Consider the following 280,756-nt stretch of genomic DNA (forward strand, 5'->3'; position numbering starts at 1 on the left):
AACATTTCTTAAATGCTGGCAGCTGTGGATATAAGCCAGAATAGGCAGCTGGGCTTTATTTTCACTTTGAAGGGCCCAAAGATGTACACAAACTCATGCACTCCCTCTTTCTCATGCATGCACTGAGCCCCATAGAGGTCTGGGCTGTATCTGAACTGTCTTGCTGACCGTTCTACCCAGTCCCTAGACTGGTGCTCTGATTAGCGCTGTGATTATAGCACTTGATATTGATTACTTTCCAAAGAGGGAGTGGGAGTACAACTGAATTTTTAATGAAGTCCTTTTTCCTCTGAGATGTGGATGTGCAAATACCAGCAGAATTTCTGAGAACTATGTAAGCTCTGACAAAGAGTGCTGAAGATGAGGTCAGAGTTTTCCTCCACAGGGCAGCCTGTGAGGTTGCCCCAGAGCAAGCCCTGCACCAAACCATCATGATTCAGAGCCTGTGTCTGAAGCCACCATATATGCAAAGGCAAATGCTGAGAATACTGGTATTAGCAGCTTTTTGTTTTTTTCCCTAGTGCTATTGCAAGTTTCTTAGGTTTTTCCCATGGAGAGTAAAAAGCTTTTATGAAACCTCAGACATCTGCAGGATGAGAAAAGTATTTCCTCCCTTATTGCAGGCTGAAGGTCTTCATGTCGCTTCCGAAAGCACATCTTAAGGAACTACATTAATTTATTGCTGCAGAAGATGGGTGCCTGAGCTCTCTCTCCAGTTATTTGATCATTGTGGAGTTTATGAATCCAGAGTAATGGACCATAGTAACAAAATGTTAAATGGGAATTTTAAAAATATTTAGGTGTAAACAACAAGTAGAAGATATTTTAAGACAAACTTGTTTCAATTTATTTCTCATGTGATATGAGATGAAAGCAATTAGATGAATGTGTGCAAAACTCAAAGCTTGCCTCTGAGTCAACAAGTGCTTTATGCTGTCCTCCAGATACACAGGAAAAAAATATCTAGTTCTCTTTCAACATGAATCTCATGCTTCAGTTCATGCCCTAAGGGAGTACAACTCAGCATTTCAGACCTGAGTCCTTCAAGTCCATAACTGATGTAGGAATGTAAAAAGTATCTATAACTCAAATGCTGGTTGGATTTTGTTCATGTGAAAGGCAATTAGTCAAAAAGCTACCATTTTCCAATTTCTCAAATCCTGTGTGCTAAGGTGCTTGCAAATAACACTTTTTCTCCTTATAAAATCTCTGTAAATCGAAATCTCTTAGGGCCAGCAGGGAGTGAAAGTTTCTGCGCATAATGTGATTTCACACCACATTAATCCATGTACAACACATTTTTCCTTAGGAATTCCTCTTTTGTATATGCTTGCTCACTTCTAGTTTTAAAAGACAATCAGGAAGACTTGTCCGCAATAGAGACACAAAAGGTAAGGAAGTGGATTATTAACCTTTGGCTGTCATGTGGCATCCTAGCAGTCTTATCAGCAATAAAACAAGGTTTGAAAAGACAGGTATGGTGTCTTATCCCCAAGCTGAAGCTTGATCTTTTTAAGGCAGGGTCACGCAGGCAAAACCTGAGATTGACAATGACGAGACTTATTTCCTGTAAGTAAGAAAAGAGCATGTAGTTTTATCAGTTTTGTGGAAACGTGAAACAGTGGAGCTACATGAAAGCCACAGACACTGGGAAAGAATATGTGAAAATCTGCTTCTTATTATGGATGTACGTTAAACTAGGCATTAATTCTATTACAACATAGGTGACACTGGGCTGCTTTTTCTTCTACTCACAGGAAAAATGGATGTGGAATTTTTTGCCAATTTAGCTAGAATTTTACTATTCCAATATATTGTTTTCAGCAAACCAAGCATATCAAAATGAACATTTGTTTCTGGAAGGTTAAGGTGTTGTTTTCTACTGGTGGTTCTTTTGGCACTGTTAGTTGATTATTTTTACTCCTTTTATTACTGTACTTGACTCAAGTGTCCTTTTCCTATGGAAAACACTGTCTATTCAGACATTTGGTCAAAAGATGCATCTGTGAAAGACTGCTTCATTGAAGCCCAAGACTCAGAGGAGGTCATAACTGTAAGACTGCCTAAAGAGGACAAACTGAGGCACCAACTCTTAATTTCTGTCTAAGATTGAAAGTGGATGTTTCTAGGGATAAATTCTTCGTATCAGAGTTGTTGAAGGATAGCCAAACTTACAATGAATTACTGAGAGGTGGCTCAGAGACCGCAGGTCCATTGGGCACTTGGCCTCTTGAAATGGTAAACAAACCCCTCAGCCTCCCAGGGTTCTGTGCTAGGTGCGCTCTGCTCAGCTCTTCTTCCTCATTTTCGTGCTCAGTGGGAACTGCTGTGGGAGACACTGGCTGTGATCCTCGTCAGCATCACAGAGGTACCTGAAAAATTCAGAACATTGTCCACTTCACTGGGCTGCAGGCAAATGTATGCTTTTTATCAGGCTAACATGTACACCATGATAGTGGTGACATTTAATGTCTTCAGTACTTAAAAAGCTTTGTGTAGTTTGCAGTACACATGGCTTTTTATGAGAGGAGATCTTTATTTTCCATTGCCCATGGACAGAGGCATACTTACACTTCTGTTTATAATTATGCCTCTAGTAGAGTACATTTTGCTGACAGGAGGCTGTGCAACGTGAATCCTCTGTGTTGGGATATTCCATGGCTTACGCTATACCAGCACTTATCAAATACTTCTGGATTTATTCAGCTGTGAAGCAAATGCTATTCCCACTATAAGGTATTTTCAGAGTGATTTCTCTGTACAGGGGAGAACTGGAGTCTTAGAATTGGAGAGGTTTTGAATATGTACCGTCTTTATTAGTATTAGGTATGAAAAGGAAGTTTCTGACTGTGGCTGCATACATTTTATCAGAATTCCGGAAGCCATCTGCATGGTGGCTGTATAATACTGCTGCACAAAAGGCTGAATGTGGTGGCAAAATAGCTGCCCTTCATTTAATGTGAACGTCAAGAAGCCACGGAGCTCTTGTTTCAGGAAAAGATAGCTGAAATAACAGAGGCCACTTGCAGGATACAAACCATACTCAAGGTGGATTAGAGCTTGTCCAGTCAGTAGTACAAAGGATCTCCAGGAGGTGCATTAGAAAAGCAGAGGCTACTCAACTGGGACAGACAATCCCTCCAGCAGTCAGGCTGTGCCTGTTCAAGCTCAGCACGAAGGAGAATAAAATAAGCAGCAGACGAAGTATGGCTGAAGGATCCTTCTTTCACTCCTCCCCAAAATGAGACAGTTGACTGAAAATAAAAGAATGCAACATTGCTCTTTTGTAGGTTGCAAATGACTGTTCATTAATTTTTCCTTTTTAGGTTCTTGGATGTGTTTTCCTTGTCACTGGTGAGACAAATGAAGCTGAATATGATTTAATGCTTTCTCCACTTATCCATCAGTCATTTTGATTGCTTTTTGATTTCATCTTAATCCTGACAGTGGCTCCATTGCGTGCGCATGCGCACTGGTGGAAACCAGTATGCCAAGCAGACAAGACAGCACCTTTACCTGGGGTTAGGACCAGGGTTTGAGAGCATGGGCCTGAACAGAAGGTTGTCCAGCCCAGAGCACAGGCTTTGCAGATTTTACAGGACCTGTCTACAGAAGGAAAACTCTACAGCATCACATTACTGCAGCTCTCAGCACTTAATTCTACCTTACTATTTTAATCCATCTGTTCCAGCCACCTTTGCCTGAAATTCAACTCTTTCTACTATATATATATTCCAGGCACTTTATTTCTGCCACTTGAAATACGTGTTGCTCAGGATATTAAAAATAAATATTATTTTAGAAAATGTAAACATTTCCAAGATCTCGTTGCAAACCACAGCCATTTGCAACTGTGCTGGTTTAGGTGATTGATTATACTTGCCTATAATAAGTCAGAAAACAAAAATTTTTAAGTAAGGCATATCTGAAATGTATTAATTTAAAAATAAAAATATTTTTTAGCAAAATTAATAGTGTCAATCTTTTAAAAATCAATATTCAGTACTTTTATAGAAGATGCTAAAATGTCACCTTGGAAGCTTTTGTAAGCATGAACTTTTTGTGACAAGATAGTGGCTGATCTTTGTTGTTTAAGAAAGAGCAAACATCACTAATGATACTAAATGATATAAAATAATCTGGTAAATGGGTGCTAAAGTCATTTAATGGAGAGAACAAACACCAGCCTTTGCTAAGCTTTTAAAGTCTTCTTCTAACATCAATCCAATAAAAGACTTAGGTCAAACTTTCATGAACTTGCTTAAAATTCACAAAACCATTCAGTTGACATTATATGTCAAACATGCAGATGAATAAACTGGTAAGTTTTTTTTATAAGCATAAAAAAATCTGCCATGAATATGATGAAACCCCCAACATTAAAAACAACCTAGGGAACAGGAGAATTCCTGAAGGCTGCAGTTGCATGGGTTTGAGTCAAGAAGATCTCGTATGGAGCACTTTGTCCAGACACACATTCTGAGGTGCCAGTTACATCTTTTTGAGAGTTGAGACCAGAGGACAGTAACAGTATTTTCTGGCCTGGATATACTAGTGTCCTTTTCTCATGGATAACGATGTGGGGAGAGGGGAGGGAAGAAGCAGCTTTAGGTGAGAAAACGCAGTGAGGTTTCCAGGGTTGGACTGAAGTCAAAAAGCAGCCTTTAACAGACACAAAAATGTATACATGTTTTTTATCAGCTAAACATACATGCAGAGGCCTGACTTACAGGATGCATTTTCTGAAGTCTTGGTCTTAGTGTTCATTCAGTCATATTTAAAGCCTTCAGTTTAATATATCTTTGACTCCTTTGTAGACTAGTATGCCTCCCTGTGAGAAAGCTTTGGGATACTCAACCTAAATCCCAACCTAAATTAATTTTATCTTAAGACTCCCTAAGCAGTTCCCTTTTTCACTGTTCATGCCCTTACCTGTCAATTTTATGTGGACTGTTACCAGGCCTCATCTCTGCTTGCTCCTTCTCCAAGATAAATACATTTAGGCCTATTATTTTAACTTATACATGGGCTATGTTTATTTTTCTTTTCAGCAACCTTAGTTGCCATAAATTTCTGGAAGATTTACTGCAGCCCAGCTGCCTCCAGAAGGCCCATCTCATCTTTGGTACCTCCTGCACAGGTAAAAGCCGAAGAATGCTTGTTCATTCATTCATTCAGCTTCAGAAGTTTGTAGGATTATGTCTATCTTGCTGTCAAAATTGCTTATACACTGCACTATTTTTCCTAGATTTCTTCCTTCCTCTGTACATGAAGTTATTTTTTTCCCCTGAGATTTACAGTTATTCAAACAAAGAATCTTCTTCCCCTAGCCATTCACTTTCCACCTCTTCCAGTTCAGTGCTGTTTCAGAATTTCATTTATTCTCTCTGTACTACAACTTCCAGATGGAGTTACTCAGTAAGACCAATTGCCATTCTCACTCACTGTCTCTTCCAATGTGATATTTCTCCTTTATTATGATCCTTTATTTGTTCCTTTACCCAGTTCTAAATCTACATTTATATCTTTTATAATTCAGATTGGCTTGGGTAAATATGTCAAGCTAGATTTTGTGACATAGAATATCAAATGCTTTATTAAAATTTAATTTTAGCACACTACTTTCATATCCTCTTGTCATCTTTTAATATCTGAAAATCAGTTTATCAGTCAAAGGATTTTTTCCTTCATAGCTGATTATTTGTCACACATTTTCTTTTATAATTTTTTCCTCTGAGAAACTGTTACATTATTGTACTCCATTTCAGTGTATCAGTTGATAAAAATTGCCGTCCTTTCCTGTTGGAAATCAGTACGGTTACTTTTCTCAGGATTTTTGGAACCTACTTTGTTTGCAATATCACTTGAAAATGGAGTTATTGCTAGTTCAGCTGTTTGTTTATTGTTTGCCTTTCAAAACGACATAGAAAATATATCAGCCATCGATGCATCTTATAAAGTTATATGAGTGTTGTATATATATTCATATTCAGTAATACTATATTAAAAGAAGATATACTGGATGTGTGAGGGAGAAGGGAAGGAATCAGTGGCTATGCCTAGTGGTGCAGCAGAGGCAAGATCCCTGAGCTAGCAGTTACTTTTGCTACACCCAGCCTGTGCAGAGTTGCTACATTTATCTTCAGAGCACTATAGCCAAAGTTAATGATCTCTGAGTTATGATGCAGTGACAGGCTGAGGCATCTATATGGCTTCTGTTTTTAGAACTGACTTTGTCTCTATGTTTCAGGATATTTGCAACATGATTGATTGCATGGTGTCAGTATGCCGAAAGTGTGATGTTTTTCATTATGGCTCTTTCCAAAGGTTTAGAAAAACCCGAAGACAAGAAAGTGAAGTAAGGGAGAAGAGCATCTGAGAAGTACACTATGACTCAGGAGTGTTTGTTCACACATACTTTGCAGTATCTGAATCAAGTTCTGGTTCTACCAGAAAAACAGAAACTGAAAATAGTCCTTTAAGCTTTTAATAGATTGAGATGCATTTGGCAGAACTACCCATTTTGAAAACAGAAGACCTCATTATTTTCACTCATGAAAGTACTTAATAGTTTAATACAAAAACCCTGAAGAATAGGAGGGAAAAGAGAATAGAACATATTGGAAAAACTTCTGTTTGAACACATTTGTCAAAATGAGGTCTGGGGTAGGAACTGGCTGAGATAGTTACCCAGTTACTGCCACTTAGAGCTGCCACGGCTAAGTGTATTAACACTGACTGCTGGGACAATGAATGAATCCCTGCAAGCAAATGGTGCCAAAGCAGACAGCTAAAATCAGTTCAGCACTTCAGAGACAGTCTGTGTGAAGAAAACAAGCTTTCACGAAAGAAGATAATGATGGGAAACAATGGCCATTTAAGGGCTTGCAAGTCTTGGTGTACCTTTAAATATGTGGAATCCTGCCTACCATATCCCTGTAGAAATTAGTTAAATGCTGCCATCATGACCATTTCACATTTCCATTCTTCTCCTAGACTGGAAAAATACATGTCTAGTAAAATCAAAACAATAGTATTTTACATGGGATAAGGAAAGTGTGACATGAATAACATCACAGTCATAGAAATAGTAGATATATACTGCGTATGTCTGGAGGACACACACTTTTTCAGTAAATTTCAAGGTATGAAATCTTGATTCTATTTTGGAACAAATTACAAACTTACTGAAAAATTTACAAAATAAAATAAAAAGGATTAAGTATTTGGGTTTGAGTCAAAACAAGAAATAGTTTATATGAAAGGGTTCTTTTGACTTCACTGTGTGTGTTTGTTTCTCTCTCTTGTGATCTGGGATAGATATTTTACTGTCTGAGCTGGACTAAGAACCTGTGTCTGACATACCAACATCTAAGCCAATGAAATGTGAAGGTTAATCCTGATCTTTCTCCTGTTTGCTGGTTGGAATACTCAGAAACCCTTAGATCTACAAAAATGTTGAAACAAATACATTTCTGGAAGAAGTCTGCTTCAACAAAATTTCACTTCTTCCAAAACATTTGTTCAGCTTTAAACACTGTCTCTTCCTCCTCCTCTATTACTATGGCTATCTGCCATTTTCTAAGAGATCTAAAGGAATTAGCTGTTCAAATACCATTACAATGCAGTGGGAGCTTATTATCTAACTCCTGCAGAGTTTTAAAAATGTCAGACTTACTTTATGAGCAGAGATTTTAGAGAGGCCTCCAACTGATTATTTCCTGTTACTTGTCTATGTTTATCTTGTACACATAACACATCCTAATTATAATATTATAGCATTAATGTACACATAAATAATTAATTGACAGAGCCTGGTTCGTGCAGGCAAAGCTATGCCTATGAAGAAAGGTTTGTTTTTGAACGATGCCCTATATTTTTACCTAAATTTGGATCTTTGTTCTTTATGTAGGATCTGTAACCATTTAACTATATAGAACAGCGTAGCGCAGCACAGCACAGCACAGCTTAGAATAGAATAGAATAGAATAGAATAGAATAGAATAGAATAGGAGTAGATTATTTCAGCTGAAAGGGACCTACAATGGTCATCTAGTCCAACTGCCTGACCAATTCAGGGCTGACCAAAAGTTAAAGCATGTTGTTATGGGCATCCTCCAAATGCCTCTTAAACATTGGCAGGCTTGAGGCATCGACCACCTCCCTAGGAAGCTTGTTCCAGTGTTTGACCAGACTCTTCATAAAGAAATGTTTTCTAATGTGAAGTTTGAATGTCCCCTAGTGCAGTTTTGAACCTTTCCCATCCTGTCACTGGACACCTGGAAGAAGAGATCAGCACCTCCCTCTCCAGTTCTCCAGGTGGGGTGTGTCACTAAGGAAGATTATCTGTACCTCAGAGGTTAGAGAAAGCTGGATTTTCTGAGACAAGAGGGCTATTGACATCACAGGAGGAAACGAGGAGCAAGATAGAAAAGAATAACCCAATGAGCGTACTTGTCCCAAGAGCAATGCTTGTCTTTGTTGTTATTTCCAACCTAAATGACTTTATGATTCTATGATTTACCTTGACCCAATGACCTTCTGAGTCAAGGAAAGACATGAGGAAAGAAAGACCACTTCTGAGAGGTGGGAACAGCAAGCCAAGGGGCCCCTCCACACCTCACTGTGTACTCAAAGTCTCTGAAAGGACTGGACTTCACTACCACTGGCTTGGTGTCTTCTCAGCAGCCTCTTCTGATAAGTTTCATACAAAGCCTTTAACTGAAATAACCCACAAGGTTAACATGGAGACAACTTTGTCAGGGTAGGCCCCTCTTTTTTTCTTGTCTAAAAGAGAAGAGGGACACACCGCTCCTTAATTTCATCAGTATTTCACTATCAACAAGTCAAATGTGTGAAAACAATCAGGTATGTCAAACTGGAAATTTTGGATAACCATGGAAGAGTAAGAAATAGCATATGAAAACCAGTGATAAAGACTTTATCTTGGCCCTTTAAATAGGAGCACAGGATAAGAATCTCATCCCAAGGATGACAGGTCAAGACTGACTTTGGCCTTTAGTTAGTTCAGTGGTTCAGTGGTTTTCTTTAGTGCAAGAAAGCTGTATTCAGCTCTTCTTCTTCAGAGAGAGGTTTATTTTGGCCCAGGAATTTTATTAGATGAAATTTGAAAGAAAAACTGAGCCTTGGATGAGAGTTGCTTGAAAACACAAATGGCTTTGGTCTTTCTAAGTCTGCTTTATAGAGGTTCACATGGCTTTCCTTACATACAATTATAGAGTCACTTAATATGACATGACATAATTCTTCCACTATACCTACTCTTCTGAAAGCTCCCCAATATGCTGTACATGATATACAGTGTGACCTCTGAACACGCAGCTTTGCATAAAAATAGCTTAGAGAGAACTACTGAGAAGCACTAATGAATCCTCATGTATGCAAGGTTGTGACCACTATCTTTTGAAGTCCTAGTGGGAGTAATTTTTCAGATGGGAGTAGTTGAATGGTTTTGTCCCTACAGAGCTGCAAAAAATAACTTTTCTTCCCTTTATTGATATTAGTGGTATCACAAGAGTTGTCAACATTAAGACTAAAATTTTGTTTCCTTTATAAATCTCATTTGTAGAGGTTTCACATCTGGGTTACTTCAAATTACATCAAGCTTTAAGAAATTTGGTGTCTAATCTGTCAGCATAAGTGTGATTTTTTTTTTTTAAGCAAAAATGTTTAAATCCATTGAAATATTAGAGCTATGGAGTGGGAAAGTATAGCATGTGTTCCCATGGGATCAATGGGAGTTTTGCCTTTGACTTCAATGCAAACAGGAAGCAGGCCATAACTTGTAATCAGTTTCAGAATTCCCCATCCCCATCCCATTCTCCAGACTTTATCTAATATTTAGAAATGGATCCTGAGCTGCGTATGTGCATGTGCCTTTTCCCTCTGCTAACCTTTTAACAGGATTTTTGCGGTGATTTAACCTGAATTTACAGCTGGTTACAGTATTATACACCTCTACTGAAATAACACCTTACTCTTAGGGCAATGGCAAACAAGCCACACACAATTCTCCAGTGCCCTTGATGCGAGATACTGGTATCTTGTTTCGAGTCCCCTGAAACGTGCAATCACAGAGTGAGAGTAACTAGAGAAGGAAAACTGAGTATTAGGTCACGTTACTCTCCCCTGCCAGTCTAAAATGTCCCCTGCAGTTCACAATCTAGTTTTAAATGACCTGAGTATTAAGGGGCATCCCCCTCTTTCCTCAGGAGTTTTACAGTTTAGTGGACCTTGCTATAGGAAATATATCCAGATAGCCACAAGATATTCCCTGAACTCAGTGTAAGGGTAACCTCTGTGACCACACAAAATAATCATGTCGTCTTTGACTCCCACCCTATTTCAGTTCTTGCAGGTGATGATGACTACTTCTTTTCACCTCCTTCTGTCATTACTTTACCTAGCTATTCATATAGTGATCTGCTAATATTGCTTTACACTGTTGGGTTTTTTTTGAACATGAAAATATTTTATTTTGATCCATCTTATTTTTGGCAGCTGTAGATGGTACTGGTACTTTCAAAATGTGTGTGTTACGGAACACAGTACAATAGAAATATCCACAGCCGCTCCTTCTGAAATTGGTAACATTTCACAGTCTATAAGTAGTTGTCTTCTGTTCTCTATTAGTTCTTGCACAAACACTGATTATAAAATTTACTATCCAAAAATATGTCTGACAGCTGAAAAAAACATTCTGCTTCCCCCTTATTCAGGAATACTGCATTATATCATATCAGGTTACACCACGCACAATCTGGTACAGCTTACCTGAAATAATGCAGCTCAAACAAGCAAACAAACAAACAAACAAACACCTCTCAAAAAAAAAAAAAAAAATCAGAAATTTGGACTGACTTTCATTGACTTTCATCTTTAGTGTAAGATAGCTCAGCTGGTGGTTTTGAGTAAGCTTGCTGCTCAGGACAGCGTACTGTTGCTTTTAATAATAAATCATGTACCTATGATGTACGTGCCAGGTCATTCATTCCCAGGCTGTGCTGCATTCAACAGTGTATCTAAGGGTAAGAGGAGATTGGTAACAAAACATAATGTGGTACAGTGAATAATCCAGACCGATGTAATCCAAGGGAACTTTTTGGCTGTTTACTTTATTATAGACTAGAACAGACCAGTTGGAAATGAAATACAATGACCATCTAGTCCAACTGCCTGACCAATTCAGGGCTGACTAAAAGTTAAAGCATGTTGTTAAGGGCATTGTCCAAATGCCTCTTAAACACTGACAGGCTTGGGGCATCGACCACCTCTCTAGGAAGCCTGTTCCAGTGTTTGACCACACTCTCAGTAAAGAAATTGTTTTCTAACGTCAAGTTTGAACCTCCCCTAGTGCAGCTTTGAACCTTTCCCATGAGTCCTGCCACTGGATATCCAGGAGAAGAGATCAGCAAGAGACCAGAGTGAGCTGGATGAGCATGGCCCCACCATTATCAGTGAAATTTCTCCCTTGATATCAATGACATCAAGATTTCGAAATTTCAGTACAAAAGCTGTATTTAGTCATTACTGTGAAAGATCAAAATATATCCAAAGGGCCTAAACTTATTTGCATTAATGACAATGGCAAAACTCAAGCTTATTTTAAAGAAACAGCTTCCAACAATTCCCTTAAAAGCAGGAATGAAAGTATACCATGTCTTGGTCCATGCAATATGAAATAATACAGGCTCTTTGTGTTTTTCCCCTCCCCTATTGCATTGGCAGGTCAGAGATTACCCTGTGAACATCTTTATTTCCACAGCTCTGGTCCAAACTTATTTGTTCTTCCAGCCCTTAGCATTCCAGACCTGTCACCAGTAAAGAGAGTAAAGGAATATGAAATTAAAATGGGAGCTATGCATTTATCAGCTTTTCCTCTGTCATGAAGAGGTCTGATCTGGCACCTCTGGAAGCCTCTTCTTTTTATGTTATGAAAGCTGAAGTGGCCCACATAACAAGCAGCTGAATTCTCAGTCTTTTAGTTACTTTCAAACTAAGTTTTAACAGGACTGTCAAGCACCACATGCAGTATGTCAGTTAACACTGTGGAGTAAAATTGACAAAGAGCACTTTATGTACCTTCAGAGCAAGTATATCTTTACCAACACTTTTGAGCTATTTTAGGTTTGTAAGCTGCATGTATCTCCTGCTCTCAGATTTGATAAGAGTAGAACCAAGACTAGAGATGAGTAGCACCTGGCAATTAATAATCTAGCCAGTCTGCAGTCTTTAATAAGCAGAATGATAAAAGTTTTATCTTTTTTATTTTCAATGTCCTGACTCTGGCAATCCCTTCTCCAAATACTGAAAATTATTTGTTTCACAACCCAAAGTAGGCTTGGCCCCCTCCTCCTTAATGGTATGTAAAGATCTCTTAGAAGCATGTGAAAAATCAGAGAAGGGTTAATCCTGAGACAAAATACATAAAAAGTAACAGAATTATTTGTGTCGGTTGCCAAAAATGAAACCCCTCGCATAATTTTGTGAAAGTAAATGACTTTAATTGTTCCTTTCAACATCACTTTCTTCTCATCATGTCCCAGAACAGAAAAGCCTCTACATATGCTGTGGTTAGCTTTTAAGAACCAGTCACTAAAATGAAAGCAAAATGAGAAAAGGGGCATTTTAAGAATTCTCTAGCTTTTCTTGTAGTGTTCCCATTTAATAACACCTGCTACTCATAAATCATGAAAGAAACCTCTAATTGCCTGTAATACATGGTAAAAAGCAAGTGTCTTTCACCTCTTGCAGGTAGGCAAATACTTTTCCATTACAGTAATAAAAGCAGAAAATTAATCTCTTCCTGCCCATTTGCTAATACTGACCTCAGTGTTCCCAGCACCAGGGACTGTAAGGTGGCCCACCCTGACTGCTGTGACACTGACCTGCAGTCAGCACCATGTCCACGCTCAGTCTGCTGCACTTCATGTACCAAACCTAATCTGTGCTCACACTGCTCTGCTGGCAGTGTGCAGACAAGCAGCTGGTGCCAGGACTGTTCTTACTGCCTCAGGTGCTGGGCTGTGACTTATCCTCCTCAATCACCCTCCACTGTGCATCAGAAAGCTGTGCTCTTTTTTGACAGCAGAACATGGGGAGTTCTGCCCATCAGCTTTTTTCTGTGTCTGAGTGACTTGCCTGTGGCACACAGGTGTGTTGGGTAGAAAATTATTCCATTTCACTGGCCATCATGGTAATTTCAGCAATTCCTTATATATATATATATATATATATAATTCCTTATATATCGATATAGATACAGATATAGATATACATGTAGCTGAAAATTAAGAGACTTGTGAATTTTATTTCCTATGTATAACCTTACAGACACACCAATAATCTATTAAGTAATAGATTCAAGTGTAGACAGCCAAGCCTATGTCTCATCTTAAAAACACTATTAGGCTTTGGGGCATCATCAGAAAAAAAGCATGTAAGAGGGTATAAAACTCCAAAGGGACAAAGGGAAGTCATGCCCTAGATGATCAAATTATGACAAACGGTGACTAATGAAAGATGACAAATAGGTGTTGCTGTGGGTAAATACAAAAGTAATAAGAATGACTTGACTTTCCATAGTAGCCTCCTAGATAATTTTCCTGAAGCCTTTTTTTAAACAAATTCACGGAGTTTCACACTCATTTCACTCAGATTTGATACATCAGTTCAAGAGGAGCATTATTAAAAGCTCTGTGACAAATATAGCAGTAGTAGAGAAACCAGCTCTGGTGTCCTGTGCGGGCAGCCATGGCAGCTCAGGCACTGCTGGTTTCCAGCTGCCACCCCATAGTTTGCACCCTAGGACTGACGTGTGGGCTTACCCCATCTTGGATGCAAAACTGTCAGGGTGCTGTGTGGGCCAGCGACTCCCTTGGAGCTGGGTTCTGTCGGGGTTCTGCAGTGGTGGCAGAGCAGAGTCTGGGAGCCTGGGACTGTCCCGCTCCCAGCCAGGAGCAGGGCAGCCAGTGGGCATGGGGACAGCTCCAGCCCTGAGCATCAGGCACATCTCTGGGGACAGGGACAGGCTGAGGCTGGGACAGAACATTGGCTCCCAAGTCAGGGTCAGTCCCAAAACCTTGTATTTTTCTATCCTAAACTTCGTGAAGTTTTTGTTGGTCTGCTCCTCAAGTTCTCAATACACTCTGGATTGAAGTTTTGTTGTTTGTCATGTTATTCTGTCCCCTTAATTTAATAATTTCCACACTATTGCTGAGGGTGCATTTTGATTCCACATGCCAATGATGAAGATGTTGAACAATATCTGCTCAAGCATCAGCTTCTGGAATACAGCACTCCTGACCAGCCACAAATGGGATGTCAAATCTTCTGAGCCCAATAGTTCCAGTCAGTTTTCAACACCACAGGCAGTGTAACCACCCAGCCAGTAATTCCTCAACTTCCAAATGAGAATGCTATGGGAGGTGGTGTCAAAGGCCATATTGAAGTCAAGGTATGATACATCCAGTGTTTCCCCTCTGCTTTGATCTATGGTCATTTCATCACAGAAGGTAGTCAAGCTGTATGCAAACTGACTGGCCTAACAATTTTGTCATCCTTGTTGACCTTGAATTACTAGGGGCTTGTCCTAAAACCTTTCCAGGTCTCTCTGGTCTTTCTTAAGATGAGAGCAACATTAGCCTTTTCCCAGTTATTAGAACTTTCCTTTGCATCATGAATTTCATTGGTGATTCAGAACAGACCTACAATCACATCAGTCAACTCGTTCAGCATCTGTGTGAATCGTACTCATTTTAGGTTGACTGTATCTGGACTGTATGACATTACTAGCAAAACCAATGCGTCTCAGAGAGTGGTATCAGCCAGGCCAGAGCTCTAAAGTTTTTCATTTTGGATGGAGGTACCTGTCTTTGTCATTTGGAGGCACATTTGGGCTTCACTGCCTTTCATTTAAAAGTTATTGAGGCCACTGGGGGTTTTTTTTGACTCTTGCACTGAAATTCCATTCTGACAATAGTTGTGTTAACATCGGTTCCAGTATTTCCAATATGATTTTCCTTATTACTTACTATTTGTCTATATCATTTCAATCCTACCTCTGAAATTTCATGTGATGAAGTGAAGAACTGTCTAGAACAGTTGAGATCTTTGTACTATAAGAGATGTCTTTGTTAAGACCCCAGTAAACGTGGAAATAACACAAATCTACAAGATCAGTTTTCAAAAGGACATGAAGTTCCCATTGCTAGGATCCACAAATGCTAATTTATTCTAAGACATTAAGATTCCTAAGTATGATGATCAACTTCTTATTTTCATTAGAAATCTGATTGGCCAAAGTCCATTCTAAAAACTCTGACTTCCCATTAGAGGAATACTCGTTTTATCATTTATACTAGAAAGGGTTTGATTTTATTGAAATTCTCTTTTTGGTAAAGTTCTAGTCTTTCAAAAGTGTTCTTGAATACTATTCCTCTGGTTTTGCAAAGAAATAACTGCTGCTTCTTTGTTCTAATAGTTGCAAGAGGCAGAAAAGGATGTTCAGAAAGAGTTTGTTCAGCAAGAAAACTCAAAAAGATCAAAGGTTATCTTCTTTTCTCAGGCCACGAATAAATCTAAATCAGCCCTTGCAGAACCCTTTAGCCAAAATACTTGTGAAATGTTCTGTTGATGAAGAAATAATTGACTTTTATATGTTTTATGCAACTTTTTTCTTTGAGGGTCTGAAATCTATGTCTTTTTCTACCTCCATTCCTGTAACACAATCCTGATTAATCTGTAGCCGTTAGCAAATCATATGCTGAGGTTTTCAGTTCTGCAGGAATCCATATAATACTACATGATAAGTTGCCAAGAGATGTTGTAATACTGAAAATATTGGATGTAGAGATTGTCCCTGCAAAAGTTTTGGAGGCAGAGTGAATAGAGTTGGTTTCATTGGCCATGGGGCCATATGGTGCTGAGTGCTAATCAGTATGATCAACTCTTTGAACAGCTGAGGTTGTGAGGACACAGTGCAGCATCCCCTCTTTGATGGCAGCATTTTCTATCCTAACAGCCAAGACCGTAATAATATAGAAGCACTGTAAAAGCTTTATATTTTCTCTTCAAACAGGTATTCTTTCTACACTGGCTGCACAGGAATCCTCTCCATTAGTAAAATAAAGATGGTCAATGTGTGGACCTAAGCACAGGTGTGGGATTACTTACGCTGTTTAGTTGCTGGCAAGTAACAACTGTCATACTTCTGGCCTGGCCCTGGGCCTGGTAACACCCTCTCAAAAAAACCCTTAACTTTGACCCCTAACACAGGCTAGGGACCATTCCAGCGGGAAATTTGGATCCAACGACCTTGTTTTGAGGGGTAAGAAAATTTGGCTTTAAGCATATAAACTGCCATGGGACATGGCCTCATGGTCTTAGCTGAGTCTTTCCTAGCATATGATCATTCATAATAATTTTATTCAAAGTAGGTTTATTGGACAAGTCTCCACCATGTAGATCTTCTTAGCTAGAGCTCTCATTGATGTCCACATTGCAGGGCACTGGCACAATACAGGTCCACCTGTAACATGACAGTCACTGGGGCACTCCACTTATCACACAGGTCATGGAAAGATGACCAACAAGGTCTTTTTTGCATTCTTCTTAGATGCATCTTGTTTGCACCCCAACTCAACCAGCCATGCTCCTTTGCCATCCGTACTTGTAAAGGTCATCAATTTGTAGCAACAGTTCAATATTTGTAATGTTCAAGAACAACAGATGAACTGGAGTTTCTAGATGGAACCATTTTTCATTACTGCCAACTTGACAGAAGGCTGCAATAGACCTCCATGTCTTGTCATATATCACAGCCATTGGTGGGATCAAATTATCTTCCAGACATGGGCTGTTAACTTCCTGATGCTGAAACAGCAATTTAAACTTTTAGGATTACATTGTGTTGTGAGAATTTTTACGAATTAAAAGGGACTTTCTTTTATGTGCAGATAGGAGCAAATCATCAGTTGGAGGGAATGTGCTTAGCTTCCTTTAATTCAGTGAACCTCTGCCAAATTACACTAGCAAAGATTATGGCTGCAGGATAGGCAGAATAATTTTAAAACAATCTTTGCAGTTATAATTTGTTTGTTTTAAAGAGGAAAACATCACTGTGTATTTGGTAGGGAACATTTATAGTTTAGGACATTATTAAATTTTAACAGTAATGTTTCTCACTGTGACAAGCAGAGATAATTAGAACTATCTTAAATATCTAGCTTGAAATGTCTTCTTGTTTTCCTTCTATGGGAAAAAGAGTCCTTTTAAACAAGAAACAGATAAACAGCTCTACTTCTTTATAGGGACATAGAATGAAATAACCCTGTAAATAAATTAGATAATCTTTTAGAGCTTAATGGGAATATGGAAGCAACTATTATTCTTACAATCCAAGTAATGTAAAACATATGACTTCCCTAATTAAAACCATAGAGCAATAGAGCTATGACTAAAAAATTCAAGACAGAAAATACAGTAATAGTTTTTGTAGAACTGTACATGGAAACACAGTGGTAACTCACATAAAAAAAAATGCTATAAATCATAAAATATAACTTACATAATATTGTTATCAGACTACAATAAATGCTTTGTTTTGTTATTGATAAATGCCATATGTTAAAAAAGTGTGATTTTTACTTGATTTTATAAATACTTTAGTTTCTTTACTGTTTTATCCCATTTCCATCTTTCTTTCTTTAAGTCAGGATATACCTTGTGCTTTGAAAACCAAGCATGCCATCACTTTGGTCTGTAAGTCTGTAAAGAATCTCTTTATTTGAAAAATAGCACAGTAGATAATCTATTATCTACTGGAGGCAGAACTGCATTTTCATTTCACTAGACCAACTGCATCCCTTATGCATCAACACCAATTCTTAAAGGGAATGAAGAAAGACAAGGAATAACAAAACAATACAATGCATAGACAGAAATGGCCAGCTATTTCGAATTGATTGGACAGCAATTAAAAATATAGATGCTTTTTTATTTATATTGCTAAAGCTGCCTTAAATATTTATTAGCACTGAACTGCCATTTTCACTAGAGCTTCAAAAAATGATAAACTAAAATTAGGTTCTACAGTAAGGCCATTTGCTGAATCCTAGGATGTATCGGGTTTACAAAGCAAATTTCAAAAAGTTTCTCATCACACTGCATCTGAAGGAGTGTCACGAAGCAGACCTCATCTGGATGTGGACTACAAGGAGACATGAGAGTGATAATTTTAGATTTGTTGATTTTCATCTGGACTAGCTCATTAACTTCAAGCGCTGAAGATAAGTAGATACAGCTAAAAGAAAAGTAATTCAAAAAAAGGAGAAAATGCCAACAGCAGAATTGTTCCTTGAAATCTGGGAAAACTGTACCTGGTATGAGTTTGCTAACCTTGATTCACAAATAATCTTGCCCAGCCACTCTGAATATTCCTAGGCCCATGAATGCTGCTAAATCGCTATTTTTGTTGTTATTGAAACTCCTCAGGATGATAAAAGAAAGAGGAAGCAGACATTTACTTTCTTTCATTCTGGTTCAGACAGCAGTATTATTAAGACAGTAAAACTGTGCCTAACAACGAGTTGAGAAACTGCGCGCTTTGTTGAATGTTGCAATAATGAAGAATAAGAGAGGCATTCATAATGCTGACCAGATCTTCACTCCTCTTTCTTCTTCCTTTTGTCCCACCTTCCACCCACAGGAATATCCTGTTCTCCATGGAAATGTTGGCCCATCAGATAATGAAACTAGAAACTGCTCTAAAAGGTGGAGTAAGTCTGATGTGCTCTGGTTTCCCCAGTCATATACAGTCAAGGCATTTAAACAACTATTTTAACTCTTAATAGATATTAAAAATTTCAGCTGGACTCTTGGAACATTTCTATACAAAAATTATACTCAGTTTCTTCTTTGACTTCTGTAGAAATATTCCAGATTTACATTCAGCAGATGTGAGATGAAAATCCAGCCTAGTATATCAACACATCAGGGAAAAAAAACCATCTGGATTCAAAGCTGTTCTGTAAGATATTTTTCACAATGCCCAAGAAAGCAAGGAAACACTAGTAGCAGACACCCCCCTCCCTGCCAAGATTCTGCAAAAAATGATGGAGTATTTGTTTCTGGGTGAAAAAGATTATGCAGTGGCTATAGCGCAAAGTACATGTTTTGCTATCTAAATATGCATTTTCATATTTTTTTTTTTTTAAAGGATCATGTGAAAACTGACGTGCTTTATCTTGCAGAAGAACAGATTGCTGTTTTGGCTGACTGCAAACTTAGCATTACAAATTACATTAAAGCAAATTCATTATCATTTAATTTGTGTACGTAAATATGAGAGCACCCATACTTTGCTGTAGGCATTTTTTACATCTTCTAAACTAGAAACAATCATGGATATGGCTGCATACCTTTGTTTTCTATGTTGGAATTTAGCAATTGCAAAATTTTTTGTTCCTTTAAGAAAAAACAGTAGACCTTTTGCAGTTCTCTTTTTGACAGAAGCCAGAACCAACAGCAAAGCACTTATTCATAAAATTAGAGTTGATTGAAAATTTTCACTCAATAATTGTTAAAAGAAGATGCGATTTTGTAGTGTTCCTTGCAGGTCAACAGAACCAAGTCAGCTGAAATTCAGAGAAAAATCAGTCTAAAAAAGGAGGCATCTTGTCAGAGAAAATGCTGGCAGCATGATTTTTCCTGAGCCCTGGCGAAATACTTCATACCTTGTATGAAGATGCTAGGCTTGATTAGCAGATGTGTCAACTACCTACATCATACCCTCTTAGGACTTTATGTAATCAAATTAGGGATGATCAAATGTTTTCTATCAAATTTGTTTTTAGCAGAAAATTGAATTTTCTAAGAAACATTTTCATACTCAAGTATCTGTTTTCCATGGAAAACCTGATCTTTTTCCAAAACCCCCAAACCAAAACCTTTGCTGCCAACCCCCAATACTTCTTTCTTTCAGCTGATAGCTTTCTGAGGTTTAAATTTGCAAAAAAAGCTGACATTTTCCAGAGATGCATTTGTTTTTGTGTTATGAGACTGAGACTATATTACATTAATTCCATTTCATGTTTTTATCATGTCTCATCTTATCTGCCTCTTTTCTAAAGTAAACAACTCCGAACTCTTCAGTCTCTCTTCACACAAATTTTCATGGCCCCACTCTTTCTCAGAACTGTGCACTTCTGCAATATCTTCTTGGTGCTGGTATGATCTGTTCAGTACACCTCACGGCAAGGTAAACCAGTCAACTTTTGGAAGTTAAAATAACTTTTTTTAGCATTCTCCAGTGTTGTCTTTTTAACATTTTATCATCTCAGCTGTAAATGTATCTTCTCCTCCAGACTGACAGATGTACCTCCTGAATACCTATGTTCATCTCCCGAATTATCATAGTTAATACAGTAACCTGTACATAGTTCAAGTATTTTTTCTTCAGTATGCGTTATGTTGCATAGTGTCAGCACGGAGTTGTCATACCTGTCAACATGTGCTCACTTACAAAGCATGATGAAGACCCAAGGATAATCAAGATTTGTGCTTGGTCTAAGTTTAATTGACCCCCTCCCCAACAATTTAACATGTGACTACATGTATTCAGTGTAAAACTACTTTAGTTTAGATGTCTTCTCTAATCTTGTATTTCTTAACTGTCTTTCCAGATTGTAGGCTCTTTATCTGGGGACTATGCCTGCATAACACTTTCATGTTTCATATGAAAGAAGCAGTCATAATAAAAGCCTGTTTTCAGAAGTATGGAAAGAAATACAAGAAGCAGTAGCAAGAATGATGCAAAGTAAAGATTATGTTTTTAAGAACAGGCAATCACTTTTGACAACAGACTGAATACGGAAAAAAAATCAGGAGCCCTAAATAATGAATAGCCATTACCCATTATGTAGTACATAATGTCTGAAGCACTGAATTGTTATTTATTTAATAATTATTTCTACTTTGAAACTAGAGTTTATTTAAAGCTAGGGATTTTATGCAAAGAAATAACAAACATGGTTTCTGGATAAAAAAGATCATAAAATGAAGTGATTTTTGAGGCTAGGAGGGAGTGTAAAGCTTTTAGTCATTCCAACTGAGCCCAAAAATTAGTGCAAGTGTTCAGCTTTAATCAAATACTTAAAATTATCAGAGAATGTTTCTTAGCATTTTAACTGATACGATAAAAAGAAATAATGTCTTATTTCCACATATCTCACTATTAAATGTAAGACATCTTGTGATATCTTTGGTGCTTTATCTTGTTACATCTAAACAGGCATCTGTTTACTAAAATTTGAATTGTCATCTATAAGAAAGATATTTAAAAGTTTTCCAAATATGTCATTAAACTCGCTAAACCACTGATCTTCTCTGTGTCGTATCTTAAGGCATTCAGTTTGATTTTCAGCACCCAATAGTCTTTTTTTAAGATTGGGATGGAAAGTTTCATCTTTCAGTTGAAGATTTCTGTATGAACAAATTATGATGAACTGTTGTTGAAATATAAACCTGAAATACAAATCTTTGTTTCTGTTCTTCCTTTCTGTTCCACAGAAAAGTGGGAAAAGTTTTTTTCTTTTTTTTGCAAAAGAAAAAAATCTTTTTTTTCTTTGAAAAAAGAAAAAAGTGAAAAAAAGTGTAATATTTTATTCAACACCTTTTTCTGATGGGCATGGCAAAAAAATTATGCCAAAATCTGATTTTTCCTTTACTGCTTCTTAAAGAGAGCAGTCTTTTGGTGCAGTTATTAAATATGTTGGGCCATGGCCATGCCTTGTGCTGATGGCTGGTATCAGTAAAAAAAGATAAGTGATAAAGTAGAGGGAGATATGAAAAACCTTGGTTTCCTGAATGACCTGGATTATTCAATTTTGAGTTAGCAACATTAAGTTTACCAGAGTAATACTAAAATAATGCATGCCCACAAACATATTTAAAGGCTTAAAATGTGACTTGACTATCGGAGATGTTGCCAGCATGTATTTCAGTTCAATGGAAATTACACGCTTTTGGGCTAAATTCACAGAATACTGCAACCTTGTGATCAGGATACATCTGTACTGCACATTGCAGCTTGGCTACCACAATCAATCCAAATACTGAGGAGTTGGGCAAATTAGCCTGTGTGGAGCACCCCACTAACACAGCTATCCTGTTTCTGATAATCTGTAACATACTGCAATGTGTCATGCAATGTTTATATTCCCTGGCAGCGCAGTGTACATTTTTTGTGCTCCTGACATCTCTTGGGAGCTCACAACATATGAATGAGGTAGAGACTGTCGATACATCATATGGAGAGAGACAAATGCCAGCACTCTGACCAGATAATAACCTAGGCAAGCCAACAAGACACGTCGCACATCATCCTTTGCCAAGAATTAAGCATTTTACCTTTGCCACAGTGATAGAATCTACTTTATATATGATTCATAGCCATTCCTGCTATTGAGGTCCTCTGCTTAAGGAATGAGTGGGGGTCAAGGTCAAAGGAGAATTGAGGTTGTAGCTGACTTTCCATATAGTCCTGTGTTACAACATTCACGTGCCATCAGGAGACTCGGCTAGAGGTTCATGTTCTCCCTAAACTGACTTGAAGTCACATCTCCTGCTTCATGGGAGAGAGTCTTTGTCCTATAGCTAGCAGGTCCATGGGCTGGGAGGGGACTGTTCATGCTGTGCTAGGACTTACTAACATTAGTAGTCACACCGTGCCCATTTGGTTTAGTAGGTGATAGAAATTGAAAATATTTATCCAGATAAGAATTATAAAAATATTTCACCAAATACCCTCCAATTTTCAGCTTTTTGTTGCTCAGGAAATTCATCAGCAGAGAAGGTATCTATTGAACCTATTTCTCTTTCAAGGAGTAATTAAGCCCTCATAAGGATAGGGGCATAAAAAATGTACATATCTTTATGGCTTTTTAAATCCTTTTTCTCAGCAAAGTCAGAATGCAGAGGGTATGAAACACCAAGCTTCTTGTGTGACTGCTAGTGTGGAAGGAATAAGTCCTTGTTCCCTGAAAGTAAATTAATTTGTTTGCTTATCTGTTGAGTAATGGTTTGTTTGATTGCAGTTTGTAAGATTTGTGGTTTGGCTGCAATTTTGTGTTTGCAGAGTCTGTTTGGGGTTGTCTGTTGTGAGTAGGAAAAACGTCTTGCAGCTGAGGGGTGAAAGAGCCTTTCTGCTTTTAATCACTGCCAACAGTGTTAACAGTTTGTTAGCTGCTAAAGCTCTGTCACAGGGTAGGGTTGACCCAGGTAGATGTTACAGAAGCCTGAGTGAAGAACTAGCAGCAGGTGAAGGGAAACTTGCAGTGGAAGAACGTTGCCCCATCTGTCTTCAAGACGAGGGGAAACGAAAAGGAGGGAAGACTGAGAAGGCAGCACAGAAGCCAAGAATTTGAATTGAGATGAAAATCTTGGAGATAGATTTTAAAAATAAAAAGTCAGTAACTTTTTTATTCCCTTGTTTAGAAAAATTGTCATGGTATGTGTGGGATCACATGATAGCTGAGAATTTCACTCTAAGAGGCTATTGTGCATTTTCTGAAAGTATGTGGTCTGCAGGTATAACCATATTTTGGGACACAGATGTGATCCAGCTGAAGGCCCAGCAATACACTTTTAATTTAGGGAGACCTCACAACTGTGATCCTGTACCAGTAAGAGATCAGGGTTAGCGGCCTGAAGATCACAGCATGTCATGTAACCACTTGCCCATTTTATGGGTTGTGGGATGTCAGTCTCAGTACAATGTAACAAGTTCTTGGGCAGTTCTCTGGGGCAACAGTTTCTGTTTGCAAAATCAGTCACCATTTTTGGGAATGATCTCACTAGGTCTTGCTGAACCAGGCTGCATTTAGCACTCGCTGTATTAGACCGAAGTAAACATCTTAGTCATCTGCCTGGGGCAACGGATAAAACAGAAACAGTAGAAAGGCTTCTTGCCTCATCATAATAATACACACAGACATATATGATATTAAGCATTATTATTAAGCTAGATGGACTGGCAGCTAGAATCACAGTCCTGACTATATTCCCTGTTTATTATGCACATCTGTTATCATCCTTTAGAAAGGGAGCTCTTGGGCAGCAGAAAGGAAGGCTACTTTTTTGCCTTGACATTGCAGACACTGCAGACAGAAGGACAGATCACATCTTCATCAAGTGTTATACTTCATTATTGGCAGTCAAGATGGGAAAAATGGGATGGTCAGTAAGAACTGGCAAGACAGGTTAAAAAGCTTCTGAGAAGAGCAGGGAACAAATTTCAGTGATGGAAGGAAGTTTCAGAAGAAGATGTTAAAAGGAAGTCATGCCTGAACAATTTTATAAACTTCAGGAGGTCTTGCAGAGGGATCCAGATAGATTGAAGCATTGGGCAAGCATAATGGCATGAAATTTAACAAGAACAAATGCTGGATCCTGCACCTGGGATGGACTAAAGTCAGACACAAGTATAAAATGGGAGAAGAGTGGCTGGAGAGAAGCCCTGCAGAAAGGGATCTGGGGTTGCTGGTTTACAGTAATCTCAATAGGAGCCAGCAATGTGCCCAGGCAGCTGAGGCCAAACTGCATCCTGGGGTGCACTAAACACAGCATAACCATCCAGTCAAAAGGGGTGATTATCCTGGTGTATTTAGTGTTAGTGCAGCCTCACCTTTAGTATTGTGTGAAGTTCTGGACCAGATGACTTCCAGAGGTCCCTTCCAACCTCAGCCATTCTGTGATTCGATGATTCTGTGAATTTTTTGTCGCCTAGGAAGACACCAAAGTCATAGACTCAGAGCCACTGTAGAGAAAGTATGCATGAGGATGCAGTGTAGAAGTTTTTATTTCTATTCTATCTCATGCTGAATTTTGAAATATGAAAACATGCAAATAATTTCTTTTTTAAGAAAGATAATTGTTATTAATAGAAGCTAATTTGCATTCATTCTGGTGAATGTTCCAATCAAACCTCACTTTTGCGTTTAAAAGCCCTGTTCACATTTTTGACATTAACTTATTAAGGAAAAAAAAAAAAAAAAGAAAGATATTTCAAACCTTTAACTACTTTTGACTGCCATTGCAGTGAACATCATTAAGCAGCAAGCAATACATGCAGTTTGTGTTGGAAACGTGATTATGTTTATGATTGTGATTGTCCTCTGTCGGTACCTTTGAGAAGAATGATAGCTGGTGGCAGAGGGATATTCTGCAAATGTGCAAGGAACCACAGTGGATAGAAGACTCCAGGATGGAGGAGGTGTTGCTCAAGCAAATTTGTCTTGAATAAGTGGTGTCTTATCTAGTGTGTCAACCAATGGAACCTGGTCATCAAGAATTTCAAAAATCTTAGCCTCTGCTCTTCTCTCAATCATTGTTTCTAACTTGTGGTAGTACCACACCATTATCCAGCCTGTGGTATGACTGTGACTGTGCAAAGGGTTGGATTATGTCCAGATGAGGTGCACACACAGGAGATCACAGCAGGCTTTGCTCAAATGTAGTTTCCCACCTGCTCTACTGCTTTCGCATACCCTTGCCCTTACCCATTACTTCTGCCTCTCCTATCTGACCGGTGCTGCTCCTCATCATGAAGACTTTTGTGCTACTGTGGACACTTTACTTACCTCAGTGGTCCAGAAAAATGCAGGATGTTTTTTTTTATCTTTTCCAGTGCTGGCCATATTGATGCTATGCATCTGGGGTAACAGACATCTGTGCTGGGTCCATGAAGATTAGTGATGCCACTTTACCAGCCCTGTTACTTGATAACCATGTCTGTACCTACTGCTTTGGTTCCGGAAAGTGTTAACAAGCCACTGCCCTGTTGTAACTCCTGGTAACTCTTCAGTGATTCTGCAGTTATTGCTTCCTGGTAACTCTTCAGTGATTCTGCAGTTATTGCTCAGCATAGTATTAAATGTGCTGGCCATCTGAAGGGTGAGAATGAAAGACCCTGGTGTTAGATTGATCTTATTGGTATTTGCAGATAGAAGTGGAAGAATGGAGACTGGGAGTAGAACTTCTAAGCCATCAATCATAGGTATTTGGCAATTGTTAGAATTTTGGCTGCTGAACACATGCCTCAATTCTGGTTTGCAGACTTAGATCCTCCCAGTGCACATCCCATTGGATGTGTGATGGTCATCCATTCTGTGTACATATCAGGTTGTTCCTGAGCGGACTTCTAGGATGAGCTAGCTAGGCCCTCTGTGGTTTGGCTCTGAGGAAAAATCACTTCAGAAACCAATACACCCAACTGGTAGTATGAAAGATACAACACTAAGAATGCTTCTTTACAAGGTCCTTCAGCCTTATTCTTGCAAGGTTTGTTTTTCACATATCTAAATGCTGTCATGTAGCAGCTCAGTTTCATGACACAGAAACAGCACCACAGCTGCTAGTTATAATAATGAGGCACAATGATACAATTTCATTCTTCCATTGGTTTTTTTTGTCTCTGTTGCTTCTCCCTACAGTCCCTTTTGTCCTGCAGGTTCTACCAGTATAGTTCCTACCATCTTTTAAATACCAGATGAGTGGAGTTTTCCATCCCATCCCTGAAGGCTCTGGGATTCAACTACAGAAATAACAATGCAACTTAGAATTTGTCAAGAGAAACAGCAGAAAGACTCTAAAAAAAAAGGATTTTGAAAACAGATGCTGGAAGCAGCACATAACAGAAACTGCAAAATTTAGAGTATGTTTAGCTCTCAAGATCACAGAGCCAGATGTGATCCCAGTAGGCATTGTTGCAGCCTGGTTTTGGTCTACTAGGTTTTGATGTCTGGAAGCTAATGGAAATTAAATGGGCTGTTTGCTTAGGAAAGTGTGTGAGACATGGACTGGGAAAATTACACACATGAAGTAGATGAGAGCGTGTGAGGTGTTTGAGTAAGAACCAGGTGCCAGTAAAGACCTTCCCATGCATTGTACTAGTTCTGTCATAACCTACCTCTGCTATCTTCTGGCTTTTGTCCTGTTTAGAGCTAGTATGCAAGTAATTGAGTTCAGCTACAGCTGTCATTTGGCTCTGGCCCAGGGCAATAACAAAACAGTACACTTCCTCTGGGCCAGACTGTCTTTGCTTGATTCCTTTCCTCCCTGCTCCCACATTTTGTTTTCATAGATCACCCATCCACTTGGCCAAAGATCAGGCCCATGTGCCCAGGCAGCTGACTTTGACTGCTGGTACCCAAACTGCTTAAAGACAAAATAGAAATGGTCATTGTAGATACCCCAGCTAAATAAGCAACCTTTGCTTTAGGCTATCATGAATCCTAGCTGACATATCCTCTGTCTGCGTCAGATCTGGTGATGGGTAGGTTCTGTCTGTGTGATCCTGTGCCTGGCTGGTGTCCCAGTGAGAATGAAAGAGGGAAGAGCTTGTAACTGCTGAATCCAGCATGGTCTCTCCAGACTTTTCCATGGCTGGGTCCAGTACATGGAGGACAAAGCCTTCAACAGACCCATGATGAATCATGGGGACCGTCAGATGCAGATGATCCTCCTGTTACCTCTGACAGGAAATTCTTTATGCTCCATGATGGTGGTCACCTGTGCAGTTGCAGGGGTAAACAATTATATTTTCAACAGCATGCATCCTTCCTATACAGCACAAAGTGCTCCAAAATACTGAATGTATTGGGCAGAAAAGAATAGCCTCTGTGGAGAAGCCTATTACCCCAGGGAACATGTGGGTGTACTCTGTCTCAAGCTGAAGTATAGCTGTATAACCACTGACACATCAGCTGAAAAGAGAATAGTAAGTGATGATAACTGGGCAGCAGAGACATCAGTCGAATCTCTTTCCCCTTTTCCAAGTACTCTTTCTGAGCAGGAAAATTCATCATTCTTGCTGTTCTTGCACATATCTACATTTCAAATTTAATATGGTCTACTGTGTAACTCCTGTAAAATAAGACAGTGAGGGCTTTTTGTGGAAAGAAACAGGTGTGGGGCAATGATTCACAGCTTCCCAGGGCAAAACAAGTGTAGCAAGAAGTTAAAGCCTCCAGATGTGACGGACACTGGGTCCTGGACCAGGAGAACTTGAGAGTGGAAAGGTTTAGGTAGCATAAGGCCAGTTTCCAGTCACTGACAGAAGAGTAGGAACAGAATTACCAGCGTCACTAGACAGTTTTGTTGGCAAAATGCCTAGGAGCTGGCTGTATCTTTAGAAAATGATAAGAAAATAGAAATAGGTCTCAAAGGCCTTCAAAAATGATCCAGAGTTTGTCCTCAGATGCTCCCTCTTTTCCTTGAACAGGGCAGCAAACAGGAGGCCCAAAATCTCAAACATCTGCATCTGACTACATTGCAGTCAGGCAGTTGCCAAAGTCTTCATAGTATTTTCAGGATGTCTTCCCAGCAGCTATGCAGCCATTATGTTCCTCAGTCCATATTAATCCTTCTTCAAGGCCTTCAGTTTCATCAAGCACAGATGGTCCTTTTAGTCCTGCACCAACAAATGAAACAAAGCAAAGGACTCTCCCATGGCCCTGAACACAGGGGTTTGAATGGCTAAATTTTTCCCTCCTCTACAGGAAAAAAAAAGGGATGGCCTAGTCTGTGTGGTTCCTGTGGCCCAGTCCCTGGCCAATGGTATCTTCCAAACCTGTGGCAGAAGTTCAGCTGGCTCAGGCCAAAGCTGTAGAAAGGAGAATTTGAGCAGTACACAGCAGGGCAGGACTGAGTGCCTGCAAAGGCAAAATAAACTTAATGCACAGCTGTAATGCGGCATACAGAACCTTTGCATGTGCTGGCAATAGAAGACCTGTAGAAGATTTTCCCCCTAGAGCCCTAGCAGCTGTTCTAGCTCCATTCTGGCTTGAGATAAACAGGGTGGGATCTGGGTTAATGCAAATAATGCATATATGGCCTAGATCCGGCGCAAATCTTGTCCCTGTCGCTGTGGCGATAACCACGGTGTTGTAGCTAACATCCAATTATTGGCAGTGGCAAAGGCTGAGGCAGTGGGCCAGTGCAGAAACACAATGCATTGCAGGTCCACAACTGGGTCGACGACTACAGATGGAAACCAAAGACAAAGGGAAATATAGAGCCCTGTGCCTGCATATCAAAGATGCAATGCTGCATCCAAGGACAATGACTCTGTGGGTAAGCAGGCAGAAACAGCAAGCAGGGGCTGTGAGAAGGCTCAAAGACTATCTGTAGGAGGTTCACTAGCTGTGGGAGATCTGGCGTGGTCAGACAGTCCTGACTTAGCATAAAGTTAGCTGGCACAAAATCAGCTCATCAACATTTTTTGAGTACTATAAACTTACTTTGCTGGCTCAAGTGTAAGTTTATCAGTACTCTGCATCATGTAGTGGGAGTGTTCTTATTCCAATGGGGTCTGGATTTAATCTGCTGCCAAACCATAGACATAGCCAGTGAGAGCTGTAACTGAACAAGAAAATGGGTAAGTGCACTAATGGTAAAAAATCAGGAAAACCGAAGTCATTACAGCATGGGGGAGCAAACTGGCAAATACAAGTGCTGAGCAGAGGAATGAAAAGTATCCAAAATACCAAGTGATTACAGAAGCATGATGTTATACACAGCATATACAATTCCTACGGATATCAAGTGCAGGGCATGCTGTGACAAATGTTTTGCAAATGGACCAGTGGAAGTTGAAATATACAGCCTTCACAGTAGGAAAGACAAGTAAAAAACACAGTGAATGGGTTTGTGACATGCTCCCTGCAATCCTTAATGTTCGTGTATCACACAATAATTTCCTGCAGGCCAGAGAAACTTTAGTGTTGCTAATTTTACTGGAAGTCTCTCATGCTTTCCTTCAGTGTTGCTTCTTTATTACTGGACCATGCAACCAGAGGACCCACTCTGATGCCATTTAAATCCTGTCAAGTATATTCTAGAGGCTAATGTGCACGAAAATTTGCCCCATTCCCCAATTTATAGATCCACTTTTTCCTTTAGGCATATCTTACTGTTACTAGGATGTCTTAGACAACACTAAACCCAGGTAAAGACAGATAGATATTACCAGTGTTCATGATATTCCAGACTGACAATGCAGTTACCAGTGTTTATAAAGATTTATGCAAAGAAATAATAACAATAAAAAATAATTAATCTACTTGTACTGTGTTTATGCCAGAAACATCTCTGCCTTATTCAGATGACTTCTGGTCATCTTTTGAGACGGTGCCAGTTCCAGCCCTTGGATACTTGTTGCACATCACTCGGAGAGGTACTTTCAGGAGGCACCCTACAGGAACTTCCATCAGCTCCCAGTTTCAGGCCTACCCTGCAGAATTTATCGTCAGATAATCTCAGTTTGAACCAGAATTTTTTGCTGTGTGGAGAATGCTAACGCTTTCAGACAAAAACATTTATATTGCTAGAGGGAGTTAGACAAATCTTTCATCTTAATATTCATTCTGTTCCTTTCTTATGAGAGAGTTTGGTTGTGCTTGTCTGATAAATAGAGGATTGTTTCATATCCTTGGACTGTTAAACCACTGTTAATCTGGAAAATAAGCGGTAGAACTCTTCCCTGTTTTGTGACTCACTGGCACATTTCAACGTGAAATGTGTTTTACATTGGATCTCCTATATGGACTTCTGTGTTTTAGAAACATTATATATCATAATCATCTCAGTAGCGTAAATATATGTTGGTAGTTCTTGGCTTGAACGGGACAGGAGGTCATGGTGATTTCCATTGGTACCTAGGTAAGATGAACAAAAACAGAGGTGGTGACAAAGCACATCACAACACTTTTTCAGTAAAGAAAGAGCAAATAGAAATCTATAATCTCCCAGTCCTTTTGTACTAACCGACCTCTTCATATCTTAAGACAATTCCTCTACAAGTAGCCCTGCTGTCATAACAAGTTCAGATCATCTGAGAAAAATGGAACTTACTCAATTTCTTTGGAAAACTTTCTTGACTTTGAAGGATTTGTAAGCTGTACTCTCAAATTTGGTTGTGTTGCAGATGATAGAGTTGCATGGAGAAGATTACCACCTTCCAAGTATTGAAGCAATTCTACTTTTATATAGCATCTATTTCAAGGCAACTACAAGGAAACAACAAGGAAAGGAGCCTGGAAATTACTTACATTTTGATATACCTTATCTGCTTATAAATGGCATTTGCTAGAAGAGTGACTTACACAGTGTAAAAGTAGTTAAGAATATATATGTCTGTTTTGGTTTAACCCTGTCGGCAACCAAGCACCACGCAGCCGCTTGTTCACTCGCCCCCACCCAGAAGGATGGGAAGAAGGATCGGAAAGGAATATAAAACTCAGTGGTTGAGATAAGAACAATTTAATAGGTAAAGCAAAATCCACGCACGCAAGCAAAGCAAAGCAAAGAATTAACTCACAACTTCCCGCTGGCAGGCAGGTGTTCAGCCGTCCCCAGGAAAGCAGGGCTCCATCATGTGTAATGGTTACCTGGGAAGACGCCATAATGCCAAATGTCCCCCCCTTCCTTCTTCCCCCAGTTTATATACTCAGCATGATGTCATATGCTATGGATACCTCTTTGGCTAGCTTGGGTCACCTGTCCTGGCTGTGTCCCCTCCCAGTGTCCCGTGCCCCTCCAGCTCTCTTGCTGGCAGAGCCCAAGGAACTGAAAAGTCCTTGAATTAGTATAAACATCACCCAGCAACAACTAAAAACATCAGTGTCCTATCAACATTGTTCTCACATCATAGCCAAAACACAGCATTGTACCAGCTACTAAGAAGAAAATTAACTCTATCCCAGCTGAAACCAGGACAATGTCTATGTCATAATATTACAATTCCAATACAGAAAATAACATGAAATTTATTGATGGCCCAAAGTCAGTGAGCATTGAGCAGCATATTGTACAGGAAGACTAGCACAAACTTAGTGACTATTATAATGGAAATGGGGTAAAGATCTATAACAGTGTGCAAGGATCAACAATTTAACAAAGGCTGAAGACTGAAAGTTTCTCTGAGGTGACTCTTTCTGGATTTAGCTTGAAAGAATCAGTTAAGATAAGACTTTCCTTGAAAAATAAGTTAAGATACAGTCATACAGAAGACTACACAGTACTGATATCGATGATCCGTCTAGTTGTTAGATGATAACTAATTTAGGTTTTCAGATTGTTTTAAGCAATAGTTTTTGCTGGTTTTTTTTTTCCCTAAGATATAACATTGTCCTAAATAATGGTATTTTGGATACTCTAATGGAAACATATTAGATATTAGTGTAATAGTTGTCTGATCTAAAGAGATAAGTAAGGCAAAGTTTGGAGAAAGACATCATGTCTACTGCCAGACTAACTGGCAGAGCTGGAAAAAGCAATTAAATCTTTGGATAGACTGCTTTTCCTCAGACACAAGAAATGTTTGTGTGTCTAAAACCTCATGTATTTTCTACACTATATAAGTTTGCTTAAGAGCAGATAGTTGAATGACAAGTCAATATAAAAGATTAAGCGTAGCATGTTAGATATAGATTAGTGAGTATATGGAAAGAAAGAGGAAACAAGATAATCATAAAGAAGTCTATTTTTTCTGTATTTTTTCTGTACTTTCTTTAAGGGAGATTGCATGGGCTAAATATAAACCTGCAAACAAGCATTTTTCATGGTTTAGTTTCATGATGTTACATGTGAAAACATCCATGCTAAGCCACATTGCTGTATAAAGTGACTTGAACAAAATGGGATTAGTAATTATTTGAAGACAAAAGTCTTTCAGGTTAGGAAAAGGGATCAAGAGTTATTAACTTAATTAGAGAAATATGATTCAGATTTCAATACATGAGAATAAAACAGTACGAGAGTGAAACTAGGCACTGGAAAAATAATATTTACTTTTTCCTGTCATAGAAACAGCTACAAAAATCATCTGCTGTTGCAGGACTCTGTGAGCTAATAGAGAAAACTTTTCACAATTATTTTCAGTTGTGATGTCAACCCTCAAGAGTACATTGACGTTTTCCTGATGAAATTGCCTCACAAACAATACATAGTTTAATTGAGTTATTGGCATGTTTATTGACACAAGCATCAAATGACTTTGTCTACATGAATTGGCTGGTTCAACCATCCCCAACCTGTCTGTTTCCCCGAGTGTAAATCAGACAGAATTTATCTCGTGTCTAACCTTTCCAGTCTCAGATAAAAGCGACTGGAGCCATGACACTTACAATAATACAAAGATGGCAACTGTATGATCGTAGTGTTTTAGTCCATTTTGAATTCCTGGCTACGGAGGCTGTTGAGATGGAAGCCAGTGACAGGCCTGGGTGCTTCAGCGGGGCTGCAGCAGGCATGGTGTGCTTGCCCTGCTTGCCATCCTGCACTGACTTGTAGACAACCAGTGTTAACGTGTGGGAGAATGGCAGTGCCCGCTTGTTGACACCAATCAACTTTAAATCTGGAGTGGATTTACTGGGAGGATGGGAGGGATAAAGTGAACACCACTCATGGCTGTTGGAGAGGCTAAGGTGCACTCTGTATGCCTGTCCCGTCAACATCACAACTGCTCCCAGACTGATAAACATGTATTAAAAAAACTTACCATAATAATAACTATTTAATGTTTGTGCTTAAACTACTTGTAGATGTGCACTGAAATTAAAACTGGGTGGAATAGCCTTGGGCTCTCTGATGCTTCCAGATAAAGCCAGTGGTATCTTAATCAATGCTTCACTGTGAGAAAAGGTGGAAAACAAAACTCCAGCAATGTCCAGGGCTGAATGAATGCCACTAGTCTTTCCTGTAATTTACCAAGTACCCTCATCTCTGATGGCTTATCCTTTTTGCCTAAGTTGCACAGGGAAGATCTTGGCAAAAGTTCTTTAGAAAGAGCCTCAGTGTTAGGCTTTGTAGTATCCCTGTACTGAGCTGTTACTGGGCAAATCTACCTATAATACTGTTTAAAACCTGTAATATTTAATGATTAGTGAGAAGCATCTATCTTCTAATGAGCCACAGATTATTATTTGATCACCAGATTGCTTGATATTTATAAATGCAAACCTACCCATGACTACACACTTGAAATAAAAAGAAAATTTATTCCATAAAGTGTGCATTAACAGAGAATAATTAAGATTTTTTTATTATTGTGATTGCTATTATTAGTATTATTTTGCATCCTGACTAGCCAATACATTAATTTTCAGCATACACTCACCTCACTTGAGTTTTATCAATATAAATTCATATCCTACAGGGGAAAGACAGGCCTTTTGTTTTCAGAATTCAGGTAGTATATCACAGCTAATATTATGATATATATATGCAGATATAATATGTATGTTTATACATTCATAATTCAAATGCATACACAAAATCACAGTTCATTGTATTTAATTTCCCTCTGTACTTGAACTTCCCTGAAATCATAAATAAGTCCTCAAGCACAATAAAAACTTTATGTATCCCCACAGCAGAGCGTTATATTTAAATATTTTCAAATTAATATTTTTCCAGAAATATTGCTAGCTAGTGTGTTTTCCTAATGTTTTTCAAAATAATGGAAAACTAGTTCATTCCAAAGACTTCATAATAGCTACTAGTCCACCAGGAAATTTGTTCTTTGTTCCTTTGACTTGCCTAAAAGAAATGGAGGAACAAAGCCATGCATTATACCCAGATTTCTAAACAAGTTTCTAAGCTTTGAATTACCATCAGGCCATTTATTCCATCTGTATTTCACACACATAATGAGAGAGATTTATATTTACATCTGGCACCATGACAGAGCTGTAACTAGCGTCTTTTGGATCCCATTGCCCAGACTGTATCACATCTGACACTGCACTGGTAACACAGAGGACTGGAGAATGCTATTAGGGAACCATACTCCAGAGACAGACAGTTACAAATGGTACTTAGTATCAGAGTTAAGAAAATACTTGTGCTATGTACTTTACAGATTGAATGGAAAGGAAAATTATACATCTTTTGCAGAAAAAAAGCATTAAATAATGTTTTCCATTAGGAAAGGTCTATTCTGTGTGTATAGTTCCCACACTGCATGTCAGAACAGAGTTTGAAACAGGGTTGAGATCTTTTTGCATTTATCACAATGCAAAATAGGTAGGGTAATAATTTTAATTTCAAATATTCCCACATGGTTATCTGAGTTTACTGGAGTTCTAAACTCATAAAATTGCACTTCTAGTATCAGATATAACAGCTGCAGTTGAGAATACCAGGAACAGATCTCCCCAAATCTTTTGGTTCAGCTGTGTGTTGCCTGAACTGCATTTGGGCAGGGGAGAAGAGGCTGTGGTTGGGCTGTGGTCTCAGTACACCTGCTTCGGCAGACTTTGAGAGCATACCCTGCAGAAATAACAAGCGATCCTTCAGTCTTCCCCCTCTAATGCAGAAATATAGCATAGGAAAAATTTTCATAGTGAATCTGAGTTCTTATCTAGGGTTCCCTATATGGAACAGCTATGTGGTGCTCACAGGAGTGCAGTCACCCTCACACAGCTTGCATAAATGGAGAATTATCCATGTGCACCTGAAGCACGTGAAGCAGTTGGTTCACTCCAAAATCCAGGTGGAAGCAGCTGAGAACTAAACATGAAAAGAATTTAATGGTCTAGGGAGAAGTAAACATTTTTGTTCTTTCTTCTGAAAAGGACAGCGAGTTTAAAAAAGAAACAAATCCTCTCCTTGGTTGTTTTTTTTAGGAAAGGTAACTATGAGTAAATGACAGAAGAAGAGTTAGAATTATTTATTTTTTTTTAATAGTTGGAATTGGTTCAGATCTCCAGAAAAGCAGCCCTGGAAGGCTGACACTTTTTGTGATAGAACACAGGAACTCAGAAAAAAGTAAGTTCTGGAATAATATGAAGTCAGACTACAGTGATTTTTTCTGTTTTCTTGAAGTTCTTTAGAAAGGCTGCAGGAAGATGCATGGGAGTGACTCCCGGTAAAGAACCGAATTGAAGATGAGCCTAGGAGGGCTGAAGAAGGAAATATCAAAGACTGTCTGATATAAGACGATTAGAATAAGTCATATTTTATACTTGAAATGACTGTGTATAGTGATCAGTTACAATCCTGACACTAATTCAAATAAATATTTATTAGCTTCCATGCTTTTGAGTATTTACTGGACAGCAACTGATACTGCAATAAATTATCTAAGAAAAACAAGGTGTTCTGTTTATACTGAAGATTCATCCAAATCAAGCATCCAAAAACTGTACAAATGCAGATGGTGATTGGAGAAAACACTGTTTTGTTCCACGGACAACAGCAACATTGCAGGCAAAAAGGGTTTGTCCTATTTCTAACAAATGCTTTGTTCTGGTGCATTTCATCTTGATGGTTTTCAGCTGCTGTAGGCAGAGGAAGCTAGCTGTAAAATTGCATTATGAAAATTGTGAAGATGTTGCACTCCACATAAGTTTTAATATGAAAAAAAGGAAATTTCAAAGGGTAAGATGGATGGGCTGTCAGTCTGAAAGCACAGGGAAAGCTAAATTTAAAAGTTGGACACAGTTGTGCAAGACAGTGTTATGCCAAAAACTGTAATATTAGCACTGAAAGGAGAGCCACAGGCAGCAGAGGGTAAGGTGGTAAACTTCAGCCTTATGATAGTGAACTTATACCCGCTAAGGGAGTTTGTGAACTAAATTCATAGGGAAACAACCTACTGGAAAGGATTCAATTTGTAATTAGACCAGAGGAAAAAGTATCCATTGTAGGATTAGGAAGAGGTCATGCTATGGTGTGCTGAGTTGGTTCTCTCACTATTCTGTTCTGGGTCCATCTTAGGGCAACCTCAGAAGTTGGGGAAAGTTACAGGACAGGGGTAGACAACTGTGCTTTTCAGTCACATAGGGTAGTTGCTTTTTCCCTGTGATTGAGGCTAAATGAAGAGTTAGATAAGATTTATGTGTGCGTGTGTGTGTTGTAAGGGCCCTTTCTGAGCAAAGGCTTTGTTCGTTGTCTGGGTGCCAGGCTGCAGAGTGATTATGCCTTAAAATGTAGTGAGGAAGCCACTAGCACCAAATCTGGCTCTTGGAGCTCACCTGCAAATCAGTTCTGTGCACACCTGTCTGCAATGAGGGGCTGCCCAAAGCCTCCCACAGCTTAAGTATCAGGGAAGGAGAGACCTTGTCAGGTGAGCATGGAGGGAGTAAGCAGTCTGGTGGAGTGTGAGCTGGCTGTAAAGGTGCTTTGCTGCACATAAGTATATTCCAGGGAGAACTTGGGTAGATAAAAAATTGTATATAACCAGCACTTAGGTATGCAATGAAGGATCTCACTTGGAGTCTGTGCCTTGATATGATGCAGGCTGGTATAATAGTGACTTCCTGAAAATCTGCTGCTCTGCAGATGTGAGAACTGATTCAAGATGCTTTACTTCTAAGTGTAATCTACCTCTTTAGAGTAGATAGGGAATGAGAACCTAAAAGCATGCATATAAAGAGGAGTAATATGCACTTCAATAATTGTCATGCTGTAGGTTTTTTGTGTCTTTGTTGTCATATAATCTAACAGCAGTAAATATCTAAACAGCAGACACTGTGCATGATTACCTTTCCTAGTTTACCAGCATCTGAACAGTGAAAGCCTTCTCCCAGGAAATCCACAATGGATTTTAAATTGCTTGTGGTACCATGAGTGTGGTAAGTCTTCTCTTTGTTTATGCTGATACAGTACTTCTGTTCCTTCAAACCTCATTTCTGTCTGGAACTACTGCACAAACAAATTGCTCTATTTAGGGCTGCAAACCTCCTGAGTCCTTCTATTTGGAGTCCTAGAGCAGCACCTGATTTCAGAAGGACAGAAACTAAACCTGTTCTTTTCTATGCAAAAATTAAAAAATAAACTTGTGCTTCTTTTGCTTCAAACTTGTCATGACCCGTCTTTTTTTGAAGACCAAAAGCCTTTAAGCAAAGTATAGCCACTTACTGGTGTGGAGAGAGAAACTGTGTAACTGTTATCTGCTGCTGAAGTTGCTGCTATGGCTTATGTCTGCCATTAACTGCATAGTAATAACAAAGATTGTTTCTGAAAATATATGTTATCTATTCTAAATATTGCTACTTGGTTTATTAAAGAGTTTATTGTTTTCTTCTAATGAGGAACATTTATAAGTGAGGAAAAAGACTCCTGATTATTTACTTTCTTGAGGTCCTGGCAGAAAAGGCATAGGGTCATCATTGCTGCTACAATTGTAGAATGTCCAGAAGATCATAATAGTGTGTCACAAGAAAATGTTTTTAGTGAGATATTAGGCAGAGGTCTGGTGTATTTCTAAACTATATGTCAGGCCTTGAAAGTTTTCAATTGATTTGTCTCCAGGTTTAGTAAAGTGAAAATCTCTGTGGTAAAGGGTTATCACAAACCAAGGCTGTGTAACTCAGAGGAGCAATACTCATGCTGAGCACTTATATGTAGACCTCAAAGAGCTTTTAATCACTGGATGCTTAACTAATTTGCAGCAGATATCTTAGCTAACAATTATAGCCTTCCATTAATTCCCAAAGTATTTGTGGGCAGGCTGTAACTCTCAAACTGTTCAGTCATTCAAACCTCTTACAGCAGTATCTCTTTAAGGACTACTTTCCAACTGTTACATTTCAGTCCTTAAAAATAATTCACATCAATTTCTGCATTTGTTTTGATGTAAAATAATCTAGTAAGTATTTAGCTCTTATTGTGTTACTTCAAAATGTAATGCAAGTGCACGACAACATAACCTCATTGGAAAATGTATTCGTTATACACAGTCCTGTTCAGTAAAAGCATATATCGTTGAGTAGCAAAAGTTCCATTTTTAATGTTATTATTTTAAATAATGCTATAGAAATTTAAAATTATCTATAAGGACTAAGATGTCCTTGCTACTGGCCATATTAGTAATGGAAAGTCAGAAATATCTTCTTTGACTATACATACACTATATCTTTAACAATTAAAGAAAATCAAAAGAATAAAATAATTACTCTTTATATGAAGAAAATTTTTCTGTCCTCAGGGTATTAAATATTCTGGAATTCCAATACCAGGTATGTCCTTCTTTCACCAAAAACCTCAATAAAGAGAGCAAGCACGAAAGAGCTGGACTGTTAGCTTCTAGCGGAACTGCACAAAGGGAAAACTGTGTTTGCTGGCAGTTCCAAAATAAAGGAATCAAATGCTCAAAGCTGGGTGCTAGCTCATTTGTGATGTACCATCTGTATGTTACTAGATGTCTTGTGGGTGAGTGTCGCAAGCACCATTCAAGATTCGATCTTCACTGAAGGCTACTTTTTAAATGCACATGAAAGCCATCCCTGCCTCCTGAGTGAACTGTTCACTAACGAGTTGCACATCACAGAAGTCACAAGCAACTACCTGTGCCTTCTGGGAGGTGCAAAGCCAAAGCATTTATAGCTATAGCTACATTATATATAGAGAGATGTAAATATATATATATAAAAATATAAAAATATATATAACATACTCTTACATATCATCTTATTTCATGTACATGCATATTTTTGCCTATGTATGGGTATATTTTAAAGATTTATATATGCAAAACCACACACACACAAATATATATATATATATATATATATGAATCACCAGATCATGTAGTAGCAACTTCTCAGACCCAATGTGTTTGAAAGTAGATAATTACAGAAGAAAGTTTTGATGTTTGCCTTTGGACGTTTTACAAAATACAAATGGTACTTACTTCTCTTTCTTTCAAATAAAGAAATTTCTGCCTTGATCCAGACAATCACTTCTCTCCTTACAGAGAAACCAAAAAACCCAAAGTGGCTACAGTCGCATGCAAATAATGAAAGCTCTTTCCCAAGTACTTAAATCATTCATTATACAAAATGCCCCTGGTTTAAACATAAGGGTGGCATTTAAAGTGAAGTTATCACTGAACTGTTTTTTGTCAAGTGGTTTCTTGGGGCTACTCTATAAATTAATAGAATTATTTCAAAGAAGTCTGTTTGTCTGTAGTCTTCTGCCAGAATGCTGCATGTAAATGGCCTAACTGTTATAGAAACATATGAAAACCGGAAAATTACGATTTAAACCTTTAAACACTTAATGTATTTTTTCCTTTTTTAAAAAAAAAATATATAGAGAGGTTAAATACTCATAATTTTGTTTTCATATAATTTTTCCATACACTATTAAAGAAACAAGTTTTTAAGTATGTTAGTATGTTAAACGTTATCAATGTTTAATATAGTCTGGCCATCATAAAATATATAAGTAAGAATATTTAATGTGAAACACAAGTAGTAAATTTATATGCTGGCACTTTGCAAGGCTTACAGTCAATGAGAAGGAGATACATTTTTAAAACCTCTCCATAATTTCTTTTGATGGGACAGCTGGGTCCTGCACACACTGCAACCCGGGTGAATCCGTTCTTGCATTGTCATGTATAATAGAGCTATTCAACACAACATAAACACAATAATATTGAGGATTCAATTAACAATATAAAAAATACATAGAACTGAAAAAAAATTTTATAAATAATTCCTTGTCTGTTCTTAAGGGTATTTTTTCTGTATTTCAGGTTTATGTTTTTAATAGCTTTCATAATTTCTGAAATATATTTGTTCAGGTTTCTCAGCATGATGGACTACGTTGTATTAGGCTGCATTAGAAGTAAATACACATTTAAATTATAATTATCTCCTTTTTCTGTTTTTCAGGCTCTGTATAGGGTGACTTGATCACTAAAGTAGAGCAAATGCACAGAACTAAGTGTCAGAAGAGCTGTAGCCAGAAACGTGTCCTCTCAGAAGAGCTTTATGACTGGTCCTTCACACTAGCAAACTGTTGTCTACTTGCTCTTCTAAATTACTACTAGAACTTTGAGATCACTTGTGTATGACTTTGTGGCAAAGGCAGCAGCCCTTTTAGTCCTCTTCCTGGTTGGGAAAGGGAAAAACCTCAAGATTTTAGTAAATGACTGGGAGAGTGAATGAGTGGGGGGAAAGTGATCAGAGAACTTCAAAATTTTTTTCAGAAGCAAAAGGGATGGGAAAATGTTTACAATTGCTCCTTAGCAATATTGCATGTAATTAAAATTGAGAATGTATGGAACACAGCAATAAATGGCAAAAGATATGCATTTTTTTTACAGAAACTAATATTGTCTGGTATTGAGGGACAGGCTGCATTACTTAATCTTTGGTTGAAAAAATATGTCTGAAAGTATTTTCAGTAAAGCCATTTTTTCAGTGGAGAAAATGATAAGTGGACATTGCATGGGTCATAGGTCCTGGTTCCCTACACTAATAAGAAACAGCTATTTTGATACTTGGAATGCTTTGCATAATAAACATGTTGGCATAGATTGATTCATAACCATACACTTCAGTCACTCCCTTACTAGTTCTGCTTGTGTTTGTGAAGTTTTTGGTGATGCAAATTTATACTGGCACTAGAACCATTGTTTACTTGAACATTTCAGCTAATTTCAATGCTAGCAGTCATAAATATCTAAAGACAATTCACCCTGTTTCTGCTCTTGCTTTCAGTGACTATTTTTGTTGAATTTTTCATCTGATATGAAATATAACTCATTGCAATTATTAAATTAAAGGTTTTTTGCATCTTTACGTAAGCTGGAAGAATAAAGCTGTCACAGCAGAGACCTGTACAAATGTGCATGAATGTTGCCTTTCTAAAATAGTCAGGATGTTCAGAATTCTCTGTTGTCATTCAACCACTTTAAGACAGTCTGAAGGAATTGGTTCATTTAGACCATTTGTTCTTGTTTTCAAGCATCCCACTCCTCGTATCTCTTTCCTTGTGACCTGTGTAGGTGTATGGCAATCCAGAGCTAGAGCCTGAGATCTTTCTTCAGGAAGGAGACAGCTGCATGGGTTCGTCACACACCACAGTAATACGGGCCCTGAGTTTTGAGCACATTGAAATGCTAATGCTGCTACATACAGTTTAATATTACATATAGGTCAGCGTTATGTGTAAAAGAGAGACTGACATTTCTCCAAGGGCAGATAATATTGTTTATAACAGAGTTCTTGCACTTTTCAGTGATAGTATCAATTGTTTACAGCTGACTGAAACAAGAAGTTGAGTTCGTCTGATAAGAAACTGAGGCTTGGGTCCAAGCCCAGATCCTTTTACTAAGGTTTTAGTAGACCGTGTTGTAAGACAGTGTAGCCAGGGAGTTGCTGAAAAAGTAGGATAAGTGCCTTTAGGTAAAAACCTGGTTCCATGGCAAAATTTTCATTAATATTAATTATTTCAAGATTTCCCCCCTACTGTGGGGCTGATACATGTGTACAGGGCATTTTTAAAATAAAAGCCTTCGCTAACACCAGAAATATGACATTGCCTCCACTGAGTGAAAGGCTTAATTTTATTTTCATTTGGTAAGATTATGTCTGTTAAGACAGTCTCTGACACTGAAGTAATATCCTGGTATAACAATTTTGTTGGTCTTTTACACAATTTTCTGCTCTAACATTGTGGAGAAAACAGTAGCTTAAGCACTTTTGATAATGAAACATGTAGGAAGTGGTGGAGTCACCATGCCTGGAGGTATTTAAAAGACATGTAGATGTGACTCTTAGGGACATGGTTTAGTGGTGGACTTGGCAGTGCTGGGTTAATGGTTGGACTTGATGATCTTAAAGGTCCTTTCCAACCTAAAAGATTCTATGATTCTATGCAGTAGCATGAAAATAACTGATCGCAAAGTGGGAAGTTTTCCCATTATAGAATTCCATAATCAAAAGCTCAACCAATGATATTTCGTACTTGGTGATTACATATAGATTAGCAAGAACATCAATGAGCTGTAAGCCAACACGTAGGTTCCAGCGGTAGCCTAAACATGAATCTCTGCCCCTTTTTTTAATTTTGTTTAGACAGGGACAGAAAATTAAGAGAAAAGGTGCAGGAAAATGTTTCGTTTCTTATGTACTGTGCAGGCCGTAAGAAGGACATATTTTTGCTAGTGATCTACCTGTGAGACTTGCTGATATTCAGAGATTGGTTTTATGGAGCCCCGGATACACTTACTGCATTTCAGGGAGGGGTAACTGCAGAAGAGCCTCTGCCCCGCTCCTGGGCTGCCCTGCGCTCCGTGCACTTTCCCTGTCCTAGCTGAGCACCAAAAGCAGCTGCATTTACAGGCAGACGGAGCGGTTCTGCTGAATGCAGGATTATACCTAAGAGCTCAAAACAGGATCGCTAAAACTTTACTTCATTACTTTTGCGTTAAAATGGGTGGGTGGTGGATGTGGTTGTGTTCCACAGCAGCGATGTCAATTTTCCACTTTTTTTGCCGCTAAGGCACCCAGGTGTGCTCTCACTCCTCGCAAAGACAGGAATAGATGTTTTTCTTTCCCGCGCTTCTGTTGCTGCTGGGGGAGGGAGCGGCGGCGGGCGCGCTGCGGCCGGCGGGCCAGCAGAGGGGGCGGCAGGCTGCGCGCCGCTCGCCACCGCCGCCTTCGGTGCCACGGCGTGCCACGCGAAGGGGGGGATCGGAGTAACAGCAGGTAAAGAAAACCCGTCTTCAGGAGTGTATCATCAGCCAACCAGCAGTAGAAACTACCTAGCCCGTGGGAAAGAGCTGTTTTGCCTGTCGGTGTCCTTCTAACATCTTTAAAATAAACGAGCAAAAAAAGCCCCAACCTTTCTGGATCAGAATATAACCACACAGAAAAGGAGAAAAACAATTTACATTCTGCTTTAAAACGTACCTATTCAAATATACAGCAAAAAAGTACTGCTAATCCTAATGGCAGCACTGTTGTGATGAAGCTTACTTCTGACAATGTGATCTTTGCCCTGCTGCGGTGATTGGGACCTCCTGTGTTTGGAAACGGGTTCAAAAAGCTTGTATTGGTAAGTGTATGAGAACTGAAATGCTCTCAACGAATGTTTTTTGGAGTAGCCCCTCCTACAAGCGTGAATATTCTAGAGGGGATTTAATTTTGAGTTATTTCTTCGAGAGCCAAATATAAGCGTGCCTCCACTGCACATTTATACAAACATGAAAGAAATTGCATGAGTAACTTGTTCAATTTTATATCTACTTAAATGCAGTTTATCTATCTTCATCTTTTTTGCAAGATCACTAATGACTTTTTAAACTAGTAGAAGGATATGTGTTGTGGGTAAAAACAGTCACAGGTGATCCTTGTCCTTTTCTTTTGTTACTACCACAGCAAAATCATTCTTGTTAAATCACACCACTGCCTAAATGTAGAGCAGTAGCATGAAGCTGAAGTGCTCAGCAATGGACTGCAGTGTTCTGTTACTGGATTTCTCTTTTTGTATAGATAGATTCAGGCAATGATTTCTCCATCATAACCAATTTAGCTCAAATTTTCTGTGTTTATTGCTTAGACAAGCATTAAGGTAGACTCATACACTAAAAAAAGTGCATATTCTTTGTTTCTAGGCCCAGCTAGCCATGAGCATCATACGCTCACTTCAGTCCCATTTTTGAAAAAGAAGGGTGGGAGTCATTTAAGATTAATTAGAATTGCTTTACTGTAAGATTCGTCTGCACATAGATGTGCTGATAGTACACAGGCAGCATACTTCTAATTACCCTCTTCTCCACTTACAAATCCACTACTAGTGGGAGATTTAGACATGGATCTCACTCCAACTTCCCAGTAGCTTCCTGACCTCCAGTTTCACCTCTGTAACACTTTTTTTTTTAGCTCATCTGAGGCAGTATTTTTAAAGTGATACAATTCATTTGAGCTGCAGATTATGTATATGAAAACATATTAGTTGATTATAACTGAACCTTTTGCAAAACTATAGCCTGGTTATATTCCCTTTCTCTTATTTGTTTCTTTCTCCTTTCTTATGGGATGCTTACCATAATGCCATGAGAGTGTTGTCTAGACTGGGAAATCATAATACTTACCTCCTGTCTTTGGCAAGTATAAGCAGCATTTCTACAGGGCTTTTAACAAAAAGGTGTACTTAAAAGCACAACCAAAAAAAGTGCATGCATGCATTTACCTTGCTTAAAAACTTTGCAAAGAAATGTGCCTTACATCTGGGGTGATAAACTAATGAAGGTACTTTACATCCAAAGTCTTTGACTGAACTAAAAAACAAGCAGACAACCAACTACTTTCCCTGAAAAGACGGCCTTTGTTCTTTTGAGCTTCCTGGTGCTGGAAGATATTTATCAGCCATGAGATTTAGATCAGTTAGATATCTTGGGCAAAGTTCATGCAATGCACTAGTCAAATGGACCAAGACCTTCAACTTGGCATGAAATTTTGTCAGCATGCAGAGGAAGATCGGGTCGCTTGCAGCAGCCTGTGTGGCCAGTATTTAGTATAGACTGAGCTTCAAATGTCCGCTCAAGTACCTTGCATCACTCTGGTTTGGCTGAAAAGTGGCTAAGAGCAGATTCTTAGCTGTCTGGATGCCATATGGTTGTCTTGCTGTAAATTATGTGGATTACAATCTGAATTGCATGTCAGCAAAGGAGAATGCACTTGTGCAGCTGAACTCTTCCCATCAGTACTGATCTGTCTTCCTAATGTGTTCAAAAATTCTTTGTTTTGTCTAATCTCTGATGCAACAGTGATGCTGCTTGATGTCTTTTCATATTGCCAGCTAATGGATCAATCATGTAGTAGTTGAAAACAGATTACAAAAAGTATTAGAGAAAGAACTGTTTCTTTTTAAGAGTCTATAAGTGAATAGAACTAGCAGTGGAAATGTTATTTCCTACCTCTTCTGATGGGATGCATTCTCCTCAAAAACAACTCCCAATAGGTCGGCTGCTTGTTCAGAAGTTAGGGACTTCTCAAGTGAGACACCACGAGTGCCTGGTCATCAGTGTCTAATGCAAAAAAGAAGTCCAGGAAGATAAGAAGGGATGATTACATTTTTTCTGATGATTGATGACACTGATGACAACTCTCCTCATTGGTATAGTCTTACCAACCAGCCTCAAGCCTTACCAACCAGCCCCAGTCTTGATACTGACAGATCAACTCTCTTTGCTAGGTGAGTTGGTTTCCCTTCATCTGGATTCTCTAAGGATCTATCAGGGATATGAGGTATAATACTGGGTGTTGACCAATGATGTAGCCAGGGTTGATCTTGGCCATGCCAGTCAAACAATAGTGTACTTGGAGAGGACGTGCCTTATCTGAATGATTCACTGCCTGTTTTGGTAATATGAGAGCTGCTGTGTGTCATTCTCTCATGCGCCAGCAACAACTTGGATGATCAAACAGGGAATGAGTTAAGGCATTGTCAGGATGTTGAAAACTTGAGTGCTGACATTGGGGAGTACTGGAGGACAGATGACCATGTTCAGTCAATGGTTTCCATTAAGGCTCGGTGTTAACAGTATGGATTGCCTAGCTTTCTGCAAGTGTGCCACACTTCATAAAGATCAATGGAAACACCTTTCCCTACTCTTCTAATGCTGCTATTCATCTTTGTTCCTATCCCATACTCATACATTGGGAAAGGCTGAGGAAAAGAAGTTTGAACATTGAAAGTGTGGTGGAAGCAAAAAGAATGGCATAATCTTAACAATTTAATAGAAAAAAAGTAACTATCATAGAATCATAGAATAGTTTGGGTTGGAAGGGACCTCAAAGATCATTTAGTTCCAACTCCCCTGCCATGGGCAGGGACACCTTCCACTAGACCGGATTGCTCAAAGCCCCATCCAAACTGGCCTGGAATACTGCCAGGGATGGGGCATCCACAGCTAGGCCGATGTTCTATTTCCTTCACATTTTATTAATATAGTGATTACCTTTAGAGCAATTAATATTACTTCTGCTTTGTGTTAGATTTGCTCATGTTCCCATTCAACTCTTCAAGAGTTTTATTTTGCTTTTGGAAAAAAAAGCTCATGCATAACAGGTAGTGTGAAAATAAGCATGGCACAAAGCTGTTTTCAAAACGTAAGTAGTTGATAGTGCCTGCTACAGAAATTTTGGTTCACCTTCTCTTGTTTTGATCTAGTATTAGTAAAATTGTGGAATGGTGATATGATTTTTTTCTCTTATGCACAACACAGAGTAGAACAAGTAAGACCTGTTACCTCCTAATCCTCTCACCTCACACATTGACAGGCCCCAATAAAGCAAAAACAGTGTGTGCAATTTATTTCAAAAAGCTAGAACAAGAGTATGATGGCAACATACTAATGATGTTGCAACTTCCCTAGCATTGCTCAGTTCCTGTAGACCTTTCTGCCTGCTTTGACTGTACTGGACAAAGCCTGCCACCCTCCCTGCTTCCTGCATCAGAGAGTGCCTTCAGATGCACAGCCTTGCTTCGCGCTCCCAACTACCTTAATGTGTATTTTAGGAACCGTGAGTTTATGCTTGCTTATTGCTTATGGCAATATTTAGAGTAATGGTTCCACATTTATCAAAGCATTCATTTAAAAATCAGAAATGAGCAACAGATAACTTGCAGAAGCAAGACTAAGACTGGAAAAAGCAGAGCCATATCAGATGTCACGGCACTCTGAACTTCATCCCTTAAGTGTCATCTACCAAAGCATCACCACTGCCTTTGGTCTTGTCATGTTATTGGTGGGTTTTATGGTTCCCAGTTCTGACAAGAGTGCAGTTGAGAAGGCTTGTGCTACTGCGCAGCCCCCCAGTATTTCCAGCTACATGGTGTGGTCCCACACACTTATATAGCGTCATGTTGAGCAGGTAATGAAAGGAACCTGAGTTATGGTAATTCAAATGCAGCTGTGTGTGCAGCTAGGGGACATGAAAAAGTTGAGTACAGAGTATTTCTTTTATACACCTCAGAATCTAAGGAACAGGATTATAGCATGCAACAAAGCTCCCCAGAGCATGGCTTACTTGGATCTGGATTACATCTTCAAAGCTGTACTTAGAATTTTGACAGTTAAGTTGCGCTTATTCTGCCACTTGTTTCAAATTAATGTGTTTTTATATAAAAATTATTATTGGCCAGATGGTACTTTTTATAAATTACAATAAATGACTGCAAATCACTGACTGAATACATGGCATTATATAAATGCCTGCATTTTATAACTTTTATACAAGAGATGTAAAGTACTTTACTAATAGAAATACTTGGATACAGACCTATCTAGTCTCCTGCTTTCTGTGTTTTCTCTCTGCCTCCTGCTCTCCTGTTGCAGCACTTACAGCTCAAATGAACTCAACGTCACAGACCTTGGTCTTGCTCTGGGACCTATCTGGGCATGCACAGCTGATAACTGTTAAATGAGCATCTGCTGAGCACAGTCTCTGAACAGGAGAGAAACTTGGTTCCATTTAGAAGGAAGAATGTGCAATTTCACAAGTCATGTCCCTCCATATCTTCATCATTATACCCAGATTACCTTCTCCTGCTCCCAAGGCTAAGGTTTAGTTATTGCATAGGAAACATGAGGAGAAAGTTGTAGTTACAGAATACTTTAGCTCCACTTTCTGAGTTAGGTGATTACATCAAGGATGCTAAGAACAGAGTAGTGTTTTTGACAGTTTTTTCCCCTAAGAATTGTACATCTCAATGGCAGAGCAATGGATAAAACCCTAATCTATAAAGAGCGAACCCTTCCCAGGTCATAAGCCCAACACTTTCCCTAAGAGCCAAGGTTAATATTTATCTATGCCCCATGGCAGTAATTTTGGAGGTGTTGATCTTGGGGATTAATTGCTGCTTTAAATGGGCAGTTAATAGTTTAAACAACATTTTTATTGGCATAGAGTAGTTAAATGCCTACTAATATGCTTATGGGTTTATGGTGATCAAAATGAATTAAGAGTCTGTCTTTGAGTTATATGCTATTAGAGGCCATTAGAGGGTCATTTGAGTACTCTGGGTTAATGTATGTGAGTTGTACAGTAGCTGGTGTACACAGAGAATAAAATGTTCATTTTTAAATATTGTACTTTAGACCATTTTCTTTTATATTTACATTCGGAAATGAAGCTCTCAGGCTACTAGTGCTCCAGCGACCTGGTGTCTGAGCACACATGCTCCCAAGGACACAATCCAGGCTCTAGTGCTCATATTTCAGCAGTGGTTTTCCACAGGACACAACACCATGCTTGGAAGAAGTATTGTCAGGGTGTCACAGGTCCTATGCTGCTCTGTGTTCAGCTGCAAAACTCTTCACATTTATAAATGTGTTGTTTGGATTCAATACAGTTGATACAGTATATATGTGACCAGTGGCATTAGAGGAAGCCAAAAGTATTTGTAGTCCCACTAATTATCTCCATTTTTAGGGCTTAGTGAGTAGGCATTTTGAGATCTTCGGTCTGATTAGAAGCCCGAGATCTATATTCTGGCTGCCTGCTATAGGTGCCAATCTCAAACCGTGTGGCTATGCCTACTTATTGTAGAGAATCACAAGCTGGCGGTGTCCTAAGATCCACTGAAAAGAGTTTTACACACCTCTTTGAGCATCTGTGCCAGAGCAGTTTTTACAAATATGCTAGAGGGAATTTCTGAAGAGAAGGTAGTATGCCTTCACTGCAATTGCAGCGCCATGTGGAGGCATCTGAGCTATGGAGCTAGTTACGGCTGTATAGCCTCAGTACTAGGCATACCCCAGTTCCCGGGACGCAGATTCCTCTCTGTTTTCCAACTGTGTTTGAAAATACTGTCTCTGACTAGTATTAATGACTTGGTTCTATCAGGTCAATTAATCAGAGACAACTTGTGATCAATGTTTCCCCCATATAAATTTATGACAGCTTGCTGTCTAATTATAGGGTGAGCGTACCCTATACTTCATCTGAGGATATCGACATGTGAATGTTGCATTCAGGACAGGCTATTTAGCCTGACACAGCTGGCGTGCCGTGGTGCTGCAATTCCATGGGATGCTGCTTGCAAACCATATCTAGCCTCTTGACTCACTGCTATTTATTTGTGCTATTCGACTTTTTGTTTCCTAATTAAAAGTGACATGTACAGTTGGGAAGAAGCTGATTGGCCTCTTAAAACAAATTTGTACATTTGATTAAGGTTTCTTATTAGTTAACCATCTATTTTGATATTAGGGGGTTGCTGCTGGAATGGAGTACAGAAAGCCAAGCCTCTGCCTTTTACCGGTATGTGGAATGTGAAACCAGAAGCTGTTTGCAAAAATAAATAATAGGTGTGGGGAGAAAAAGTACACTATAAAAACATAAGAGATATTTTATTTATAAACCACCTTCTTAAATAAGAAATAGTTGCAATTCTTAGTTCCAGACTGTCTCCCGGTGCCTCTCCCTTTTCATGGCTACATTGCTGTTTACTTACTCCTGATAGCTCAGATCCCCAGTGGCTTATTTATGCCGTTTTCTGTGCTATATCTGCTACTCAGAACCTAACTCTTAGCTGCTGGGAATTATTTAATAAAATGTATTTAATAAACAGATTGAGTGTAAGGAAGCTGCATCAGTCCTAGAGACTGCAAGGTTTTAGGTAGACTGAAGTCCAATATGTTAGTCTCGCTACCAAATTATTCAACTAGTATTTGATTTAATTCCTGAAAACACATGTAGTTATATGGATATATAATCTGTTTAGTACTGCTGGAGAAAGTACTTGAAAGTGCCTCTCTTTTTCAGAGAAAACAAGTAAGATTTTAAGGACTCCTTTTGGCAAAAGTTGGGCTTGATCAGACCTGTCATACATTCACATAGTCATGGTGAGCTTGTCTTTCCTGCAGTTTGAATCAAAATGCAATTTTATGTTCTCTTTCCCCAGGTTCTAGAAGAATGTGCCAGGTTTTTTGGTTTTGTTCCATTTACTGCATTTTGTTGAAGTGATTCTGTTCAGCTGGGGATTCTGTAGTTTCCAAGCTACGTTGCCTATGCTATAAATCTTGGTGTTGATCAATGTCAAAAATAGATATATACTTCACATTCTCATCTCTGCTTCCTTTCTTACCATTTGTCCTTTACAGAGCAAGCACCAGGAAGGTGATCTGGTGATCCTGAATGCCGGAAGGCTGGGCTGCTTGCATTGTGTAATATCATTACTGCTGACTGCTCCTGCTCCTGCTAGAGTCGAACTCTGGCCAAAAAGTTAAGTTCAGTTGGATGAACGCTGAGAGTACTCATGCAGTTGAGTGTGCCCATTCATGAAAAATATAGGAAGGGTGAGAACTGGAAAAGCTGCAATATTGAAATTGCTCAGTCTTGGAACTCTAGTTAATTTCTCATTTGGAATGAAATACATTTCAGAAACATCATTGGCTTTGCCACATTCTCCTTTTAACCAGACACCTAAAACAAGCTGTGATTTTGAAGGTGAACTCAAAGAAGAATAGTACTTCAAGCCCTTATTCCCATGTTTTCCCTTTTTAAAGCTACATCAAAAGCTTTGATGTATTTCACCCACATAATGAGCTATTAGCTTGCACAGTTGAAGGATTGGTTTCAGCTTTCTTTTGACTGAAAGCAGAAGGTGTGTTATGATTGTACTAGAAAAGTGATAATGCCAGATTTTTTACAGAAACTTGTAAAATGGAGATTTGGTGTGTTCTCTGTAGCTTTTTCCTCTTTGCCCATTGGTGTATAGGTCACATCTCTTCCAAGCCATTTTTTCCAGTCCCTTCGATTTGCAGGTGTTTTTCAAAAAGTATATAGAAGTTGATTAGAGAACCATTGAAACTCAAGAGAAAAGTTCATGTTCTTAGCTTCTATGACAGCATTATATCCAATAAAGTTATTTCCTGTGGATTATTTATCTAAATCTATTTTATGAAAAAAATAGGTTTGGTAGGAATAAAGTATATATAATAAAGTATATATAATAAAGTACAACAGTGCTACCTCATACATGATGTGTTCTTGCTACGTATATTTTAGCCATATACTCAAGTTCTTGAAGGACATAAATACTCAGAACTGACCTGGATTTATGTCCTTTACTATGTGGAGAAAATTAAGGAGAATGTTTTACATTCTTATTTTTAATTGGGTGATAGAGCAGCCAAGATTGACTCACAGTGGGTTGTTTAGGGTGTCATTCAGGTTGATGGGGAATCTGGCTGATGTGTCTCAACTGGCAGAAGAAATCAGCGTACTCAGTCATGTCTTGCTATGAATATACATGCTTAAGAAAATGAGTCTGATTCCTGTCTCTCCACATCAGGTAGCAGAAGGGTTTAAACCTGGGACTCACCTCCAAATGCTTTGACCATCCTTGGCAGTGGCATCACTTCCCTCTGTTGCACCTGAGTTGAAAAGATCTGAGCTACAGAGAGACCTGTGAAGAAGAGGCTTTCTGATGAGGACAAAAGGACTGAACTCGTTAAAGCATGGTGCTCAGAAATGATGTCTGGGTCTCATAGTTCTTCTATGGAAAACACAAGGGATTTTGTCACCAATATTTTGGCTTTTGTGTCTCGTTATGTATCTAGTGCTTCTCATGAACAAGGAGTTTAAGCATCTGATTCCGGATTTTGGTTTCCATTAGGTAGGAAGTCTGTAGTCATGTAGGACTTAACCCTTAAGTCTCCAAAGGAGAGATATTCAACATTTACCGATATTCAGAATAATCTTTTTTATTTTCATTTCACTAGGGGACTGCAATTTTTACTTTCTCTGGCATGTCATACTATCGAGGTTCCTGCCTCTGTGACCTCAAAAATAGATGTACATATGGAACAGTACTTGGGGCTACATGTTTAATTAATTGAGAAACTGAAAGTAATGCACTGATGGGTTGTTATTTCTCCCCTGTACTTTTCCCTGGTGAGCAATAACACCTGGTAATAGTCCACAGAATAAGTAAACCGTTCAACCAAACCATATTGCTGATAATTTATTTCCATAAAATTGCACTTTCAATATATTTTGCAACAGGAGGCACATTGACATGATAGAGCTGAAAAGCTTGTAGCCATATGAAATATCTTTCTTTTTAAATCAGGCAGTTGGGTTTGTCTAGGATTTACAGTGGAGATCACTGTCATTGGTCCTCTTATCAGCCATTTTAGATTAGAACATCTCTTTTTATTATTTTCAAACAAAAATGTCATGCTCACCATGTTCAGTTACTGTGCATCACTCTTACTGGATAGGGTTGGAAGCTGGTCTTTGAAAATACCTCAAATATCCTGAAAGTGTGAAAATTAAGGGCAAAACTTACCCTAGACAGAAAAAAAGGATGCTGGAGGCATTCCCTCCTTGCTCAGGGAATGAGAGCAAATTTAGCTGAATTAATCTACATTGGTTTTTCTCTACATATGTAAGCTAGAAGATCTGTTATGAATATAAGAACAACTTGATTTTTCCACGTTCCCAACAGGGAAACAAATAAGTTTTCAGCTTTCTCAACTGCTGATACATTTGGAAAGAGCCCAATAAAGCTTTTGCCTGGAGAAGCCTCATAGCCTCTGTGTGAGACAAAATTCAGACATGTTGTAGTGCCTAACCAGTAGCTCAGATGTTTCTGTGGTAAACCACCACATTATTCTAAGAGCTGCTGATTTTTGCCACTCTGTTAATGTTGCTAGCTGTTTACTTGTTCCCAGGTGTGAAATCAAATGCTGGGAGAGCTGGGCTGAGCTGCAGCGTGACTCAGTGCCCATCATCATATTCCTTTGAAGGAAGGATCTGGCAAGCAGCACTATGTCGGATCATACCTTAAATATGAACATGTAAATATACGAACCTCCGTCCTGAGGGGTAATTTATCTGAGATGAATACTTGCTTGTTCCCAGGAGAGTATGAAAAGAAAGCATACAGCTAGTAGGAGAAAGTGTTATTTCATGCTAAATAAGTCTGCCTCTTCATCTGCTCCCACTACTGTCTGGATTCTGTAGGGTCAGGCAGATATCCTGCCTCCCATTCTAGTCTCAGCAATATGGTAAATTTGGGCCATCCTCATGGAAGTCACAGCAGAAGCATTAGCACGTACCCAGTCAGACTTATGGGATTTCAGATCCTATTTTATTAATTCATGGAATCATAGCATCATTTAGGTTGGAAAAGACCTTTAAGATCATCAAGTCCAACCGTTAACTTAGCACTGCCAAGTCCACCACTAAACCATGTCGCTAAGCACCACTTCTATGGGTTTTTTAAATACTTCCAGACATGGCGATTCCACCACCTCCCTGGGCAGCCTGTTCCAATGTTTGACCACCCTTTCAATGAAGAACTTTTCCTAGTATCCAATCTAAACCTCCCTGGTGCAGCTTGAGACCCCTTCCTCTCGTCTTGTCGCTTGTTATCTGGGAGAAGAGACTGATCCCCACCTGCCTACAGCCTCCTGTCAGGCAGCTGCAGAGAGCAGTAACACCCCCTCTGAGCCCCCTCTTCTCCAGACTAAACAACCCTGGTTCCCTCAGCCACTCCTCACAAGACTTGCGCTCCAGACCCTTCACCAGCCCCATTGCCCCTCTCTGGACACGCTCCAGCAGCTCAGCGTCCCTCTTGAAGTGAGGGGCACAAAAGGGAACACAGGACTTGAGGTGTGGCCTCACCAGTGCCAAGTACAGGGGGACGATCACTGCCCTAGTCCTGCTGGCCTCACTGTTTCTGATACAAGCCATGATGCTGTTGGCCTTATTGCCCACCTGGGCCTACTGCTGACTCACGTTCAGCCAGCTGTCAACCAGCAGCCCCAGGTCCTTTGAATTTATATATTTAGAATGAGGGAATGTGCTACATTAGAATAAACATTTTATGCCCTACAGTATAGCATTGATTTAGCTACAGATAAAAGCCTGCCTCTTACACTTAGAGTTAGGAGCCATTCTGGCATGACTTCCCTTATACACTGAGGAAGTTTAGTTGGAGTAACACCAGTTACACTATGTGACATGATGCAACCTTATTGCAACTCATCTGCAATGACACATATTGCAGCAGAAATGTAAAGAAACAGAAATAGTTTTTGGTTTCCTAGAATTTGTATTTGAACTCTGAGCATGCATATGATCCTGTGACAAAAGTCATTGAATTATATTAATGCTAGATATGTGGGAACTGATATCATGTGAATGTAACCTTTATCTGGATGTTGAATTCCCATTTATTTTGCCTCGTAGGATTGATTACATAGTGAGCTATAGTATTTTGTGTAGCTACTAAATAAACAATGTGCATGAGACTTTGCATGGTCTGGGAAGGAAGCCTCTGGATCCATCTCTTCCCTGTTACATAGGAGGAAGAGTTCAGGGAATATGAAACTAGTCATTGTGCTGGAGGAAGTGGTCTTGGGAAAATAAAGTCTTTTAAACACATCCATGCCTCTGTTCAGTTTCTGGCTGAGCCACTGATTTTCTGTGCAATCCTGGAGAAATGACTGAGATTGTATCTATAGTATATAATGTAGGATCCTGCAGAAATACCCACAGTGACTTTGACTGAACTTTGAGAATTATGTTTTCCCTCACCTCACTGAAATTTTCAGGTCTTAAAAAGGTGGGACAGGTCACATAGGTCATGTGGTACTGGGATAATACACTGCACATTTATCAAACAGAAGACACCAAATCATTGAAACTCTTGGGTTAAGATGTTTTGTTTGTTTCGTTGGTTGGTTAGTTGGTTTGTTTTTGGAAAGAGAAAAGCAAATACCTTAATAGGAATAGGGAAATTTAGAAAATAAAAACTCTTCTTATTTCTGAACCTGTTTTCCTTAGATAAAATGGAATTCCTTAGAAAATTGCATTGTGGCTGTAGATGTAGAAACAAGATCTTTTCTGTATTTGTTGTTGCATTTCTGCCTGTGTATGCATGGGACCATGAGCGTGCCAGGGAGGAGTGTAAATTGAACCTGGCCTGGCTGGTTCAATGTCCTTATCAAAATGACTTTGCTATGCGGGAACAGCAAGCTGACCTTGGTGGTTCCTGTGTTACAGGATTTGGAGTGTCTCTGCTTCTAGTTAGGGACCCTGGTGGCTAGTTCTCCCTCTGTTATCAGCAAGAGTAGCCCCCAAACCCCCAAATTTGCTGAGTTTCAGTGTAGCCAGCAGAGCTGCTGCCATTTCAGCAGTTGCTCGGAGTCCTTGCAAAGATTTAAGTGCATCCCAGCACATTTCATGAGTCCCTTTGGGCTAGAAAGGCTGCAAACTGGGAGTGACAGAATGGCTCCTGGGCTTTCCCCAGGCTCCTGCCATCCCTTCCTTGCTTCTGCACAAGTCCCCAGGTGTTTGGACACATGAGATGTCTCTGATGGGCTACTTTTACAGCACAGATATGGGCAGTACATGGGTGGGGGGACTTGGTTCTCCCTAGTAAGGAGACATCTAGTGCACTGTGCTGGTAGGAGGTGCTCTGGCTACTGCCACCTCTCCCCACTGTGGCATCTGACCATGATGTGCTGGCCGTGATCCATCAGTTTGGGGCCTGTGGTCAGGGGTCTGGCTTTGAGAGGCAGGTGCTGTGGCAGGGCAGTAAGCTGGAGACATAAGATGCCAAATAAATGCCAAAGATGCCTGATAATGGTACGCTTCTTGAAGGTCCTCATGGCTGTTACCTTAGGAAGAGGGGGACAGAAGGGGAAGAAGTTACCTCAAGCCAGTGGGAAGGGGCCATGCAATAGCAACAAAGTGAGCCTGCTCTTCTGTGAAGTCTTTTCTCATTAAAAAAAACCATCAACAGTAAGTTTAAAATCACACTTTTCCATGTTTGCATGGATATAAATACTCTGCAGAAAGTGAATGTGGCATTTGTGTAAACAACAGTATTTTAAAATATGAACTAAAAATCTAGAAGCCTTTGTACACCCACCTTTGCTATCCCACTTTTAGCTGCTCTGAAGACCTTTCATAAAGTTCTCTTTTTACTTTAAAAAAAAAAGTATGTATTGTTAACCATGTTTGTGCTCTGGTATTTTTGCTTTGCCTCATGAGGAATAGCTGGTTTTATGCTAACCCTTCAGGTCAATGTCTGATCCTAGAGTTTTCTTCCTAACTGAAGCTCTCTGATCTTATATGAGCAAATACCTTGCAATTACATTTCACAATAATTGCAAAGGCAGTGTAATAAACCACAGAGGAACTAGTTCTGGAGAACTAGATGGGGGAGAAGTATGAGAAATGCTATATGAAAGCAAGCTATTAGTAGATTTTCAGAGACAGAAAACGAAAAAAAAAAAAACCAGGGTGTAAAGGTGGGCTGAACAGTTTCGGAGATGGAAGGATATTCTGATCTTGCTAAACGCAACAGTAGCATTGATGCTTTGCTCTTTGCTTTGTATTCTTTCCTTTTTTTCTCTATACATTGGGCATACAAATATTTTAAAGCAAGATAAGACTTTCTCATTTCTCTATATTATTATAGGGGATATTTCTTACTGGTTCAGATGCAGTGATTTCTTTCCAGTTGCAAGATAAAAAGCCTCCATCCCCAGTTTTGAGTAGGAATAGCTTCCTCAGGAGCAGGTCAGATGCCTGGCTAAATATTCTTTTAATATTTCTTTTAGAATTAAATTGTAGTTGTGATACAGGTGGCAATTGCATAAGCACTGAAGGTGCTTGCACTCAGTCTTCTTGCAAGTAGGTTTCCTTGTCGGTAAAAACCTTGCAGGCTGGTTGTTTTTTTCTTAGTGATGTACTATTGCTATTTAGAAAACCACTTTAATGGGGAAAATTGTGCAAAGTGGTGTGCAGAAGCGTTGGCTGGTATTTATGTAACAACAGCAAATACTGGAGCAGGAACTCATATCCAAGTTCCTCTGAATTTCAGGAATATTCCAATTCTGTTTCTAATCTGTGCAATTTTTATTTGTCTCTAGCAAATACCAAAGGCATTATTTAAGTGTAAGACAGTTTATTAAGTAGTTACCACAATCTTTTTCTGAGGAAGTTTCTGCATATGAGAGGTGCCTGTATAGCCTATACAGACTTGCAAATTGGAAGGAGTGTTTTGCATGTGATAACTATGCAGGACAGAAGACAATCTGGAATAGTTCAGCCACCGTCCCTCACTGTTTTCTAATTATTTACCTTAGTTTAGATGCCAAACATAGAAAATTATTATCTTTCTGAACTGCCGTTTCCCAATACTATTTGGCAGCCTTAATTTAATTATGTGCTGTAAAAAAGCTCTCTGCAAACTCTGCTAAAGGAACACAATTGTCTTAGAAAAGTAGCTGAAGCACGTTAGGGTTAAATGTAACTTTTTTCCCATAAGTGTCATTCGCCTGACTTAGAATTCTTTAATAGATACTGAGCAAAGCAGAACTGAAAGTATTTTTAATTTCAGTGCTTTGTATATTTACAGAGGGATTACAACAAACTTCTACACTTTATCTACATTTTAATAGGTCAGTGTGAACATATGAAGTGTATTAAGGTGGACTGCCTTACTTATTAAACTTATGTGCATTCGTCAAAAGCCCTTAGCAGTGTATGCAGTAGGGGCTGGAAAGCCATGCATGATTGAGGTCATGCATCCAGCCAGTTTGTAAGATGATCCCTCTGTACTGAGCCATCAGCCATCCTTAGCATAGGGGCGCACTCATACACGCATTCCTGTCAAGTCATCTTGTGAAAGGCTGCTTGCTTCCAGCTTGGCTTGAAAGTGCAACCTTAATAAAACTCACTGAAGCCTGAGAGAAAATAGCAGTTCTGCAGCAGATAGTGTAGGGGAAAGAGACTGGGATATGCATATGCAGCTGACTAAAGCAGGCTACATGCTGGACTGTAACAGAGAGGAAACAATAAATCTTAACTACTATGCAATAAATATTCCCAATTTTAACTAAGGAAGCTATCCTCATACTGAAATTAAAAAAATAAGTTTATCCAAGCTTGATTACTAAAGTGCGCTTCTCCAGTCCTTTCTCCAAAGACTTTAAGGGAAATTAAAAACAAATTTAAAGAAAGAGGAAGAAAAAGTTTTTGTTGAAGTAGGAAAAGAAAGTAATAATAACATGTCAGTTTTCCTTTCCTTTGCTTTCCTGGCAGCGGTTCTTGCTCATATAGGCTGTAATAACCAGCGTCGGGGTCCAGAAGCCAGTGGGAGAAGATTTAACCGGATTCAGCACGGGCAGTGCACCTATACTTTCATTCTGCCAGAACAGGACGGGAACTGTCGTGAAAGCACGACAGACCAGTACAACACAAATGCTCTTCAGAGAGATGCTCCTCACGTGGAACAGGATTTCTCTTCCCAGAAACTGCAACATCTGGAACATGTGATGGAAAATTACACTCAGTGGCTGCAAAAAGTAAGTGTTCCTTTTTTTCATTTTCACTAAATGGATTTTTTTGGTGATGTTCAAAGTTTTCATTAGTTTCTATGAGAACTGAGGTAATAAGGATTGATCTAGTTTCTCGCTGTGGAGGGTAGAAATGTTTCAGCCTTCCTACTGACATTACTCTCAGGAGCAGAATTTTCTTCATGTTAGTGAAAGACACAACTTCTTAAAGCTTTATCTCAAAAGACCATGGATGTTTGTGAATCAGAGAATGAAAAAATCCTGCAGAGACTGTAATGACAGAACTTACTAAGTACTCCTATAAACTCTACTTACAATTCACAGCTTCAGATCAGATGCTGTGCAGTGTACCTGCTACGCTGACAGCAAAAGGGAGCATTTTAAAAATATCAGCGTTTAAAGGCACTGGGTTAAGAATATCATTGTTCCTCCATAAACAGATTCTGTAATAGTATTCTATCCAGCTAACTGCTGGAAAGAAAGAAGAAAGTATATGGGCATTCACACTCCTGAAACATTGCAGTAAAACTTTTTAACTATGTAGATTACATTGGACTTGAAACAGCCTGTTTTAATTTGTGTGAATAAGTGCATTCTTTCATAGAAAGGGAAAAATGGGTTTGAAGTTGTTGTAGTAACTTAGCAGAATAATTATTTTTAAGACTGTGCAATAGCTCTAAACTTTTAATGAACTTTTCGGTATTTTAGGTATGAGCTGAATTTTGGGCCTGAAAAGACCTAAATATGTGAATAATTTCATTCATATGAGCAGTCCCATTCACCTTAACAGGATTACTCACTTGTGTAAAATTACATACCTTGCAGGATCTTGTCCATGCCTTGGTAATAAAATGCCTTGGGATAGCTGACCAGTAAAAATAAATAAACAGTCTTTGTATATAGTTATTTGTAATATTCCCATTCTCATATTGCATTTTGACCTGGAAAAACTTAGAAAATTGAGCAATTGAGTGATGCAACTAGTCATGTAAGATGGCACAAGAAAACTGCTATATGTACCCATTTGAGAGATACACGATTTAACTCTAGCACAAGTTCATAGGAAGAATGAGCATCAATAAGAACCTAGCGAAGACCCTACTAGGTGGACTAAACCTTTGTATTAGCAAAGTTACTGTAACCTGTCTTATTTACAAGTTTTGTTTCACCCAGACAGTATACAAGATAGAAATATGTTAAAAAGCACATACAGCTGTCCCCATTCCCCTAACCCTACTAAAATCTTCGGAGGTTTCCTGATGCCTTGGTAAATTAATTGCGCTCTTTGCATATCTGGCACTAGCAAGAGAGAAAAGACTCTGTCCAGTAAACATGTGACTATAAAACAAAGTATAACAAAGCATTTCTTTTTTAGACTACTTCCCTCATTTTTTAACACCTTGGTCTGCATCGGGGAATATAAAGCTGGAGATAAGGGGATGTCTTGTAGATGAAAGCATTTCTTAGGAAATTATTTTACTGTACCTTGGGAGGCTGAGGCAAGCACTAAAAAGAGGAAAGTTGTTATCTGTGTTTATGTACACATGATTTTACTTGAGCAAATTGGCTGCTGAATCATGCTTGTAAGACTTTACTTATTCTGTGTTTGTCCACTAGAGACTGAACTAAGATCACTATTTCACTGTGAACTGAACATGAAGAAATTTGAGTCTCTGGAGTGTGAATGTTTGAGCTAGGCTTAGTCCTCTCACACTTTGGAGGGAAGTGATTAAACAGGTAGGCAGCCCAGTGAAAGGGGCTTATATTTGAGGACTTTTCTTCTGCAGTGATTGTAAAACAGGCTATGGGCAGCACTATCCCCCTCCTCCTTTCCTTCCCAGCCCCCAAGCCACTGCTCCCAGGGGTTTACATAAAACTGGGATTGTGCACGTATCCCCATGTGTCAGTTTTCCTTGGAATGAAAGGACCCGTTTCTCTGTGTGACGGAGTATGGCTCAGTCTGAACAAATGAGGTTGATGCAGCTCCTTTATAGCATCTCTGAATACCAAATTTGCTTTGTTGATGCTGCCGTTACAAAGCATCTCAGACATAACTCATTTCCTTTCAAAACAAGCATAATGCTGAAATGTAATGAATATATTATGTATATATCTTGCGTCTCATTTTTATTCTCTGCATTTATTTTTTCCCCTAGATTTTTGGTATCAGATATAACTGCTGCTACACTAAACAGCATTTACAATGCACCTGTTAAGAACAAAATAAAGAATAAATAACAGTTATAGGTCCATGAATGGAAGCAAATAGTTATAATAAGAAATAGTGTTTAAGAATTTGAGATATATTCTGACTTACATAAAGGAAATATGTTTATTACTTCAGGTAATATATATATCTTTCATTAAAATTATATATACGCAATGTTTGGCAGGGTGCATTGTTTTCTCACCACAAAGGCTATTAGCCTGAAATATTGAAAGAGTATTTACTGAGAAAGTTGGCAAGAATCATGGTTTGCTTAACTCTGTAGTATTTTAATTTAAAAATTATTTTCTTTCACACCTAAACTAGCAGATTTCTAGAAGCAAAGCAAGCATTCTTTTTTTTTTTAAAAAAAAGGTAAATTTTATGCTTAAAACCAGAAGTGCTTCTTTGACTACCTACGAGCTTGATTATAGATAAGAATGGGCTGGCTTGAGGAGCCAATAACAGGCAATTAAGTCCCAGGCTTGTTCATTAACATTTGCATATCTATAGTGAGCATAACTGGGATTGGTTGACAAACCAGGGACATGGCAAAACGCGCCGTGCAGATGACTTGGTAAACATTTTTAGAGCTTTTCCTAGAACTGTTTATTTTAATACCGGATAACTTTCCCCATTGTTTAAGCTTGGGTTTCATTTCTGCAATATGTTTATACTAATAGTTCAAAACAAACAGTTCATCACATTTTCTTTTTTTGCAGTAACTGACTGGCACACATGATACTGTTTGGTATTTAATTGACATGTCTAAGTATTGCCAAAGAGGAGTTACATGAAATGTTATCATCATGTCTTGCTTGGGAACTTTCTGTTAGTCAGATTGCTGAACTTAGAGTATCGATGGACTCGGTACACGTTCAGGATAGCTATACAGATGAGTGTTTTATATACTTATCCCTTATTCCAAATAGTAATAATAATTGTTATTACAGTAATAAGTGAACTTTATATGATCCATTCTTTTTTTTTTTTTTTTTCTGATCATTACCTAAGAAGAATACTACAGAAGTTTAAAATAAATGCTTATTAATAGTGTACTGTAAGAAGCTAACACAGATGTACAGGTTTGAGTTGAAAGTGAACCACAATCATTTTGGTCAGGCAAACTTAGACTTCATTTTCCTTTTCTCTGCAAATATTGATGGCACCACTACAGTTAAACCCAATGAAGAAGCTTCAAGTCACTTACCTTTCCCTTCAAACTGCCTGTGCTGTCACCAGCTATAAGAGAAGAAATATAAAATGATAAGCTAGATTCAGTCATTAAAGAAAGAAATTATGAACAATTTTTCCGGGGTATCTGTCACCATTTGATAGTCTAGTTTAAAGTTTATTCTTATTATGGTTTTGATAAATTGTCTATAGCATTCTCTGTGCTCTGTTGACTTATTTTACAGAATTAACATTGCAAGTGCTCACTAGGGTTTTAAATATGAAAGGAATCTAGGTTTTGATGGGGACCAGTCGTTGTATAGAAGAAACTGGCTTTTGGAAAGGCTAGAGTCTGTCACTGTGTGTTGTGGCTCCAGTGAAAGTCTGCCCCTCTCTGCTGTCTTTACCAGCAGGCCCTAGCACTGCCATGAAATGGTAGTAAAATGCTTATGTGTGTGTAGAGGCTGGATTTTGCCTTGCATTTTATATGGTTTGCTGAAGATGGGAAAATTCTTCACATATCATGTGCCATGAAGCTGTGTGAAAGTGTGACAGAGCCTGCCCTGAAAAGGACAGATCTAAAGAGCTGTGATAGTATCCTATGAGGCAAATTTATATTCATATAAAAGTGGAGGTGGTCATAACTTGTAAATTTTGTCACACTAATAAACCAATTTTCGCTAATTGTCCTATTACAAGAAATAGTAAAAATTCTATTTTATTTATGGTTGTGTCTCACTGGGCATTTTGTAATATAACATGTGACCTTAAAGTCTACATAATATTTGGATGTTAAGTGCAACCATGAGATCCATGATGAACTCCTGTTAATTTTCACAAATAAAAGCGGGTCATTAGATTTGCAATCTGCCATTCTGTTTGTCATTTAATATGAACATTGTTAAGAGGTCTGTATAAGTAATGGCTTTCCAGGAAATCTTTCCTTTTTCAAGATGGACCAGGGCTAAAAGGAAACAGTGAGGATGCTTCATCCAAAATGGGTCACTAGTCTCCTATTTTGGCATCCAGCTTGAACTTGGATTTCTTGCGTAGATCCAGAGGCTGTTTGCTATTGTAGGTGCTCCTTTTTGCTTTGGAGTCAATGAATTCTCATAACCAAAGCAAAACCTCATCATAGTAACATCACAAGTGCAGTTCCCATAAGCAAGCTGCAGAACAAATGCTGAGATTCAAATTAGTGAAATTACTTATCTAGTATGTCCTGTTCAATGGGTAAATATATATAAAAGCCAAATTTAAAGAGCAAAAAAAAGTTCATGGAAACAAACTGCTTCTAAGAAAATTCATGTTTGAGTGTAAACCAAAATTTGCTTATTTACCTTCAAAAAGTCTTTTGGCCAATAATATGCCTGCATTTTAAATTTTTATTAATCAAATTGCTGAAGTCCATGGGATATTCTGAGGTACCCACAAGAAAAAGGGTTTCCACACTTTAAATGTGGAAATGCTCGAAAGCTTTATATTATTGGGGGATAACCCATTTGGCAATGTGCTTTTTTTTTTTTTTTCTTTTTAAAGTAGAAGAATCAGAGAAGTAGACTGAAGGGCAGTCTCACATGTTGCCACATTTGGTAGCAAATTAGTTAAAAAAGATATTTCCCATGCTTGGACAGAAGGCTTTATCATAATGTGCAGTAGAACCTGAATGTGTTTATTTTCAGTGATGACAGCTGTAATTAGGAACTTTCTGGTAACAATAAAATATTACATTTATTAGTCATCTGAACTGTCCAACCAACATGCCCAGTGGGAGATCTCATTTGGAACACTGAGAGTTTTTCTAAATGAAACTAATATAAAGTAAATGGTGTGTCATTTTGAGGGTGCTGAGAACTCATCGTTCCCATTCCCTTCTGTGGTTTGGACACAATCTCTACTTCACAGTGCTGGGTGCCTTGGAAAAAAAAAAAAAGAAAAAAAAAAAAGAAACCTCATGTGGGAAAAGTATAAAGCTGGGTATTTTAGGCCTGCATCATCCCACCCAAACTTCTGGCCAAAACCCAGTGATATCCAAGATAGGTTTTTCTTTGCTGTGGGGAATCTCTCAGTGCTGTGTCCAGAGACAGTAGCAAGCCCAGAGGAAGAGCCAGCCATCTGAACCATCCTATGGAAGTCCCTACTTCTCTTCATTGACTCCAGGGAAACCCTGAACAGCTCGCTTCCTGATTTAAACGCCTCTGTTAAGTGGGATGGATTTAAGCTTTATTTCTGTTCATGGCTGTAGCACAGACTTCCCTTGTGACTGCAAGGAAATCATGAACTTTTAAGTATTCCTGTTTCCTTTTTCTAACACCAATATAGTACTACTACTCAGTTTCACAAGGCTGTTGGGAGTCTTAATATGTTATTTTTTGTATTGCTTTTGGAGTCTTTCTAGTGGAAAGTATTTTGTGGTATTAACAGTTTCTGTATGATAATAATATTTCCAATATTTACAGAAAACATGCTGAGATTAAAATTTTTTTGGAAGGAAATTAGTTTTAAAATTAGTAAATAAAATAATTAATAAAAAATAAGCAGATAAATGCAATTAACATTAGTCTATAATGCTAAGTATATTTTGCAGGCTGCAGTTGTCTAAGTGGGTTATATATGTCCTGCTACCTGTGAGAATTGTCATTCTTGCAGTGTTCTTAAAATCCATTGAGCAGTTGCTGCTTCAACTTTTATTCATCTGAAATTAATAGAACTGTAGCTTAGTCTTGTATGGATTCTCAGGAAAACCAGTGAGGAATGGCTAGCTTTTCAGAGCTATTATTACCAGCAATGTTGTCATCAAACCTGGGCTCACTTGTGTGATTTATTGCAAGTGTAACCTGAAAGGTGAAGATACTTAGCAACCTACTTGCATCCATCTCAATTTACAGTTCAGCTTAGCTCAGTCCTCTTCTCTGTATTTGCAATAAGGTGCAAACAAGGAAGAGCTAGCAAATGAAGAACCTTCTAGAACGGGCATCATGGTTTTAGCTGTGCTGTGAACCTCATCTTCACCACCACTAGTTCAAGTGTCTTGAATAAACAGCCCTGGTATAAAAGTCATCCCAGTAGCGTAAGGATTTCCTCTCTTGTTAAAGAGTTGAAGCTTGATCAGGAAAAGGAAATTGAAATAGTTTCATGTTTCATGGGATGGGTTCTTTTTCTTATGAAACAAGCTGTACTTTAACACAAGGTTATTCTTGTGTAACCACACGTGCATATTTTAAACAGTATTATGAAAAACCAGGGTGATGAATATTCACTTGGAAAGCTAACTTAGAAATGCCATAAATTGTTGCACATTTGCACTACATTCTCATCAATGTTCCTGCACAAAGATCAAGCTTTGCTTTTCATTACCTTAGTTAGGAATCACATTAATCTAAAACAGTGTAATTCACTCCTAAACTGGAGTAAGAAGTCTACCCAGGGGCTTGCACCAGTTTACTTATCCCTGTTTAAAACTGATGCAAGTTGAACTAATGCAACTTCCTATCTAAACAAGACCTAACAGTAGGGCTAGCTCAATACTGAAAAAACATGGGTACAGACAGTCAAAGCAAGACAGGTATAGGATCAGCTGGAAAGATGCTGAAGTTGCACTATTCTACATTTTGAAAAATATTTTGCTTTCAGAATTAAAACAAACCAAACAAACAAGAAAAAAAAAAGGGGGGGGGGGATTAAAGTAACTTTAGAATCCCTTGGAGGAAGTAATATAAAAAATCGGTATTCTAAGGCCATGGAGCAACATGATTGAAAGAAATTTCTTATACTCCCTTGACTAGCTTCTAGCAGCAGAAATGAAGACAAAAAAAAAGAAAAAAAAATCCAGTAGGAAAAGGATAATAGTTAGAGAACTATGCTAGTTTTATGGTGAAATAGTTATGTCTTTAGCAAAGGTACTTTAAAGGTCTGCTATATGGTAGTACATGGTCAGTCATATGCTGTGTTAATATTCCTGTCTTAAGAGAGATATGTAGGCTGCAAGTGCAGATACAGTCTTGTAGTTGAAAAATCTGTGTTGAAGATCCATGAGTAAAAAGTGGCTGATCAAAAATTCTGTAAGAAGTCTGCAAAATTCCTTTCCCTTGGACACCTTACCCTGCTGCTTGAGTGTGGGCACACATATATGCATGCACACACACACATATGCATTTAGAGTTTTGGAGTCTTTGGTGTTGAGGTACATTGAAGTCTGTTTCGAAGTGTTGTGTCTTAAATCTGTGCTTATGTTTTATACCTACTTACCTTCTGTCAATCTGTTGTTCTTCTGGAATTGACCTGTTGGCTCAAAAAACCTACAAGAGTTCTTAGCAAAATGAAATCTTGTCTATTGTACATGCATTATTCTATGTGGATGAGTCCCCATACTGTGTTGCAAATAAATTATGGGTGCTTTTGCTTTTGTACTTTCCAGACTGTGTATGAAAGCAAGAATTTTCATATATTCTGGAAAACCTATTGGACTGTGTACTCCCCAAACCAGACATGTGACTGTCCTTACATGTGCCTGTGTTGCAGGACAAACCTGATTGTGCTTGTGCATGCATGGCATCTGCTTCTTTAATAGGACTTGACGTAACTATATAGTTATAATTTTTCATCATGTCTTCTGGAAATTTTTTATTTGTTGGAGTAAATTCTTGCCATTTGCCATGTTTTTCTAGTTGTCTTGTTGCAAATAATGTACCAGGCGTTCCTTCTGCAATAGGAATGTATGGGAACAACCAAAATGCACTTGTTCCAGTCAGAAGAATTCCCTTCTGACACTGTTCTGCCTGAGGAATTGGGTCCTGGCATTCTTTCTCCTCCCTCTGTACCAAGGAGGCAAATAGGCTAGAGAGATTACCCTAGAGATAGGGTAAGCTCTAAGCACCTCTGCCAGAAAATTAAGAAAAGACTAGAGAACTGTGGGAGAAAACTGTGAGTATGAGCAGATGACCTTAGAAGGTAATTTGTCTCTTTTTGGCAGCATGGCTTCTTTCGCACTAGGGCACAGATGACTAGATTGGTACTAATCAATTCTGAATCTAAAAACTAATTCTGCTGCAGGCTGATATGCCATTTATAGACCGATCCTGCCTTCTTTCACATCTAAACCTCCTTTAAAGGCTTTCTGTGTGCAAGAGGATTTTCTTGAAAGATGTTATCTATGTTAAGAAGCTTCTGTTTTAGCGTTAACATTGTTTAGCAGGCCAAGCTTTTTGTTTTCTCATCCATGATCCACAACAGCCTAAGCCCACAGAGGGAACTTGCAAGGTTTCAAAGAGAAAAGCATTTGTCATTTGAGTGCTCCTGTCCACTGTTTTAAATGCTGCAACAAACTCTCCGTCATTATCAAAGGCTCTACAGCCTTCAAAGTAGAGTTCTCACTTCCTGACTGTAGGTGGAAAAAATCTGATTCTTGATGTGTAAATTTACTATTTTGAGAGGTATTTTAGTATTTGACCTTTAATACACTCCAAATCCACAAAACATGTTTTAAATACCCACAAAAATCAAAAGAGCAGTGCTTCTACAGTCTCTAGAGGTTCTTTTACATTTATCTTCAGTGTTGTGGTAGACTTGCCTGCCCTTTGGATCATATTACTTATGAACGTTTTAAAGTTGTCAGCCCATGCTTATAAAATTTTATTTTTCTTTCTAATACTCTTGTATGCAAATATTGTCTTGCACAGTGGAGATTTAGGAAAAAATAATGTAGTTGTTAAATGATGATTTTTGTAATTTGTTTTTTCTGAGCATTGTATTGAATGAATTTTCATTTGGATTAAACCACCTATGGCTGTATTCAAATGTGCTGATTTTCACTGTTGTACGTTCAGCTTTGAATAGCTTTAGTAATAATTATCTTCTGGAAGTTTTAGTTCTCATGCAGAAGTCTTGCAGGAAAGACAATTTTATTAAATAGATCTCTTTTTTTAAAACTCTCCCATCAGCTCAGTGAGTAACAGTGAGAGTGAATAACAGCATCATTTACTTGCCTTTCTCTTCTGAATCATGTATTGGTCTCTCAAGAAGGCAAGGATCTTCAGATAATTATCTCACCATCACTATGAGAACACTAGTTCTCCTAATATTTTCTATGAAAAACCTGTATAGAAATAACTCAGATTTTATGAAATCTCACAGAATAATTTTATATACAACCTGGTTCTCTGAAGTCCTCTCCAACACCAAAGGGCTCAAGGAAGACTGCTACAGCCTTTGAAAATTGGGTATTCATATGCAGATGAAAGTAGCTGAAATAAGGATTTAGGATCACTGCCATTAACACTTAAGTATTAAGTATATTTACTTGTGTCATAGTTAAATATTTACTCTGTACAGTCTTAACTCATCAGGAGATTCCTGCGGCCTTCTAGGCCACATCAGCAAGTCAACACAATAACGGGCAATCCCCAAACCATGGTGCCTTTGGTGTTGTGCCTGGAATTTTGAGGATCTGCTTAGAGTGAAAATTGCTCAAAGAGATGACCTAATCTGTTCCTGAATGAACTATTCCCCTTTGTTCCTTGGCTAAAACTTCATACTTCACCCTGTGTGTGACTTACCATAGTAGAGATAAATGGTCAAGGGCCACCTATCTTTCCTGCGTCACTTCTATCCTGTTAATGGGAAAGGCCATCAGTGCTCTTCTAGAAAGTTTCTCTGTGTTGCTATTTTTGTGTGGAGGAGATATGTACAGCAAAATTCTTTATCACTTTAGACTGTTAACTACAGAGGTGATGATTAAGGTTGTTTCTCTTGACATTTTTCTTGAATGATCCAATTTGATCTCTTGGCTTTTCCAAGAATTCTGGCTGATGTAATAAATATCCTTCTGTATATTCCTCTGACATCGTTTACCTCCATAACATCGCACAGCTCAACTGTTACGACCTCTGCCTTCATAGCAGTTGTTAAATAATTATTTGTACCTGATACAATACCAGAGTTTGATAGGTGAAGCATAAGCAAGACAGCTGTATTTGCAGAGGCACACAAGGCAAGATGAGTTTGCCAAATACCAAAGAGTTATCATTAAAAGTGAAGGATAATTACAGGAGAATGAATTAAATAATCTCTGGTAAAAGATCAGCCTTTATATTTGGAACTGCTTGATGAGCCGTTTTGCCAGTCACTGTACAAATACATAATACATGGCTCTCTCTGCAACTGAGAAGTATCCTGTTAAATGAGTGCTTTCAAATCCTCATTAGCTGAGTTTTGCTGAGAAATCTAGCTTTGTTTCATATTTCATTGACTTCCCTGAAACCAGGGTATTGGTTGAGTTTCTACATCTTGCCTCACCGGCAAAATGCTTGCACCTCATTGCATGCTTACATACACTGCTCTAAAAATACAGTGTAATGCTTGGGTAAACTATGTGAAATATCTGTGATGCATTTGCAGATTGAATAAACTATAAAATGCAGTAAGAATATATGTAGCTTTTTCATGTTCCTTTTTATGATTTTGAATTCCATAAAATCGGACAGGTAACTCCTAAGGAAACTGAAGATGAGCTTCTAACTGTAGACTATTGCCTCTTGGAAAGATTAATCTCAGAGAAAGTATAAGGGAGCTGGAGAAAGATTGGAAAGGCTAAATATAAGGTGGGAGATGGAGGTGGTGCTTCAAAGCAAGGAGTCTACGTATTTGAGGTTGATAGAGGATTTTCATTAAAACTCTGACAGGAGGGGTAAAGGTTGCTGTTGTAATCTATAAATTTGTGTGCTGCCCAAGGTATCAACATGTCACTAAAGCACACACAATAAGATAACTTGTCCTGCAGTGACAGAAAAGTCTGAAAAATTACTCTGGTGTACAGCACTATGTTCACTAAAATGCCCTGAAACAATGTAGCTGTAAACTATTTGCTGGCTATGTGGCCTGACAAAGATCATAATATTACATATCTCAGTAGCATTACAGTCTACGGGAGAAAAACTCATTATAGTTGAGGAATATTTTACTTAAAATAAGACAGTTCTCATTTTTTTAAATAAAAGAAGATAAACATTATTTTACTAAATTTAAGAATATAGGAGTGAGGCAAAGAAGATGCTCAGCAGCATGTTTTAATAAGGAAACCATTAATTCTACAGATTTTGCTGGTTATTAAAATATCTGCAATGCAGACAACTCTCAGCTGAAATGCTGAGTAGAACCAAATGACTTGTGTGGCTTTGCAAGTGGTAACCAAAATGTTGCTCTCTTACCAGGAATGTTCTTGCAACCATCAATGATAACTTCAAAATAATGTCTGTGTTTGCTGCATATACATGACCATTAAGTGAAGAAACAGTCTACTAGTATCAAGCAAGCACCATGGAGAGTCTGTGATGAGCTAGAGGTCAGAAATACTAGAAAAGCATTTGCCCAAACTTGCCAGCTTTAGATTTTGCAAGATCTAAGGACTTGACCCTGAAAGCGTTAAGGGTTTTGTTTTGAGTTGATGGTACTTAGACTTTCCCGGAAACATCTAGCACATTACAAGGTTTATCCCTATGAAACAATTTATTTTCATTTTACCATTGGAGAGTGTTATCACAAGCATGTAGCTACTTTTCAGTAGACTTAACAGGTGGTAGAATCAAGTGGGAATTGCTCTGTTACTTTAAACAAAACAAACAAACAAAAAGTTTCCTTGATCCATGATTTAACACTTCTACACATCTTGGAAAGCTCTAGTAATTTAGCCACTGACCCCCTAGGGTATTTCCTAGAAACAGAATTGAGCAAGGCTGAAAGCGGTTTTGTTGCATGGTTATGGGCATGAAGATATGACATATATCCTTGATTTGTAAAATATGAACCAAATGTGACATCTTTTTTGTGTGTGTGTGCATTTTTAAAGGCTACTTCAATGTTTTCATTCATTATTTTTCTGCCATAATCATGCAGAGTTCCTGAAATATCAATCAAAACTCTGGTCCTTTGTCACTAAAATTTGTCTTGTTTTTTTCCTCTGGGTTATAACTCACCATGATGGAACATTGGAAATGTGTTTTAGGGTAAATTTCCCATATTCATTCTTCTTAAGTTTCAAGATGACACCTCAGTGTTAGTTATATCGTGTGCTTTTGAATGCTGTCGTGCTTTCACTTCCATAGTAAAATCCCTCTGAAAAGCCATAGACAAGCTGCAGCAAGATTATTTTTAGAATGCTACTAATGCAATAACGCAATACAAGCTTTATATTGTGAGACAGCTTCGCATCCTACGTCAGAGTCGCTCAATGTTTTTTCTATCAGAGTGGTATTAATTTTGTGTTTGCTTCTATCAGGCTTGGTCTGGTATTGCTATCACATTTTCCAGGTGTTGCTAGCATGAGCTCTTACCAAAAAGTATGACTAGAAAAAACAGTAATTTCCTATGGGAACATGAACCCAAAGGAGGCTTTCAACACATTCCACAAACTCAAACCGGTATCATTAAACAGCCCCAAGAGGATTAAAAACTGGAAAAAAAAAGTCTCTCGACTCTCACCCAGAGTGTGATGCTAATGAGTTCCTGTGGAGCCTGGCCCGATGCTGCTCACAGTGAATCAGCAGTAAAAATCTGTGCTCAGTTCCTGACTGAAGAGGCATTTCCCAACCTCAGGCCCACCCAGCTGAAGCTGACCCCTCGTCCTCTCTTTCCTCCAGCACTTTCAGGAGTGGCAGAAGTTCCTGGTCTACTTTTTGGCACTGGCTTTCTGGATTCACCTACTTCAGAACACCTCTGCCCCAATGTAAGGGGATTTCTTAATGGCAAGAGACAGACCTCAGCTCTGTCCGGACAAAACTATTTGGCAGAACAGGAAATTCCCAGATGGTCAGGAGGAATTTCAAAAGGCTGGAGGGGTATGTTGCAAAATTCTAGCCTGGCAGCCATGGAGACTGAAGTCTGTTTTTTATAGAAAAGCAGAGGCAGAAAACAGATGGTATGCTTCCTTGCAATATATGCTACAATCACTGCATTGTGTCAGCATAAATTTGTGGGGTACCACATCAAGAACTGAGATGATAGTACAGTCTCTATCCCCAGCCAGTTCTTTCCTCCACATGCCTAGAAAGATACCAGCTAATACCACATGCAGTGGTGGTTTTATAATACAGAAAATACCACTTCTAGAAAGCCCTGGAACAGCAGTATAAGTTAGAAACCATGTCAATGGCATCAGTGGAGTGAAGCCAATGTCAATCTGTTGCAGCTGAAAGACAAGTCAAGCACAGTCTGTGAAAGCAAACTGCAACCATTTTGTTCATTTAAGGATAGGATTCTGTGTACAGCTTTTAGTATATGCACAGCCTTCTCCCAACACTCCTCAGGCCTGAAAGTGCGATGTACATCTCATGAGAACAATTCTATAAAGACGTTTTCAGTATTTCCTTTTTTACTCATGTCAAAAAGAACATAAGCACAACTTTGCCTATAGAGGTTTTTTTCAACAGTCCTCTTTCCAGTTCCTTAAAACACCAAAGAACTGAGATACCTATTGAAACAGAAGCACTCGAACTGATCAGGCAGATTATCTTCATTTAATCATAGTCCTGCCTTCTATCTGGCTTGTATTTTCAGGGGACATTTGAGAGTTTTGTGTTTCTTTTGCTGAAGCAAGTCAGGAAATGTTTTTGTTTCTTTTTCTGAAATGTTTTAAAATAGAAAAATCCCTTTTGTTTACATTTTATGCAGATTATTTTGACATTTCCATGAGATATTTGTGTGGCAGAATTGCTATGTACCAGTTATAACCAGTGAGACCTTCCAGCCTGAGGGCTTGAAACCTGAGGTAAAAGTAGCCATGTGGCAAAAGCAATGACTTGAAACTAAAACATTGTGTTTTTCAGACAAAAAGTTAGAATTCTTGGTTAAACAATGTAATCTGTGTCTTTTTTATCTTATTTTTAAAAACTAAGTTTTTCATAAACTGAAAGAAATGTCACTGGAAAATATTTTTCTGTTGGTAAAGAGAAAACCAGCAGACTGTCACAAAGTGACCTTCAGGACTGATGAGTGAATGTAGAATCAACTTCCAGTATTATCTTGGGATATGAAGGAGAAGCCCAAGTGCAATATCCATGTACAGGCACAGTGGAGATGTTAGGAAAGGGATGCAATGTATTGGTGTCCTCCTGTTTATCTGAGAACTGTTGCTGCTGCAGTTCCTTTTTTTTTTTTCCCCTGAAAAAGATAGAAAAAATATGCATGTGGAATGTTGTTGATACAGAAAAGATCATGCAAACTGTCCCCACTGAACTAGAGGCATGTGAGTTCAAAGATAACTATTTGTAACTTTTCTTCCACTGTCCTGGTTTTTGTTTAATTAAGAAAAATATTTTTTAGCTGACTAATTTAGTTCATGCTAAAGGGAAAAAAATCATCAATCTGCATAACAAAAAGCTCCTATAGCAATTATGGTTGTGAAGTAAAAAAGTAGATCCACGTGAAACATATAATATTCCACTGTTTTGTCTAGTAATATACTAGAAATGCATCTCTGGATGTTAGAATCAGAATGGTTTGGGTTGGAAGGGACCTTAGAGACAGATCATCTAGTTCCAACCCCCATTGCCACGGGCAGGAACAACTTCCACTAGATCAGGTTGCTCAAAGCCCCATCCAACCTGACCTTGAACACTTCCAGAGATGGGGCACCCACAACTTCTCTGGGAAGATATGCTCTGAAAACTAGCAGCTCTTTTTTTTCCTGAACTTTTTAGAGCCTGCATGACTTGGTTGATAGGGCTATATGTCATCCCTCTGGCATCTTCTGATGACAATGCCCTTTAATACTGTATGCCAGTCACCAAGACCATGTACATTTTACTTTTGTGTTTCTACACTGCAACATGCTGAGAAAAAAATCTTACCGTGAAGTTGACCAGATAAAATTTTAAAAATTATTAGAGCTACTTGAGTGTCCCTCCCCATAAACAATCTTTCTATTTGCTTGAATTTTTAACCTGTTCACATTTTTCTGCTTGTGCTGCCTTTGCTAACAAATGAGAAAATTCAGGTGTCTGTGATTCTTTTAGGTAGTTCTTTTTGCAGAATGATTGTTTATTAAAGATGTACTTTCTGAACAAAATTTGACTGTTATTCCCTTCTTTTGAGATATCTTTTGTATATGGAAGAAAATAGTTTTTCTAATTCTTAAATCCAGAAGTTATTCTATGGGATTACTACCTGGAAGCAAATAATAAATTTTTTTGATATTTATTTTAGTTCTAGAGCACAGATAAAAAGACCAGGATTAACCCACTTGTCCTTCATAATTCATCACAACTGAATGATGTACATCAAATAGCCCTGGAGGGAAGGCACCCTTTCTTGGTGCCCAAGAAACCTGGTTAGTATTCAAGGATCACCTCCTCCAAGCTCAGAATGTGTGCCTCAATAAAGACAAAGCTGGGCAAAAATGCCACAAGACTTGCATGGATGAACAAGGAGCTCCTAGACAAAATAAAATACAAAAAGGAAGCCTACAGGGAGTTCAAGCAAGGACAGATAGCCTGGGAAGAATACAGAGAAACTGTCTGAGCAGCCAGGATAGGGAAGCTAAAGCCCTGATAGAATCAAATCTGGCCAGGGACATCAAGGACAACAAAAAAAGTTTCTATAGGTATGTCAGTGACAAAAGGAAGACTAGGGAAAACATAGTCCTTCTCTTGAAGGGCAGGCCTTCCAGAAAGAAGGGAGATCTGGTTACCCAGGACACGGAGAAGGCCGAGGTAGTCATTGACTTTTTCGCCTCTGTCTGTGCTTGAGCCACACCACCGAAGTCACAGAAGGCAAAGGCAGAGACTGGGAGAGTGAAAAACTGCCTGGTATAGAAGAAGATAAGGTTTGAGACCATCTAAGGATCCTGAAGGTACAGAAGTCCATGGGAGCTGATGAAATGCATATACAGATCCTAAGGGACAGGTCCTAAGGGAACTGGCAGATGAAGTGGTAAAGATGCTAGCTATCCTATTTGAGAAGTCGTGGCAGTCTGTTGAAGTTCCCACTGCCTGGAAAAGCAGAAACATAACTCCCATTTTTAAAAAGGGAAATGAAGAGGACCTGGGAAACTACAGGCTGGTCAGACTCATCTTGGTGCCTGGCAAGGTCATGAAGCAGGATCGTCCTGGAAACTATGTTAAGGCATACGGAAAATGGGGAGGTGGATAGTGAGGGCCAATGTGGCTTCACTGAGGGCAAATTGTGCCTGACAAATTTGGTGGCCTTCCATGAGAGGGTTACAGTGTTGACAGATTAGGGAAGAGCAACTGGTGTAATCTACAAGGTTTTGACACTGTCCCATATGGCACCCTTGTCTCTAAACTGGAGAGACATTGATCTGACAGTTGGACCACTCAGTGGATAAGAAATTGGCTGGATGGTCTCACTTAAAGAGTTGTAGTCAATGAATGGCTTAGCCTCCAAGTGGAGACTGGTGACAAATGGCAGTCCTCAGAGGTCCATACTGGGACCAGTGCTGTTCAATATCTTTGTCAGTGACCCGGACGATGGGTTCAGGTGCACCTTCAGCAAGTTTGCTGACAACACCAAGCTGTGTGGTACGGTTGACATGCTGGAGGGATGGGATGCCATCCAGAGAGACTTTGATAGGCTTGAGAGAGTGGCCTGTGCAAATCTCATTAAGTTCAACAAGGCCGAGTGCAAGATCCTGCACATGGGTTGGGGCAACCCCCAGTATCAATACAGGCTGGATGGAGAATAGAATGAGAGCAGCCCTGAGGAGAAGGACTTGGGATTGCTGGTGGACAAAAAGCTAATATGGCCCAACAATGTGGGCTTGAAGCCCAGAAAGCCAACCAAATCCTGGGCTGCATCAGAAGAAGTATGGCCAGCAGGTTGGGGGAGGTGATTCTCCACCTTTACTCTGCTCTCATGAGATCCCACATGGAGTACCACGTTCAGCTCTGGAGTCCTCAATATGAAAAGGGCATGGACCTTGTGGTGTGAGTCCAGAGGAGGGCCACAAAGATGATCAGAGGGCTGGAGCATCTCTCCTACAAAGACAGGCTGAAAGAGTTGGGGTTGTTCAGTCTGGAGAAAGAAGGGTCTGGGGACACCTTATAGCAACTTTCCAGTACTTAAAGGGGGCTTATAAGAGACATGGGAACCAACTTTTTAGTAGGCCTGTAGTGACAGGACAAGAACTAATGGTTTTAAGTAAAAAAGGGTAGATTTAAACTAGATAGGAAGAAATTCTTTACTCTGAAGGTGGTGAGGCACTGGAGCAGGTTGCCCAGAGAAGTTATGGATGCCCCATCCATTGAAGTGTTCCACACCAGGCTGGAGGGGACTTTGAGCAACCTGGTCTAGTGGAAGGTGACCCTGCCCATGTCCAGGGGGTTTGAACTAGATGATCTTTAAAGTCCCTTCCAACATAAACCATTCTATGATTCTATAAGTAGTGTTCATGCAGTTCGTGCATATCTATTATAGCTCTCTTTAATATTGACAGAGGCTCCATGCTTGCTTTACAGTCTTGCATTCACTTTTTAAATAATGGCAACAATTGATAATACTTCTATCACCTTTTGTATTCAGGATCTCAATACATTTTACAGACGTAAGTGAATAAAGCTTCATAGCAAACAGAAGGCTTGGTGATGGCATTAATTTTGTTGTCCTCCAGTGGAAAACCCAGGGTACACAAGGGGTAGCTGATGTACCTTAGACACTTGGGAAATCTACGTACAGCCAACAATAAATCCAAGACATGAGGCAGCTTCAGTGTTTATACGACGGCTATCAAAATACTTCACAATAATACAGATAGGTGAATATCCAAATGTGCCTCAGGTTACTCATCTCATTGCTGCCTGGAAATTTTATTTTTTGTGGAAGTTACTGATGGGCTAATTTCATAGCCGTTGGAAATTGACCCTGTTCAATGTAGATGAGTGGAATGGTGTTGATTTAAACCAGCAAAGGACAGGTGTGGGCACTGGGATGCTGCAGACATAGGTGGGAAGCTGCTTCCTTCCACTACGTATCCTATCAATAGACCTGCTTCTGCTTTTCCACTTAAAACTGAAAGCAGAAATTGAAACTATGAATAAGACCTATTTTCAGTGTAAAAAACACTGATCCCCTTTGCATCAAGTTTGTGGTAGCACAGCTCTAACAGAGAGTGGAATAATAAGCATCTTGGAGAAGTCTCACGGTTGCTAGCCCTTGTTCTCATGGGGGGACTTCAAATTACCAGCTGTCTGCTGGAAATACAACACAGCAAAAGGGGACAGCCTAGGAAGTTCCTGGAGTGCGTGCAAGATATCTCCCTGACACAGCTGGTCAGTGAGCCAATCAGGGCACATGCCCCGGGCTGGAAACTGCTGTTTTTTAACAGAGAAGGACTTGTGGATTACACAGTGGTTGGAGGCCATCTTGGACGTAAATGTCATGACAGAGTTTTCAGTTCTTGGAAAAGTAAGGAAGGGGTAGCAGAACCACTATCTTAGACTTCTGGAGGGCTGACCTTGGCCTGTTTAGGAGACTGGTTGGCAGAGACCCTGGGGAGGCAGTCCTGAAGGGCAAAGAGTCCAAGAAGGCTGGACATTCTTCAAGAAAGAAATCTTGAAGGCACTGGAACAGGCTCCAAAAGACAAGCTGGCAGGGAAGAAGACTGGCCTGGCTGAACAAAGAGCTTTGACTGGAACTCAGGAAAAAAAGGAGTTTATGAACTTTGGAAGAAGGGGCAGGAAACTCAGGAGGACTACAAGGGTGTTGTGAGGTTATGCAGGGAGAAAATTAGAAGGGCCAAAGCCCAGCTAGAACTTAATCTGGCTACTGCTGTAAAAGGTAATAAAAATTGTTTCTATGAGTGTATTAACAACAAAAGGAGGGCTAAGGAGGATCTCTATTCTTGATTGTATGTGGGGGAAAACATAGTGACAAAGGATGAGGAAAAGGCTGAAGTACTTAATGCCACCTTTGCTTCAGTCTTTAATAGTAAGACCAGTTGTTACCTGGGTACCCAGCCTCCTGAGCTCAAAGACAACCATCTACATGAAGACCCGGAAGGAGGATCAAAGGAACTACAGGGCTGTCAGTCTGACCTCAGTGCTGGGAAAGGCTGTGGAGCAGATCATCTTGAGTGGCATCATGCAAGATGTATAGGACAACCAGGGAACGGGCCCAGTCAGCATAATTTTGTGAAAGGTAGGTGCTGCTTGACTAACCTGATCTCCTTCAACAAGATGACCCATCTAGTAGATGAGGGAAAGGCTGTGGATGTTGCCTACCTGGACATTAGTAAAGTCCTTGGCACTGTTTCCCACAGCATTCTCCTGGAGAAACTGGCTGCTCATGGCTTGGATGGGTGTTCTCTATGCTGGGTTGAAGCTGGATGGATGGCTGAGCCCAGTGGGTGGTAGTAAAAGGCATTACATCCAGCTGGCAGCCAGTCACAAGTGCTGTTCCCCAGGGCTCAGTATTGGGGCCTGTCCTGTTTAATATCCTTATTGATGATCTGGACAAGGGGATCAAGTGCACCCTCAGTAAGTTTGCAGACAACACCGAGCTGGGGGGTGAGTGTTGATCTGCTTGCCAAGGGATCTGGACAGGCTGGATCGATGGGCTGAGGCCAGTTGTATGAGGTTCAACAAGAAGTGCCGGGTCCTGCACTTGGGTCACAACAACCCCACACAGTGCTTCAGGCTTGGGGAAGAGCGGCTGGAAAGCTGCCAGGCAGAAAAGGCCCTGGGGATGCTGGTTGACAGCCATCTGAACATGAGCCAGCAGTGTGCCCAGGTGGCCAAGGAGACCAACAGCATCTTGGCTCGTATCAGAAATAGTGTGGCCAGCAGGACAAGGGCAGTGATTGTCCCCCCCTACTCAGCACTGGTGAGGCTGCACCTCGAATACTTGCTCCCTTTTGGGTCCCTTCCTCTACAAGAAACACATTGAGCTGCTGGAGCGTATCCAGAGAAGGGCAACAAAGCTGGTGAAGGGTCTGGAGCACAAGTCTTGTGAGGAGTGGTTGAGGAAACCGGGGTTGTTTAGTCTGAATAAAAGGAGGCTCAACTGAGACCTTCCTGCTTTCTACAACTACCTGAAAGGGCATTGTAGACAGGTTGGTGTCAGCCTTTTCTCCCAAGTAACAAGTATCAGAAGAGGAAATTGCCTCGATTTTTTTCCAGGGGAGGTTTAGATTGGCTATTAGGAAAATTTCCTTCACTGAGAGGACGGTCAATCATTGGAACAGGCTGCCCAGGGAAGTGGTTGAGTCACCATCCCTGGAGGTGTTTAAAAGATGTGTAGCTGTGGCATGGTTTTGGGGACATGGTTTAGTGTTGGACTTGGCAGTGCCAGGTTAACAGCTGGACTTGATGATCTTAAAGGTCTTTTCCAACCTGAACATTTCTATGACTCTATGAATAACAGATATGAGTTAGTTTTAAAATGGTTACAAAATACGAACTTTTTCAAAGAGATTTTTCTCTACACAGGGTTTTGGACCAAATTCCTCAACACTCTTCTTGTATTGTTTGATAAAGTTTTTTTACTTGATCCCCAGGCAAAATGTCACTCATTGCAGAACAAATAACTATTACAAAGTGGATATTTAATTGTTTTTTTATGAGTGAATCTGATGTTGACATGTGTTTGCCCAAAGCCATATTATGTGGGGTTTTAGATACATAACGGAAAGCCGTGTGTTTTTATATATTGTTATTATACGCATAATCCCAGATTTAACACATTTACTATACTATATACAATTTTAGCTGACTCTTCATCTGCTTCTGCATATTTTCTACTGTAGGTCTTAGAAAAGCTGTGTTCATATAAATATTTAGAATAGCACGCTTTTGTTTGATTTATGATTTTTTCAAATGTCTTCTAGTTTGGAAGAGCTAGCTTGTTAGGTCAAGCCACTGTTATCTCTGCTACATAGTATGTAAGGAAATGAACTATTAAAACATGTAAGCACAAACAAATTTTGTAAAAAAATAAGGAATATCACCCGTAGAGACATTACCTCACTGTTGAGTAGGTAACACATCATATTTTCTGTAGGAAGAAGGAATCATAAGAAAATTCCAAAGAACAATGTTATTATATCTGAAAAATTGTAGAAGACTTTTCAACTACAGATAAATGATCAAGTCTTTTTTCAATACCTTAAACACTCCTTGCAACAGAAAAAAGAAGCTTTTACGTCAATTTATAGGATTAGCTATATTTTAATACCCTTTTTCTTATGTTTTCAAGGCTAGGGAATGTTAATACTAATTTGATTTTGATTAATTTTTCTCAGTGACCTAAGATGTTCTTTCTTACTTGTTTTACTTACTGGAATATCCACTGGCCTTGCTTCTGTTTCCACTTATGTTGGCTGTAGATTAAGTACAGCATCTCTGAGTTCCACAAAATGTAACTACAAGTAGAACAGGCATTGTTTTCTTTTGCATATATACACATAATTTTGAACATATGGTTCCAAGCATATTCTTGATTTAAATTGTCACCAACTTCAATGCATGCTTGTTTTTAATTTTGGTTCTACTTTCATGTTTTGCATTTGTTGCCCAAGAGGTTCATAGCCAGCTGCAAGGCTCCTTCTTTGGGCAACTCCCAAATGGGCTTAAATGAAGGCAGCTAGAATACTCCATTGTATGAAGGCATCCCAAGATAATTAGGTTACCTGGTACAAGGGACTATGACAAGTGAGACTGGGGGTTTTGAATACAATCTGAGTTAAAAATCACTACTAGTATAGGAAATTTTGAGAATTATTACAGATCAGCTTACATCTGGAGGTAGTTAACCTCTTGTGAGTCCAACTTTTCTTTCGGATACCATACCAAGGAGAGACTGAAAAATTTGTTTTCCTCTTATTTCAACACATGATCCAAAGATAATATGGCAGACTTTAGTGCCCCTTTAGCACAAGAAAACCTTTCAGATCTATATAATCTTTTTCACTTTCCAGTTATGATCCAGAAATACCAAAATTGTGTTAGTTGAGCATACTATCTTGAAGACTAAGATGCAATAAAAGCTTATGTCTCATCTAGGAATTCATAAATGTTGTAAAGGAAGGATATTGAATGAAACTCAAAACATCTGCAATTTTGAATGACAGAATATCTATTTTAGAAGAATCCTTTCATCACATCTTGTTTATTATTTACTGTCACGGAATCCACTTATACTGACTTCAGAAATAACATTAGCTAATTTCATTACAAATGTGAAAAGGAATCTGTCTTCAGCACAGGCTGATTTGGTTGAAAGTTGGCATAATACTAAAATCATCAGAAATAATGTGCCAGAGAGTGCTGTTTTTTAATCATCCTGTTAGAAAAAATATATATTTTTACCTCATGAGAGTGAAAACTGAGACATATAATATTTCTGATGTAGGCACTGATAGTTTTATATGTATCCATCATGCTAATACTGACCTTTATTGCTCTAAGGGCAAGGTATAACTCTTAGTAACACAATTTTAGTTAAGTTTAGCATGATTTTATCTTGTCATTAAATGCTATTCTCAATCTATCAGATTTGGTGGAATTAATAGGGGGATCCTGAATTTCCTGTTCTTCATATCAAGAGGTTATATAGCAGTAAGAAAGGAACACACACTGAGCTTCAACACCTCTGCTAAATAGCCTGAACAATTGGAAGGTGAATAAGAAACAAGGTTTAAAAAAAAAAATGGAGGTAATTTTATAGAGAAAAAAATCTTGCTTTTTTTTTTCCTATGTAAAATGAGCTGATCACTTTTAACTTTTTGTAAGTTTAGTTCTCCTTCCAGTCACCACAGTAGCACTTTTCTGTACTTGTTGATATCACCTGAGTACAGATGTCCAGAACAGTGCAAATTTGTCCTGCCTTATGTTATGTTTTTTCCTCTAGAAAAATTCAACTAATAACGATGACATTTGGTGGCAGAAACTTTCATTTCTAGATACTAAACAACCATCTGTATCCCAAATCGCCCTGTAAATATTTTTATGGAAAACTGAAGCAAAACATTTATTCACTTGTAGGCCCATACAGGGATTACCTTTAATTTTCAACCTTTTCTTCATCACCTGGTTGCCTTGTTTCTTTCTTCCTTGTTCTATTTTTATTTATTATAACTTGACATTAGATGATCTATTCAAGTGTCTCTCTTCTTTAAAGCATAGTTCTATTTCCTCACTGATGTTTTTTCCTTTGGTCATTTGCTGTAGGTAACTTACCAGTTCTCACTCTATTATTCAGGTAATTTCAAGAATTTTCCAAGATTTAAAAATTAGATTTCAGTTCGATCAGGAATTATTATTCATAATTATCTGTGAAAGGAAATGCAATCATGGCTCAGAAACAGCCAGTATGATGAGCTGGCTTTGTGCCACAGGTCTTGGATTCTGTGAGATCCCAGGGTGCAGAGGAACTGGAGTGCCTAGGAGTCAAAGCTGACCCAGAAACTTTGGCACTTGGATACAATGGCTCCCATGAGCTTTGAAACTCCTGGCTTCATGTCTGTCCAGGCTGAAATTGAGCCAAGAGCCTGCTAACCTTGGAGGACCTGGGAGGCTGGACCTTTGCAGCTGGCAGTCCCAGGACTTTCTGGGCCACAGGTCCTTGTGAATCCATTCAGTGTTTGCAGAACTGGGAGCCTGGAAATGTCTTTTTGTTCAGCCACACAGAAGCCTGGAAGTGGAGGTGACAAATCCTGCCTGGATAGTAGGTTTCCACTGCAACTTTTTATTTGAACTCCTTTCATGAAATATCCTCACAACAATAATTCAGAATCATTTTAAGGGAAAACATTTTTGGAGCATTATTAAGCATGTTAGCTTGAAGGGCTTCTGCAAGTTTCTGGATGTTTTACTTTTGGTAACACATGCAGAAGAAGAGCATATGATGTGCCTTACAATGGCTCCAGAAGTTTGATTTCAACTCTTACTCCAGTTTTGCCCTAGAAAGCAAGACATGTCCTTGATTTTGGAGGACCCCATAGTTATTTTCACATAAGGGTATATGCAGATGAGTGTATAGTATGTGTTTATGTTGGAATTCCACGATGATCATAATTCTACTTCCCCTAAAATCAGCTGGAGTTTGGCAACTGATTTCAGTTGAAACAAATTACTTGTTCATTCAGAAATAAACAGACTCTTTTGGCATGTTGAGCTTGTATCTTTTCGTAATAGTTATGAGGCTTGTTGCATTTTAAAACTGGAATGTGGTTTGTGTGATTTACAGACATAAACTAAAATTATAAAGAATTCCAGAAAAAAAAATGACAAGGTTGTTAAGGTTCCAGTAATCTGGATATTTACTGTTTTTCCTTTTTTTTTTTTCTTTTTTTTTTTGTTGTTTTTTTGGGGGTTTTTTTGGGTTTTTTTGTTTTTTCCCTAAAGGAATAAAATACATCTGTAGTTTCTGTTTACAGATACAGAATGTTACCCTTCCTTAGCACTTTGGATTACCAGAACTTTATGTGGGTGAAAGTCACTTTTAGTGACAAGATCAGTGTTGAAGTTCAAGTTGGGTTAGCCTCCAAACATTCACATCTTAATATATGAATGCTTATTGGGCAAGAACTGTATCAGCTTCTCCACTATGCAAAATTTGGGCTAAGAATCCTACAGGAAAAACATTTTGTCCTTAAGGTTTCTAATACTTTTTGCTTGAGGAGCCAGGGAACTTGTGAAATGGTCTTTCTCTCAGACTTTGTTGCTGTTTTACCAGGCTCTGAATTTTCTCAGCTTTCCAGTGCATGTTCTAATATGAAGGGGAAAAAAGGCTAGATACTGTCTCACTTAGTCCATTGTGTCTGGACTCTTGGGTCTTCTAATCAGCCAGGCAGTGGCTGTTTGCATAAAACTGCCTGTCCTGACTTCCTATCGCTGCTCTTGCATACGAGGATCTCCCAGCAAGTATTAGCACTGCTACCCAGTCTTTAGGAAAAACTCACTCAGCATTCCACTCTGCTGCTCTCTCTCTCTCAATCCTGAAATGAGAGGTAAGCCACAGCCTTGGTCTCTCCAGTCTTCTGTGAAGTAGGGAGATCTCCTGGAGAGGAGCTCTGTTTGACCAGAGGAACCTGTGCTTCAAAAGCCTGCACTGCAGTGGGGCAGGGTGCTGCTAGACCCTTTATTTATCTACGTCACCCTTGTTAAGTGAAATGTTTCTTGAATAGGACAGTGCTGTGGAAAACAATCTTTGAAATGAAGATTTAGAACCCCAATTTTTATTTTTAGGCATATTATTAAAAATCAGTGAGTAGGAAAGCAGTTAAAAATGTGGTGAAGGACAGGAATTAATTCAAAGACCCTACCTGACCCTTAAAAAAAAAAAAGTAGAGGAGAATAAAAAAGGTGTGATGTTGCTGAATTTCTATCATAAACATTTTTAGCTGTCAAAATAAGCAATACAGTCTGTGTTTGAATTACCAAGAACAGAGAGATACTTGCTGCTCAATAGAGACTTCCAGAATTGCATGTCAATCTATGTAATTACTAAGATGGATATGAAAAGGAAACATCAAAATAATATATATTTTTTCAGAAAAGAGGATATTATAAATAGCTAAATGAAGTGTCTCAGATAAAGAAGAAACTATTATGTTTATTGCTTTTTTTTTTTTTGGCCAAGATTCTTTTCAGCAACATTAAAGGTTGATGTTAAGAATATGCTTAAGACTCATTGCAATCATCTCTTAAAACGTAAGTGCCAATGGACATTAGTTAGCTTTAACATCACTCAACTGTTTATAGGACATCTTAAACTACAGATTATCATATAGGGCATATTTATTGAAAGCAACAACTAAACCTATAGTGACTGTAGTGGATCCAGGATTGCATACAGCAGTAAATGGAAGGACCAGTGACAGTATTAAGGTCCTCCTCCTTTCAAACAGGTTCTTATTGTTCTGATGGGGTTTCTTTTAATAAGGAACTACATTCTTCTAATTAACAAAAAATATTGTTAAACAGAGATAAAGTCTAATCTTTCACAATTTACTGATCAAAAACATCTACTAGATTTGTAATCTTTCTAATGATTTAAAAAGACTTACTTGAGAACCTTACTTAGTCTGACCTCTATGCTGGTAAGTTGTGAGTTAGAAAATGAAGAACCAAAAGCTCTCCTGATGGGAAGGTACTTAAGTCTTGTATTTCATGCTGCAATGTTCTATTCATTAAGCTAGTTTACAAAGATCAGAAAGGTGTCAACACAACTTTGGCTTATAATAGCATATATAAAGCCTAATCACCGAATATTTCTGGATGTCTTTTGCAGAAAGAATATATTTGGGCCCCTGATTCCAAGTATATAAAGGCACATCTTTTCAAATCATGAATCAAACTATCTAAACACCACAAAACAGTGAAACGGACTTCTGTACTGTACTATTTTCTGATATATAATAGGTACCATGTCTCAAGTGCTAGAACATAGGCTCAGACTCTGAGTTCAAACATTATTCTCAAGGCTATGTCATTATACCTTCAGCGCTGAGGATGCAGATGCCTAAATGTCTTATTAGATATGATTCTAAAATAATAATGTGCTTCATGTTAGAAGAAAAAAGAAAATACTGAGTGGAAAACAAAAGAGGAAATGATAGGCAGCATCAAGTAAAAACTTGAAATAATTATTAATGATAACACTATTGTAAAAACTTTTGTAAAACTCATTTTTTTGTCTTTTCTTATAAAGATATTACTTTATTCAGCTCAGGTCTTACTTCTGCGTACTTTACAGAATGCTGCAAAACACAATCAGCAAAAGTTATACAAGCAAAATAGCAGTCACAAATATTCCTCAGTTTACTTTGTGCTGAATGTATACAATAGATGTCAAACTATTTCATTATCATTAATTAGTTTTTAGAAAAGTTTACAATTTCAGAGGACCTGGCTAGAAATTCTTTGCATTATTGACAAAGTTTGTGTTCTGCTTTCTGTCAGTTGAAAAAAATAGCTAGAAAATGTGCTTCTTTGCAGTCATTTTCTGTATTGCTAGGAAACATTAAAGGGAGAACATTAATTTGAGGAGTTTCCTTTATAAATCCTGTTCAGCAAGCCACCAAAGTCTGACAGTGAAATCTGACTTTTGTTCTGACCACATTAGAAAAAAAGAATTCTCTATCTTATATCATGCTGGAATGGATGGGAATTTAGATTATTTAATACAGATGACACATAACTAAGACAGATAAGGACATGGGTAACCATGAACAGATATGATTCCTAAGGAAAATAAAATAAGGATTTGGGGGAAGCTGGTTATGGGTGGTGTATAAATAAACATCAATAATAAACTTATCTGTTTTTCAGAATGACAAAGATAAAATGTATTTCCTTTTCTTTTTTATTACAGTGGGAAATATTCTGTCACAATGTACTAGACCCTAGCTGAATCTTTCTTAAAAACAAATAAGTGTCTATCCCTTTTCTAAAGTGGCTGATTTTTAAACAAAAAACAGCATGTCCTTATAACAAAAACTCTGTCTTTTAAAATTTATTTTGTATCACTCTTGCAGGATTTGAACACAGGAAACACATTTAAATGATATAATGGAAGAATATAACACTGTAGGTCACACAGATTGGCTCATACTAATTTACAGGGCACTAGTCATGACCTGTCAGTAAAGAAGTCACAATATTTTCCATTATAAACCTCCCTTGAAGTTGCTCTTTCTTTTTTTTTTTTGTCATTCATAAGCTAATCCACATGTACCACAGATATTTATGCAGATTCATTAACATCTTTGAAAAATATACATTTTATTTTAGATGTCATTCATCAACCGTAATTGGTTTGCAGAAAAAAGTGTTTTGTTCATGTGTCCCTGGTATATTTGCTTAAAGAGAACATTCACTTTTTCGGGTTGCTTGACCTTGACACACCGCCTAAAGCACCAGGCCACTCAGTCTTGGGCTATGTCTGGCAGTGAGACAGGTGAGCTCCACACATGCTCCACAGTCCCAGCATCCTGCTGATGTTCCCACTGGGAGATCATGTTGGACACAAGGACACAGCTGCATTTAGAGGGAGGGCAGCAGAGGGAAGGGTAGTACACCTTAGCAGGGGGGATCTGTGCTCAAGGGCTCTATAAGAGAGACGTAGTCAATGTGTTGCTTCGTGCTTCTCATATTGCTGCTGCTGTGGTAAGGGAAAAGTGCTAGACACAAACCATAGATGATGGCCTAGTCCAAGAAGTAGAATGGTTCAAATAATTGACCTGTTCCAGCAGGCTAAATCAATCAAAGGTCAAGAAACTGTTGTAGCAGCTCTGAAGGAATTGGTTTTGCTTGTTTTTTTCACCCAAAAAAGGAAATAAATGTAAATAATATTATAATGCTGTTGCACACTATTATGCTGTCACTTGTAAATGCAGAAACTACATTAACTGACCTGTGATTCCTCTACCATTTAGCAATGCCAAGATCTATGAAAGATCATGAGTTTTTGAGATGTTTGTTCAGATTTTGCTTGGAGAAAAAAGAAAATATTGGAAGAGTAATTTTCCCCCAAGAACAGAGATTTAAAGGTCAATATCCCTTGCTTTATGACTAACAGTGTGAGTCATTCCCAGAAAAAAAAAAAAAAAAAGAAAAAAGCTAAATTAAATTAATTAATCCCTATAACATTTTAGGTCTCTCTAAGTCTGAAAAATATCAAGGAAATATGAAGTAATAATTCATTTCATGTTATATTCTTCTATACATCAGCTGAGTTGGATCAGATCACACTTCCTTTTTGCATGGCTAGAAAAAAAGTTGTTGTTGGTTTAGGCCAAAATGTGGAAATTTATAGTTACAAAATAACATAAACACCAAAGCCTGTGAAAGTAATACTTATATTTCAATTATGAAACAATCAGTTATGTACTAGGCTTTTTTTTTCCTCCTCATTTAAGGGGTGCCACAAGCTTTTATACAGACTAGCCCTTGGGTAACACAGATATAATTGTAATTCTTCTCAACAATTATTTTGTTAACAATATAAAACACTGAGTTAACTAACTAACTTCTACCTAAGATTCATACTCATATAAATTTAATGAAACATGGATATAATAATTCATACTATATCTATATATGCTTCCTACTTAGAATAGTGGTTTAACAATTTGTCAGCTAAAGAGAACTGTTAATATGTAACAGATGTCTGAATCAGTTATCTCCACTTATACTACCTATTCTATTACATCCTTAATTACGACCAGTACATCAAAATCTGTTGCCCTTGAAAATATGCTTGTAGATCACATCCATTTGCAAACCTAAATAAGATATAATATTAAATTGTGGATTTCATTTTCAAAAAGTAGAAGTATGAACCAGTACTTAAAATCATTTTAGTTGAAATTACATATTGTGTTCACTATCTCCATGATAGGAATTTCCCATAATAAAAGAGGACAAAACTGTAAAAAATAAGTCATGTGCTGTTGCTGATCCAAATCCAGGCAAGCAATACCATTCATATTATGATCTCAATTAGTGATCCATAGGGAAAGTAATTTTTCTAGAGAAAAAAAGTAAACCAACATATATATGAAATACCGTTTGCATCTGAGAAAACTGCAATCAAATTCTAATGTTTTTGAACTCTGAACGAACAGAAGTAGGGACAAAATGCATTATTCTTTTTCACTTTCACAGATCAAGTTATCAAAAATATGATTTCAGCAATATCTGTCATAAGGAAGAAAAAAATATAAGTTTTGATAACAAATATAAGCAAATACAACAAAATCCTTGTAGAGATTTGCAATCACACTTGTCAGAACAGAAGAAAGTAACTTAAATGATTTTTCCTATACAAATTTCAATAAGTTTTACAAGAATTTAGGACTATTTAACAGCAGAGGGCATTCTAATTTTCTGGGAAGGTAGTAAAAGGACATTGTAATTTACAAAAATACTTCGAAAGTATATATACAGTATATATAAAACAAGGGCAATACAAATACAAGGCAAAATCTCACAGTGAAACAGTAAGATCTGCATACATTTTAAGCAGACTGTCTTTACTGTATTATGTGTTTTGAAATTAAAGAAAAATCACTAATATTTCCTCTGTTAGGCTCCAAATATTAGCTCATATGGAAGCTGGTTTGGATATATGTATAAACATATATATGCATTTATGCATGTGTTTATATATATATATGTATGCCTTCTATGTTTCAGTCTGTGGTCTGTGAAGAAAAAAAAAGTTGAAGCACTTGTTATAGTCAATATAAATATATTCATGTGAAGTTGAAAGGAAATACATACATATATATACAGTTAAGAAATATATTTCATTTCAACTACACAGCTATGAGATGCACAAGTGACTGTACCACTTTAGAATGTCTTCCTGTATGATTTCAGTTTTTCATCTTTTTCTACTATAGATATAGTCCTGCCATGCTCTTTCAGGCAAAGTTCCCATTGAAATCAGGCTTAGTCTGAGCAAGTGTTTTAGTTTTAAGCTTTTTATTGAGAAATAGCTGTCAGTAATCTCCTATCCAAAGAAAGGCTATGTTCTGACACAGATTCAACATTGTGTTCTGCTAGTTTACTGTTTTCAAACTTGCACTAAAAAAACATATTTTTTGCACACACAATTTAAAAATTAACATCTGGAAGCTCAGAACAGATGCAGTTTGAGAGTAAGGTGGCTGTAGAAATGCTTCCCACCTAGTAGTGCTCCGGGTTATATTGAATTTGCTTCCTGGAACAGGAATGCGAGGCGCTGCAATGGCTTTCATATGTTTACAAATGGTGCATGAAAAGCATCACCGTTCAGCATTGTTTGGGTAAGTTAGACCCACAGGTTGTATACTCAGCATGGATTTTTCCTGTCACAAGAGAGGATAAGCTCATCAAGTCCATTAGGTCAGAGGTTGAATAGGAAAGGCAAGAGACCATGCAAGAGTTCCCACCACTATGGTCTACTTGTAAATAAATAGAAGACTTCGGTCTCCACCACTATCAAGTCTTCTCTTTTCACAAACACTTAATTCAGCAGCACAAATAGGCGCCCCCCCCCCAAAAAAAAAAAAAAAAGATAAAAGGACACCTACAGATCTTATTCTGTTTGCCTGGGCCTGTCTGCCTTTCTTTATCATTTGTGATGATTGATTGCCTCTGTGTTTCATCAATTAAAAATGTTTTAGAGCACAAAGTCTTCAGCATGTTTAATACAGTCTGGTTAAGTAAACATCCTCTACCAAAGCAGCACAAGTAGAGCTTAAAATAAATACTGCTACTGTGCCAAGTTCGTAATTGCTTGCACATTTAGCACTTTACCATGTCCCAAGCATAGCCTTAGAAAAATATCTTTGTGTACTTACTGTAGCTGTCATGAAACTATAGGTATTTAAGTATTGCAAGGTATTTACATTCTTTAAATATTTGATTTTCCAGTTTATATCATATAAAAAATTTGTTTTAAATAACCAAAAGCTGAGGCTGAAGACGAGCAGTTGTCAGGCTTTGTCAACAAATTTGCCATGTAAATGCTTTGATACTATTTTATTTCTGCCAATAAAATAAATTTTCAAGGATACAATGTGAAAGGATCCAATCCATCTGTCACTCCTATTGTTACCAGCTTTACTGTAAAGGCAGACTTTCATCTGTGATATTATTTCAAGACAGATAAAATCTATCTAGTTAGGTGACAGATACCTTTTACACCCACGAAAACTGACCTTAGTAACTGGGTGTTTTGAAAACATATCACTGAAAAGCTTTGCACTCAATTATATTTGGGCCATATGAATATTTAAGAAAAATCTTTTATGCAGAGCAATTTATGCATTAAAATCAATGCAACTTTAAAAAAGGAAAATATTTGTACTAGAAAAACTATAAATTGTAGAAGTTACATAACTTTAATTTCTTCCAAATCTAAGACACTTTAAACTGCTAAAACAATGTATAAAATCCTTAGGGTAAATTTTGTAACAAGCCCAATATATGGACAATGTAATGCTTGTAAAAGAAATTAATAATAAGCTTTGAAACATAGTGAGGAAATGGAATATAAAGATTATAAGGGATAATATGATGTTAAAAAAAAGACAGAAAAAAAGATGAGTGTGTAGAATATCAAGAATTACAGATTCTCTTTTCTAGTGACTGGTGACTATAAGAAGAAATGCCGGCCAAGATTTTGAAAAACCATTAAAGTTCTGTTTGCATCTGCTGCTGACACAATTGATTAACCCATGTTAAAGAGAACAGGGTCTTACAGCAGAGACACTCAACTTTTACAGATAAACATCCTTGAACAGGCAAGACATGCACAGACAGGGTTTGCATAAAACTCTACAGGAATCCAAGGTAAATTTGCTGCTGATCATGTAGTGAATTCTACATTTGTAGTCTTGGAAAGTGGCCTGCAATAAGAGTTTATTATTATCTTCAATATCTTATCAATCTTCAATAACTTAATTGTTCCATGGTGTGTTTTGACAAGCTGGATTATATCTTACAGGTCCAGGGTATCTAGTTAAGTTGCATTAGGTTCAAAACCCCAGGTTTGTCTATCCCTAAACCTTGAGGAAATCTGGGTTTTGAAGTAGGTATATATAAATAGAAAGGCTCTGGGTACATGCTTCTGGAATATCTGCCAGGATGCTCCAAAATTTATCTGTCACCTATGCCTAACTGGGTTTTTTTCTCCCTAAAAGTTTCTCACATACTGTCTTCTCTACCACTGCTGAAAAACTCTTTCAATCTCGTTATCTAGAATGAGGATATATTTTTCCTACCAATTGCTGAGAAATGTGATCAAAAAAAGGAAAGTAGAAGGAAGTTCTGAAGAAAGGTAGTTCAAGTGCTTTCCTCCTAAATTTAGCTTTAGCTTAAATATGAGTTCCATTTTTTCTGTCTACAGCCTGTTACATCTTCCATGTCTCTTTCATTTTCCCTCCACCACTCCAGCAGGCCCGTGAAATTTCGAGCGTGTTGAGTTTAATAAATGATAAAAAGGAAAAAATAATGTTTATATTATTAGATGGTCAATAGAGGGGGTTTTGTCCTGTGTAAACTTTTTCAGATTTGAAAAGTGAATTGGAAGCACAAGATAGCCATATGTGTATGAATGAGGAATAAACTATTCAGAATACAGTTTATTGTAAGAATTCTGACTGATTATATTTGTAACATGTTTGACCAATCCTTTGGCAAGCAGAGTGTTCTTGTTTTGAATTCCAAACAATAAGATTGCTATATTAGGCAATGTTCTTTAATATACATGAAATACTAAATCTGAGTTTTGCTTAAGCATGCAATGACCATTCACAAAACTTAAAACTAGGTCAGGAAAATTTTTCATATTTCATGAGCCTGTATGCCTTTGGTTGAAATTGTGTCACAATACTTCCAGGCAATTGTTATAATTTATTAGCAAAAGGAAGTACTGCATTGTTAAGAAAAATATTAGTCTTTTAATTGACTCCTTCAATTAAAAAAAATGTTGAATGTTGCACTTTCATAGCTGTGCAATGATACAGCGCCTTTGCTTGAAGACAACACAGCGCTACAACTACCCCAAGAACGAGGAGCACAACCATGCTATTCATCCGACAGAAGAAACTGAAACATTACAGAGAAAGGAAACTTTAACAAACAGGTTCACATCACTTAACAGTTTGGTTAATCAACTTACTTTGATAACAGATTGAAAAGTATATTTAATTACATACCATCTATGGTTCAAGAGCATGAGAATGAATATCTGATCTAGAAGGGGAGATTTATGAAGGAAATATTATCCTGCTGTGAAGGGGATATGTTGGAAGTGTTTTATTTTTAAGGGACTTAATTACTCTGGAGAAAAAAAAAGACTCATTCAAGTTAAGATAGCAAGTAATCTCTTAGTCTGGATATTTACCTGACATGGATCCAAGTACTGATTTTCAGGATACTCTTTCCTTCTCTCCTTTCTCTCCTGAGCATATGTGAGCATACATATGTTGTAGGTATAGATGATAACAATAAAAAGGCACCTAAAGATTTATTAGAAATTGTATCATAATGCATTTATTGAAAATGCAGTAGGTGGCTAAACTGTTGAAACAGAAAAAGATTAGATTATAACACTGAAGACATCTCAGGAAAAATGGAAATTTTGAATTCCAAGTAGTTTAATGTAAGACTTTCAATTACTTCGCTGTAAATGCACAGGTTACATAGTCTTTCCTCTGCGACCATGGATCTGCTTAAAGATTACTACTCTAGTTTGTCAATGGCCTTCTCATACTGGGGAACCCAAACTGGGATGCAGGGCTCGTGAGTTCTAAATAATTCAGGGCCTTTTGCAATTAAACACCAAACAGGGAGTAAACCTCTCAGCCTGCAGACTATGATCTTTTAACGTGCCTGTGACTGCCTTCATTGCTGCAAGGGAACCCTCTCGCTCAGCCCCACCAGGACCCCCAGCGTCTGCAGCCAGTTGAACCCCGCTCTGCACTAATCCGCTGGGCTGTTCCCTCCTGGGTTAATGATTTTGTACCCACCAATGCTGAATTTTATTAGGTTTCCATCAGCCAATTTCTCTGACTTGCTGAGGTTCCTCTGAAGAGCAGCCCTGCCCTTCCACATATCTGCAAACTGCTCCCTGCAGTTTGGTGGCATCCAGAAATTGGATAAGGATGCCTTTAATTTCTTTTTACTAGTTGATAACTAAGACATAAACCAGTACTGGCTTCCAGCATGGATCCTGAGGAAGAGCACTTGCAGCCACCCATCAGCTAGGTTTTAGCTCAAGCAGAGCAGCCAGTTTTGCACCCACCTCTTAGTCCACCTGTCCAGTCCTCTCCTTCACAGTATGACTACTGGGAGGACCAGCTGAAAGTCATGCTAACTCAAGGTACAGTGCCCGCTGCTGTCCCCTTGTCCCCTCAGCCAGCCTTACTGTCATGAAAGGCAAGCAGAAGAGATACGTAGGAGTCACCTGAAGTGACAGGCGCCTCATTACAGCAATCTGTAAAGTGTGTATTATCTGTTTTATTTTCTGTTTCTTCTTTCGTATGTAAGCATCTGTAGCATGCTACTAATAGTTTTAAAGTACTAAAATAAGTTACTAATTTAAATGATCAAACATGTTACACACATAGCAAGTATTCCGCTTTAGAGGACACACACCAGCATCCACAACAGGCCACTGATACCATTTTACTTCATTCAAACTGTCCCTTGGAGTTTAATAGTTCTTGGTCAAAACTCCCCAGCACTTAGGTCACTTCAGTCCCTAATGCTGAAAATCCAGCATCTCTTTTTGAAACAAAGTCAGTGTTGTGTTATTCGTGCATTCAAAGACGTAATGCTTGATAATCAAGCAATTGATATAAATGAGAACTTTTTTGCCGTATAGGTCAAATTGCCAATAGCCAGGAGACCAGGGAAGAATGCAACTTTCAAAGGGTATCAGGCCAGAACTTTCATGTCCCACCATCTAAGATCTTCCTCTGTGCCAGGACGCCTTTTAGGTGCAAAATGTGACAGATCATGGTGAGGCAAAACTTCCTTAAAAAAATCCTTTCACAACTAAAGTCACTGAGTTCATTGGCTGAAGAGTACTTACAGATTTGTTTTAACTTTCCACAGGTAATTGCACATGTACAGTTGCGACTGTGTTGTATTTTTATTAAAGATTTATTCTATGGTGAAGAAAATATTCAGAACTTTAAAAAAATCTTACATAAAAAGCCAATATTAGTTGAAATATGCACATAAAGATGAATTCTATAATAATTTCATTTCCTCTCGAACAGACAAAATGGTCCTTTTTGTCTTTTACAGATGACTGTGTTACAATAAATGTCCCAACTTTTTCAGTGAGTTTAAAAAGTTCAATTTTCCGCCTATTTAAATGCTGTGGTGCCATACATTCTCTTCTGAGAGGGAGCAGAGCTGTCCTCATGACACCCTTGCTCAGGAAAATCAGCATCGTTTTCTCTGTGGTATTGAGGGAATAATAGATGAAGTGACTTTCTCAAAGACACAGGAAATATGTGGTAAAGCAGAAAAAGGAATCCCAGTATCATGAAACTCTAGACAGCAGTGTTAACCACCAGACCACCAAAGCTCAGGCCTGAGGCACACTCTGCTGAGGGGAAAAAGAGTCCAGCTAAACGTTTCAAATTGAACCCAGTGGGACTTCCAAACCCTTCCACAGTTACTCCCCAGCAAAGCTGCTCGGGACCTTGGACATCGGCTGACTATAAAATTAAAAGCACTGAAGGATACGTGGCAAGGGGTGTTGCAGAGGACCTCACTGCATGAGCTGGGACAGCAAGGAGAGGATGTACTGGACAACACTGCACGTTCCAGCTTTCAGGTGTGCTGTCAGCATTCTTAGTATGAGAACATTTAAGAAACCCAGTTGCAAAGCGTTCTAATCAGAGTTGCACTTGACATTGACAGACCACATCAGGGGAAACAGGGACAAAAAGTGAAACTGAAAGTCTAACAAGGCGTTTTCTCATAGCCTGTGTAGCCTGTGCTTGTGGAGTGTGTGGTGCAGGAGATACCAGTGACTCTTTTGTGCGGTTTCTAGCAGTGACAGGTGCAGGAGTCACAGAGTCACGAGTACAGCACTGATCTGGAGCAGGCTGCATACCACAGCTGGCACCCTCACACCACAACTGGGCAGTTGGGTAGGATGGACAAATTGCTGGTTATCTTGATTAGTGCTTTTAACTCTGGACAAGGGGGAGACAAGAACATAGATGTTGTTCAGACACACTAAGTTAACAGAGGACAAGTGAGAAAGAGTAAGATGGCATCCAGACTTTCTTTTACACAGCAAGATTAGTCCATCTTACACTCTTCTGATGGCCAGTTTTGGAATTGATGCTTAGCTTTAAAATCTGTAAAAATTTAATATATATTCATAATTATCACAGTAGCTAATCTGTTACGGTTAGAAAGAACTTTGGATCATAAACTTGGAGGTTGTGTAGGGTTATTTTGTTTGGCGTTTTGTGGCTGGTCTTTTTTTTAATGTAAGAAGTGCTGCAATAACTGAAGTGGTTTAAATCTAAGTGTCGCAAAGCCTGAGGTGAATGAATAGTAAACTCACTTTACATAATATGCTAGGAAATTCTAGCACTGCTTAAAAGGAGAATTCTTTTATTTCATAGTATTGCTTCATAAATAGATAACAATTGCATTTTCTAGTACTACCTTTTCTAGTCTAAGTGTAAAAATCTCCTTTCTTTATCTTTACTTTTTCCTGCAGAAAGCCTAATTCCTTGGGATTACCATACAGTGGAAAAATATTTCCTTTAACGCAGAAACAAAATTAAGACTACTCACTCATATTTGGGGGGGGTGGGCGTGCGGGGCATGGGAAGTATGGAAATGCTACTTGCATTTGCTAGAGAACAAGAAGAAAAATCAAAAATAAGACCAAACACTGAAAATGGACCATCTTCTTAAATTCTCATAATTTTCTTTTCAGATAAGAATTCATAATGTTTCAATGACATTTGTAAACCTGTAAACAGCTGAGTTTACCAGATAATGTAAAAGGACCCACTGAAATGTCTTGTTTTCCTTCACAGAATTATCAGAAATATATGAAATTTTCTAATGTCATATTTGGCAAATACTCTAATATTTCACAAGCCACAGTGTCATAAGTGCTATAATTCAGATTACAGGGTCTGTGTCCCTAGAAAATATTCTTTCATAGCATCTCCAGGACAACACTGTTGCAAACTCTAAAGGTGAATTTTGAGAAAAGTCATAATAGGAATGGAAAAATCTGCCCTGGAGTTCCCCATTAATGCTACAGTTTCCTGGAACATTTGTACCCTATATTTGCAGCATCATACTGGAAATAATTTGTCAAACTAATGTTTTAATGCAAGAACATTTCCAGATGGATGCTGATCAGCATTCCACCACCTCCATTCTGTTTTCTTTGAAAATAAACTTCCAAAGTGGAAACTGATTCAGCAGGAAGTTCAGTGGTTAAATTGGAGATACTCTTTGGAAAGAGAGAACTATACCCATACGTGGTCAGGCTGACATATTTGAGGGTGAAACTGGACTGTCCTTTTAGAAATAAAAATAAAAGAATAAGAGAACATTTGAATACTTAAATTGTATTTTGACAGGTGATTTACTTCCTTACCAGGAAATGAATTATAGACTAATGTAAATATCAACAAGCTAAATATTACTCTTTCCTTCTCATCGGATAAGTTTGATGAAGTTGCAGTGAGAGAGATGGTTGAAAGGTCTGGTGAGATTAGGTTCACTCACATAACATTGTCAACTGACAAATGTTAAAGAGATTATGTGAAGTGCAATTGCTAAAAGGTAACAGAATAAAATCCCCAAAAGTTACACATTTCAATTTCAGTCACAAGAGAAAATATGAAGTGACAGATTCACCTGTACGTGATATTTAGCGGTGGGAGGTAAAAGTCAAGGGGAAAAAAAGATACTTTGGTCTCAACACAGGAAAACACCTTGAAGAAAGAGTTTGGCATCTGAATCCAGATCAAATTTCATAGGTAGATCTTTCCTTTGGTCCTTTTTGGTCATAAACGTAGTGACAGAAGCACTCAAACTCCACGTCTGTATTTGAATTTTGAAGCTTGGCACTGTTTCTGACAGTTGCCAGTGCCAGATGTTTCTGAAGACAGTCTTTATTTATTTTTAACTCTCTTGATAGGAGGCATCCACTTCCCAAATATCTCAGCTAAAGAATGATTGTAATGTATATTTAATAATTAACTGGTAATGAGCTGAGCTGAGCTGAACGACTTCATAATTGTGCAAGAATTTGTAAATCTATTCTCTTCTTTTGCTTACCTAATAGGATTTTAAGCTGTTGAGGGTTTCAAACCAGTGTTTTCCAATGCTTTCCAGTGGATGAGGACCTTTGTATACTGACATGAAGCTAACTTACTTTACTTTGATATTTTTCACCAATTCCTTAGACAAAGGTTATGAACCAAAAAATCAGCTGAATATACCTTTAAAACACCTTAAAAAATATCACTAAAAGTATATTCTGAACCAAAAGTATATTCAGTACAGATAAAATGGCAGTGAAACCTTGTAAAAGACAAAAGTGGATTAGAGTAAAATAGAATCTAGTTATACTTTGGTAAATTTGCTTTCCAAGTTTCCCCTGTGCTAGTCCATACTGTGTGGAGTCTGACTCAATATATCAATTATAAGTCATTCCTATTAACAAATGCTCCTGTTCAAAGAAAATCAAGGGAGTTTGTGGAATTTCTCATACAAATCTTAAGCAGAAACCCTGATCCCAATTTTCCCTCTGATAATTACAAAGGGTTTTTTGTCTTTGATGATAATTCTCACAGATTTTGGCCAGTACATCTCACTGTTAACAATCACCAATGATCTTTGATTTATAGTTGAATGTCAGTGCCAACTTTTAAAACAGGAATATTCTTGTCTTCAGAACTGCTCTGAAAATCCCTTGAGAAGAGAAGAACTGTCTGGCCTTTCCATTTCTAGTCTGAGCAGGAAGTTCAGGGGAACAAGCAAGCTAGAATAATACCAGAATATTTGTACAAAGTTAAAGCTGAATCTGGAGTGAAATCAAGTGTATGCTTTCTTTTCCTTTTTTTAATTAGGCGTGTAATGCTTATCAGCAGATGATTTTATCCTGGTGCTTTGGTCACATCTTAAGGTTGCCACAAAGCCCTCCTCTGTAATGAGGACATGACTCCTAATATTTTCTGCCTTTATGGTCTGCACACCATGGAAACGTCATGTGATTTATTGTGCCCTGAGAAGACCACCTGAGAAGCTAGGCTTGGGAGACACAGCCAATTTCTGAACTCCCCAGTGTGCTAGAGTAGACACCCAAGTCACAGCACATACATTGACCCATGTCACCTTCTTCTTCTGTGCCCATCCTGCTCTCACGTCCCCAGTCCCTGCTGCTTTTAGAGTCGCACTGGAGAGCACAGCTTTTGATAGCTGTGAAGTGCAGAGGCAAGGAAGGCACTTTGTACACAACAGTTATTTTTAAGCACCATGCTGCCCCATATTTAGCCATGTATGACCATAACATATCTAAAGGAAAACACAATCAGTGAAATTACTAAGGTACTTAGCATCCCTCTTTCGTCTCTAAACTAGTTGATGACTAGTTTTTTAGTTTTTACTCAGAGAGGCATTTCCATTGGCTCCTGGCTGATCTCAGATTGAATTCTGTAGCTAAATATTTTGTGGTTTGAGACTTTATTCTTAAACAAGGACAAAAGATTTCAAACTCCAGTGTTGTCTTTGAATTGTGTAGGTTGGCAGATTCCTAGGGCAGTTTTACCTGCCTCGGCATGAAAGGAAAGGAGGAAGGGTGGGTGAGGATGAATAACTGCAAAGCTGAACTTCTTCAGGGGTGGACAATTTAACACCTTTATACAGTAGGAACAAGGAAATGTATGGAGCGAAAACAAGACAGACTTAAACTTGTGCACAAAACAATCGAAAACAAGACAGACTTAAACTTGTGCACAAAACAATAAAGCAGTGGCACACGATGCATTTCCCAGTGTGACGTGCCTCTTTGCAAAGCTGTATCTGAAAAGAGCTCTGCATGGGGCTCATTAAAATTCTGCAGTCATGGTCCACAAACAGAGCAGGACACAGAATGAATAAAGGTCTCTACAAACATGGATTTTCAGAGAAAATCAGATTGCTTTGTTATAATCTGATGATTCAGTCTTGAAAACCATACTCTCAGAGTATTCCTATTGGCTTCAATGGCACAGTGGAGTTCTCAGGACTATCTAAAGAAAAATCAGCTCTGCAGACTCATCAAAAAACCCCACTGGTCCAAATAAAAAACATCTGTTCACTCCTTCACCCTTTTGCCTCAGCATGGTTAAACATATGTATTATTCTCTTCTGGTGGATTTTTTTTTCTTTTTTTAAAATATGAAACGGCATATGAGGATGATTTTGCGTGATACTTGCAATTTTTGTGTAAAGAAATCAGGTGCAATTTTTTTTGCTCACAACTTGACAGTAAAACACTGAGTTTTCCAAAAGCTAACAGATTTCAACACCTGAGCATTATTCTGAGGTAGTCAGAGCTCTTACATAACATAAATAGTAGCCTAGCACTTGAGTTGGCCTGTATTTTTTAGAAGGAAATCTAAAGTGAAATCATGAACCTGCTTTCTCACAGACATAAACAGCTAGTGGGAAGTGAAGAACTGGGTTCCAGTATTTTTTTGCTTGGTTTATTTCAGGGTAAAATCTACCCGTAATTATAGTTTATGAACACTAATACGTACAATAAAATGGTAAATGCCATACAATGTTGTTTTTTTTAAAAAAATAAAAATAAAAAAAATATTCCTTACAACTGACATGTGGCAGCTGCTCCAGAAAGTCCAATTCTGTCCTCCTTTCTCAGGCAGCACCTCCCTTCATTAGTTTCATCTGGATTTTATCTGAATAAAGAACTGCAGGATCTGCTCCCATGGACTGCAGATGAAATAAATTGAACAGGATAACTCATTAAGAAAACAAGTCAAAAGGGATTTATCTGTTTGTAGTGTGAGAGATGTTGACAGCAGCTGACCTTACCAGCAAGATTGTTGCTTCCATGTAAACCTGTTCTCTTTCGGATTTTCGGGACATGTTGCCAAAGAACTTTGGCAGAGTCTATATTTGCCACTGCTGATCCCTTTTAACGAGGTTTGTAGGTCATTTGAAAGCTGCAAAGCAAAGTGAGACTTTGCTTTTTGTGTTTTGCCAATTTCATTATGCTTTGGCTGGTAGTTAAGGGTCATTTCCAAAAGCCTAATGGACATTTTTATTAGGTTTCTGCAGAGGTACTACTTACTTTCTTTTCCTGGCAGGTTTCCATATTCGCTGTGACTAATGCAACCTCTATTGTTTTTTGACAAGAGGAAAAAAAAAAAAAGACTTTTTTTTTTCATTCCCTAAGGAGACAAACTGTCAGCTACCAGAAGAATAAAGACTTCAGTGTTTACCTTTCCAGTCAGCCCAATGACTGCACAGAGGCAACAGGAGATTTTTAATGGCTAGAATGAAAGAATATGCAAAATGGCATCAATGGCCTGAAAAAGTAAACAATTTGCATATTTCTTCTTGTCAGTCCACCTTTTCTTTAATAGTGTATTGCTATGGAAACAAGTACCGATCATTTTAAGATGGCTATTAGCATTTCAGCCAAAAGCACTTCTTGGAAGGTTGCTATGTCACCTAGATGCACAAAAGTGAATGCCAAAGGATTCAGAGTGCCTAGAGCATCGAGCTATTTACTGCTTTCAGGATTGACCTTATGTATGTATGTAGGCAGAATTGCCAGTGAAACCAAAAGGATGTTTTGGCTGAGTAGCGAATGACAGATGGTTCTGCTGGGAGCCAGTCGTCTGCTCAGTGCCTGGCCTTAGGAACTGGCTTGGATGTTAGACATGTATTTGAGTGGGAAATCTCAGCTCCCTGATGCCAAGATAGCTCTCCCAGAATACTTTTTCCCTTCTACAGAAAGGGAGAGGGAGGATTTTCATAATACTAGGATCCTTATTTACACTTTGGGTTTTCACCTTGAGTTCTCCTTTCTGAGGGAAGGTACAAAGAGCTGAAATTCTTACTTTTCTCCATGCATCTCACAGCCATCGTCAGGCTGCACCCCACTTTGGCAAGTGCACATGCAATGATCCTTCTCTACAGGGTGCTCTTCAGGTCTCTCACCTGTCAGCTGGACTAGCTGGGATATACATTTTCCTTTTTTTGAAGGAATAATATTTTTGCTATATGCATCCAGAAGGATCCATATGTATTATTTAGCAGAGGAAGTAGGGCAGGGGGAGTGTAATACTCTTTATTTACATCCCAGTGAGAGTAATGATTTGACTCTAGCAATTGCTGCATATGCATGTGAAGCAGAGGGTCAGAAGACTTTCCCTTGTCATCTTTTCCCTAGCACAATAGCACAAAAGAAGCATTTATGGTCCCTCCCAGCTCCCATAATGTGGCCCAACCTTTTTCTTCTCACTTGGACTGGATGTCGCTGGAGAGGATTGCATGGCACATGCTAATGCATGCTGCTGCAGGTGCCTTCCTCCCAGGTTCCTGCAGGTCAGCGGCTCCTGATCCTCCTGCCAGCCTCTGCAGCAGTCCCTCCCCACCCCTCAACGTACATTTCAACAGAAAGTAGCACTTTCCATTAGTGATCTTCATCTTCAGGCATGTTTTTTTGCAGTGAACATTTCTACACTTCTCAAAGCCTTCTATGTACCAGTCCTTCAGACACAGCTCTACCAGCACAAGCTGGGAAATTTGCCTGAGCAAATTCTGAAAGACTTGAACAGCCACGTGTGAGCTCTGCTGCAGGAACTGCTGACCTGCACCACTGCCTGCCGGCGCTGATCCCATCAGGCTCATCACAAGACACTTTTTCTTACATTTCTTACACTTTCTTACTTACATTCTTACAAGACATTTCTTACACTGAAAGAGTAAAGCTGGTGCACATTTAATTTCCAATGGACTTAACACATAGACATAGCTGGTGATTCTTACACATATATGAGAACATATATAAGGATGGGAAATACATATATGTCTGAATTTGCTGAGGTTCAGAAAGATTATAATTCATTAACAAAGCCTTATTATCCCACCTTTTATTTAAAGGCCTTTAGAATATATCTTGATTTGTCATAGTTCATCATGTTTTTTCTCAGTGTCAGAGAATATGTGTATTTTTTAAATGCTGAAATCAACCACTTTTTTAAGTTATAGATCTTACTGTTACCATTTCAGCTGAATGGAACAGATGAAATAGGCCTGTAAATTAATTTCTGTAATTTTTCATACATATTTATCAAACACTAGTGTGCAAATTGTCATGAAACTGAAACTGAATCTAAATGAGAGATATTTCATGGATCGTTTTCTTAATGTTTAGCCTGTAACAACATCTAATGTACTACAGAAGTACAGCTAACATTTTTTTAAATGGATTGACTTCGTTAAGTTTACGAACTCTCTGTGTTTACCTCATGGTGTTTCAACACTCCAGGAGTTCCAGCACACTGTGCAGGCGAGAAACAAAATTCACTAGAGCATCATCGCCTGCTGTGGGGATTAGAATTGTCTTGGTTTGTCACCTTTTTTTTACTTCTCACTATCCAGCTCTCTGCAACATATTTACAGTATGAAGCTATGAGACTCCCTCAGGTACTCATTTTCTATGTGTCCATGTTTGTTTCTTATATATTAATGCCAATATCATTTTCACTACATTTAGTTTTAGTTGTCAGGATAGTTTGAATCTTATGGCAAAACGTGAGATCAGTCTGTGCCATCTGGCAGTTTAGATTCCAGTTGTTTGATCTCTTTGTAAAACACAGTGCATGCATCCATATTATTTGTTGTTGTTGTTGTTGTTATTCAATTCCATTGATTTTATAGAACTGACAAGTGGTGAAAGAATACATTTAATCAACTTAGTGCACCAGTCAGATTTCCCTACCAGCCATTGTGTTAATATTCCATACTTTCTTTTCAGGGATCATATTCACACTGGCACATTATTGCACACTCATCACTATGGGACCTTTAACCTACTGCTGTTATCCCTGCAGTCTGAAAGGGTGGACCTATCTTAGCTGCATGTGATGAGTCAGATAGGGTTCAACTTGAATTTAGTTATCTGGCTTACTCTATAAACTGGAAACTTATGATTCAGTTTTCTCCTCTGCAAAATGAGAATAATGACATTTTCTTACTTCCAGAAGGTGTTGCATACATAAATACATTAAAAAGCATGAAGGAAAAAAATAATGGGGCTGTAGTTAGAAGAGGCTAAGCTGATGGAATAGATCTGATGATAAATTCATTTGGTTCTAAACTAATATAAGGAGGTTTGGACATAATTTTATTTAAATAATACAGTGTAGTTTGACTGAAACTGAACAAAATATGAAAGAAAAGGGTTTTTTTAAACAATGCATTTGATTCAACTTTTTGAAAAAGAATCACACAGATTTGGGGGCAGTTGGATTCACAAAGACATTTATGCGCTCTCCCTAACACCAGCACAGACTTGTTGCATCTTCCAACAATTACAGATAATGCCACTTATCTATAGAAGGCCTATATTAAAAAATCAGCTTTTTCTGCATCAATGAACAATTTTAAGCTACCTTCACACCTTCAATTATATATCTAAGAGGTATAGGTCAGCACCCAGAATATTCAATGGCTAAACCCTCTAACTTTCTCCCACTGAAACTGAATTATTTCAGTTCACTAACTGTAAAATACCAAACCAAACCAAAACTTTAAATGGGTCGATTTGAAATGAATAAACCCCCTAAAATAAAAAAAAAACCAAACAGTTTTCTGCACCATTATCTGGAGGAAGTGACTGTTTAAATGTGATACTGTCATATTGCACTGGAAGTGATCTTCTGCTAGTGAGAATAAGAATGAAAAACACACCTAGAACAAAGTCTTTTGCAGTATCTGTGTCAGAGAAAGAAGCAGTTCTCAGGATCATCACTGTAGATCTGATGGCCTACTAATGTCAGGTATTTAAGTGATTATGTTTTCAACAGGCTTTCAAGGTGACCCAGCCTCTGAACTGTGCTGTGCTCAGTAGCTGCAGTAGTGTTTCTACTCTTTCTGAGTATATGGAGTTTTACTGTGTTTCTGGCACCATCAGTTACAATATTGGACTGCAGACTCACAAATGCTGTAAATTAGATATAAAATTCCTTCCTTCTGAGTCAGAAAAAAAAAAATCTGGTACAAAAAGCAAAGATGTATCTACTTTAAAAACCTCCACACTGCTCAGTGCTGTAATATCTAAGTGTGTCTGGACCATTGGCACAATTTCTGTCAGGTAGGCAGCTGCTAGCCCTATTTCAAAGAAAATAAATTCGTTTACAGTATAGGTTGATTGATTTTACTATGAAAAAAAAAAAAATCAGTCTAGAATGGGAAAGGGATCCAGCTTTTTGTGGTCTCAGCTTTGCTCCTGCTCACTTAGATAATTTTTTGTGACTTTGGTCTCAATACCCTTCAAAAAGGACACACTTTTCTGATGTGGGTTTTCCGTGGCTAATGGTGGCAAAATTATATTCACAATAATTTGGAGTGCAGAATAAATTCATTACCTGTACAGATTTGGGCTTTCTTTTAAGTGTGGATCCCTTCTAACCCAAGCAGTAGGAGATGGTTTTCAATAAATATTTTTAATCAATAGAAGTTTAACATTTAAATATTTTTCTCCTATAAGTTTGACCAATTTGCTTACATTTTTCCCCATTGTATAATGCTACACTGAAGAGTGCATTTTAGATTTCATTAATATTAATAACTATCAATGACATTACTCAAAACCAGGAATTATCCTAAGAAATGGATTGAAAATACTTCATTACATGAACATTTTCCACCATCACATGACGATTGAAAATATTTCGTTTGACACCTGTATGAGTAAGCTAAAAATACTAAGTATTTATTTTATACAGGTTCCAGAGGATATTGATATGTTATAATGGATCATAATTATTCTAATGCATTTTTATCAACATTCCCAGGAAAGGACATAAATACATGATTTCTTTAAAAGCTCAAGAAACAAAACTAACTGGAAAATCACTGTACATAATAACTGTAAAAAGTATTGTGTATGTATATATATTACACGCATATGTGAATAATATAGAATGTAAAACTTGAGACAGGCTTGGCATGATGCATGCTATACACATATACATACATAAATATATTTTGACTTCTGTGATATCCCATTCATGTTAAATTGCTTTTCTGTGAATGCTGGTGCTTTGTAATATATGTAACACAAGGGGAAGTAAACAGCAATCATGATGTTACTACCAAAATGTGAAACTGAGTGGGTTATTTTTCAGACTTGAATTATTGCCTTTAGGTTTAGACATTGGACACCTATTGTAAGCGGACTTTTAATGGCATCAGCAAGCTGGTTTTTTAGCTAGTTTTCACAAGGTTTTGCAATCATCTTCCAACAAACATCTATAAAATAAATTGGAGTATAGTAGTTGAAAGGTTTAAAACTTATTTGAAATTACCAGTGATATCTGAAGTAGCAAGTCCATTCAGGAAACACTTCCCAAGTACAGATACTTTCCTAGAGAATACAGAACTTATATCACACAGCTGAGTTGGATAATGAAATACACTGATATTTATAAGTCAGTTTTATCTGGAAATGTACTTGTATTGCAATGATACAGGCAAACAAAAACAATGGCAGTTTGCACATTTTGTTAGTGAAATACTTCTGTTCAAGGGAAGTAATTAATAATTTACCCGGCCTCAGATTTTTATATGTAGTGGTCTGTAGCAATAAAATTATTGCTGTCTGTAGAGAGTTTTGGACAGCTGAACTCTCAGACATTTTGGTCAGATCCATAAGTGGGTTTAAATATTTTGCATGTAACTTAAGCAACATTCAAGCACATAGATTCAAGCAAATGGTACAGAATCTTTCCCTCCTCCCCCCTTCTCAGACTTCGGTACTTGGAAGTAAGTAGCACTTGTTGGTGAAAGCACACATAGAATGCTCAAGACGGTGCTGCTGCCTATGATTAGACAACCTTGGATAAGGCAAACCTTCCAGTTTTGATTGCAGGTGAATTTATCTGGGTGTTCAAACTGGGTATTCCCATACCTGTGTGGACTCAGTGCAGAAGTGTGCTTGGAGCATACCAATGACATTAAGTTTGAGCTGAAGAATACCAGTTGCAGCCTCCTGCACCCATTCAGCAATCGGCAAGACGAGAGGCAGAGAAGGCAGTCACTGAAAGAACAGATCCTTGAACTGCAGGCAATACACAGCTGATTGATAGACTGCCATCAGTGGCAGCTAGGTCCTCTTCTGTTATTAGACACTTTGACAGTAAATGATGACCCAAGGGATTTACACACACTCAGGAGAAAAACCTCTGTGTATCATAGTTATGTACTGATCTATTTTTTTTCAGATACTGAAAAATTAGTGAGCTCAAAGCCTAGATTGGTCAATCCAATAAATTCAATCATTTAATAACTAATCTGTTAATCACTGAAAGGATTAAACTCATAATTTCTATAGCAGTTTTTTGGATAATCTAATTTTTGAATGGAATACATAGGGATCTGAAAATGCAGCAGAGCAGGGACATTAAACTGGTAGTAGTTTCAGTTAGTAGCCACTTCAAAAATCTGATGCTATGATTCAGCCAATTTTAAGGCGCAAGCCTTTGCAAATCCAGACATAAAGCCTGGTTTACTAGAACTGCAACACATGGCTATCCTATCTGTTTTAAACTAAATCTTTTTGACAAAAAGGTCGATAAAAATTGTCCCATTTATTTCAGCAAGAATATATGTATTGCACAGATTTCTCTGATCTACTGTTAACTCATTCTGTTCTCTAGAAAATCCATTTCACAATATCATTATCAAATGTGTACTAATACAACCTATATATTACCGGCCTTAATTATAAGAGAAAGTGGAAAAAGAAAGGCACTCTTCTGAGTAATTTTAATTACTGATTTGCATCTTTACAGACTAAGTTTAAATGTTTTGGAATATACAGGTACCATGAAATTGTCAGAGCTGATCTTATTTGCCAACCTTCAGTACTTACAAAAATGTAATTGCCTTAATTTGAAATATACCCTATGATTGGCTTTAGAACATTTTTATGAATGGCCTAATATCCACAACTGTAGTTTGTGCTTTTTACAAGAACTGGTTAATCATTAAAAATATTTTTTGTTTTCTTGATCTATGGAGTTTTTGAGAGCTTGTTCTGTACCAAGTGGGGGTTTTTACAGACTTGTTCTGCTATATACTTACTCCATTGTCCCTGATTGTTAGAAAAGTATTGCCAGTTCCAAATGAGAGAGCTGAAACAAAAACCTATTGGGAACACTTAGAGCTCAGGTTTTATTTTATTCAGATGTAAGCATGAGTTAATCCCCATTTTTCCTAAAGGAAACTAAGGCACAGAGATGCCAGATGGAGATAGTGGCACAGTAAGCTCTGGAACAAGGATTTTCTAATTTGTTCTGTGTCCATTCAGCTTGGCACTATAAAATGAGCACTTCCAACACGCCTGTTTGTCTCAGATAATCACATGCTATTTTTCAGTTTCCTTTCAATGATCAGTGTGCCAAACTGTCATGCAGCGATTGCTATTGACATGGGCAGCCACATGCCAAAGTTAACACCACATGATCACATTTTCTAACAGCTTAAATTAGAAGCTAGTCAAAATCACATTTATTTAAAATTATAAAGGCATTAGCAAAGCAAGCCAAAAGAAGCTGTAATTACCCCAACTCAGTTATTATTTGATGGGACATCCAGAATGGGAAAGGGAAACTTACTGTGTTACCATCCATCTCCAGGCACTTGAGCTGTATGGGTGTATTAGGAGTGCAGAAGCCTTCCAGAAGCAGTGAAGGGATCTGTGAACAGTAATGCAGGTCAGCAATACTGTGAGCCTGCTTTTACACACATCACTGTGGGCTGCCTAGGACAGATGGGCTGAATAATATCTAGATCTTTGCAGATGGCCTGTCACACCTGTCACGTGTTCCTTTTGAACTCTAGGTTCAAGCATATATACCAATATCCTGCTGCGTGCTAATAATTTTCCACTGGCTCATGCACCTGAGATGTTCTCTATTATTCTTTGAATACAGCAGAAGAAATACTGTGGAGATAGGGAAGTTAAAAGGTGCCTCACTTCCCCCATTTATAAATTTTCCACACCACCTAAAGAGGTTTCTGTTATCCAGTTACCTTAAGATAGTACTTACTTTAAGTCAGCTTAATGTAACAGTTAAATAAAACATTGTATTCAAAATAGATACTACAGTTCTAAAAGTTTGTTGAAAACATCAGTGAATTGAAAAAGTATACTAAGCTGTGTGTTTTAAGGCTCTGTTGGTTGGGGCTTTCTCCCTGTGGCTAGCTAACTTGCTCTTAGCTTACAGGAAGGTGGTAATCATGGCATGAGTCTTTATCCAGAACACATAACCTGGAGCAATACCAGCTGGAAACCTCTATTGGAAAACCCTGAGAGCCTTCCATTACAGGGGCCTTTCAGGAGTATGTCCTCTGAATATTTACTGTGTGCTGGTGATGTAAGTTAGCTTTGCAATGGTGTCGTCTTGAAGTCTTTGAAGTCCAGGTTTTGATCCTTCACCTTCAAACTGATTTCTTGCCCTTCTAACTATGAGAACATTACTATTCCTATCAACTGAAATAAGAATTCCTTCACTTCCTTGAAGGTGTCTTTATGTTTGATTAGGTGTTATCACTTGTTCTTGGCTAAGTAGTAAATACCTCCTTGCATCTGCAAGGACTAAACTTTCCTTTTTTCCTTCTCATTGATGAATCATTGGCATATGTCAATGTGAAAATTTTGTCTTTCATTTGAGCTTGTATTTGTCCAGCCACACTAGTGAATTACCTTTTTGAATTAGGTGAGATGAAAATTTCTCTTTGCTTTCATGCATCATAATTAATTCAGTGGGCATTGTCCCCAAATATGTATATTTGTATATAGACACATGGGATAATAATAGCTTTTTTAGAGACTATATAGAAGAATAAAATAAGGAGGAATAAATTTCATTGAAGAAGCTTTTATCATTCCTTACTTTCTTAGGGTATAAATATACTGACTTTCCATGTGCTTCAGTTTCTTCAATATATTTCTCTGGATTTCTTTCTGCTATCAAGACTATGGAAGGGTTCATTCTGATTTGACAAGTAGTTTATGTGAATTGTTACTGCCATTATTATACCTTGGTTCATAAAATATTAGGAATGAGCAAAGACAGCTATGATACCAAGTCTATGTAACCATCTATGTTTGTGACCTCCCTCTTCCTTTTCCCCCTGCTAGCTATTTAGGACAATGGAATCCAGACCTGATCTGAACTACTCAAAGTACTGCAAAAAATAAAAGATTGGCAATGTTCAACTGGCTAAAGCACATTTCTAAGCACCAGAGATCTTCAGCTGCATTTACTTACCATTATTTTATGCCTTCCAGGCACTCAGGTTCCTCAAATGAATCTAAGCAGTAGCCATTTGCTGGAAACTCAGAGCAGTATTTCTATCTACCTCCCTCCATCAATTACTTGCAGTGCTCATATTTTATCTATTACATACCAGAAGCTTTACATGCAGCCAAAAGCTGTAAAGCCAGCATTTTCTACCTAGCATCATGTACTGTAGTCCTGCTTTTCAAGCCTGGGAAAAGCCTTGAGAATCTGACCCACAGAGGCACTAGGTAATTTGGTGAATGCCAATTATTTTTACTGAAAATCAATGCTTATAGAATACATCTTATATTTTGAAGTGCAGTCACTGCTTTCATTCCTTGCAGTTTGGCTATGAAGACGTGCTTTCTGTCTGAAAACACTTAGAATACTTTACAGTTAAGCAATGACAATTTTCAAATTCTGTGGTTAGCAGTTTTATAGTGTGAAGTTTTAATCATTTGGGCATTGAAAAAGTAAGTACAACACATTTGCTTTGTATTTAGTAAATAGAAGAAATGTTGGAATAAGTTGAGGAGAAGTGTTGATTAGTTTTGCTTTTTGTTTCTAGAAAGGAAAGGTGTGAGGGTGTCAGGCTGTAGCTGTCCATTTAGCAAGTCACACTCTTCAAAGTGGAAATTCATGGCCAGCAGTCTTACATGCATGTTTATTATCTAAACATGTGGATATTTTCAGCTCATTACATGACCACTTCAAAAAGGACAAACCACAGCGTATGAAAACACGCTGCCTGCCACACCGCAGGCTGTATGCTGCTCTGCCTTTAGGATCCATACAATTTCCTGTTCATGTATTTCCATAGCAGGCTGGGGCTCTTCGGTGGAGTGTATATGAGATAAAGCCTTTTTTTCAGTCACTTGCATTTCTCACTTGATACATGTGGATAAACATCTGGCATTGGTTTGTGGCGCACAGATATTCAGGACTGAAAAGAGAGCGTTGACAAAAGGAGAAACTCTACAACACATTACCAGCACGGGCTTTTCTGCTTTCCCCTGCTGCAAAATTTCAGCTCAATCTTTGGACTGTGCTGTGACTGCCCCCTCACTCTCCCGGCTGCAAAGCTGTGGTCAGAATTAGTATCTTCCTTGTGCAGCTCTGCTAGAGTCTCCCACAGCAGCGTTACCCGTTACTGGGTAAATACAGTGCCTTTTCATTTGTCCCTATTTCCCTAAGGGACAAACAAACAAAAGGAAGCACTTTTTCTCATGATGCATAATAAAATTATGGAACTCACTGCCACAGGATGCTGTGAAGGCCAAAAATATAAATGTTTTTTAAATGATATTAGACAAATGCATGAGGGCAAGTCTAGCACTGACTATAAAGTACAATTGCCTACATATAAATTTACCTCAGGAAGTTCCTAAGCTGTGGGTATCTTGGAGAAGATACTGTTCTGGAGAACTTATACATGTTCTGTTCCTATAGGGCTTCTACTATTGACCACTGTCAGAAATAGGATTCTGAACAAGATAAACCTTTGGCATAAATCACTATAGCCATTTTATGTCTTTCTGCTCTTGTCTTTTTTAATTTCTTAAGAAAATAATTATTGCCCATGCTAAAGTCTGCCAGTATGTTTTCTTATTTATCTTCTCCTTTAACCCACTAACTTATTTCCCAAGGCAATGAAACAACAGGAAAATGTTAGTAAAATGTCAACTTGTTTCATAAAATCATCCTCAGATTTCCACAGTGGATTTTTTTACTCTAACTGATAATGGAAGCCATCTTGCTGAACCAGTGTCTAATCCTATGCAACAAGAATACACCTTGCAACGCAATAGTTTAATCAGAAGAAATGCTCCCTTGCTCATTAGACAAAAATAAATTATTTTTTTAAATTGCTAAATATTGAACTGCTTTACAGTTACACAGCTGCATCCAGCAAGTATCTACAGGAACTGATCTGGGATCTGTTTGCACAGAGTGCCCAGGGAAAGTTGTCCAGAGTGCAATTGGCTGCAGACTTATGAATATCAACTATTGTTTAAGTTGCAGATCCTTATCTGGTGCAAATCAGCTCCACCATCTCCAGCTGAGTCAGACAGCTGAGGATAAGATCTGAAATTTGAATAACAATATGACAAGTGTTGTTTAGAAAAATAAAATAAAGATTTGCACAAAACCACCATGTGAAGAAATTTAGGTTGACCACTGAAATAATATATTTTAAAAGTTTCTTCATCAGTTGCTTACTTTTAAAGGTCGTACTTTTCCCCCTGAAATAAACTACCCCTTTTGATCTTGGAAATTCTTAATAACTTAACTCTTTGTGAAGTAAGCTGGAACGGAGTCATACGAATCCAAACGATTGTAATGGAAGCAGAATCAGGCCTGTAGTTTCATTCTTTTAATGTATTTGAATCTTTGACTTCTTCCCACCCTTCCTCCAAAATTAAGGACTGCACATTAACCTCTTTCCATACAATTATAGGGGTTCCACTAACATCAGTAGAAATTGTGTATGTGACTTATGGATGTGAACTATGTAATTTCAAGCGGCAGTAATGTTATTTATACTGTAGAGCTGCATGCACAGATGGGTGAACAGTTCTTTTGTTAAGTATTTAATTCAGATAGAAAACACCTAATCCAAATCACCCCCAGGAGGCAGATCCGTTAAAGACTATATACTCTGTGACTATGCATTTCAATAAAAGCTTATCAATTTAAATTCATTCTTCCATTAAATACAATCTCAGTCTCAATTTCATGGCATTAAAGTAAGTTTGTTTTGAAGGAAATCAATTGTGGTTTTGCTAAGACAGGGGCAGGGGATTCCTATGTAAAAACAGATCATGATGTGCTCAAAAATGGTGCTAAATGCTTTTGCTTAAACACATGGACACAGGACACTTAATAAGTCAGTTAACCACAAAGAAAAGGGAAGTTTTAATAGAATATGGGAAGGAAAGAAAAGAAAGGAAATGTCGCAGGAAAGGAAATTATATAATGTAAATAATGAAATGCAAACTATATAGGATTAGTTTCATCAGAGATTACAAAATAGTACTGGAACCAATTTGGTTGGACATATTTTTTGTGCAAATCTCAACTGTAAATTCTGTCATCAGTTAAATTTATACCTGTAAATTCTGTCATCATAACTTGTTAACAGAATGTCTTGGCAGTCAACAACAGAGGAGAAACAACCTCAACATCACCTTATAAATGCTTTCCCTCTCTTTCAAATATATAGTTCTTGCAAATATCTAGAATATGATGTGTTGAACCACACTGCCTCAACCCAAAGTCTGCCAATGTCACATTCACTGAAGCTTTGAGCTTCTGTGAGGATCTGCTGCACCTAAAACCCACCAAGTAATAAGTACCTTTGTACCCACAGTCTGAGGGCAGGGTTGTAAATGTTCCCAAATCTTCTGAAAGGCTAAATACCAGCTAAGTACCAGTTAAAAGGCGAAGTATCAGCACCATATAACATCCCTTATCTTTTAAAACTTCTAGTAACCTGAAATTTTTGTGAGGTAAGACAGAAATTTACTGTATTTGGGATCATACTTTCATAAAGGAAATGCAAGGAATGAACAGGTTAATAAGATGAATCCTGTAAATTCCACAATGAAAAACAGTTATTAAGAAGCCAGTAGTTAAAATATTTACATTAAATATGCTGACAGTAAAGACTAGGGTAATGAATGATATATTTCCAATTTCTGAGTCATTCTTGCAACAATTCCAGTTGTCAGTTTGAGGGATCTGATTTGATCATGCCAGCCCTGGGTTTTCAATATTTTTTTGCTTTGTTTGTTTTTTTTTCAAATCATGCTTGCACAAAAAATGACTGCCCAATACGTTTACACACTGCTCTGATAGCTGGAAGAAGCTGATAGTCCTGGGAGTATCTTCATCTGGAAGGAAAAATGGGAGAAGTGTCTAGCCCTGCTCTATATTATGAAGGGAAGGAGAAAGGGAGAAGGGAATGAGAAGAGAAAGGGGAAGGGGAGAAAATGAAAGGGAGGGGAAAGGGAAATGAAAACATCCATGGTTGTTTTAATGACAGGTGATTATCTGACATCTATACATTACCTCATCTATGAATGCTATGTATTTATTAGAAGGAGGTGGTGATACATTTATGGACTTTTTTTAAACCTGTAACTCCCCAATTTACACTGTTCCTGATGCGCCACAGCAAAATCACAGAGCTCACTGATGGTATATATCACTTGAGGATATGGTCCTCTATCACCAAATCATAAAAGCTATGCTTTAAAGACCTGTTTAGATGAGCCTATTCAGCAGTAATAATGCTGTCACTGCTGAAGGTGAAGGCTTTAATTGCATTCTTGAAATATGATAATTTGATATTTTTGTTTCCCATGTTCCTTATCTGAATCACAGGAAACCAAACCCCTCTTACACAATGACCAGCAAACATTTGAAAGAACTGAGTGGATTCTCCCAAAAATGATGAAATCTTTTACATGTGAAACCTAGACTCTGTTGTCAGTTTTGTTTCCACAGTTATAACCCATGTAGGTAATCACAAACTGATAATACCACTTTCAATTGGACACAACATTGAAACCACATTATTTGGAAAGAGGAAAGCAAGAAGCTTTATTTCATTTAAGTGATGACTGATAATAAGCAGTTCATTTGAAACCTGTTTATATTGGCTGTGTCTTTCTATCCCTTTCAATGCCTCTTTTGTATAGAAAAAATATTTTCTTAAAAGTAGATGCTGAATATGTTCTAGTGTTGAACACACCCATGACTCAATATTGAGTGCTTTTGGTGAGCATTTCTGGTCTCAGGTTGTTGTGCCTGGACATCTGCATAATAGACAGACAGTTTCAAAGAAATCCTATCAGATATAAATCTTCTTAAATCCTTATTTTTTGTAAGCATAGCTAGCTCTGTCTCTAAAAAAAAAATAATAATAGAATCAGAAGCTTAATGTTTAGTTTGTGTGTGTAGCTGTCTATTCTGATTTCTTTGGAAGACAGGTTTGCCAGAATTGAATGCTGTGCAACCGTTGCGTATGTGGGGTGTGAGAACTCCTGGAATCACAACAATTCAAGCCAAAAGTATATTTATGCAGAAAATTTGTGGAGCAATTTTCTGAATATGTTCCCACTTTGAACTGTGCCCAAGTAAGAAATCTGTGGGAATTAGGTACAGAAACACAGTATGGCTCTAAGTCATAGGTTCAGAAAAGTCTAAAGCCTACAGTGGAACTTTGGTGGTATGGAGGCACTTAAATTTAAGCATTTTACAAATCTGTGATGGATCTGGCATGGGATCACCCAACCTGAGAACCCTCAGGCCAGTGTGCTTTCATTATTATGTTCAAAAAATCTCTTCAGAGAAGCCAAGAATACCTGAAATCTTAAACTCACCATGAAGTACAGTGGCATCCTTTCTATAAGTTTACTGTTTAATTGCTGGGAGAAGCAGTTAAATTGTATATTTGTTCAATAATTCTTGCAAAATTCATAAACACTCTTGGGAAAAGATATAAATCATTAGGAAACCTGACATCTGTGTCACTGGGCTGCCACATCACAATCTTACCTGAGTATTTTCTTTTTAGCATTATGAACCTTGTGGTCCATGGCATAACAATCCTGATTCAGCAGAGAATGTATTTGACCCGTAGTAATCTATATTTCTATGAAGTAAACTCTTGCTTGGAAGAGAACTTGTAGGCTTATAACCCGCCAAACAGAGGAGGGAATAGAAGCCCTGTTTTCTACTCCTTCATGTGATGGTGTTTTAAAGGAAAACAAAACCAATTAATTCAGTTTGCTCTAAGTAACTGACAGCTAATCCAGGAGCAAATATCTAACAGAGTATTGTCAGCCTAATCCCAGTGAGACATACCTGCCAGATGGCTTGAGTGAACTTCTGCTCACTGTGTTTGCAACTATGAATCACATGCTTAAGAACGTAATGAACCACTTTCAATGTATGAGGAATTCAGGTATTTATCTTTGCTCTAAAGCTCTCCTTATAGATCTAAACTTTTGAGATTCTTGTCCAAAAAGATTATTCTTAAAAATGTTCCTATGCTTTTTCATTTATGTAAGAGATACAATCTTGAGGCATGCTGAATGGCTTTTATACTGTGGAGGAGTATCTTATGAGCAAGACGGTGAACCTTCTCTAACTTGACTAATACAAGTGATAGAAAGGCAAGGTGCATGTTCTATAGTCAACACTATGTATACAGTTGTGTTTGGCACTGCTAAATTCACTGTGTGAATTTGACAACATTTGGCTGAACTATATTTTTGTTGGTTTAAGCTGGCTACTTTAAGAGTAGTTTAGTATTTCAACAATTATCTTTACACTTGTAATCATATAATTACTCCTGCCATTGTCTATTGGGATGTATTAGTGAAATGACAGTATTAATGTTGAATTGCTTTAGCACCAAGGATAAAGGAAACAGTAAAACACAGTAGTTAAACTGCACTCTCAGGAATAACCTTATAAAAGAGGTGACTTGAGTGGGCTAATCTGGTTAATTTATCAGAGTGACTCACACTCTTCCCTTGTTAAGAAAAGCAAACAAAGAGAACAAAAGTCTACCTTTCATGAATACAGTAAACCAGAGTTTAGACCCCCTTTTCCATGCCCTCCATGGCACTAAGGTATATAATAAACTAGCTATGAGACATCTTAAAATCACAAATTCCTTGAAGTTAGCAATGTTTTTCTGTTTTCCCAGAGTACAAAAGTGAAGGGATGAATTACGCCAAATAACACAGAATGTAATTATTTTTAGCTCTGGTTCAACAGGAGATTTACAGACAGATTAGTGGTCACCAAAGAAGTATTTGCATCTGTTGTTTATGTTATGACATCTCAGATCAAAGTAAGGCTTTAAACTTAACTTTCCATTTTCCAAGTGGATAATGAAACTGGAAAAAAGCTGAAGATGTGAAGAGGAAAAAGCTATAGAGTATTACATACACTGAAGACAATTTTGAAATGAAGGGGACGTGTAGGATGAAGCCCAGAGGCTGGACGCATCAAACTTCTGAACACTCTGCTCCTCATCCCCTAGATTATGTACATATGTGTGTGTACCTATGAATCATCCCAGCAATAGTGGAAACACTCTGTGTTTAAAATGAGCCTTGTGTTGGCCTCAGGCTTTGCTGAATGTCCAGCCCTTTGCAGTACCGTGTCCAGCGTGCTTAATTCTGTGTACCCATGGTGATACAACATTTCTGTGGCTGAAGCTAACAAAGTTAGCACTGAGTTGCAGTGGCAGAAACAAGTCCAGTAAAAACTCAGCAGTGGAAACTCGGCCAAAATAAGACTTCTTTCTAAACAGATGATAAGGTTTTTCAAGTCAATATAAATCTTTGAGGAGCTGATTTTAACTAAATTGAGGGTCTCTTTGAAGAGATAATTGATGTGTATTCCTACAGTCAAAAGAGATCTATTAACTACTGTGTAAAAGGGGAGATCACCAACAGGAAAAAAAACCCACCACAACAAAACCTCTGCTTGAGCCATTGTGTTTAATGAGATCATGATTAAACCTTTTATGCAGTTAACTAAGAAGGAAAAAGAAGAAAGGTGGCTATGATTTAACTGCATGACTCAGAAAATTATTAATGGGCTGGAGATCCCATCACAAACATCTCACTTGTAAAATACATCTCAGGTCAGTAATAGTCAAAGGCATTTGCATTTACTAGATTTCAGAGGACTTTAATGAAATAATTTGCTGGCTTCAGTTCAGTTCATATGCCCTGATTCTGTACTGAGATCACCAGGGGAGGAGACTGTACAATAACAGATGCTTACAATTTCAGCTGTGTACAAATGTACCAGTACACACTCAATAATACTGGTCTATACATGCATGCAAACATTGGGACTGAGAAGTCCTGCCTTTTTTTCAAAGAACAACCATCATAAATTATATCAATTTGTGTCTCTGTCTGCAAGTTGCCTGGATATGGCAAGTGTTGGACTTACGTGTAGACTGACATTGTCATCTTGGCTTTATTTATGGCCCTTCTTGGACACAGTTAAGTGATTAGAAAATGAACAGAGACAAAATGTCATTAACTATTAAAACAAAACAAAATTACCAGAAGGACCTTATTTCTGTCAGCACTTATTTATGTATCACTTGGTATTACTTGGAAGAGTGTAAGGTGAAAAAGGGCTAAATGTAAGGTTGATTTGAAGTTGGCATTGTCTTATAAAAATATTTCGAGTCAGTGTATGGACTTAAATTCTTACAGAATGTTCTGTTCCCTTAACTGAACATCACATTCAATTTGTCTGGATGAAAATATTTGGATTATTTATTTATGTTGGAAAAACTGCATGAATTTAAATTTAATTTAATGAGCTAACTAACTTGTCTTTTAATGGTATCAAAATTTCACTAAATTTGAGAAGTGAATGCAGTTGTAAACAAAATTAGAGGGACAGTTAAAGTAACTAGTTTAATCTGATTTTGGAAGTTAACATAAATATAGTGAAGTACAGCTCACATTTTTTTCAGCAATTCTGATGTTCGGTTATATGTTCTTTTCTTTTTAAGTGAAAGAAACTATTTCTAGTGGAGAGACTGGCCTGCACTTTGAATTCCAATGGATTTCTCTTACATGATTTTCTGTGCAGAAACCTTAATGTTTTATTTTTTTAAATAACCTGTAACTGCTTAAAATCAATTTAAATCATGCAAGTAAGAGACAATAAACCAGTGTCTTTTTGTGTTAATATCTCATTTTACATAAAATTATTCTGGAAAGATATTTACAGCAATTAAAAGTCACTGTTTATTATTTAAGCCATCATTTATTATTAAGCAATCATTTTGCTGATGTAGCAAAGGTCAGCTATACACATTATCCTAGGAATTACAGACTGAGTAACACTTTGTTCATCTATTTCTTTCCTTGAATATTCAGGATTATTTTCTAAAGTACATCCTTCCAACTATTTAGTCCACCAGAGCTAATTAGATACTGTATATTTCATTTTTAGCTTTCATCTCACTCTAATCAATAAAAGCTTTACAGTTCATGCAAGAGTAGAAGAGGCTTTAAGTATAAAAGGAATAAAATTAAATACCAATTTGATTAACATTTCAGGACTCAGAAAGCCAGTTTATATTAAAAAAACCTTCTTACCACTCTGGCTTTGCTAACCATGTGTTAAAAGATGGGGATTATGAAGATCCATTTCAGTAAAGAATTTGAGCATTCTTCTTTGTGCTGGTTCAGCTGATCTACAATGTGGTCTGTGCCAACACCCTCCACCTTTCTTAAAGTGATGAAACATGTCCACCACTGAGCAGTTCTTCACATTTGTTACTGGTCACTTCATTCCTTTAAACGTTACTGACTGAAGCATCTTGGTAATAAGAGGGCAAATGAGTCTGGCATCATGTTTGAATTATACATAGAAGAGTTCCGTTCATGCTCATAAGGATATTTGTTGAATAGCTTATTTTTTTGCCTTTCTGCAGTCCCAGTAGTGGACCTTTCAACAATAAACAGCACTGGACTAAGAAATAAATCATAGGAAACCTTTTCTTTGTGGACACTTATGTGACATATAATTGCAGCTTTGTGATTTTGGTAGTTCACACAGAGTTTACTTTCAGAAAGGCATTGTTTACCTTATATTTAGAAAAGGAAATTATAGCTGCCACATGAAGGAAAATTACTGGAACAGCCCATGTTTTAGCTGATTATTTCACAGGTGTATCAAAGTCTTCTTGTCAGACAAGCTAGCAGCCCTGTGGAAAGTTCGCAGAAGCCAGGAAGTCATAAGTTCAAACGCCACTTGTTTGTTAGCAGCCTGTTGTATTTCAATGTGTTTTATAGTCATGCCTATCAAACAGAGACTCAAACTCTTAATTTTAGCAGAAGATGAGTTATCAGTGCCAGCTTCCTTTATACCTGATAAATTCATTGACTCATCTGTTGCACACAATCTTTTCTGGCAGGATGGGAACAGAAGCTACTTCTTACATGTTACAGAATTGACTGTCACATACACCAGTACACTGTCACCACCAGGAAAGTGGGGAATAGACTAAACTTTTGTACTGACCTTTCTCCAGAATAATCAGCTCTAACCACAGCAATCCAGAGTCCATATCCCTTCTGCCTAACAAAAATAGAAGCAGGGTTATAAATGCATTGCTTTCAAGTGGAGCTGTGTGAATCCCTGATCCACACTGAGTGTCTGGGAGCTAGAACAAGGGAAAAAGCTAGACAACTTTACTCTAACATTTTGTAAAGTCCAAAAAGAAATCTGTAGGGAAAATTGGTAGTATACTAGGGGAATTTCTTTCTACTTGCAAAAATCTGCTTTTACTCATGAAAGCAGGCTGGTTTGCCTGCATGTCAGTGAAAACTACCCCAGATAAAAGGGAGCCTTGCAGTAACCACGACTAACACAGATGTTTACAAGAGTGTAGAGGAGACGAGAGAGAATCTCATTTTCTCATTTTACAGCTGGCCAAATTGATGTTAACTGCCAAACCCTCCATTGACTTTATTACGACAAGATTCCAGACTTTATCTAATCATCCTGTGTCATCCCAGTAGAGGATCACATGGTGGGTTTTTGATGAGATTCTCTCAGCTGTGGGTTTGGATAAGGAACCTTCAACTAGAGCAGAGTTTTGTAGTACATTTGAGATTTTTTATCTAGTTTTCTTTGGCAAGTACAAGTCCTACCTGGAAGGTCATTCAGATTAGCCAAGCTATTGCAGTGTTTCATTTGAGCCACAGGTTTGTGGATGATGGTGAAGATGACGCTTTCATGCCATGACCTTCTCTCATGTGGCAGCAGTGGACTGCAGGTCTACTTGGAATGTCACCTCCTTTAGGGTGCCATGAAAACAAAGCTATAGCTGCTACCCAGCTGTGAAAGATCCGCTACCAGGACTGCAGAAGGGCAAAAAAATAAGCTTCAAACAAAACTCCAACACCCCGACCTTTCAGGAAGTTTAGTTCTCAACTAGAACTCTGCAGCTTTTGCTCATTTTATATAAACCTTCCTGTATTCTTCCTTTTAGAGAAAACACCTTTGTAATGGCCTTGCAGTCCACTTGCAAAGAAAGGAATGAAGTCTTGTTTTCCTACTTCTTTGTCACTGCACTGACAAAATGAACAGTGCCACTGTTTCTATCACACAAAAATCCATTAAACATTCTATACATCGTGCAGAAATTTACATCTCCCTTTCCCTTTCCCTGCTGGGAATTTGTGGTAGCATGGTAATTTATTTCAAGTGGAACAAAAGCACTTGTGTTTTAGCTTTCTTTTCATGTCTAGAATCTAACACTTCAGTCCAAATGTAATAATAGTTAATAATTCCTATGTGTATGCTTGCACTAATGTTAACAGCATAATACTTTTCACAAGAAAATAATCTTCAATAGTATATTAATAGTTTCACAGTAAGATGGCAAACCCCAATGTTTGGTTTCAGAGCAGACCAGAATTGCAAACAGCTAATTAATAATAAAATAATAGTATTTCTGTTGGCTTTGGGAAGACATTTTTACCTGTTCAGGAGCTGAAAGTCAAAAAGAAAAGTGAAGTCTCAGGGGTGAAATCCTGGCCAAATTGGTGTTAACTGCAAACCCTCCATTGACTTTATTATGACAAAATTCCAGACTTTATCTAATTATCCTGTGTCATCCCAGTAGAGGATCACCTGGTGGGGTTTTTTTTCCCCAGATAAATCCATGTGTGTCCTAACCCCACATTATTTGACCTCATGGAAATGAAACCACACCATTACCTGGTGGAAAGAACTGTATCCAGGGGGAATCAGGCACTTCCTGGCCTGTTATCCCACAGGTCTCCTGTATGGCTCTGTTGGTTCTAGTACTCTGGTCTCCCCCTGACTTCATTAGACATTCAGGCATGGCACAGAGTTAACACTGTTTCCATCAGCATCTATACCAGGGATGGAAAACCTGTGATCTGAAGAGAACACGTATCCTAGAACATTTATTCCTGATTTTTGCATGGCTTATATTTAGGTTTTCTATGCTCTGGGCACAGAGGTTTGCAGGTGGGGTGGGGTTTGTACTTTGCAGTAACTGATATAGTTTCCTTGGGTCCTCTGGGAGCAACAGATATGAGTATGATTAGCATCACAGTCATCGCATTCTTTTAGTGCCTGACAAGATTTTTCATCTGTTTTCAGTCCTAAAGAAATTGCCATGCTATAACTTTCTGACTACAGGGCATGAACGTTATTGCCAGCTAATGGGCAGGATGTATAACTATTAGTGCGATTGCGACCTACATCTCAGCGAAACAGCTGCCAGACTTTCCTAAGGATTCATGAACACTTTGTTCTCTACTATTATAGTACAAAGTGTGATAGATATGAGCATTATTGATGTCAATTCTTCTCTCGATCAAATAGCTGTAGTCATGAGAAATGTTATCCTAATTCCTGTATGTTTTGCACATGTGGTTAAACTAATGACCTAAAAGTCTGCATTTATGTACAGCAACTACAAAGTCAGTACAACAGATATTTTTCCTTACCCCTGAGGGAGATGAACAGTAACACATGGCTATCATTATGAAAATGAGATTGAACTAAAATCCTGAATCTGAGTACTTGAACGTTCAGGAATATCTGTATTTGATTTTGAGCCCTGGTCATCTCTGAATCAGAAGAGTTACAGCATGTTTAGAGGCCTGGGATATTTTCTTTTTATTTAATAGTCCTGTTATTCTGGTATGTTGGTTTATTTAATGTATTTTTGATTACATTGTAAATGCTTCTGAGTTATTACAAAACCACCCTTCTGAAGGCAGTTTTACTTAGCAAGAAAACATTAGTCTTATTGTTATACATGACCTACTTGAGATTTATTGTAAAATTATAAGTATTGTAGAAGGGAGATTAAGAAAGCAAAACCCCAATGTTAAATTCTAAGAATTCATATAAGATCTGAGTGAAGGATGGACTTGAAATAACTGGTGTGCCTCATCTTTGACTCATTGCTCTTTGTTTTCACTACATTAATCATGCCAGAAGGACTGTCACTTTTTCTTTGTGAACTGTGAAGTTCCGTCAGGGCAAGGGCCAGTGCATGTTCCTGGATTACAAATCGGAAATGACTGTGATGATTATCACTTTGGGCACAGGGACACTGTGTGGAAATTTGCAAACAAAAGTAGGAACTTGATCAGTGAGGGAGTGAGTTTGACAGCCACCCTGCTGCCTTGCTGGGCATGCGGGAGCAGCCATGGGTGCCAGTACACCTGGGATCACTGGGAAGATATTCATATTTAGATTGTCCAAAAGATACATCAAAGAATTCTGAATAATTTCTTACTATTAAAACATAACTACAACAATTCCACTTCACTTTTAGTATAATTCTTTGAATGCGTTTTGAGCATGCACAAATCATTTATGTCTAATTGATTTTGGTCATTAAGCATAACATTTGCAAATACGTGTCTGATGCCTTTTGTTTTCCCTTGTAAAACTAGATATATTTACAAATTGCTGTATACAAACTGCCCATCTCTTTGTCTAGCAATCCATTTCTAATATATGCTCCTCTTCCTCTGTGTATCATTTGCTACATAGGTTGTTCTGCATGTGTGCTTATGCACGTATTGAATAGTTGTTCATCTATGAATTTATCTGTCCTATCTAATAGTTGTTTATCTATGAATTTATTTGCCCTATCTTTGTTAACAACAGCAATAGGAACTACATCAGCCATGGAAAGAGAAACTACTGACAATGAGTTAGCAGATATGAAATGGAAGACTGAAAGTCTCCCCACTTTAGCTCATGATTTCACGACTTACAAAGGAATGTCTCGCAATAACATTGACTTCCAGGAAGAGCTGTGATTATGATAAACTGAATTAGGAGGGAATATTCTTGGCAGGCCCTGGAAAAAAAAACATCAGAGAAAAACTGCTGCTCCTAAAGCTAGGCTTTAGGAGGGAGACTCACCATTCCTTTTAATTTCTCTACTCTTTGTGGTGACTTAAATGCAGGAATATCTCCAAAACATTTACATTTTCAGATTTTCCCAAAATTTAAACATGTTTGGACTGGATTTTATTCTACAGAATTAGAGTAAAAGAAGAGATTTTCAACCAAATTTTCTTGTCACTGCTACTGAGTTTGCTCAGTGCTAAGTACAGAACAGCCTGATTCTACTCATCATTGCAACTTCAGCATAGTTATTCCTTCAGAAGCTAATGAAAATGAGAATACTTATTCCCAGTACATGAGCTCTTTAGAGAAACCTACAGTTTTACATTTCTCACTCAGAAGCTGTGGCATTCAAGAAGTAAACTCAGGGCAAGGAATTGATCCCCATAATCATATCCTGAATCTCACTCCAACAACTCGAGATGAAGTAGATTGTATTAGCACATTTACTTAAAGGAAACCTGTGATTGCTCCCTTTCAAAATCTCCACAGGAATGTAATGAAAAGAGGGACCAGAATTGTCTTTATATGCTTTGGCTGCTCTCGTATTTCCTATAAGAAAGGTCTTATCTTTTTATGCAATTATTAAAGCCATAAAAGGATATATGTCTTGAACTATGCCATTTCAGATAAACTCAGGCACTTTTATCTTATTGAGTTTCACAGTCTTTTCTGCAAGCTATTTTGAGTACTTGATATTTCATTATATGGTTAGGTGAACTTCAGACCTTTCCACTACTGCTTCTAAAACAGGGGGTTTATAATCTGTTTAGTGGAATGAACTCATCATTATTTTATATTACATACATGTATGTGCATATGTAAATATAAGTACATGTGTATTGAATATGTGAGTTTCAGTCCGAGATTTCTAAGTATGTTTCTCATTTTAATAATTATTGGAAGGGAATATTTGGCAACACTTTTGTTTATGTGTTTTAATTCACTGTTTGACATGTATTAAAGCAATCAGATCCATCAGCACAGGAAGAAACCGAACTTTCTGGGTCTGCGCATAGTTTGGCAGGACCATCTCCCCAGTACGTAGAGTTACACATGCACCATAATGCTGAAAATTATAGGTATGTCTGGAGGCACTTAAGAGGTTAATGAGTATATATAGAATTTCAAGAATGGAAAGAAAAGGTGTTAGGATTTGTATTAGTAGTTAACTTGTTTATAGTACTGTGGGAAACTGAAGTTCTCAGCTTATTGCTATATATTTCTGGAAATTTCATTTATTTGTACCTTCAGATTATAAAGTTACTCCAGCAGAGATGTATCGATATCATTTTTTAATGTCTGTAGTAAAATTAAGGTAAACATTGTCATGTATCCAGAACATCTATCATTAAACTGCTTGTGCCCAGATTATTGTAATAAAAGTTAAGAACCATAAATATAACCAAACTTTATAGGACACAAATGAATATTGCTGTCTACCTATATTATAAGCCATAATTTAAGGGAGTTATTATGTATACATTCATGTAAATCTATGCACATAAATACTGTGTGTGAGAGTATATAAACCCTTGTCTAGATATTAATCCCTGGTAGACTGAAGTAGTTCAGCAGATTTCAGGCTTCTACATCCCTGGGTTCTGCAGAGGAATGGATTTTACAACAAATAGAAGCTTTGCTCTTCACCATATTAGGTACCAATGGACAAGAACATCAGTCTTCAATATAAAATGGAACCATAGTGTTGAAGCCGAATACTGAACACAAGACATAAAGCAAAATAAAATATATATTTGCCATTATTAGTTAAGGGAAAAGAGGATAAAAGAACAGGGCTCTTGATTAGAATATTACCATACTGTGTAGTGTACATAGGATTCTTTTAAACTGTTTTCACTAAATAAGACATGCTGAGGTGAGACATCACATCTGCTTATGAACACCTTGGCTGCTCAGATGCTCCAGCTTGTCAAAGGCGTCACTGAGAGTCAGAAGTTGGTAGCAGCATGCTCTGCCCTCAAGCAGACCATGAACCATACTGTCACTGCAGATATGTTCTGCTTCCACGTTTCGCTGTGTTTTGAGGTAGTTAACTGCACAAACACTAATCACAGCCATAAGGATCACTAGCCCTGCATTTCATCTGGTTTTGGAGAAGGCAAAACCCTACCATGGTTCAGTCATTACCAGCTGCCTGTGAAACATCAAAGGCATCACAGACAGGGAGCACACAGTAAGATTTACATTTCTGGTAACACTGAAACTTTAGGAAGCTTGCATTATTCTGTGTCATCTAGCAAAAGATACGAGATCACTTTCAGTTTTCCTCACTGCTAGGTTATTTATGATAGAAACACACACAGAGAGGGTGTGAATACATAGGGCGCAGATCATGAGTTCCGCTGAGTGTTTTAAGACTAGTGGGATGCAGGGAGTGGATATTTTGTGGATCTATCTGAGTTGAAGGTAAAAATAAGTAGTTGCCTGGAACAGTGGGGAAGTTTTTCATGGCCCAGGGGATGCCCTTGCATTCCTGTAACCCCACATGTACTGAACTTGCATACTTTCAGGGGTTTCACTGCATCTACAAACTAAGCCTGTGGATTATTGGCACTCACTATCATAATATAATGTCCTGGGTCTTTAGCTGACTATGAGACTATATCATGTGCTGATGAAAAGCAGAATGGTAATTGCCAAGGAAGTAGCAACCTACACAAGAAAGATAGACAAAATGGTAGTAAAAAAGATTTGTGATTTCTTCATCAGGGAGGACCTAAGACAGAGAAACTAACAGCTGAATGCAGAGCTTATGGCAATGAATAAAGATATTCCCCTTCTGTGCTATTTATATAAGGCACTACAGAAAGAAGAAATTTGTGGAAAGACTAGAACATAAGGCAATTGAGTCTTAATTTCACAACCTTTCTTGGAAAAAGTGTTTTCATACACAGAATGCCAATAATATACTCATGTCATAATGATGAGTGTAAGAAACCAAGCAGAATTAAAAACAGATTAAGTAATACAATGTTAAAACATCATGTTACCTCCTATAACACAAATAAAAAGTTATATAGAGATTCCAAACTATACTAAAGATTCCCAGGTTCACTGAAAGTTTAGATAAAAGCTATAAGTATAGATATAGTAAACAGAACTATTTATGCAGTTTAAGATGACATTTTTCAAAAACCATATGCAATATAGTGAGGAGATATTTCAGTGGAACTAATTTTGATTTTAAGTCTTATGTCCATCCTCCAGGAAGGAGCCATAAGGTGTCTGAATATTCTTCTACATAGACGTTGTTCCAAAATCAGTCATTCTGAAAAGTACTCCTCACCAAAAGTATCTTTGCCAAAGAAAATTATTTATTTCCACACTTTAATAGAAAAATATAGTTTTTTAAATCCCTGCAGATGCTAATTTGTTTAGGGTAAGATTGCAGATGTTGCCTTTTATACAATTATGCCTTCCCCTTCAGTGTATATTTGGGATAGTTCACGCTTGCAGTCAACTGTATAATCAAATGAATTTAGTTTATAGAATTAAGTGGTTTGGAAAGTTAGATCAAGAAAGAAAAGTACAGTTCATGTTGTAATAAAATTTGTAAAGGTTAACATTAAACTGGGTAATTCTTTGAACCAGAAATATTACTAATCAGTAGAAAATGAGAACATATTGTTAAGATTTACTTGTTATAAGTAGCTTCCTTGTGGGACTATTTTATCACATTTGATGTGATTCACAGTTATGCTGCTTATTGACTTTATTAAGCCCTTAAGGTTAAAAAACTGAGAGAGATCTAATAGTCATACAAAAGTAATTTGAGTCTTACACTGTTTTGTATGCTTTTGTAATACGTAATTAATGACATTCGAAATGACAAATAAATTTCATTTATAAAGATTTTTGGGTTTTAGTCTAGAAGTGGGCAAGCTTTTAGAGTCATATAAAACTTTGAAAACAAATTGGAAAGATTTCTTGAAGATGTTTTACTAGAAAGCTCAGATTGAATTATCAGGCCAGTACAATCAATACTTGGCCTAAGTCAATACACTCTGATATTCCAGATACTTCATGAGGAAATGAAACTCAGCCTTCTTGCTCCCATAAATTACCCATGTATTGAATATTATGCTTCTGGGTAAACTTAACTGGGAAAGTCTTGGTATCTTGAAACAAAGAACTCTGTATTCCCCATATCTTGTCTTGACCAGTGTAGCAAGGACTATTTGTATTCATATTAAAGTACAGTGCTTAATAAAAATACTTTTGTTCCATTTTCCCAAGATTCCAGTGGGATGTCATACAGTGTATTCTTCCCCTGCAATTATCTATTACTGTCTATTACATTTTAAGTACTTCACTGTGTAACACAATGTGGTACAGATGCCAAGCCACCACTGACACAAGCTTGAATATCCACAAATTGATTGATTTTCAGAGACTGTATTTTCTAAGGTGGCCTAATAGAAGTAACTGGAGTGCTACCATTTTATAATTGCAGAGCTGGTTCACATAAGTTTCTCAGATGGTTCTTCAGACTGCGTCCCTAATGAGGTATATTCATACATTCAGAAAGATCCTCAGGACTTCCCTTATTTTGCTGATTTGGTGTATGTAGAACAGTTTCTCTTGTTTACATCACTACATGTGGATTCTTTTTTTCATTGTTGTGGGTTTAATTCTTTTATTGGCTTCCTTCTAAAAGTTTTATTAGGAGATGAGTTTTCCAAACCTCTTCTCAGTTCAGTGGAGTTTTTACTATAGATTTGATTCCAAATATTGATCCTGTGAGATTAGGTCCTGAAGTAAAGTAATAAAAAACCTTAGAAGAATGAAAAAATAGAACTAGAAAGAACTATAAAATACCATTTAGTCTGTCTGCTCTTTACCTAAAGTATTCTTTTAAGACCCCCAGCGATGGAGTTTTCACAGTTTTCCCACAGAATCCCTACTAGTATTTTATTACCTGTACTGTTAGAAAACTTTTCCCCTAACTGTAAAAGCTAGACTTCACTTACTGTGGCTTCATGGATGTGGAAAACATTATTTTCTTTCTCTTTGCAGTTTTATGTCCTCCTAGTCACTTATTTTCTTTTTAGCCTTCCTATTAAGCTAAACTTTCCATAGTCTTTCAATTTTATAGATTTATGACTGCTTTTTGATTTCCATACACTCTACCAAAATAATGTACATCTTTATTGAACTGCAATGTTCAGAACTAGAAACACAACTCCTGTGGATACTGTACTGAAGGTGAATGCAGCAGAAAGATGACCTCATGTGTTTCGGAATAATCTCTTACACTTGTTACCCCTGATTCCCAGATTTGTTCTGATAAAAGCATGTCTGGTCATCTTTTTCTTTATCTGAAGAAGAAAGCCTGTTGGTTTCTTCTTTATTATTTCTTTCAACTAGCTGAAAGATTCTTCTACATTCATAGCAAACTGTTATTTAACTAGAAGTTGTCATAAAACCAAGTACAACCACCATAAGAACAAGTATCATCAGTATATTGGAAGTCACCTAGATTAGAAATCTCAGTATCAGTCAGCTGGAGCTGAATCAAACAGGGTTTGGTTGCTCTGTGCTGAGAATGCAGCTGTGGTTTCACTGGTCACATGCTAAAGAAACAAGTAACAGTTTTTTGTATCTGTGAGCCTCCATATATATGAGTATGTTCACAGTTTTTATATATGTATATGTAATGTGGGCTATAAATTAAACATACTCAACCATCTGTTTTTCCTGATGACAATTTAATTGTTTATTAATTATACTTTATAGCCAGATAGTAAACATATGAAATGCCAAAGATGCAGGCATTCAAGGATTCAAGGATTTAACAGAAAGCATCTTTGATGAATTTGGAACAATTGGAATGAGGTGACTGGTGACAGACAACATGGCTTCACTAAGGGCAAATCATGTCTGACAAATTTTGTGGCCTTCTATGATGGGGATGCAGCATTGATGGATGAGAGAAGAGACACTGACATCTATATGGACTTGTGTAAAGCTTTTGAAACTCTCCTGCACAACATCCTTGTCTCTAAACTGGACAGACATGGATTTGGTGGGTGGACCACTCAGTGGATAAGGAATTGGCTGGATGGTTGCAACCATAGAATCATTTAAGTCAGAAGAGACCTTTAAGACCATCAAGTCCAACTACTAACATGGCACTTCCTACTACACCAATAAACTATGTCCCTAAGCACCACATCTACATGTTTTTTAAACACTTCCAAGGATGGTGACTCAACCACTTCCCTGGGCAGCCTGTTGCAATGCTTGATCACTGTTTCAGTAAAGAAAATTTTGCTACTATCCAATCTAAATCTCCACTGGCGCAATTTGAGTCCATTTCCTCTTGTCCTGTCACTTATTAAGACTACCCCCACCTGTCTACAACCTCTTTTCAGGTAGTTGTAAGCATTATTCATTATTTGAGCATTATTCATTGCCTTTATATGCCATCCATGTTCTTTTTTCCTTGATTTCCACTGATCTCATATTGTCAGAAATAGTGGAAAGATATATTCTGGCTGGTTTCTACTCCTTGGATCTGTAATATGAGACAGCTGCATCATTGCAAATTTCTTGCTTTATGAATTTTTTCTCATTGGCAAATAGTTTGTAGTAGTTGATATTTTTTTTAAATATATATTGTTTTTTTCAATGCACAAATAAAATTTCTTTTCTTGGTGATAAAGTCCTTAAGCCCTTTCTGCTTCTACAAAAGTCAAAGAAATGCTATGGTATTCCATATATTTCAACTTCTTCCAGCTTATTCACACTAAGGCTGTTTATATCTTTATAAAATACAAATTACATCAAATGTCACTTTTATATCTGACTTGCCACGCAGTTTGTTGGTATGGGGAGGTGTGACCTGCCTTTGTACAGAAACCCAAAGAAGGAAGAACTGACCTTTCATTGGTTGTTGTAGTGTAGTATTACTGGTACACCTTTAAGTATGCCAAACAAGACAAGACAAGACAAAAAAGTTCTTCAAAAATATCATGGTCCATTGTCTTTCCATTATTCCAAAAGATGTGCAATATATGGTAGGAGAAGGATAGTAGTATTTAACTTGCATTCTTGTTCTAAGGCACTGTATAAAAACCTAATGTCATCTGGGCATCACAGCATCCCTTAACATAATTACATGGGACCAACATTACTTGATCAAAGTAAAAGAAAAAGCTCTTACTTTATTTATAAGCCATCTGCCACAAACCATTATCATTTACTTAGACCCTAAGTTACAGTTTCCATTTTAATAGTTCTGTTAGTGTTTGGGTGGTTTCTATGAAGATTATTCAATAAACATTGTCCAGAAAGAAGTAGATACTTTTAATGCATAATCCTCTGGAATGTTTATTAAACAATAACACTGAACCTTCTGACAGTTTTATTTCTGAGAATGTTATAACAGTATTATGCTCCCACCAGTAATTCTGAAAACTCCTGTCCAATGCAATGAGTCTTACCAAAAGCAGATGCAGTCAAATTAATAACAAAGACATCCATGTACTATAGAAAGCCATATAGTGGGAGGGGTGGGATGGGGGGGAACAGAATACAGAAAAGTATTCTCTGTTTCACTTTTGCAACAAAAAGTAACTGAAATAAGAAGAAACAGTAATAGAAAGATTTGAAAATCCAAACATAAAGTGGATTCACTGAAAAAAGTATTTCATCAGGCATTATGGATTTACTCTTTAAAGCAGAGTCTCTGGAAAGATTGATTTTAACTTAATTATAGGGTGAAGGGGTGCTAAGAAATTGCTTAAATGCCTAAATGTTCTTGAGTTTACCTCCATGAATAGGTTTCCATGTGTCACATTTTCTGTGAGGCCACCCTGCAAAGATCCTTTTATCACCTGTTAAATAGATGCTATTCCTCTCAACTAACCACAAAGAAAGCTCATTCTAAGGTTCAGTACACTTAATACAATGCCTCCAAAAAAGGGAAGGCTTCAGATAAAACTCAGTGCTTGGTCATAATGAACCTGGTAAATTTTAGTTTCCTGCAATAAAAATACTATGTGAAGTCTTTGCTTATTGAAGTAAAAGGAAATTTTGCCATTGATTTTAGCAAGGCCAGTATTGCAACCAATAAAACTACTGTGCAAACTAAAAGAAGTGGGTGAAGGAAGGAAAGGGAATTAATGTAACATAACCTCTACATTATATCAGCTCTTGCTCTACCCTCCTTTGCCTGAATGAATAATTCCTGATACTCCTGAGATGTGCTCACAGAAACCATCGTGGCAGTGTACTGGACACCAAATAATTACAAAAGCATTTAATGAGTGATTCCGAAACAGGAAAATCAGCTTTGTTGTTATAATGAGTCAGTCTCAGATTCAACCAGAGGCTGTTTTAGGGGTGACTAACCAAGGGTAATTGCCCAAGACTGGATACCATGGGGAATGCTTTAGGCTACAGTAATTAAAAATACAAGTTATCCAATATGCCTCAATCTGTGCCTGTGTTCTTGCTAGTCAAAACCTGCTGTAGCTCCACACAGATGCAATTTGATACTTCAAACGCAATCCTTTCTATAATGTGAGAAAAATAACAGGTAAAAAGTTGGTTAGAAATTAATTATATTATTTGGGGTTTTTTACATTTATATCCCTACCTGTGTTTCTTTTTATTGATGTGTGAAAATATCTGATTTCTGATGTGTAGTAAGTGTAGCTACCATATTTTGCATGGGTTTTCCCAGACATCCATTACTCACATGTACCTCTTGGCCCATGTACAGCAAGGCAGTTTCAGAAACCTGCTGACTAACAAATCAAACACTGTACAGCCACACCACAGCCATGCTATGGTCCTATCTGGAAACAAAAGACATTGGATGTGACAAAATTTATGTGTTGGTACCTCATCACAGGCAGTACCATGACATGAGAGCCCTGTGTTTCATTAGGAGGTGAAAGCTGTGGGAGAAATTTGAACTTCTTGCTTAGGTGTTCCAATATCTGGACCAGAATATGGAAAAGAACAACCATACAGTTTGTGGGGTTCTTTCATAGGGTTTATTTGCAACCAAATCATAGTTTTTGAGGAAAAAAATATTAGTGTTTAGAAAACCGCCTGAAGTAGAGTGGCTAAAAACACATTGTCTGATATGAAAGAGATATACAGGCAAAATGCTTCTGAACATAAAAGCATGGTGTAGAAATGTGATGGATCAGTAAAGTCTCCCTTGAACTAGGTTAATATCTGTAACACTTATCTTACAGTAATAAACTAAAACAGAGCAGTAAACTTACACTGGGAGTGGAAAATGGTGCCATCCATTACAGACAATGTTTTGCAATACAGTTTTCCTTGGCTGTTAAATTTCACTTTAAAACTTCTCAGACTATTCAACAATAAATTTTCCTCACCACTTAAAACACTCTGCAGGTTTTCAGTCCAGAGTGGTTACCTGGCAATTCAAGCAAATGTTTTTGTTGTCTGAAACTAGGACATCCACTTTGGGTTTGACCATCATGGATATTAAGTGTTTCTCCAAACTGGGCTAAACACAAAACACCAACAACTGTCTTATGCAGAAAATATTCTACATTGTGGCAGTGTCCCTTCTCTGTTAAAATGTTCATAAAACTAGTAGGAGGTACACATAAGTGACCAAATTTGTAATAAATCTTTTGTGAGTTCAGCTGATGCAGCTCATCAGAACATCTAACAGTAGTTACCCATAAGCACTGGTATACTTATAGATAAAATGAAAGCAGCCCTTCTTATTGATCACACTGTATACCTGACTCCTACTCCTTTCTTCAGTCTTTAAATCAGCACCATCTGGTTCTTACTATTTAGCTGTGCAGCTTACCTTTCACAATGAAACATGTTTACTGCAGCAGAAGCAGGTCCAATGTGATTAAAATTATTAGGTAAAACAGTGGTTGCTTATGTCTGCAATCGGGTAACCATAAAAAACATGATTGGCCACAAAATGAAACTGAGGACCAAAACTTCACTGGGTGTAAATTGGCTGGATTACAGTTGATTTCAGTGGAAGCTATTGAAAACAATGTTCTGTGTCACCTTTCTTCATGTTAATACTTTATGGAGCACATAAAGCAAGATGCCAAAGCAATGCTTGTATAAGTAAGAAACTGTCTCATTAGATTTTAAATGGTCCTGGGTCTTTGGTCTGCTGTGGCAGGGTGAGGATCTAGGTAGCTAGAAAGGAATGACCCTGCTTATGTTAACTAAAATAAACCAGAACAAAAAGTGCCCCTTTCTCTGGGGTGCCCAGTTTATTTAAAGGGTTCTAATTAATATTCTGTTCAACAGACTGCAAATGCAAGGCAACAACATCAGGACAACAAAAAACCAAAAAGGAGCAAAACTTTCTGTGTTTTTTTGGTCAACAACTTCCTTCTTTTATTGCCATGACAATGTCTCCATTCCTTTATACATTTTTGTCACAACTAAACTAAGCCATGTTCATTGCTGAGTTTGTGAAACCTTTTGTGGGGATCTAACCTAGTGAAAAATCATATTGCTGAATACTGTGAGATAGGAGCAATCCAGGGGAGGTAGTAAGTACGTGGTAGGATCTCTTCCATGAAGGACTCACACATAAGTTATGATGTATAAGTAGAACCTAGCATTTCCCTGTGATGTAGTTTGTTCTTTTAGGGGTTCATTTAGGAGCTGTCACGACACCTCTACTGCAAATGCTCACTGCAACCTTGACACAGATGGTGGCAGGTAGGGCCTGCTCATGCCAGCAGGCTCTAATACTTGGAAAAACTTTGGGACTTTGTGACTAGAAGGGGCTACCCAGACAGTCAGATCCCTACCTCAATAATCCAGGGTCAACTGAGATTTGGGCTCCCTCTGAAAATGTTGAGATTTCCCCTTTTGGCAAGAATACCAGCTTTGCACCCTTATGTCACCAGAATGCCTAAACAGGTGAAAATACAACAGCTACAGTCTTTTCTCTTTTACAGCTTGAGAACTACATTGTGGAAAACATGAAATCAGAGATGGTGCAGCTGCAGCAGAATGCTGTTCAGAACCACACCGCCACCATGCTCGAGATAGGGACCAGCCTTCTCAGCCAGACAGCAGAGCAGACAAGAAAACTCACGGATGTTGAAACCCAGGTATGCTCTCAGAGTGGTTTTCTAAAAGCTGTTAATTGCAGAGAACTTTTCCCATCCTTTTCCCATCCATACCCCTTTCTTTTCTAATGCATAACCACACAAAGCATTTCAACACAGAGCTCCAAGAAACATACACACTCTGTTTCTCGGTACCAACAGTGGTGATGACTGACCCTTGTTATGTGCCTTTCTTTTGATTTCGTTTGGTTAGTATATTTAGCTCTGTGTGTGTAAGGCAGACAGGACTGTCCAGGAACTGAATCAGCATTTGACTTCAAATAAACAGCCCAGCTACCAACTGTGAATGATACAAGTGTCAAGCTAAATAATGAGTTTCAGGCTAAAACAAAGCCTTTGATCTCTATTGCTTTTTGCCTCTTTACTATTACAAGAAATTTTATTTTCTGCAAGATGTTTCCAGCTATTGTAGTGGATGTCTGCAGCTTTTAAACTGTGAAAAGGGAGGGACAAACATCAACTTCTTTATAAAACACCATGTATTGTATTTGTTATTACTGTGAAGTTGTATAACATCACATGACTTTAAAGAGCCATCCCCATATGATTCCTAGCACTAAAACCACTGTTGTTATTGAAGTGACAAGACTGTCAGTGTCAGAAGACAGAGTGCAGTTCCATATTGGGCTTATTGCAAAGATAGTACTATTTTTTGCTATTTGTATTATTATATCAGTATAAGATGCATATTTGTTTTCCTTTTCCTAAAGCCCTCCTGATCTTTGTAGCCCGTGGTGTATTACCAGATGCACTGCATCTGCTGTTCATTCAGAACAGGGGAGTTAAAGTATTCCATTTATTTGGTTTCTTCTAGTACCATATATACTTCTAGAAAGATCATATTTTCTGTTCTAATGACTTTACATTTACAATATCATTACCAAGTTTTTACATAATCACATTACGTTACACTGACAAACAATAGTAATTATGAAAGACAGATACAGTCTTACATGGGTTCCCTGTACCTTTTTTTCTACATCTTGGTTAACAGATCAACATTCACTTATAAATGTGGTGATTTCAAGTGACCATGGTTTCTAAAAAATAGTATATTAATTTATGAAAATGTTGTGGAAAACCTTTAATTCAGTGCCAACAAAATATCTAAATGGAAACATAAGAGGTGAAGACCTATAGACTGTAGTATCATAAGTTCAGTAAAGAAAAAGGAGGTGTAGGAACTCTTATTATATCCCAAAACCCCCAGATAGGTATAGCTGTTGAGCACTCATTCAGAGTTTCCTCCTTTAAACAGGTAGGGGATAAAATGTGCATTTCCCCATCTGACTTTTCCATGGAGGAATCACATCAAGGTAGATGCATCATTGGCAACTGTGTGCAGTGGATTACTTCTGCCTTCTACACCTATTGCTGAAGAATTTAAGGGATGTTCAAGATATCAGTGGGAATGGCTCTTCCTTGTTCCAGTACTTGCTCTTTCAGCTCAGTGATGGCATTTCCCATCTCCCTGTTTTCAGTGTATGAGAAAGTCCCTGTAGTCCCTAGCTTTACCATCAATCCAGAAAGAGTGGTTCAGGTGGCTCAAGACAGTGAAAAGAGACTACTCTTGGCAGTGATGGAGGTAGCCAGCTGCATGGCAAAGAGGTGAGGTTCTGTAGGATACGAGGAGAAAGGCAGGCCAGGATCTCATGCCTGTAATAAGAAATACTCATACCAGAATAACAAGGAGTCTGAAGTACTGAAATAGAGCCTCCACCTCCTTAACATCTCACTGACCCATTCCCAATCCCCAAGCCATCCAAAATCTCACCTATTCCTTTTAGGCTTTCTTCTCTATCTGAAGCTCTAATGACATTTTGTAGGCTGCTCCACTGATGTATCCTCTTTGGAAATCTGTTGGTGCTTTCCTGTCTTCTTACCCCTTGCCAACATCCAACTTCTGCTAGGTCCTTCTGAAAGTGTGGTGATGCCTCCTGGCACTTCCAAATGTATCCATCTTGAAGAAATAACAGCTCCACACTGATAGTTTCCAATTTTTTCAATCTCTGTACTCTTAAAAAGAGACATCTCAAGTTGCTCTGTGAATGTCAACAATTTCAAACAAAAAGAAGGCACTGGGTTGACCTTGGGAGCTATTCTTTTAGCTTTATACTCTAACAAATTCCTATCAGGTATGCATGAGAAAATGTTATCATAGAATGCTATGATGATATTGATAAATGTCCTTCCAAGAAAAGTCTGATAGGTTCCATTAAAAAGGCGTAATTTTCAGTTCCCGAATGGATTGCATCTCAGCTGTTGTGTGCACACATATATACAAAGGCAATTTACGATTACTCCTTCAGATTCTATGTAATGAATCCTAACAAATCTCCCAACAAAACCAACTAATATTAATTAATATTATTGCTTTCATTCTTGAAAGCATTCTGTAGTTCCCCATTTTGAACTATTTTTTTCGCTAGAATCTATTCTCTTTCATATAACTAAAAGGCTTCTTTCAGTCTGATATACTTGTGCATTGATACAGACCACCACTAAAGTGAAAAACAGTTGCATAAAGCAATGTTTAGTATCACAGCCTTCATCTTAAAAATCTGTGTAAAAGTGGAAGTAGTGATAACATAAGCAGACACCAGACTTCTGCCAACACAGCAAAAGAGAGAACTCAGGGGAAAGCTGAAGTAGGAGCTCTATTTACAAAATAGCGGATGCAACACTTTGGCTTCAGTTCAAGTACTCTTGCACTCTTCTGGTTTAAGCATGCTTTGTAGGAATACATGTTTAAGGCATGCCTCTTGTTCTTTCCACTGAAATGAAGCTTATTTGGCAGTCACCTTTCCTTTTTGTGCCGGCCTAGTATTATTCCACAGTAAACAGGGTGCCAGAATATCAGCTGGTACATATCAGTGTAGCTTGACTGAGCACATTTCCGTACCAGCTGAACAGTGGAGGTTAAAAAGGGATTTAGAAACAATTTTTGATGAATCATCAAATCAGAATGAAATGGTTGCATTATGTTGCTATAACAACATAACTAGGATAATGTAAACATTAATGTTTTTAATTTATCCTTAAGGTGCTAAATCAAACATCCAGACTTGAAATTCAGCTACTGGAAAATTCATTGTCAACGTACAAGTTAGAAAAACAGCTGCTACAACAAACACATGAAATCCTGAAAATTCATGAGAAAAACAGGTAAGAATGAGCAGCTGGTCTCATCACAAAGTGGTCTGTGCATACTTTGTTCTAAGAAACTGATGAAATGGAAGAAGCAAATATGGTAGGTAGAAAGTATATTTCTGAAATGGCTAAAAGAGATAGGAAGTGATTTTACACTATATTAGCTCCTGTATGATTAATGTAAGTTGATTTTTACCACCGTACTGTGCATTGTAAGTTTACATCTTAGATTACTTCATGACAATGTAGTCCCATGAACACCGTTCCTGCTACTGAAAAACATAGGGATAACTTAAATGAGCACTTTCAAGTAGAAAAATAAAAATAATTACGAGATTATCAGTTATCTTAAAATGTGTAAGAAACAGAAAATCTTCAGTAGCTCATCTTTCTAATTTTAATGGCTTTAAAGATCCAACATGTAGAAGGATCGATCTCTCCCTTTGGACTCATATATAGCACACTTGAAGCCACACTCCATTTAAAGAACAAGTGAAGGGTAAACATTTGGGTTTTCTGTTGAAATTGAAGAAAAAACTGTTTATCAGCATATAAATTTTTAAGCACTGAAATGAGAGTCAAGAAGTTCCAGTGTTGTCCCTTTCTGTGCCACAGGGACTCAGTACCCGAAGGCACTGGAAGCAGCAATCCAATACTTCAGAGAGCCCGTGAGGTAGGTTGACCTTGTTTAGCTGCCAGGTGCTCACCCAGCTGCTCTCTTATTGCCCCACGTCAACAGGACAAGGGGAGAATATATGATGAAAAAGCTTGTGGTCGAGATAAAGACAGGGAGATCACTTATCAATTACTATCATGGGCAAAGCAGTCTTATTTATTGCCAATTAATAACAGTGTAGGAAGATAAGAGATAAGAACAAAAACATGTGCCCCCTACCTCTTCTCCTTCCCTAGTTCAGCTTCACTCCTGACTCTTCTTCCTCCCTGCCCCAAGCTGTGCAGAGAGATGAGGAATGGGGGTTGTGGTCCATTCACGCAGCTTTGCCTCTCCTTCCTCATGCTCTTTCCCTTCTCCAGCAGGGTTCTTTCCTACGGGCTGCAGTCCTTCAAGATATGATTGCTCTAATGTGGGCAGCCACAGAGGCTGCAGCTCCCTTGTGCACCTGCCCCAGCGAGGGCTCCTCCACAGGAAATACCTGCTCCGCCATGGCCTGTCCCACCGGCTGCAGGGGCATGGCTGCCCTGGCGCCTCCTGCTTCTCCAGCCTCAGTGCCTGCAGCATTGTTTCTTTAACTTTTTTCCCTTACTCCTCACATGGTCATATGGTGGTTTTACCCTTTCTTATCACCGAGGCACCACCACTGTGGCCGAGGGGCCCAGCCATGCCCTGTGGCGGGTATGTTGGAGCCGGCTGGAACCGGCTGTGTGCAGCCCAGGGCAGCCCCCTCACAGAGGCCACCCTACAGCCCCCGTTGCTGGCGCCTAGGCACCTGTACTCGATACAGTGGGTAAAGCCATTTTCTTAGCTGGCTGCCCTTTTGGAGACCTAAGGCTCATATTTCTGCCTCTGCAATGGCCAGGTTTAAGCAGGGAGGCCAGAGAGTGCTTTCGCTCCATAACTTCACTCTCAGTTTCCTTCTGGGAAGAACAACTGTGAGGTAAGTCTGACTGGGACTAAGGTCTCTATGTCCTGTATCTGTATTTGATTTTGAAATAAGGCAAAAAGCTTTAAAAGCAAGGTAGTTACTGAAGTGTCTTGTACAAACTTTAGAGGACTGGTTAAACTGAGATCAGTCATTTTGCCAAAAAAGGCAGTGTGACCCCCACGCTGCCGGACAGGAATCAGCAGCTGAGGTGTGAAGACCTTGCCCATGGTTACACATAAAGAAGACTAACACCATATCTAGCAAGGAGCTTCTGGGAAAAGAAGGCAAAGAATCAGATAATGACAAAAAATATTTGTTACAGTGGAACGTGTTTGCTCAATGTGTCAACTGGTCAAATAATTTTCCTTTATTGCTACTGGTTATGAAAACCAAATTCATGTATTCAATCTAACAACTGTTTATAACTAGTAATTCCAGCAGATGTTATTCTGGAGAAGCTGGATTACATTGAAAACTCTTGAACTTCAGGGATATCCCTTGACCAGTTGGAAAGATGAATAAATTAGTGTGGGATTAAATTGTACTTCAGCTATCTCAAAACTAAATAACTCACATAAACTGCATATGTGGGCTCTCCCCATAGTCCATGGAGAGAGTAGACATGTGCAGCAGGCAGTTCATTCTACATGTTACAAAACTATTTCAGTTTGGAATTAGCCCAAATATTAGTTAAGTATAACTTCTTGCATTTTTATGTTGTGCAATCTTGTTAGCAACAAAATCTTATTGGCTACTCAAGACAGTGAGTCTTGAGTACTTAATAATCTGAATTTTTTTATTTATCTTAGCAATGTGTCAGGGTGTAAAGCCTTCATCCAGTAAACAAAGTTTTACTTCAGTTGACCTTTGACTTGGCTGACATTATGATGAAATGGTCTGTGACATGACAAAATGGTCTGCCTTGGTTTTTCAGAATAGAAGGAGGGGTATGTTAAAAAGCACACTGTACCCAATTGTTTCTCTCAGAAGCATAGTTGTATGTGGATTCTCTCAGAAGTATAGTTGTATGTGGATAAAGGAAAAAACATATTCAGTTTCATCATGGAAAGAAGTAAGAACCAGCTATACACTGCCCATGTTCTGTTACTCTCTCCTTGGGAGTGATAAAATTAGGGAGAGGGCAGTGTTATGATTGCTCTATAATATGGGTCAATGGCTCCTGTATCATCATCTACTCCTAAGAAAGAACTGTGTGGTCTTGGCCTTGTAGGTTCTAATCTGAAATCAATTATGTGTGTGTGTCAAATTCCCTATAGGACGAATCTCAGTGATCTCAGCAGATACTAGGTTTCTGGACACGCCAATGATTTTAGCTTGCCTAACTTTAAACAATACTTACAGAATACCCATAAGGCTATGTTCTGTTGTTTCTTACAGTTAAAATGTTTCATCCCTCTCCACGTCAATTTCATATCAATAAAATAATTGAGAAAACTCCTTTTATCCATGTTGCTTACATGGACTGCAAGCTTTCTTTGGAAAAGGCCTTTCTTTTGCAGTAGGTGTACACCAGAGTGGGAATGAGTGTAGAAACTAATACCATCTTGAAAATAATCAAAACAGATGCTGTACCATGAGCAGATTATTTCTTTCTCTGTGAAAGAAATAATCTCTGTGCTAAAATTTCCTCTATATAAAATAAAAATAATGATCTTAATCACTTTCAAAGAACTGGATTTTGAAGGAAAGTAATGCAAAATCTTAGAGTAGTAATAAATGATTGCTGATGTACTGCAAAAACTTGTATATTACCCTTAAACAAAATGAACACTGCATGTAAACAGGGAACCATGTTCTTTAGACTAGAAATGTCTGTTCTTGGCCTTTCTCTTCACTTCCTGCCTCTGCTGGAAAGAGTGGCCAATTTTTTTCGTTTTATCCCACTGAAGTGGAAGATATTCCATGGCATAAGTAGAATCACATTTGCCCCAGAATCATGTTTCTATTGAGTGCTTGCATGACATAAATAACTTAATTGTGTGGGTTCCCACCCACTATAATGTAAATGGTGGTTTCTTCCATTGCCATTTTTTCTCCCACAAGAGTTTGCTAAAAACTATTTTGATTTATTATTGAAATATTTCCCTGATTAAGTGCCTTTGAGGCCCCCCCTTTTTTTCAAAGTATACCATCTGCATTTAACTTATTGTGTGCCATTTGTTTCAATATGCAAGTGTGAAAATAACTTTTTATTTACTCAAATTAAACAAATGAGGAAAAAGATAATGGAATCTGGGTCTTCCAGCAATAAATATTAAAAGTGAAATTTAAACAGAAAATCCGACTTGAATTTGCAGAAAATCAAACTAGATTAACACTTTACAGTATAAGAGCTGTTGCATTTTGTGAAAGGCAAGGACTCAAGAATGATTCCTGAATTTCCATCTGACTTGGTGAAAGATGAGGAAGCACAGTATGTTTGATGAGTTTTATTTTCAGGTTTTGCATGTACTAAAGAGAAAAATGCAGAATTTTCACTTCACTTTTGTGATTTCAATGGAATTATCTTGTCACTGGTATAAAAAATAAGCTTACTGATGCTAAGTGACCAGTTACTTTACTGGCCTTAATAAATAAGAGAAAACATATTTTTATATTTCCTTAAAATGATCAGACAATATCAGACCACCAAAGTAAGTATGAATGGTCAGCACCTAACAATACAGGGAAAATTTCACTCATGTAAAAGCAAGTACAAAAAAGCCGTCTCAATGAGAAAATACTGTTCTTTCACTCAAAAATAAGCATTTAAATCCTCTACCTGTTTGTCTTCCCATACACACATAATAAAAAAAAAAATTAAAAAATCATATTTTGGCCAAATATTTTTTTTTCTAAAGTGACATTATTTGTCTTTACTTATTGAATAGCTCAGCAAAGTAAATGTTTTTATCTATATCTTTAATCAATCCAGATTTTTTTAAAGCTTGTTTTAATGCAAAAGATGTCTATCCCTAAGATCTGGTCAATATACTGTTCTCACATGCCTAAACTTGAGGCCCCTGAAAACAAAGATAAAGAAGTCTCTTAAACTGCTGTAATCTGGAATGGATTAGTGAATAAACTACCTACCTTATAAGGCAGGTTGTCTAAACCAAACTTTCCTTCCACCCCAGAGAGCTGCCAGAGTGCTTTCTATATGTTCTACTTCATCACCTTTCAAAATGGCAACAGCTTTCACTGGAAGTCATTCTTCGACTTCTGTGCAGGCCTTCTATCCTCTCCAGCATTATCAGAGGGCTTTTTCTGAATCAGCTGGACACAGCACAGTTGCACTGAAGCATCCCACTGGCTTATATCCTGACAAAGTTAACACATCATTTGTATGGTTGAAAATAGATTCCTAGCCTTGCCAAGATCAGCAAGCCAGACATTGAGACATGGTTAACCTTTAGGAAAATTAACTTTGCCTGGGTTTGGGGGGGTCAAGAGGGTGGAGTGGTGGTTGTTTTTAATTTAACTGTCTTCTAGATAATGAATCCAAAGAGTTGTTCAATGGATAATATTGGTATTTACCCATTTTAACAACACCATTTGTTTCTTTACAACCACATTCTTTCCCCAAATGCTGATTTGTTTCCCCAAATGGTGGCTACAATTGTAAAAACTACACATATATGTGTGTGTGTGTGCACATGCACAGGCGTGTGTGTGTGTATCTATATGACACTTCTAGTGAATTATGATTTACTTTTACTGTGACTGTTGTGGTTCCCATGATTCCTTCATCTCTCCAGCCAGGTCAGCAATATTTTCAAACGTAAAGAGGAATTTTGACATATAGGAAACATATAGGAATTTCAAATGTATAGAAAACATATACAGTGAACTTACTGTAAGAAAGACCAGTCATTACATCATGCCCATAACATTTTACTGGAAAGTGTTATAAAATTATGTTATATAACAATTTCAGTCAACCTCTACAGATTGTTGGATTAATTAGTATAGAGACAGCCCTGGTTTTGTTCTCTTTAATATTTTATGTCAGCAGTAGTCATTAATGAAAACTAGTAGAAATACTTTCATTTTAACTCTGTCTTCACAGTGCCTCTTTAAAAATTTGAGAAAATATATTTACCAAACACCCAGCAAAGTTATTTCTTCTTGGTATTTGTTTACTAGAAAGGGGAAAAGAGAGATCAGAGTGGTCTTGTAACTGTTAAAAAAATATTGAAATATCTTGGTAATGGGTTTCAACCTATTTCAAGATTTTTTAATGAGGTTTCTAGCACTTTAAAGGTAAATAAGCTATAATAAATATGAATGTAACAATGCAAATGAAAAATTCTTGTCACGTTGGAGTCAAAGGCCATAAGATCAGCTTTTCTCATGCTGGTTAAGAATTTCTTCCTTTTAGAACAGGCTAGCACAAAAATCCCCAGTCTATGTGAAGGTTCTGCTGTTGTTCATTTGGAGCTTTGACCAAAGGTTTCTCATCGATTTTTAGTAAAACACAATGAATGTTTTGGATTTCTCCCAGGAATACAGGGAGTGGTCCTATCCTCAGGACTTATCTGTTGTAGATTTATGAATATAGAAAGATCATTGCACAAAGGCATATGTATTCCTTAAAATAGCTTAGTTTTGCATTTTAAAATAACAGGCCTTTTAATCTACATAGAAAACTGTAAAGGAACTAAGAGCTATGACACTCCCATCTTTCCACCACATGTTGACACATCACTCATAAATATTAGGATGTAGTTTTACGAAAGCCATAAAACATCTGCTTGATATCTTTCTCTGTAGACACTAAACTGGGAAGCTCTAAACATTGTCAGCGTCTTCCTTCTTGCTTGACATGGCCAGTGTTGCTACAGATAAGACTGTCATCACCATGGGTTCATTTACTATGGTCTTCAGAAGGCCATGGTGGGAAACAAATAATGCAATGCACAAATAGTAGCCGTCAGAGGCTTTCTTTTGTATTAAATCTTTGAAATATGGAAATCATTTAGATGTGGACATACAGATAGGATGTTGTGGAATTAGGGAAATGCCCTGTACTGTACTAGGGTATGGAGAAAGATAAAGGGAACTTTTTTTGTCTTTACTTACCATTTAACTATGAAGCAATATTCTGTTTTCAAGAATGACATTTTCTTTAACATTGAAAATACAGAACATTTTTGATGGACTGTAAGATGTCAGGCTGGGATGTGGCCACATCTATGGCACATTATATCATAGACTGTGCCCAGGGTCCACCTTATTCTTATCAGAAGTTCATTGGTATATATATATCAGAAAAGTTAAAACCTAGAGTCAAAATGAGCATTTCAATAATTTCTGTGAAAAAGTGGACAGAACTGATAAAATTCATATAGAACTTCTTTTTTAGCAGCATTTCATGACTAAAACCAGTTCCATCAGAACATCTTCAACAACTTCTGCTGAACTAAAATATTTAGTCTGATCTTCTGCATAACAGAGCTCAAAGACTTCCACATAAATGTTTTCAAAAAAATCCATGTGAGTCTAGAGCATAAAGGTATCGTGTTTGATGTTAGAGTTCAAGTGATGAAAAAAATCAGCTACATATTTCATAAGGTGTTAAAATAATTTATTGTCTTTGGCTTCAAAATCCATATTTTGTTTCAGCTTGGCACTTTCCATCATCTGATTCCTGTCCACTGAATCTTGTTATGCTTTTGTTACTAATTAATGAGCCTTTTAGAATGAGATATCACATTCCCCTTTGTGCTTCGGACCCCAAGAAAAAGTGTTTTCCCTTCCTATCTTTTCTTTTTTTCCCCCCTTTACCCAGATCCTTCGTGTTTGCAAAGAACTAGATATGCTGACATTGCAAAGTATATTTTCTTCAGTGTCTTTTAAGTTCCACATTTATAACATTTTAGAAAAAGTAGTTTGCTGCTTCGTTTCTTTTATTTAAAAAAGAAAAAAAGTTTTACAGTACTCTAGCTTGTATAGCAAATCCAGGGCCTGAGTTTAATCTTTGTATTGTTATCATTAGTAAGAACTCATATTAAGGCTCCATGATATCTAGTAGAAACAACTCCATATGGATTTTATTACATTCTTCAGTTAGGTTAAATGACCTGAAATTATGCAGGCATTTTGCCACTGATCTACTATCCAGAAGTAAAAACAAAGGTGGGGAGAGGGTACAAGTAAATAAAACCTAAGACTGACTTGAACGGGAAGTAGTTTGTTGGCAAGTTTGTAACTACTAGTTGATCTATGGGCATGAGAAACACCTCTTTTGGCATGTACAGTAGAATTACTGAACAGAAAGTAGCAGACATTGAATTAATTTCTTTATCTAATATTAAAAATTCTTTCTTCTAAACTTCCATCATAGTATCAAAGCACTGGCCTGAAAAAACTTCTTTTTCCCTGTTGGCAGATATTAGCTGTCCTTTATGTCTACAGCTTTTCTATTTTTCTAAATATAATTTGATATGCCTTTGATCTTGGTAAATTGTACACTTCTGTCCCAGGACAGAGAGGGCACTGAAAAAGAATATTAATCAGGAGAAAGTTTTTCTATACAAGTGTAAAATAATTTATAGAAATTAATATAAGCAGGTCAGAAGTATGATGCCCAGCAGTTTTCTGTCTGAGGAGCCTTTTGTGGAACCAGAAAAGGCGGGGGTGGGGGGATATGTATGTAGACTCAAGGAAAACAAGGGAATCTTACCTTAAAATGCAAACTTCTGATGTGTCTTTTGGGGAGACAGTACTATTCTTAATGTGAAAGCATGTACCACTTATCTGGTGCACAGTTCCTTTCCCAGCTTCACAGACTGCATCAACTGGTACTTTTATTGTGGGTTCATTACCTCTTGATGGTACCCCATAGCTCCTAGTGCTTATCTTCTGTTCAGTGGCAAGTCCTTCACAAACTTGTTCTTATTTTACCCGTTTTTTGTCTCTTATCATACCGACCTGTCTATACTACCAATTATGTCCTCTTCAGTGCCCTGCTCTTCTCCCTCCTTTGCTTACCTTAGGCTTTTCTGTCTTAACTTCTACATACAGATGTGTTACTGGCCTCTGCTCATGTGCTTGGATGGGTATAACAACTAGATATTCAGTTCCATGCACTTTACTCTTAAGTACTATGACATGTAAACATCACAAAATGGAATCTTAGAGATCAGTTATATTTGGCTACTTGACAGAGAAAATCAGTGGGCTGAATTTGTAGATGTGACATTTTTAGAATAAATGATTTACGTACTGAATTCTACCATGAAAAATAAAAGTTATTTTTCTGTATTAATAAATATGTTGGCATGAAATAATATATATATTTTTTTTAAAAATTTCATTTAGTTTACTTGAGCACCGAATTTTAGAAATGGAAGAAAGGCATAAAGAGGAGCTGGATACTTTGAAGGAGGAAAAAGAGAACCTACAAAGCTTGGTCACACGACAAAGCTATATAATCCAGGAACTAGAGAAGCAATTGAACAAGGCAACAAGCAATAACAGTGTCCTGCAGAAACAGCAGCTTGAATTGATGGATACAGTTCACACTCTGATCACCCTCTGTTCTAAGGAAGGAGGTAAGAAAGTCACATTATAAAACATAAGAAGTACTAAGAAATTTCTCCTGATGTAAATCCTGAATTTTTGGAAAGGTAAAACTTAATGAGTTTATTCCAAGAAAGAAAAAGACATTTTAATTAAGGACAAAAGACCTGATGAGAAATGAAAAATCAAATAAGGTTCAGAGAATGCTGGGGCCAACCCTTGTACTGTCAGCCATATTTGATTTTTTTTAAATTTAATATCATTGTTGTACTTGACCATAGCTGATGTAGGCCATAATTCCATTGACTTCACATTAGCAATACTGATTTGTTCCGCTGAGCATGTGTCTCCTTCTGTTGGGAACAATCAAACCAACAGTGGATCTTATACTTTATAGGGGCCTGTATCTAATTTGCTATAGACTTCCTTTACAGTCAATGGAGAGAACAGGGTACTAAATAAAGGAAAGTAACCCAGAACTTTATACATATTTATGGGTTATAATGTTAATGAACTTGGATGTAGGCACTTACGGTGCTGTAGACATCCACAAGATGAATCTCTTCTCTTGAATGAGATTTTATTTATAACAAGGGGTAATTTTTCTTCTTTCTGCCTTGCTGTATTTTGTTTGTTTCTGGGTGCATTAGTCAAACTACAAACACAAAATATAGAAATAGCATCCTTTGAAAGAAGGGATTGACAAAGACTTTAGGACAATTCTCAAGTCTGCCTTTCTTAGTAAACTGATTTCTTACAGAGACTGAGAAAGAAAATCAGGTAGGATTTCAATTTTCAAATGCTAAAGACACTGCAGAATGTCTCTGGAAAGAAATTCCTTTCATCAGAACTGGTAAAGGATGGAAATGGGGCACTGAAAAGAATAAATTAGTAACTCTGAAAAACAAGGCAAAAAGTCATACAGAAAAGAGGGAAGAAATGTAAAGGAGAGTTTAAGAGAAAAAGCATATGTTAAGAATAACAGCTAAAAGGCAATTAACAACTGTGCCTGGTATAGCATGCAGAGAGTTAAAAGTACTGGGGGAAAGAAAGCTGAGGAAATAAAATATCCATCTGGGAAGAAGCCATGAAAATGCTTCTGAGAAAGGGTACAGGGTAAACTTAGAGAGAAACTGTAGATGTGTGAGTTGTGCTAGTCCTTCAGTGAGTGTGGAAGCATGGATGAAAGATGTCTATGCAAGGTTAAGTACCAGCAGTCCAAAGAGTCCAGTATATTTGCTCCTTGCAATTCTAGTGCCATAAATTATCTAAACCCCCAAAAGAACAAAACCCGAACAAAACCCCCAAATAATGATCCCATCACACCAATCAAAACATTGTCACATGCGTCATTATTCAATACTCTGTTTAAGAGGCAGAAGACATCTTAGATCATTCAAATGATTCAGCTCAAGGCACTGTGAGTTTCCTCTTTGCTGTATATTCCCATGCAACTTGTGTGGCTTAAATCTAAACTGCTCCAGTGATGAGGATTGCATCTCTTCCTTTGGAAGTGTTGCATGCTTGGGCCTGTGCTGATAGACTATTTTTTTTTTAAAAAAAACAACTTTTTTCCCCTCATGTTCATTCTGAATGTTCCCTTCTGCTTATTCTGTTATATAGTTCCCCAGCATTTTGAATTAAGTAACGTCTTTCATAGTAGACTGTTCTCATATCAGTAGAGAAACATTGTGATGCAATGCAAATCTTTTATTATGTTTTATGGTCTTTTGGCAAAGAAACCTGGCAAAGCTGTGTTCAGTGTTATAATAGAGCTCAGGAGGACTTTAAAATTAATATCAAAATGAAAGAAATATTATTCTCATACAGAGATTTTCTGCAAGTTCTTTTTAAGCTTAGAAAGATTTTCTAACAATTTTGAATTTGATTCAAACAAAAAAAAAAACACAAAAAAACCCTACAAACCAACATTTTTCCTAAACTTAGTTTCCTCAGCTGCTTCTTATAAAAACTTTGAGTGAGGATTACAGAAGTTGGTGTTTCAAATTGGTCTCCTAGGTACAAATTCAGGTGCCCAAAAACCTGAATTTTCCATCAAATTGGGCTCCTGGGTACAAATTCAGGTGCCTGAAAACCTGAATCTTCAGTAGTTTTTTTTTACTTTTGAGGAACTGTGGAAGCAAAATATGCTCAGCACATTTAAATGCCTAAATATAATCTTAATAACCTGACTCAAACCCTTGATTTTGGACTCCATTACCTTTTCTGTATTAACATGTTCAGGATTTTCCTTGGATACCTTTTTTATTTAAATAGAATAATTTCAAGATAAATAATTGCAGAAATGTTTCCTATTACTGTCTAAGTCTAGCTGTCCGACATTTTTGGTAAGTACATTCACAGCTGGGAAAAGGAGCCAGACAGCTTAAGTTAAAATAATAATATTATCCTGGAGCACAAGACCACTCTAATGAAGGCTGAATACTATAGCATTTGGTTGTACCAAAAATTAATACCAGCTTCAGTTTGTGCAAATATATGTTGAACATGGAAAGGTATGCATGCTGGGAAGTACCACCAGAGCTACTTTAAATTCACACAAAAATATGAAGTTTAGATAGTCTTACACAAGTCTTTATGTGTGCCCGAAAATTCAAAACATAAAATATGCTGTGAGAACTGGTGTTTATTGGGAGATAGAGAATAACAAAATGTGATACATAAATCAGTGACACTCCTTCTGTCTTATGCTTTGGTAACTCTCAGTCATTTAATTTCATAAGTGATATAGCAGAAATGGAAATAATCCAGAAGAGGATAGGACAATGGAAATAATTAGAGACCTGGAACGATTTCCATATGAGGAGAGACAGCTGTAACATACAGAATTATTAGATGGGAAAGAAGGTATGTGGGATTCTGTTATGGAAGTATATAAAATAACCAATGGTAGGGAGAAAGGGAACAGCCAGTAATATTGAGATATTTTCCATTGATAAAAGATCTTGATAAAGATCTTGAAAAAGACAAAAGTACTTGATTAAGTTAAGTATAGGTTGCTAGATAAAGATTTTTTTAATTATTAGAAAGCTGAAGCGCTAGCAAAGGATGGGTTCTTTTAAAAAGTTCAGGCTTTTAACTAGGGACACTCATCTTTGAAAGAAAGTGCAGCCTAAGCAAGGCATCAAATCTAGGACAGATTGTCAAAGATGAGTAACTTCCTAAGGATGAAAAGAAGAACTGAGAGGAATTGCAAAGTATGCCTAAACCCTGTGGTATTTTGAGAATGGCTTTAAGTACCTTTTTTGGATTTTCCACCATAAATAAGTAAATATATTTTATGTTACAGGTATACATATATATTTTTAAAACTATTATCCATATCCAGAAACCTAAAAATCTCCCCCAAGATAAGTCAAAACCAGGAAAATTTTATTCTTCCTTGCAAAAGTCATAGTATTCTGGGTTTTCCAATTTGTGAAACTGAAATTAGTATTTTTAAAACTATTTTTTATAAAATAATACAGCTAAACAGCTTCCTTTGAAATGAAGCTGGTATAACCCTTGCTTTTTTATTACAAAACATGAGGTAAATTTCTACCAGTAATGAAATAATATCAGAAGTTTTATTTTTAGATTAAATAAGTTGGGAAACTTTCAGAAGTTTGCCTGCTAGGAGTCTGTGAATAATATAGCAGAATAGTGTGGAGATACAGGGCTGAACAGAAACTGCTTTTGTATAGTTTTACACTCTGAGAAGCTTAGCTAACATAGTCCCTAGAAATAGATGACAATGCTAAGAAATCTGCTTTTGTACTTCCACTGTGGGTAGACAAAGTTTAGGAGAAGTTCTGAAGGATATAAAGGCAAGTGAGAAAGAGAGAAAAAAGTAAAAGCTATGCAAAGGATAAATTTTTAAAATATAGATGAACCTAAATACAAAATCCAGATCCTGCTTTTAGTGTCAGTTTTGGTACAGACCACTTCTGGGATGGAGGCCACCTGTAAAAATTGGAATTGTTTGTGTGTTTGGTTTCCAAAGTACCACCCACCTCTGTCCCTGTGTGAGCAATTCTAGTATTTCAGTTGCATATAATACTTAAAATAGACACTCTAATAGGTCACAAAGACTACAGAGAGTCAAATATATACAGGATACTATGGGGACCCACATGTGTCCATTTTGGCCTCTGTCTATGGTTAGATAGTTTTTTTCATATTGTCTATGTATTTTTTAGGCAGGGGCAACAATCTTTGCAGTGGCTGCCAATAAATTTCTACAATAGAATTTCTAAGAAACCAGCACTTTCAGACACTAGCTTTCCAAATGAAATGACTGTTCAGAATTATGAAAATTTAAAGTAACTTTTTAAATATTAAGTAATCTCCAAATTCAAATATAAATGCCTGAAACTTTTACTGTTCCCCAATGAAAAGATGGCAAAACACAAACATTGAAGTGAAAGTTTAAATAATCACCACAGAGATACTGCATAACTATCTCCTAGACTGTAGAAGTCCATCACCTGTAGCAGATAAGAGCTGGATAAAGATCATGTCATTCTTTCCAAAGGTCATCAAAGATTTAGTGATCATTGTTTTCTTTAAAGTGTTCATTCCTTATACTACTTTGGGTATTATTTGTCTGAGGATGGATAAATCATTTTGGTAGATTGCTGTCACTGTCAAACAATAAATCTGTAACACAGTAAATAGCTTAGTGACAGAGTTTCTAAGCTTCCACATCAGAAAAATTGCTTATGAAAAGGCTATGTAGTGCTAAGTAGAGAGTCACACAAATATTAGTAAAAAAACCCCAACAAACACCTAAAACCAAAACAAGAAACACACTACAAATGATGTTAAGCAATAGATAATATATCATCAAAGAAGTGTATACATGTTCAAACCAAGTAATTCAGAAATTGTTTTGGTCCAGTGGGAAATTATGTTTCAAGCCAAACACCACAAAATGTGCCCAGTCAAAAGTCACATGTATTTTCAAACATTTGTCTTTTTATTCCAGTATAAGAAAATATATCTAGAGTGTCTATTGTGTTAAAAGTAATTTGCATAACTTAGGATAGCTGCCCAAGTACTCCTACCCACAGGATAAGGGAATGTAAAAATTCAGTGGGAGAGTATATTTAACCATAAACTTATTTTCTTTTTCCTGTTTTTTATGTTGTATGCCAGACTACATGATAATGTACCTTTTTAAAATGTTTGGTCTAAACTTATGTACTTCAGAGATCTAATGGAACAGTAAAGAAAGTTTTGTCATGAATGCCTGGTTTTGTGACCTCCAAGTAGGACAAAAATGAAGCATTAGCTTCCTTTTAAATGTCAACAAGAAGCTAAGCTTAATTCTCAAATAATACACATATATGCTAGGAATTTACCTCCCCACAAATGCCTATTGAATTCATGAAGCAAATGAAGTGGTTAGTGGGTCTGGCAATTCTGAAAGGTACAAACCTTCTGGTTTATGGGTAGTTTTCATATTTTAAAAAATTATGCAGGAAAAGAAAATACGTCCAAAAATTTATTTGAATGGAATTCATGCTTCTAAAAGGCATAGCAATTAATTTATTCAAAATATTAAACAGTAAGTAGTCTATTCCACTTCTTAGACCACAGTTGTTATGATGTTGAAATTTATGCTAAAGTGAAGAGAGTGAGAATAGAACGAGAACTTCAAAGAAATGACCTGAAGGTTACAGGCAGAGGGGAATCTCTATTGACATAAGCAGAATTGCCCCAGCAGTGATGCTGGCCTGTTTCATTAGAAAGACTTCAAAGACACCTTACCTAATACAAACTACTATTTAAAACAAACAAACAAAACAAAAAATACCCCAGTGGGAATCCCAGGATAAAATAACAGTTTCAGGTGTTCTGAAAGGTAATTTTAAATCTTGATGCTTGGACTGTGTTCAGCAAAACAATTTTTCTATATTATATTGATTCAGCCATATATTGGAATACAATAGTGAGGATATTTAAATCTAATATGTTTTAGACAGCAGTGTAGAAGAGTAAGGTTGTATGATACAGTTCTTGGTCATTTTTCTTCTGTGTATGGAAAGAATAATATTGGTACTCATCTGAGATATATTTTGAGGTGATAGTGTGTTTTATCTGGTAGTATTTCCCTAACAATATCTTTTAATTTCTTAAACACTTGTCTCTTGTTTGTACCTCACCCTTGACGTTGCTAATTTTTTTTTTCAATGAGACATAACTAATGAGACAGAAACCTAGAGTATGGCATATCAGTCACTTTATTATTTTTCTTCTGAAGCCTAGAAGCAAACAAAATAAGATTTTTGCTAGATGCACAGAAGTTTCTGACCAACTCTGGCTGCAAACTGTAGGTCTGAGGTGGATCAAGGGTGTGCTTGAATCATGGTTCTAAGAAAAGAAAGCATGAATGAAGTGACAGACATTTTTTCCTTATGGCTGAAATTGCATTTTTATTACCAATGTGCTATAACATATCACAAAGTAATAACAAGAAATGATATTTTCATCTACAAATTCTATTTTTATATTAAGGTTATTTTTCTTAATATTAATTAAGAATTAATTAAAAAATATAGACTTGACAAAGTTGGGGTGACCACACCAGAGCTTTAAGCAAAACCTCATTTAATGCACTGAAGCCAGCTAGTGTTCCACACTTATCTTGTTCTATCATTAAGTCCTACTTCGATCCCCAGAAGTATCAAAGTAAATAACTTCAGCTAAGGTTATCAGTATGTGTGTTCAAGAATACAGAAAACATCCATTTGCTCAGTTTCTGTCTACTTCCTTCTGCTTTAGAGATGTTATGAGCAAGAGGTATAATTTTTTAAGACATCTTAAAGCAGTAACAGAAATACCCTTAGTTTAAAAAAAGATCAGAAGCCCACTATCATAAAATATCCACGCACAATTCACAAAGCTCAGTATTATAAAGATGCATTCCACCTTTTGATCTGCCTTTATTTATATTTTGAAAACTGAGGAAAAATTAAACCTTAATTTTGCCCTTAGTGTCACAGAAGATGGGTCCTCTTACCCTTACTGCAGTTGAATCTGACTGAGCACATGGACCCACTGAGGTAGATAGCACTACAGGGGCTGCAGTCAGAGGCTGGGTTAGTTTTGTACCATGGTGTAGGTGTTCAGTAAATGTACACATCAGCATCAGCTTTGTGTTTCCTTTTTTTTTTCTGTTCAGGTGCTATAGATTTCCTGTTTCCCTTGGAGATTTTCTGTATTGGTATGCATTTTTCAGACACGCTCAGAAAGTACAAGTAAGAGTTTTTCGGAGTCAGCCTGACCTGACTCACCTAACATTTACAGCAAAAATGTAGAGCCCTGTTCTGGACTTCCTTTAATCTAGAGTCAACAAAGGCACTCCTGTCAAGTGAGTTGTCTTAGGATGAGGTGAATTTCATCTGCAAGTACCTTTTTTCTCCATGTTACCTGTTAAAGAGTGATGATACTAGTGCTGCTGTTTATATGATTTGTATCTACACTGGGAGAGATTAATTTCATATTCTTTATTTCTATAAAACTAAATAAATAACAATATTAATTCCAAATCATCATGATATAAAAAGTCTTCTCATACTTTGCTTAGGCAAGGATACCTTCATTTCCAAGTTATGCTGTATAACAAAATGCAACAAAATATATTAGGTAGGATCAAGGTAGGCTGTGGTTTAATAGATTCAGTACTGAAATATGTAAATTTGAGTGTGCAGCATTTGAAATCTATGTCAGTGGGAAAACATTTAAATTCTTCAAAACAGAACTGGGGATTCCCATATTTTATCCCTATTAACTTGTTGATGGTTATGGCAGGAGGTCAATATTTATTAGCATTGAAAAAAGAATACTTCAAGTACATATTTTTACATTTAAATTCTTGTTTGTTAATATTGAAATCAATTAGGCACCCTCATTCCTACAGAATATGTCAGTGCCAAATCCTTTTTCACTCTGCTTTGTGAAAATGGTGTTATTCACTCACACCAAAGATATTACAAGGGATATCAGCTTATAGAAACCAATTAATAACACTGTTGGTGTCACCTAAATGGCTTGTTAGTGAAAAGTTTCTTTGTATGCATACCATTCTTCAGCTGGAAACACACTAGGGTGCCTGTGTGGAAAAATATAAACCAATTAAAAAAATATGGACGCTAGAAATATTAAGTAAAGCCGGTGGCTTAAGCTCTCTTGTAGCAGTTTGTGAAAGACTTCTTTAGTTCTCATCTCAGTGAATGGCTGGTTACTCACAAAACTGCTGTCTCAAGCAGAAACTCTTAAGGAATTATATTGCAGCTGGATAATTAAGTGTCTTTATCTCGTTGTAAATGGACCATAAGGCATTCTATTTCAGCTCACTAATGAGGACGACTTTCTGGTATTCCTAAGTGATGTCTTTCAAATGCACAGTGAATCGAAGTATTATTGTTGTTACCAGTCACTAAGGCTGGATTTATTGGGAAACAAACTTGATAACTATTGATAATTTATTAGGTAGCAAATAATTATGCCCTGGAGAGGGTGAAAGCTCACTACACTAATGCCATTTTCAAGACCGAGTAAATTTCTGCAGCACTACGGGAGGGAAATTCTGCTATAGATGATTTATTTAATAAGTAGTTGGATAGCTTGAGTGCTCTTGCTATGCAATTGTTTGCCTTTCCCACTTCAGACTCTTAGATGGTGTGTGGGAGGGAAAAGTAATATTCTGTTAGCTGCTAAAACATTTCTGTAAATGTTAATGTGAAGCATCTAATTGGCTACACCTTGTCTCTTTCCTCCCTACCTTAAAAATATGGATCTGAAACTCTGATATGTAATGAACTTCAGTGTTCCTAATGAATCTGGGACTGGACTAGTTCCTAGGCCCATAGAATCATCGTAGTCCTGCTAACTTTGTTTCCAATGGTATGGTAGTTATGCTGAGTTGCACTTAAGAGAGGTTTGAACATCCGTTCAGGCCTCCCACATGCAGTAGGTGGTATGCATGCAGTCATATAGGGCTAGGGGTTGATAGTTAAGGGGCTATTTTTGCTTTTGTCATTGCTCCTTAGACACAAAAATCCTTACACTTCTCCATCCAGTCTAGTGATTGTAGGGTCATAGGATGAATCAGATCATTGAGCTGCTGCAGCGGAATAATAAAACTATAACAAGCAAAGATACAAAACAACCACAACAAAACAGTAAATCAATCAAACAAAAAACCCCGAAGCCTGCCTCCCCTGCTCCCCAGCTATGCCAAACCAAAACACTTTCTGCCAGATCTCCTATTAGCTATTCATTCTGTGGCTATGGAGGCAGTCTATAACCAACAGAAATGGAAAGAGCAGCACTGCCTTTAAGTAACATCCTGCATTGCACTGGGTTTTGGGTTATGACTAAGTGCCCCTTAGAAATTAAAAATGTGTGATACATGTTTATAGACTTATACTGTCATAAGCTCTGAACACTTAAATGAAGGCCAATGTTTCCCATTCTAATCGTTGAGCAGATGAGCATGCCTGAGGAAGGAATTCTAGAGTTATGCTTTCTCCTGCTTTTTAGAATACCCATGTAAATGCAAGGTGAGCTCCCAAGGAAATCTTGAATGAAAGACACAGGAGGTGCTACCTGCCTGTTACTGGTTTAAACGAAAATAGTATTTTATAAATTATTACAAAGGAACAGAAAGGAAATCAGAAAAAAAATCTACTACAATATAATTAATGATGTGCTCTAATACTGTATAAAATATCAGACCCCACAACTCAAAAAAACCCCAAACACCCTCCCCCCCCCAAAAAAAAATATGGAAAAAGCTACAAAGACAGGTGATCAAAGATGTGAAAGCATTCATTAAGCATATGAGAGATACTTCAGACAATGCAAAAGATAATAGAAAGAGAATGCAGAAGAACTCTTAGCATGGATGCAGAATTACTGACACTTTCAGCTAAGAACAGATGAAATACACTGGTTTAAAGGAACATTGGCAGATTGTCTTCACATGGTACGTGTGTTGAGTTCCTCGGTATGGGACACTGACTTCATGTGGCTTCAAAAAAGAAACTGGCAAAAGCCATGGAAGAAAGTTCTTGCAAAGCCCATTAAACATACAGATATTATATCTGGCAGAGGAAGCATCTATGTTGTAAATTCCTGGATATGCCTGCCTGCTCTTATGCTGTTCTCCAGTCATCTGCTTTGGACATCTGTTCTTACCGAAGACTTTTCTGGGCCTGGTGTTAGCCCAGCCCTTGCAAAAACTTAGGGTTCTCCTGGGAAAGGACGGGCCTAAAGGAAAAAGGAAATAGGAAGAAAAAAAGTAATTATGAGGATTCAAGCAAAGAAGAAAACAGAAGAGCAGTGAGGGTTAAAAGATCAAGTCTGGTGAGGAAGCCCTATAACTTTCAGGGCATCTGATGCTAGAGATTGGACATTGAAGAGGCTGGAGGAGCAAAGTAACCTGGTATAGCTGCTGCTATAACTTCATTTGGGACTAATGGGAGCCTTGACAATACATTTTTATAAATGAGAATCTGCAAATTTATAATCTATGAACTTGATTATGGAGCAAATTTGCCAGAACAGAAATATTTTATTCCAGTATGTCAAAATGAACATTTTTTCCCCCAATTTGCCTTTGGCCAGCTCTTTATGTCAGATTCAGAGCAATCTCACAAAGAAATATAACTTTGAAAAGCATTTTGGTGAATGTATACTTTGCTGGAAGGAGAATATATGTCCAAACTCCACTCCTAAACATTCTGTCATCTCCCTAATAAACAAATGTGAGTACATAAGCATGCACAACAAGGATTTATCTGAGGAGGCTGATGTACTCCAGAAGCAGCTTTCATATTAATATCACCCCTTTTGTTTTTTTAAGATTATATACAGACTTTTTGGAGATGAAACTAGTATTAATATAGGAGGAAGTAAAGCTGTCATTGGAAAAAGTTTTGAATCAGGTGGTGTTAGTTTGTCTTTACAATAATTTAGAATTGGATATTAAGTGCATGTAAGTTCACATTTAAAACTTATACTTAACTAGTTAGATGCATTAAAAGTTCCTGATGTTTTAATTAACAAGTAACTGCAATATTTTTAAAATTACATACATCTCAATTGATTGTAATTTTCTAATTCTTTTTCACATTGGCTTGATTGGGTGATGGTGATAGCTTTAATAATCCAGAAATACTTTTTGGAGAGGAAAAACACATAGTATGCATTATGTACCTGGACAAACTAGAATCCAGAAAATGTACTTTTCAAGTTCTTTTTGATAGGGACAAAAATATTCTTACATGGCTATGATTTTAGTTTGTAGGCAACACTGTGGTTATCTGGACAGCATATCTGAGTTGAAGTCAGCCTCCAGGTTTGTGCCTTTCGCTGTGGTTTGTGTAACATTTGCAGCACAACTGTGTAGCTACATTGTTGTCTTGTTTCAGGGAATAGCTGGATGTCACAGCCAGCTATTGGGTCACAGTTTAACGTTTGTTCTCAAGCGGAGGTTGGTATATGCAAAACTAGGCCAGTGAAACAACAGACTACACCTCTGGCTCTAAGTCAGCAAAAACTGAGTGGCTGTAACTCTATGCATATTTTTCCTTCTCAAAACAAAAATAATCTTCACCCTTTCTCTGTCAGATCTGTTTGTGGTTCCTGCTGCTAAGTCTGAGAGCATATATACATGTGCGGGTCATGTTCCAGGCCTCCTCACTGGGGATATTTGACTGACATCCTTTTGATAACTTTTAACAAACTGTTCCTCATTTGATTCTTCATGAGCCAGGCACTATTTGCCATCATAACTGGAACTGTGGTGGTGCACAGCAGCTGCACCCAAATGGCTGAGAAAGAGGTCAGAGATACAGGGTCTCCTATAAAAATGTAGGATTCCCCACCATGTATATGGAGCAATGACAAGATCAAGGCAAAATGTATTTGCCATCTGGATCTAGATAGAAACTGCCTGTTCTGAAATGCTACAGATGTAGGTAAAAACCATCAATTTGCAACCTCTTTTTTGATCTTTTAGAAGCTGCCTGTCTGGGGACAGAAATTTCCACCTCAGATGCTTTTGATAGAGCAGCTAAAATTTAGGTCAATTATACTTGCCAGTAAGATTTGGATAGACACTTCTTTGGCTTCAAAAGCATGAAGTATTTTTAAAGTATCTTCTGGTATGTATAGTGGTTATAATGTCCTATAAGAAAATCAGATTCATTAAAACAACAAAAATATAATAATTCACTAAGACACTGCAGAAATCTCTGTGTATCTGTCCAAATAAGTCATTATCATGTAAAAAACCCAACAGCTGCCTTTCATTTGCTGACGGTATCACTAAAGGACCTAAGACTAGTCATTAACTCAGTCTCAACTGATTTCACAAACATGGCAGTTAGCTCTTAAATAACTTAGTAAATATGAATGTGATTTCATGGATTCAGTCAACATAATGAACTGCAATTTAACATTCTTCACTGCTTACAGACAAACTGCACTATTCATTCACCAAAAACCTGACAAAGACTTGAAAAGCAATGAGATAGCCTCTTCATTTTCTCAAAAACAATCAGAAAACTCAATTAAAAAAATCAAGCATATTGTCTTTGAAATTTTTTTTCTAGTGGAGATGAGATTAGATTAATTTTTATACAGCCAGGAAAAATACAGGTATTGTATGTTTTAAATTTCATATTCCTAGAGGAGAAATTTAAGTTACTAAATATTTCAGAAGTTATTTATTCTTAGTAGCCAGTTTGTATTTCTTTAAACACGTGCAGAAAAGCAGGCATCCTTCATTTGTGATAGCTGTTAGGAAGTAATAAACTTGTTTACTATTGATTTACTTTTATAACTGATAGGGAAAATAGTTTCACCCTACACAGAGGCACACACAGCTAACAATCAGTTAAGGTATTTCCCTGGCCATTGTTTTGGGAAAAGGCCCTACATATCTGAGGTCTCTCACTTGCAAGCACCAGTAACCTGTTCTAAGAAAACTCAAGAGGCTACAACCTCAGGTGCTGACCTCAGCTTTCTGATGAAGGTTAATACACTGTTGGTAGAGGCAGCAGAACAGCTGCTCAGCCCTGGCAGTTCACAGCCTGTGGGTTAGCAGAAACCTCATTGATATGGGTTCCTGTTCCTCCACAGGGCCACAGAGCAGTTGCACTGCTATGGCAGTTGTCTCTACATGATAGCAGCCATCTGATAGAGCTCTGGGCAGTTATGGATGGTACCTTCTGTATTTCCTGGACTCAAATCATCATCCAGGGCATCAAGGAAAAGAAACTGCCACAAGACTGATAATTGAAAGAAATAAATCATCAAGTAGGGAAACACAGGTAGCATAGCCCAAGGAGAAAGTTATTGCGCTGAAAAATAACCAAAAGACTTTTGGAAGTGCAATGAAAGAGGAACTTACTTGTCTTGTTAATTCTCCTTCTGTTCAGGAAAGCAGGATTTTCCATCTAAGCAGCATTGCTTCAAAGGAGCATGACTTCATCACTAGTTTATTCATCCAGGAAAGACAATAAAAAAAAAAAAACAAAACAAACAACTCTCCAGGAGTCCAATTTTTGGATAAGCGTTTATCTTTAAAAAATTATAATATTATTTTGCTTGACATAGACTTTTTCTTCAGGTAAATAAAATTTTGGTGTAAGCATTGTATTTGAAAATAGCTAAACTGACATTAGAAATTTGTGAAAAGTCAATTAAGATCTTGAAAATGAACAAAGAAATGTACATATTTTGTTTTAGAACTACTTTCTTTGAGCCTTGTTACTTTTGTAAAAACACATTTACACACCAAACATATGTGAACCAATGCATCATTCAGGAACTTCACTTAATGTATAAAGGATTCAAGGTCTATGTAATATTATAGAAAAAACAGTCTCAAGCTATAGTAGGTAGAAGTGGTTTTGAAATTGTATGGAATATTAAGTTAGAAAAACAATAGCAAACCTCAGGAAAAATATATTTTACCCTAAAGGAACATTACTAGTAACATTCCTGAGTATTAATTTTCTGATAACTTTGGGCTGTTATTGCAAATTACAGTCTGATGTGTTATGAAAAACTAAATAATGTGCTAGTCACGCTTAATATATCCTGCTGCAATCTGTAATAGTTCAGCTCCTCCACAAGGAGCTGAGCTTTTCTTCCAGTGGGAGCACTGACTCATGAGGGAGGGGTAAGAGGCATCCAAGGAAAGCCATCTTCTGGCTATAGTGGTTCGCTGAATAAAATCCACTGCTGCAAAAGCAGGCTATCGCGTTGCTTAGTCTATAGGAAATTAACACATCTGCTGTCTGTGATCTCAGGTATTCCAGCTGTCTGATACTGAAAGGAAGCATGGAAGGAACTGAGTATATCTATGGCATCTATCTGTCCTTGTCCCCTTCATCTCTTACATCAACGGCAGGTTTATTTGTGTTTGTTTCTTTAAGCATGAGGAAAAAATGTATTTCTATGTATGCTTCCTAGAGATCCATCTCCTTAGAAAATTATTTTCAAATCTAATTCTAATTACTTTGAAATTAAAATCTTATCTTGTTTGAAATTTAAATAATATGACCTTTAGCATAGATTCATACCTTTAAGGTATACTCATGTATAACCATTCATTTGTCTAACTTTCAGTTAAAAAGAAACCAAATTCAAATTTCCTCGATTGACTCTTAAGTAGCTATTTCCAATTGGTTTTCAATGTATGTATAACAGTTAAATAGATGTAAGATAATATCTCTACATATAGATATTAAAATATAAGTACTTTAAGACTCAGGGAAATGAACACTGCCTCTGCACAACTAAATAATTTTTTTAGAGAGGAGAGACTGATGTCTACAGTTGAAACAACAGCATTAGAAAAATTCAGGCCAGGAAGAATGGATCTAATCTAAAGCCCCCTGAAATCAACGAGAGGCTTTGCTTTAATTCCTCTAGGCTTTGGCTCCGGCCCCAAGTAATTATTCAAGTTGGACTTTGGCCACTGATACTAACACCATCTGCTTACAGGAAAGTACCATAAAATCTTTAATTAACACTAATCATGAAGGCCTCAGTTCTGTCTTATCTAAAAAATGGCACCTTTGAGAGTACACTGTTAACGTGTACCTTGCTGAGGACCTCATTCCCTGCCATCTCACAGGGGAATGTGTCATCTACTGCATTGCCAGCACTACTTTTTCCAAATATGGCAAAATTTCAAAGCCATTTATATTCCAACTGATGAACCAGGTTTTATTTGTGTTGATTGTGTTGGATAAAAGTAATAAATATGCAACAAATACGTGGAAAATCAAAAGTAAAGGGGTTTTGTTTCTTAAAATAAAATATTAGAAGAACAAAATAAAACAGAGAAAAGGGAAAAAACAATATGATATGTGTGAAATGCCTACATAGAGAGCAGGATTTTCTTACAGTTCAGGATTGGATTTCTTACTATTTTTCTGTTTTCACCTTTTTACATAAAACACTCATGTAAAACAATTAACTTTTATCTTCCTCACTTTCCTGATCTGTGACATGCTATTGTTGCCAATTGATATGGCAGGAATTTGCCATCCTAAAATACTGCTTTGAGGTGTTCAAAGGGGAGATAGTATATCACGCTACAAAGCCTTGGCATTGCTACATGCCATCTTATAGCCTAGATAGTCCTACATGCTGTGCAAGGCTGTTACTTTTTTGCATACCATTGCAGTTAAGCACCAGTTTTGCAGCACAGACCACTTCATTGAGAGTGAATAAGGCGTAGTTCCTTTTGTACCTATAACTCACACTTTCAAGCCAAAAATAAAAAAGATGTGTCTGTCACCAGACGATGAGTGTGTCTGGAAGACTTAAATATTGTTTCTTTATTGTAAGGATTAATGAAGTGCTGGACCAGGCCCTGCACGGCACTTAAGGACATGTTTAACTTTAAGAATCTGAGTTAACTGATGGATTTCCATGGGAATACTGATGTTCTTAAAGTATGTGTTGTTGGAACAAACTCATATCCTCCAGTATCGTGTGGGGTCATGCTACTTTTGTTTGTGAAACTGAAGGAACGCCCTCAGATGTTACTCCTTCTACAGGGAATCTCCTGGTTATTCAAGACTAGTATCCTCAAACATCTCACCCTCCTGATTTCTCAGCCCAGACTCATCTATGTGGTCTGTCTGTCATATACAGGATCAAGATCTGCACTGGTGTTCTAACATTAATTGTTTTCAGTTCTGAGCCAAAAATAAATTAGATAAATCATGACTCTAAAGAACTGACTTCAGTAGCATTGATTTTTGTTCTTTTTTGCACTAATCGTATCTAGCAACTTTTATGTAAGTACATATGAAAATCATTATTCTCTGCCAATAAATGAAGCAAAAAGCTTCCTTGCCTCAAGCCGCTAGGCTGCTCAAAAGCCAGTACTTCATGGAGGAAGGGCACAAGCTGTCTCCTTCCAGGGTCCTGCATTGCTGTCTTAAGTGAGCATCTGTGTCAGATCACAACACTGAACAAGTTTTCCACTTCCATGTGCCATCTCTGGGGCATTCTTTGGCAACCTCCCAGATACAACTTGAGTCAGAGGCAACACCTGCAGCTGCACAGACCTTTGCACTCAGAAGGAATGCACTGTGTTCGCCTCTTGGTAGGCAGGATGCTCTCTTTAGCTATTTTAGTCATGTTTAGCATCATGTCTTCTGCTGGTGCTTAGTCTGCCATCTGCCTGAAAGTGTCACAATAGTTCTTTAATAGAATTTACCAAATGCACTAACTGTAAGGACCATAGTACTGTGTATGTTTAAAAGGAATACAGTGTGCAAAAGTAGACTTCCTTGATACAGAAATGCATAAGATTGCTGTTGTAACTTAAGCTGTTTTTTGTTTTGCAGTTTTACTAAAGAATGCAAAAAAGGAAGAAGAAAAGCCATTCAGAGACTGCGCAGATGTGTACCAATCTGGTTTTAACAAAAGTGGGGTCTACACTATTTATATTAACAATGTGTCAGATCCTAAAAAGGTAAATATCTGTTTTATTTACTTGTTTGTTAATGTGATGTTGCTCTGGCCTTAAAGGAGTATTTGGAGCCTTTATTGAAGTTCTCATTCTGCAAAACGTTGTACTGGTATAAATAACCTGGGCTACATTCAGTTTTGAAAAAAAAATAATAGCATGAAGAAAATGATAAACTGTATTATTGCAGACATTCTTCTTTCTTGCTGACAGAGAAACCTTTCTACATTCCAACGTACACTCATAGTTGACTCTTTCCCACTCGACAAGTTCAGTTGAATCAGACTATGGTGGCAAATAAATCTGTGATAAAGTTTAGAAGAGCATTAGTAAAGTGCTACGAGGAAGCTGATGGGGGGGATTACCTGGTAGCACAGGGAAATAAATAGCAAAATGAGTAGTTTTTAAAGATAAAGATTTAAAAAAATCCTGTTTCTCTTGCAGGGAGCAGGGAAGAGTGGTTTTGGCTGTAAAGAACACAACATGCTGAATATTAGCACTGTTTGAAATGATGAAGCATGTATAATCCTGTTATTCTCAGAAAAGATCCTTGGGAGGTTTTTTTGATGAAAGTGAAACAATAGTCTGTGAAGCAGACTGATTTTTTGGAAGGCTTTTGTTGCTAAGGTACCTGAGTGAGTTGTAGTTAGGAACATGAGGGAATAACCTAAGCTTAATTTACATTTGGAGGAATGTTGGCTGTTCCTCTGATAGGACACAATTGAAATCATCCCCCAGCAAGGCTAAGGGTTGATTACCTGGAAAATACAGTGGTGTCTAGAAAGTGGGCCAAACAGGAGAGAGGCAACCACATCTGTCTGCTGAGTTTATTCCTACTGCAGTAAAATGGTGACCCTGCAAACAGAAAAAGGCAATAACAAATTTTACTGATGTTGTTGTCTATAGTCATTTTATGATGACATTAAGATATGTAAAGCTTATTTCTGAACTGAATTTGGGTTTATTAGAGTCCTTTGGAAACATGTAAATATCAAGATGTTACGATATACTAAAGAATTAGAGTTCATTAAACCATGAGTAGAATTGGGGTGGGAGAGTGCTATGGGCAAAGATCAATGTAATTGTGGTGAATGTGAATGGAAAAATAATAGACATGTATAAAATACAGAGTCTCCTTTAAGTGTTACTGAACAGGACATAAACACTAAAAGCAGTTCTGTAGAAGCTCTTCCACTCAAAGATGTAACATCAAAGTTAGATTACATGTATAAATTAGAAGTGGCTTTTCTTAGCCTTAAAAAAGTTCATAAACCATCCCCAGAAGCTGTCTTGCAATGAAAAACAATGATTATCTGAAAGTGCTGAGGCACTGATGCTTCTGGTATGCTTACCTTAAATGTACTTCACTGGTAATACAAGGACAGTGACACTATGGAAGCCACCCTGTGTTTCCACTCTATCCCTGTGTTCAAATGTTGCTACCAATCAATACAGGCAGCACAACTCAGCTGATATCATTGCATTATTTTTTTCCTGGTGCTTTCCTGGTTTAGCAAGAAAATTGGGGAGAGTGTGTGTGTGTGTGCACGCGCATGTGTGCATGTATGTGTTAAGGGCATTTCTGCTACCACCTGTTTCTGTCTTGCCCTAGTGATAACACAGCAAGAGCTGATCCCAGGCGTGTTCATGTTAGTCAAGTGAGGAATGTGGTTGCTTTAACAGATGTTTTTCAGACATGAAGGTTGTGTTAACAGTCTGCAAGGTAGTGCTGTGCAGAGATAGCTAACTAACTCCAGCTGAGATAGCTTCAAAATCACAGAACTGCAGCACTGTGCCAGGACTAATTAGCCTAGAGGTAGCACCACACTGACACAGTTAGATTGCTCTGGGACACAAGCTAATATCCTGATAGGTACTCCATGGAGACGTAGCTGCTTGTTTAAAATCAGCTTAGTTATCTGGATTGCCACAATGCAATGCACAACTCTGACATGTCTTAGGAGGCCCAATATATTATTACCTTCTGTAATACTCGCAGCCACTGCCAAGTCTCATTCATAGTAATTTTATGCTTCAGGTCACAAAAATATACCTTCATTTATTTTTATATTTTGTAAAGGATATATACTAGAATCCTGACATTCAATAGAAAATATCTCTTTCATATATACAAATGTTACTGTCCCTTCTAGTTTTTTACTGGTTTTACCTTTGTATATTGATAGAAAATTACTCTCTGTGCTTACAGCTTCATACCATTTATACGCCTCATTTTTATATGCTTAAAAATTTAGATTGCAATTTGTCTTTCATGTTCCTACCTTCAACAGTTCATTAGTTTAGTTCATTAGACTTTGAGCCCTGCATCAAAAATCAATGATTCATGTCTGTTTAAAAGGATCTTAATAATATTCCATATTTTAGAGATGGGAAGAGGAAAAGATAGGCTTAAAGTATTAAGTCAATTAATTGGCTTACTTTGATGTGTGTGTGTGTGTGCGCAATGCCTGATGGTGTTGACAAATGATTGTCCCTAGGCCATAGAAAAAGCAAAGGCAAGAAGAGTACTTTCAGTCCCCTGCAGAGGTGGGGTCAGCTACAAGGGAAGCAGAGGCTGCTGATGAGCAGAGGAGCAGCAGGAGTGAGACTGTCATCATTTTGGAGCTGAAGGAACCATGTCACCTTCAGGAGCTGAAATAGGCCAGGGGGCCTGGTCTGAGTGCACACAGAACCTCCATTGTCCCCTTGGAACAATGTATTTGACTTTTGCTATCTCCTCTAATGCCTTCACAAGCATGACTTCTACCAACTTCTGAGTGCACTGTACTAAAAAACAGGGGAGGACTGCTGGGTGCTGTGGTGGTCAAAAGATGCCTTGGACATAGCTATCATGAAATGACAGAATTTTTGATGCTTGGAGAAGGATGAGGGTCAGCAGAACTGCTGCCTTGTACTTATGGTGGGCCAACTTTGACCTGATTAAGAGCCTGGTTGACAAAGTCCCTTGGGTAATAGCTCTGACAGGCCAAGGGGCCCAGGAGGGCTGGACATTCTTCAAGAAGGTAGTCTTAAAGGGGCAGGAGCAGGCCGATGAAAGATGAGCTGGCAGGGAAGAACACCAGCCAGGCTGAACAGAGAGCTTTGGCTGGAACTCAGGGAAAAAAGGAGACTTTACCACCTTTGAAATAAGGAGCAGGCAGCTCAGGAGGACAGTAACAATGTCATGAGGTTATGCAAGGTGATGATTAGAGAGGTAAAAGCCCAGCTAGAACTCAGGCTGGCCACTGCCATAAAAGATAAAAAAAAATGTTTTTACAAATACATTAGAAACAACAGGAGGGCCAAGGATAATCTGCATCTTTTATTGGATGCTGCGGGGAACATGGCTACAAAGGATGAGGAAAAGGCTGAGGTACTTAACGCCTTCTTTGCCTCAGTCTTTAATAGTAAGACCAGCTACGCTACTCTTTGGGTACTCAGCCCCCTGAGCTAGAAGACAGGGATGAGGAGGAGCAGAATGAAGTCCCTGTAATTCAGGGGAAACACTTAGTGACCTGCTGCTCTACTTAGACATGCACAAGTCTATGGGGATGGGTGGGATCAGTCTGAGGGTATTGAGGTAGCTGGTGGAGGAGCTTGCCAAGATACTTTCCATCATTTATCAACAGTCCTGGGTAACTGGAGAGATCCCAGAAGACGCCCATCTACCATAAGGGCAGGAAGGATCCAGGGAACAACAGTCTGTCAATTTCCCCTTGGTGTTGGGGAAGGTTATGAAGATCATCCTGAGTACTGTCACGTGGCGCTTGCAGTAAAACCAAGGGATCACACCCTCCTTGACTAACTTGATCTCCTTCTATGACAAGACAAGCTGCCTTAGTGGATGAGGGGAAGGCTGTGGATGATGTCTACTGGTACTTCAGTAAAACCTTTGACACCATCTCCCACAGCATTCTTCTGGAGAAACTGGGTGCTCATGGCTTGGACAGGTGTTCTCCATTCTGGATTAAAAGCTGGCTGAACAGCTGAGCCCAATGAGTGGTAGTAAATGGAGTTACATCCAGGCTGCAGCTGGTCACAAGTGGTGTTCCCCAGAGCTCAGTACTGGGGCCCATCCCATTTAATATCTTTACTGATGATTGGATGAGGGGATTGAGTGCATCCTCGTAAATTTGCAGATGATACTAAGTTGAAGGGTGGTATTGATCTGCTTGCATGTAGGAAGTCTCCGCTGAGGGATCTGGACATGCTGGATTGACGGGCTGAGGCCAGTTGTATGAGGTTCAACAAGGAGAAGTGCCGGGTCCTGTGCTTGGGTCACAACAACCCCACACAGTGCTGCAGGCTTGGGGAAGAGCGGCTGGAAAGCTGCCAGGCAGAAAAGGCCCTGGGGATGCTGGTTGACAGCCATCTGAACATGAGCCAGCAGTGTGCCCAGGTGGCCAAGAAGGCCAACAGCATCCTGGCTTGTATGTGAAACTGTAGCCAGCAGGACAAAGGAAGTTCTTTTCCCGCTGTACTCGGCATTAGTGAGGCCACACCTTGAATACTGTGCTCCCTTTTTGGCCCCTCTGTTCAAGAGGAAAACAGGTTCTGGAGTGTGTCCAGAGAAGGGCAATGAAGCTGGTGAAGGGTCTGAAGAAAAAGTCTTATGAGGAGCAGCTGAGCAACTGGGGTTGTTTAGTCTGGAGAAAAGGAGACACAGGGGGGACCTTATTGCTTTCTACAACTGTCTGAAAGAACGCTGTAGGCAGGTGGGGGTCAGTCTCTTCTCTCAGAAAACAAACAACCGGACAAGAGGAAATGCCCTCAAATTACATCAGGGGAGGTTTAGGTTGGCTATTAGGAAAATTTCCTTCACTGAGAGGACGGTCAATCATTGGAACAGGCTGCCCAGGGAAGTGGTGGGATCACCATCCCTGGAGGTGTTTAAAAAACATTTTTTTTATGTCCCATGCTTAGGGACATGGTTTAGTGATGAACTTGACAGTCCTGGGTTAATGGTTGTACTTGATGATCTCATAGGTCTTTTCCAACCTAAATGATTCCATGATTTTAAGATATATATATAAATAATCTCATGTATGCCTTTTAGGAGCTTGAGTATTTTTACCCATGCATTTAAGGAAGGGCAAAAGTGCAATGCTGTGGATGGTCTTTTAATCTAAATGAAGTTATTTTATTGAGAATAAACTCAGAATGTAGAGATGCATAGAAATTTAAAGTCACTTTTCTTCATCCTTTACTTTTCTGGCAGAGGGTTAAAAATCAGAACTCGGTAAAAGGTATTTAATGGCTGAATGCCTTGACCTTGTTTGGGACAGAAGCCAGTCCAGGACATTTGTTGGCTAGAGCTGTGCACAGTGAACATTTATAATCAGCTTGGCACTCCTGTTAATATGGCAGGTGTTTTTGTCTACCACTTTGGAAAGTGCCAGACCACACAGTGATGGCTAGTGAATAATGTGTTGCTGGTAAATCTCTCTTTCAACTGTGCAGTTTTCTCTTTTAATTTGCTATATTATTCAGAAAACATCAAAGTATTTTTATAGGTATTGTATTATATTTTAGTATGAAAACCCCCTCGTTTGTGTGTGTCTTTAAAATGAGTAGTTTTAATAGAGTTGAGGATTCAGTGCTTTAAAAATTGGCAGTGGATTCATGGGAGCTTGAAATGACTTATAAGAGAAGTAAATCCATCATTTAGAAATTCTCACCGTAAATCAACTAAAGAAATTAAATCCCGTAGATAAATGTTTTGACTCACAGTGTCTTCCCTGAAGGAGAAATAGGGCCAAAATGTTTGTCTAGCAAATTGTGGGTTTTCTTGTGGTTACCTTAAATCAAGTTCACATGTTTGCACTGTTCGGTATTCTGTTTCCTTCCTATACCTACACAAAGACTTCACTCAGCATGCCTGGAGCAAATTAAAACAAAAGCACTTATATAGGATTGCTATGACAATGCTTATGAATAGAAAGGATTTTGAATTGTTTTGCCAGAGGGTATAATATGGTTCTGTAGTGAGCTGAGGGACAAATTCTTATTTAACTGAATGGGATAGTAACCTTCAATTTGGTAAAGCAACTTTTAAAGTTTTAAGTTACTGACCAGTGCTGAATGGTTTGGCTCTTGTTGATGTGAATTCCAAAAGCTAAGCTGACGGATGACATCTCTTCAACCCTTTTACATATTGACATCTGTCGTGGTTTAACCCCAGCTGGCAACCAAGCACCACGCAGCCGCTCGCTCGCTCCCCCTCACCCAGAGGGATGTTGGAGAAGAATCGAAAAGGAATGTGAAACTCAGGGGTTGAGATAAGAACAATGTAATATGTAAAGCAAAAGCCATGCATGTAAGCAAAGCAAAGCAATGAATTAATTCATTGCTTCCCATGGGCAGGCAGGTGTTCAGCCGTCCCCAGGCAAGCAGGGCTCCATCATGCATAACGGTTTCTCAGGAAGACAAACAGCATAATGCCAAATGTTCCCCCCCTTCCTTCTTCCCTCAGTTTATATACTCAGCATGATGTCATATAGTATGGAATACCTCTTTGGCTAGCTTGGGTCACCTGTCCTGGCTGTGTCCCCTCCCAGTGTCCCGTGCCCCTCCAGCTCTCTTGCTGGCAGAGCCCAAGGAACTGAAAAGTCCTTGAATTAGTATAAACATCACCCAGCAACAACTAAAAACATCAGTGTCCTATCAGCACGGTTGTCACACCAAATCCAAAACACAGCACTGCTCCAGCTAAGAAGAAAATTAACTCTATCCCAGCTGAAACCAGGACAACATCTTATTTAAGAAGAGGGATATAACTATTCAAGAGCATAGACAAATGAAATTTAAGATAGTTGCAGTGCCAAGATGGCATGAATGAGTACATGGGAATGAAAATCAGGAATATTTGCTTGAATGAGTAGCACTGAGAAATTCAGTTGGATCTTAAAATCAAGTGTCATACAAACATAGGAACAAAAATTAATATTATCACTTGTCACGTACCAAGAAAAGTGAATGTATAAGCAGTATTTGCATTTTTATTTTCATAATTTAGCTTCTGTATTTTTTAAAGGATAATGTAAGAAAAGTGAAAAATAAATTAAAATTAATATTCATTTGAATGATTATATGGATTCTTTTAAGATTTTTAACAGATTTCAGTTGACACAATATTCTAATATCAAGCTTTAGTGAAATTGTTGAACTGTTAGATTAACCTTAATATACAGAATCTTAGAACCTATGTTTGAATTTAATTAGTGTAATGATGTTAGGGTATGATCTTACAGGTTCAGTATAGGTTTTAACTTCTGAGCTCGTCCCACAGAACTCTGTTCTTGATCCTCTTCCTATTTATGTCCTTTTGTTAGCTTTAGGGCAGCTTAGACTGAGATCAACTGTTTCTGTTTTGGGACACTGTCCCACACACTGTAGTTAGCATTAAAATACAAACCAAAACAGGATAATCTCATCTGCGCTACATTTTGAGCTCTTTGAATGGATATTTTCTGTAAGAATTCCTGAAGATTCTTAGACAGAATGATACTCTGCTAAAAGCTATAGAAAACATTATTATCACTGAAAGAAATACACTTTTTGTTTTAAGAGGAAGGGAGTGGTTTCAGGGACACTGCAGAGAAAGCAGCAAAATAAAAAAGCATGGAGGGGATGTGCAGAGGAAAGCTGAAGATGCAGAGGGGGATGATGGGCAGATGTTCTTGGATAATATGCTAAAAGAACAGGAGGCGTTACTGGAGAATTACACTGAACATAAGGAGAGTCCCAGTTGTAATCATGTGATTGAGGATACCATTGGAGGTGTAGGAAAACAGCCTTCCTTAATTCCATTATTCACAAATATTTATTTTCCCCCTAAAGATGACAGGATTCTACTGCAAGTTTATTTTATTGGGTGGGGTTTTTATTTGTTTTTATTTTTTTTTTATTTTATTATTGCATAGGTCTTTTGCAATATGGAAATTGCTGGAGGAGGATGGACAGTTATACAACATCGAGAAGATGGGAGTTTGGATTTTCAAAAAAGCTGGAAAGAATACAAAATGGTAAGATGAAAAATGTGGAATAGCTGTAGAGTTCATAGAAGTGTTAGATTTCAGTTAGTATTCCTATTGTCTTAAACAGTTCTGTATGTAGTGATGTGGTGGTGTCCTGCAGTTTTTGATGAGTTACCTTTTGTCAGGTCTGTTACTTTCAAAAACCATAGCATTCTTTTTACTCAATTAGTTGAGTATTATTTCCGATGACTTAGGGTTTATTTCAGATTAGTTACTGAGATTAAAATGAGGTCAGGCCCAGGCATATACACTGAAGAATGTTGCCATCTGTCCCTCTGAAGTTTCAACTTGCTGTGACGTTGAGAGGTAATAGGCATGTGATGATGTTCCAAATACTTGGATGTTTTCAGCTGAGGAGAACTCCTTCGGAGCATGAAGCATCTCAGATACAAATGAAAAGTTTTACCTGGGTTTATCCCAAGTCATACAACACCTCTGCCAATCAAGCTAATGTACTGGAAATGTTGATACTTCAAATAGGATTAAAAGAAAACAAATAACTTACCAAATTACAGATTATGTGACTTCAGCAAGCTGTTTTCCCTTTGCCAACTAAAAAAAAAATTACTCCAATCTAAATAAATTCTCAGTATTTTCATTTGCTGCCTGATCAAACTTTCTGATGGAGCTCCTTTGAGTTCCTGAGCACTGGCTTGGATTTCAGTGACATTCCCAGTGAAGGTTTTAGAATCAGCCTGGAAGAAGAAAATATTTTTCCAATAGCTTTCAAAAAGCACTGAATGAAGAGATCATTTAAATTATTTAAAAATAAAAGCAAGTTCAGATCATTAAAAATTCCTATGGGAAAAAGTCCTGTTATGGAACTCAACTATTTCAGAAATACATGTAGATTAGATTATTGTACCAAAATGTCATTTTGGATTTCATGGATGCTTTCTTTTCAATATTCTTATATTACTTGAAAATATAAATTATAGGCGTAAAAATTAATAATTTGGGTCAGACCTCTGCTACTACGAATAACTTGAGGATGTAATCTGTTTCATAATATATGTGAAGTAAAAATTATATTAAAATGCCAAATAGATATTTTTGAATGGATTTGCAAAATTGGAATCTTTTTTTGAACTCATAAAGTTTTAATTTAGCAGGAAACTTGAAAACTGTTTTACTCTATTCTGGTTTATAGTCAAATAAAGTATCAATTTATTTTGGGGAGACCAAAATTTGAAGATTCTACCAGTTCTACTTATGTGGAAATTAGAATTTGTATATGCAACCTAAGTCATTCTCTACATATGGACTGCTTTAATTTATACATATCATATGGATTATTGAGAATTACTCAGTTTTTCTCTCCCGTGCTTTTTCTTAGACCATTTAATAAAAACAGCCCTTCTTTTTGAAGTTTTCCCATGTGGCCCTTTTTCATATATATCCCTTCACTTCTTCAAACATTTTCCTCAAATTTTCCTTTACAATAGTGTGAGCCTGTTTGGGATTAGATTATATTGGTTTTGTCTCATTCAAGCAGTCTGAATTAATTTTGCTTCTCTTTTGGAATGTCATAGTCTTCTAAGAGATCATTTACTTCTACCAAATAAAAAGGATCTGTTTTGGAATTTTAATGAAGGCTATCCTATAAGTCATGAGAAAAGACGTGATTTAGGCTTGTCTCTGCTTCTATGAACTGTTTCACCAAAGTAACTAGCTTTGCATCCCTTCTGTGATTATCTTATACTATCAGATGTTAAATGATAGAGGCTGGTGAGTGCTGTGTGGATTACCGGGATATGTGGCAGTGTCTGAGCTTCAAGACAATGACACCACTGACTTAATTACTTCATTGTTCAAAGAGGGTGAATGGTGTCTATTGTATCACATCCCTCCTGACACAATCTACCTGGTGTTTCTTCCAATATAAACTCGGTAGTGTGGTGGGGGATACAATGATACTTGGTGTTACTTGGAGTGGTTGAACTTAATGTGTGTTCTTTGAGCCCATAGTTCAGATACAGCTTTTCAGATTTGTTAAGATATTCTTCTTGTGCTTGTATCTCACTAGGGCCCCAAATCTAACAGAAATAAACTATATCATAATAATATAACAGTAATATTAAGTCTCTGGGGCTTCTTTTAGTTTCACTGCGTTTAGTTCTTATTGGAAAAGAATCTGGAGAATTGATGAAGTTTTTCAGTTACAAGCAAGTACTGCTTGCCAGCTTGTGAGCCAGACAGGGATTCAGGCCACCAACCTGTGTTACCATTACTTGTGGTACCACAAGTTACTGGTGGTTCCATTTTTTGGTGGCCATTGCACATTTTCTCTGACTCTAAGCTGAGATCCTTACAGCAGGTAACTTGGAAAGGGTGCACATGGTGTATGCTCTGCAAAGGTGAGTGAAAGCACTGCTGGGTTACAGGAGTCACCTGGCAACAATAAGGCAATCACTCTTTCATTCTGTTTCCTGCTGGTGCCTTCAGCTTACATGAAAGTACCTCAATTTCTGTTCAATATATTTTCCAGACATCAATGCAGGAAACAGATTAAGAGAGAGATAAAGTAGCCACAAAATCTTTTGAAAGTAGGAAATATACAACTCCATCCGTACATAAATTGCCATAAAATCAGTGATACTACAGTAACAGTAGTATTACCCTTTTCTCCTTGTTCTTTTGGCTCCATTTCCACTGGCATCCAATCTCCACTCTAGAAAAGAAAGTTACACTTACTTTTATCTAAAAAAATAGCTAATTAATAAAAACCCCTTTTATGCAGATTTATTGTTATGCAAGATTGGTTATGCTGTCTTCTTCCTTAGTGGTGTATGTGCTTACCAGTATCGTTCAGTTTTGTTATTAGTCTTATGCTGTGCAGTGTAACTGGTGTCTTTGCTTCTAAGAACTCATTTCTGACTTTGAAACCTCTTGGGCCCTTTCAGTTTCATGCATTCAATACTAACTGGAAGAAATTCAAAGGAAACCCTCTGAGTTCATCCTCCCATCCTTTTCCTATCAGTATCTACTACATCTGATCTTTCACATTTTGCAATGGATTTTCCATTATACTATTTACTCCTTATCAGAAATATTTTAAGGGGAGCAACAAATAATTTCTATAACAACAGCAGCGAAGATCACCCGGAAGCAACTTTCAACCATTTTTCATGTTTCTTTGCCTGAGGAGGGAATGTAAAACACTAAGATTTTTTTGAGCTCTAGAAGGATAATATACTAAAACCTGTTGCTTACCATCTGCAAACCTAAGCAGCTTTTAGAAGGGGGATTTCCACAAGCTTACTTTCTAAGACACAATTTCTGGCATTTATTAGGCAGTCATTAGCAGTAATCAAATGCAACCAAATGATTAGCTCATGTGCCAACTTGGCTATCAAGACTTCTTGCTCAATTTCCAGTCTTTCAGTTATCGGATGAATACATCTTTAGTAGTTACTGTCTCCATTTTTGCCAGATTAGGTGATGGAGTACTGGATTAGTTATTCTCTAGCCTTTTAGCATGTCTAGTTTAATAATTCCCAGGAATTTCACAGAAGTTATTCCACAATCAATAGCCCAACATTCTAGTAGAAATTCTAGTAGGCATTTACATTATGTTATCTGGAATAATCTGACTTTCCTCTGAGCCTCAGTAAATTTTAACTAGTACAAAAAGTCGATCATCCATGTCTTTTACTTACCTAAAAGACAGCTGAACACCTCTTCGGACTGCAAGTCTTTGATTTCCTTCTAGGCATGATGTTTGTTAGCCATTTTGATATACTTCCTACAGTTCACCTCTGTGAGTAAGCTCTAGGGGGAACATATCTCACCCATTTCCTGCAACACCTTCTAGTTTGTGACAATCAGGAAGCTGGTCACCTTGTATTTTCATCTCACCAGTCCCTGCAAGTCCTACAGACTGCAAGGGGTGCACTTGGGTGTCTAGATTTACCTGAATTGTTCATAACAAGAGCTACCATTCCAACAATTATTTTTTTTTTAGTACTATCTTTCAATTCATTTTGAAAACTTCCAGATGTTACTTACATTTAATTTTTACTTGCAAGGTGTCCCACTCCTGTTTTAGAATGTGGTCTTACAATTCCTTTAATAGTCTCCATCTGTTTTAAGTCTTATTTTAATTTCTTTTGTGAAAGTTTCGCTTCCAGTTTTCAGGTTTGCTATCATTCTTTCTCCCTACCTTTCCTGTCTAAATTGACATTTTTGTTGTTCTGTATTGCTTCAGTAGCAATACTAACTTGCACCTTTTTTTTTTTTTTTTTTTTTTCAGAATATGTCCTCACCACAATTAACATTGTGTTTGACCTGAAAAAAAACAGGCAAAACCTCAAGCTTTTGTACTGTTCCCTTTTGGAACCTTAAATGAGGATGGCTATTTCTTTGTTGCAGTTTTTTCCATTTACAAGTGTGCAGATTCTTTTTTCTCCCCAAACACTTAAAGAATCAAACAACTACAGACAGAGCTGCAACTGCTTCCAGTCACATACGATTATGTTAATGACTTTCTTTTCCACGTGAGTGGCAGACTGTGTAAAATATGATTCTTTTTCCACTACTTCAGTGGAAAACAACTTCAGATGTCTTTTTTTAAAAAAACAAAAATCACATAAATCATATGACTTGGCTGAGGAGAATGTTCTTGACAGAAAAAATAAATTTGCTCATAATTTGAATGTTCATATTGTGGAAACTATCATAATTCTCAGTTTTGTTAAAGTTAGCTATTTTGAATTAACTTTAAATCCTTTTCTAGATTATAAGTATTTAAGCTATGTTATACATTGATATGGCCACAAAATCTTCAAATTTCTTGCATCCAGAGTAGTCTGATATTGATACATTTGTCATATTCCTGCGTTCTTTAAAAGGGAACTCAAATACTATCAAAGAGCTCTTAAAATGGTAGCACTGCTCTTTCTGTGACTATTCCACATTAAAGGAGTTTGTCAAAAGCTCTTTTTTCAGATCTTCATTCATGATAAATATTACCCTTCAGACTAAAGAAAAGCCATTTTATGTTCCATTGCAAGCATGCAATGCAGCTCCCTGGGTTCACAGTATATCAGGTACTGAAATGACCACCTAATTAATTTCACCTAACTTCTGTTAGATTTAGAAAGATGCTGCTGTTCACAGGAGTTAAAACACTCATGGGCTTTTCAGATGATTTGCAATTTTGACAGGAATTTAAAATTAGGAAACCTTTATCACCATGTGGAAATTGTGCATGCACATACTAGCTAGAGATACCTAGCTACCAACAGGCCCATGGTTTTATGACAGTAAGAAGTTTCTTCCATTGATTTTGGCTTTAGCTGTATTCAAGTAATCTATTTTTTGGTCACAAACAGTAACTCAAAGAAATATACGCAAAGCAACAAACTATTACACTTAAAGCACATATGGTCAGACACATAAAACTTAAAAGTATAATTGTTGATTGATCTCATACAAACAAAAATTTTCATCTTCACTGTTATTAACCGCAAATTGTTTGGTTATGAAGGATGCCGCAAGGGCAAAGCTATACAGCTGCTCCTGATAACTAGCTGATTGGATTTTACAATAAGAACCTGTGTCTTCCTTCCAAAGAGAGTTTTTGTGTTTCCCTGTTTTGCACTGGAGGGATTCAGTGGATGGGGATTCTACTCCTATTTTATTCAATTCCTTCTTTCTCAACTCCTAGGCCATACATGCACTAGCACATTGAACAGGGTCATGATCTGTGTGTGAACAGTCCTGGGACACAAAATCTTCATCACTAAATTTTAGTGGAGTTTTGGTCTGACTCAACATTCTACAAATAATGCCCAAGCAGTTAGGGGTAATGGCCCATTCTCAAATGGCAGTTTGTGCAGGGCTGCCTTGCTTTCAGAGCTGAGGTGGTTTTACTGTTAGCACATGGGTTATTCTGGTTTGCTTTCTTCTGCTTAGCAAAGCACTAGGGGCTGTTCAAAGCACTTCACAGATTCTTCTTCCCTCTTGGCTTAGTGAAACAGTTACGAGAGAAAGAATTGTTGGTTAAAAGACCATGGGGACACATTTTGAAGATAACCTGGGAATAGGAAAGGAATAGAGGAAGTTTTGTGGAAGGAGGAGAACCTTCCTAACACTATCTATATTATATCCATCCATCTAGCTAGCTAGTTGGAGTTACATCCCATAATTTCTTCTGCAGAAAGAGCTTCACTTTCTTTCCCTGCTGGCCGTGTGAAGAATTTCATAAAGTGCCTTGCAATATCAGCATGGTACTTCCTGCAAAAATGAAGACTTTGAGGACAGGATGGACCTGTGAGAAAGGCAAAAACTAGGGAATGCATGTTCTTGGAAAAGACAGAAGGCATGTTGCTCCTGTACAGTAAACAAGCCAGACAGATTGGAAGTGTTGGTGGTGTTCAATTATTATGTTGCCTGAATAAGCTTATAAAAGTGAGTTATGAGTACAAAGGAATACAAATGACACACTAGATATGGATGCTTTCTTAACATATAGTCACAAATGCATTTCCTATGACAGTACAATTATAAATTGCTTACATCTGAAAAAAATCATTGTCTTCAAGGGACTGGGATAGACGACATGGAAGTCATTTGTTTCTTTCAAATATTTACCAAGTAATTTAGATATAAGGAAATGATTTTTTGTGACTGGAATGTGTATTAAGATATTGTGTGAGTAATGCCTTTCATGGAGACCCACCCTTCTGTGATAAAGGGTGACATGTCATGCTAGTTTAATAAAAAGCCAGTTCTGACTGCAGCTGTTACTCAGATAATTGTCACTTTCATCAGTGCTATAAAAAGACCCAGCATGTTCTCTGCTGGAAAAAGAGCAACCTGTAAGTTTGATGCTTGGGGTATTTAGATAGATTATGGGACTAAGATTCAAGTCCCTGCTCAAACTCACATATAGATGATTTGGCTGTTGGTCTTGCCTGTAGCATCTATGCTCCTAGACATGCACATCTTTGCTACTTGAGCCAAATTAAGTCTTACCTCCAAAAGTTCTTTTTTTTTTTGTATGAATGAAAGAAAAGTACTTTTTTTAAAAAAAAAAATATTTTTAGCCCTAAACCATACAATTTAGAAGTTCACTTAAGCTCCCAATTCATCTTTCTTGAAGTACCTGACTTTTTAATTTTCTTTTTCCTTTCCTTTCCTTTCCTTTCCTTTCCTTTCCTTTCCTTTCCTTTCCTTTCCTTTCCTTTCCTTTCCTTTCCTTTCCTTTCCTTTCCTTTCCTTTCCTTTCCTTTCCTTTCCTTTCCTTTCCTTTCCTTTCCTTTCCTTTCCTTTCCTTTCCTTTCCTTTCCTTTTCAAAACACACCAATCTCCCTGGGATGTACTTACTAGGAGCCACACTAAGTGTCTGTATATTCCTGGGATCTGCTTGCCCTAGACTGAAGAAGATGATTTCAGAGAGATAGGATCTCAATGTAATTTGTCTCAGTAGGAAATGCTGTCCTGTTTTTAGTTAAAGAGTAGGGACGTTAGACTGAAAATGATGCCCAAGGAAGATACACTGGCTATTGTATATGGGTCAGTGTAGGAAACTGAGCTGTTTGGGGCCCATTGCCTAGCTAGAGGTAAAATTTGTGTAAAGTTTGTGCCTCAAACCTGGATTCCGTTGATGTAATTCTTCCTCATCAGGAAGTCTACTAGGACTTTTGCTGTGTGTGTTTGAGAAGTAAAAAGGAAAAAGTGATCTTAACTTCTCTATATCTGCTAGCATATTTGGTCTAGAATGAAGTGCAACAGCCTGAGTTGCTGTAGGATATGAATAAGGTTTTGAGACTTATTTCTCAAAATTGGTATGATTTTACAAGCATTTAGTTCTTTATATAAACTGACAATAACTTAGTTTTTGTTTTAGTTTTTTGAGAAGATACCTTTGGCTTCAATCTAAACACATTTTTAAAACTTGCCACCAAATATTTTTTAGTATTTCATAAAAATAATTCTGAATATTTAGCATTATTTTCCCATAGTCTTTTAAGTTAACATTATTTAGCACATTTGTTACCTGAGGAAATTGAAGTAATTTCTATAGACCACACCTTTATTTAAAATAATGCAATGAATAATTCAATGTGATAGTCATGAAGAACTATACTGACATTTTTAGAAATCTTTTTAAACAAAATCCATACTTCATTCTCAGCTAAGGCAAAAGGAGCTGAATATTCTTTATGGTTTCTGGGAAGACATTGTTGCTGTAAACTGAATTATTATCTGCTTTATTCAGTGAAGTCTGACAGGAGATGAACCTGTAGGATATATTGACTGTGCCTGGTTTCAATTTTGTTGTCTATAAGAAGTCATAGATTCCTATAATCATCATCAGACAAAATAAAGTAAGAGAGAGAATATTTTAATGAATTTGGAGTAACATGATTCAAGCAGAATACTCCCACAGATTTTGCTCAAGTTAATAGAACTTTTTTGCACCCTACTTACTATTTTTTAATGTGTCAAATTTGTAAATTCTTATGATAATTTTTAAAATCGGTATTGAATTCCACTTCTTTGTACTCATGACTGCTTCTGTACTTTTGACTCTATTAATCATCATGTAGTAGGAAATGAGCTAATGTAGAACCTAGATGTCATATAGAGTAAATATTATAAAATCATGTACTTTTGTCTGTTATTCCTGGTCCTAAATACTTTACTGCATACAAAACCACAACAAATTACTATTTATTTATGTTTTTACATAACAGTTTGGCACTATGTCAGAACTTGCACAATTTACGATATAGTTATAGGCGTAAAGAACCAGAAGACTCCTTTCCTTCATTCTAGTACAAAAATGGGATTAAAATTGTCAGTAACGTTCTGTATTATGTCATTTCTTTAACCTGAAAACAAGTGTTATCATGTCTACAAGAACAATTCATTCTAAATGTAATACAAAATATCACCTGATTATTCCTTGATAAAAAAATTTTTTTACTAATTGGTTGTGATTTTTACATCCTTTTAACTGTCTTATTTCAGATCAAACTTTGACAAATATCTTAATGCAATTTTCAGCAGCAAAAATATAAATGTTTTCCATTTGTGAACAATACAACAAAACATTAAAATAACCTATGCTACGTCAGTGCAAGATTTGTGTATCCTGTCTGTGGCTAGTAGTGCCCAGTTAAGAAAGCATATTGTGATAATGTAAGCATATTTCCTGCCATATTCTCCCTGTTTCCATGGAGTGCTAATGAGACAAATTTAGAGCTCTGAAAACTTCTGGAAATTTCTGACCTTCCCCTACTATATTAAGCACTCTTTTGGGAACTTAAAGCCTCTCGTTTGCCAGTCAGCCCTAAATGTTATGCAAATTTCAAGGGAAAAGCAAAATGAGTATTTTTGGAATAAAATGTAAAATTTAAAGAATTAATTCCTCCACTTGGAAACATGTAACAGACAAAATATAAAAAGCTAATGACAAAATAGTGTCTCTTAGTAATTTAAAATACAGTTTTGGAACAGTGCTTATGACCCACTGGGTTTCAGAGGGACGTAAAATGTAGTTAACTACAAACACATTCATGAAATACAGATGTTCTTTTCCTAGTAGATTGATAGCAAGGATGATTTGGATCACCTCCTGTACTTCCTTGAGGTTAAGTACAAAACTTTAACACAAATACTAAATACTTTGGAAGTATTTGCTGTAGCAATATGAATGCAAAAAAAAAAAAAAAAAAAAGAGTTTGTTGACAGACTATATATATACAGAGAAACAAAACACATTTAATGACAGAAATGGGTCTGGAACAGGTGACTCCTAGTGTTAACTATTAAGATTTAACTTAATGCCCTAAGGCTTTCTCAAACACAAAGTCCTTGTCCATAGATGATGAACATGGTCTTAGACAAAGCTGGAACCTTGCTTATCACTTGGGACCCCACAGATTTGAGCAGCAGTGTAAACATAGATGTTCCGTTAACTAAGATTTTTGGATTGCATTACTGAATTTTCAGTACTGAACTACTACTGAATTGTCTCATGAACAGCAAAATTAATAAGTTCTGCTTTTCTGTGGATCTTTCTCTTGTGTCCTGCATAGAAGTCCAGTTCTCATTACTAGTAGTTTCTTGAATCCCTGTTATTTTCTTAGATTCTCTGTGACAATGGCTTGAGTTCCCCTTTTATGTCCCTCAAATCTCTCCCAGGTGTCTAAGGGTCCTCCAAGGAAATACATGCTCAGCGTCTGCACTTGGCTGGCTGGTGTGCACTTGCTGATAAGCAATTGGAATAGGTAACTGCTGAGCTTCTGCTTCAGGATTTCTCCCAGCAGCAACTCATCCCAGACACTATTTTTGCTGAAACCTTGCTGAACTTTAAGTTTGTGTGATTTCTATCCCAACTTCAAGTGTTCAAAAAGCATTGCACAAAAATGAAGGACAGGTGGGCATAAAAAATGCCCAAGCTTGTTTTCCAAAGTTTTCTGGCTGAAGAAAAAAAAAAAAAGTATTTTTGAGTAAAATTCTGAAATGTACTTTGAAGGCTAAAGGTCTTGAAAATCAAATCAAAGTAACCTAACACAACATTTTTTTAAATTATTATCATTTTTTTATTGCCAGCCTCAGGGCTAGGAATGGAAACAAGAAGTTAAATCATTTTTTTCAGATTTCTTTGGCTAATACTATGTCATTCTTTTCTGCACACAAAAGTTTACGTATCTTGTCAAATTGGTAGTGTTCTTGTAGCAATGACAGTCTAAGTGAGATATAAACAAGGAAAGCTGTGTAGTTATTAAGTCAGTCAAAGTATCTGGAAAAAAAACAGCAATCATGCAAGTCTTTCTTCAGGTCCAAAATAGAGGCAGTAAACTGTAGACTAAATACAGGTTGGCAACAGTTGAGTTTGGCATAATAAATTTATACTTCAAGAAATTGTTTCCAACTCTGTGCTTAGCAGAAATGTACTGCTCTTCTTTGTTTTAGATGTATGAAAGCTTTGAGTGCCTGTTTGTTTGTTTATTTCTTTTTCCAGCCATATTAGGTGTTTAATAAAATACACTACTTCTGCTTAGGAACATTCTTTGCTTGAAAGATGTTTTATATTCCACTTACTTCCTTGTTTTTCTTTTCATAAGAGCAAGGAATTTGTTTAAAAAAAGTTGCTTCTGATAAGAAATGAAAAAAAAGAATCACTCTTAGTCTGGGCATTTCTAATCTGAGTTTCAGTATTGTAGCTCCTTATAATAGGATACAGTTTTTCATAACTAATGTGGTGGCTTTCCTCATAATTTTTTATATTCCTTTTTATATTCCTTCTGTTCCCTTTTGCTGCAACTTCATTTCCTCTGGTCAGGAGACCAAACCACTTAGTGATAGATTTTCATCTTACTGTAACAACACATGTGAAAAAGAAGTGTAAATGCAAAGAAGAAAAATTATTATTTCAGAATAATTATATATGTGGTGTCTGGAGTTTATATAGCGCACGTACAGGAACACATAATGTTAAAAATCCACATGTATTACATCCTGAATATGATGTAATCTAAATAAGATAAGGCAAATATCATTTGATAGAACCACAGTTCAAAGGGGACTCCCCTCAGCTTGCCAGCAGCAGGAAAAAGGGAGAAAGGTTTTCCTGGAAATTTTCTTTTAAAGGGAGACAGCTGATAAGAATAATAGTATATCTTCTGTGCATAAGAAACCATGAAGTCTGCAAAGAAACATACTTTGGCTGGTGCATAGACACCTATGCTTCAACTTCTGTCTTCTGGATTTTAGGAAAGCAAACTGTCTGTTAGTTAGCCACTGCAGAGGATATTTTACCTTCCTTTGAGACAAGTGGCAATGACAAATGGGAAAGAGGATGTTGGAGACAAACCACTGACTGTTCTGGTAGGAAACTGCCAAAGCTGCTAGAACAGGGGAGACCATGTGTGACAGTCATAGGGCACAGTCCAGGCAAGAAGATGGAAAGGATCAAACGGACAGATAGAAAACAGTGAAAACTACAGAATGGTATGTCAGCTGTAGAATGGTTTTATGCAGGAGAGGAACAAGCGTTTGTATTTTAGGAAGTGTGTATGAAGCCAAATATGCATGCAAATGTGATCAAAGCAGTAGGTGAAAGATACAGAAGCATTACCATGGGAAAGCTTGAGGAGCAATGTAATTCACTGTAGGAACAAGAAAAAAATACTTCCATTTTGTATTTTTTTAATCCATTCATAAACTTTTAAACTTCTAATTTTTTTTTAATTAAGTTTCTTTAGAAGTTTGCAGCTGGCATACCTATGCATTTCCTGTTGAAGCATTAGCCTTGCTGCAGCTTGATTCAGCTGCTGCATGGCCTCTGAGGAGGCAGGACTTCATCCTCTTCAGACCCAACTAGTCAGGCCTGGAGCCAGGGCAAAGCAATAAAGAACAAGAAAGAAAGAGGGCTGTACTTTCAGTGTTCCCATCTCACATTAGGAAAGAGTGAAATATCATATAGAGGAGATCAGTTTCTTGCCAATGTGCCTCATGGATACATTTCCCATTACCTAACTTCTAGTCCCAAGAAAGTCTTTTAATTTAATGCCCTTTAAAAAATATGTGCTTTCTGAAAATGTTCAAACTTATTCTTGAAAAGTACACTGACCCAATCAACGGCAGATCACATGGTTTAATTAATGATCTAAAACTGAGAACAAATGTTGGCTGTTAAATGTCATGATGAAGAGTGCAGAGGGAAACTAATTTTCTATCATTAACGATAAAGGAAAATAATTGAGATTGGATGCAGTCTAACCTGTTCTAAAAACAGGATTGTTTTATCATTTTTTTCTTTCCCATATCTGGCAGTCACAGCTTAGTAACAGAGAGTGAATTTGTATCACATGCCAGAAAATCATCCAATCTTTCATTTAATCAGAAAATTTTCACAAGAATCTTCTAAAACGTGCCTAGCACATCACGGTAAGCAAATCAGGAGTTTTCCAGTTTTCATTTTTCCTATCTTAAGAAATATGAATAAGCATAGTCATATTGAAATAATTCTTCACAAGTAATGATTATTGTTTAAAGAGAACAAAAATGGAGCTAACAGTTTTCAAGAATAAACTAGTATTTACAAAGAAAAATAATTGTAATTATACAAATTAAACTACATTAAATAAAATCAAATTTAGTGTAGTAAAATACTCACTAAAATTAAAAAAAAAATAAAACCTGGAAGATGCATAAAAGTATAGGTCTAGGAATACACTTTGAAATTTGGTTATACTTTTTCTTTTATTATTCTTTTTCCATGTTTGAAAATTGTATAGTTTGCTTAGCTGAAAATAATATCATCTGAATATATGAAATCTGAGAAGAGCTGGGTACCTTAAATATTCTATTGCTGGTGGGTTTTTTTCATTCTCAGAAAATATAGTTACAGTATCCCCTGCTGTGCTTTGAGTAGTCTGTATGAATACTGCTAACTCTTTAAGTTAAAGATTTCAAAGCACCAAAATATACATAGATAACTTAAGTCATGTCAGCATGGTGAGAAAAAAAAAACTTTGTAGTAACCAAAATCTTAGCCAATGTGAACTTTAGTGGACCAAGAATGAAGTAAATAAAGATTACAGCTGAGGCTCACTCACAGACACTGTCCTTTCCAGCAGGTTTTATATACAGGAGAGGATTTAAAACTAAAAACATACCTCCTTCAGTTGTGGCAGACACTTGACAGCAAAGAAATGGTCCATTCTTCTTCAGAGATTAAGACATGAACTATTATCCAACTTTGTTTCAATTAGGCTAATTTAAACTCTTTTTAACCTTTTATAGCATATAATAGAAATCTGTTTTGACATAATTGTCTAAATTATAGCTAAGTTTAACACTATATGAAATGTATTTTAGAATATGACTGTGTCCAGTATTCCTATTGAAGGATGTGCAAATACCGCATCATACTATTAATATCTTATAATTGGAAAATTATTTTCAACTGATGAAGCCAACTGCCCTTTCAAATATCAGTTGAAATGCAGGACATTTCTACATGGTACATATCAGTAGACTCATTTTAGAGATAGTCAAACTGGAGCACAGGAAGCTATGACCAGTAATTAGAAAGTATAAGTAAAATATAATTATGACTTTATTATTGTATAAAGATTCTACCAATTACAATAATTACATCTAGTTATTTTGCCAACTTTTTTCTAGGGTTTTGGTAGCCCATCAGGTGAACATTGGCTGGGAAATGAATTTATCTTTGCAATAACAAGTCAGAGGCAATATTCTCTAAGAATTGAATTAATGGACTGGGAAGGAAACCGGGCATATTCACAGTATGACAGATTTCACATAGGAAATGAAAAGCAGAATTACAGGTAAGAATCTATTGACATTCTTTTGACTCTGCTCAGTGATAAATATTGTCCATTGTTCACTTTTTAAATATGAGAAAGGATAATAATATGATACTAATTTTCATTGAAAGTGAATAAAGGGGGTAAAAATAAAATAGAATTTGTATTTCTCAGTGATGGAAGGTTAGACTAAACCTAACATATCTGAGAACAAGTTATGATCTATTAATCGCACTGGCTGGTAGAATTGCTAAAACTTTGTATAAATTTTAGCATATCTGAGACCATCATCTCTCAAAACTGGTTGAATAGAAAAGGATAATGGATTCTCCATTACAGCTTGAAGGTTTTCTACCTTGGAAACATACAACTGAAATAACACAAGTGGGAAGAAAAAATGAAAAATGCCGTTGAAAAACCTGATAATTCTAAACTAAAAATTCAGTGTAAATGAAGAGGAAAAACAGAATACTGGATCTGTTTGTGAGGAGATAAAACACAAAACAAGGTGGCAGGTACTGGACAGCTTAATTCGTCAGCATCAGCAGTATGTCATTAATTACAGCGGGGATTTTAAAGATAAAAAATACGGGAAACTTAAGTCTGCTTGTTAAAACAGGAAAAAAAAAAACAACCTTGGAGACACAAAAGATATTGATGATCTAAGTGTTTAAATTTTATTTTTTTCTTAGTCATTGCTTCATCTGGATAGACAGTACAATATTAGAGAAAGAAAATGAAACCCATAAGAAGATCCTCGATTATTTATTACAGCACATCTAGTTAGCATATGACTTAAGAGACAAACAAATGCATTGTAAAACCAAAAGATCAAGTCATAGCGTGTGAAACTAGGTTGTCATTCAGATTTTTAAATTCAACTAACTTGATTCTCAGAAATGCTGATTGCCTCCCTCCTCCCTGGGCCTCCAGAGAAATGGCAATGAGAGCAATTTGCTCTTTCTGCTGACAAGACTCCGCCCATGTGGAACACATAATGTCCCTGTCCTCTGGGGTTTGTCAAAGGGTACTACTGGATAACATAGAAGTGCAAAAGCCACATTTAGAAGCAATCTGTATAGTTCTGCTCTAGCATAAAACAAGGGCTATCCCAAGGCACACAAAGGACAGCTATGATCTCTATTGCCTCCAGCAATGATGTGCCTGGCACCCATGGCATGCCATTTCCCCAGATTCAGGAAGGTGGAGCACCCATTCTGAGGCACTCCTAGGTAAAGACTAAATATAAGTAAAGGAAATGTCTCAAAACTGAGGCTAGAAATATCTATAGAAAATATAAAAACATCATTGTAAAAGTGGATGATGTTGGGCCATAAACATTAGCAGAAGATACTAAAAAATAAAAGATGGGTCAAATACTTGTCAAGTGAGGAAAAATGTTAAAGGACAGTTACACATACCTCTAAAAATTACTACGAAAATCAGAGAAGATGCTAGGTGTATTACTCAGAGGGTGAATTAAGATGGCTGAATTTGCTAACAAAAACAGTGTCTTTTCTTCTCACATTTATTGGGACTGGATAGGGACAGCATGTATTGTTGAGGAATCAGAAGTACGTTAAATATTTAACTTATGTTAAAGCTTAAGTTAGGGGAGGATTTCTTTTCAGGACTCATCTGGGTTCATTCACAGCAAAATAAGGAGAGATTTTTGGTTTTGTTTCAAAAGCTAGATTGCATTTGTAGTAAGGTAGGAGAGCAACTTTGAAGTGCTTAAGGGATTTCTGCCTATCATAAATCCATGTAACATGCCTAGAGCAACAGAAGAGTCAAGGACTTTTGGGGAAGGGCTGGACCATTGTCCATCCAAGTCTGGGAACTCTGCTGGGGACTGTAACCTGAGACTGTCTCAGATGCCAACAACCAGCCAGGATCAGGGCCCCGGCTTAAGAAACGAAGTAAGGTTGCCTTTGTATATTTGATTGATTGCGCTTTTCCTGGCAGTTTTACCCTTATCCAAGTAGCACATTCCCAGGCAATCCCTGAACACAATGGTGGGATCCCATGGAGCAGGGACTGTGCAATGCATGCTGTGAGCAAGTCCATGTTAGTTTGTTGGGGAAGAAAGCCTAGCCATACAGACATGAATCATGGTGTGCTGCTAACTCTGAAGGCCAAAGAGCAAGCCCTAGCCCAAAATTTAAACTTTAATCAAATTTTGAATTGCCCTTTGTCTTCTGTAATAAACTTTGCCTCATAGAAAGAGGCTTTAAAGGACTTGGGCATAGGATTTGTTTCTCTGCCTTGGCTGATAACACAGGAACTTGGAGATTTATTAAATAGGTTTAATATGTTGATGGACATATAGAGAGTAGCCCTGGAAAATCATCCTGCATCAGTCAAGGTCTCCAAGATGTCTATATGAACAGAGAAATATTTAGGAAAAGAAGGGAAGATAAATCCACTTTCATTAGAAGAAAGGGAGATCTTTCTATGAAACTGTGAAACTGTGAAAACTGATCCATGACTTTTCTTCTTGCTGAACAAGAAAAACAAAAGAGATGTATTTCAAAAATGTAGAAATTATATCAGGAAGGTTGTAGAGGCCTCAAAATATATAATGTTAAGTAACAGGGGTAAATTCTGCTATCCATATTCTAGTCACTTTTACAGAAAAATAAGAAGGATTTTGACCTGGGACTAATGACTACATTTTTAGTTCCTGTCCTACTTCTTAGTCCAATTAAAGGCCAGAATGAGCTCTACTCATGCTGTCTGTATATGGCCTCCTTATGGTATAACAGAAGTTCCTGTGTCTAGGGAATGGGGAATTGTTTCCACTCATTCTGGAAAAATCAGAGAGGGAAACATGAAAAGGTATAAAGGCTCTGTCCATCTCTGTTAGACCTTTGGGTTTCAGATTAATTTCTCAATTATTTTTAATCAAACATGTCTAAATATGTAAAGAAATAACTGAGTAATACAGTGACAATTCTGGAAATAATGAAGTGTAAGCCATATGCAAATCTAAATTGTTTTTCATGCTTGACAAATGGACTACTGCCTAGTCCAGACAGATGTATGTCCAACAGACATTTTGCAAACCAAAATTAGGTTGGGCTCTTTTAGAAATTATTACAAGAATGCATCCTATGACATAAAACCCCTTTATTTTGCTTGCCAGAATCACTATCTGTGATAGAAACAAATCCAGAAGGCAGGCCAAAGAAAAGTATGATTATTGAGTCCTAAACAGCTGGACACCCTTCAGAGAATGCTGTTTTGTCTTTATCTGAAGAGCTGCCATTAAGAATTTAAATTACTCCTCTGAAGTTGAAAACCACAGTTCCCAGCCTCCTGCTTGCAGTGTCTTTCCTTCACAGTAGTCAGGCATTTGCCATGTTTGCTTTCAATACCTCAAACACAGAATGGCATACCTTTTCAAACTTTAATTGCTGTTCATTTGAAATAATATTGTCAAATTAGATAGTCTCTTTATTTTGGAAGCTGTTAGGATTTTCTGCTAGTGACCCACATTAAATATTGCTTCTTCAACAGTGTTTGCAAAAATAAGTAATTGTAGTCTGGCTGCACTCTACATTAGTTTTGAATAATACAAGTTACCTAAGAAATAATAACCAGTAGAGACAAGTTTCCAAGCTGGTCTGGGCAGTAGATCAAGGAGATCTGAAATAGAGAAAGAGTACTGAAATGAAAGCAAAAACTCAGGAAGTGGAACATCTTTCATTTATGCTATGGCAGCACCTTGTACATTCGGAAGACATGGAGAAAAAAAAAATTAAGGTTCCAGGTCTCACATGTGAATGTAGCAAATTAAAAAAAAAAAAAAAAAAAAAAAAAAAAAGAAAACAAATACCATGAAGCCATAAAATGTGTCTGAGAAAATATGGAAAATCATTTTCATGCTGTTTTTCCAAAATCCAGCCCCAGCATTATGCAAAGTTTGATTCAGTCTGGATAACTCCCAATTGGTGATTTCAGAAGGGTTCTGTTTTTTCTCTGGGCTTTTTGTATTCTCTTTACTACTTTTATTAGCTTAAAGAATCTATGATTAAAAAGAGTAATACTGAACACATGTATGTTAAAAATATACTTGTTTCTCTTTCAAAATGAGACAGCTCCAAAAGGGTTTCTGGGAATGCAGGATAAAATCTATTTATCCCAGATGATGACTGCATGAAAGAAAGTTGAGATGAGAAGGTAGATACTGATACAGTAAATGTATATGATAAATGGTAACTGAAACAGGAAAATCAATGTTATACCACATGTGAAAGCTTCAATAGCATGAAAATATTTAAGTGAGTAATTTCCTTTGGAACATCCTTAGGCTTCTTATCTACACAAAATGATTACACAGAGGGTTGTCTGTAAATACGATGAAAACTATCTCTGCCAGTCTTACCCTGTGGCAAGTAAAATCTCCACAGAGTAAGAAGTGAAATCTCGCAAGCCCCATTTAATGCAGTGTTTCTTAATTTAAGTCAAAGGAATTAGTCACAGAAAAAAACATAAATTGAAGGAGGCTCCCAGAAGACACGGCACACAGCCTCTCCTATTTTCCTGTGTAGACTCTACCTAGCCCACTGTTTTATATTCTGTTGACATTGTTTGATGTTCTTAGGAGCTGTATAGATATGACATTGGTGCTTTGACCTGTGTCCTCAGCCCCCTCCAGAATTAAACAGTAAAAGTAACCATGTGTTGGGATTTCAGGCACCACACATCATAATCCCATATATTAGTTAATTAAAAGATATACTGATGTTGGATTTTGCACAGCAGTAATTTCAACCTGCAGGCACATGTGTTTTCACTACCCATGATACAAAAGCAGCACTTCCAAGCAAGGCATGGGATAGAGAATGGGAGAAATACAGTTTTTAATTGGCCAAACTATTTGTACCTCAGAACACTTAGAGAGGCTGAATAGACCCTCACCTCCCTATGGCAATATATTCCAGTATTTAGTCATTCTTTTCTTTAGAAAAGCTGTCCATTGCTTCAATGACCCACCACCTTTGGTCGTATCCATGGAGGAATAGGATTAAATGATGAGGCAGTGCTGCTGAGGTAAGCAAGGCTTTGGGATTGCTATAGGTATAGGTAAAAACTGGTGAGGGACAGAGATCATCCTGACTTCTGTGAGTAAATTATGGGCTTAAAGTGATGGCTGAACTTTAACAGTTAAAATTAAGGAGAACAGTCTTTATATTGGAAACAGCATGACAAAGAGATTAGGAAATCTTATGAGAAAATAAGAGCATCGATACATTATCAGTGGAACAGGCAAGAGACAAGCTGACAGAATATCAGTTATATAGAGAAGAATCAGATACATGGGTCCTCAGAGGCAAGAAGTTGAAGGAATTTGTTGCAAACAGAAAAGGCAGTCATTTGCGTTCTTCAGGTCACTTCAAACCACTAATGTGGTCTTATGATTCATGCAAATCTCGGTAGCTCAGTTTCCAGGCTCTCCAAAATACTGTCTGTCTCCAGGCTTTGTTTTGGGAAACCGGACCAGTTGCTGAATGTAAACTAACAATGGTTAGACTTCATGGGACCAGGTAGCAGAAAGTTTTTAGTTTATTGAGTAGAGTAATGGATTTTTTAGCTCTTGTTTGTTTAAGAGTTTGTATATTTAGTTTCAGCAATAGCATTATTTCTCTCTGTTTTCTTAGGCAAACTAGATAGGTAGCCTGGAGCCAGAGGCCTTGATGTAATGTTAATCTTTGACTTTTTTTTTAGGTGGAGTCTATTGATTTATTTAATTACCATTGTTGAACTAGTGCTGGAATTTCTTACAAAAATTTCTCACTTGTCTTTTTTAAAGTAGAGAAAAAATATTTTTTTACAGTCTTTTAGATTGTACTAATGAATATGCTGTAATAGGTAGTAAAGGAAGTATTATCTGAGAGCATGCCATTTATGGGGACAGCTGGTTTTATGCATCTCCAATTTAAAAGTATATTCCACACAGTATTGCTGTTTCAGAAGCAGGATGTTAACAGACCATTGTCACTTTCCTCAATGTACAAACTTCATTTTCAAATATGGGTGTAGGCCTCTGTTATTACCCAGGCATTTCAATGATGCATTTGCCATAAGTAACTTATTTACTACTTGTGTCACTTGATCAGTTTAGGTAAAACACGGTATCACCCTGAACTGCAATCTCTTCTGAGCCTTCTGCTTAGCTTGTTCTGTATTATTTGTATCACAGTAAGCCCTCAAAGGGTCCATTCTCAGATGATAAGGAAAAAGTACAGTGGAGGACACATGGGAAATCTGTAGCAAAACAAGAAAATAAACACAGATCTGCTGAGACCCAACCTTGTAGACAGACCCCAGTACTTTTCTTGCCAAATGTGAAACTACAGAATAACTAAAAAAATAGACATGGTGCAAAAGTTTTAGTCCACAGTAATTTACTTTTCTTTGGAAGCTTGAAATTCCACTTGCAAGTCTAATTCAGAGGAAATATCCATGCAAAATCCTATTAACAGACAGAATGATATCTGTAATATACATACTTGCCATGATTTGAAAATATTTTAAATATTTTTTCACCAAACAATGGCGTAAAATGGATAATATGGAAAAATTATTTAATGTCTCTAGGTGTGTGTATATATATATATATATATATATATATATATATATGTCTGGCTGAAATAACTTCATTCTATTTAAGAACACTTTCAGTCCAATAAAATTCCATGAAGTCTAAATACTGGAAGTGCAGGGATTCAATCTGATGCCCATTAACCAGAGGTCTTCCTGGATCCAGGCCAGTATTGCTATATTATATCAGTGAATAAAGCTCACTGGCAGCCCATGCACTATCTCCAAATGTAAGCAGAAATGACATATAACATTTTCAATGACTAACTGAAAGTTAATGCAAATATACTTGTGGAGTTTATATATAATAAAATTTAACTTAATCCACATAAATCCATATGTATACTATCCATCCACAGCTGATCAGTTCCCACCTCTAACTACATAAAGCTCATTTATAGTTCACTATACAATAGCTGTGACTATCCTGAAGCAGGAGCAGAGGTTTTCTTCTTCTGTGTTAGGGAATATAATAAGAACACATTGAGATGTGCCAGCGACACTGGAGCACAGCTGAAGTCTTACTAAGATGAGAGGGGGGCTCCTAAGGTATTAGAAGCCAACAGGGAAACACCAGTGAAATACCTCAAAGGAATTAAGGAGTGTTCCTCTAAGGTGATACAGCTGAGGTGCCTCTACACCAATGCACACAGCATGGGCAACAAACAGAAGTTTGAAGCCACCATATTTCTAGAAAACTATGACCTAGTTGCCATTACTGAAACTTGGTGTGATGAATCCCATGACAGAAGTGTGGTTATTGATGGCTACAGGCTGTTCAGAAGGGACAGGCAAGGAAGGAGGGGTGGAGAAGTTGCCCTCTACATCAAGAAATGGATAGAGGGTGAAGAGCTGTCTCTAAAGAATAGCCCCAAGCAGACTGAAAGCTTATGGGTAAGAATTAGAGACTGATGCAACAAAGGGAACCTTGTGGTTCATGTGTACTTTAGGCTGCCCAGTCAAAGGGAGCCTGTTGACGAGGTCTTCTTACTCCAGCTACAGGAAGCATTGCACTCGTGTACTCTAGTCCTGCTGGGGAGCTTCAACCAAGCTGACACCTGCTGGAAAAGTAGCACAGCAAGTTCTGGGCAATCCAGGAGACTCCTGGATTGCATTGATGTTAACTTCTTAAGCCAGGTAACAGTCCTGCCAGAAGCAATGTGATACTGGACCTGATGGCCACCAACACAAGTGAGCTAATCAGTAACATTCTGGGCTGCAGTGATCACACACTAGTGGAGTTTACAGTCTTCAGAGATATGGGCCAGGTGAAGAGTAAAGTCAGGACCCTGAATTTTAAGAAAGAAAATTTCCAGCTCATCAGGGAATTAGTCTATTGGATCCCCTGTGAAACTGATCTCAGGGACAAGGGAGCAGAACAGAGGTGGCAGATCTTTAAGGACGCTTTTGATAGAGTGCAAGTGCTCTTGATCCCCAGGTGTAACAAATCAGGAAAGGAAGACAAGAGACCAGCATGGCTGAGTTGAGACCTACTGTTCAAACTAAAGGGGAAGAAGGGATACACAAGCAGTGGAAGCAGGAACAGGTGTCCTGGGAAGAGTATAAGGACATTGCCTAGTTAGATAGGGATGGAGTCAGAAAGGCCAAGGTGCAGCTGGAGCTGAACTTGACAAGGAATGCAAAGAACAATAATGAGAGCTTCTACAGGTGTGTCAGCCAGAAAATGAAGGTGAAAGAAAGCATATCCCCCATGATGAGCAAGACTGGCAAACTGGTAACAGTAAATAAGGAGAAGGCTGAGGTACTCAACTGTTTTGCCTCAGTCTTCACTGGCAACCTTTCTTCCTACACCTCTCAAGTGGATGGACAACAAGATGGGGACTGGGAAAGCAAAGTCTCTCCTACTGTAAGAGAAGAACAGGTTCATGACCACCTGAGGAACTTAAACATACATAAGTCTATAGGACCTGACAAGATGCACTCCAGGGTCCTGAGGAATTAGCTGAGGTAGTTGCCAAGTCACTCTCCATGATAAAAGTCATGGCAGTCGAATGAAGTCCCTGGTGACTGGAAAAGGGGAAACATTGCACCCATTTTTAAAAAGGAGGACCCTGGGAACTACTGACCTGTCAGCCTCACCTCTGTGCTTGGGAAGATCATGGAACAGATCCTCTTAGTAGCTGTGCTAAGGCACATGGAGGACAGGGGGGTGATTCAAGACACCCATCATGGTTTCACCAAGGGCAAGTCCTGCCTGACCAACCTAGTGGCCTTCTATGATGGAGTAACTACATAAGCGTACAAGGGAAGAGCTAGGAATGCAATCTGTCTGGATTTCTGTAAGGTCTTTGACATGGTCCCCCACAACATCCTTCTCTCTAAATTGGAGAGATGGGTTTGATGGAAACTGTTCAATAGATGAGGAATTGTTTGGATAGCTGCGTCCAGAGGGTAGTGGTCAATGGCTCAATATCCAGATGGAGATCAGTGATAAGTGGTGTCCCTCAGCAGTCTGTTTTGGGAGCAGTACTCTTTAATATCATCATCAATGACATTGATAGCGTGATCGAGTGTACCCTCAGCAAGTTTGCCAACACCACCAAGCTGAGTGGTGCCTTTGACATGCCTGAGGGATGGGACGCCATCCAGAGGGACCTGGACAAGCTTGAGAAGTGGGTCCATGTGAACCTCATGAGGTTCAACATGGCCAAGTGCAAGGTCCTGCACCTGGGTCAGGGCAACCCTGGTATCAATACAGGCTGGGGGATGAAGGGATTGAGAGCAGCCCTGCAGAGAAGGACTTGGAGGTACTGGTGGATTGAAAGCTGGATGAGCTGGCAATGTGCACTCACAGACCAGAAAGCTAACCATATTCTTAGCTGCATTAAAAGAAGCAGGAGATGATTCTGTCCCTCTGCTCTCATGAGACCCCACCTGGATTACTCCATTGAGCTCTGGGGTCCTCAGTATGGGAAGTGCATGGATCTGTTGAAGCAAGTCCAGAGGAGAGCCACAAAAATGAACAGAGGAATGGAACACATCTCCTATGATGAAAGGCTGAGAGAGTGGGGGTTGTGCAGCCTGGAGAAGAGAAGGCTCTGAGGAGACCTTATTGTGGCCTTTCAATATTTAAAGGGGGCTTATAAGAAAGATGGGGACAGACTTTTTATCAGGGCCTGTTGCGATAGGACAAGGAATAATGGTTTTAAACGAAAAGAAGGTATATTCAGACTAGATATAAGGAAGAATTTTTTTACAGTGAGGGTGGTGAAACACTGGAACAGGTTGCCTGGAGAGGTGGTAGATGTCCCATCCATAGATACATTCAAGTCCAGGTTGGACAGGGCTATCAGCAACCTGGTCTACCTGGAGATGTCCCTGCTCATTGCAGGTGGGTTGGACTAGGTGACCTTTGAAGGTGCCTTCCAACCCAAACTGTTCTATGATACTGTGGTTTTGTGATTGTATGATACTGAATACTGTAAAGGAATGAGTGAGTAGCAAAGTGAATAGTGGGAGAGAATGAAGGGAATGGATAGAAGAAGGATGATGTGTTGCTCCTCAGGGGTAGGGAAGAGGGGTCTGTTGCATAGTGGATTGGGGAGTAGCAGAGCACTTTCCCCCACTACATGCCCATTTTGGTGAGAAGATGGCTCTGGAGCAGAGGGACGGTTCCCAGCACCAAATAATTTTTCGCTTGTATTCCCTTCAAGAAGTAAGAAAATGGGTTCACTTTAGCAAAGTAGGTCTTCCAATAAGCTGTACATAATTATTTGTTATCTCCCTGAAACTTCATAACTGACAGCTTTGCAAAATCTAGTGACTGTCTGCCATGTTTGGGTGAAAAAAGAGCACAGGCTGCAATCGGGAAAGCACAGCTATACCAGACCCAGCTGTAGCAGACATTCAATACCAAACTATAACTGTCCATATGAAATATAATAATTAATTTTCCAAGAGCTACACATTGTTACTGAACTAATAATGAGATCTTGTACTGACATAGTTCACTAAACTATCTCTTTCATGTGACAGAAAGACATTGATGATTACTTTTCTAAGCTTATAAGTCATATATCTTTAGAAGTGATAAATTTAATTTGGTATTGTATTATGTGGTTCATTGGGGGTCTCATGGCACAAATAATTCCATACACAGAAGTTGTATTATTTGCTCTGAAAGAGTTAGGTATTTACAGTTTTCATCATTACCCTTCTTACTCTTAAATGGTTCCATGTAAAATGAATGCTGCTATTAGTCTTCAGGCCCTTTTTGATAAAGAACATCTATATACTCTGGTACAGTAATATACTTGGAGGAGCACAAACATCCTCACTATTCTAAATCAATTAATCACAGGCATGAACTGCATTTCAGGTGAAATGAAAATCTTTTTTTGGAAGGTTAAATGCCAGTTCATATATGCAAGGTAAGCCCAGAAATGATAAAATTTATCAGACAGTATCTGTTTAAAAAACACATTTAAAGCCCCTAACATTTCTTTTTGTGTTTTATTTTGTCACAAATAATGCTAGAGCTCTTTAATCCACCAGTATCTAGGTTATGGAGAGAAACCAACAGAGGTGTTCCATAAACTCTGGGAAATTCTTCACTTGAGAGTTTAAAAAAGTACTGGTATGCACATATTACAAGGTATACACTGTTGGTTGTAGAGCAGTCGTGCTTTCTGGGAGAAAAGCAAAGCCTCCAGAGTGACTTTTCCAGATTATGTCTAACAATGACCTAACTATTTTTGTGTATCCACTTATTCATCAATAAAAGGTAGATCTCTATTAGTCTATTTTCAATATTAGCTCTTTCAAGCCATGTTTAAATTGTTGCTGTCTTCACCATTGCTTTTCTCTTTCTTTTTCCTTTGACTGGTTAATTTTCAATTGCCTTCTTCAAACTGGTATATTTCCTTCACCAAAATGGGATAATTGTTCTACATATATCAATTTTCATGTACCTGCAGAACCTACCTTCCAGGGGTTTTGATAAAAAACATTCACTAATTAAGTTTGATTGTGCTCTTATGTTTCTAGAAACTTTTCTTTACTTTGGTGTTTCAGGGCTTTTCAAACACATAGCTGGAAAGAAGCTTGTTTTCCAATATATTCCACTACATCTATCGCTATGGGACATAGTGGGCATGTCATTATCTCCTCCACCAGGCTCCTAGATTCATTTTTTAAGAAAATGAAAATATATGAGTAAGAACAAAAGTATCTTATTTTCCCATAAAGCTTATCTACAATAAAATAAACACATCAATTTAAACTACTGATTTCTTGAGGCAACAACAAAAAAATGGTTTGTAACAACTTACCAGACTTAAACATCATCCTGGATTTAATGAATTTAAGTGCTTATTCACAAATTAGACATGGTTTCCTACAGGTAGGTAAGATAAAGATTTTCAGTGCTAACATTAGAGCTGTTGGTTTAGGAACAGACTGCAGGACCCTATCTGGGACACTCAATTCTCTGTGCATGCCTGGGGCGAGATAAGCTCCTTAGACAGAAGCCAAATCAGGCAACATGCAAAGCAGAGAGCTGCCTAGAGTTAACCTTTAGGAAATTCTGAAAATAGCAAGGCATTTGTTTATATCCACTGACAGTTCACAGCCCACAGCCTGAAGGTAGGAGACAATGTCCTGTCTTACTCAGGAAAGAAATGAAAGACCCTGGATTAATGCATTCATTTGCCAGAGTATATCCAGACCGTAGTTACTGCTTCCCAAGAGAAAGCAGCAATCCTTGCTGCAGGGGAACAGGCTTGTCAATGAAGCTCTGATACTGTGCAGGGAAGAATTCACTGCTCAGTGAATGAGTAGGTACTGGGTCACTTATCAATGATGTGGCAAGAGGGAATTCTAAGATTATGCTCCCTGCTCCATGGATTAGGTCTCATTTTGAATTAAACAGGCTTTGAGTAAATGATGCAAATATGTTATGAAGCAGTGAGGACTATCACTGAACTCTGAACACCTTGCAGATAATTCTGCTACAGACTTATATTCCCTCTAAGGCTCAGTGAATCTTGAATTTTTTTTTGCAGTGGGACACATGCTGCTGGTTATGGCACTGTTGTGAGGGAAGCTTTGTGGTTTTAAACCTTTCTCTTGCTCAGTGAATAGAAACCACAACTCCTACATGTTGGTTAACCATTCAGATCAGTAAGTTGTTACATGAAGAACAACCACTGGTAGCTCAACTACCTATTACCTGGTGAGGATCTCTATAGAAAACAAAAATTCAGTAGACTTGCTTGAGAACAATATCATGTAAAGCAAGAACAGCATAGTGAAGTCCTTGCTGAGGGCTACTGCACAGGCACATAAATCCAAGAGAACTCTAATGCATGTAAGTATTGGCAGAAAAAATATCTGTGGAACCTCGGTAGTGATCTTACTTGTTACGTATTGTAGCTCAGTGGAGATTTCACCAGCTATTCCCCAGCTATCAGGGACAGACAGAGCATGACGGGGCACCTAAGAGAAAGCTGCACAGGCTTTTATAAGGTAATGGCCATTTTTTTTGGTTCTCCAATTTCAAATGACTACTCTCATCTTATTGGTATTATCTTTATGAATAATCTCTATTGTTAGTCTTCTTGCACAGTGTTGGTCTGTTTTAAGCCTCTGTTGCTTTATGATACCTCTATATATTTGTATTAAGAAAGAATGTCAAACAAGTATTTTGACAAAATTTATAAAATTCTGGTGTGAATGGATCTCACTGTCCCCAAGGTAAGAGCTCCCACTTTTGCCAGTAACAACACCAAGAAGATTTATGTTTCTTTAAGTTAATTCTGTCAAAGCATTTACAAAGAGCTTAAACCTACTGATGTTTGTATTAGTGTAGAATTTAGTATAGAAATCGGCAATATTGTTTCTTCATCTCCACTGGGCTTTGACATGAAACAGTTCCTGAATAAAAGAACCTTGTGAAGCTGGAACACTTCTGCATGTTTTCCACCCATGAGGCATTTTTTCATATCAAAACTGTCATGTGTAGGATAACTAGACAACTGCAAGTTCAGATGGCATTTAAATTCAGGCTATCCACTGCACGGACATAAGAGGTGTGATGTTTGGCTCTATTTCTATAAAAAACTAAATAACGCAATAACTAATTTTCAATGTTACAATTATTTTCTTAATCAGCAATTGAGTATTGTTTTTGACACTTCCTTTCACTGTTAAATTTACTTAATTCCTATACCAAGTGTTAAAACTTCCTATGAATTGTCAGGGATATGTGTAAGATATTTCAAAAGTTATAGATGGATACAGCATAACAGTGTGAATATTTTAACTTTCATTAATCTTTGCTAATCACATATGTTGATGATTTAGGTTTGCAACAAAATGAATCTCTAAGTTTAAGGGTGAAAACAGTAAAGGACTGTGAAAGACTAATGCAAAAGTAAAATACAGAGTGAGGAAAAAATATCTCAGTAAAATTCAGAGTTACAAAGCATCTCTGTATTAGAATAGTTTCTTTAATGCAACTATCTGAAAGGAGGTTGTAGTGAGGTGGGTGTCAGTCTCTTCCAAGTAATAAGCAATAGGAGAAGAAGAAATGGCCTCAAGTTGTGCCAGGGAAGATTTAGATTGGATATTAGGAGAAATTTCTTCACCAAAAGGTTTGTCAAGCATTGAAAGAGGCTGCTCAGGGAAGTGGTTGAGTCACCATCCCTGGAGGTATTTAAAAGATGTGTAGATGTATCACTTAGAAACATAGTTTAGTGGTGGACTTGGCAGTGTTGGGTTAACAGTTGGACATGATGATCTTAAGGGTCTTTTCCAACCTAACGGATTCTGTGATTCTGTGACTGTATCATTCTCCTCACTATTATCTGTGAATGTCGGAAAGTGGAGTACATTTTCAGGATCCAAATTCAGGTCCAGCTCAAAATATTTAACCTGGACATTATTCTTGTCCTAACCTTGATCAAACCTGGAGAAACTGACACTTCCAACTGACAGTCCACAAAGGCTTGAAATGTGGATACAAAAAATGAGATGTGCTTCTGATTTCAGCAAAAAAATTATATTATTCCTGTGGCTGACCGAGGTTGCCATCAATGTGAACTTGACCACCAAGTGTTCATAAGATTATGATGAATTTATTTCGCATTAGTGACAGTATCTCCATGTACAAAAAATTATGCTGCTTGGAAAGTTTTTTGAAATGTCCACAATTTTCACCATTAGCCAAAGGATGGGACCTGGAGGCCCCCTCTGTATAGTTTCTAACAAAAAGATGTGCCCTGTCTGTGCCCACATAGCTGTTGACTCTCTGCCCAGACTCTGAGCTAAACAGAAGCTCGGTAGACCTGTCAATGTGGCATTGAGCCCAAGCTAATATATCCTGCCCTTAAGTAGGCTCAGTGTCATGCTCATTGCGACAGTACAGCTTCCAGCCAGGATGGAGTGTGGGCAGAATGAGCTCATGTCTGCTCAGAGACCCAACAGAGCAAGCTTTCATCTGCCTGCAAAAAAACATGCAGAAATTCTTAGTGACCCTTATTTAATCTAGTATGTTTGTGGTTAAAGTCTCTGAAGTCTGTTACCAACTGCCCAGCAAACCAACTCCAGAGGATTTTTTACCCAGCACCCACCCCCCTTTTATCATTAACAGCTCTACTGGCAAGTTTTCTAGACCCTGATTCTGAGAACACTTTCTGCACTGATTCACTACATTTTCAGGATAATACCAGAAAAGTGGTGTGATATTTTCTATGAGTTTGCTTCTTTCATGAAGTCAATGTACCTGTGAAACTTGAAGAGAATTTGGGAAAGGGATTATCCCCGATTTTTCAGGAGTCATTAGTTGCATCAATCTTAATTTAAGAGTTTGTTGTTGTTTTGATGTTGTGTTTTAGGATTTGTTCCTAGCAAATGGAAACATACTTGATTTTGCTGTCTCTCTCCAAAGTAACAGTAATAAAAAGAATAAAAAGTGATATTGTTCATTATTTGGTCCATAGCAGCAATGCAGTGGATGAGTTAGAGCTCAAAGAAGAAGTCTACACCATGTCTAAAGAGCTACTAATTTATATGAATGTACAAACAGATAACAACTTTGAACATCAGAGACAGGGGTATTATGGTATCTGATGCAGTGTAATTTTTATTGTTTGATTGGTCTGCAAAGCTTAAATAAACCTTCTTTATTATCATGGAAGAAGGAGGGACTCAATATTGACAGAAGCCTAATTAGAAAAAGACAGATGAGCACCTGGTGCCATACAGAGTCTAGTCTCCAGCCTTCTGTTTCATCACATACTAGAAGCTGATGCGTTTTCAATTTTAAATCAGTGTTGGAACAGCTCACCACACTTGACCAAGTGCATGTGCACCGTTTGCGTTCTATTTTCTTTTCTTTAGCATTATAATTGAGTTGCACTGAAGTAAAACCTCTTTGTACCAATCTCAATGTCATTTGAACCAAAGAAGTCATTATTGTGAATCACAGCTCTTATAAGGTCATGACCTGGGTTTTTAGGGGGAAAAAAGCATGTAAGACATGCTGATCCCTGTTAGCCTGGTCAGTGTGGCACCAGCAAAGAACTTGGATCATAAATGTGTGACAGTCAGTGAACCTTTCACTCATATATGACTGTTTATCAGCCACAAATGACGCCAAGGGAGTTGAAATATGTTTTAACAGTCTGTTTATATTTTTCTACAGAGGTCTTAGTGCCACGTAATTCATTTTGGCATTTTTTAAACTTAATTTTGCATTAAGAAAACCAAGCAAACACTGAAGCCAATATTTATTTTTCAAATAACTATAAACATTTCACAGAAACTCTCTGTGCATCAGTCACTCTTAAAATATGTTACCTTTTCCTAGATACTTGCTCTTGTAATGAAAGCCTAACCTTTGTATGATAATGGAGATAAAGGTCAGAGGATGAGCATAGCATGTTGTACAATACAGCCACTAAAGAGTAAAGGGATCAAACCAGATCTGTTGCATATTACTCAGGATGGAGATGGGACATGCTTGCGTATATAAATATTTTTATTCTACATCCTGTTTTCAATATTGTAAAACTTTAATCCAATAACTAATTGTCATATAACTGGTGTGAATGATACTATATGAATAAGAGAAAGCTTTCCTCTCTCTTCCCCACCATTTTCTTCTTCTCTTTCCCTTCCTCTCATTTTTAATTTATTTTTTCTAAAGTATACTTAGGCTCTCATTCAGCAATGCACTTAGGTGTTTTGTGGTTGTTTTTTTTTTAAGCACATACTAAGTACTTTGCTGAGGCAAGGCCACTAGAGCTCTCACTGAAGGTCAAGTCACTCTTGTTTCATTACCATTGCATACTCTTTGAGTTTATATCAAAATGTAAAAAATGAATAAATATATATAACATGGTCGGAAAGAGATCATGACAGTTATGTTGTCAGTTTTGCTACCTTATATTGTTTCCACATTTGGAAATGATTGCATTTCCTGTTACTGCCACAAAGTGATTCTTCAAGACCCCTTACTCCTTACTGATGTCATAAGTCTGAGTACACTGCCACCAGATTAAGCCACTTAATTTAGTTAGTGGAAATTCAAAATTGTGAACTGGCTTATTCATCAGGACTGAACAGGTTGAAACATAGGTAAGTGAATGGAAATCCTGATGAACATTTAGCTTTGAAAATAATATTCCCCCACCCCCAGCAAAACATCCCTGCATTGTCCCCTGGGATTCACCCAGCGGGAAGCACACATCTTTTGACATGAATCCCATCATAAATCTTGAAAATCTCATGCAGAACCCAAAATATTTATTTTAATGTGTTATTCATTAAGTTATTTCTTTAAATCGTAGTCTGTTGGCAGCTGCAAACTCATTCCATTCCAGCCACATTATAGCAATACTGCAGTATGATTTGAGAGGGTCATTAGGTCATTAACACTGGAAAAAATTCAAAACCAGAATCTGCAAATGCCCAAAGGAGCACAATTGTAAAAGAAGATTGCATTGCTAGCACAGAGTAAAGTATAAACAATAAAAAAATTTGATGAAAAATTAATTGCAGACTATTTCCACATCTATCAGTAATGTTTCATTTCCTTATATTCAAGCTCTTCACAAGGAGAAGAAAACCTCGTAGGTTGCTGGAGCATGTACAAAGAAGGGCAACGAAGCTGGTGAAGGATCTAGAGAACAAGTCTTGTGAGGAACAGCTGAGGGAACTGGGGTTGTTTAGTCTGGAGAAAAGGAGGCTGAGGGGAGACCTTATTGCTCTCTACAACTACCTGAAAGAAGGTTGTAGTGAGGTGGGTGTCAGTCTCTTCTCCCAAGTAATAGGCAATAGGAGAAGAAGAAATGGCCTCAAGTTGTGCCAGGGGAGATTTAGATTGGATATTAGGAGAAATTTCTTCACTAAAAGGATTGTCAAGCATTGAAAGAGGCTGCTCATGGAAGTGGTTGAGTCACCATCCCTGGAGGTATTTAAAAAATGTGTAGCTGGGGCATGGTTTTGGGGACGTGTTTTAGTGGTGGACTTGGCAGTGCCAGGTTGACGCTTGGACCTGACAATCTTAAAGATCTTTTCCAACTAAATGGTTCTATGAATCTGTGGTATTTTAAACATAATTTACACAGTTTCAAGTAACTACTGTACCAGTGGAAACCTGTGGAAAAGGGTATTCAATCTAGATGTTATGTTCAATTCAGTAATTAAATAATTTCTTAATGCCAATTACAGGTTCCACCTCATTCAACATTAAATCTGACAAAACCAAAGTTCAGTACTCATATTTCAAGTCAGAAATTCTGTGAGCTAGTGTGCCTTTCACTGTGTTTTAGCCAGCAGCCTTTAGATATTACACACAACTTCAAGCAATATAAACCTCTATGGAGCAGGCATGATTCTTGAACAGAATGACAGTGTTTAACTTTCACTGTGTAGAAGTGTAAATATTTCTATTAAGTGAATCACAAGAGCTGTGTCCTTACAGGAGGTACTTCAGCCTCATTCACATTTTTGGAACAGGTTCCTTCAAAGAGTGTTGTCCCATTTTATTATATACAAAATATTTGGAGTCTACAGACATCATCTCAGTGCCAGTCCATTGTTTTGCACTTATGTTTCTACTCCTGTCTTACCTGATTCTCACCGCTTGTACTCATAGCAAACTAAATAGTTGTACTACATACCACCCTTGATCTGTTTTTCCTGCAGGGCAGGTCTGTTTAAGGATTAGTTACCTCATTGCCTGATTTTATGTGAGATGTTGTCAGAACATGGAACTTTAGAGAAACAGTCTGATATTAAGGAAGGGGCCAATATCAATTAAAATATAAAAATCTGCTCTGAAAGGTAGTCCAAATCCTTGGGATAGTGACTTGTGTCAGGTAGACTGCGGTTGTCTGCTAAGCTGTTACAAACATTTGATTGAACCTCCATAACTAAGAAAAAAATGAGAGTCCGGTATCCAGGTAAAATAAGAAGCTATCTCCACTTTGAAAGTTACTTATATTGTTTGTTAATTTAAAAAATAAAATAAAATAAACCATGTATATAATCTGTGGAACCTCAAGAATTAGGCATGTACAAAACTCATCCAGTTCGGTGGGAGTGCCTTTCTAATGAAAAAAAAATTATTTATGAATAAACCCCTGAATTTTCTTGTAATAAGCATAGTAGTTTGCTATCCCAGTGAATCTGAAAATAGTGACAATGTGTAATTGCTGAGCACACTGATAATGCATTTGTTCCCTGAAAATATTAACGTTTTAGGACTTGTAAAGTCTATTTTGTAAAAAGATATTTATAAATCAGTAACAGGCATCCTTAAATAGGTTTTACAGATATCATAGCTTCAGGCAAATTGTAGGGAAGAAAATGCCATTAGCTATATGTTCTTTTGCATCTGTAAATTGAAAAGAAATTATATATTTAAATGCTATCTTCATAGATTTCTTTTTTAATTGCAAATGATAGCATACAACATAGCAAGGTTTTAATTAGCGTAATTCACCAGTAGAAATGGACTTGTGGTGCTTAACTTCTTATAGCACAACTATAGCTAATTTCAGCTATAATTCCAGCACACTCTTTACAAAGAAAAAAAACAACCTAAAAACCCCACCAAAAAAAAACCCCAAAAACCCTAACACCCCTGCTCCAACCATGTCGATTATACAGTTTAAAAACATTAATTTCCAAATGCCACCATATCTTAGTAAGATTTATATATTTTTTTAATATAGGTCTATCTATGCTATTTGTAACTTTTATGGTTACATATGATTAATTATTTTCAATTAAGTAAACTGTGTGATAAATATTTTACTGTAGCCTGTAAATGATATTTTTCAATGACACTGAGGGTTAACAAGAACTTAGTATCTCTACAGTAGTCATGAGAGTAAAAGTAGGCAAGAACAACATGCTGATGCATGAAGTTTTACATTTCTCTTTTATCTAAAGCTGTTAATTAGGATAATGTACAACCTACATGGCTGACAGTGGGTTATTAATGTCACGCTCAATACAACTAAAGTATAGATTTATGAAATCCACTATTATAATATATCTGCATGGATTTCAACAAACTGTATTTATGAGACTTTCAGAACTTCAGGCATATTTTGGAAGAATTATTAAGTTTAATTTTTAGTGGAGTTGTATGAGTCTTTTTTACTGGAATTTCAAATAGGATTAATCAATTCACAAATAAATACAATTTTGAACTAATGTTCACTGAACTTTTCCACTAACTTCAATGGTTGTAAAACAAATCCTTAAATAAAAATATACAGACATCACAAGGTTCAGCAATTCAGTAAAGATAAGAAGCAGCAGGTCTGCTTACTTGCATAAACCTTAGAAACTTTTAAAATATTAATTTCTCTGGAGGGTCTCTGTATTTCTGTGCTGAAAAATCCCTTGAGAATCAATTTTGTTATTTCTGCTGTTGACTTCAGCCAAACCCAGGAAGTGTATTTGAGTAGGGAGACAAATATTTTTACATTTTAAGTTACATTTAAGTTAACCAAATTTCTTTAACTTTGGCTTTGCCTGTGTCCTGGGCAAATGTTCAGATAAGTTCTAATTTTGTATTTTAAGTTCATCATTCTTCAATGCTATCAAAACAATTTGCATTATTATCTTACAGTATGTTCAGTGTTTATATGTTTGTCTAAAACATTGATCATCTCTAGTTATTTCAAGTTTGAAATTAATACAGTCCCTATACTTTCTAAATTAGTGCATTATGTATTATATAGCCCTGAATCACAACAAAAGTGGTAGTTTCTGTAGCAATAGGAAATCTTAGCATTTATATAGCTGGTGGAAGAGTAAGGGTTTTTTTCTGTAGCAATGTTTTAACTTGGCAAGATTTTACTTTTAATTTAAAAAGTAATAAACCTAATAATTGAAAAGTTTCATTTCAGATTTCCATGACAAAAAAAATAATCAGTGGGTGATATTGTTTTAGTAAGCATTGTGTTGAAAAACAGTTTTAACAGAAAATGGTAGTATCAGATTAATGTATCTCCTCTGTGCTGTGTTTGGTGAGAGATTAGAAGGAATTATTTCTGTTCAACACATCATCATGATAGTAGCCTTTAAATATGTTTCTGTCCCTGTTAGCAGTAAAAAACAGTGTGCCGTATGTTTCATCTCCATCACCACTATGTTACTGACATCAGCTGCAAATCTGCCAGCTCACACTGCTGCAGTGACTGTTTCTGTGGCTTCTGTAGCATGTATTTTAAGTGGTAGAGGCATATGTTTGCTTGTTCACTGTCCAGAATACACATATTTTTAAACATTTTTTGCAAGCTTTGACAAAGCACCATTTGTCTGCATACAGCAGCATGACAGACCATTGGCGTTATGGTAGGAAAAATTTCTGACTGTAAATCTGGATGTTTTTTAATTACCCTTGTTCAGAATACCTGTTCCCAATAAGAACAGCTCTTTAGTCAATTATTAAAGAAATTTAATATAGAAAAAGCAAATTTGTCATATTATTTCTAAATTCACATTCAGTACAACAGCAAGGCTCACTAGTCTTTTGCATAGTTTGCTTAATGTGTAGCTGTCTTTTATTCATTGCTAGGTTATGTTTGCTTGTTTGCTGTCCAGAATAAACATATTTTTCCCCTTTGACCTGTCCGGTGTGTGTGGTTCAAACACAAGCTAAAATTAGCATGAGATCATAGAGAGAAAACAAGCGTTAAGTGTGTGCAGTCCCAGGGAAGGTTCTCTGTACTATCTAGTGTTTGTTGTCCCATAGACAGGCTGTACTGAAACAATTCTAAAGGAGAACTGATCTTATCCATTTATTGTTGTACCATAATAAATGATGCAACATTTAATAATAAATAATAAATAATTTAATAATAAATAATATCATTTTATCTTTTAAACTGGAAGATATGTGTTCTTACTCTGGATATATTGAATTAATATTGTGATGACTGGCACATTTCACTTGTCTCAATGTGAGAATGGGCAAGGAGTTGCAGTAATGTCAAACAATAATTACAGCAGTGGGTCATTGCTACAGAGCAGCAGAGGAGAAATAAAGAGGTCATCTTGTCTTACCCTTTTCTTAAGGAATTGTGGGAGGAAATTATTTTCATGTGCTGGCAGCAAGAATATTAAGAGCCAAATTGAAAATCTGTTCAAGTTTTCAGAGCTACTTACTACATTATTCAAGTTTTCAACAGTTTACAGAATCATCATGCCTACCGTTTGCATTTCAAACTCTATTAGGAATACAATAAAGTTAAATAAAGAATCCATGAATTTACCAGATACTCTGTTTCTCAAGTTTGGATGAAAGTTAGGAGTGGGAAAATTTTAGTTTTCTTAGGTTTTTATGGTTAATATTGCTGTTTCTCTCCACTCAGACACCAACTGTGACATTCTCTTTCTTCTTCTCTTAGGCACTTTTATGTCAATCCTTCAAGGACAGAGAGCACTGAAGGTGGTGAATTATTCTTTCAACTCAGATAGATGGGTTAGCAACAGCTCAAAGTTTTGTGAGGGTAGTAGCGGCTAACTTTTTGTCATCTTCCTCCCTATGTAGTTTCTTCAATTTCTCCAAAGTAGTTTCCTTTCTTTCAGAGTGGCTTTTAATTTTCTTCTAATGATTACTTACCTCATCTGGTGCTATGTTCTTGTTAGTTAACCAATCTTGATTTATGATGAAATATCAGAATTTGGTTTAATTTTGATTGCTTTCATAAGGAGAGCATGCACTGCCCTAATACCATCTAAATTAAACATTTTCCCCTGGAAAAGTATGCTACGTTTAAGAAGAAGCTTTATTTCCTAATAAAATATATTTAAAATGTATTTTATTTAAAAAATACATACATACATATATATATATATATATCCTTTCCTAAAGATAAAGGATGCAAATGGGTGCCCAGGTAATCTAGCTGTAATCTGGACAAAAGCACTGGCTATGATGCCTTCTACTCTGTGACCCAGAGCAGTTCAAACTCACAGGGATCTCCCTGATCACCACAAACAGCTCACGCTCTGTCTCCAACTGCAAGATGCTTTTTCTATGAAATTTACAAATTAGCACACAGAAGAGATGTTTCTCTTTATCCTTTAGTGGGAGTATTAAATGATGAAAAAGAACAATACCAGGGTTAGTCTTCTCAGATAGTCACCACATTATGTTTAGTTCCATGTTTAACAGGATTTTGGCAGACATTTTAACTTCAGCCTCAGTGACAGCAGTTTTTCTCTAGAGTGTTTGTTTAGATTTTGTCTGCTGTTCACAACACATTATCTATCATTAAGTATTTGGAAGATGCCTTTATTACAGAGGTGCTTTTGCTATTCAAGGACAACTTACCATTGGGATACTTCATGCATTTTTGTAATATGTTCAGGAAAAGCCACACTGGGAAACTTTACAAGGAGCCATCAACATTTAATATTACCTCTGTAGACATTTTGGTTTGTTCATTTATAAACAAATGATTTGTGATCTCCAAATAATTAATCAAAGAATCTTTGAGAGAAAAATCTGAACTTAAAGCTGCTATCTGTTTTTGAGAGTGTTTTGGAGTTTTTTGGGGGAGTTGTTTTTTGCTTAGTATTATAACAAATAATGTCTTGAATTAAATAAGTAACCTGAGGATAATCTCTTACTGGATCCTCCTAAATGGTTGCAGGCCAGTGGGCTTTGGTTCACAAAGCTTCTTAATCACCTAAATATCATTATAAATGGAATTTAGTTGACTAACACAGCAATTCTTAAAAGTCTACCACATTCAGCATTTTTGGGAACCAGTTTCATTTCATGAACTGAAGCTATTTTAGATGCAAGTGCAAACCAGATGGAAGATGCACATTAAATCCTTCCTCAACCTCAGACATTTCAAAACTAGAGCACAACATAATGGCAGCCTTATGGGTTTCAAAAACAAAGATGCCATGCACATGCTTAATGTGGAGGACAGTCAGTGTGAGCTTTTATTTGTCCACACTTATCTGTGTAGATGTATTCCCACACATCAGTGTGACCAGTAGGTTAGAAGAAGGGCCGAGATGTAGGTGCCTCCTGCTCCTATTGAAAAAATGGAAAAAATGGAAACCCAGTGAGGAAAGGCCTCAGAATAGAAAATTCTCGCTTTCAATTCTGATCCCCATGCATCTGTTTTATTTAATGACCCTTTCCATCAAAACTAACAACTCCTTGCTTGTGGAGGGATCAGAATTTGGGATACCTACCTACCAGCCATGCGGAATGAGCAGGCAGCAAAGGGAGACATTATAGCCTGCAGACAGAGACAAAAAGGAGGTGGGAATTTGTAGTCATCCCTCTACAGTATTTCCCAAAGGCAAGCTTTGATGTGTCCCTCTCCATTCATCATGCCATGCTGAATCTTTTCAACCCTACTTTAGGACTTCTGTTTCTCTCTTATTTAATGGTTAAGAATCTTAGGCCATTACTCATGTTTATGAATTCCAGTCATGGAGCTTTGTGCTCAAATTTTTAGTACTGTGGCAATGATGAAATTCCATCTTATCTTAACTCATTAAAATACTTCAGGTCATGCACACTGAGGTAGCTGAGATGGTACTCTATATCTCTTCATGATGGATGTTAATGTCTGCAGTAAGCTAGTATATTTTTTTCTTTATTTACAGACAAACTATGCATTACTCACCAACAAAGCTAGATATAACTTCTTATCTATTAAATTGAGGGAAGCTTTAGATGAAGGACTGAGTGATCTTTAACGACTCTAAAAGAAAAAAAAAATAGAGAAAGAAGTAGCTAACATGAAATTCTGGGTGTCCTATAGACCTTTCACTAGTTCTATTAAATAGAAATTATAAGGTAAGGTGTTCTATATGCAACCACTTAAGCAGAAACCATTTCCTACGCTTGTAATAATATTTAGCACACAACTCTTTCAGATGGATTTATGATTGCATTTGTTTCTCAGATTTTTTAAAAATCTAATTCTGTATGTTGCAATCTTCATAAATGAATATTGCATAAATATTAAAATGTTTTTGTAATTTATTTGGAATGATCCCAGGTTCATCTATTAAACTCATCAAACATGGCATGAACACAGCTAAACTATATTATTTGAAAGAAGAATTCCAGGTGATCTAGTCACTTCAAAAGAAAAACTTTCTGGTGTAAATTTGAAATGGCTTTTCAGGCTGCCCTACAGTTGTTTAGAACTAGTTAGAACTATTCTTTCCACACAATATCCCTGGCTTTTCAAGGGACTGCAGATAGTCAACTTGGGTCACACAGTAGGAATGGTGAAAAGCAAAACACTTAAGAGAGTTCTTCCTCGGCATCTGTGTGTATAAATCCCAAGCTGCCATTGCTATAATATCACATGGAAAAAATGCAGAGGGAATTTCTAACACATGCTAGATAGGAGGTAACAGTTGCAATTTTTTAAAAATATGTTGTTTCTTCTTAAGTATATCAACTAGGAAAACTGCTAGTCAATAAATGAATGCGGTCAGCTCCTATGTTTCTTATAGTGATTTTAAAATTTCATGAAAATGTCATCAGAAGTCCTCAAAGCTTAATATACGCATGCAATATTTCTCTTACTCTGACTTAGTCATGATTTACTTGCTAATGCTTATTTGTTGCTTTTGTAATTCCACTGTATACATATTAAGTACAGTTGTGAGCATGAATTTGCTTTTCCCACCTAATTTGTGCATCTGAGCAGTGTTTCCACTGTTTTCCTTGATCTTCAGAATTTTCCTGCTGTGAGCAAGTGGGAAGACTGGTGATGTAGCCCCAAAACTGCTCCTTGACTTTTGACTGGAATTAGTTGCTCTTTATTTTTAACTTCCTTTCCTTTGTCTCCTTCAAGAACAACCAAGAGGAACTCTACTCTGAATTGCCTATTGGTGGTGTCCTGGTAGTTATTCAGAGTTTATTTTAAAGATTCAATCATGACTCTGAGAATACCAAAAGATTAAATCTAAATGGTAAGATATCTACTGCTGCCTGGGTGCTAGCAGGCTCATCAGTTGCCCTAGTGCTGCTATACAAACTTGCTATCTCAAGCCAGGCTAGTTCAGACCCCTATGACTTGAACTGAAGCTCAGAAAGAGAAGAACTGACTGCTTCAGGACCAATTTTGTTTTTTGATTGAGACCTGATTTTGGCCTAAAGCAGTGCCAGCTTTGCAGTATCAGTTTTTCCTGTTGAGTGATGCCAATTCAGGGAGGAAGGCCCAAAGCAAGAAAATTACTGTTTCATCCTATGGCTCATCTGCACAGTGCTGCAGTGTGGTTAGCCTACTAGAGTTTAGAGCTAAGCTAAGCTTTATCCTTTTAAAGTCACTGGAGACCTACTACACAAATGGTGTTGAGGGAAAGTCAAACATAACTGGAAAGATCTAAATCTGTGCTGAGTTGAAAGTTTATAAAATATGAAGGCAAGCGTATGAGCTTGTAAATAATCCTAACGTCCTACCCCTCTGGGGAAAACATTGCACACCAAGTATTATTAATTTCCTTATTGTTTTCTTACATCATTTTTTTTATTGGACTAAGTGGGTTTTATAGAGTTGATTGTTAATAAAAAGATCTGGCTAGCATTGTCTTTCTTATCTAAGTAAACAGCATTTGCTTTTTGTACTGACTTTACGAGACTTCTGTGAGCTTTGGTGTTGCTGATATAGGGAGGATGTATGGCCATTTAAAATTAGATTGTAAATATCATGTGACAAAGTATTTTTTCTATCAACACAACCTCAGAGAAGTTTATTTTGTTCTATGAAAAATTAGGCACAGATTGCAAAACAAGGCAAAAGTCCAATGAATGAAGATGGGATCAATTCCAGCCTTTCATTGGTACAGAACAAAGAAATGAACATGAGCAAAGACAGATCTCAGAGTAATCCTGTCTAAAACAAGCATCTTTTTATAGAGTAAAATGGTAATAATGAGCTAATTGCTACTGTGGTTGGACAATAGCATAATGCAATGACCTTCTTGGATTCCTGTTCCCAGGTTGTTCCTTGTTAAATTTCTAAGAATATTAGTGATCTTTTATTGAGGCCTACACTTTGCCGTATCCCTTTTTGTGCTATCCAGAGGTATTTGACTATCCGTGGTATCTATATTTAATCCAATAATTGTTATACATGTATGTGTCTGTACTTATCTATACATAAAATTTACTCTAAGAATTAAGTTCAAAGGTATTTAATCGTTAGGCTCAGATCAGGCAATGTGCAACTTCAAAATCAGGTGAAGGTAGGCAGTGTAACTACTTTGGCAGGATAAGCCTGACAATATTTTTTGCTTAGTAAATATTTAAGATATTCATGCCTAGCATCTATTGTCTCCATTTTTAAAGATGGAGAAAGGAAACACAGCAAGACTTTCACTGAAAATTAGGTGAAGTTTAGGTCAGTCTGAAAGTGTGAAACTCAGGCTCTCTAGAGCCCCAGGTGCTGGTTCTGTGCCTTTGCATCTTGAAAGGGCTCAGAAACTTTACTGGGATATCTAGAAGAGGCTTTTCAGTAATGAGTTTCCACAACAAGTTTAATGAGATAGGCTTTGTTTGAATCTAATATCCACTCACATATGTATGCAAGACAAAAAATAATAATAAAAAAAATAAAATTAGCAGCTGTGCACCTGATTAAGGAAAGTTGCCATATGGTGCTTATGTACCTCTTCTCCTCCCTCTCACAAACAGAGATCCAAACCCGAAGTTCTGTGGGAGAACTGGGTTTTATTTAAATCTCAGTCCGGAGGACAGACTCTCCTCATCTCAGAAAAGTGTCAATGGTTTAACTACTACTGTGTAAGCTAGAATGGGTTAGGGGTGCTCTCTACTCCTGCTGTTAACACTTTCCATTGAAGTGTCTATCTTCCATCTAAACCAACAAAGGAATGATGCTCTGATAAAGACATTTACATTTTTGTTCATCCAAAGTCATTGGATGAAAATGAAACAACAATCTAAGAAGTAGCGACAATAATCAGAGACTCATAACTGCTCTTCTTGTTCACCATGTTTGAGGGAGAAGTTGGGAAGGCATTTTCTAGATAGCGCTCCCAGCAGTAAAACCCAAACAGAAAGAAGAATCTCTCCTGCTTTACACACTTAAGTCCCACTTCTGCTCCCATGGCTCCTTATGCATTTTACATCCAATATTTAAGACATACTTACCCCTCTTCGATAACTCCAGAAGAAACAGAACTGATGTTTCTCACCACCTTTTCAGTGGACAAATCTATCCCACTAGATAACAAATCATATTCTTGATTAGCCCTGTGGCTCATGTGTTCCTGCCTGTAGAGCTTCAGTGGGACAGGTGAGAGATGCTCCTTCCCCTCTCTCTAGCTTCAGTGGCTAGGGCTTGCTCCTGGGATGTAAGGATTATGGCTTCATTTCTCCAGTGAACACTGATCCTGTCTCCTCCTTCCTGCATATGAAGCTATTTGGCAAAGGACACCTTCCTCTTCCAGCAATGTTTTATGAAAAAAACCAAGAACATACTGGCCAGATATCTGATGTAGGTAGCTATGTAGAGGAAGTAGTTTTTGCTGTGAGCATCCTTCTCCCAGTGATGTTTGCCTCACAAAGCTACTTAAGCAGAGGCAAGGGAAACCATTGCAGGCAACCTTCTCTTTCCTCTCTCCTCTCCTCTCCTCTCCTCTCCTCTCCTCTCCTCTCCTCTCCTCTCCTCTCCTCTCCTCTCCTCTCCTCTCCTCTCCTCTGCTCTCCTCTCCTCTCCTCTGCTCTCCTCTCCTCTCCTCTCCTCTCCTCTCCCCTCCTCTCCTCTCCTCTCCCCTCCTTTTTCTCTTTCTCTTTTTCTCTGTCTCTGTCTCTCTCTCTGTCTCTGTCTCCGTCTCTGTCTCTGTCTTTGTCTTTGTCACCTCTTTCTCCTTTTTCTCCTTTGAGCATTTCCTTCTGCATGTCACTGTCATTCAGGTCAGACATTCCCAGGTCCTCAGTGTTTCCTTGCTAGGGCAGAGGTACTCTGTTCAGCATCCCTGCAGCTGGCATGCCTGGCTTTGGGTGTTACAGCACTGAGCATCACAAAAACTCTGTTACTTGCTGGAGCTGGGCTCAGGCTCCTAGCTCATGGTTGTGATTTCAACTAGTTGACGAGGCTCCTTAAGAAAAGGTATATTTAGCATTGCAAGTTATGAAGACTTTTGTGGCTTGAACTCTAAGTTATTCTCCATTCATCACTCAGAGAGAGCTTTGGCAGAACTGGGTTGCTGGCTTGTGCTGTAACTGGTGGAATTAAAAATTCTGAAACTGCTGAAATCCTCTTTCGAGCCCAGGGATTAATAATGTGGCTGCTGCTAACTGGGAGTGCTGTTTCTGTGCCACAGTAAAGAGTCCAGCTACTCAAATACTCAATTAGTCTGTCAATGTGTTCCAGATCTCTGGGCACCTCTTCTCATTCTCTCTTCTGTCTTTGACTCCCTCCACTTTGTTGCATTTTCCAGTACAGATTCCTTGTGCTGAGTTCTGCTCTGGGGCAGGGACAGTGTGCTATTATAGATAAATTGAAAAATCCTGAATGTCCCCATTTTACACCTGAAACAACAAAGAGATTGACACAAAACATAAGACATTTCTGTATTTTCTGAGTGCACTTCATACAAACTAAACCTGATGTGGAAAGAGATCTGGATCTTTTATTTTTCTTTTTGGTGACACTGATTGTTTTCTTTTGCTGTTTCAGGCTTTATTTAAAAGGTCACAGTGGAACAGCTGGAAAACAGAGTAGCCTGATCTTACATGGTGCTGAATTCAGTACAAAAGATGCTGACAATGACAACTGCATGTGTAAATGTGCTCTCATGTTGACTGGAGGTGAGTACAACTCTGAAAATATGTAGTACATTGATAGGAATCTACTCTGTTTTCCTAAAGCAACCATGGATGAAGTTGCATTCATGGATGTGTTAAGTATTGTGTGAAAATTCCTTTTATTATTTTTGCTCCTATTCTTTTCTGTATATGCATTGTGGTAGTGCCGATACCTCAAGATTCCTATCAGCAGGGGAGGGATTATTCAGAGATGCAGTCAGTATACTTCTGCACTAAAGCTGTTGCAACAATGTCAGTGGCAAAAACATGTTAGTGTTATTGCTGAGGCAAGGAAGACAAACTAAGAGAGAGGAAGCTAAGAGATGAAGAAGGGGGAAAGATCTTTGTGAGAAGTGGAAGAATCAGCCAGAAAAAGAAGAGGGGAAATGCAGGAAAATAGAAGGTAAAGTTAAGAACAATCAGAATCTGGACTTGCAATATATTGTTTTACTTAGGAGTGTGATTCTGTTTTTCACATAATTAAAATGATTCAGCTTTCTGTCTTACATAAACATAATACATATGACACCATTAATATAATGGCTAAGCCACTCACCTGTGAAAGACTAGACATGTAGCACTGTTCAAATCGTGGCACTTAGCTGTTCTGGAAGATTTAAAACAGTATCTTTAGTGAGCTGAGTCGACCTGCAAAAGGAAAGAGTCAAGGTGGGGGAAAGTACAGAGAAGTGACTCTGTGACATTTTAAAGCACCAAGTCAATCTGACTGCCAGCAAGTATATAATGTCCATGACTGATATTTATTCCCTCCAGTGAAGAGGAGGAATATCTGATATTATCTCCCAATACAGACACCTAAAGCTCTGCATGAGAGTAAGAGCTTTCTCTGGCAAATGATGCTTATTCCTAGCCTCTGGATGGGCAAGCTCATTTTTATCTCTAGGACACCACCATTAAAGCAGAAAGCTTAAACTGGGATTCTTTGGTTCAGTGATCGTATGACCAAGAAAAGCCCTTATCTTTACATCTGATCTTCTTTGGAGACACTCCCTCAGTGATTTCTAACTTTCCTGGAAAAAATCCTATAGCATATAACTTCTTCATTATTTTGGATCAGACTTGTAAACTGGTATTATTTGTGGTTACTGGCAGTCTGACTGAATCCCTCTCAGACTACATTTAGGCATATAAGAGCCTCTAAAGCTCTCATCTGCTAACAGAAGATGGGTTCCCATCACTGGGAATTTATATCATATGCACAGCCTAGCTCCTCATTCTCTTTTGCTGATTGGAAATGACCCAGCTGGGAAAGTCTTTAAGAAGTTGATTTTTCAAACGTTTCTGACTTCCTCCAGTGATATCTTATTAAAAGCCAGCATGGGAAACTTCTTCCAGTAGACAGGTGATCATACACTACTTTTCCATTTCTATAAAAAAAGAAGCTAACCAGATAGTTCTGGACACACATAATGGGTAATAAGTCAATATTTTAATCAAAACTGTTGACTTTTCCCTTTAGAGACCATGCTAAACTAAAGTGTCTTACTTCCAAGGCAGGTCAGGGTTTAGTGAGAAGCTCCTAAATGTGGTTGTGTCTGTGCTGAAGTGCAGACTCATTCATGTATCTGAGCTGCCTGGAAATACCTCTGCTCCCAGACAGCTAATTCTGGGAGTTAAGGGTTTTGTTTATTTTCCTGCCCTGACTTCTATGGCAGGTCAATGGCCCGCTAAGGTCAGCCTGCTGTTGAAAAACCATTCCACAAGGTTCACATACATTTTGCTGCAGCAGTCTTGTATATCAACAGGAAAACCACATATTGGAATATACTGGTAGCAGATGAAAGAAATAAGGAGGAAGGGAGAGAATGACCAAAGGCTGAGGAAACCACATACAGGACAAATTACTGCAGAGTAAAACAAGATGCAGCTAGCCTTCGGAGACAGATGAGTCTAGCCTTTTGGACTAGACTCTGAGTACTAGTCTTTTGGAGATAGGCTGTACAGCACTGAGTAATTTCTAGTTCTTCTCAAAAAGAAAGACTTTAATCATGCTAGAATTCTCCTCAAACACTCTGCTATGCTTTGCAATGACTTTCTTATTCTTTGGGAAATATCAGAAATTAATTAAATATCAAAACATTTGTTTAGTGAGTAGATTTCAGTTTTGTACCATAGACAAAGACTAATTAAGAAAAGTAGCAATGATAACAGGTTTTGAAAAACCTCTTTTTTTTCCAAAAGATATCAGACTCTGTTAGTTTTGGCAACATCACAGAGAGCTCTTTAATGATGAATGATATGAAATCTACAGGCAGACTTCTAGCTATCTTGACAGTTTGGGTGAGCTTGTAATCTCTATGAGGTGAACTGAATATATTTATGTCAGGAATAAAGACTGAGATAAGCTGAAGCTCAAGACTGATATGGCCATAGTCAAGGCTGAAAATAAAAATGGAAGGAAAACACACATTTCTCTCTGTGATCTTACTAGTTGTCAGTTTTATTTGGTCTTTGGAAAAAAATATTATTCTCTCTCCTCCTTTCCCTCCTCCCTCTTCCCCAGAATGAGAAATTAAATACTGGGAGAATAATACAGTAGCATCAACAGGGGGTTTTGTGTGTGTTTCTTGTCTGTTCAAGAGCCATGCTATGCTACTTGACTCTATCTTAACATTGATTTTACGGAGTGGCTTCAAAAGTACATGCATGAGCTGGGTTCTTAGCCCCTGTGAACTTTACATGATAGTTAAATATTTTAGTTGCTTCAAAAATGTAAACTAAGCATGCTTAGTTTACTTTAAAGGGAGGCAAAGCATATTTATTCAAATAATTTCTTCATTTACACTTAACATTTGTCAAAACAGTAAAAAAAAATTGTATCATGAAAATACCTGTTAAGATGGTATGACATCTCAGGCCAGTAAACTGAAAAAACTGTTATATCCCCATATAATTTCAAGCATTATTCTGAAGGGTACCCCAATGAGCTACATACACTTTTTTTTGCATGAAACATCACTTAAAATGTAACAAACTGTCACCAGAATGAAGCAGTGAGGAGATGTCCAAAGTGTTTCAGACAGATTTCCAATAAAATAACACTTAACATGTCTGGAGCAAATTCATAGGCACAAGGCCAAGTTAGAGCATCCCACAAGGATAACACCTGTCAGCTGAGTCCCAGGAATTGTTTGTGCAATTGTTTTCAGTGACTGGAAAGTGACTCATGGTAACTTGGCCCATCATGAAGGAGTCTTAAGGTGATTTGCTTTGTCTTGCATTGGCTGCAGTCTGAGATGTTCACACAGGCATTTACCTTGCTTCAGGTGATAAGTAAGAACACTGCTAAACTTCTGATCCCTGAGATAGTTTGACAGAGTGATGGGGGGAGACTTTCTAGATGTCTTGCTAGGATTGAAACAGCATAAAATTATTGAAATAACTTTTTATATTTTACTGGAAGCACAGGTCCATCCAGCTGCAGTCTCCTCTGACAGCAGTCAGCAGCAGATGCCTCAGTACAGGCATAAATACAATGCAAATAAATGATAGCTCCCCTGAATATTTTCCTAGTATCTTTTGCATCTCAGGGGCTTCTCGAGTCAGAGACAGTTCCCATGTATTTAGTAATTCTTAATGGATTTCTCATCTATTAAGTGAGAGACTGCTCAATGACAATCTCCAACAGTGGTGCACTCATTCCCTGTTCTTTCACTGCTTTTTTTCTCTGAGTGGTGAATTTAAAGAATCTCTGGCAAGAACGGTGTGGGGTATTCTTGTCAAGACTTGTAGGGAAGTTCTTGGCTGAATATAGAAATCTGCCTTTACATTATCCAATCAGAAAAAGCCACAGTTTCTCTTGGATTTTTTTTTGAAACAAAAATTTCAGAAGTAGCAACCTCAGCACACTTAAAAGTATCCCACTTGAACACCTTGAAATACATCCACTTCCACAGGAAAGCAACAAATTTTAGGTTTTATACATATTGTTGCTTTCATAAAGAAGTTACTTAGAAAAAATATTCCTAATGTATCAATTATTTTGCCTAACATTTTTATAGAAAAATATAACCGCCGTGCAGATACAAAGTGATCAGAATTTTGTTTAATTCTTGAAATATTAGAAATATTTCATTAGACATATGACTAGTCAGCACTTTTAACAAAATCATTACCATATCGCTATGTTTATCAGAGTTAAGTATGGACAATAGTAATAAAATATTAGGAATACATGAAGAAGTGACTAACTTAAAAATTATTCTGTGATATATTTAGAAGATCAGAACATGGTCAGCAGTCTGCAAGTTTCATGTTATTTTTACATCATAAGAAGGTCCTTATAGAAAAGACTGTGTTATCCAGTTGATATGAAAAGCTAATGCCTTTTTGTCTTATATCCTGACAGCTAAATTCTGGTTTAATCTTCAGAACATCAAGTACCAATTTCTAAGTGATAGTCTGGTCAATCCAATACTCTAATGAATAAAAGAACATGGATCTGGAAATTAATTCCAGAGTCCCTTTCCAACAGAATAAAAGAATATGGGCCTGGAAATGAATTCCAGAGTCCCTTTCCAACACAAGGTTATCTCTATCTATTTCTTTCTGTCTTTATATTCATCTTTAAGATTTCTAGAGACAGAGATTCATTCTCATAATATAATCTGTTACTGAGTTTGGCTACACTTATTAGAAAGCTGTGCTTGTTGACTAAACTAATTCTAGGATAATTTAAGTGTGTTTCATCTTGTCCTATCCTTCATCACTAGAAAGAATAGACCATTCCTTTGCATTCCATTGAAAAGCTGATTTCTTCAGCAGCTTTTTTATGAATTTGAGATTGTTGGCAATCTGTCTTTCGAATTCAGGACTAAACAACCCTAAATCTTTCCTCTTACATTCACTCTTTTGGACTCTGTCCAGTAGCTCCAGAAATAGCTTGAGGTGTCATTCAAAACTGCACCCAGTCTTCTAGCTGAGAAGTTACCACTGCAAAGTCAAGCAGAACTTAAGTATTACCATCTCACTTCTTTAAAGTACAGAAAGTCAGAAACATTGAAATCTTTCATAAAATAAATCGTTACATCTTTTGAACAATGAAGACTATTTCAATATTTTGCTATCAGAAATTGTTCTTACTGGCTTTGTTGCCAAATGCACTAAATTTTATAGACAAACCTAGAGGGCTAGAAATAAATGTTGGCTTTTCCTAGGATCCATTTATCTCACGAACCCATACAGATATACCATTCAAACATACTTTGGATCTTATTGAATGGATTGTATTGAACTTACTGAATTTGGAAGTATTCAGTGAACTCAGGAGGGGGAGCAGAGATGTGAAGAAAAGGTCTGCCATCAAATGTGCAGGGTTTAGACACCTGTTCTTTTAGTATGTAAAAGGCAACTAAGAACCTTTTATCAAACCTGAGTACTCATTAGCAAGTTCCCAACGCACGCTAGATTTATAGTGCACTCATGAATTGACAAGCACTAGGTTACGAACAAATAAATTTACATACATATATGCTTAATTACAATTTATGCAGTAAGTTAAAAAAGGAAAGCTGTTAAGCTTTACAATATACAAATTTTTATAATGTTGCTTTTGACAAAGATTCTACCATATAAAAAATTATCCTTTTGACTTCAGAAAACCATTATAAAAGGTGGCCGTGTTTTTTTTTCATGTAATATCATTACTCATTTGAAGAATTCTCCTTTATTAGGTAGGTTTTTGCAAGAATTTGTGGAAATTATCAACATACATTCTTATTCTGTCAGTAGTACAAGCAGCTGTGAGGAGCTGAACTGTCTGGTGATAGGTGGCTTAAGTAGGCTGAAACTTTCAAAATAAATTTTTTTAATGAAAAGAGCTGACATGAAATTTAGCAGCTTCCCAGTGGTAACAGCAGCACTAATTACAGACTAAAGCATGAGTTCACAAAACCTGAGTATGGTTTAACTGCTCCAGAAGAGCAGCTGTCTACAGTGAAGATTCATTTTTATTTGTGTAGCTGGACTTTCAAATAACTTATCAATCTATTATCTAAATTATTTTTTTGTTTGGGCAATATAGTTTATGACCTAAGGATATTTATTGCAAACAGAGATAGTAGTGCTGCTTGAACTATACAAATTATTAGAGGTGGGCTAACCTCAAAGGACTGAACTCAGTTCAAATAAGCAGTTAGTGACTTCATGAACACAGCAACTTGAAGAAACTACCTGTGTTTCTGAATAAGACCTCTCTTAACCTTTTTATGAAAGCCGTCTCTTCACCTCTTCATTAGTCACTCTTAAAATCTTACTTCTATTATTATTTCTCATAATGCCCACGCTTCATTATTCTCATGCCTGATTCTAATATCCCATGGAAAGTATTGACAGAAGCCATATCTGAGGTTAAAATCTTACTGCTAATCAGAGAAGACTTGACACTTATTTGGGAAAGCCATTACCTTGTACTGAAAAATAGAATTCTTCATGGGAGGAAAATCCTCTGAACTCCAGGGAATAAGCCAACATCTAACTACTGTGTGTCTTTCCTTGGGTGAGACTGTCTCACGGCTCTGGACCTGCTTGATTTGGTGTTTTCTGCAAGGCAGAAAGGAATCTCTTTCAGAAACCTCTGATTTACATTCCCTTACTTCTTTGTAGCTACAAGAAAGTCACTGCTTCCAGTCCACTTCCCTCCAATATACAAGGTGTCTGAAAAAAATGTTTCCTTCGTATTCATTCAAAGATGTGAATTTTGGTGTTGAGACACAGAGTAGGAAGTCTTGTGATAATTCCCTATAGGGAATGAAAAGCTTTCAGAGGACTGCAGGGGAGGATGAAGAGTAGTAACTATATGGAAGGGGGGGGGGGGGGGGCGGGGAGACAGAAAATAAACCCAACTTTTTAATGTAGTACTAGGAAATATCATTAAAAAATCATAGTCTTACTAATAAGAACAGTATAGTGGAGAAATAAAAAGATGCTCATTAAAACACATTTTGAGAGGGATATTTATTTAGAATAAATCCATGATGAGAGACTTGAGAAGGTCTTCAAAAAGTTTTATAAAATTTTGTGTTTCTTTGACTCATTCCATTTTTAATTTACATTTTGTGGGACATCACTGAAAACTTTCTCCCCAAGAAGGCCATTTATGCATCTATTGCTGTTCCTTTAAGTTTAAATAGTAACTAGCGCAGCTTGCCAGGTCTTCATCCCAACACCATAAACAGAACCCAGCTGCATCTGTGTCCAAGCTTTGAAAAATGAGGATTAGATTTTCTCTGTTTAACTTTGTCTTAAGTTTCTACAAGATTACACTATGGTTACAGTAAAACATCAGCTGTACAGCTTTCTCTTTCTTTGGTTATTGCCCCCTTAGGTATAACTCTGTAATCAAAGGGAGGTCAATTGTATCAAAATAGAAGTTTGCCAGAATTTATCTGGCATAAATTCTTCCCTCAAGATTTCATTATGAAGTGTTACTTCTGCAAAAATCCCAATAAGTATTATCCAAAATCTAAGAAATTACTTTAGAAGACAAGAAACATAAATTACACAGATCTGAATAGAAAGGAGAGAGTAAGGGCTGGATCTGAAGGCTGATCATGGTAAATATCATATCAGTAGTAGTAAGGTATAGTTCAAAATACCTTCATACAATGCATTTATTATAGGTAGATAGAAGGCTAACCACCGAATATGATGTAACTGGAGGATTCAATAGGGCAGTGCACATTGTCTAAAAGGAGATTCTTACAGCTTCATTCCATTTTCAGAAGTCAGAGTGGGAAACACATGAAATTTAAAATTCTGCATTTCAGTCCACAGTGACATCTGCATAATTCAGTACCCACTCACTAGATAATCAGTTTGCCACTGCTGGTGGTGTTGAAAAAGGTTTGCAAGGGGGTCCTGGGAAGATTACAATGCTGTGATGTGCAGGCTGAAACAACTTTTAAAAATAAAGTGACATTTAACCACCAAAAGCAAAACACACCACCTGATCTTTATGATCTTATTTGCCTTTAGACATGAAGGTATATGTTCAGTACAACCCTGTTACATGGAAAGAGGCATAAGGTCTGTGCTAAAGATTCACAAAGCCATAGGTCTTACTATTGAAAAACACAATTAATCAAACCAACCCCCCCCCCCCCCAAAAAAAAAAAAAACAAAAACAAAAACAAAAAATAAACCCAGCAGAAATCTTTCTGGCAAATAGACTTCCTAGCCATTGAGGTTAATATAGCTTTTGACGTTGGGAATATTAGTTCTTTGCAGTCTGGGCATTCATTCTGCCTTCCTCAGTTGGAACTAAGCATCTTTCTGTTACATTACATAGTTACTCTGTAAGGTGTTGGGGAAAAAATTCTACTCCCATCAAGATATACAGCAAAACTCCCACTACTTTCAGTGGAGTCAGCCTGTCACCTAGTTTATATTTGTTAGTTTGTGTTCTGTAATCTTGGTGTTGCCAAGTTTCATGTTGTTTAGAGTCTTCCTTAAAACTCTAACTCCTATGGCAATCTAAAATTCATCTTAACAAGAAAAGATCTTGGGAATGTAGACAAGGGAGTTGACTGATTAATTTCATCTTAAAGCAACAATTTAAAATAGATCTTAAGATTCACACTTTTTCACCACTGACGCCATTTTGTCTGTTGGCTGAAGACATATACATATCTTCACTACAGAAGTCTAAAGGCGAGATGACTTTTTTTGCATACACTTTGCAACAAAACCTATACTTCCAGTAAGTTTGCATTTTCTGCATTGTCATGCACATGGTAGAAAAACCTCTGTCATCACTAGTGATATTCTCAAGTACTTGGTACATATTTCCAGTTTATTTTCAGTGCTATATTAACGAAGCATTCACAAAGGTGGAGGTATGGCTCTACATGCATTTTCTTTGCCAGAAAAATCAGGCTGAAAAGTTCCTGAGCTGTCACACATCTTTTTTAGCCTAATTTCTTGGTTCACTACTCCTTCAGTTATGCCAACACAACTGTTCACAGGGCCATTCTCTAAACCAGATTGCTGGTTTTCCCTCAGAAAGCAAAATTCTGTTTGGTTTTTTTTTTTTTTTTCCTAAATCTGTTGTTACCTCACTTTTCAGAACAATTTTACAAAGCGGCTACTGGAGCAGTGAACTAAAATCACAAGCATCTGGGCAAGGCATTTCTTTCCTTGTCTTTCCAGTAGAACAAATTATATGCAATTGCACACAGAATTCAAAGGACTAATGAGTAGAAACGCACATCTTGCTCGGAAAGAGCAGACATGGTAAGGGGAAAGAAAAGGCAGTTGGCAATTTTCTAGGCCTAACTTTTATATCAGCCAGTAAAATTTTTAATATCTTTTTGTACTTAATGGTAGTCAGGTAGCTAGTAATTTTTTGTTACGTGTAAACATGCAAATAAAGTGCCTAAAAAACCCATTAAAAAAAAATAAATAATTGAATGGATGTTTGTCAGTTTTCTAAGTGCCAGGTGGGAACTTTCTCAGTTTTGAGGTTTTGCAAAGAAGTGAACAAATCTCAAATGTATCTGTGTAAGGACTGTCCTGACACTGCTGACCCAAACATGTTTGGAACATTTCAAGATCAAGATTAGGAGGCTCAAGATTTAATATAGGGTTTTGCATTCAAAATAATAAGATTAAAGATTGCATATCACTATTCTGGCCTAAACTGTACATGCAATGAATATACCTTGACTGAAGCTGGCCATACTGTCACCTAAATGCATGCACACTCAGGTAATCATGTAAATCATCTATCCATGCATACAGGCATTCTAACTAACTGACAGTGTCCTACAGTGTTGTAATTGTCTTCTTCACTTAGTTCTTCAATTAATTTGCTGAGTCTTTTTTATAAATTTATCATATGTCTTAAAGAGTCTACCTGTCTCCTTGAACACCATTCTGAATGCTGATTATTTATTACTATAATATTGTAATTGCTATAACAGGCCAGCACCACCGTACTCATAACCCATGTTTGCTAGAACATCTAACCTGAGAGCAAAAAATCTGTCTGAGCAATTTAACAATCACAGTTAAAGCAACAGAAAAGGATTTTTAATAAAATTAAATCATGCTTATGCTGAAAATAATGCAACAAGGGAAATTTGCAAAATATTTATGAATTATAGACTTTTTCTGATGTTTACGTGAGATGGGTGAACTGTAATACTGTCTAAACATGCAAAGCAGTTTGTCTTTGTTGCTCTTGCTCTTGCTTCACAAACTGTCTATAAAACCTGAATGAGTTAAGCTTTAAGTACTTTTCCAACTCCGTAAATACAAGTGTTCATCTTCCAGCATCACTGGCTATAGAAAAGCACAAAAGAGCAAAATAAGAAAATATTAAAATGCCTCTCACCATCACACCAGGAGTACTTATGGGCCTGGGAATACCAGAATTTGCTAATCAACTAAACCTATAAAACAAAAGTAAAAAAATCTTACTGCCCTCACAGTTTAACTGTTTATCTTAATGGCTTCAGGGTGGTGGTTTGATGCCTGTGGCCCTTCCAATCTCAATGGGATGTTCTACACAGCTGGGCAAAACCATGGAAAGCTCAACGGCATCAAGTGGCATTACTTCAAAGGCCCCAGCTACTCCTTGCGCTCCACCACCATGATGATTCGGCCCTTGGACTTTTAAAGGCATTCAGCTGTGGATCCTGGAACAAAGCAGGACGACACTGCCCTCAGCAGCACTACTATCACCGTCTGAAGGTAAAAGGTGAAGGGCTTCTTGAAGCAACACATAGGGATGATGCAAAAATCGCTTCATTATCACTCCATACCCCACAAAAACTCCCCAACAGTCACCCCACTTTTTGAGAACTGGAGGCAGCTTGGTTTAGAAGGTGACTGCAATGATTTTCCAGAGAAGAACAGCTGGATCTGGTTATGCTGCCCAAAACCGGCGCTTGTCAGTGGATGTGGGTTTTTTTTGTTTGTTTGTTCTTTAATAAAAGATGCAAAACCATACCAGATTATGCAGCAACAGCATCACAATTTGAAGAACTGAAATGTATCAACCATGATCTATTGAACAGAATGTTATTCAGCAGTGAAATGCTAACATTATACCCGTGAAAGAGGATTGCAGAGATACAAAGACAACTTTATTAAAACTCACCTGAAAGCACTCACGGTGACCACTCTAAATATTGTTTTTCCTAAATGAACTGAATTTCAATGGTGGATGGATTTATGTTAATCCCACAGTCAAATAATTTGTGCTAATATTATTTTTCATTAAATCCTTTAACGACATGTTTCTCATAAATTAACTGAGTTAAACATATGAAGAATGATAAGGGTGATAAGCATAAATTCTTCAGTTGCTCTGCAGAGGTAAAACAGATAATTGGCATAATCCCTGAGCTAGGATTTATAGTGTGATAACAAAAGTAGCCGTGTTTTGAAGTTTTTCTCTTCTTTCATTAAAGGCAGTCTGAATGTCATGCAGAAAAATTAATGGAAGGTTTAAAGAATGTGAAAGATTATCCTAAAGGAAATATAAAATTTTGCATGGAATATTTCCATCAAAAGTACACAGGAAGGAAAACTGTTAGGGTATATTAAAATTACATAAATGCATAGCTTAAGGCAATGGATTCATTTTACAGTATCCTTGCATGTGCACAATTTATCATTAATTATTTTACTTTTTTATTACATTTTTGTGAATATCAGAAGCATGCCAGTTCTACACAGTGCTTAGGCTACAACTATAAAAAAATACTCATCAGAACTGTATAGAAAATAAAGATTTGTGAACTTGTAAATAGCATGTTTATATTTCCTGTAATGGTCATTTAATTTGTACAGGCAGCCCAGACCCTATGCAAACGGTGCAAAGCCTCAAAAGGATATAAATATTAAAAGAACTTTAAAAGACTGCTTACAGGTTACTTATAAGTAATTTTGTTGTATTAAAATGTTACAGAAGTGTGGGGCAAGATGCATAATTCAACTACTGGAAAAGATAAAGTTCCTATAATAACAAGCAACAAATTAGCTGGGTGGCCCATGAGGGTATAGAGACAACTCTTTGCATTTACAGCCCCTTGGGATTTAGTCATGAATAAAGTCCATTTGGGAAAGTAGCTTGCAGTCGTTCTACTTCTGCTATATATAAAATGAAAAAGTTTACCCTGCTCCCACAGAAATAAAAAATTCCATTCTCATCAGTTAAATTGGGACCAACATGACATGAAGAATCTGCATGTGGTGAGTTTTTTGCTTGTTTGTTTGTTGCTTTGTTTCATTCATTAAACCGTTACTGAGATCAGGCACAACAAAAGTCTGGTTCTTTTTAAAATGATAATGATAACAGAGTAACTGCTTTTATTTTCTGCTTTTATTCCTTTTTTTTTTTTTTTTTACCAGTTTATTTCTATGGAATAGAAAAAAAAATGCTTGGATTTTTTTAAACATCCCTTCTTAAAGATCATAAGGCCCCACAGGGTTCTCTGTTTTTGTTACAATTTGATGTATGTTTGGTTTTAAGTGGGAAGTTCTTTGGTTTTGTGTATTTGTATATATTTATATATATATTTGAAATAATCTTGCCTAAGGGTTAATTTGCTGTTTTCTGCTGAACAAGTTACCAAGCTACTCCTTACTCAGCAGTTTCTTCACAGAGCTGTTTTGTCTCAGTTAACAGCAGTTTTCAGAAATGATGTTCATTTATGTGCGAAGTATGTGATCCATCTTCCTCCATATTCTCAAAAGATATATTTTTGCAGATCTCCAAGTTAGGAATGCCGTTTTTGCAGATCATATTGCAAAAGGCAAAACACATTTAAAATCAAAAGCATGATATTTACTGTTTATTTATCTGTGTTTGAAAAAATGTGGATTTGGTTTCTTATCCTTTATAATAAAACATTTTAAAAAATTGCAGAGTCCGTGATTTGCTTTGCCTTAAATATACATTTCTGTCACAGGCTGACAACATTTTACAAGCCACCATCTCCTTGTAAGAAATATTAATACGTTTCAACAAAGCCTAGGAAGGGAGTGTAATTAGTTTGTCCAGAAATTAATATTTCTAACCTTTCACATCCATATTTCAGTATTCTTATTTGATTTCCCTGATTGAAACCATGGGACTATATTTGTTATTTCAAGTTCAAATCATAAAAAACTCTATCAGTCTTGAAAATAAAATGTTTCTTGAATTCCACAGGCAAAGATACAAATTGAAGTGTAATGCTTGTTTCTTTTGCTTTATGTATTCTTCTACCACCCATTCTATCATGTTCCATGGCACTGACAAATCTCTACTGATCTCTTAGCCAGAAATACCTCTTGCTCCATTTGTATGCCTTTTAATGCTACAGGGATTGGTTTTAACATCTCTTTGTAGTCAATTTATCCTCATTTTCTCAGGAATTTTTGCCTTATTGGACTTGTTCATTGTGTTCCTTTGGACCAACCTAGCTTTTTAAATCAACACTAAAGCTGTGAGGAACTACATAAAAGCACATTTTGCTCCTTAAGTTGAAGATGTATGTACTACATGAATTGAAGAGTTACAAGTAGTAAAAATGGTCTTTGTGGATTTGATTTATATTAAAATGTTGCTTGCCTTGAAAGATCCTAAAAAAGTAGTCAATGTCAATGGTAATAGTAACTTTAACCTCCACAGATAAATTTTTATAAAACCGAAATACACAATTTTTTCACAGTTCAATAGATGTGTTTTCTGTAGCATATAGATCCTTAATTTTTAATATCTTCTAAGGATGGAGATGTAATTTAAATGACATTTTGTAAGTGCCGCAGCATGCAGTACTGCCCTATTAGGTGGACAAGTCATATACATTTATAATCCTCTGTACAACAGGTTCCCAAGACAAGAGTTCCTTAAAAAACCCTTCCAGCTATAATAACAACGTTCTTCTCTGCAGACCTCCAGCTCAAACCACAGTTTTGACCATGCCTCAAATAACCTCGTTTGGAATTGGCATAGCATTCCTCCTTTGGGAAGAACAAAACTGAAACAGCAATCACAATAAGAGCTTAACTCTTTAGGTAGGATCAAGCTTAATTTGCAACCAGACTGTGCTACAGTTCTGCCAAAAGGCATTCCTACCTACCAGCTTTTACACAAGCCGGACAGCTTGAGGAGAGAGGCAGTAACTCCTGTGAATACAGCTGACTGCTGGTGTTGCCTGACTCCGACCTATGTCTGAAGAAAACTTGAGAAAACCAATCAAAATTACCTTTTCTAAATTTTATCTAGAGGAACTGTAATCTCAGGCCAAAAAAAGAAAAAAAAAAATCCAGAAAGCACCAAAAATGAAATAAATGAAAAGAGCTAATTCCAGCAGGAAGGGAGGATTAAGGGATAGCATGTGGAAAGTAGAGGAGCGAGAGCAGGAAAGAGCGAAGGCAGGGATATGGGAGTGTGATGAAAAGAGGGAAAAGGCAGACAGGGAAGACATACTTGTGAGACATACCCGTGAGACATAGCAGCTCCACATTTCCTGTGCCATGTCTGGCACGCAGTGTAAGAACTCCCTTCTCCTCCAGGAGTGGGTTCAGACACAGAGGGGGGTCTACCACCCTCTCCCTGGCTCCTCCTCGTATGAGCAGGAATCTAGGGGTCTCATTTGGTTTTGTATGCTTTGGGGGTGTTGTTTGCATGCTTTTTTAATTTTTGCACAGGGATCAATTCGGTATGGATCTTTTAGAAGACAAGCTACTTTTGGTTATGTCAAGATGGCTCTGTACCAAGTCCTTTAAAAACTGAAAAGTTCCTTTAGAAAATGCTATATTCTGTTGTGTGAATTTTAAATACTGATAATGAAATGGAACCTACACCCGTGCAAAATCTTCTGAAATTAGAGTCTTTATTCTTCCACTAGCTAAAATTTCTGTTGGGAGCAGACCTTATTCTCCATATAAATGGTCTGTGCAATTTTCCAAACCAGTGAGTTCCACTGAAGAAAATTAAAGAATGGATATATACTCTATATAAATATGACCCCCCCAAAACCGCTGATATATTAAAGTACATGAAGGCCTAGCTGTCTTAGTAGAGATAATCTTGAGCTCCAAAGTATTACCATAAATTTTCTCTATCACTATGCTTCTTAGCTTTCTCTCACTTTAATAGCACCCTTGTGCCTCCTTTCAAACTGCTGGCAGTGCTTGCCTTCTGCTGCCTGGAAGTAGTCACAGGAAGTGCCACATTTAACAAACCAAAGACCTTCAGATGCTTGTGATCACAACCACATCACCTGTGGGGAGAGCAAAGTAGTCCCCGCCAAACCATGGGAAGGTACCTTTCTTGACAGTCATTTGCTCTGCAAGGCCATGGAGGGAAAAATCGGCACATATGTACACAAAGGACCTTCTTTCTATTTAAACAGAAAATGAATACTTTGCCAGGTCAGCCCTAGGAGCCCTAACAGGCCTCCAGAAGAGTAACTCATAGTCACCTGCTTCAGCCCAATAGAAAAAGGAGGGAGAAAAAAACTCTGAAACAAGGAAAAGGAAAATTGGAGAATCTTGATATACTGAGATAGGTAAGAAAGAATTGAAAAAGAGTGAGAAAATGGCTGTTATAGGATAAGACAGGTAAGAATGCAAAGCAGTCATATTAATGAGCTAAAGGCAAGGCCAGCAAAAGAAGAAAGTCAGTCTGATGAAAAGATTATGTAGAAATGACAAAGATGAAAGCACAGGAAAAGGAAGAAAATTAAGAAGAATTAGGCAGAGGAATCTGTTAATATATTTATTAAAGGATAAATAGCATTCACTTAATTTTAAAAAGCCTAAAAGGAACACTGTCACCATTTTACTTTCTGCTTTTATTTAATATTTACAGTGCAATGGAGATACATTGACATATGGTAAAATCTAAAGCAATACTTAAAAAGCAGTCACTTGTTAGAGGAATTTTTGGTAACATGCTGCCTGAGAGGCAGTTCATGCTTTTAGCATGAGACAAGAATCGACCAGTAGATAAATCAAGTTTGGATAATATTTACTCTTCCACTGAAAGATGTGGATCTCCATCCTTTCGTAGCCCTCTCATGCTTATATTTAGAATCATTGTCTGCTCTAAAGGAAACTGCAAATCTCAGACCTGATGTCATTCAGCTGCATTGTTGAACTACTGGTTTGTTTTCTTTTGAGTAATGGAGCAGAACTCCTGGATATATGTTTTACTCTTTCTTTTTTTTTTTTTTTTTTTTTTTTTTTTTAATTTAAAGGCCTGTGCTTTGGTGGTCATCTTTCATCTACCAGAGATGACTATTTAATCTCTCTTTGATATCACCACTTAGTGCTGTTTGTTCTATAAACCCCGCCAGGCAAAATTCTCCTCCTGGACTCATGCAGTGATTCTTGTCTCCAGTCTTCTGCTCTGCTTTCATGTGGAGTGAGTATCACACTGCCAGGCACCAATACTGCCTTTTTTTAGGGGTTTCATTCAGTCCTTCCAGGAAATCTGAAACTCCTTGGAGCATCAGTGCAGATTCTGGGTCTCACAAAACCTGGCCCATCCCTGCACACTGACCAGCAGCTGCCCAAATCTTGCTGGCTGAAAGCCACATCTGGGCTATCTGTACCCTAGTCCAGGCAATGGAGTAGTCATCAAGCCCCCCCCCCCCCCCCCCATTTCTCCTGGTATAACTTGCTGTCCCAAGAGTGGAGAGAAGCACGGCCCAGGAGGCACTGTGATGGCAGTTTCTCAGGAGGTGGTGCCTCTGCACACCTCCAGGCTGTGCACAGGGTAAAGCAGCCCCTGTGGAGTGAAGGTGCTGGCTCTTAGACTGCCTGGTCACAAGCCAAACGTGATACAAATACATGTCAGTATTTTTTAAGAAGTACAGCCTCAATAGCCAAAGGCTTTTCCACTTATTTGTTCTGTTTGTTAGACTAAGAAACTAACTCTGGTTTTACCACAGGAGGAGACAGGCAATTCTCTAAACGCATAGGTGGAGATGTGTCCAGTGCTACTCAAGAGGACTACTACACCCTCTTGCCTTTAACATGTTACCAAAGCTTTGGTGTTTAGAGTTTTAAAGGCTTTGGGAAAAGACAATAAGGTAATACATTGGACTTGTTGTTGTAAAAATAAATTTATAAGCAACAACAGTTTTGAGTACCCAACAGTGCAAAATGAAGAGGTGGGAAATTTACCTCTGTGACTGTGGCTATGGGTTTATTAACAGAAGTTTAGACAGGAGCCAGCAGCTCTGTCACTGCTTCTTTTCCATTGTGTGGCTTGCGCAAATTCACGTGGCACCAGCATCTTCTGAATCTCCTTTCCAGCCACTGTAAGCTGCCTCACAGCCCAAAGACTAGATGTGGCTCAGGCTGATAGAATCTGAAACAGATTAAATGATACTACTGCAAGTCAATGTATAATACAGGAAATCGAAGGAGATTTATAAGGTGACTAACCTGTTCCAGTTAATGTTTTACACATGTAAGTATTCAGACACACACACACACACACACACACAAAGCAAGCAAACAAACAAAAAACCCACAACAAAAAAACCCAACAAAAAAACCCAGGCAAAAAATGCTTATATTTTCAGTACAATTAGGTATAATATAAACATATAAAAATACCATTTAAATAACCACTAGATGTGTGCAGAAAACGGTAAAGAACTCATCCTACAGCAAAGCAAGCTATCCTGCCATCTGGGGTCACTCAGAGATGCAGAGGAGCTCTTATGTATGAAGTTCCTGCTGTCTGCTGCCACCTATGGATCAAAAAGGAGCTTTTCCAAAGATGTGGTCATCGCCGGAATCAACTAAACATGCAATGAAAAGATCTAAAGAAAGGAATCGGAAGGCACTGCTAAAAAGTATTAGGATGTCCAGCATGGATGGTCAAAGTTAAGTCTATATTTAAGTACGTGCTTTCAGTTTTAAAAGCACTGAACTCCCACTGATTTCAATTTATCCCAAATGGACTAAAAATACATTGGTTTTATAGCAGTGTAGACTTTCCCTAAGGAAAACAATGATGTTTACAGAGTAAAAATGTTGCTCAAAAAACCATAGGTGATGGAGAAAGGTGAATCACACAAAACCATTCTAAAAAGTCATGTTACATTTACTACAATCTGACTAGACCAGAGATACGTATATGGGCCACACATCAGGAGGCCTGAGAAAGAACCAAAGAATAGAAAGCTATACTTCGAGGTGGGAACTAAACTATGTTTTTAAAAGCCACATTAAAATAATCTTCAAGACAAATACTCAGCAGTTGTAAATGCAATAATTCAGTTTGTTCTTCCAACCTAAATTTAGCCAACTTATGCATAATGCATTATCCTGAAAGTCTTTAATTACTCTCTCACACATTGGTTTTATTGCACGGTCCAAGAATCACATTGCAATAGGGTTTTTTACTCAGAGGAATGATTCATCAGGAAATGAAAATATATCCTTATAATTTTACATTTTTAACTCCCCAACTAATCAGCTCATTTTGGTGCCTTTATTTACTCTGGAATCATATTTAGCAATACAAAAATTACTGTGTCTTGTGAAGAGTTCAAGCATGCCTTTTTTCTCCTAAGTGCACCTGAGTGATCCTGGCCATAAGACAGTTCAAATTAATATCTTCAGAGCAGCCCAAACTCCTAATCCTGTTGCCGTACATAAGCTATCTCATTTCTCTGACCTTTCACTTTCCAGTGTTCAAACCAGAGTTGAGCTGAGGTTTATTCACAGGTCACAAGGCCACAGATAACCTTAGACATTACCAGGGCTCCATGTCATTTTCTTACAGAAACCAGAAGTGGATCAGTATTTAGAAAGCTGGAGAAATCCGGTTGTTCATGCCCTTTTGTCAACTTTGAGTTTCAAAATGTGTGAACTTAGCAGCTCCGAACAAATAAAAATGAATGCAGATGAAACAGAAGCAGAAGCAATTTGGTTACCCACAGGCCACAAGCATGAACGGACAAACCCCGTTTTGTTCACGGCTGACCAGAAGGTGCCCAGAAGGCTGCACCACGGTTGACATGGTGCCTGTGGCACAGCATGAGGAGCTGGTGCTGTGTTACACACGCAGTCAAGATTTCAGTATGAGCACCTTAGCTGTGAAGGAACATCAGCTTACGGAGTACATAATATGGGAAAAGGCAGTCTTTTAAATGGAGGTTTAACAGTTGAAAGGCCATTTCTCATGGCAGCTGTGCCCTGGGACTGTGATTCAGTTCTCATCTGCTCAGCACACAACCAGGGAGCTTGGGGCCTTGTGGTGAAAATAGGACTAATGTCCTTCCTTCTGCTCTTCATCTTCTTCAGGTCAGATGAAGCTCTCACCATGAAGAGAATCAGACACCGCATCCCACACTAACTCAAGCAGCCCTTCTCGCAATCACTAATACACACCTGAAGAGCCCCAGATCAGCACCATTATTTCACATGCTTGTGTCTAGTTAGGCATTTCCACTTATGAGTTAAACACTGAAATATTTTGAGGATGTGATTCTGTGTGTCAGTCTGTTGACTTTAAAAAAGACTTAGTGTCGCCCTGTTGTGGAGAGTCCAGCTTTTTGCTTAATGCCACAGATTTCTTAAACGAGATATTTTCCAACTGTCTACACTTTTAAGAGCACACCCTGGAACTAGTACTTTCTGAGCATGTCACACCTAGTGAATAAGAGAAAATGGCTGCCCTAATGCACAGCAATCCTACTCCTACTGAAGGCAAGGGAAGGTTGATAATAAAGTCGATGTAAGGCCTTTTGAAGTACTAACATTTGCGATTGCATGGACAGCTGAGCTGTTTCAATAGGGACTGAATCATGCCCCTTGACACACCTTTTCTGCGGGTTTTAACACTGCATCTCTTGACATCTTCAGCTCCCAGAACTTCAGAGCAGGTTCAGTCTATCAAAAGGAACACAGAATTTGTGGTCTTTACTCTGGAACATTATTTAAATTAAAACAAAACAAAACAAAACATTCTCCTTTCTCCACAAAAATAAAGTCAGGAAAAGCTATTTGGCATTATTTCTTTCTGTGTTCTCTTTGTCAGAAACAACAGTCAATGAGGCTATCACACAAAATAGCAAGACAGGGAAAGCAAGGATTTTGGAGTCCACTAGGTTCCTGCGTGATCCATGGGAAGATGGAGAAATGCCATGGTGCGTGCACCTGTCTGACTTTCCTGCTGGCATCTGCGAATTACTGTATTAAACCATCATCCAGAAAGGAACATGAACAGCAACATACTAAGTATGTCAAAACATTGAATGGGTTATCAAACACATCTAATTTGTAAGAGAAATCTTTAGTGCTCAGCGAGTCAATTATGAGATTAGTGTCATGGGAGGCATAAACTTAGTATTCCACCAGGAAATTTCAGGTTACTCTATGCACCCTAAAGTATTTATTTCCAGTTAGTGCTCTGCACCTTGTTATCAGAAATGATGATTGCACGATAAACAGCACTATTACTCAGCCAGCAGAACCCTGCCAAAATGCAATGCCCTCTTTGGTACACCAGTGAAATGAGCTTCAGCAATAAGGGTAAGATTTCACCTTCCTCACCCCCTAAAGGCCACATGCCCAAGAGAGTCTTTTCAACCCTTGTGTCTTTCCCCATTTGCATTGATCAGTTTTGAACTGAAGCATCCTTGGGTTGTCTTTTTATTTTTCTTTCTTCTTCCTTCTGGCATGTGCTTGTGGAAATGCTTAAAAAATGTTAATATGGTCATGATCCTAAAGCAGCTCCATTTGTACAGGAACTTTCAACAACTGTGTTGAAACTAATAATTTTGAAACTTTTTGACTGTTCCTTCATATGACATCTGTGAAGAACCAGAAATCTAACTAGAGAGAGACATGCAAGACGAGTTTTAATTTTAGGAAACTGCAGCTGCACTACAGCCCCTTGGGACAAGGTTAAGTGGGTGTCACTTGAAGACTTGCCAGGGACCAAGCTATCCTTCATGGGCTCCATACCCATACATCACAGAGCTAAAACAAAACAGCATAAAGCTGCTTCTTCCACTTTTTCAGTTTGCTGTGAGTAGCTGGGGGATAGGAACATCCTATGTGCACTGCCAAGAGGGTACAGGCTGACAAGGCAGATTGACGAGCTTCTGCTGGGAAAAAGTCAAAAATAAAAGTCTTCTCTCTAAAAGTCACTTAACTGTTTGCCAGTGGTTTGGAAAGACCGGTGGGCACTCCAGCATCCAAGGCGTTGGGGTGCCTTGGAGAGGTGTGGAGAGGTCACTGTCAGCTTTGGAGTCTAGTTAGTGTTCGTGTTCAGCTTCAAAAGAAGTCTTCTGCTGTCAACCAGGGTTTGCTTTGCTCAGGTTGAACTATCACCGTACTTCCAAGATCAGCCCCTTTGTGGGGTGATGTCTTGCTCCCCAACAGTATCACCAGGACAGTCAGTGGCTGGGTTATTCTCAGCTTATTCTAGCTCAGGTGCAGCACACAACCTACCCAAAAAAATAATGGTTAACTTCTCAAAAACAGTGTAAATCCAAAGACTTTCTGATATTTAATAGGCTATGACCTTTAGATCCCCACACATTATATTCCAGTGGAAATCTGCTGCTGAGTTGTGCTCCTCTGACTTCTTTATTTTATTTTGTATATCCAGGTGAGAAACAATCACTGCAAAATGAAACCATGTCACTGTTTGCTGGTGTTTAATGTTGCACAGAGGAAAAAATACAGTCTGAGGAAATATCAGGGTATTCTCACTGAGGTTTTCTTAGTAACTTGTATATACAGAGTTGAGGAAGAGGGGAAAAAAGATAGTAGTTAAAAAGGAGTAAAAACATATCTGCGAGTGCAGGCTTCTCAGATCACCCCAGGGCCTCCATCACAAGAAGGTCCTACGCGCTAGATACAATGGCAAAAGGTGAAACACAATCTCCAGAGATGAAGTTAAAAATAGTGGCATGGCATTGGTGATGCTGACAAAGAAAAGATAAAAAAAAAAAGCAAAACCAAGCAAGCAACATCTTGTCTGTCTGATTCAATGTCTTACTCCTTATGAAGTGTGAAAAAGTGAAGGAAAGATGCAGCATGACCAGACTTTGAAGTCCTGGGGTTTTTTTGTGGTCTGCCGATCACTATGACCTAGACAGTCACTTCATTTGCTGGTGATGGAGCTGCCCAGTTTGTGTTCACTGGCCCCTGTGCTCCCTCTAAAGCCCCCTCACAAACACATGGACTTGAAAGGAGAAGCAGTAATTCAGGAAGTCTCCGGACACAGCAGGGTTACTTCTGTAATATGGAAGGGTTAAGATCGAAAACCAAAGTAGTTTAATTCTATTTTCAGAAATCAGTAACTAATGCAGGATTATCTTTAATGACAGACACCGAGGTGTCAAAGGACTGTGTCAAGTTTCAGACCTTTCCATAGTTTAAATTCCTGTGTTTAATCAAAGGTTAACTGAATCATTGCTGGTAGTGAAGAGTTACTTCAACGCAGCGTTATTGTGGGTGGCCTACTATAAGTAATACCACATTCGGGCAGCAGTCTCCTACATGCAAATATATTTCCCATGCATGTCTCTGTGTACAGAAAATATACGAGATAGTATATACAAACTATCTCTCAGGAGATGGTGCAAAATAATTCTAGCTTCAATTATTTCTTAATTGGTTCATCCCTTAGCTGAATAAGCTTATTTTTTGTTGCGACTCTTCAAAAATTATTTCCTTTCAGATAGGATAAAATGAAACAATAGCAATTAGATTCCTTTAATTCCTGGATGTCAAAACTCATATAAGCAGAGTTGTCTCCTGTTGTGTCATCCTGCATTTTCTTATTTGCCTTTTTTTTTCTTTCTTTGGACAGCTTAATACTTAGAGGAAACAAAAAGCAAAAAAACCCCAAAAAAACCCAACAGGGAATCAAAATTTTGTGAGTTGATTGTTTATTGGTTTGGCAGTAGTATATATACATAAAGTAGGACATCACATAAAAATGTATTCATACCCGACAGTTGAAACGCTATTTTTTCCATCTCTAGTAATTTGTCTTTTTTGCAAATAATTTCTATGAAAAGTGTAGTATGACTGTAGAATCCACACATATGTTTTAATGTTCACATGTAGCTTTTTACCAAGTTTTGAAGAATATTCCTTCCTATCCTTTATTCCTTGTTATGGTAGCTTAATTTTTTTTTAGTTTGCTTGACATTAACACCTGGAATGTTAATAGCCTACATTGGTTAGTTTTCTCCAAAGTATTTATTTTGAGGCTATATATATTTTTAAATACTTTACAGGGTTCGGCCAAATATATAGAATATGTCTATGATGTCATGAAGTATATTACCATATAAAGGACTGATATATCTGACACTTACTCTGGAATTGCTTTGTAAAGCTTCCAAGTTTAAAAAAAAATGAATGATGTTATTAATCGAGCTGTTTCAAAAAAATTGAACTGAAAATTCTTTCCACTACAACCAAACATCCAGAACATGCTGGTCTATTCTACAAAACAAGGATTTTCACATAAGATTTACTATTAAGCAGAAATATTCAGGGCTGGGGGATTTCTTTTTAGAAATGTTTGTGGTTTCATGAAAAACCTCAGAATGAAGTGTTTCAGTTTCCAGGGAAAGGTCCACATATTTTGGTATTATGGTGGAAGAATTCTACTTTTTTATTGACTACTCCTTTTCCACCCCCAAGTTCCACTAAGGAAATCAACAATTCAATATAAATAAGAAACAATAATTATTGGGTTCCTGAAAAATATTGTAGGAAAATTTGCATTTCCTGCCCCTTCCCTCTATATTTTAGGTAATATAAGGGCATGATTAAGTGTCTGGAAGTGTGTTCGTATTTTAGTGCTCCTTTAATACAAAATAACAACTGATCCAGCTCTCCTAGAAACATTATTGCATAAAGGAAGAAGTTATAAAACAAGAAGAGGAAGTATTCCTTACTGTGATCAACTCTCCTGTACAGAACTTCATGGAGAAATGGATTATTTTTGTCATGTATGTTTTTCAGTAACACCCAAAGGAAAAACAGTATTTTTCTCAAGCCCATCCAAAAATAACACACAACTTTAAAACAATCAAAATATATGCAAACCATAAAGTTGCATTCAACTTCCTACTCTGTGTCCTGAAGCTCTCAAGAAGATGACATGGAATACCATGGAAAGCAGCAGGAATCCTTTTCCACTTCCAGGTGGTGCAAGAAGTCTTTCTCGCTGTATACTCCCTTTTGCTTTTGCTTCTGGCCTGATTCCAAACACACTTTCAACCAAGGAGCCCATGTGGAAATGAAATTTGTCACAATTAAGGAAAGCACAGATCTCACTATAGCCTGCTGAAAGTCTGCCCTTTCATTTTATGATAAAAAGGAGATCTATTCCACAGAACAGAGTTCTGGTGTTCTGTGTTGTCTAGACAATACACTGAATTTCTCACCACTTTTGGTCAAACATAAGATCATCTCTTGAATGGGTTAGCAATGCAGTATGAGTTCTGCGGTACACAGTCATGGACTGCACGCTAAGCCAGCCTCTCTTGATGCTGGATGTATGATGGCATTAGGAGAAAGGGGGAACCTGCATCTGCTCTGTGTTTATAGACAAACATAAAATGATTATTGCAAGAACTGTAGATAATATGATCCAACGTTGATACAAATCTCTAGAGTATCCAAGGAATTTGTTTTAGTTTTGAGCAGACTGATCTGTCGACATGGTCATTTTCTCTTCTAAGTAACAATTAAGCCATTAGAGCAGTATGACTGGAGCCAAGTTTCTGTAGATTTCCACCCCACAACAACAGATGTCAGATCGTAACACAGGATAATTCATATAACAAAAGAAATCATCCAAATTTGGATCAGAAAATAAAAAAAACCAAAACAAAACAAACAAAAAAAACCTAATAAAAATCTAATCCAAAAATTACATCTGTGGATTTAAGCAAAGCGGTGTTACTCGAGTGATTAGATACCATGTTTGACCATAAAGAATTTATGACCTCCGTTTGTTCCAAAAGCTATCTAAGCTGTGAATTTATGCTAGTTATTTGTCCAATATTTTAGACTGCAGTGGAAGTAATGAAATGTGTCAATAATTTGTTACTTTAGACTCCTTGCCTCAGAAATCTGGTTTCAATTCCATCTGGACTAACATCTAGTTCTAACATGCTTAACCATTTCAGTATAGCCAAGGCCAAAAAAACAATCAAAAATCTGGGGAACATTTCAGTGACTCAATTGAAAACAAGAATCACTAGCAGTCACAACTTCAACCCTAAAAACTCAGCAAATTAGCTATTCAGCATAGAAGTGTACCCCTAGTTTTCATGACTTCTTCAGAGAGAGTGAGCCTCAGATTTCCCAATGACTCAATTAAGCCCGATGCCAAGTAAAAAAAAAAAATTCTACAGCAGCTGCAGGATTCATCTGAGAGCTTCACCAAAGCCTTAGGGGTAGTGCTGCTCCCATTCACCACAACTGGCACAGAGGGAACCCAGCCTGCACCATCAAGGAGAGAGCAGAAGTGCTCCTCGCTTCTCACGGTCGCTGGTTTTCCCCAGTAAGACTAGTAGCCATTTGACAAAGATGTGTGGGAGACACTTCAATCAAAGAAGCCTAAAAAATCTGAGAGGCTGAGGTAGGATTAATTTTGCTGAAGATATCTTGATAGCAGTTAGAGAGGAAGAAAAATCTTCTTAAATCTTCACTTCTTTTGCAAGTTATAACACAAATTTTAGTTTTTTATATAAAGGCAAGGGAGATTTCATGGTCTGTTGTCCCATTTTCTTTAAGTGAGAACAGCAAACTTAATTTTTACTCATTAATAAAGGCTTCATTGTGAGAGTTTAAAATAAATATTAAAAAGGCAACCACTATTTGTAGATTGCATTTATATAGGTTTTTTTCATTTAGAACCCAAAATTATTTAGGATGTACAGGTTAAAATATTCCCATTACATGTATTCATCACTCCTAGAATAATGATCTCTAGTATTTTCAATACATATAAACTTCTTGAACTTTATAGAACAACTTGGGATATATTTATTTTGATAATTCAGATATTACTTTGACTTATTGTAATCCCATGTCACTCAAAAAAAATTATTCTTAATCTGCTTTGATGTTTAAGCTCTTTCCTTAGAGGTCTGCTGGAAAATTGACAGTTGTTCATTTTGTGAACTCTTCTGTCTAATCCATGCAATCTGGGAATTTTGCAGTGATAATGAAATCTCAAGCGTCATCCAAGTTGCAAAGTTTATGGCTCCTGATAAATTCTTCTTGGAGCTGTAACTTCAGTATTGTCTGAAGCTGGCTTCTCTCTGTGTGCTCATCTAACATCCCATTTTTCCAAGAAAAGTTACCTGAATATGTTTCACCACTGGCAGCCAAAAAGACATCAGTTGATCCCAGTAGGTCAGCTGTGGTTCGGTGCACTCAAAGAAAAACAAACCCATTAATCTCACAGTGATTCCTGCCTTAAACATGCTTACATAAGAGCATTGCAAAGCATTGCTAAGCCTGTGCTAAACATCGCTTCTGTTTACAAAATAAGGAAACCAAATAAAGTCCCATTTACTGCAGTGAACTGCACTATCCCTGTGCTGCTCTGCTGGCTCTTCCAGGTGGCAGAATACAGTTTAGAGAAACTCTAAAGTGTTTTAAATTAAAGTATTTCAGTAATTAAATTTAATTAAAGTACTTATTGCCTCCTGTTTCTTTTGTATTTCTCTTGGTCTTAATAGTGTAGAAACAGGAGTATTCACAAATGCGGCCGACTTTTTTTCATTGTGTCCAATTCTACAATATCCCAGGAATCGTAAATGCAAAGTTTAAGTCTGATAATGTCTTAAAAACTTTTAGCAAAAAGAGTTTAAGGAACACCTTTAATTTCCTTAACCAGTTTTGCTCATGCTTGTAAGCAAAGAACAGAACATTCATCCACATAATTTTAAAGTTCTAGGATGTTTATATAATCAAAATATCTGAATAACCACAGTGTGATTTCTGTGGTTTTGGTTGCTACACTAGCAAATCACCCTGCACCTCTACAGTAATAATATCCGCCAGGAATTCCAACCAGCTCAAGCATGATCTCCACTTCCTGAGAATATGTAGCTGTTCTCAGGCTGTCAATTTTTGCAAGGGTATCTTTTTTTGATCTCATGAAACACTTTTGTCCCATGTGAGGCTAAATGCATTGATATATTATTTCTAAGTATATCCCTAGAACACTTTTTTAATAATGGGGTTACGCTAACCATGGCCCAGTCCTTGGAGATCTTGCTTGTACTAAGCAAAATTGTAAAAATATCTCCTTAAGCTTCTCCAATTTCTAACCCCTCTTTCTTTATCGTCTTTGGAACAATACTGTTTGGCTTGTTGCCTTGTCAACAAAATCATCCCTTGACTCCTTAATAATCTTTCCTAGGGTGGTTAGTGCATTCTTTAATTTTTTGTTTGATTTCCATAAAACCTGTAATGCTATTTTGGATTTCTCAACCTTTTGCAGTTAGAGCAGCATTTACAGCACAATTATTCTACACCTTTGCTATTCCTTCAGGTTTGCTTTTAAACTTCAGACTGCCCCTACCACCAAAGCCAGCCATGTAACTGTAGTTTGCAAAAGGAACTTGATAAATGGAAAATTCTTTAAGAAAATTGATTCCAGCAGTGGGTTCACATAAACTGCAGCAGTTAAAAGTGACATACGTTACACTGAAACAAATTTTGGTTTGATGAAAAAGATAGTCTTTTTTGGCTTGATGGTTAGTCCTATAGGGATTGAGTTTATGATTGGAATTATCTGTACAAGCTTAACAATTTATTTTCCTACTAAATCACTTACTGAGGATGTCACTGTCACAAAATGTATTTCAGGACTAATCAGGTTCTTTACTTTCTTCCACTTTTACAACTGACTGGCTGGGACCTGCCAGTTTTTTGAGTCTGATGCTTTATGTCTGACATTGCTCCAGTCTGCAGAAGTGCTTGCTAGCTTTTTACTATGACTCTCCGCTGATGAGGTGACCCTCAGTAAGGACAGAAATAAATGTGTTTAGAGAAGATAAAAAAAACATCCATGTATTATTTATTATTCTTGTATAGCTTTCACACAATGGAAGAACGTGAATACCAATTAGAACAGGAAACAATTCCCACCCAGTCCTCTTCTGCACATACAGAGATATAGACAAGGCAGTATGCGTCCTAACAATTTACAACCTGCCAAGAGAGAACAGATGGATGAGACAAACATATTGAGTTATAAATATGTCATCTGTTCCCAAGAAATCTCAAACCTCTAATTGGAGCCAAAAGGCTGAATTTATACGGTTTATAACCAATGAAGGGATGAGAGAGAAGTTCACTAACCACTGTTTTTTTAATCAAAATTGAAATAACAATTTTGCCCAATAGATACCGTGTTGACACTAGTACTGTTATGCCAGAATATGAAAGGACTGATTCAAGCGTACCTGGAAAACTTAAGGAATAATATGTAAAGAAATTATAAATGGATTAGTTCTTCAGTGCCTCAAAATCATACTTTGCTCTCATGTGGTACTTTGAATCACTATAGCTGGAAAAACTGCATAACTGTTGTTTTTTGTGAATGTACCTCAGCTAATGCTTCTCAAAGGTATTTGCTGAGATGTGTAGATAATTGGTTATTAAAAAGGGTCAAACCTGACAGTTTGGCAGCCATTCTGTTTTGAGCAGATGCATTGCTCACACACATTGCCCCAAATGATGCTCAGCACTATCTTGCACAGTCCCACTGGAGCTGAAACAGCCTCCAGGCCTCTGAAGATGTGCCCAGCAAGGGACAGGAACTTACCGTCTCTGCTGGGAAAAAGAAACCAAAGGCTGGAAGCCCACAAAAATCTAAATCCCACAGGAATTTCCACTCAAGTGACGACAGCTGTCCTGTTCAATGCACTGAGCGCAGAATTGAAGACCTCCAGTCCATGAGGTTTATTAAAAGGCATTTAAGAGTAGCTGTGAGTGGTACCTTGCTTGTGGTTCATGTGCTCTCAGCACAGAAGGGGGTATCCAGCCACACTGACCAAAACATTGCACAGACAAGTCCTTACCACAAACAATCTTTCTTGAGATCAGTGAGTGTTGCAGACTTGGGACACAGCATTATTACTTGGTGAATTCTGAATAAAATCAAACATGCAGTAATCTCACATGTCCTGGTTAATCCTGTTGCAGAGACTGAAAAATAAGGAGTAATATAATAAAGATCTATCCTTTTAAAATACCTTCTTTTAAGCAAATATTCCTAAGCCTGTCTTATCAAGCCTTCTGTGTTGTCTTATTCTAGTCTTTTTGTACTTTTGACTTTTCCTTTTAAACAAAACTGACACTGCAACAGTGGTCTCACAGCCTGTGTCATTTCCTACGAAGACTGCAGCCCTTCCTCCTCCTCTGGGCAACCGATATTTACAGGCCATGACTTCAGCTGGGTGGCAGTTTCCAGATAAGAACATAAGAAAACTTGTATTAAGTAAAACCAAACTCCTCCCTGTATTCTATTTCTCTATAGAAGAACTCCTATACAGCAGTTGAAGTCTAAGAGAAAAAGGTAAAAGCAGGCCCAGAATGTAGAGATTATTTCCATGAATATTGATCAGGAACTTCTTCATTCAGAAGCATTGTCTTTTATGTAATGGCTATAGATTTTCTCCCAATATTTTTTCTAATCATGTATTTTAAACCATTTGAACTTTTAATGTTTCCAGAGTTCCAAGTACAGATATTCTTATTTTTACATCACCTTGTGCAGGAAAGGGAAAGACAGGGAAAAATTGTTCCCTGGTCTACACCACTCATTATTTTCATGGACTATATATTCCTTCATTTATCTCTTCCTTTGTTGTTTAGAAACGGCTCCAAACCTTTCACCATCCTTCTTGCCCCCCTCTTCTTGACCTTTTCCTTCTCTTTCCTCTGCTATTGTATTCTCTTTGTAATGGCGGCAACATAAATGCAGTCAGAATTCAAGATGTAAGAGACCCATAGCACTGCACAGTGGCAAAAGCTTTTTAATTCTTCTCTTCTTTTCTATTCCTTTCTACTTAATTTGCTTTTCTGACTACTGTTGAACAATGCGCTGATTAAATAACAAGGTAAACTCTAAGCTTGTCTAACATGAGTCCTCTCCCACACTTGCATATGCACTATAAAATTTGCTCATCCAGTCATAGACCAGATTTTTTCAAATGCTGTTCATCATAAATTTAAATACAAGTTTGTAAAGCCAGGAAGGAAAAGTCCATTAAAAATATTTCTAATTTTATTAGAAATAAAATATGTACTCTGTTCTTGTAAGTTATTTCAGATGGATTCTGGAATGCTATTGTAGAAAGTTATTGGAATAATTTTACAGAAAGCTACTTACTTTTTAAAAGCAAAGTTTCAATTCTATTTCTAAGGAAAAGAGAAAAATTCGGCTCCTTTTATCCATGTGAGCAGCCTTTTTGAGTCATAATCTGCATTCACTAGCACTGACTTAAATCCAGGGTGACGGTATTGGCTTAACTGGAGCAGATACAGCTTTAGAGCTATGTAGCACTTCGGCAAAGTTCTATCAGCAAAACTCTCTATGTGACAAAAGTGAAACATTGTTAACTACTTTTGAAAAAGCTTGTTAGAACAGCGGATGTATTCTCCCTGACACAGTCATTGCTAAGTACATGTCATTTGAGCCTGAAATTACTTCACAGTATGAAACAAAGCCCAGAAAAATCAGTGGGAAATCTTCAATTTGGCCCTGTATTTGCAAATTCATTCCTCTCTTCACATATATATGTGCAAAGCTTTTTGACACCAATGTGCTAAGCCTACTGTCATTTTTACCAATTAGTTTTGACTAATTCAGTCAATGTAATATGAGTTTTTCCACACATATCTAAGATCAGAATTTGGCAGAGCGTTAACAATGTATGTTAAGATATAAGATATTGCATACCTTTCCTCATATGGTATACTGCTGAATAAATATTTTCTCTGAGACCAAGATCAAGTTGCTTCAGCATCACTTCCAAATAGGAACGGAGGAATATTTGACTGCACTTTTGCTTAGCACACTTTGTGTGAAGGTCATGTGTTTGTGCTAAGAACAGAGCATGGCAGAACAGCCACCTTACACAACTGCCATGTAAAGCTGATCTTAAATTGCCATAGTTGGCACCTCCAAGTTCAGTAGAGAAGTTGTACTTGCTGGCACTGGTCTTGATGGCTACTGTGCAGCCAGCACCCTTGAGAGTGATTCATTCTTGAGAATGAATCATTTGGATACTGCGTGGCAAATAGCTTTCATTTCTACCCAACAGGAAGATTGTCATTTGAAACATCAACAACATTAACCTCTCCAAGGAAAAGTCATCAGAACTGGACCATTACATGAAAAATGAGTAATAATTTACTCACAAAACATACAACTCAACATCAGCACAGGAGACTTCAGGGCAAATTTGCTCTTGCTTGGAAAGGTCTGATTTAGGCTGTATGCCACCCTGACTAAACATCAACTCTCTCGCAAACGTGCAACAACAGGAGTTGCTCCAAGACCTGGAGGTAGATGACAGACGAGGCAAGGGTTCAGTTCTTTATCTCAGTGCAGCAGTACTTTGCGAAACGTGAAAATAAATCCTGATGCGGTTGTTTAAAGAATAAGTAACAGTAGCATATTCATGTATGATCAACTGTTTGCATATTTTAAGTTGATTTCACAGAAGTTCTGTGAAATACCAGTGCAAACAGCTGGCTATTTTATATTCTTGAAACTTGAAACCATTCACCTGTGCATATGTGGAACCTGGGCACTAGCTGCAGCAGCTGCAAGGCAGCATACGCTGTCATGCACACACATGTTGTTCCCTTAAATAACTGGTAATCAGCAGCAAATTACAATATTCAAGCATCCAGTGTAAGGCAGCACACTGACAAAGCAGACATCTGGATTTTATAGTAACATTGAAAGAGTGTGCTTCACAAACGTTCTGCTTTATTTACGTGAAATGGGAAAGAAAATACACGATGCATCATCAGGATATGTTTATTCTACACTGAAGCCACAGAGGTAAGGTCTAATTCAGAGTTCGTGTTGCCGTCTATGTGAACAAGGCATTGGGTTTAACTCTCCTAGGAGTCTCACCTGAGAGGTCCACGGGAGAACGAGTCTGAGATGGCGCACGGAGCTTGCTGGTACCCTTGAGGCAAGATGAACAGCTGATGCTGAAAGGAGGTGGGGCCCATGAAGTAAGAAAACTGGGAATGATTATATTGGCAGAGTATTGTGTTTATGCAGCGTTTGCCACCAACAGAACTACTTGTTGTTCTTGTTGAAGTTCCTCTTTGTTAGACCACATGATAGGTAGGCAGAGATGAGGATGTGGGGGCTCAGGGATTACTTTTGATAGCAAATTTCTAGTTGCAGTTGCTGTATCAGGCTTCTCAGTGATTCAGGCTTGGGTGTGGAAAGGGCTGTTGGCCAGGTAACCCATAGATCAAATTATAGGTTCCTCTCCAATTTTCAAACCCTCTGTCTTCCCCAAAGGGGCCACAAACTTCAAGGACAAAAAGAGAGGAAGGAATGAGAGTACCTCACTCTAATTACTCCAGTTTTGTTTTCCTCTCACGAGCCATAATTTCACCAGCTTCATGTTTCTTTGCTGTCCAAAGCAGATCTCTTGGGCTTTCAGCTGCAGTTTCCTGGGCGCTCTGGTTCCTTACTCCTTCACACTGTTCAGTTTCCCATCTCCTGCCAGGTTCAGTCCCCACTACCCTGACATAAAATCCTAGATTTTATAGGTATGTCTACACTAGTAAATTAAATGGAGTAGGACCCATCCTGTGGGTCCCCGAACAGTAAGGGCAAGAAGTCAATAGTCTGCACCAAAGATGTAAGTCCACTTGAAACTGAAAGAGTCTCAGCTGGTGAGAAATTGAGGGAAAGTGTTGATATTTCTTTGATCCAGCATCACTCCATCTGTTGCATGGCCTCTGAAGGGATTTATGCCTATTTTCCCAGTGCTTTCAGTATATTTTCATGATAGTTGTTCACAAATAGAGCAACTGAGAAATCTTTTGAGCGATATGAATAAATAAGACCTCAGAATGCTTGAATCATGTCTGTTGTGTTATTGTGAAATGCCTTTACTGACGTTTATGGGGAAATAAGTTTTCTTTTTCTGGAGTGTTCTGTGGTGTCCTGGTAGCTTCAGATGAACATTTTCCGGGGCTCAGGACAAATTCAGGCTGGGTCAAAATAATAAAGTTAATATTTCATGCAGTATATTTTAGAAAATGAAATAGAAGGCATCAACCAAAAATGTAGAATTATAAAGCCAGCTTATATAATTTTTAAGCATTATAAATGAAACTGAGAAACAAACACCCTTGAAAAGTCCTGTGAGACACTGTAGTATGTCTTGGATTTACATTAGGGACACGGTTTAGTGATGGGCTTGGCAATGTTGGGTTAACAGTTGGACCTGATGATCATAAAGGTCTTTCCCAACCTCAAGGATTCTGTGATTCACAGAGAAGGCTGCGACCAAGGTGTGTTTTGGCAATACTTGACAATGATCAGATGAGTGTCTAAGAATGAAAATAAGATGTGAAAATCCAACCTTGTTTACCTGTACTTAGAGGTGAGCATAACCGAGTGATGAATGCAGCTGTGCTGGTTTCAATACCTCATCTAATCCACTCAGGGCCAGCTCAGCAGCTGTGTCCTGTTGCAGATATGGAGATACGGCTCTTTCTCTAAGCTGTCAACTCACTAAAGTGCCAAGCATTAGTAAGAATGAAAAATTATTGGTAGAATGTTAATGTAATCTGGATAGATCACCTGCATTTATTTGACAGCAAGACAGCAAGACACAAAACTCTGCTATTGATTCAGTGGATGATTAGTAATGCTGGCATTTAATTTTTCTTCAGTGCAAAGTTGCTTGTTATAAAGATGAAATGGAAAAGATGCAAATAATTCCTTAATCTGGGGTTAATTCTGGGACAATAAATTCAGCTAAAGAAAGGGAAATTTCACAAAACTTCACATTGATATTTGAGAAAGAATTCCAGTTTTATATTTTCAAGCATTTGTGTTTGAAAATGTCAATTATTTAAAAACTACATTCCAAACCTAAATCACTATAACCATTTATTTTCAGCTCAAACAAATTATTTTCTGTTCTAGAAAATATACTTCAGTATTTGGTGTTGGGTTTTTTTCACCAAACAAACAAACAGAAAAGAGGGGTTTGTGTTTTTTTTTTAAAAAAGTTAATTCCTTTAGATTTTTATCTTACATAGATAAAAAGGAAAAATTTCTAATGCATGACTCCCAGACAAATATACAGTAATTGTAAACATGCATGTTTATGGTATGTCCATGCAGTGTCTGAAACACAAATTCTTGTTAAGTTGCCAGAACTACTATTTTTGACACAGAAATTTGCTCCCTATCATGGCCTAATTCTGCAAGACAGTGAGTAACCTTCATATTGTAGCGACAGCATCGATTCACTTGAGAAGTCTTTGCATAGACACTAGACAATGTCCTCGAGCATGCAAAACTGTTGAATGACAAACAAAAATTTGGGGGTGTAAGCCTTAAATCTGGTTTGGTGTTTCCCAGTGAATATTTAGTAGGGGATGAGTGCACCCAATTGCTCCTCTTTCAAGGCTTTGTAAAAGAATTTTCAGCCAGTGTATTCTGTTTTACAGAAATAACTCACTCCAAGAATAATCTCCAAGGGCTCTATTAAACAACAAACAGTTCCTAAGCTCTCTGAGCAGCGGCCAAGGAAAGGCCACAAGTGATACAGAGACTGGCTCTGTACACAGACGGCCAATTTGGCGGGGCAATAACCAACACACTGAAGAAGGCCTCGTTTGGTTTTCATTTCCTTTAAATCTCTCCCAGCACTGAAGCCACAAGAGTTGTGTGCAGGCTGGTGTAAGTAAACGTTTAAATTTATCCCTTTCTTGCCACAGAGCCACTGGATAAACTAGGGTAATTACTTGAAATGGCTGAAGCAACCACTACTTTGGTGACAAAAGCTTTTTAATCTAATGTCACAGTATCTCTTTGCTACCTTTGGTGGTATGAAAGTGGTCTCAAAAGGGATGGCATAATTATTTTTGTACTTAAAGCCTTCTTCTTTTTCCCACAGGGGAATCTTCCTTTAACTGGAAGGCATATGGCCCATGATGTTCTCTGTGTTTATTTTTTCCCCGTTGTTACTTTTTCTGTGTACATCCTTAAACAGCTTTCTGGCTGACCTAAATGCCTGTTGGCTGACATCAGCTGGGAGAGTTGACGTGTCTTGAGAATACCCTCATCATTAGGACCAAGATGTTCAACTGACACAGCCAAATAATTTTTGGACACTCGAGTACAGATTGACAAAGTTATATGAATAACTTTAGAAGAACCAACTTGTACCTTTACCAAAAATGCAGAAAGACTATAACAAGAGTAATTTAAAGTGTCACTAGAAAAGTTCACATGTATTTTTTAATTAAATTATATAATCATCATGGTTATTATATTATAGTATAGTATCATCTCCAGATTTTTCATGCACTGATTTCATTCCCACATAAAATATGTAATGGAGTAAATAGTACACCAGCATGTCACCTGCCATGTTAAATTCAACACAAGTAAAGGACTGTCAGTGGCTAAGCAGCAAGTCCAAGCTTTCTGGAAAACTTTCCAATTTTGAATGGTTTTGTAAGATTTATAAAAATTCATGAATTTTAAAAGCCCTCAAATAAAAATGAATTATTGAGAATCAATGCAATGCAGCAGCTGGAAAGAACCTGGAACATAGAGACAATCACCAAGAACCTCATCTGGGGGAATGGGGTCAGCATGATGCGGGAGCTGGGGCAGCTCCATTGACATGACTGGAGTAATACTAATGTAAAAAGACAACTTACATCTGGGATCTGGCCTAACATGAAAGATACATTTGCTTAAAGACTTTACATTCTTCTAAGTGATGCGAAAACAACTGGAGTCAGTCCCACTACCAGTATGCCTCAATAGCAGTGGTATGTAAAACTGCATGCAGATTACCTGGGGCTGTGTGCATCTCACGGTTTACCATTTCTAAAGAAGTCATACATGGGTAAGTTTAAGACCATTTCTAAAAAATGTCACACAAAATCTTTCCTAGTCCTCAGTGCCTTGCGAATCAGGTCATTCTAACTCCTCTGATAAATATGAAGCAAGTTTCCTCCTGCTGTTACACAGTGCAGAAAACCCTCACAAAGGCTGCAATTGTCAAAGGCTGCTTGGCCTTACAAGAGGACACATCATGATCAAAAACCTAATCCTCAGTAAAAAAGATGAATTCTTAGGAGAGATTTTAAGATCAATAGAGAAAGATCCATAGAATAATTAACATTTCTTATTTTTTCTCCCTGACTGACTATGACTGTATCAGAAAAGATTCAATTCAGTTGCCTAAGAGAAGTGTCCTGGTGCAATTTGAGATGTTCTAGGGTACCTTGAAAGAGGTGTCACTGGTGAACAGGAAGTGGGCCCCACAGGAGACCTGTATTGCTCTGGAGCAGCAGTTGGAGGCTAGGTGGTCCATGTGACTTACTGCCTCCATTCAGGAAGCAGAAAGGAGACAGAATACTAACCTTTCTATTAACCATAGGGTGTCAGAATAGAGAAGCTCGACATAATGAACATATTCAGTGGGTATCTCTAGCTCTGAAATAAAGGCCATAATTTATCCCAGCATTAGTACTTTATATTTGGTTTAAGTTTACTTACATTAAGTATAAGAAAATAACTGTGGGGAAATAGAGTAATTTTAACATGACAGAGATAGAAGTTGAAAGTTCTGGGAAATTATTTTAATAAATAATAAAAAAAGATGGATATAAACATCTCAAATTCGATAAACTCTTGGGAACAAGTTTCAGAAACAAATCAATAGTATACTAGCTATATAATTGATGATTCTAAGTTTTCTTTGGTTTTGTGTGATCTACTTTGTAGATTTTAAGCTGACAAAGTGTTGAGAAATATTGTAGATGATTTATGACAGTAATAATGTTCTTACATTTCAGGGTTTGCAAGAAATGCTTGCTACTATCTCCCACTGTCTTCAGGACTTCATCCTGCCTTCTCTGATTCAACGCCAGCAATGATAACTCATTCCTTCAGCATGTCCCATTTTGGTTACAGCAATGCTATTCGCTTAAGCTGGAAAGACTCGGCCCTGGGAAAGTTGCAGCTGGTGCAGATGCAGGAGCAGTTCACTTCCTCAGACCCACCAGTCACAAAACCCTCTGCTTTGCGCTTGCAGCCCACACACCATCTAAATTGGTCTCTAGAGGTGGACGCTTGTCTTCTCACCAATTAAATAAAATTCCATGGGTCTGTGTGATGCCTGCTTGGGACACTCAGTTCAGGCCATACAGTTGATGGGATGAACTCAGGCCTAAATGAGACTGTGGTTTCTACACCATTTTGCTTCATGGGAGGCACGCTTTAGTCCCTTCCTGTACTTTCTTCTTTGGGTAGCAAATTACTATATTAAAATCAGTTTTGTTATTTGGGAAGCAAAACTAAAAGAATTGGGCTTTGTATCAAAGTAAAATATAGTAAGATTTGTTTCACTGCTTATGGCATGGAGGAAGTTCCTGGGTATGGAGGCAAATACAGATGCTGAATTTGTTGGCTTATCTAAATGGCCATCTTTAACATATCATGCAAAAATTATTGTAACATGTTATTGTTAATTTTCATGCTAAGTCTTTGACTTACACTGCAAATGAAAATTGCATCTAAATGTACAGTTTGATAGGACTTTAATTGAACCCCCTCAGTAATGTATAAATGGAGTTTTACATATATTTATAATGCAAAGGTTGGAGGCTACTTGTAGACTGTCTCTATCTAAAATCCAGGGTTACATACATATATATATATATCTCAATATGATAAATTTGTATTAAGAACAGCTGTCATTTTTAGATTTGTATGCAAAAGGGAAAAATTATGAAACATATGGAATTGCAAATATTATTAATTTATCTGGGATTGAACAGCAGTGCTGAAAAATTGGACTTTTTAAACACTTCCAAGCCTGAGGATTTTGGTAGTACACATTAATATTCTTTCCAGTGTGTTTACATCAACTACATTTTGCTGAAGGGCCCCTATGAAAAGAAACTTTCTAGGATATGTCTGCTATGGTAGCTATTTCTGCCTACTTGCTCCCTTAGCCATATGGATGCTTCCATACAGCTTGTATTTTCTCAATTTTAAAAGCACACCCTCTTGGTTTTCAGTGCTATGTTGTGTTGCAAACTACAGCCAGATCCATTACAGTGCATGGATTGTGGCACCTTGAAACATGGGAAAAACAATGAGTAGAGGTACATGGACACACCAAGCCTTATGATTGCACTCTTGAAGATAATCTCCTGATTGTAAAGTTTTAGTAATATCTTTTGGTTCACATCACAGAGTGATCTTGGAGCACTGGAACTGGACTCCTTTCAAACAGAGCCAGAACTGCTCCAGCCACAGATGGGTTGGCCCTGGACTATGTGCTGTTTCACGCTGACCTACCCTTCCTCCTCCCCAAATGCAGGCAGTGTGCATCTCTGCAGTATTTTCCTATTTGTGCATAACCATTGTACCAGTTTGCCTTGCTTGCTAACAGAGATATCGCCAACACCTGAAGGAAAACTGACAGTCTGTTGGCTTGATCTTCAGGATTGTTTTAGGGGCTATTTTCCATTTATTTTGCAGTAGTTGGAATGGGATTATATGCTGAAAGCTTTTATTTTCTTATTGCTTTTGTCTGTCACCTAGTTTTTGCTTTGCAAATGCCTTAATCCAAAGAAAACTTTAAAAATAGCCTTTTCCCAGGGGAGGTGGACTTACTTTGTAAAGTTACTGATAGCAAAGAGCATCCAACTAACACGAGAATATACAAATTTTAAAAAACGCAAAGATTCTAAAAATCATGAAAGAACCATGCACACTGAAATGTATGTGCATAAAAAAATCAGATGGGAGAACAAGGAGAAAAAAAGAGTGAGGGATAGAGAGAGAGAGAATGTCAAGAGAAAATGTCACCACAATAGCCATACCAGCTAAATCTTGATAACAAAATAGGTAAAATATTTCTAAACCGTACTGCAGGCTATGTACTAGCCAGAGGGTCATAAAGACCTCACATAAGCAAAGATATTACTGAATATATAATCTGCATAGACAAGATCAGTTCTATATAGTCTCAAAGTTCACAGAGGAACAGTCAATTACATTTATTGTGAATATATTGCCAAGGATAGACAAGGTTCAATTGTACTGAATGGTTCCTGAGGTCATGGAATATCATTTTGCTAAGACTTCCAGCTGGCAAATTCATTCTCTCACTTTCTCGTTTATTCTCTTGTGTTTATTTTATAATTGTACTCATGACAGCAGAATTACCAAACCCGCCTGTGCAGCCACAAGATGGTTGTTTTCAATGAAAAGTGTGTGAAAATTATTGACTGGTCTGTAAGCAAGTGATTCAAATTACCTAGTTCAGTCCTGATCTCATGTTTATAATTAATGTTCAACCTTTCAATGTGAATCTTTCAGGGCACTTTCAGCTTCTGAAATTCATCATCCAGGAAGAGGAGTGTACTGTTTAACCAGATTTTGTTAATGAATAATAAAATTCAAGACTACATTTGTAAATTGTGCCTGGCTATATTCTGGGAAAGCATGGTGGAACTAGTGTGAACATTTATTGCATGTAGGCCATAAAACTAGCAGGGTGTTGAGGGCCAGCCCTTTGCTCTCACAGGCAGCCTCACCAGCTAATCCACTGTCTAAAACATAACAGCAGTAGGGCCCTTTAACTGTATGTACAACAGTAGAGTTACACTGCTGCGCAGTCAAATCCCTTTGCCTTCAAAATTGGCCCCACTGTCCTTATGCTCTATTGGTAAGTGTACAGTCGTGCAGCAGTCCATGGCCAAGGATCTCACTAGCTAGAAGGCTACACTCAGGTCTTTGAAGTCTGTATGAAAGACAAGAATCAATGAATCCAACAGTCTGAAAAATAAGGGTAGATGCTCTGTTACAAGATCGAGGGATGTCATCTTCAGACGTTTGCACAAGAATTTCCACAAGAGATGGATGACTGCTGGAGATCAGTGGGGATTGAGCAAGCAGAGTCCTTAGATACTAAGGAAGGCAAGGCTGTTGGAAGCATTAAGTCCCTGGATGATGGCTGAGAACTTCTCCAGGCACTGCTGACTCTTGACTAGATGTCCATTGACCATAATTCTGAGTTACACAGCAGATACACAGCTACCTACTATAGGCACCCAAGTTCTACATCTGGATTTGCTTCCCTCTGTAAAGGCACAGTTTAGTTGCTTAAGCAGAGGTACAGAATTCCTGAGGTGTCCTTGGTATCTGAGGTGGCTTCCATCCTCTCCTTTGGGAAGGTGAGAGTTTTCTTAGCCCCTGTGTCTTATGTGTCAGTTTCATATGGATAACAACCTGAGTAACTGAATTAAGGCCTAAGAGAGCAAAAAAATCCTTCCCACTTTGGAGGGAGAGGAGAGAGGATTTATTTTAGAGTTTTATTTCTATAAAGACTTCTACATTGCTTTGGCAGAAGATGTCTGCAGCAGCAGGTGGACCTATTTTTTTTGCAGGACTGTAGAGAGATTTCCACTATTGCATTCCTCTTATTAATTTATTATTATTATTTAAATCCTGTGCCTCGAAAGCAACTTCTACATTTGCTTCTGTTTGTTTGGTTTGCTTTCCTATTCCTAAATAGTCACTGTGGGTTTTTGTACCACAGCTCTGAAATTGCCTGGTTTGCAGTATCCCATGTTGCTGCAGCACAAAACATTGGTTTATGTTCAGACATTTATCTTCCCATTTGCCTAGGGCTAGCCACTTTATGTTTTAATGAAAAAATATATTGCTCAGAAATGGCTGGCTGAAGATTTCCTGGATTTTTTACAAATTTGGTATTAAAAAATTGTTGGATAAAATCCAGAAGCATTCCAGAGAGCAGATAAGGACCTTACTGCTGAGTGCCCCAGCCTGCAGAGAGCATGTCCTAGCGGGCCTGGGTCCAGGGCCAGACACTAAACATTTGGCAGAAAGATTTTTTATTGCATTTTCCTTTTAATTATTTCTTCTTTCCCTTAGCATTTATTAAATTCATACAGATTTAGTTAGACAGCTCATTTCTTGTTTTTCTGTTGAGTTTAAGGCCACCTGTTCCTACTCTGACAAGTACTGCTTACACTCCGTGACGCCCTCACATTGTCAGATTGGTAGAAATATACAACATTATAAAGGAAAATGAGTGTTCCAAACTTACATTTAATGATATTTTCTCATTTGTTTTGATGTGGTTCCTGAGCCAGCATTTCTGTGTCTGGCAATTAAAACTCTCAGACAGAGATGTCACGCTCATAATACTGTAATTCTTGGCTTTTTCCCCTCCCTAATTGTAAATCCTTTACCTTCCTGGAAATAACATTTTCCAGAAATGGAAAACTAGTCATCCTAGCTACTTAACAAATAGAAAAACTCTCCAGATGCTACTGTCATGCAAAGGCTTAAGTGAATTTAGCATTAAGTATTTTTAAAAAGTGTCAACACAGTGCCAGTATTTCACAATAAACTTCTGCTGTTTAAGGCTATGAATTCTAACATAGAAATGCAGCCATTGTAACTGCCAGAGAGTGATAGGTCATAAAAGATCATGTTTTCCTACTAACACTAAATCGATAACGGATAATTTTCTTTTAAAATAAACAGGAAATCAATTTACATCATGCACTTTATGTTGTGTGACATAAGACACAAACAAGAAAGGAAGACAAAGACATCAAGTAAGAAAATTTATTTGTAAAACTGTATCTGTTTTAAGAATATTAAAATCTGTGATGATGTCTCTCTGGCTGTGAAGGAGATGACTGACGTGTACTTGACTTCCTCTAAATTCTATTTACTTTTCCAGTTCAAGACATTCCTTCAGAAAATGTGTAGTGGCATAAAAATGTATCAGTTCCACTAGACTACGAAGGAAGGTTTGAAAATCTTTTGAAGATAGATGAGTTCTCAAATTTTCCAAGGTCACATCTTTGCTTTTACCACAACTTTGCAGGCTGAAGTTATGAAGATTCCCCAAACTGCCTTATTCTGTTGGAATACTGCAGATGGAGAGTTTGTGAAGCTCCAGCAAGATATTTTTGAAAAATTCAGTTCCAGTTTTTCTGTAATTAAATGGTCCTAGCCCATCTGTATCGATTAAGCGTTCACCCATTTCAGGTAGCCAATGAATGCAAATTCAATGCATCACTCTCACTCTCAATTTATAGCCTCATTCATGTAATACCTTTATACTGCTCCTTGCAGAGGGGCACACTACATGAGCTCATGTCAACAACTTCCATCAATCAGTCCTTTAATACTCTGCTCTACTTTTCTTGATATTGAATAAACCCAAAGGTATAGTATTTTTGGTTTAACAAGACTGGACTCCTCCTGCCCACCCAAGCTAGACATATGTTAAATGAAAAACTACACTCTAGTCAATTTTTTAAAATTTGAAATATAAATGATAACGTTATGTCATTGGTCTATTTTTACAGGTGATTAAGTGATGTCTATAAAGATTTTATTACTCAGTAATGTCTTTATTCAAAACATGAACAATTACCAGATCCCTGTTTCCAAATTTAAGCACACCTGGGGAATTATATGCATTGGCAGACAGAAAATTCTGTATGAAAATCATTGATCCTCTGGGCTGACTTGTCTACATCTGAAGATGGTGATTAGGAGACACTTTACTAAGCATCCAAAGTTTCTATCATAAAGCTGTTCATTTCTTTCCTTCTCATCTTTCATTCCTTACTGCTTATCTTCTATGAATTATGTCCAAAATTTTCAAAGATATCCAGTGTTGCAGACTGTTGACTTGCAGACTTCCTGAATGCTTGTACAGGAGTCAATTCAGCTACATGAAATGGAAAACTTCAACCAGTGTGCTTTACTGTATGCTTCATTCCAGAAATTTTATGTGCATACAACATGGGAGACTAGTGCGTAGACTGCTGTGCAGAATTCCTTTGCTGTTATGTGAAAATCACTTTGTGGGGGTTTTGTGAAATGGGAATGCATATTTTTACATGTCTGTTTTTTCAACTGAAGAATAAAAATTAATTGTGACCATTTTGGGGGAAAAAAGTATATTTTCCTGGGTTTTTTTAAAGATACAGGCTAAGTATCCTTCCTGGCCACAGTTATCTTCCTGCTAGCCAGTGGGACTTTAGGGTGAGGACCTTTGAACCACAGCTGGCCTGAGTGATAAACTGACTTTTAAAACTTAGCAAGAACAGCATGCCAAAAGAAATCTAAAAAAATATTCACATTATTGTTAGTGCTATGGAGTACAGCGGTATACAGAGGCCTCAGTCTACAACTATGCTATGTTATTCTTGACAACATACCTAAGTAAAATGAGGGATAGATTTTTCAAAAAAAACCCCTTCCAGAGTTAACAGGCCGCACAGAAAATCCATGAAAATATCTTTATTGATGACATTTATAGGTGGAGAACTGAGTCACGGAAAGATTGAACTACTTAATATCACAGAGATATTTCATGACACGTCCTGGGGCCAAGCCCTGATCGCTTGGATCCTAGCTGGAAATGAAGAAGTCTGGTTTCTAGAAACAACTCTAGATTAAAATACAAAGTCATAACGTCTTCTTACCAATCTGTGTTATATAAAATTAAGTTGTGCTTACAAGGGTTCTGTTATCAAGGAACTGCTTGATTTAAATAGGAGCAATCAAGGTCCCTGACCATTGAACACATTCTTCTTGAGCACCTTCAGCCTTTAAGGACAGGTATCCATGACATGGATCCTCAATTTACTGAAAACAGTTTCATGTAGAAATACTACATATTGCCTAACGTTTAGTACTTTTGAAGTCTGCAGGAGTTTTAGCACCATTTTATGGAATATCAGATGTTCATCATATTGTGGTCATCTGAAAAGCAGGCTAACCAGAATAGATACTTATTGCTATGCATAACTATTTGCAGGTGTGAACACCATGAGAGGACAGAACACAGATTTAAACAGAGAAGGGGGTTATAAAAGAAAAATATTAATTAAACTAACCAAAGAAATTAAAATTAAGGAAAATACATAGCAGAAAATTTAGTGATAGAGGAACTATTATTCATGTTCTCTTACATAAAGCCCTGAAATTAGATGGGATAAAATACTGAAAACAAATGTTTATGGACTGTCTCACAGTACAAAAAAAATAAGTATAGTCCATATTTGATTTTAAAAAAATTAAATAGCAGCTTGTTCCAGAGTCATCTCAAAAGATACATGCAAATTCCTTTCAAAATAGCAATCATTAGCTAGATCACACATCATGAGAGTAGGAAAAAATATATAAAAATTCTATTACTGTCAGTTTCATCCCATACATAAAGGTGACATTTTACAGTTGTTACATGTCTAATAAAAATGAATATATTTGAAACCAGACTTTTTTTTTTTTTATATATATTTATAATTTTAAACTTCTGGTGTTCTGAACTACTGTCCATGATAAGCACCTCTGGCAACTGAAGCTATTCATTTCCTCTTAAGATTATTATGATATTAAATGAATAACAGAATATTACATTATTTATAAATAACAAAATGTAGCAACATATTTTTCTTATATTTTTCAACAGAGCACTGGATCTAGTTTTGCAAAAAAATTCAGCTGCTATGTAAATTTGGTTGGTTTTTTCCCCCCAAAAATTGAAAGTTTACATGTTTTAAAAATGCACTTTCTGTTCAATGGCATCTTTTTCAGTAATCTCTGTTATTAAGGAGAAAAGGGTTATGCAGAAAAAGATAGCTATTGTAGGAGCTATTAAATGATTGTGTGTTTGAGACACTTGAAAGGCCAAACAGTTGGAGTTACTTCAGCTATTGATGAGATATGAACATGGTTCGCACACTGAATCAATTATACCAAGATGATAACTGGCAACAGTTGAATAAGTCTTAATTCTTTTACCTAGTAAGGGTTATATAAGACTTTGGGGAATAGCTGCAGACTATCTTAAAACTTCCATCTGAAGTATTTGTCAGGATTTCCTCTGAGAAGTTTGGAGGACAAAACTATCTACGTATGTCTTTCCCACAAGGTCTTCAACCATAATATCTTGCAAACACCTTTTTCCATTACATAAATTTTGTACCTTGACATTTGTACCTCAACATTTATTGTATTTGGCTCTTTCACAAACCACCTCTTTCCTATTTAAAAGTTCTCACAGTTATCACTTACACCTAAATCCCTTCTATGGTATCTAAGAGAGCAACTCTTACTCCCCAGTGCATATTTTTATGCACCAAGTTTTTTGAAGTAGCAGAATTACTGGGGTCCTAGATGTTTTGGTTGGTCCAGAGTGGAAATAACAAAGTATATATATAGTGTATATATATATATATATATATATATATATATACTTGAATACCAGTTACTATTTATCAGGATATAAAAGAATCCCTCATCAATCAGAATTATAAAATAGCATTTCTGTCATGAGAAACATTCAGACCACTGGAGAACTCAGAATTAACCTAGGATTCATGCTGGGTCATTATTGCATTTAGAGTACAGACTCTTGAAGTTAAGAACAAACAGAGCTAGGACATTTGAATGTGTTTTTTTTTTAAATCCTAGATTATGCATTGCTTTATTATAAAAGACAAAAGGACTAGGCTAGAATGAAAAAAATTACTAGAGAAAGAAACAAAAGAAATGGGGCTGTATGATACATTAACAAACACCCTACCATTCTCACTGAGGATTAAATAAAATGGCAAAACAGGAAATCTGAAATCTAGGAAGACTCATTTTTATAATTGTTTTTGTTTGTATGGCAATAAAATTAGTGATACATATTATGCTGCCACCCTTTGAATTAAGTATTCTTTTTTATGTTGGATTCAGACAAGTGTCAAATGATTTAATTATAAGAAATTAAGACTTAGAGAATATTACATAATACACAAGCATAGCTGAAAAATGCTTTAGTTTGTAATTGCTAGATAATTACTTCAAAATTTTGTGTTATCACAGGGTGAAATTAACAGTAACCTGACCTGTTCTACAGAAACATTTTATTTGTTTCTTAGCTGCTTTCCAACCCTGAAAGAGTGAAATTAACTCTGAATTCCAAATACAGTCTAATTAACAGTAACCTGACCTGTTCTACAGAAACATTTTATTTATTTCTTAGCTGCTTTCCAACCCTGAAAGAGTGAAATTAACTCTGAATTCCAAATACAGTCTGGTGTTACAGTAAAATTACTACATCATTTCACTTTCAACAGTCAAAACCGAATAGATTTCTCTTTCTTAAGGGTGTTCAATAAAGTTACTATTTAAAACTTGCTGATTCTTTTGTAATATAGCTGTGCACAAAAAACTCTGCTGTTTCATTCCATTAGAAAAATATTTAAGGTGATAATTAGCTCATTTGCCTAAAATTGGTCTCTTGTTATTCTGAGTGTTAGAAATAATGAAATATAGAAATAGAATAGAAATAACTAGTATGTAAACCTAATTTTAGTTCCAGGTGAACATATGGGAGCTTATTACAAAGTTATGCCTAAAGAAAGCTCTGAAGGAGCAATGCAATAATGATCTTTCATTGACTTTGAGTTAGTGTTTGCATTGCACAGACAGAAAATGCCACAGACTACTTCCCTTCATGTACCCCTGAAACAGAGCAAGGTCTTAAAAATATTGGTCAAGATGAGTTTGGTACAATGCTCTGGGTGATGCTCTGTTTGTGTTGAGAAAGGAATGTACTCTGAATAATTAGAAAAGGTTCCACTGACAAAGTTAAAGGAATGTACTCTGAATAATAAGAAAAGTACTCTGAATAATAAAAGGTTCCACTGACTATGTTAAAGGAATGTACTCTGAATAATTAGAAAAGATAAGGTGGGCACCTGAAGGAGATAAGGAGACCATGAGTCAGGAAACTGTTGAACAAAGAAAGTTAAAAGGCTTACTCTACCTAGATCTCACCTATTATGAATAGAACGATTAGGTGTTGAAATCAAATGAATATGTATGTAAAGATGTTGTAACCTCTCATGAAAACTGTATAAATTACCTGAGTTTTCACTGAAAACTTTGGAGCTAGTTTGTCTGGTGTGAATCAGCTAGCTCCCCAATGTTGCACAAAATAAATACCTTTGCTGCTTAAAGACAAAATTTGTCTCTGATCAGGTACTCTGTGCCGTTTTGGTATCACTGCCCACAACAGTAGGAACAAAGACAAATGTTTGCTGGGGGATAGGAGAGGAAAGATACTCCCTTCCTCTCCTCCATGTCCAGTAGCAACATGAAGCCAGAACAGCTGAGAAAGTATGGTGATATACAGTTAACAAAGAAAGAATAAATTAAAGCTCAAGTTCATCCTGCAAGGACAAAAGGCAGGGTAGCAAAAGGTAGTAACAATAGAGGGCAAGAATACTCATTACGGTGCCTCATACATGCAGAGGCAGGACTCATTTGTGTTAAGCGTAATGCAAAACTCTTGTGTTTTGATATCAGGAAACATCTAGTTTGTAACAAGAGGACAGGCAACTGCAGTTAGGATCACAAAGTTTTGTGTAAATATCCAGTATTATATATAAATGTAACGATTGCTAATCCATTCAGCAGGTACTTGTAGTCAAAATGATGAGGTGAATCTTTTCATTGCTGTGAGCACCCCAAAATTATTCCATTCCACTTTTGGTGAACGTAAAACCAGATCATTACTTAATCAGCCTGTACAGCAGCTTTTCACCAGCTATCTTGAAACTTAACTCCAACATTAATTTCCCTTTCTGCAGAATCCCAGGTTTTCAGGTTCTCCTAATGAGCCACATGTAACATGTTAGAACAATAGGTGCTTTTATTTTCTGCTTAACATTTATTTTCATTTTCCTCTTTGAGTGTTCATTTTCCATTCCCTTATGTTAGCACCTGTCATCTTGGCAGTGTAGGCATGTAAATACCATTTACATTTAGTTATTGATTTCTCTTTCCTGTTCAGTAGTTAAACAATCAGCTTTGGAAGTGGTCTATGGTACTTAGTTCTGCAGGCTTGGAGGAAGTGTGCAGTAAGGTTATGACTGTTCATCTCCCAGTTTACCCATTTATAACTGATATTTTAAATGTCTGTAGAAGAATTCAATTTTCCCATTACCTTAAGGATAACTCCCTGGCAATCTGCCATGTCAGTTGTTGCTTTTTATCATATCATATCATAGAACCATGGAATGGTTTGAGTTGGAAGGGACCTTAAAGATCACCTACATCCAACCCCCTGCCGTGGGCAGGGACACCTTCCACTAGACCAGGTTGCTCAAAGCCCCATCCAGCCTGGCCTTGAGCACTGCCAGGGATGTGGCATCCACAACTTCTCTGGGCAACCTCTTCCAGTGCCTCACCACCCTCACAGATTTCCTTTTCTAACAAGGTGAAATATGACCTGTTGTCAAATAATATTTCTTTTTGGTTTCTTTCTCAGATGGTAACAGTTGGCAGGAACATTACTGCAGCAGAAATGACCTTTGGAATAAATGTTTTTCCTCATTACTGACCACGGTAGTCTCACAGAGTGACAGGCAACAGCGGTGACCCTGGTGCTTGATCTGACATCACTGACAGCATCAGCTGTAGCTCTTCTGATGAGAATAAGAGAAAAGAGAGGGGTGGCAATAGCAGTGAATAAATCACTGTTATAATACTATAAGTAGAAAATATCATTTAGAAAATTTTTAACTTTGGCATGAATCCTAGCCTGTAAACCTAACACTTTGTTCTAGCATTCCTTGATGTCATATCATAAGCAGTGTCTCAATTTTGCCTTTAATTGCCATGAAATAATAAGTTATTAACTTTTAACTATTTAACCATTATTCATCCCCTATTTGGGTATCAAATTAAGATAAAAAAAATTAAGACAAATAAGCAGAGATCACATTTTTAGTGTTCAAGTAGCATAACAGTAATGTCGCAGACTGTGAAGGACTACACCATTTGCTCTGGCTCAGGTTCTCTGCTTTACTGAGAGCCGTTACAGGTGTGGGGTGAGCATGCAGGTTGAGTCTCAGGCCACAGGTGAAAATCTGTAATGTGTGGATCATACAGCACAAATGCTTCTTTTTCTGCAAAACATGCTTCTCCCAATTTTTATAACTGTTTCTGAAGCAAATGTGATCATCTCCTGTTTTATCTTCATGGATTATTTACATTGATGCTATTCCAAATATATAAACTGAGACAGGAACAGTGACAACCATGGGTAGTGCCAGACAATGTTATAGAATCAAGAAACATAGAATCATAGAATCATTTAGGTTGGAAAAGGCCTTTAAGATCATCAGGTCCAACCATTAAACCAGGATATCAAGTCCATCACTAAACGATGTCCCTAAGCACCATACCTACGTGTTTTTTAAACACTTCCAGACATGGTGATTCCACCACCTCCCTGGGCAGCCTGTTCCAATGACTGACCATGCTCTTAGTGAAAAAAAATTTCCTAATATCTAATCTAAACCTCCCCTGATGTAACTTCACGCTGTTTCTTCCTGCCCTGTTGCCTGTTATCTGGGAGAAGAGACCGACCCCCGCCTGCCTACAACCGCCTTTCAGGTAGCTATAAAGAGCAGTAACATCCCCTCCGAGCCTCCTCCTCTCCAGACTAAACAACCTCAGTTCCCTCAGATGCCCCTCATAAGACTTGTGCTCCAGACTCTTCACCAGCTTCATTGCCCTTCTCTGGACACGCTCCAGCACCTCAACACCCCTCTTGATGTGAGGGACCCAAAAGGGAAGGGAACACAGGATTCAAGGTGCAGCCTCACCAGTGCTGAGAATAGGGGGATATTCACTTCCCTTGTCCTGCTGGCCACACTTTCTGACATAAGCTAGGATGCTGTTGGCCTTCTTGGCCACCTGGGCACAATGCTGGCTCCACCAGGCAGCTTCCCAGCCGCTCTTCCCCCAGCCTGCAGCACTGCATAGGGTTGTTGTGACCCAGTTGCACGACCCGGCACTTCTCCTTGTTGAACCTCATACAGTTGGCCTCGGCCCATCAATCCAGCCTCTCCAGATCCCTCAATAGAGCCTTCCTGCCCTCAAGCAGATCAACACTCCCCCCGCCCCCCTATCCCCCAGCTTGGTGTTGTCTGCAAACTTACTGAGGGTGCACCCGATCCCCTTGTCCAGATCATCAATAAAGATATCAAACAGGACAGGCCCCAGCACTGAGCCCTGGGGAACGGCACTTGTGAGGATGCAGCCTGGATGTAACGCCATTTACTACCATTCATTGGGCTTGGCCACTCAGCCAGCTTTTAACCCAGCGTAAAGTACACCTGTCTGAGCCATGAGCAGCCAGTTTCTCCAGGAGAATGCTATGGGAGGTGGTGTCAAAGGATTTACTAATGTCCAGGTAGACCATATCTGTAGAGGAATGAAGCTGGGTTAATTAACATTGATAATAAACAGCTGTGGGCTGGCTTCAGGGGCGGTGGGTTGGCTGACTTGGATAATGTGCAGCTGTGGCTGGTTCCTACTAAGCAGTTAAGTAGCTCTAAGGACTGCATGAAGAGTGTCCAATGAAGAGAGACCTGGAAGAAGCAGAGTGAGTGAGTGAGTGAGTGAGTGAGTGAGTGAGTGAGTGAGTGAGTGAGTGAGTGAGTGAGTGAGTGAGTGAGTGAGTGAGTGAGTGAGTGAGTGAGTGAGTGAGTGAGTGCCCTAGATAGAGACAAGACAAGGCGTATGCAGCAGAGGCAAGAAGCAGGGTGGACTGGCCTGAAGAGTATAAAGAAACAGCATGAACAGTAGGTGAACTGTTGAAACCTTGTGGGGGATTGGTGGCTGTGCTGGGATGAGGCATGGGAACTACTTATTGAAGTTAACCTGGTATGTGAGGGTAAAAGCCTTGCTGCAGCTGGCTAGTTTTGAGAGTGCTGTGATAAACATCCATAGCTTTTTCCCTCATCCACTAAGTGGGTCACCCTGCCACAGAAGATTGGTTCTTGACTTTTTAGAATTGGAGTTTTCAGAATCGTAAACCAATTTTCCAGCAGTAATCAAGGAAAAGCCTGTTGATTCATGAAGTTGCTGTAAATAGTTCTGCAGTTAAAACTACTTCAGAGTAAGTGTTGTGTATTACTATGTGGGAGTTGACCTTTGAATATAAGTTTTCATAGTGCAGATGCTTTTGTAACTGCAAAGGCACACAACTTTAGGATTCTGTTGATTTTCAGTCCTCAGTGTAAATCTTCTAAATATAAGATTAGATATTTTATAGCAAGCTGTTAAATCTATATTTATTTTTAATAGATATTAAATAGTAAGTGTAAAATATTAACATTGTTCAAAAGATTCATTAAAGCTCAGTGTTTACCTTGAAATACTGACATACAGCAATATCAGTAGGATTTGGCTAGTGAATCAGCCACCCGACCGAAGTATCATCCAGATAATGCTTGTTTCTCTGAAAGTAATGAAGATGGCAATGCATACAGATTTAGATCTCCCACTTAAAAGGTCATGGTAAAAAATATATAATGAAATAGCATTATGTAGTATTACATGGTTATAAATGCTCCCTGCTTCACAAAGAATAAAGCAACTCTGTGTCACAAATGAAGCTGCAACAGGTGGCAGTGCAGCTATTATTACCAGAGCTTTATTGGGCTCCTTTATATCTACAGAAAGGTGGATACCTCCAATGTTTCTCCGCATCATTTGTTTTATTCCTGAAAATATGGGGTGGATTTCAGGTCCTGTGAGTGGTGCAACACCTCAGCTGCAGTTAACTGGCATGCATGTAGGAATATGTGCTCTTTCTTTGCTCACTTGCAGGCAATTGCACTGTAATAACATAGGTCATAGATCAGATTTCACAAAATAGAAAGGAGCATTTGCAAAATTTTAATAACTCTAAAATATTAATAAAAAGTAAAACTTGAGAAAACCCCATATTTTCATTAGAAACAACCTGTAGCATGTCTTGGTACTTTCCTACCTTTGCTCTCTCTGCAGAGTAAGCATACACTGGACCACCTAGCATGGGATAACTTCTGTCCATATTGAATTCTGTTTCCCTTCAAAACATGGTTGGCTATATCCAAACTGCTCACTGGGAAATGTTCCTGGCCTGTGCTGAGCCCTAAACTATACCTGGGACTGGTTGGTCATGGCTGTGACTGTGCTGGGGAATACTCCATCAATTTGGTGGTATGGGTGATGGAGTTTCAGAACTGGAGCAGTATCTGGCAACATTTTATACACTAATACAGATGTAGTCCCAAGAACTACTTCTGGGCTGCAACATCATTTAAAACACCTTCAAAGCTGGGGGAAGAGACACCCTCTGCACAGTTTGTATACCAAGCAGGTATTTCTGTGAAAAATATTTAGAGAGAATTACTTTAATTTCAGCTAAAGGGAAAGTTCAGGAAGAAAAAGATGAGAGTACAGAGATAATTCCTCTTATTTTAACAAAGCCTAAACTAGAAATGCACTTGCTAATCTGATAGCTCGGGTTATTTGTGGAGCTTTTTGTGGTCTCAGCAATTTAACTCTATTGTTATGAAAGAAAAGTAAGAAAATAGATCCAGAGTCAACAGAGAAGACAGAAGTAAATATCCATAGGAATTAACTATTCAGCATTACATTTGTATCATTTCTTTTACTGAAATCAAGGATTTAATGTCTGCTAAAGGTCAGTGATTCAAATCTGAAGTTAAATGGCTGGTTTTCAGAGGTAGTGAGTCATTGCTCTTCTCATAGGCTTCTGAAGATCAGGCACCCAGAATATTTTAAAATCAAAAGTTTGGGACTAACAGTAGGTTTCATGTATTTCACCCATATGCATGCATTAGCAGATGCACTATGATGTACTGGATGCAATACTGAACATACAAGAAATTTGCATTTGCAAGTGCTTGATAAAAAAGGTTGTGTTTGCATATCGGGCCACTCAATGGAAAATGGCTCAGGGTAGGCCAGGAGCATCATGATGATTAACAACTTCCTTTTTGTTGTTAAATTATAATGTATCAAGCAAAAGAAGAAGCAGCTAGACAGTCCTAGACTTTACAAGACTTCTGGATTCTGGGAACGTAAAAGATCCACAGTTTCAGTCAGTTTCTCTAAACAGTGCACTTTGTGCACTTTGTGCCCTTGCAGTTTTGAAAAACCCAGGCTGAGCCTGGGCCAGCGTTCAAGTGACTCTGCGCTTATATATGGCATGATTCAGAATCAAGCAATGGGTGACAGCTTCAGGTAAGATGTCTGAGCTACTGGAGGCAGAATGTAAAAAGAAATACTGAGAAACATGTGAACCAAAACTAGAATTACATCATTTATCCAAATCCAAGAAATTTCTCAGACTTCATGGAAGTTCTGACAAATGCCATCCATCATTAAGATAGTAAACCTGTAGAAAGGCAGTATGGATTATATTTCTTGGATGTGAAAGCCCAAGCCAGTCTCCTCCCAGAGATCTACCAGTGGGATTTTAAATTACAAGGAACTTCTAAGCCAACACAAATACAGTATCAGCATTGGTGTACTGCCTATAAAATATTTGGGAAGAAAAAAATAAGTTAAACAGCTTCTAATATGTTTGATTTTTCACATTTGTTATGTGACACAAAGACACCCAAATTCACTATGAAACCATGTTGATTAAAAAGGATGAAAAAGATCAAGAAGAATAAATTAAAAGCTATAAACTATATCCCACTAAAAATAAAATAAAAATGTCAAGAACACTTATTTCCTTTGTCATATTTAATTGTCCATTTATCAAATACTTCTTTATTTTAAGAGGAAAGGCAATAAATCAAGGCCACAGATGTAAGACAAGCAAAGAGGAAAAAATTCAATGAAATTATAAATAACACTGATTTGGTTTTGGAAAAAAATGCAAATAAAAAGCTTCAAAGTAATTTAGGTTGCCTTTTTCAATAACTTTGTGGAATGGTGTAAATAGGAGCTCTTGAAGTAGTTTAGAACATAAAGTGCCTCTAGAGAAATATTAATATTTGATACTGCATTTACAGCTGAGTCACTCTTGAGCATCTCGCTGAAAGAGACAATTCTGCTTGTCAAGTAATATTGTGAATCTCAGCTAATCTATATAAAAAGCTGCCTCCACCTCTCTGGAGTTCCAGCAACAACTGCCTGTACCTCCACATGCATGGAGATCTGCACTGATAATTGCAAAATCAGAGCCTGTAGCATTATTCTGTCCCCTCTCTTTACACGAAGTAGAATTTCAAACTTAAGTTTGCCCATGTAGGAAATGTCCTGCTTCTTTTTCAAGTCATGATGCCAAACCCTTGGATTGCAACATTCTCTATTAGCTCCTGTCCTACACCACAATACTTTGGTGGCAGCATGGTCTTTTTCCAATACTTCAGAGTTTCAAAAAAACACCCCTCCATTTTAATTTAAGGTGACAGCCACTGTAAAGATCACTTTAAGATGCTTTTATCATCCACCTTGACCAAACACCTAAGAGGATTTGAGACCTATAGATCACTCTGCCACAAGTACGCCACCATCACAGCCCACACCTGCATACTGCCGTTACTTTGAATACTGCACCTTGGCTGAGTAGAAAAGGAGGACATACCATACATTCTATAAATAGGCCTTTAATCTTTTTACAAGAGTTGCTGTGTTAAGAACATTAAAAAATAATTTACATATTCTGTTCAAGAAACAAAAGAAAAAAGTGATTTATTTTTTTTTCTGGAAACAAAGTAGATAAACACACACTTTGTGCATGTAAAATGGACTCAGTATTTTAAAGAAGACACACAATACAATTTTACAATTTCAGGATCTTCACATTAACTTTCAAGATGTTTGATATTAGAAGAGCCAGGATTTTACATTTACTTAGGATTTTATATTTACTTTTAGAAAGGAAGCTCCAGGTAAGGAATTTAGTCTTCAGGAAGAGGCATTAAGACCACATAAATAGTCAGATACACAGATTATTCTGCGCCTGTTCTGTACTCACTGCATTACAATCTTGATGCTGACTGAGCCTTTGGACATTAGGATCATTCCAGGTAATTAGAAAAATAAGGAAAGCCATGGAGAAAAAAAAAAGTCCTGATAAAAAAACTATAAGGATGTGAAAAGTTATGCTAGTTAAAGTAAGAGCAATCTCAAGAACAATTGAATAACGTCATTGTATTTTGGATTATATAGACAGTCTGACTGCTTAGCATCTGTGAGCAGCTGAACTGTGACACAGAAATGCAGCATGCTTTGGTAAGAAGGAAGGTGAGCTGAGTTCACTGCAGGAATATTTCTGAAGCTGACAGTCACGCTCCTTTCCCTTTTGGCATCTGACTTCTCTTCATGTCTTGCTGAGCTAGATATAAGCAAACATTAGTACTTGAAGGAGTGAAGAAGCACAAGTCCATGTGATATCTAGGACCAAATACAAGAAGCTGTTGACACTTTTACCTCTCAAAATGTATTTTCATGATCAACACTTGTATAACCCTGAAAATAACTAACTAACAGTGAATGATAGTTCCTACAACAGACCTATGCAGGGCTTTGTATGTCATGCCACAACCCTCCCTTTTAAAATATGTTGACTAACCCCTGTTTGCCAGAGGCCTTTCCCTTCCTTTCAGGTGTGAAAACTGCTCTTCAAATTGGCTTAGTGTAAGATGTTGGGTTAGGAGACACCTGTCCTGCTGTAGTGGCTGGTTTCATAACCATGAAGGTCAATGCAGACTTCAACATTGCAGTGCTAGAAATGGGGACGTGATATTGAAGACTGAAATCTTGCCATGAAGTGCTATCTCAAAATGTGAGTCTGGAACTCACATTTCATCATGTTTCAAGGTACATAATTTATATCTTCTGTCATTTTAGTGGCTTTAAACCACCTGTAAAAGGACTCCATTCTGAGACTGGTACTTAAGAGGGGTGTGGAAAGACCTACTAAGCACAGGAGTGGGAGGGAGATAGCAGGGAAGGGCTTTGCTGTTGTATAACCAACAAAAACACCCATCACATGGCCTGTCACCTTCTTGCCATCTGCAGTTGAGTGCTCAGCCCCTGTTCATGTGGTGGTTTGAGTAATGGCAGAGAGGGTACAAGACACACATGACAGAGGAGGGCAGGGTTCAAGCTGCCCTCCTGCCCCTCAGGAGCAGGGCATGACACAGGCTGTGTGAGCTCTCTCAGTGGCATGGAGATGCATGCTCAAATGCATGAATGTTAATCTCAGAGAAAGCACAAATGCCCCAAATCAATTTACTTCATCAAAAAAATAGTGCTGCTAGTGGCCATCAACTGTCAGCTTCATCAGCACCTAAACACCGAGGACAGGAAACCATCAATTTTAATTCCTTTTGGTCATCTAATTTGTGTCTGATATATCATTTAGGTTGCAACTAGTTGGCAATAGACATTGGTGGTTAGATGGCATGACCATGTTTCTTTGCAAAAGGGAATGTGGGCATGAAAAGGTCTCTCTTGTACTCGGCTGTGTTTTACATAGATGTAGCAATAGTTGTGTAAACACACCTACACTTGTTGAGAGTACTTTATTTTCCTTCTAGGAAAATCTTTTGTTAAGTGTTCATGCATGTAAAACATCAAACAATAATTACAAAAAAACCCCAACAAACAGGTGAAGTGAGAATTAGGAAACAGGATTAAAATTAAATAGCTGCAGAAGCAGTAACGGCAATGTGCAGATAATGTACGTTAGATCACATGATCAGCTATATTCATCTGTGTTTTATCTGTACAAAATCATCCTAAAGGTTGATGATAACCTGAACTTTTGAACTATGTACAAAAGACTTCATTGTTAAAAACTGCAATCACATGTTTTGAATCTTTTGAATAAAAATCCTGAGGCAGATAATGTTGACCTTAAAATTACAAAGGAAGCAATAATGTAATTATCAATTAGATCTACACCAGTGCATTATTCAACTGTAAAACATATGTCTTAAGAAAAGGCTGGACTGACAGTCATGAGCATGCAGGTGCCAAAAAAATAAAAATCATTGCAGAAACTAGCCAGAACAGCACATCTGCAAGAGAAAAAAAGAAAAAGTTGTTGATCTGGCAGTAGCTACTAGAAAAAGAAAAGTATTATGTTAGTTGATAGTAGGAATTTAGCAGATCTGAAGCCAGTTTTGTACTGAAGACTTGCATACTAGAAAGAAGTGTCTTTATCTGGGGGAAAGGACTGTGAATGCCAGGAAAGTAAGGCTTTGTTTTTCAGGTTTCATGGAGGTCTCCTTTCTGAGACAAGCAAAGTATCCAGTTTTGCAGTCTTGAGCACTTTTTATATCTGTTTCTTCAAAAATGCCACATACGCTTGCTTGCACATAATATACTAGGTGACCTTAAGGCAATAATCAGATAGTAAATAAATACTACAGTAAGGAAAGAAAAGAATAAAATCTTATATACAATGGAATATCCATTGCCTTTTATATAGCCCAAAATCTCTCATGTCCACTGTGTTCCATGAGATGTTGATTTTCTGCATGTCATCACTGCCCTATGTGAACACTGTCTCAAGTTACCCTTTGCCCACTGCTACAAAGGAGATCCTTGTTTGCTCTTTTCTACAGAAAGAAATCCAGGTGCTCTCACACAAATACAGAATGTCTTACAATAAGATGATAAATGATTGTCCATTTCTTAAGCACTGACATTGATACATAAATATTTTTGAAATGTTTGTCCAATATTGGTGCCAGTTCTAGACTTGTAAAAGTCAAGGTGTCAGTCTGAGAAACATTCAAGACTTGGAACATGCAAATAATTATAACCACTAGCACAACATGCAGTGCCAGACTATAAACCATCCCTTTATCTCTACATCAGCTATGCATTACCTGTTATATCGGGTTTATAGTATTTCTTGATCCTTCCTGACTTCTAATCCAGTAAAATGCAGAAAATGTACTCAGAGTTGTCTATATATCCAAATGTCCATATTTTTAATACTCCAAACACCAAACTACAGGAGGGTCATGCAAAGCAACCTGCAACTGCTATGCAGATTTCATCAGTATCAAATATATCCTAGGTGTGGCTACAGAGATGTGGTGATGGATCTAGCGGAATGTTTTGGGCTCCAAACCCTACAAGCATTTCAACAGCAGACCTACTACCTTTTTTTATCATTTTCATTTCAAGAACAAACAACAGTATTTTTAACCTAAAGCCACACTGCCTAAGATTACTTTGTTCTTCCAGAAATGGAATAGCTCTTTGTGACTTTGTACCTATTGGGCTAAACAAGGTATGTATCTGCATGTTGCAGTAAAATTGCAATGCAAAATATATTTACCTTGTACTTGATTTTCTGTATTCTTAACTCTAAAATTACATATTGACTCTGAGGTTACTAAAATTTATCTGGAATAATTTTATTATCTTTTGAAGAGAATTCTAAGTCACATACTGAATTACAACAATTTTCATTATTGTTTGATGTTGTACCAGATAGTAAAATATCCATGATTTTTTTTAATTCTTATTATTTTGAGCACTGCATATATGTTGATTGTAATTTCTATATTAAGATCCACATTGCACAGGAGATTTGTTCCTGAATCCAGTGAATCTATTATGGCCTGTAAAATGCTTAACTTTAATATTAATGACTAGTTTTTGTAATGTATTTTTCTATCCTAAAGTCTTCTGAAATCAAAATGTTTGTATGTGGGCTTTAAGTTGTATGGATAAGACTGAAGCCATGTAACTAAAAGCGGGCAATATCTGTTTTCTTGAAACTTCCTCTAAATACATCACAAGATTTCTAACAGTTATGGAGGTTAGCCAAATTTCTGGGCAATGGCCAGTCCTGGACTAAGCTACTCCATGAGATAAGCTGACTTCTTACAATTAGACTCCAAAATCCAGTATTTATGACACAAATGAAGTCATTCTTTAAAACCACTCTTTTCCAAATATTTTTCAGAGCTTTTTTATGCTTCCGAACAATTAAAGTTATTTTTAACAGCTATTTTCTAAAATATCTAAGAGCAGATGTTCTGCTGCTAGAGCTACATCAACTGCAATTTGCACTGAAGCAACTACCCCCAGTTAAGGTGGAGTACTAACATGTCCAAGAGTTGCAGTCTGGAGTAAGGAGAAAGGAGAACTGAACTACCAGAGTGTCTATTGACCCAAACTGCCAATTTAGTCAATGCTAGACAAAAATAGGTGCAAATCTTAAAACACTATTAAAAAATCCCTCCAGAAAGCAATACAATGTGTCTATTTGCTGCATACATCCTTAGAAAATGTTACTGAATTGGGATTTTCAAAATTAAACATTTCCTTATTTAGAATAATGAGAACATTGCAGGTGAGATCTGACCAAATACATATAATAAGACAGGCTTTTTGCTGATTTCAAAAGGACCTAGACACACTTTTCATAAGCAGAAAAATGGAAATAGCCCTTTACAAATGCATATAAATATATATACATATACTTTTGTGTATATATGTATAAGACACCCATATATGAAAGGACAGTAGATTGTAGGGAGAAAAAGAGGGAGAAAGAGATGGGGAGCCTCTGGATGACATAAACTAATGGTCTGGGTTATTATTGATTGGTTTTGCCTGACCTTAAGACTCAGCTAAGCAGAATATTTGGCTAGGTTTTAACCCCAGTCATTTCTACACAACTTCACTGATACAAGTTTTTAATGAAAATATGAGAGGTCCAGAACAACTCATAATAGGAGCAGTAAGTTGAGCTGCTGGCTTGAGTCCTTTGCATTGCTGCGCTTACTGAACCTGTACTGACAGTGTAAGGAACTCTGGCAACTAGCAAAAGATCCTAGGTTGGGTTTCTGTACTAAAACATGAGCCTTTCCTATGGAGTCTGAATTGGAGCAGAATTTAGACTTATTCATGGATAATTTTGGGAAATGCAAACCCAACAACTTCAGGACAGGCTGTAAATCTCAAATGGAAGTGGTAGTCATAAATTGACAGTCTTCATGTGTTCAGACCTATAAAGCACTCGTCGCTCTCTCTCATTTCTACTGTACAGGAAAATGAAGAAATCGCAAGAGACAGTTTTTGGTTTAATTTTTTTTTTGCAGGGTCAGGCTGATGACAGGAACATCTGGCAATTGGAAGTAGCATGCTTCTAATAGCTACCTAGGAGATGAGGTGTGAGAAGCACTATTACTCAGCTGAGACCCCAAAAAATTGACTAGACATGACAGAAGAGAGAATCATAGCTTTTAATTACATCCAGTTGTTACTTTGGAAGTAAAATAACCAGCCTTAGTGATGGCTTGATTATCATATTGGCATATTGTCATCTCATAATCCATTTAAGAATAAAATTGTTGATAGCCTGGTATTTAGTGTTTATCTACTGTGTATTTTAAGGTTACTGAGCTACACTCGAAGGCCAAACTCATCTGTAGTGTAAGTGACAAAGTACAAACTACATTCTCCTTAATCTCTGGACAGGTGTTGGAAAGAAGGCCAAATAGTGACATATTTATCAACACCTCTGCTTAGAATTCTTTGCAAGTGATATATTTTCCACATTGGCCAAAGCTATTTACTCCTGACACTTCATCTGTTTGAACAGAATCATCTTCAGTACAACTAAAATAGAAAGTTACATTTTTTAATCACCAAAGAAGATGAATCACTGCAATGAAGGAGCAGGAAAAAATGTATGCCCTGTCAAATTAATGTATTATCAGCCAGAATAAGTACTTTTCTTATCATGCATGTTTTCTGACCTCTTGGTGCCCTATAATTGCATGTAAGTGAAGAAAAAATGCTGATATATTAAATAGAATATCATTTTCTCAACGACTAATGGAACTTCTGTCACCCTCTGACCAACAAACTCAATTTTAAATTGCTGGAAAGCAATCTTTAAAGTACCATTCACATCTGCAGAATATCTTATTTATTTTTCACTTTGTAAAATTGATTTATCATGTTTTCTCAGGCATCTGCACCCATCTGAAACCCACACATATTTAAGCAAAACTAGGTAAGAATTCTGCCCAACAAAGCCCTGAGTCTGCCTCAAAACTACTCATTGCCTCAGTCCATATCTAGTACTACCAGCCCAAACTGGCATTCAAATATAATTAGTCAGTTCCCCGGACTTCAACAGACAAAAAAAAAAAAAAACCAACAAAAAAAACCCCAACAATGTGAGGTGTTTTAAATTTGATTTTCATTGTTTTGAAGCTCTGGGTAGCTCTCCAGTCACACTTTCATAGTTTTTGACAAAACCGTGGGACTGCTTTTTTTCCAAATTAAGGCTGAGACCCTCATATTTAAAAAACAGTTTGAGTAATATGGCTTTCTGAAAAAAAAATCAAATGCAAAAGCAAATAATTGCAAAATCAAAGGCATTACCTTTATATCACCACGTTTCACAGCATATCTCTTTGGTATCTCTAAACCTTTCAGGAGTTAAAGTTATAACTATAGAATATGGTGACACTCTTTCGGCAATTCATTTGACGTGAATCCTGAACTCGGCTTCTGAAATTCTGTCTTTAATACCCATATCTTTAAACGTGTCCACCAAAGCACAAGAAAAAAACTAAGACTTATTTTTATAACCTTAAGTGACCTTGAGGTTTTGCATATCAGATATAGCATCTCATGTACAACTTTACTAAAACAATTACTTTCAGTACTTTTAATTAAAGAAATAGAGATAAGAACTCTTAGAAGGACTTGTGACTCGAAGTGACATTATTACGTGAAAAATGGCTCTAAAGAGTATTGTGAGGCTCTAGTGCTAGTATATTAATTATATTTAGTTGGATACTAACTGGCTATTAAATTATGGTTAAATTATTAGCAGTTCACCTCAGACCTTTAAAGGCAATTCTGTAGCCTATTCACATAGTTTGAAGATGGTTACATTTGGGAGGCTTCCATTACATCTATGTGATTGGAGGCAAGTAATTGGTTTGTTGTTAATGGAAGAATAAAGTCTGTCTCAAAAAACAAGAGCATGAATCCTCCATCTGTGTTGAATCTAGTACTCAATTACTGCAAGAGTTCCTTGCTATATAGAGCTGAGGAAGACTAGGATCTTAAACAGCTATGCTGGACCGTCAAGAAAGGGGCAGAATCATCCAAAAAGGCAGGAGAAAGATATTGGCTTTATAGAAATGTAAAAATATGTCAGAATATGTCCAGCCGTGGAACTTGTCATTTTTATTTGCCATTGAGAACACAACTGACGTGCAAAGAGAATGATAATCTGGAGAAAAATTTGCAATCAAATGCAATGTTTTCAGGAAAGACGTCAAGGGTGGAGGAGTGGGCGGAAAGGAGTAAAACATAGAAGAAATCAGTAGTTCAAACCTAAACTTTTAGCCCCCTCCAAAACCCTCTTTTTCATGGAATCATCAAATGGTTTGGGTTGGAAGGGACCTTAAAGATCATCTAGTTCCAACTCCCCTCCCATAGGCAGGGACACCTTCCACTAGACCAGGTTGCTCAAAGCCCCATCCAGCCTGGCCTTCAACACTTCCAGGGACGGGGCATTGACAACTTCTCTGAGCAACCTCTTCAGTGCCTCACCACCCTCAGAGTAAATAATTTCTTCCTAATATCTAATCTAAATCTACCCTCTTTCAGCTTAAAACCGTTCCCCCTTGTCTTATCACTACAGGCGCTCATATTGGGAGACATCACTAGTCAAACATACAGGTTTTGTACTGTTGTCTGTTGACAGCCAGAAGTCACTCCCTCACCAAAACCTCTGGATTTTAAAGGAAGGTTCAATACTGTGATGTAATACTTTATTGTAAATTTAATTCTAAGTTTTGTGAAGCATTTTTTACCTTTTTCAGAAAGATATCCTATTTTTATTCCCCAGCAGAATGATTTACTAAAGCAGTGGGTGCTGTTCGTTTTAGTCATGCTTCCCTATCAATATCTTGTAATCTTCACCCAGAAGGGCAAGCTTTGGATTTAGAGAGGGTATTTGAATCCAGAGTTTTTCTCTGAAAGTAGCAGTTGATCTCAATGTTACTGTTTCATATGCCTGTACCATGGCCAGATAGGAGAAATAAATCCCCTTTCAAACTAACCTCAAAATACGTTGTTGCAATTGCTTATACTTTTCAACAGTGTTGTTTAAAGCAAGTGCCTGTGTCCTAATTCCACAATCCATTCCCATGATCTCCCTCCGTAAAGATATGGCTATTTTTGTTGGTTCTCTGGGAGTAAAGCAACGTTTCTCAAAAACTGGGGTAAGCACAAGGAAAAAGCTGGAGACATATGACAATTAATTTACATCTTTTATGTTTTTAACTCACCTTCCATTTGCAAGAGAGAAGTCTCTAGTTTGTATGGCTGCAGAGGGAAATAAAACCTTTGAAAACCCAAAGCAAGCATTCCTCTGTGCTGAT

General features: G+C 37.6%; 1 protein-coding gene across 1 annotated transcript; it reads left to right on the forward strand.

The window, feature by feature from the left end:
• Window positions 1-58,425: 58,425 nt before the first annotated feature.
• ANGPT1 (angiopoietin 1) lies at window positions 58,426-230,093 on the forward strand. Its single transcript, XM_005230968.3, has 9 exons — window positions 58,426-59,161; window positions 135,495-135,650; window positions 138,712-138,833; window positions 147,746-147,978; window positions 164,836-164,963; window positions 172,880-172,981; window positions 187,142-187,308; window positions 217,074-217,204; window positions 227,680-230,093. Exons 1-9 carry the CDS (start codon window positions 58,865-58,867, stop codon window positions 227,838-227,840), a joined length of 1,497 nt encoding a protein of 498 aa, XP_005231025.1. The 5' UTR covers window positions 58,426-58,864; the 3' UTR covers window positions 227,841-230,093.
• Window positions 230,094-280,756: the final 50,663 nt, after the last annotated feature.

Source organism: Falco peregrinus, chromosome 3 (assembly GCF_023634155.1).
Source record: "Falco peregrinus isolate bFalPer1 chromosome 3, bFalPer1.pri, whole genome shotgun sequence".
NCBI lineage: Eukaryota > Metazoa > Chordata > Aves > Falconiformes > Falconidae > Falco > Falco peregrinus.

Coding starts and splice junctions, on each gene's coding strand:
- ANGPT1 (XM_005230968.3), top strand. CDS start 58,865: ATGTCAGTTTTCCTTTCCTTTGCTTTCCTGGCAGCGGTTCTTGCTCAT. Junction 59,162..135,494: donor ACACTCAGTGGCTGCAAAAA/GTAAGTGTTCCT, acceptor TCTCTTTTACAG/CTTGAGAACTACATTGTGGA. Junction 135,651..138,711: donor TCACGGATGTTGAAACCCAG/GTATGCTCTCAG, acceptor TTTATCCTTAAG/GTGCTAAATCAAACATCCAG.